The sequence below is a fragment of the Culex pipiens genome, chromosome 3, assembly GCF_016801865.2.
Source record: "Culex pipiens pallens isolate TS chromosome 3, TS_CPP_V2, whole genome shotgun sequence".
Taxonomy (NCBI): Eukaryota; Metazoa; Arthropoda; class Insecta; order Diptera; family Culicidae; genus Culex; species Culex pipiens.
This window is the reverse complement of record NC_068939.1, coordinates 165,675,459-165,963,816: the sequence shown is the minus strand read 5'-3', so window position 1 is coordinate 165,963,816 and position 288,358 is coordinate 165,675,459. Positions and strand designations below refer to the sequence as shown.

The 288,358-nt window shown below is 35.2% G+C and overlaps 11 protein-coding genes and 1 long non-coding RNA gene across 14 annotated transcripts; 6 read left to right on the top strand and 6 right to left on the bottom strand.

Annotated features, from left to right (window-relative positions):
* Nucleotides 1–78,465: 78,465 nt before the first annotated feature.
* LOC120419537 (disheveled-associated activator of morphogenesis 1) lies at nt 78,466–215,180 on the top strand. Of its 3 annotated transcripts, none has more exons than XM_039582257.2 (8): nt 78,466–78,593; nt 193,038–193,550; nt 203,252–205,315; nt 205,525–205,661; nt 205,733–205,894; nt 209,329–209,889; nt 209,950–210,121; nt 214,654–215,180. In XM_039582257.2, the coding sequence occupies exons 1-8, from the start codon at nt 78,546–78,548 to the stop codon at nt 215,041–215,043; spliced, it is 4,047 nt and encodes a 1,348-aa protein (XP_039438191.2). In that variant the 5' UTR covers nt 78,466–78,545; the 3' UTR covers nt 215,044–215,180. The 3 variants fall into 3 exon arrangements, with proteins under 3 accessions (XP_039438191.2, XP_039438184.2, XP_039438195.1); XM_039582250.2 differs by having other exon boundaries at nt 205,507–205,661; XM_039582261.2 differs by lacking the exons at nt 78,466–78,593; nt 193,038–193,550 and adding an exon at nt 203,118–203,179 and having other exon boundaries at nt 205,507–205,661.
* Nucleotides 169,509–171,383, top strand: LOC120419560 (tetraspanin-6-like). Its single transcript, XM_039582288.2, has one exon. The coding sequence runs from the start codon at nt 169,810–169,812 to the stop codon at nt 170,497–170,499; it is 690 nt and encodes a 229-aa protein (XP_039438222.1). The 5' UTR covers nt 169,509–169,809; the 3' UTR covers nt 170,500–171,383.
* On the bottom strand, nt 181,829–182,656 carry LOC120419556 (CD63 antigen-like). The gene has a single exon (XM_039582274.2). It carries the CDS (start codon nt 182,605–182,607, stop codon nt 181,861–181,863), a length of 747 nt encoding a protein of 248 aa, XP_039438208.1. The 5' UTR covers nt 182,608–182,656; the 3' UTR covers nt 181,829–181,860.
* A 9,314-nt stretch (nt 215,181–224,494) lies between the features above and the next one.
* On the bottom strand, nt 224,495–231,252 carry LOC120418597 (ESF1 homolog). Its single transcript, XM_039581043.2, has 2 exons — nt 230,429–231,252; nt 224,495–226,039 (listed from the first exon to the last, which is right to left on the bottom strand). Exons 1-2 carry the CDS (start codon nt 231,155–231,157, stop codon nt 224,540–224,542), a joined length of 2,229 nt encoding a protein of 742 aa, XP_039436977.1. The 5' UTR covers nt 231,158–231,252; the 3' UTR covers nt 224,495–224,539.
* A 1,348-nt stretch (nt 231,253–232,600) lies between these two features.
* LOC120418607 (poly(A) RNA polymerase, mitochondrial) lies at nt 232,601–234,735 on the top strand. The gene is made up of 2 exons (XM_039581053.2): nt 232,601–232,865; nt 232,922–234,735. Exons 1-2 carry the CDS (start codon nt 232,736–232,738, stop codon nt 234,661–234,663), a joined length of 1,872 nt encoding a protein of 623 aa, XP_039436987.1. The 5' UTR covers nt 232,601–232,735; the 3' UTR covers nt 234,664–234,735.
* LOC120418616 (uncharacterized) lies at nt 234,721–236,343 on the bottom strand. Its single transcript, XM_039581063.2, has 2 exons — nt 236,094–236,343; nt 234,721–236,039 (listed from the first exon to the last, which is right to left on the bottom strand). The coding sequence occupies exon 2, from the start codon at nt 236,033–236,035 to the stop codon at nt 234,755–234,757; it is 1,281 nt and encodes a 426-aa protein (XP_039436997.1). The 5' UTR covers nt 236,036–236,039; nt 236,094–236,343; the 3' UTR covers nt 234,721–234,754.
* An 8,344-nt stretch (nt 236,344–244,687) lies between these two features.
* Nucleotides 244,688–247,843, bottom strand: LOC120419046 (protein pygopus-like). The gene is made up of 2 exons (XM_039581615.2): nt 247,676–247,843; nt 244,688–247,612 (listed from the first exon to the last, which is right to left on the bottom strand). Exons 1-2 carry the CDS (start codon nt 247,701–247,703, stop codon nt 245,358–245,360), a joined length of 2,283 nt encoding a protein of 760 aa, XP_039437549.1. The 5' UTR covers nt 247,704–247,843; the 3' UTR covers nt 244,688–245,357.
* An 844-nt stretch (nt 247,844–248,687) lies between these two features.
* LOC120419072 (NADH dehydrogenase [ubiquinone] 1 beta subcomplex subunit 8, mitochondrial) lies at nt 248,688–252,821 on the bottom strand. The gene is made up of 3 exons (XM_039581660.2): nt 252,661–252,821; nt 252,258–252,481; nt 248,688–248,912 (listed from the first exon to the last, which is right to left on the bottom strand). Exons 1-3 carry the CDS (start codon nt 252,746–252,748, stop codon nt 248,700–248,702), a joined length of 525 nt encoding a protein of 174 aa, XP_039437594.1. The 5' UTR covers nt 252,749–252,821; the 3' UTR covers nt 248,688–248,699.
* A 5,259-nt stretch (nt 252,822–258,080) lies between these two features.
* Nucleotides 258,081–259,757, top strand: LOC128093557 (uncharacterized). Its single transcript, XR_008212585.1, has 2 exons — nt 258,081–258,429; nt 258,488–259,757. It is a non-coding gene; the product is annotated as an uncharacterized LOC128093557 (long non-coding RNA).
* A 988-nt stretch (nt 259,758–260,745) lies between these two features.
* LOC120419179 (1-acyl-sn-glycerol-3-phosphate acyltransferase alpha-like) lies at nt 260,746–272,198 on the top strand. Its single transcript, XM_039581844.2, has 3 exons — nt 260,746–261,310; nt 270,386–270,519; nt 270,582–272,198. The coding sequence occupies exons 1-3, from the start codon at nt 261,126–261,128 to the stop codon at nt 271,277–271,279; spliced, it is 1,017 nt and encodes a 338-aa protein (XP_039437778.1). The 5' UTR covers nt 260,746–261,125; the 3' UTR covers nt 271,280–272,198.
* Nucleotides 272,199–275,479: 3,281 nt separating this feature from the next.
* LOC120419098 (protein maelstrom homolog) lies at nt 275,480–278,420 on the bottom strand. The gene is made up of 4 exons (XM_039581692.2): nt 278,115–278,420; nt 277,840–278,041; nt 276,858–277,768; nt 275,480–276,794 (listed from the first exon to the last, which is right to left on the bottom strand). Exons 1-4 carry the CDS (start codon nt 278,262–278,264, stop codon nt 276,204–276,206), a joined length of 1,854 nt encoding a protein of 617 aa, XP_039437626.1. The 5' UTR covers nt 278,265–278,420; the 3' UTR covers nt 275,480–276,203.
* Nucleotides 278,421–284,471: 6,051 nt separating this feature from the next.
* On the top strand, nt 284,472–288,110 carry LOC120418699 (uncharacterized). Its single transcript, XM_039581169.2, has one exon. It carries the CDS (start codon nt 285,017–285,019, stop codon nt 285,449–285,451), a length of 435 nt encoding a protein of 144 aa, XP_039437103.1. The 5' UTR covers nt 284,472–285,016; the 3' UTR covers nt 285,452–288,110.
* Nucleotides 288,111–288,358: the final 248 nt, after the last annotated feature.

The window sequence follows — 288,358 nt, the reverse complement described above, 5'->3', positions numbered from 1 at the left end:
AAAGTCCAAGCAGAGTAACAGCGCGCGCTTGTAGGCAAACAGGCAGGCAGGCAGGCGAGCAAGCTCGTGTCGTGAGAGAGTTTGAACCTGAGAGAGAGCACGTGCGTGTACGAATTGGAATTAAACATCGTTGTTAGGTAGCCCCTTACAGCTAGCCGCGCAAAAATGGTCAGTTTTGGGCGCTAATAACTTTGTGGGAAAAAATCCTAAAAATATGGTGTCTTCGGGAAAGTTGTTCTAAATATAATGAAGGTTCTACATTTGAGAAATGGTAAGCATCGGATAACTATGGCGCCTTCCACAGGTAAAAAAGTAAAACAGTTGCTTTTCTCCATACATTTTGACGATTTTTCCCATACAAACTTCAAGCGATTGGAGGGAGGGGTTCCCGTGGTCAGAATGAGCTCACATTTGGAATTTAGCCTAGTGATGGGTTAATCTTTGATTTCAGAGGGTAGCCCCAAAAAAGTCCAGATTTGGACCACCCTAATGTATACCTATCGAGAACTGAACAAATGTGTGTGTGGGTGTGTGTATGTGTGTGCGTATTCCCCTTGGTGCTCCAAATTCTTGCCAAGTTTTCTTGGCACTGGCTGATGCGATTTGAGTCAAATAAGTTGCATTCGATCCTGTTTGGTGCCCCATACTGCACTATTGAATTGTTTGAAGATCCGATAAGTAGTTCAAAAGTTACGTATAAAAAAGTGTCAGAGTTGCGAATCGGATCTCACATAAATGCATGTAAACTATATCCAGACCCCTCACTCGACCCATCGTTGGTTAGGTTATCAAAAGACCTTTCCAACGAGTCCAAAACATTGAAGTTCTGGCAACCCTGTCTCAAGTTATGATCACTTAAGTGATATTTATGTACTTTTTTGGTGCCGGATCTCACTTAAATGCATGTAAACTATGTCCGGATCCATCATCCAACCCATCGTTGGATAGATAATCGAAAGACCTTTCCAATGAGTCCAAAACATTGGAGATCTGGAAACCCTGTCTCAAGTTATGACCACTTAAGTGATATTTATGTACTTTTTTGATGCCGGATCTCACTTAAATGCATGTAAACTATATCCGGATCCATCATCCAACCCATCGTTGGATATCACCAAATGTTGGTAAAAAGTGAGGAAGGCAACAACCACATAGGTGGATTAAGTTAGTTTTGTAGTTTGTCTTAAACATACTTCAATGGTTCGACAAATTAGCTTTGATTTCCGTTTTTGAATGACGGATCAAATTTAATTCTTGAAAATTACAACTTTTGATGCAAATAATATATTTTTGAGATTTCGTTGGAAACTACTTACTTTTTTCTGGCATTTTCAAATTACGAAACGGCTTACATTTTATCGCCAAAAAAAAACAGTTCTGAACGTTACTTTTCAGCATTTGTATTGAAAAATAGTACTTTTCGCAACTGTTTTTAAGACAAATCAACTTCAATCGGTGAAACAGCCGATGCACTGAAAAAATCCAATTCAATAGAGGTTTTCCGAAATTGCAAAGAACTGCATTTGACTCGTTGCAAAACATGTTTTTGTCTGCATCCAAAACTGGCCTCGAGTCGAGAGAATACACAGCAAAAAAAGTTGAATTTTGGAATGTTGAAAAAATTTGGTAGGTTGAGTATTATTTCTTTTTAGAGTAATATTACCTAAAAAAATGTGTAAAAATGCGAACCTGATGAATATTCACCAGAAACTGATGAAATTCATCATTTATTGATGTAATATTACACATATTTTTTGACACAAAATCTGTCACCATTTCCTGATGAATGTTACCATAATTTTTTTTCTGTGATAGTGTTATTATTCACGGACACAGATAACACAGCTCGAGATGAGTGAGAGAATTATTCCCTCGGGTTCATTTGCAAAAAAAAAGTTCATCAGTGAAAACAAAAAAAAAAAAACAAAAGTGTCGACTACGGGAATCGAACCGCTGACCTTTGACAGACTAACCCAACGACTTATCTGCCTCGGCCATCAAATCTTTCTGATCTCTTCGTAAAAAATATTTTGAAAATTTTAAAATCATTACTAATTTTTCAAAAGGGCTATTCATTCAATATTACGACCTTTTAAAGCGTTAGTCTTGATTTTAAAACCTCACGCAGAAAAATAAGGCGTATTTGAATCAACAAAACGTTTTGTTGATTTGAAAATGAAGACTTTTGTTGAATCAACGCTAAACGTCAAAGCAACTTTTTCAAAACAACAAAAGATTTTTGTGGAATTGAGAAAATCAAGGTTTGTTTCAACGCAAAATCGGCGTTGATTATATTCAACAAAATTTTTGTTGAATCAAACCTCGTACAGGCTAAACAAATTCTGTTCTTTTTGTTCACAATAAGGACGTGGCGTTACATCGTGCTGGCACCTGGTTTTTTTAAGTGCAAGAGTGGAAAAGTGCTGAGTCATCGTCTAAAAATAGACGGCGTCCTATCTCGCCCAGCAAAATGAAGTCGATAAAGTAGTCGGTTTCGATGAGAAAAAGTGGAAAACGTGGTCTAAAAATAGCGACGCCATCCCCCTATGCACAGTGGCCCAGATCGCAAAATTAAGTGGAAGATTGACTTTATGAAAAATTGTGAAGTTTTGGAGCTTTGGTGCTCTTCTGAAGAGTTGTAATATTCTAAATTTAACTTTTCAGGAATATTTTTGATATGACAATTTTACATAGAAACTTAAAATATGACCAAAATTCATATTATGACAATTTTGGACAATTCTGATGGCAGATTCGGATTCAGCGAGCAAAATAAGATTGGTTGGACAATTTTCTAATTTCGTTAGGGTGGTCCCATGCACTTTTCCCTTAAAAATTAGACATTTTCAAACGAAGATATCTCGAGTTTAAAAAAAATACCCCTGAGATTTTGACAGCGTTTGTAATGCTGTCGCTTAAAATTTGGTCTGCGCTTTTTCGAGATATTCAAGTTTTAAAATTGCATCTTTTTTACCTTCATATGGCTATAACTTAGTCCAAATAAACTTTTCAACAAATAAAAAAGGTTGTTTTTCAGAGCTCTAAAAGTGCTTTCATTTAAACTTTACTCTGGTACGTTCAAAAAACTGATTTTTGAAGGTTCGCTCTAGCGCATTCTCTAAATTTGGTCGTAGAAGGCATAGATTGCGAGATAAAATTTTGGTGTTTTCGACAAGGTTGCTTGGATTGGCAAGCCCAACAACTTTCTAGAAGACAAAAAAAATCCTTAAAATATTCCTGAAAAGTTAGATTTTGAAAATACCCTAATCGTGAACCGCCCTAACCAAAAGTTGCCTCTTTCCATTTTTAACAACTCTTATGACCACAGCAATGCTCCCAAACTTATCCATTTTTCAGAACATCAATTTTCAACTTAATTTTGCGATCTGTGCAATGTTTTTCAGACGATTTTTTATGAAATTTTCGAAAAATATTTTTTTGCAATTCTGTCGTGAAACTACTTACTTTTCCTGTCATTGAACGACGAAATAGCCTACTTTTCTGTACCAAAAATAACAGAATCGAATAGCAACACTTTTCAAAATAAATGCTGAAAAGATCTACTTTTCAGCACTGAAATGGGTGCTGAAAAGTTGAACTTTTTTGCACTTGTTTCGAAAAGTAACACTTTTCAACTTTTTCCTGATTTAAACGATTTATTGACATGAAAATTTGACTTAAAATTTCAATCAATGGGTGTTTTTCGGAATTGCAAAAAATGTTGTATGGAACTCGTTGCAAAACTCGTCGTATTTATCCAACTCGGTGAACCTCGTTGGATAATTGTACGACTCGTGCTGACAAAATCCTCTTTTTACAACTTGTTGCATAAATTACTATTTCGGAAATAGCCACTAAAAAAATATATATATTTCGAGTTAAAATCCAACATTAAGTGGTTTTATCTCGAAAGTAAAATTGCACGCTATATCAAACATTTTTACAGTACTTTTCGATTGTTATTTTGATTCTAATATTCAGAAAGATTAGAGTCATATTCAGGGACAATTGAATGACTATTATGTTAAATAAATAAATGAAAATGAAGATTAATAGAACTTGTACTTTAAGTGTTGACATTTTTCAAGTTTTTTTTTTATAAATTAAAAAAAATAGAATGGCACTGTTGCCAGTTCATGTTAGTAAACGCTTCTTCAACGATGAACAAAAACATGTCCAACAAAACTTGCAATATTAAACTTTGCCAAGTTTTTAAAAGTCCTCTTCAATTCTGGAGCAACATTTGAAAGGGGCGGTACGACTTCAAATGTTGCTCCAGAATTCCAGTATTGTAGGTCAGTGTTGCCAGATAGCTTGGAACACTTTTCAAGAACATGTCCAAAACTGTAAATAAATATGGTGAGTTTTCCGACGCTGTATCTCAACAGTGCGTGGCCGAATGGTTACGCTGTCCGCTTTGTAAGCGGATGATTCTGGGTTCGATTCCCATCTGCTGCAACCTTCCATCGGATGAGGAAGTAAAATGTCGGTCCCGGCCTTGGTTGTTAGGCCGTTAAGTCATTCCAGGTGTAGGAATTGTCTCCATGCCATAAGTACAAACAACACACCAAACCAAGCCTACTCCGGTGGAATCGCTGGCGGCGGTTGGACTCGCAATCCAAAGGTCGTCAGTTCAAACACTGGGGTGGAAGGTTGTTCCTTGGAGTAGAAAGAGGTTTGGGTGCTCTCCCCATTCAAGCCTTCGGACTCCTAGGTTCGAGCAGAAACTTGCAATAGAGACCACAAAAGACCCGGGGGTCGTTAATGTGGATGGTTTGATTTTTGATTTGATCTCAACAACAGCTTAAAGAAATCAACCTTAATTATTTTGCACTCCCCACTCAAAGCCACTAGCATTACATCGTGTTTAATTTGTTTCTCGTTCTATCTTTTCAGACGATCCCGACCAGTCACCAGAGAGTGTGGTGTGTGGACATCTCCGCACAAGTGCTGCTGTCCGTCAAAGCGTGTTTGATTTCCGAGAATCTCGCGATCGATTACCAGCCGAGCTGTCCCGGCGCAGCAGCAGCAGTATTAAACAAGATAAATTAATTAGTGTGATTCAAAGTGATATGTCCGGCGGATCATTCGACACAACTCCTCTCGTAAAAGCGTGTGTTCGCCGTAAAGTGTGCGTCTGAGTGTTTATGAAGTTGTTATCAATCTAGAGTGAGCGAACTATTCTTAGTGGGTGAGTTCTACGAAGTGAGAGTGTGAAGCTGCTGACCGGTACAGTAGCTACGCAGCATTTGTTACATCGCGGATTGTTTGCGGTTTGGAAATTCGAGACCTTGGCCGTTGGAATCTCGTGTTTTTGTGCAACGACACTGTGCACATCGGTGCCGACAGGTGTCAGCTTACCAACTATTAATTGTAGTGGATCTAGAGTGCTGTGCTTCCAGACGACTTCGGAACTAGGAGGACAAGGTACGTACGAAAATGTAAAGCGAAGCCGTGTCAGTGTTCATGTAATGTGACGGAATTTGATACATTTGAACGATTGTTCCCTGGTTTGTGGAGTGGTGAAATACTTGCAAATCTAAAATTAACGTTGAGTCACACTATCTCACACGTTAGGTCGTAAAAATCCTCGCAGAAGCTCCAAGTGTTATAGTTTTGTGGCACGCATTAAGCGTCCTCATAACAATCAATACTGCCAGTGTGATAAGATAAGCCAAAGCCCGTGTGGGGGGTCTCTTCCGACAGGGTGGAAGTGTTGGTTGGAAGTGGTCGTCAGCAGGAGCATCCAAGTGTAATTCGCTTATCCCACCCTTGTTCCGTACTGTTTGCAGAGGGGTTTCATTGGGGGGGATTGTTCAGGGATGACTTGTGTAACTCTTAAATGGGTTGGATTTATTATCAACTTTTAAAAATTAAATAAACGAAACAAAATGTTTGTTTTACAGACATTTAAAAATGCTGATAATATAATTTCAAGAATCTGTTAATTTAAACGTTTCTTCACCTTTTCATATTTTTTTATCTAGTTGAAATTATCTTTTTTGATGAATGTGAATTTGGCATTTTTAACCCGGGCATGGTCTTCGGGTCTATAGGACCCAGTAGCACTATAAAAGTAATTGTAACTTTTGACCAAAAACACCTAGAGATCTGAAATTTTGTGACTTTGTGTATCTTACTAAGACACACATTCTGGCCAAAAATGAACTTCCGGTGGCCACCGGAAGTGCCCACCAAAAAAAAACTGACACCAATGGTATTCCGGGTCTATAGGACCCAGAAATGTTTTCAGCTGCCAAAATTCGAGATTGTAACCGATTTTGGATGTCTTGACCGCAAATGAAAGGCTAGGATGTCTACTTTCTGAACCCAACCGGCAGAACCGGTTTTGGACACCGTGGCCACCGGGAACCTGCTACAACCGAAAAAAGTTCTTTTTGAGGCCCCTACTTTGAGGACCTGTATCTCCGAAACGATTGCACATAGCAGGTTGCTTCCGGTTGCATTCGACAGATAATAACCTGAATTTTAAGCCCCAGAAAAAATAATTGGTCCATAGTGGCCACCGGTTCCGGTAACCCGGAACTTCCGGAAAACTTGATTTTTGCAGTTTTTGACATAAAACCGTCACACAGACCAGTATTTTGAAACGGATTATTTTCCAAATCATTGCAGAAGGATACTACATACTACCCCTGACTGTTTGGTATCGGTTCTGGCCAACTCTGGCCAATCCGGAACCGGTTCCAGGGTACCACTAAAACGGTTCCAATAATTGTCACGCTAGAAACCCGTCATGTTGCATATAAAACTTCATGAAATTGCATGTTATGACCATCTGAGGTCATGCCGATGTCCTCTGACCCATCCTGGTCACTCCGGAACCGGTTACCGGTGGCCACTGGGGGACACTATCGGAATATGCAATGAACCCTATCATCCGACGTATCAAACTTCATGAAATTGAAAGTTATGACCATCTGAGGTCATGCCGATGTCCCCTGACCCAACCTGGTCACTCCGGAATCGGTTACCGGTGGCCACTGAGGGACACTATCGGAATATGCAATGAACCCTATCATCCGACGTATCAAATTTCCAGAAATTGAAAGTTATGACCATCTGAGGTCATGCCGATGTCCTCTGACTCATCCTGGTCAATTCGGAACCGGATACCGGTGGCCACTGGGGGACCATATCGGAATATGCATAAACCCTATCATCCGACGTATCAAACTTCATGAAATTGAAAGTTATGACCATCTGAGGTCATGCCGATGTCTTCTGACCCATCCTGGTCACTCCGGAACCGGATACCGGTGGCCACTGGGGGACACTATCGGAATATGCATAAACCCTATCATCCGACGTATCAAACGTCATGAAATTGAAAGTTATGACCATCTGAGGTCATGCCGATGTCTTATTACCTAACCTGATCACTCCGGAACCGGTCGCCGGTGGCCACTTGGGGGCACTATCGAAATATGCAATGAACCCTGTCATCCGACGTATCAAACTTCATGAAATTGAACATTCTTACCATCTGAGGTCATGCTAACGTCCTTTGAACTTATCTGGTCACTCCAGAATCGGTTACCGTTGGCCACTTGGTGACACTCTCTGAGTATGTAATAAACCCTATCATCCGACGTATCAAACTTCATGAAATTGAAAGTTATGACCATCTGAGGTCATGCTAACGTTCTTTGAACTTATCTGGTCACTTCGGAGTCGGTTTCCAATGGCCACTTGGGGAAACTTGTGGAATATGCTAGAAACCCTATCATCCGAAATATCAAACTTCATAGAATTGAAAAATAATTTCTATCCAAGGTTATGCCGACCTAAACTAACCTTACCTGATCAATCTGGAACCGGTTACCTATGGCCACTGAGGGCCACTCCGGGACCGGTTACCAGTGGCTTTTGGGGAACATTATCGTAATATGCAATGACGGCATATCGAACAACATGAAATTGAACAATATTATATCTAAGGTAATTACGCTAACATCCCCTAACTCTATCTGGCTTTTGGAATCGGTTACCGGTGGCAACTGGTGTACACTTGTGGAATATGCGGAATAGAAACCCTATCGTCCCACATATCAAACTTCATGAGGCCGTCTTTCTCTCAAACCGAGTGTTGCCGAGATTTGGGTGCAGAAACTCTTTCATCTAACCTTTGATTTTGATATTTTAGAAATTATAGACACGCAAAAATCGGTATTTTCTCGGATAGCTAAGCTGCACTATTGGCGTTAAAATCCTCTAAATGCGAATCCAAACATGTTTGGAACTTGCTACTCGGCATGTTGTTTTGGGTACCAGGATACTGCGGTATTGAAGGCATTGAAATGGCTGATGAACTTGCCAGACTAGGCCTATCAAACATATTCGTGGATCCCGAGCCGTTCCTTGGAATCTCAAAACGTGCCGTGAAGCAAGAAATTACTAATTCGTCGCTTGTGTGCTATCTATCTCCTATCTTTTTACAGCAGACGTGTTACAAGATAACACAAGTGACGAATTGAGGACAATCGCAGTGGCCATCGTAAACCGATTCCGAAGTGACCAGATAAGTTCAAAGGACGTTAGCATGACCTCAGATGGTAATAATGTTCAATCTCATGAAGTTTGATACGTCGGATGATAGGGTTTATTACATAATCAGAGAGTGTCACCAAGTGGCCACAGGTAACCGGTTCCGGAGTGATCAGGTTGGGTCAGAGGACATCGTCTTGATCCCAGATGATCATAACTTTCAATTTCATGAAGTTTGACACGTCGGATGATAGGGTTCATTGCATATTCCGATAGTGTCCCCAAGTGGCCATCGGTAACCAGTTCCATCGAAAACCGGTTCCGGGCCAGGTTAGGTCAGAAGACATCGGCAGGATCTCAGATGGTCATAACTTTCAATTTCATGAAGTTTGATACGTCGGATGATAGGGTTCATTGCATATTCCGATAGTGTCCCCCAGTGGCCACCGGTAACCGGTTCCGGAGTGACCAGGATGGGTCAGAGGACATCGGCATGACCTCAGATGGTCATAACTTTCAATTTCTGGAAATTTGATACGTCGGATGATAGGGTTCATTGGATATTCCGATAGTGTCCCCCAGTGGCCTCCGGTAACCGATTCCGGAGTGACCAGGTTGGGTCAGGGGACATCGGCATGACATCAGATGGTCATAACTTTCAATTTCATGAAGTTTGATACGTCGGATGATAGGGTTCATTGCATATTCCGATAGTGTCCCCCAGTGGCCACCGGTAACCGGTTCCGGAGTGACCAGGATGGGTCAGAGGACATCGGCATGGCCTCAAATGGTCATAACTTTCAATTTCATGAAGTTTGATACGTCGGATGATAGGGTTCATTGCATATTCCGATAGTGTCCCCCAGTGGCCACCGGTAACCGGTTCCGGAGTGACCAGGATGGGTCAGAGGACATCGGCATGACCTCAGATGGTCATAACATGCAATTTCATGAAGTTTTATATGCAACATGACGGGTTTCTAGCGTGACAGATGATCATAACTTTCAATTTCATGAAGTTTGACACGTCGGATGATAGGGTTCATTGCATATTCCGATAGTGTCCCCAAGTGGCCACCGGTAACCAGTTCCATCGAAAACCGGTTCCGGGCCAGGTTAGGTCAGAAGACATCGGCAGGATCTCAGATGGTCATAACTTTCAATTTCATGAAGTTTGATACGTCGGATGATAGGGTTCATTGCATATTCCGATAGTGTCCCCCAGTGGCCACCGGTAACCGGTTCCGGAGTGACCAGGATGGGTCAGAGGACATCGGCATGACCTCAGATGGTCATAACTTTCAATTTCTGGAAATTTGATACGTCGGATGATAGGGTTCATTGGATATTCCGATAGTGTCCCCCAGTGGCCTCCGGTAACCGATTCCGGAGTGACCAGGTTGGGTCAGGGGACATCGGCATGACATCAGATGGTCATAACTTTCAATTTCATGAAGTTTGATACGTCGGATGATAGGGTTCATTGCATATTCCGATAGTGTCCCCCAGTGGCCACCGGTAACCGGTTCCGGAGTGACCAGGATGGGTCAGAGGACATCGGCATGGCCTCAAATGGTCATAACTTTCAATTTCATGAAGTTTGATACGTCGGATGATAGGGTTCATTGCATATTCCGATAGTGTCCCCCAGTGGCCACCGGTAACCGGTTCCGGAGTGACCAGGATGGGTCAGAGGACATCGGCATGGCCTCAAATGGTCATAACTTTCAATTTCATGAAGTTTGATACGTCGGATGATAGGGTTCATTGCATATTCCGATAGTGTCCCCCAGTGGCCACCGGTAACCGGTTCCGGAGTGACCAGGATGGGTCAGAGGACATCGGCATGGCCTCAGATGGTCATAACTTTCAATTTCATGAAGTTTGATACGTCGGATCATAGGGTTCATTGCATATTCCGATAGTGTCCCCCAGTGGCCACCGGTAACCGGTTCCGGAGTGACCAGGATGGGTCAGAGGACATCGGCATGGCCTCAAATGGTCATAACTTTCAATTTCATGAAGTTTGATACGTCGGATGATAGGGTTCATTGCATATTCCGATAGTGTCCCCCAGTGGCCACCGGTAACCGGTTCCGGAGTGACCAGGATGGGTCAGAGGACATCGGCATGGCCTCAGATGGTCATAACTTTCAATTTCATGAAGTTTGATACGTCGGATGATAGGGTTCATTGCATATTCCGATAGTGTCCCCCAGTGGCCACCGGTAACCGGTTTCGGAGTGACCAGGATGGGTCAGAGGACATCGGCATGACCTCAGATGGTCATAACTTTCAATTTCTGGAAATTTGATACGTCGGATGATAGGGTTCATTGGATATTCCGATAGTGTCCCCCAGTGGCCTCCGGTAACCGATTCCGGAGTGACCAGGTTGGGTCAGGGGACATCGGCATGACATCAGATGGTCATAACTTTCAATTTCATGAAGTTTGATACGTCAGATGATAGGGTTCATTGCATATTCCGATAGTGTCCCCCAGTGGCCACCGGTAACCGGTTCCGGAGTGACCAGGATGGGTCAGAGGACATCGGCATGGCCTCAAATGGTCATAACTTTCAATTTCATGAAGTTTGATACGTCGGATGATAGGGTTCATTGCATATTCCGATAGTGTCCCCCAGTGGCCACCGGTAACCGGTTCCGGAGTGACCAGGATGGGTCAGAGGACATCGGCATGGCCTCAGATGGTCATAACTTTCAATTTCATGAAGTTTGATACGTCGGATGATAGGGTTCATTGCATATTCCGATAGTGTCCCCCAGTGGCCACCGGTAACCGGTTCCGGAGTGACCAGGATGGGTCAGAGGACATCGGCATGGCCTCAAATGGTCATAACTTTCAATTTCATGAAGTTTGATACGTCGGATGATAGGGTTCATTGCATATTCCGATAGTGTCCCCCAGTGGCCACCGGTAACCGGTTCCGGAGTGACCAGGATGGGTCAGAGGACATCGGCATGGCCTCAGATGGTCATAACTTTCAATTTCATGAAGTTTGATACGTCGGATGATAGGGTTCATTGCATATTCCGATAGTGTCCCCCAGTGGCCACCGGTAACCGGTTCCGGAGTGACCAGGATGGGTCAGAGGACATCGGCATGACCTCAGATGGTCATAACATGCAATTTCATGAAGTTTTATATGCAACATGACGGGTTTCTAGCGTGACAATTATTGGAACCGTTTTAGTGGTACCCTGGAACCGGTTCCGGATTGGCCAGAGTTGGCCAGAACCGATACCAAACAGTCAGGGGTAGTATGTAGTATCCTTCTGCAATGATTTGGAAAATAATCCGTTTCAAAATACTGGTCTGTGTGACGGTTTTATGTCAAAAACTGCAAAAATCAAGTTGTCCGGAAGTTCCGGGTTACCGGAACCGGTGGCCACTATGGACCAATTATTTTTTCTGGGGCTTAAAATTCAGGTTATTATCTGTCGAATGCAACCGGAAGCAACCTGCTATGTGCAATCGTTTCGGAGATACAGGTCCTCAAAGTAGGGGCCTCAAAAAGAACTTTTTTCGGTTGTAGCAGGTTCCCGGTGGCCACGGTGTCCAAAACCGGTTCTGCCGGTTGGGTTCAGAAAGTAGACATCCTAGCCTTTCATTTGCGGTCAAGACATCCAAAATCGGTTACAATCTCGAATTTTGGCAGCTGAAAACATTTCTGGGTCCAATAGACCCGGAATACCATTCGTGTATGTAGAAAACGAAGACCATGGCCAGGTTAACCCTTAACCGTAAATCTATGTCGAGAAAAAAAAAACAAAATAAATTAATTTATTTAGAAGCTGAAAAGTATCTTTATCTGCCTTAAAACAATGCAAATTTTATTCCAAGTTTTTGTCCCCCATTCATTTTTTTTTTTCAAAAAAAAAAGAAAAGAAAACGTGGGACAAATAAAAAATATTGTTCAAAATTTAGATTTACTGCTAAAATTGATTATTAATTATAACATATTTTTGCATTTTTAATCAATTAATCAGCATTTCTCACGATTAAATTATCGAGGCTCGATAACGGTATGATAGTTTTATCGTTATAGTTATTTGGATAATTCTATCGGCGATTATCTTGTCGTAAATAATGGACTATTTTTTTAAATCATTCTTAAATCGACTCAATAAACACTCAAAATTGTTCTCGAAGCTCCTATTTTTCGAATGTACTCTTATTTTCATAATTTGCAATATTTCAAACGAATAGAAATTCAGGAAGATGATTCACAACATTTGAGTTTTTTTTCGAATATACTAAAATTTTCACAAAATACCGTACTTTTTTGAAAGTACTCAGATTTTCATGATTTGCAATATGGGAATCAAAGGAAGCGGAATTTTGTATGCATTTGACCGATTCTTCGGCTCCTTTTCAAAAAAATTCCAGGTTTTTTCAGCGTTTTGGCTGTAGTGGCAAAATAAAAGAAGAAACCTCCCAATGTTATTACATATTTGGAAAGATAATTGATTTTCCTACAAAGAAATATCATGCAGAATGAACCATATAGTACCTGTGCTTCCCCTGAAATAAAAATGTAGCGTGACGGGACAACATCGTAAAACTGGACTTTTAAAAGGCACACTACAAAAATCGCTACAGTTTTGCCAGTTTGATTTTTAAAAACTTTTGCTCTTCTACACATTATCACAAATTGAAAAACGAATCTTTTGCTCCTTGAACTGAAAGAGTTGGATGAAATTTGAGTTTTTGCCAGCCATTTCTTTTCGTGACGGGACAACGAAAGGAGCAGATTTATAAAAAAACTCCTCTCCCGTACAATGGCTTGCAGACCACTTTTGGTCAATGTTCTTGGCTTTTAAGGTAAGAAAACGCATTTAAAGCACATTGCAATTATTGCATCATAATAAAAATGATTTTTTTTTCATATTAAAAATCATATTGAAAATTGAAAAATGTGGCATTTTGGTGTAGCTTCGCTAAGAATCGGTCATTTTCACTTTAACGAGGTTTTTTTTCGGAAAAATCAAAATTGTTCACAAAATACCATATCTTTTATGAAAATACTCAAATTTTCATAATTTGCAGTATGGGTCATGTTATACGTTTTCACATTATTAGACTTTTTCTAAAAAAAAACTCTATTTTTCACAAAGTACTATATTTTTTTCGAAAGTACTCAAATTTCCATAATTTGCAATATGGATATCGAAAGAAATGAACTAAACTCTAATGATTTAAAAAACGAATCGAAATTTGGAATGTATTTTCACAACATTTTTTTTTGTAAAACAGTAATATTTTCTAGAACATATTTTTTTTTAAACTTGAATTTCCATAATTTGCAATATGGGTATTAACCCTCTACAACCCAACCCTGCCTCTAGACGGGCTTCGATTTAAAAAATCGCCAAAAATCCATTTTTCAACCAATTTTGGATCTTCAAAAAAGTATTGGAAAGAAGAACTTTTTAAATTTTTAAAAATGTAATTTTTTTTAGGGTCAACTTTGGCTGTGTTTTTTACTAAAATGTCCTATATTTTAAGTAAAAAGAAGCATGCAGTAATTTTTCTAGTGCCCCAGACTATGCTTCTACGCATTTATTTACAATTTAAATGATAATGGTTCCATTTTATAGCCGAAAATGTGAAAAACATGCAAAAATTGAAAAAGTTACTGTAAAAACATGAAAAAATTAGATAGGCAAAATGTAATGATAGGAGGTGGTGGAGTAGGACAAATACTACCAAAAACAAACATAAACTAAACAAGATAAATGCAAATTAAAATACTAAAATGAAACAAGAAAAACATAAAACAAGAGAAGTAAAGTTTTTCGTAGAACAAAAGTTGCTCAAAATGACCTCCTGAACACGGGAAAAATAAAAAAATCGAAAAAAAATTGGGCAGTAGAGGGTTAAACGAAGCAACATTTTGTATAAAGCATAAGCAATTTGAATATCTGTATGAAGTATGTAAAATTTTGTTTCATTGGTTTTGAAAATTTGAGTATTTTCGAGAAATACGGTATTTTATGAAAATTGCAGTATTTTCCAAAAATAACTATAATAAAGTGAAAAAGCATACAAAATTTCGCTTCGTTTGATACTTGATGCTACAAATTTAAAACAATGAGTTTTTTTTAAAAAGGTTTTTTTTTAATTTTGTATTTAAAAAAATTCAAATAAAGTTAACAAGCATGTATGTAAATGTTTGAAAAAAAAACGGTAATTTGTGAAAATTGAGGTATTTTCCAAAAACAACTACAATAAAGTGACAATATTGCTAATTAAAAAATTTGAGTATTTTCGAAAAAAAACGGTATTTTGTGAAAATTGCTGTATTTTCAAAAAAAAACTCTGTTAAGGTAAAAGAGCGTACAAAATTTCGCTACGTTTGATACTCATATTGCAAATTTTAAAAATTTGAGTATTTTTGAAAAAAATACGGATTGTTCTGAAAATTTTTATACTTATAAAAACTCCAATAAAGTGAAATTATCGATTATCGAGCATTTTTCAGACTTCACCACTTAGAGTGATGGGAATGGGTATAATTCTCCTACTTTAAAATTAAATAGAATCGTATGATAAATTTTAAAATAAATTAAAATCAAGAAATAACGGCAAAACAGTTTTTTTTTAAATCATCGCAATAAAAATACGGACGTTTAGGAGTTCCCACTGGCCATGCGCTTGACCCTCGTAGAGCCGCGGCAGGTGGGCTGTGAACGACCGAGTCTCTCGAGGGATTTCCAAAGGCTGCAAGACATTGCAATATTTAGTTTGAGGGGGGAGAGCGAGAATCAGCAGCAGTTGCGTGCTGGGATTTCGGGCAAAATAATGCTAATTTATTTGGGGGGTTCAAACTGACAGGAGTATTATAATTAAGTCTGCATGATTCATGATTTTCTGGACATTAAAGTTCAGTGGGGAGATATTAAACGAAAATTTAGCTTTTTCGTGAAACCGACAATACCCGCACAAGTTGAATGCGCCCGACGGGTATGCAAAAGTTGTTGAACTTGTTCGCTTCCAACCGACGACGACGACGACGTATTCGTGCCATGCATTGAGCGTACAAACCGCGCGCAACGTTGTTCATTCATAAAACCACTCTTTTTCATCTACTCACATCTCTTCTCTTTCATTCGCTTCAAAGTGCTACTCATCTCACACCTTGCCTGAATGGCCTACAATAGGCACGAGCGGGGTTTTTTAAGGGTGAATGCACTCAACTGAAAATCCTTTCGTTTGTTTTGATAACAATTCTTGAAGAACCCAACTTTGCAGTGTTTGCTGTCAAGAAAACTTTTCCTGCTCCAAAAACAGGCTTCCTCAAACACACACGTGAAACTTTTTCTCTCGATTTCCTCCCCCTCTTAAATGCGAAAGTCACGCTAATTCTGAAAAACTAGCGCAAATAAAACAATTTGTTTACCTGTCAAACAATCCCGGCTTGCTCCTCGGGAGGTGTTTTTGCGGGGTTCGTCGGGAAGGTCATTGACTCGCCGGTTTTATCCCTTTCCGTTTGGGGTAAGGAGGGGTAAGGTAGCCGACCCTATTCGCTAAGAGCGGAGCGCACACGTGCGCAAACTTTGCTCGCAGACTGTGTGGTGAAAATTCTGACTAATTGGGATGATGATGATCAAGGGAAAAAGGTAGGCTAGAATTTACCATAGTGACGTAAATTTAAGTAAATCTATTCCGGAAGATTTTTTTCAAAATATTTTATCAGAACACAGTTAAAAAAATTAAAACCTCCTTTTCATACAAGATCCAAGTTCTGCAAACCATCATACCTACCAATTTGAGCACCTTGCCAAATGACAGCATCAGAAGGACTGGTCCCTTTTATCATCCGTTTTTCCTCTGTCACCTAATGACGCAAAAAAAAATCGTCACAAGGGATGGGCAGCTGCTTGTCTTCGTCGTCGCCAACCGACAAAGAGATGAAAGATATGAAGGAATTTGCTGTATGGAATGGTATCGCGTTGCGAAACAATTCCAGAATGGGTTATTTTTGGGTAAAAGGGATGAAATGTTTTCATTTTTGTTTTGATGTTTATGTTTCATTGCACTGGGATGAGTTTTGATGCTTTTGTTATTGTTAATGTCTGGGAGTGTGCTGGCTATCAAGATCAAATGTTGGAACACATTAAGATCATTGATGTCTGCTGAAATTTATTATACATTTTGAAGATGAGAACAAAAACGACAACAAACATTCAATTGTCTCTTGGTTTTGAGATTTGGTTATTCAATAATGTCACTTAAAACATTCAAGAGGCAAGTAATTAATGACTGATTTGATTATCCCAAGTTTCGATTATCCGAAGTTCGACTGTCCGAAGGTTTCAAGGTTGTAAATTGATAAAATTATCGTCGGTAATATTACCGTCGGACTCTAACGATAATAATTATCGTTATCGTCGTGACGAATTTCAGATGCTTTTTCAATTTATTAGAGTTTTTTTAAATACTAAAATATTCACAAATTTCCGTTTATTTTCGAAAATACTCAAATTTTCAAAACGTGTAATATGGGTACTAAACGAAGCAAAATTGTGTATGCTTTTTCACTTAATTCGAATTATTTTGTTGAAAACTAATTTTTTTCCCAAATACAGTATTAAAAAAATACTCCTATTTTCAGAATATGGGTATCAAACGAATTGAAATTTCGTATGCTTTTCAATTAATTAGTGTTTTTTTAAATACTCAAATTTCCATTCCAATACAAAAATTCTATCGGATCTATCGTCGGGACGATAACGATAATCTATCAAACGAAGCGAAATTTTGTATTTTTTTTTCACTTTAAGTATTTTTGTAAAAGACTTAAATTTCCACAATATACCTTATTTTTTCGAAAGCACTCAAATTTTGATAATTTGCAATATGGGTATCAAACCAATTGAAATGTTTCATGCTTTTTCAATTTTTTAGAGTTTTTTTTTTGTAAAACACTATAATTTTCCAAAATTACCGTATATTTTTGAAAATACTCAAATTTTAAAAATATTTTCACTTTATTATTTTTTTTAATATACCGTCAGTGGGAGTGACATCGAGTCTGGGGGTGAGATTTGGTCAAAGTGTTTTTTACGGATTTTAGCTTTCAGAAATTAAATACCGTTTTTTTTCGAAAATACTCAAATTTTTAAAATTTGTTATATTGGTATCAAACTTATGAAAATTTCAGATGCTTTTTTCAATTTATTGGAGTTTTTTTTAAATACTAAAATTTTCACAATTTACCGTTTAATTTCGAAAAAACCTCAGATTTTAAAAATATTTTCGGTTTATTAGATTTTTTTCTAAAAACTAAAATTTTCACAAAATATCATATTTTTTTCGAAAATACCCAAATTTTCAAAATATGCAATATGGGTATTAAGCGTATTGAAATTTTGTAAGCTTTTTCAATTAATTGAAGTTTTTTGTTGAAAACATGTCAATACGATTCCTTCGAGCAAGAAACGCTGTTGGATGACATGTTTTTACCATATCGTTGTATTTAAGCATCATTTTAGTTTCATTTGACCCAATGTCACCCCCTCTAATCTGAATTAAAATTAAATGTAAAAACAATCTGAATTTTAAGAGATTTTAGCATAAAAGTTTTATTAGTCCTAATATCCATTTATTGAATCGCCGAAAATTAAAAATAATTTGGCAAACTTAGTTTTTCCAAACTGCTCATAAATTTAATTTATTGACTTAATGATTCCCCTTGAGATGTTTTCAGTTTTTTTTTTCAAAAAAAAAAAACTCGTCGAAATTTTACAACCAGCATTTTAACCCATTTGCTGTTCAATGGATTAATTTTTAGTTAAAAAGAGCAGAGCAATAAATGAATAAATAAAATATCAATTATCTTCAAAGATAGAAGCCAAGATAATGTTACCTTCAGAAGCGTATAAATTTATATTTGTTAAAGTGTTTGTTTTTCAATGTAAATTATGGAGAATCACATTAAATGGTATTTATTTTTACATAAAGTTTAACACATTTCATAATAGCTGCTGATTTTTTTTGTGTCGAAAAAAACCTATTTTTTTACTTAAACTTTTTGGACTTAAAGTTGGGAGCGGTCCTGGTTGACTGGCTACGGTGTTCGCTTAATAAGCCAATGGTTCGGAGTTCAATTCCCATCTGCTCTCTACGAGAAAATTAAGAACACAGAAATTTGAATTGACGAATATGAACGAAACATCTTCGTTTTTTGGGTTTAAAAATGCTGCTTGTCTAAAATGTGAAATGAGTAAAATTATCTATTTTCAGACCAAACGTTTTTGAACCCGTTATCTTCAAATTGCCTTAGCGTATTCAATGTATACCAAATGACACCAAATTAAAAATTTTAGCATTCTAAAATGTATATTTAGCATTCTAAAATGTATTTTTTGCATTAGCTTTTCATAATTGAAAAAATATTCGAAAAACGAAATTTTAACCGTTTTATTTCTTGAAAAACCTTCAATGTTTTTCAAAATATCAAAATTAAGCATAAGATTTAAAAATTAAAAATAGGAATAGAAATAGGACCAAATTAAATAAAACTAGATAAAATTTAGTGCAGTTAATTTTTAACATTTGAAGTGGTTTAATCTTTTGTGTTTTCCTCTTTTTTTCTCTCTCCAGAAATAAATAATAAAATAGGATATATTGAACATATATTAACATCTCCTTATCTATATAAAATGCATTTTTCTTGTGATGACTCATTTATACATTTTTTTGCCGTTTCATTCCTATTAAACCCCTATCGAACCATACCGAAACTAAACACGCATGACCGACATGAGTTCTGACACCCGAAAATACTACTAATTTGTCATAAAAAGGAACTAACTTCCCTGTCATCCTACCTTCTCGCTGACAGGTAATCGGATATCTCCATCGTGCACACCGGGAGTAAATTAATTCCGTGTTGGCTCCTTCTCGTTCTCGCAAGCAATTAGCTCGATGTTTTGGTCCCTCGTTTTAGCCTTCCAAAAAAATATTATTAGGTATGAATTAACCAAAAAAGAGCCGAAACAGCTGCACCCGTGCTCGCAGTGGCACGCGACATCAGTTTTATTTTGGTTTCTTTCTTTTACAGTCTTTTCTGGTTTGTCTGCCAGACAAGGGTCAGAATGTCTAAAAATGTACGTGTAAATCATATTTAGCTGCGCGGTGGAGATGTTTTGGAGGGGGGAAAGTAAGCAGACACATTAAAGAATAAGACGCTAACGTATTTTGAGAGAATCAAAACACATGTTTTTGATTAAATTGAAGTTGGTTCTATTCACGATTATTTTTTTTTTAAATTTTTAGAACAAATTTTATATTAAATTTTTGGGTTGTTTCGCCCCTTCCAAATATTAGCCGTTAATTGATTTCTTCCTATTTGCCATACCCATTACAATTCCCAGAACGGGTGATTCATTCATTATTCATATAGAAAGGGCGTATACTCTCGTTTCGTGCCTCTGCATATCGATGCATCAGTAGTAAACAAAATGAGGGCTTATTTATAGCCAGAAAATTAGTGCACCTCATTGCTTTTTGCCAAAGTTTAGTTACACGTTACACTTTAGAAATATCAAATTTCTTGAATTTACAAACTTCAAGTTCATTTTAATTTTGTGGGAAAAATCACAAAATCTTTTGAACAGTGTAAATTGCAAAGTCATCTGCCGACATTGGCACTGAATTTTGCATAGAGCACAGCACGTCGTGACTTTTTTTACTTTTGTTCCGTTTTTTTGCGTTGAAGTTGTGGACATGAGTTTACACGTGACCCTTTAGGTCAAATGATCTATTCAATGATTTGCAAGTTTAATTTTTCTCTAAGAGTTTTGTTTGCATTAAATAAGTTTTGTCTATTTGTTCAAACAAAACTTAATTTTCATTTTTAGAAAAAAATCTCAACATAAAAAAGTAAATAAACCACAAAATATATTTCGTGACAACGACATCATCTCACGCGAGTAGCTTATGTCTGGCATGTTAAAAGGGGCTGGTTTCTGGAGGACGACAAGTTCCCTTGGACGAAGGCAACCCACGCCTGGCCCACCAAAAGACCCTTGCCCGCTGCCGGAGCTGAAATGGAGTGAAGAGGGCACACGCCACGATTCACCCGCGGGAACGGGATTCACAGACAAGTAGAATGAGTTTTTTTTTGTTATCAGCAGTGATGAATCTCCAAAAATAGTTTCACTGAGCACTAGGGTGGTCGAAATTCGGGTAAATCTTCCCTTTTTGTGTAAGTAATTCTACTTGTTTCTATATGTAAAAAAACACGTTTTATCTATTTTTAAAAAGTTTAACTAAGCAATTTAAAAAAAGAAATGCTTCTCGTTAGGACGACATCATCCTAATCTCATGCGAGTTTTGTGATCTTTGTACCATCTTAATTCTGAAAATTGCAACAAAAAAATCGAGTTCTCAATTCAGATAGCCGGAAAAGCATTCCTACAGCTAAATAACTGTGTTAGAATTTTTTCTAAATAATGAAAAAGTTACAAAAAAAAAAACTTGTTGCGTTACAAAACAACATACTTATAGTAAAACAAAATATTTTCTTAGTATTAAATAAAGTATTAACAAAACCAAGTTTCAAGTATACATTTTGCCGAAGAATTCGATAAAAATATTTTCCAACACATCATTTTATGTTTTCATACTACCTTTTCAAATATTAGGCTAGATTTCTGAAACTTCAAACTTTTTTTTCTCTAAAAGCCCAACTGATCATCTGTCGTATGCAAACTCGGAGCGATAACGACGCGAGTTATGATTTCCAAAATTTTCATTTTTCTAACCACCCTAATGGCAATACAAAAATAAATTAAGGGTTTTATTATACCGGCAAAGGGGACGAATTTAAAACACGATATAATATGATCACTTTTTCTGAACCGTGCTTTTTGTGGAAAATCGTTTTATTATCATAAAAAATCAGTATTTGCATAATTAATTTTTGAAACACAAAAGTAAGGAAGGCTACATAAGCTTTGACACATATTTTCCATGGCCTTAAATTATAACAAAAAATAATTTAATAACACAATGTGAGTATTAATAGATTGATAATTTTTTTCGTGTAACTGCGACCTTCGAAAATATTTTTCTACACATTTTTGCTTGAACATACACAGAATTTGCTATTATAAAAATACACAATTTTGTAAAATTTCGAAAAAGATGCGAAAATTTGAGAATCACGGAGGAATTTATTCATGAATATGGTGCATTTGCACTATAAACGTGAATATATTTCTTCGTGATTCTCAAATTCATGAATACAATTCACGATCTCGAGAACTTTTTCTGTCTAGTAATAGTTTGTGGAAGAGCATATTAAAAACCTCGAAAAATCTATCTATGTATGAAAAAGTCAGTGAAGTTTATTTCCAGAGTTTTTTTTAAAGGCCCTTTAAGCTATTGTCTTTCATATGTTTATAGGACCTTTTAAAAAAATGACGAGATTTTGAAATTTGAAACATTTTTAACAAAAAGATCACGGATTTTCAAACAGTTAAAAAACAATATTATGAAACAGTACTTGTTCGTCAACTGAGCGCTCGATAACCGGGCTGTAGCCCTGATAAAAAGCAGACAAACGTCAAAAAACAAAAACAATGAAAATTATCGAGGGGTCAGTCGATGCAAAAACATTTATTCACAAGTTTTTTTTAAGGGTTCATGGAATTTCATGTCATATTCAGAGGATATTTACAGGGTATGCTCTGGATATATTTTTTTGAGTAACTTTCATTTTATTTTTTCTTTAAGAAAATATAATGCATTGGCGTTTGGCGTCCTTGTCATTTTCGATCAGCCTACTTAGCGAGCAGCATTTGGTAACTGGGCTACGTTAGCGTCCAGTAGTCCAGTTAGCGAACAAGTACTGTATCATTCAATTATACGTTATCTTTAAACACATTATGTTAATTATATATAAAAAGATTCATGACTTCTAAATATAACTTTTGATTCTAAAAAAACGAACATACTTTTATAAAAATGGGTAGAAAGGATGCTGCTCTTTTCAATGAATATAAATTCGACTTTTTTTAGAATCAAGAAAAATCTTTTGAAAGGGGAAAAATACACCTATTTTAGACATTTTCAAGTGTTACGATCAATTTATAAATTTCAGAATTGTATACAAGAGAACAGAAAATTTAACTTTTTTTTAAATTGCAAATCAGAGAAAAAAATAATAAAGTTTCCGAGATATCGATATAAAGATCGGTTTATAAATTTCAGAATTGTGTGTCTACAAGAGAACAGAAAATTTAACTTAAAATAATGTAATTAATAAAGTTTTCGAGATATCGCGAATTTAAATATGAGATATCATTAGATGGCACTGAGAATAACAACTTTTAAACTCGGGAGCAACATTTGAAAAGGGCGCATAAGCATTTTGACAGCTAACACTATTTAGCAAATTCAGAGACAACAGGTAACTACACACAAAAAAATATTTCTGAATGTTACATCATTTATGATGTAACACTTTTGCACGTCATTAAACATTTAAATTTAAATGTAATTTGATGTAAATTTGCAACAATTTATATGTAAAAACATGATTTTACGTGTGATTCAACCGTTTACGTCGAATCTCAAGTTTACATCAACTGAATTTACATGTGATTTATTTTTTCCGTGTCGAGTAAATTCACATTATTTTTTCTGTGTATTTAACAAAACCTGGATTGTCAAAAGGAAGCTGGGAAGGCCAGGTATTGTTTTACATTTCGAGTTTGATGAAAAAGTTACAGGTTGTCTCGGAATTAGCAAAATAGTTACAGCTGTCAAAATGCTTATCCGCCCTTTTCTTATGTTGCTCTATATCTTTTAACACTCTAGCGCAAAAGATGTTTTTAGTTTATTAAAAAAACTTATTTGGAAGATTTTTTTCGTGCACCTAGTTTTTCTTACAAGCCCTTTTCATTACCTAAAACTTTGCCGAAGACACCAAATCGATCAGAAAAAAATACATGGCCATCCCTTAAAGTTGTATGGAGCCTTGCATGGAAAACTAATCATGAATGCAAAATTGCTTTCTTTTCAAAACTTTTTTTTCGTAAAATCGTGATAACTCGTGATGTTTATAAGCAAACCCCTTATGATTACATATCAATTTTTTTGTAATTGTCTGCTCTACAAATTTTTAGAACATTGTTACACTCTAAAAAATACCCCGCAAAGTCAGAAAAACACGATATTTTAAAATGACAAATTTTGTTGTTAATGAAAAAAATACCCTTCTGGGTCAATGTAGATTCGAAAAGTACGTTAAATTCCCCTTAAAATTACATGTTCCAATTTTTTTTATGGTCGGGTACCGGAAAATGGCAGAGTTTGAAAAAAATGTAGTGTTTTTTTCGATGAAAAATACGTTGTTCCGTAATTCTGAGTACGCCATCAAATCGGGCGTCTAATTTTACATAAAAGTCCCTTTGACATCAAATTTCTATCTCATCACCGTTTTAGGCTGCAAATTATTGAAAAAAACAAAGGGGTCGTACCGTCCCTACGTCACGAGATATCAAAAAACGGATTCGTGATCAGGGACAAAAGTTACCCCTTAGGACAAAGTTTCACGCAAATCGAAGAGAGGTCGGGGCAACTTTTCCCGATTTTGTGTGCGTTGGTAGAGAATCGCCCAAATTCATTTGCAAAATTTTTAATTTGATTAATATTTTATAGCAATACAAAAATATATAAAATTCAAATTTTTTACAAAAATTAAAAATACAGGGTTTGAAAATAACAACACGCAAATATTTGGCAAATCACAAGTGGTGAAATTGCAAATTCTCAAATAAATTAACCCAAATTAGGCATTCAGCTCATCCACTGTGCTGTGATTCCCGTGTCGACGACGACGCCGTCGTGTATGTTTTGCATTTTGGACCTTTCTCATAGTGCTTGTATCCGACGACGTTCTGGTTCTGGTTCTGCTGCTGCTCCAAAGTGTCTTCTCCTACTTGGTGGTGCGCCCTGCACAACACAGTGTTCAGCGATGTCGTCGCTCCGTGGTCGTAAAATAAGTGCTGGGGCGTGAGCTACATATATTCTCACTGGCTGGTCCAGATCTGAACCGAAACAGAAAAAAAGCAAGTAAACCGAAGAAGAACTTGCCGGCATATTTCGTCGAAGATGATTCAGTCTGGTGCCGGGTCTGGAAGTGATTGCGTCCGATTGGGTCGGGTCACGTGCGTGCGGTGTTTTTGGGAAGATTTCCGAAAAACTGCAACACATGTTGGAAAATTTCGCGTTTAGAACCGTTTCGAGGCTCGTTTCGGCCAAGTTCATTCAGCAAAAGTCGTGAAGCTGCTTGAAGAAGTCGTGAAGTAAAGTGCAACTGGGTGTGTGAATCCGAAAAAAAAAAATGCTAGACGAATAGTCGAAAGGAAAAAAGGGTTCTTCAAGCTGGCAGCAGCAGAATGCGCATGAGCCGAACCAAATCTGGAAATGTCAAATTCTTGTATTAATAGAAGGTATGGCGTGTGGTGCCTTGCTCATCATAGAACCGAACAATTTGCTTTACAACTCGCGGTCGCGGTAGCACTTTGTAGTGCCGTGTTTCATTTGGGAGAATTTAATAGTCGTGACGGACTATGCGACATGGTTTGCGAGTGAAGAATTGACGTTCTAAACTCGCTAGTAGTAGCAACGTCAGCGGCAGTGAGTAGAAACCGTATCGCAAAGTTGGTATTTGGAGGAGTAGTTCTGTACCCAAAATTGTGTAATTGAGTGGAACGAAATGGGAGGCATTTGAAGTTGTTTGTTTCCTGCGTTGAATGCGTAAACAGAATAAGTTTTAAACTGCTTTGTTAGAGTATCTTTTCCTGATTATACATTCAATGTAAATTCTGTGTAAACTGTTTGAAATTCTGAGTTACTATGATAATATAAACACCATATATTGCATCAATTTGAGATTACTCACATTTTACAGTTATTTTTTTTTTACTCTCCTGCTGTCGATCTTCTCGATATCAATAATGCTCCATGTACCGATGAATTCTTCAGTCCCTTCAAACTGCATACTTCGATTGTCTTTATTCCTCGATATTTACTCTTGCTTGAAGGATCTTTTCCTCGACGGTCCCTTGAATTCTATTAGCTTTAAATATCTATTCCGGTTGTCAATAATTTTACTTTCTCATGGCTTGCATAGACATTTTTCTTTGAGAAACGAAGCTTTGAAGGGTGTTTGACATTTATTTGTTTTTGTTTGCTGGACGTTGCCATGATATTTTCCTATAGCTGGCCAGCAAGAAAAAAACAAATTTCAATCGAGTCTTCATTTTGCATCGTTCTGTAAACTGATGCTTCTCTTCCTCGACGGTCCCTTGGATATTGACAACCAGAGAGTCGGCTGTAATACAAATACCTCTAATGCCCACATTTTTTTCGGAAATTTTTATTTTTTCCTTGTCAGGAGATTGTTTTCAGCAACTTTTTTTTCTACAAAAAACTTTACTTCTCTTGTTTTATATTTTTATTGTTTCATTTTTAATATTTTAATTTGCAATTAATTTGCCTGTGCAGGGGATGGTGTTGTTGCGGCGTAAAGGCGCTAAGAAGCACTTTACGTGGACGATGGACGGGCCGGACTCGTCGTACTCCTGCTTTGATTTGAGTGACTTTAGAATAATCTTGTTTATTTTATGTTTGTTTTTGGTAGTACTTGGCCCATTCTACCACCTCCTATCTTTACATTTTGCCTAGCTAACTTTTTCATGTTTCTACAGTCACTTTTTCAATGTTTTGCTTGTAAAATGGCTTTATTATCATTTAAGTTCACAGCTAAAAAAGTAGTAATCCAGCTGCGTGTAAAAGGCCTGGGTGTAAAATAAATATTGTATTATTTTATGAAATTCTGTGTAATATTACACCCTGAAATATGTAGCCCATCAGTATGGGAAACCTACTTGACCGAAATGTCAAGCTCATATATGCGTTTATCCTTACAGCTTTACATCGGTCTGATGGCCGAGTGGGCTAAGGCACCAGTCCTTACTGTTGGTGCTGGGTTTGAATCCCGTCGATTGCAACTTTTTTTTTGTGTTTGCAAAAATTGTACATGCAGTGTGTAATATTAAGTGTTTATTTTGACGAAGGTGATGTGCATGCTTTTGCATGCGATTTTACCATCGGATTTTTTGCTGTGTTGTAAAAATGCGTAGAAGCATAGTCTGGGACCCTAGACAAATTACTGCATACTTCTTTTTACTTAATAATATAAGAAATGTTAATAAAAACACAGCCAAAGTTGACCCCTAAAAATTACATTTTTTAAAAACATTGGCAAAGTTACCTAAGATAAGTAAAACTTCACAGCAAAAAACCGATGGTAAAATCGCATGCAAAAGCATGCACATCACCTTCGTCAAAATAAACACTTAATATTACACACTGCATGTACTTTTTCTGCAAACACAAAAAAAAAGTTGCAACCGACGGGATTCCAACCCAGCACCAACAGTAAGGACTGGCGCCTTAGCCCACTCGGTCATCAGACCGATGTAAAGCTGAAAGGTTAAACGAATATATGGGCTTGACATTTCGATCAAGTAGGTTTCCCATACTGATGGGCTACATATTTCAGGGTGTAAAATTACATAAAATTGCATAAAATAATGCAATATTTATTTTATACCTAGGCCTTTTACACGCAGCTGGATTACCACTTTTTTAGCTGTGTTCCAACCCATAATTCAATCAAAAAATGATTGAAAAATTGATTTTCGGCGATTTTTTTTTAAATCGAAGCCCGTCTAAAGGCGGGGTTAGGTTATAGTGGGTTAAGTTATATTCTACGAAGCAAAGTTATAGATAATGGTTAGGGCTGTTGAACAAATGGGTACACGGAAAAAAATCTTCTTTACTGTCACTAAAATGTGGATTTCCAAATAATGTATTTTTTACATGTTCAAGATGTTTTGGTAATTTTACGAGGACAATAGAAAGCCACGTTTGGCCAGAGTTTAGGATGGTTCAAAATTATGTACCGGAGCTATGAATGAATGAGTGAATAGTTTTTGGATCATACACAATTTTTAAATTTGAATTTAGATGCGAAATCAAATCAGACCGAATATTGATTTACACATTTTTTAATAAAGTGCACCGATTTTAAGTTAGTGACAAAAAAATCCCAATTTTTAAAACAATTTACTTAAAATAAATAATTTAAAAAAAACCATCTGCATTTTTTTTGCAGTTTAACAAATAAAATAATACAATTTTCTCTTTTAGACTTTGTTGATCAGAAAACTAACTGCTAAGACATAACCTCATAAAGTTTGAAAAGTTTGAAAAATAAGTTTTTCATAGTGTCTCCTAAGTAGATCCAATTTTTCAACTGATCATATTTAGACAACTGTTGGTTCTATTTTAGTTGTTGATATTTTTTATTAATTAAAACATTTCTATTAAATTTTCAATTTGTGTACGGAGGGGCAACCATGGGTGATCTCTCATGCTCATGCTCATGCTATTAAATTTTCAATTTGTGTGTGTGTTTTTTTTAGAATTTAACAGTTTTATGCAAGATATTACATTTTTTACTCAGAGTTTTGGAAAAAAAACAAAAAATTAAGTTCGTTTAAAAAGATTTGAAAAAAAAAAACGAAGCGCTCTTCAAAAATATATCAAAAAAATTTAAATAAAAAAATCTATGGCTGTTTTTGTTTTGATCAAATTAATCCGTAAAAATTTAGAGTTGAAAAATCAATAGAAATTAATAAATATTTTTCAATAGATTTACAAAGTTTTTATAGCAAAATTTTTGCTTAAATTTTTTGAACGCCAGTTTGCTGAAGAAAAATTTTTATTTTCAGCTTTTTTTACAATAAAAATGTATGTTTTTGGAAGGTGTTAAATTGAAAGGGTTAAAATTACCTCTCTTTTGATGTAATTTTATCTCAATTTAGACTGAAAAATTTACATTACACCAGAAAAGTTGTAAAATTACACATTTTCTGAGGTAAAATTACACATATTTTCTGACATTTCATTTCATTTCAGATGTAATATTACCATGATTTTTTTTACTGTGTGCCTTTTGCATTATTTAATGAAGTTTTTTTTTGTGATATTACACCCTGAAATATGTAGCCCATCCGTATGGGAAACCTAGCTCATATATGCGTTTATGGATTCCATTTTTCATTGGTCTGATAGCCGAACGGGCTAAGGCGCCAGTCCATACTGTTGGTGCTGGGTTTGAATCCTGTCGGTTGCGACTTTTTTTGTGTTTTTTTGTGTCTTTTTTTTGAAAAGGTGGTGTGCCGTCAAATTTTTGCTATTGCAATTATTTTCGAGGCTTTGTCAGTTTTCAAAATTTTCCTAAAAATTGTAGGATGATAATTGAAACTATAATTGAAATTTTCATTTAAAATCGACTGTAAACTCTTCAGAATACTTTGTATAATGCTTATTTATTATATTAACTTTTAGTAAGAAGTAGTAATTTCACAAATGAGTTTCAAATGAGCAGTTCTCTAGGATTTCGGTCATTCGATTTTTTTTTGTATTTTTTAATCCGACTGAAACTTTTTTGGTGCCTTCGGTATGCCCAAAGAAGCCATTTTGCTTTATTAGTTTGTCCATATAATTTTTCATACAAATTTCGCAGCTGTCCATATAAAAATGATGTATGAAAATTCAAAAATCTGTATCTTTTGAAGGAATTTTTTGATCGATTTGGTGTCTTCGGCAAAGTTGTAGGTATGGATACGGACTACACTGGAAAAAATGATACACGTTAAACAAAATTTGGTGATTTTTTTATTTAACTTTTTATCACTAAAACTTGATTTGCAAAAAAACACAATTTTTAATTTTTTTTTATATGTTTTAGAGGACATAAAATGCCAACTTTTCAGAAATTTTCACGTTGTGCAAAAAATCATTGACCGAGTTATGAATTTTTTAATCAATACTTATTTTTTCAAAAAACTTGTGCATTAAGTTAAAAAAATTAAAAACTGCGACTATTTTCAAAAAAGTCACCTAAATATGGATTTAACTTGAAAACGGTGCACTTTATCAAAATTTTACTAAAGTACTTTTTGATTGCAAATTTGATTTTACATCGAAATATGAAGTTGAAAAAATTTTGCGACCAATATTTCGATTTTTTTTAAAAATCAGTATTGAATAAAAAATTCATAACTCGGTCAATGATTTTTTGCACAACCTGGAAATTTCTGAAAAGTTGGCATTTTATGTCCTCTAAAACATATCAAAAAAAAGAAATAAAAATAGTGTTTTTTTGCAAATCAAATTTTAGTGATAAAAAGATAAATAAAAATACCACCAAATTTTTTTTACCGTGTATCATTTTTTTCCAGTGTAGTACGTATCCATACCTACAACTTTGCCCAAGACACCAAATCGATCAAAAAATTCCTTCAAAAGATACAGATTTTTGAATTTTCATACATCATTTTTGTATGGACAGCTGCGAAATTTGTATGGAAAATTATATGGACAAACTAATGATGCAAAATGGCTTGTTTGGGCATACCGAAGGCACCAAAAAAGTTTCAGTCGGATTAAAAAATACAAAAATTAAAATTGAAGAAAAAAGACCGATTTCGTAGAGAATTGCTCAAATATGAAATGTTAAAGCTTTTTGATAGCTTTATTATTAAAGTTTGAAAAAACATTCAGCGATTATTAAATTGTAAAACCATTAAGATTATAAACGAAAAAAAAAATCCTGAAATATTTGAAAAATTCAACTCCGTTCATAGCCGGAGGACTTTATATTAATTTGGTTAACGATCTTTTTTTGGAACAATTAAAAAAATTTGTCTGTTATAACAAAGAAGATTTCTTGTATGCTTTGCAGAATTCTAGTAAATTGATGCTTATCTGATATTTATCTGTCCATTCGATTGATCAAATTCCTCATCGATGAATCCTCCTATAAAATTAAATGAATCACCAACTTACCAAACCATTTCCGCATTTTCGCAACAATAAAAAAACAAATCCCAAATTTATAGTCCCATAAGCCGTTTAGTGCAAGTGACCACATTAAGATTGGACCTTCTTAGCAAATTCCCAACCCGTTCTTCGTTCCCGGCGTTCTCTCGAGCTCCAGCTCGATTTGTTTTAATTGAACACGCTGGAAATGAAAATAAATTTCAGGGGATTTGTTTACGCGGTACGCTTCTCCCATGCCGGAATACTGGATTCAACACCACCGATGTTTTCGTTTTTGCAACCGTTTATGGCCGGCGGACCTCTTTTGGCATTCTGAAACCGTATAGAACAACTTCGATCGTGTTGATTTGTGAACTCTTTGCGGTTTTGAGTTGTTATCTTTGGTATAGTTTGCCATTTGGTGTTTCCATAAGAAGTTGGGTTGTTTTGTTTTAAGAGTAATTTGTATGAAATGTGTGAGATTTTTTGAAAGTCACATTTGTAGACCACCCTTGAACAAATTCCCTTAATTGACTAGACTTGAACGAGAAACGCCATCTAAATTACACTTAAACTAGAGCATTCAATTTGAATAAATCATCATATCAACCTAAGTCAAACTAGTTCACAGTTTTGCAATTAATCTCTCTGAACCTCTGTGAGGGCCTGTTCATAAAATACTCAACAAATTACCCCTCAGAATCTCTCAAACAAATTGGTGACATGCACATTTAGTCATGAGAGTGACATCATCATCGTCGCAGCAGACGCCATCATCATCATCATCATCCATTCAGTTCAACCAGAGCGTGTTAAGAAGAGGCAAAACCCAGAAGTAATAACCAAGTCATCGTTAAGGTCTAACCCAGGCAGCAGCGCTTGCGTTTGGGTTACAAATTTGCATTTTTATTTCCATTTGTGTTTGAATAAGCATAAGTTTTATTGCAACCCCACCACAGTTCGGTGTGCAATAACGGTGGCGATGCACTTGGGTGGACTCTTTGATCTCCCTGCCTGAACTAGGCTTATGTTTTAGAGGCAGATTTCATGCTCATCAGTATGCAGCGCGGTGACATCTAGCGGACATTTCTTGATGGGGGTGACCCACAAACATGTCGAAAGATGCGTATTGTTTTTGCTTTTTTTGATTAATGCTGCAGGTTTATGTTGCGATTTGTGATTAAGATGATAGTATAAGATATGAGACATGACCGTAAAGTTAAAAAAGTACCCAAATTAGCCTTGCTTGAGAAATTTTAAGATAAAGTCTCTCCGTTACTAGGTAGGAATTGGATCCTGGTCACCAACGACGCCGTCCTGGTCACAATGTAGATCTCAGCAGTACAAAATACAAAAATACAAAAATACAAAAATACAAAAATACAAAAATACAAAAATACAAAAATACAAAAATACAAAAATACAAAAATACAAAAATACAAAAATACAAAAATACAAAAATACAAAAATACAAAAATACAAAAATACAAAAATACAAAAATACAAAAATACAAAAATACAAAAATACAAAAATACAAAAATACAAAAATACAAAAATACAAAAATACAAAAATACAAAAATACAAAAATACAAAAATACAAAAATACAAAAATACAAAAATACAAAAATACAAAAATACAAAAATACAAAAATACAAAAATACAAAAATACAAAAATACAAAAATACAAAAATACAAAAATACAAAAATACAAAAATACAAAAATACAAAAATACAAAAATACAAAAATACAAAAATACAAAAATACAAAAATACAAAAATACAAAAATACAAAAATACAAAAATACAAAAATACAAAAATACAAAAATACAAAAATACAAAAATACAAAAATACAAAAATACAAAAATACAAAAATACAAAAATACAAAAATACAAAAATACAAAAATACAAAAATACAAAAATACAAAAATACAAAAATACAAAAATACAAAAATACAAAAATACAAAAATACAAAAATACCAAAATACAAAAATACAAAAATACAAAAATACAAAAATACAAAAATACAAAAATACAAAAATACAAAAATACAAAAATACAAAAATACAAAAATACAAAAATACAAAAATACAAAAATACAAAAATACAAAAATACAAAAATACAAAAATACAAAAATACAAAAATACAAAAATACAAAAATACAAAAATACAAAAATACAAAAATACAAAAATACAAAAATACAAAAATACAAAAATACAAAAATACAAAAATACAAAAATACAAAAATACAAAAATACAAAAATACAAAAATACAAAAATACAAAAATACAAAAATACAAAAATACACAAATACAAAAATACAAAAATACAAAAATACAAAAATACAAAAATACAAAAATACAAAAATACAAAAATACAAAAATACAAAAATACAAAAATACAAAAATACACAAATACAAAAATACAAAAATACAAAAATACAAAAATACAAAAATACAAAAATACAAAAATACAAAAATACAGAAATACAAAAATACAAAAATACAAAAATACAAAAATACAAAAATATAAAAATACAAAAATACAAAAATACAAAAATACAAAAATACAAAAATACAAAAATACAAAAATACAAAAATACAAAAATACAAAAATACAAAAATACAAAAATACAAAAATACAAAAATACAAAAATACAAAAATACAAAAATACAAAAATACACAAATACAAAAATACAAAAATACAAAAATACAAAAATACAAAAATACAAAAATACAAAAATACAAAAATACAAAAATACAAAAATACAAAAATACAAAAATACAAAAATACAAAAATACAAAAATACAAAAATACAAAAATACACAAATACAAAAATACAAAAATACAAAAATACAAAAATACAAAAATACAAAAATACAAAAATACACAAATACAAAAATACAAAAATACAAAAATACAAAAATACAAAAATACAAAAATACAAAAATACAAAAATACAAAAATACAAAAATACACAAATACAAAAATACAAAAATACAAAAATACAAAAATACAAAAATACAAAAATACAAAAATACAAAAATACAAAAATACAAAAATACAAAAATACAAAAATACAAAAATACAAAAATACAAAAATACAAAAATACAAAAATACAAAAATACAAAAATACAAAAATACAAAAATACAAAAATACAAAAATACAAAAATACAAAAATACAAAAATACAAAAATACACAAATACAAAAATACAAAAATACAAAAATACAAAAATACAAAAATACAAAAATACAAAAATACAAAAATACAAAAATACAAAAATACAAAAATACACAAATACAAAAATACAAAAATACAAAAATACAAAAATACAAAAATACAAAAATACAAAAATACAAAAATACAAAATACAAAAATACAAAAATACAAAAATACAAAAATACAAAAATACAAAAATACAAAAATACAAAAATACAAAAATACAAAAATACAAAAATACAAAAATACAAAAATACAAAAATACAAAAATACACAAATACAAAAATACAAAAATACAAAAATACAAAAATACAAAAATACAAAAATACAAAAATACAAAAATACAAAAATACAAAAATACAAAAATACAAAAATACAAAAATACAAAAATACAAAAATACAAAAATACAAAAATACAAAAATACAAAAATACAAAAATACACAAATACAAAAATACAAAAATACAAAAATACAAAAATACAAAAATACAAAAATACAAAAATACAAAAATACAAAAATACAAAAATACAAAAATACAAAAATACACAAATACAAAAATACAAAAATACAAAAATACAAAAATACAAAAATACAAAAATACACAAATACAAAAATACAAAAATACAAAAATACAAAAATACAAAAATACAAAAATACAAAAATACAAAAATACAAAAATACAAAAATACAAAAATACAAAAATACAAAAATACAAAAATACAAAAATACAAAAATACACAAATACAAAAATACAAAAATACAAAAATACAAAAATACAAAAATACAAAAATACAAAAATACAAAAATACAAAAATACAAAAATACAAAAATACAAAAATACACAAATACAAAAATACAAAAATACAAAAATACAAAAATACAAAAATACAAAAATACAAAAATACAAAAATACAAAAATACAAAAATACAAAAATACAAAAATACAAAAATACAAAAATACAAAAATACAAAAATACAAAAATACAAAAATACAAAAATACAAAAATACAAAAATACAAAAATACAAAAATACAAAAATACACAAATACAAAAATACAAAAATACAAAAATACAAAAATACAAAAATACAAAAATACACAAATACAAAAATACAAAAATACAAAAATACAAAAATACAAAAATACAAAAATACAAAAATACAAAAATACAAAAATACAAAAATACACAAATACAAAAATACAAAAATACAAAAATACAAAAATACAAAAATACAAAAATACAAAAATACAAAAATACAAAAATACAAAAATACAAAAATACACAAATACAAAAATACAAAAATACAAAAATACAAAAATACAAAAATACAAAAATACAAAAATACAAAAATACAAAAATACAAAAATACAAAAATACAAAAATACAAAAATACAAAAATACAAAAATACAAAAATACAAAAATACAAAAATACAAAAATACAAAAATACAAAAATACAAAAATACAAAAATACAAAAATACACAAATACAAAAATACAAAAATACAAAAATACAAAAATACAAAAATACAAAAATACAAAAATACAAAAATACAAAAATACAAAAATACAAAAATACAAAAATACAAAAATACAAAAATACAAAAATACAAAAATACAAAAATACAAAAATACAAAAATACAAAAATACAAAAATACAAAAATACACAAATACAAAAATACAAAAATACAAAAATACAAAAATACAAAAATACAAAAATACAAAAATACAAAAATACAAAAATACAAAAATACAAAAATACAAAAATACACAAATACAAAAATACAAAAATACAAAAATACAAAAATACAAAAATACAAAAATACACAAATACAAAAATACAAAAATACAAAAATACAAAAATACAAAAATACAAAAATACACAAATACAAAAATACAAAAATACAAAAATACAAAAATACAAAAATACAAAAATACAAAAATACAAAAATACAAAAATACAAAAATACAAAAATACAAAAATACAAAAATACAAAATACAAAAATACAAAAATACAAAAATACAAAAATACAAAAATACAAAAATACAAAAATACAAAAATACAAAAATACAAAAATACAAAAATACAAAATACAAAAATACAAAAATACAAAAATACAAAAATACAAAAATACAAAAATACAAAAATACAAAAATACAAAAATACAAAAATACAAAAATACAAAAATACAAAAATACAAAAATACAAAAATACAAAAATACAAAAATACAAAAATACAAAAATACAAAAATACAAAAATACAAAAATACAAAAATACAAAAATACAAAAATACAAAAATACAAAAATACAAAAATACAAAAATACAAAAATACAAAAATACAAAAATACAAAAATACAAAAATACAAAAATACAAAAATACAAAAATACAAAAATACAAAAATACAAAAATACAAAAATACAAAAATACAAAAATACAAAAATACAAAAATACAAAAATACAAAAATACAAAAATACAAAAATACAAAAATACAAAAATACAAAAATACAAAAATACAAAAATACAAAAATACAAAAATACAAAAATACAAAAATACAAAAATACAAAAATACAAAATACAAAAATACAAAAATACAAAAATACAAAAATACAAAAATACAAAAATACAAAAATACAAAAATACAAAAATACAAAAATACAAAAATACAAAAATACAAAAATACAAAAATACAAAAATACACAAATACAAAAATACAAAAATACAAAAATACAAAAATACAAAAATACAAAAATACAAAAATACAAAAATACAAAAATACAAAAATACAAAAATACAAAAATACAAAAATACAAAAATACAAAAATACAAAAATACAAAAATACAAAAATACAAAAATACAAAAATACAAAAATACAAAAATACAAAAATACAAAAATACAAAAATACAAAAATACAAAAATACAAAAATACAAAAATACAAAAATACAAAAATACAAAAATACAAAAATACAAAAATACAAAAATACAAAAATACAAAAATACAAAAATACAAAAATACAAAAATACAAAAATACAAAAATACAAAAAATACAAAAATACAAAAATACAAAAATACAAAAATACAAAAATACAAAAATACAAAAATACAAAAATACAAAAATACAAAAATACAAAAATACAAAAATACAAAAATACAAAAATACAAAAATACAAAAATACAAAAATACAAAAATACAAAAATACAAAAATACAAAAATACAAAATACAAAAATACAAAAATACAAAAATACAAAAATACAAAAATACAAAAATACAAAAATACAAAAATACAAAAATACAAAAATACAAAAATACAAAAATACAAAAATACAAAAATACAAAAATACAAAAATACAAAAATACAAAAATACAAAAATACAAAAATACACAAATACAAAAATACAAAAATACAAAAATACACAAATACAAAAATACAAAAATACAAAAATACAAAAATACAAAAATACAAAAATACAAAAATACAAAAATACACAAATACAAAAATACAAAAATACAAAAATACAAAAATACAAAAATACAAAAATACAAAAATACAAAAATACAAAAATACAAAAATACAAAATACAAAAATACAAAAATACAAAAATACAAAAATACAAAAATACAAAAATACAAAAATACAAAAATACAAAAATACAAAAATACAAAAATACAAAAATACAAAAATACAAAAATACAAAAATACAAAAATACAAAAATACAAAAATACAAAAATACAAAAATACAAAAATACAAAAATACAAAAATACAAAAATACAAAAATACAAAAATACAAAAATACAAAAATACAAAAATACAAAAATACAAAAATACAAAAATACAAAAATACAAAAATACAAAAATACAAAAATACAAAAATACAAAAATACAAAAATACAAAAATACAAAAATACAAAAATACAAAAATACAAAAATACAAAAATACAAAAATACAAAAATACAAAATACAAAAATACAAAAATACAAAATACAAAAATACAAAAATACAAAAATACAAAAATACAAAAATACAAAAATACAAAAATACAAAAATACAAAAATACAAAAATACAAAATACAAAAATACAAAAATACAAAAATACAAAAATACAAAAATACAAAAATACAAAAATACAAAAATACAAAAATACAAAAATACAAAAATACAAAAATACAAAAATACAAAAATACAAAATACAAAAATACAAAAATACAAAAATACAAAAATACAAAAATACAAAAATACAAAAATACAAAAATACAAAAATACAAAAATACAAAAATACAAAAATACAAAAATACAAAAATACAAAAATACAAAAATACAAAAATACAAAAATACAAAAATACAAAAATACAAAAATACAAAAATACAAAAATACAAAAATACAAAAATACAAAAATACAAAAATACAAAATACAAAAATACAAAAATACAAAAATACAAAAATACAAAAATACAAAAATACAAAATACAAAATACAAAAATACAAAAATACAAAAATACAAAAATACAAAAATACAAAAATACAAAAATACAAAAATACAAAAATACAAAAATACAAAAATACAAAAATACAAAAATACAAAAATACAAAAATACAAAAATACAAAAATACAAAAATACAAAAATACAAAAATACAAAATACAAAAATACAAAAATACAAAAATACAAAAATACAAAATACAAAAATACAAAAATACAAAAATACAAAAATACAAAAATACAAAAATACAAAAATACAAAAATACAAAAATACAAAAATACAAAAATACAAAAATACAAAAATACAAAAATACAAAAATACAAAAATACAAAAATACAAAAATACAAAAATACAAAAATACAAAAATACAAAAATACAAAAATACAAAAATACAAAAATACAAAAATACAAAAATACAAAAATACAAAAATACAAAAATACAAAATACAAAATACAAAAATACAAAAATACAAAAATACAAAAATACAAAAATACAAAAATACAAAAATACAAAAATACAAAAATACAAAAATACAAAAATACAAAAATACAAAAATACAAAAATACAAAAATACAAAATACAAAAATACAAAAATACAAAAATACAAAAATACAAAAATACAAAAATACAAAAATACAAAAATACAAAAATACAAAAATACAAAAATACAAAAATACAAAAATACAAAAATACAAAAATACAAAAATACAAAAATACAAAAATACAAAAATACAAAAATACAAAAATACAAAAATACAAAAATACAAAAATACAAAAATACAAAAATACAAAAATACAAAAATACAAAAATACAAAAATACAAAAATACAAAAATACAAAAATACAAAAATACAAAAATACAAAAATACAAAATACAAAAATACAAAAATACAAAAATACAAAAATACAAAAATACAAAAATACAAAAATACAAAAATACAAAATACAAAAATACAAAAATACAAAAATACAAAAATACAAAAATACAAAAATACAAAAATACAAAAATACAAAAATACAAAAATACAAAAATACAAAAATACAAAAATACAAAAATACAAAAATACAAAAATACAAAAATACAAAAATACAAAAATACAAAAATACAAAAATACAAAAATACAAAAATACAAAAATACAAAAATACAAAAATACAAAAATACAAAATACAAAAATACAAAAATACAAAAATACAAAAATACAAAAATACAAAAATACAAAAATACAAAAATACAAAAATACAAAAATACAAAAATACAAAAATACAAAAATACAAAAATACAAAAATACAAAAATACAAAAATACAAAAATACAAAAATACAAAAATACAAAAATACAAAAATACAAAAATACAAAAATACAAAAATACAAAAATACAAAAATACAAAAATACAAAAATACAAAAATACAAAAATACAAAAATACAAAAATACAAAAATACAAAAATACAAAAATACAAAAATACAAAAATACAAAAATACAAAATACAAAAATACAAAAATACAAAAATACAAAAATACAAAAATACAAAAATACAAAAATACAAATATACAAAAATACAAAAATACAAAAATACAAAAATACAAAAATACAAAAATACAAAAATACAAAAATACAAAAATACAAAAATACAAAAATACAAAAATACAAAAATACAAAAATACAAAAATACAAAAATACAAAAATACAAAAATACAAAAATACAAAAATACAAAAATACAAAAATACAAAAATACAAAAATACAAAAATACAAAAATACAAAAATACAAAAATACAAAAATACAAAAATACAAAAATACAAAAATACAAAAATACAAAATACAAAAATACAAAAATACAAAAATACAAAAATACAAAAATACAAAAATACAAAAATACAAAAATACAAAAATACAAAAATACAAAAATACAAAAATACAAAAATACAAAAATACAAAATACAAAAATACAAAAATACAAAAATACAAAAATACAAAAATACAAAAATACAAAAATACAAAAATACAAAAATACAAAAATACAAAAATACAAAAATACAAAAATACAAAAATACAAAAATACAAAAATACAAAAATACAAAAATACAAAAATACAAAAATACAAAAATACAAAAATACAAAAATACAAAAATACAAAAATACAAAAATACAAAAATACAAAAATACAAAAATACAAAAATACAAAAATACAAAAATACAAAAATACAAAAATACAAAAATACAAAAATACAAAAATACAAAAATACAAAAATACAAAAATACAAAAATACAAAAATACAAAAATACAAAAATACAAAAATACAAAAATACAGAACCATAAAAAAGTGAAACTCATCATAATTTATTCATAATAGTTCTTCAAATTCCTCGCTCATCAATCTGATTAAGCTAATCCAAACAAACGAAAGTGACACCGAAGGTGCACCTCAACCCAACTAAATATCTATTTTAATTGCAACCGTGTGTCCCGAATACCAAATCAACTTTCTTCTATACTCCTAATCCAAACGCTACCATCTCCTTGAATGGCGAGCTTATTGACCGTTTGTTTATACCTGTAGACTAACGTACTCGTTGCCCCAGAACACCATTGTCCAAGGTTTGCCAAATTAGTATGACACTCACGGCTCGACCACACGGAATTAATCAAAGGCACATTCACTTCTCCGGATTTTGTTTTCGGTTCTCTCCACGCGAGCAGCTTTCTTCCGAGCCAGGTCTCGGGCGCATTCCGGATTGTATAAACGATTTTGGCACACGACGACTAATACCTCGACTGTCAAAAGGGTCAATTGGCAATATGAGTTATGGGAGGAGGGGTTCCATTGGAGAAGGAGAAAACTTAACAAACGAACAGAGAGAAAATTTCAATAAATCACTTGACCAATATTGAAAGTGATTTTGAAACCCCACTTCGTCACTGCAACAAGCGGTACGAGGTGCGAAACGATGATAAAGGAGTCGGGGGAGACAATTTGCTTATGCACTGCTAAGTGGAACAATTGTAGCAATCGGTTGATTTGTGGAGGGGTTTACACGAAGCTTAATGTAAGTTGTCGACACAATGTCTGCGGCTGTTTGCTTTTTTTTACTTAGATGGTTTGATTTTTAAAGCCTCTCGAAAAATATACATTTTATTAAGATCTCGCAGATCTATCTTTACGTATAATTATCGACTCAAAATTAAATTGGCTAAGAACTTCAAAATCATACTAAATAAGTATTAAAGCGAAGCAGAGAATTTCTAATGATGGTTTTGCGAGAAATTTAATTTACTCTCCAAAAAATTAAGGTAATCTTTTTATAGTGAACATTTACTGCAGATCTGGCAACCCTGTCAAAGGTTTCGAGCACTTAGGTACACACTGAATGATGGTAATATTGCATCTGGGAATGTTGACAGATTTTGTGTCAAAATAGTGTAATTTTACATCAGACAACCAACATCCTTTTTTTCTGATTACATTTTTCTTGGTTAACTATTTTGCAAAAAAAAACTTTGTTTTTAGACTCGTGACATCCCGTGTTTGGCAACAACACGAATTTTTCAAACATTTCTGCTTGCCAAAAACCTACGTCAATTTTTAAATTGTTCATTATTGTGTGAAGTTTTGAATTAGGTTTCGATCAACAATTTAGAAGAAAAATTAAATTAGTTTCACTCATCAGTCTTTTTTGACGAGAGGAAATGTATCGGGGTAATTCTCCGCCAACTCACACAGCAGTTGCCCGGACCCCTCTTCGATTTGCGTGAAACTTTGTCCTAAGGGGTAACTTTTGTCCCTGATCACGAATCCGAGGTCCGTTTTTTGATATCTCGTGACGGAGGGGCGGTACGACCCCTTCCATTTTTGAACATGCGAAAAAAGAGGTGTTTTTCAATAATTTGCAGCCGGTGAACGGTGATGAGATAGAAATTTTGTGTCAAAGGGACTTTTATGTAAAATTAGACGCCCAATTTGATGGCGTACTCAGAATTCCGAAAAAACGTATTTTTCATCGAAAAAAACACTAAAAAAGTTTTAAAAATTCTTCCATTTTCCGTTACTCGACTGTAAAATTTTTTGGAACATGTCATTTTATGGGAAATTTAATATACTTTTCGAATCTACATTGACCCAGAAGGGTTATTTTTTCATTTAGAACAAAAATTTTCATTTTAAAATTTCGTGTTTTTTCTAACTTTTCAGGGTTATTTTTTAGAGTGTAACAACTTTTTTTTCGTAAAATCGCGATAACTCGTGATGTTTATGAGCAAACTCCTTATATCTATAAATCAAAATTTTTGTAATTGTCTGCTCTACAACTTTGTAGAACATTGTTACACTCTAAAATATAACCCTGCAAAGTTAGAAAAAAACACGAAATTTTCAAAAGAAAAATTTTGTTCTAAATGAAAAAATGACCCTTCTGGGTCAATGTAGATCAGAAAAGTATATTAAATTTCCCATAAAATGACAAGCTCCAAAAAAATTTACAGTCGAGTAACGGAAAATGGGAGAATTTTGAAAACTTTTTTAGTGTTTTTTCGATGAAAAATACGTTTTTTCGGAATTATGAGTACGCTATCAAATTTGGCGTCTTATTTTACATAAAAGTCCCTTTGACACCAAATTTCTATCTCATCACCGTTTCAGGCTGCAAATTATTGAAAAACACCTCTATTTTCGCATGTTCAAAAATGGAAGGGGTCGTACCGCCCCTCCGTCACGAGATATCAAAAAACGGACCTCGGATTCGTGATCAGTGACAAAAGTTACCCCTTAGGACAAAGTTTCACGCAAATCGAAGAGGGGTCGGGGCAACTTTTCCCGATTTCGTGTGAGTTGGTAGAGAATTACCCATCGAAAAGTCGAATATTATTTTTAATTTGTTATGGCCACCTTTGTGCTATGGCGGTGTTGCCATTTTTTTTGAAAATAAAAAAAAAGTTTGTTGAAAAACTATTAGAACGATCGAAACAAGGATTCACAAAAATTGTGGTAATGTGCACCGTTTTTGAGGTTAATTTACATAAAGTTTGATTTTCTAATCTATCTAATCTAATCTAACCCTACACAGCAAAAAATCCGATGGTAAAATCGCATGCAAAAGCATGCACATCACCTTTGTGAGCAAAAGCATGTAATATTGTATGCGAAAACGTGTACACAAAAAGCATGTACAAAGGAAAAATAAATAAATTTTGCACATCCCAAAATAACATCAATCTGGTGAGAGTCATATCCAGATTACAAAGTCCGCGCCCCAACCGTCTCGGCTATCTCGCCGTCTTGTAAATGTTGTGTTCAACACCGATGTACCAGTAGGTTTCCCGTACGTCGTAAACTGAATTAACTGTATACGATGTATGGGGAACGTACAGCTAAATCGGTGTTGATCCAGCCAAATTCACAGCGGCGAGATAGCCGAGATGGTTGGGGCGCGGACTTGGTAATCTGGATATGACTCTCAACAGATTGATGTTATTTTTGGGGTGTGCAAAATTTATTTATTTTTCTTTTGTACATGCTTTTTGTGTACACGTTTTCGCATACAATATTACATGCTTTTTCTCACAAAGGTGATGTGCATGCTTTTGCATGCGATTTTACACAGATTTTTTTTACTGTGTAGCGCAGCCAGTCTTTCGAGGGCATCCTGGAAAATGCCTTAGGTTGATTAACGCCTAGCATCCTCTTGTCATTATTAACAATTGCAGTGCCCCAATGCAATAAATTGCTTTGAAACATCACAAACGTTAAAGCGGCCAGGCCAACTGCGTAAAGTTTACCGCAAAGATGATTCGTTGAATTGGATTGAGTTTGAGCACGAATGTTCAAACAACAACACATTTCTGAATCTACAGGGGAGGAAGAAACGTGGGGATCCCCCGCTCACGTTCCTGTTTGTTTAGGCAATTCGTTGGGAGCCACCATGCTAAGAAGTTTTGGTGCTCCGGGACCCTCTAGGGATGGGACACTGTATTTCCACAAATGCCCTGGACACTACTTGCCGTGGTTATAGCGCCACAACTCGCTTCCTGTGAATAGAAAAATATATGGGTAATTTAAATAAAATAAAAACATGAGTAATATTGGCAACCCCTTTAACCCCACTCTGAACTTTTATGTTCTCTGTTTTTTTTAATGAATGAAGTATATCTTAACTTACCTTTTGATGTAGTCGAACACCTGCAAAAGCAGGAACGGACTTACCTAGCACCACAAACCTTGTTTCACCAACACCGACTCACCAAAATCGGTCGACACTAGAGTACCGTTGAGACGTTGAGAGAGAAGCAAATACATGTAGATCTCGATGTAGATCCTCGTGAATGACTAAACGACCATCTTCCTGTCGTTGTATGCGTATGCGTGTGCTGCTATCAGTAGTGGCAACCAGCTATCGTTGAAGCACGCGGTAGCAGGATTACAGATGGAGTGATCTTCGCGATGATGGCAGCCGATTTTCCCAAAATTTTAACTCCGGAAATCATGCGCACGAAACCCGTTTATTTTCACCATTACTGATTTTTCCTTTTTACAAGCCAGAAAGATGGCTCAAACTGCACAAATACTGGCACAAATCTCATGCAACGCAGCCGCCACAAATCACAATCTCGTTTTTTCCTGGATTAATTTGCCTATCACGAAACCAGTTCCACTGGCAAACCTTGAGCAGAGCAAGTCGTGCACTCAATCTATTTTTCTTCAAAACTATGCCCCCATAAAACTCATTACTATTTAAATTTCGAACTGGTTAGATCTTCTTGTTTCACTATTTCCAATAACATCAACACTGTAAAATGATTTTAATCTTCATTTAAAATCCAATTAAACTGGTCACACTGCCAATCTGAGCGAGATGCTCGCGATTACTATCTCTCGCACAAAAGCTGACAAACACACCGCGCCTTCACTAGTCCGTCACGCTGCCGACCACTCAAAAACTGACAGCATATATTCCTTCCCTTTCTGTCCGCATTTTGGAGCGTAAGCTCACGCTCGCTCAAGTCACTCACACAAACACCCACGCACACGAGAAAAAGAGACATAAAGAGTACTCGCTCCCACCAACACCATGGAAAATTATGATGCTGTTTCTGTCATTGCTGTCTATTTCTCTTCCTTTCCGTAAAGAAACCATCTTTCAGCCTCAAAATCCAAACTTTTTTTGCGAGAAAAAGCCACTAATTTAACTCGGAAAGTCGAAAACTTCATCGTTTCAGCAATGAAGGCGATCTAAACCGTCAAAAAACACATTTTCCGCGTCGATACGATCAATATTCACTCAAATATTTCTATTTTAAATCACGAGCTATAAAACCGAACTGAACCGGGCAAGCAGTGCTGCCAATCGTAATTTACATAAAGTTTGATTTTTGCGTAAAAATCAAATTCAATTTTTTTTTCGTTTCTTCGGCTATTTTTATTAGTTTTTTATCTGGGTGCAGAATAGTGGTTCGCAAAGCGGCCTCAATTTAGAATTGTCAAAGCGGTACCGGAATTCTTACGTTTAGACCACTTTTCAAAAAAAAAAAAAAAAATAATTGTTTTAGTAAATGATTTTAGATTTTTTAAAGAGAGGCTTTTTGTTACATCTTAAGCTATTTCCTGAATATTTTTTTTTTAATAAATCGTGACATCACCTTTAAATTTAATTTTTTAACAAAAGAATGAAATTTCTCATAGAAGCAGCGTGTATTTTTCTTTCAGTGTATTTTTAACAGAAAGCCCGTCCAATTTCCTACAAGTTTGTCTTCGACCACTTTTGGATACGATACGAGATACAGCAGCATTTAAATTAGGAAATACAACAATATTTAAATAACTTACGCCCTTCTCAAATGTCATTATCGAGTGCAACTGGCTCAATAAACAAAAAAATGGCTTAAATAGACCTAGGATAACATGTCTAAAAAGTTTCATTAAAATCGGAAATAATTAAGTAGAATTTGTAAATGGATATTGTAAATTTGTATGAAAATTACTCGAATTTTTATTTTTGTGCATCAAATTCATGTGCAAAGTGATATTGTGATGAATCTGGCAACCCTGTTCTACGGCATTTCTTGAAAAAAAAATACCATTAAAAGGTGATGAAAGAGGAACAATCAGGGATGGAATAATCGCAAAAAAATCATTTTCTCTTGAGAACTGTCGGTCACCCGCGAAAGAGTGAGAAGACGATCCCATGCAAAAGAAAATCGCTCCCGAACTTCTCCACTAAAATCAATCAGTTGATTTTTGGTGGTTTTCCTTGTTAGAACCACTTAAAATTATTTATTGCGGTTTGATTACACACATTGCCCATCTACAAAACGTGAAAGATTTTTTTTCGACCTGTGACGTTACACGTGCAAGTGTAGTAGTGAAATAGATGATCAGTCGAAAAATCAAGATGATGATTTTTCGTGCGCGAGAGAGGAGAGCCAAGTTCTCTTTCGATTTTTTTTAGATGAGCGTCAAATGATTATCTTTTTATGATGATTCTTCCATCGCTGGGAACAACCAGCAATTGAATTAAGTAACTTTTAAACAGTCGATTCGAATGCTTATTCGATTCGATGTAGCTTATTTTCATGTAATCTAAACCTAGAATATCTGATCTTGTAGATAATACTGTGAATTGTTCTCTTGAGAATAATTTACGTTGAATTTTAATTTTAGGAAAATAAATTTTATCCATTGATCATTGAATGTTTAGTTCTTGTGTAATCCTCAACCATGTCACATTCCAACAAGTTCAGCATGAAAGTCTTGCTGTTAATTTGCATTTTCTTTTTGAAAAAATCATCGTCGAAAGAGGAAGAAATTTCAAACATAGTGCTTCACGAAACTTCTATTCTTAAACCTCGTCACATCTGCGTTGATTCCGGTTTTTACCACGACGAATCACTCGCTACAATATCAATAGCGTTAGATTCACTGGAACTGCCCCGGACTATCAGCACGTTTACAAATTTGGATGGCCTAGATGGAGTTGAGGGCAAATGTTCCCTGCTAGTTTTGGTATCTTCGGATTCTAATCGATTGAAAACGGCACTGGACAGTTTGTCCAAGACGTCGTATTGGGATAGTGCGGCTTGGTATTTGATTTTTGCCACTGAAAGCAATCAACTGGATTCGTTTGCAGACATCGTACTACGATTCGGTGTTGTCAATTCGGTACTTTTCTTGAAGTCAACCAATCGCACTAGGATGTTTAGTTTTAACTACTTTACCAAGACGGGAACTGAACTGCAAGGAGGTAACGAAGTACTGACATTCTTGGCTAGTGAAAAATTGCTCAATGTTCACCAGTATCCCGTGAAGGTTCACGTAACTCCCCATTTTACATACCTTCCGTACTCCTTCGAGGACGACATGGGCATTTTTGGAAAAGTGATTGAGATTATGTGTTTGCACCTTAACGCAAGTCCGGAATGGGTGTTTGAACTTGCGGAAAAAGATTTGTACTCCGCGTTGAACATCAACTCAATCAACCTGTATCCATTCAAAGTATTACAGCAAACAAACGAAGAATTCAGCTTTGTAGCACTGCCAACTCTTGATGGGCTTTGCTTTCTCATCACCGAAACTCCCATCGGATCCTACTTTCGTCATTTGGCAGTTCCGTTCAACGTTGAGGTGTGGATTGCAATACTTCTGATCATCGTCATAGTCCGGATTCTGAATCGCATCTTTAAACAGCAACTGCCACGAGATCTGCTATCGGGATACTTTTTCGGACTGAACGTCGCCGACTACGAGCTGGAAAAGTTGGAACGATTTGCGATGATCGCACTCACCTGGTTATTCTTTCTAGCTGGTGAGGCTTACCTTGCCAAAATGATCAGCTTCATGAACAACAACAAGGTGCAGCCGCACTACAAAACGATCGCGGATTTCGTGCAATCAGATCACTACTTATGCAAATCGCAGCACTCCATTTATGCAAAGCTAAACGACACCTACCCAGCGCTCTTGCAAATGATTGGTGACGATGGCGAAAATTGCATTTCCCTGCTGACATGTTCGGAAATTGCGTTGTTCACCAAATCATTCACTACCACTACCGATGTCACCATGTACACCTTGTCAGACCAACTCAACTGGTTTATTTTGGCAAACATATTTTCGTCCCGGCAACCGTTTGCACCGCGATTTGAGCATATCTTTAACCAAATCGTCGAGTCGGGAATTTGGAAGCTGTGGAACACGGACGATATCGAGGCTCGGGAGATAATTCATTTGGCCCAGCTTGAATTGCTTACCTTTCAGGATCTGATCTCGATGTGGTGGCTGCTGGTTTGTGGTTTCTCGGTTGCCGGAATTGCATTCATTTTGGAATTTTTTATCGATCGTGTGAAAATATTTAGGGAGAATCGTCGAGCTAGACGTGCTAAGCTAAGTAATTATGTTGAATGTTGTTTAAATATTCAAAATTTTGATGGTATCCTTTTATTTCAGTTCTCAATCTTTACCGACAGCATGGAAACAGCGTTTCGCGATTTGTTGTGGATTTTTTCGTATCGGATTGGGGCAAAACTGGTGCAAAATAAACAATTGTTGAAATGCAGCCATCACGATTAAGTTTAAATTCATCAGACTTGGTGATGCAATTTTCACTATGTATTACAGTCATCCCACATATTCGGAACGGTTTCCAGATCGGCCAATGTTCAAAAAATCATAGCAAATCGATAATTGAACTTAATGATTCGCTTTTACCTTCATTTGAAAGCTTTTCTTGCGATCTTTCGAATGCTGTATCGAACATTTGCAAATTTTAACTTTTATATGAAGTTTTTGAAGAATTACTTTGACCCTTGAAATCCACAAATTCGGAACACTTTTTTCTTACGAATGTAAACAAACTTTGGATCTCTCCAGGAGTACATAATTATTACCAAATAATGACTTCACACACTGAAACCAATGAAACTCAAGCTTAGTGATGTTTTATACATGGTTTGATAACTTTTTTTGTGAAAATATCAGTTAAATTCAGGTGTTCCACAATTGTGGGAGGCACAATAACATCCCACAATTATGAAACAGGCCATTTGGAGACAGTGTTTTGCTGCTGTGGACAAAATAGTCTTGGAATGAAGTTTTTTGTTCAAAAAGTACTACTTTTACTAGTGAAATAGTAAGATAATGTCCAAATGAAGGTTCTAAAAATAGTAAGGTCGACAGAAAAGCTACTTTTGGCAAGCTATTGACAAATTATCATAAAAGTGTTCCGAATTTGTGGGTGTTCCGAATATGTGGGATGACTGTACTAACTTCTGAGCAGTTCTCTACGAAACCGGTCTTTTTTCTTCAATTTTAATTTTTGTATTTTTTAATCTGGCAGAAACTTTAATAGGCCTTCGGTATGCCCAAAGAAGCCATTTTGCATCATTAGTTTATACATATTTCATTTTCATACATCATTTTTGTATGGACAGCCGCCAAATTTGTATGGACATTTACAAATTGGCAGCTGTCCATACAAAAATTTGAAAATTCTAAAATCTGTATCTTTTGAAGGAATTTTTTGATCTATTTGGTGTCTTGGGCAAAGTTGAAGGTTTGGATAAGGACTACACTAAAAAAATGAGATATGGTGTAAAAATTGTGATTTTTAATTTAACTTTTTGTCACTAAAACTTGATTTGCAAAAAAAAACACTATTTTTATTTTTTTTATTTATGGATATGAACATCAAATGCCAACTTTTCAGAAATTTTCAGGTTGTGCAAAAAATCTTTGACCGAGTTATAAATTTTTGAATCAATACAGATTTCTTCAAAAAATCGAAATATTGGTCGCAAAAAATTTTCAACTTCATTTTTTGATGTAAAATCAAATTTGCAATCAAAAAGCTCTTTGAAGACTGAGAAAGTTCTCTATATTTTGCTTTTTTGAACTTTGTTGATACGACCCTTAGTTGCTGAGATATTTCAAAAAAGTAACCTACATATGGGATATTTTAAAAAAGTTACCTAAAAATGACTATAACTTAAAAACGGTGCACTTCATCAAAAATTCACTACAGTACTTTTTGATTGCAAATTCGATTTTACATTGAAAACTGATGTTTAAAAATTTTTGTCACCAATATTTCGATTTTTTGAAAAAATCTGTATTGATTCAAAAAATCATCACTCGGTCAAAGTTTTTTTGCCCATTCTGGAAATTTCTGAAAATTTGGCATTTGATGTCCTCTAAAACATATCAAAAAATAAAAAAAAATAAAATAGTGTTTTTTTTTTTGCAAATCAAGTTTTAGTGACAAAAAGATTAATAAAAATCACCCATTTTTACCGTGTATAATTTTTTTTCAGTGTAGTCCATATCCATACCTTTAACTTTGCCGAAGACACCAAATCGATCAAAAAAATCCTCCAAAAAGTACATATTTTTGAATTTTTATACATCATTTTTGTATGGACAGCTGCAAAATTTGTATGGAGAATTATATGGACAAACTAATGATGCAAAATGGCTTCTTTGGGCATACTGAAGGCATCAAAAAAGTTTCAGCCGGAATAAAAAAATAATAAAAATATGATAATCCCAACACTAAAATACAGACTAATTTAGATCAAAAAATTAACCCTGGGAAACATTTGACCTAGATCATCTGTCGTTTATGTAGTCAAAATTTAGTTGCTCAGATCATGGTCAATCAGTTTGGTAAGTTCTTCACTAGGCTTAGTGATTTTTCACGCCCAAAAAATGCAAATTTCACGGGTACCTTAATTTCAAAACACCAAATTTCACGGAAATTTCGCGGAACGTAAAAAATATTAAAATGACTATGAAAATTCCATGTAAGACTTTCAGAAAGTTCTTTTTATGATTGATAACATATTATTTTTTAATAAACTAAAAAAATCTTAACTTAATTTCAACGTAACAAAAAAAAATGATGAATTAAAAAAAATCCACATGGTTTATAGATGGGATCTATTAATATTTTCAAAAAGTACTTATAACTTTTGATAGGATTGTCAGATCTTCAATCTTTTGAACGCGTTGGAAAGGTCTTTCAAATAACTTTCTTAAAAAAAAGTTGAACTTTTCAGCACTTGTTTCGAAAAGTAACACTTTTCAACATTTTTTGATTTAAACGATTTATTGACAAAATACATGCAAATTCGACTTTAAATTTCACTCAATGGGTGTTTTTCGGAATTGCAAAAAATGTTGTATGGAACTCGTTGCAAAACTTGATTTTTTCAGCACTCTTCGTATTTATCCAACTCGGTGAACCTCATTGGATAAATGTACGACTCGTGCTGAAAAAATCATCTTTTTGCAACTTGTTGCATAAACTACAATTTTAGCATAACTTTTGAAGTACTTTTCAAAACTTCATAATATAAACTGGGGTCTTGTGGGACCCCAAGACGGATCGAATGAGACCAAAACGGTCCAAATCGGTTCAGCCAGTCCGGAGATAATTGTGTGCATATTTTTCGGTGCACGGACTTACAGACATACACACACACAGACATTTGTTCAGAATTTGTTTCTGAGTCGATAGGTATACGTGAAGGTTGGTCTACGAGGTCGAATAAAGAAGTTCATTTTTCGATAGCCTTTCCTCATTGAGGTGAGGAAGGCAAAAAATTTATTGAGCTGCTTTTTTAATGTTTGACTAATATAGCTAAATAATTTTCGCTGATTTGCTACTAATTTAACATTTTAAATTTTATTGAATTTCAAATCATAGCCAAATTTAACAATACAACCTTACAATTAAAATAACTTTCATGCGACATTTTGCCCAGTAAAAATAGCTTTAAGGTTTTCATCTCACTTCTCAAAAACTAAATTAAAAATCAATAGCCAAAAATAATTTAATCTGTAACGAAATCGTCAAAATTTTATTCAAAATCAGATAAGGCCGATGCAAATATTTAAAAAAGTTTTTGTCCCTCGGCCCTGGCCGAGGTCAAGGGGGGGGGGGGGGGGGGGCAAAAATTTTCCTGTTTTTTAGCCTTTGCATAGCAATATCTCAGCAACTATGGGTCGCATCAACAAAGTTCAATAAAGCAAAATATAGAGAATTTTCTCAGCTTTTCAAAAATATTTTTTTCAAAGGTGGGCAAACATGGGCACTAATTATAAAAAATGAAAAACTGCGACAATTTTCAAAAAAGTTACCTAAAAATGGATTTAACTTGAAAACGGTGCACTTTATCAAAAAATCACTAAAGTACTTTTTGATTGCAAATTCGATTTTACATCGAAAAATGATGCTGAAAAATTTTTGCGACCGATATTTCGATTTTTTGAAAATATCAGTATTGATTCAAAAAATCATAACTTGGTCAAAGATTTTTTGCCCATTTTGGAAATTTCTGAAAAGTTGGCATTTGATGTCCTCTAAAACATACCAAAAAATAAAAATAGTGTTTTTTTGCAAATCAAGTTTTAGTGACAAAAAGTTAAATAAAAAATCACCAAATTTTTTTTTACCGTGTAGCATTTTTTTCAGTGTAGTCCATATCCATATCCACCTACAACTTTGCCGAAGACACCAACTCGATCAAAAAATTCCTTCAAAAGATACAGATTTTTGAATTTTCACATATCATTTTTGTATGAACAGCTGCCAAATTTGTATGGCAAATTATATGGACAAACTAATGATGCAAAATGGCTTCTTTGGGCATACCGAAGGCACCAAAAAAGTTTCAGCCGGATTATTGCGCAATTCTCACTAACTTGGACTTCGCACTAAATTATTGCTATCGATCGCACTATTGCGACTTGTCAAACTGGCTTGGGAAATTTTAATTTTCTCAAAAAATGATCAAAGCGAGCCGATGTTGCTCACCTGTCAATCGCAATTTTAAAGTGCGAATGTCCAGTTTGGTGGAAACTGCGACTGGAAATGTAAATAAACAACTGCTGGTTGCCAAGTTTTCAGAAATTTTATCGTCAAAAGTGCGAGAGAAAAGTGCGGGCCAGATCCAAGTTACAGTGCAAGGATCAATAAAAAATACAAAAATTAAAATTAAAGAAAAAAGACCGATTCCGTAGAGAACTGCTCACTAGTTCAGTTGTTTTGCAATCATTAGTTTTCAAAAAATCTAAGATCTTACAAAAACAAAAATTGTATCGAAAAAAAAGATTTTGCATCGAAAATTTTCAAAAAATCTTAAGATTTTTTAATAAACCCAAACATGCTAAAAATGATTTTAAACGCAGGAGAATGTATTTCAATTTGATTTCAGCTGTTTGCACTTGAATTTTCATTGAAATTTTGAAGTTTATTGTAAAAATATTTTGTTTGCCCCTTGATTTTTCGGGCCAATTTTGAAGGGGGGGGGGGGGGGGGGTGACAAAAACTTTTAAAAATATTTGTACCAGCCTAACAAAAAAATAACTTCCACGGAAACCATCCAACCAAATAATCAAGTATCGTGAAAATTAAACAGGCTCAGAAAAAATCTGAAATGTTTTTAAAATGTGATTTTGAAGATAAAAAAAACTATTTTTTTAATCTTGAATAAACCAAGCTTGAATCTTTCAACATCTATTAAAAATATATCTTTCAAAATTCAAATTAAATAATAGTTAAATTGTTATAATGCCGAATGAAAAAAGTTAAATTCAGTTAGTTTCCTAAGAAAAACTGATAAACTATTGTTTATAGTACAAAGAAATCTCTTTTTACGCGGTGGCGTTACGCTTTTTATTTCGTCGATTGCTCTAAAATATTACAATATTTTTGTAAGCTTCAAAAAGCGTTGATCCGAATAAAACCTACAAATTGCTTTCAAAAGATTGCAAAAATGTTTCGTCGTTCCAGATAAGTCGACAAATTAGAAAAACGTAACGCACCCCGTAAAAAGAGGTTTCACTTTTCAATTGAAATCTTATAAAATTTACTTTAAAGGTCTTTATGATTGAAATATTTATTATGTTGTTATTTTATTGAATTGATTCGAGAAAATTGATAAATTTCACGGGATTGCACGGAAATCTTCAAATTTCACGATTTTCACGCTGTTCGCGAAATCGTGAAAATTCACTAACCCTATTCTTCACCTACAAAGCAATCAATCCACTTTAATTTACACTGTTTATAAAACTCAAATTACATCCAAAAAGAAATTAATTACCCCCCAACTTTCACTAATGTCACCTTGCAATGTTTACATTGACGCACTAAATTGGGTCCCTTCCCGTTTAACGGCCATTTTTACGAGCAAATAACAGCCAAAAACATTGTACACACAAACACACGCATGCAGCCATTATGCTGAGTTACGATGTTTTTGTTTGGATCGTGTTGTTTTTTTTTTTCAGTCCCTTACGGTGCAAGATTCATTAACAACTATTCCTCCTGCTGGTGGTGACGTGCGAACACACGTGTTGTCGCGACGAAAGTTGATCGAGCCGGGAAGTGGCTATTTTTGGCGGGAACTCACGTTTTCGGCGCGTGTTCTAGAAAGGTTTTTTTTGGTTTGTAGGTTAAACAAGCAAATCCCTAAAGGGCTTATCGTTAAAACGCATTTTTACGGAAGGATGGGTTCAATTTCCTCCATTTCTGGCTTGAATCGTGACATTTCGTTTTCGTTTGCCCTTTCTGCAACAAGTGCACAAACCGTTAGTCGCTCCGTTGAACAGCTTTATATTGTAATGTCAAGTTTGTAGCCGTGGCTGGGAAATCTGGATCGATAAAGCAATTTATTATGCCCTTGAGGAGCATGATGGCGGCGATTGTGGAAAATGCATTTCCTGTCGTTTTGGTTCACCCTTCTTGAAGGAAAATGAACATCCTGATTTTTTCAACATTATGTCAGATTTTTATTTTTATTTGTTCATTCCACAAGCATTTTTCTGATTTTAACATCGGCAATATTCTTGGAATTATGAGAAATTTTATGCTTACAATTTCAAAAGAACACATAAGTTTTATTCTTTAAAATTGAAAATCGGACCAATAGTTTCCGAGATATTTCCGAGATATTTGATTGGAAGTTGTTGATCGAGTTGATAGGAAATTACAGGCTTATTATGTGACACCTAAAATAAATCATTTTTATCGATTCAAATTCTTTGTGAGGTTGTATCTCAGGAATGAATTGCCCAATTTTCTAATTTCCTGAAAGAAAATTGTTGAAAATTTTCTCAGCTTTGCAAAACTATTTTTTAGGGGTTCCTTTTTTCAAGCAGTATTTTTAAAATAAAAAAATATGAAAAGAAATCGAATATTTATACCTAAAAGTAAACTTGAAAACGGTACATTTTATCAAAAAAAACAATTGAAAAGTACTTTTTGATTGCAAATTCGATTTTGCTTAAAAATGTTTTTTTTTTTTAATTTATTGTCCATATTTCGATATTTTACAAAAAAACAGAATATCCCATTGTAGTCCCATTTAAAACTGGTACAAATTTTATATAAAGTTTTTGTCCCCCCTCTACCGCCCCCCCCCCCCCCCCTCCCTATTCAAAGATGGCCCGAAACATCAGGAGGCAATTTTTTTTTTCAAAAAACTTCAAAACTTCAATGGAAATTTAAGTACACTCTGCTAAAATTAGTTTAAAATGCGTCCCTGCGATTGAAATCACTATTAGCATGTGTGAGTTGATTTAAAAATCTCTTGAATTTTTGAAAATTTTCGATGTTTAAGTTTGTTTTTTTCTCTAAATTTTTTGTTTTTGTTAAATCTTCCTTTTTTTTTTGAAAATTAATGATTGCAAAACAACTGAAATAGTGTAAAATGCATTCTAAAACATTTTTTCCATGCAAATGATAAAACTTTGTCTTGTGAATTTAAAAAATGGATATATTTTCCGTGTAACTATTTTTTGTCCGAAAAGTCCTAATCATAACCTAAAACTTTGCCGAAAATACCAAATCGATCAGAAAATTACTTCTCAAGATATATTTCCGTAACCATTTTGTGAAATAATTAGGAAGATATCTTGCTCATTTTTTAACTGATATCTTATCTTCAGATCTACTCGGAATTTTGTTTTAGAATAATGGCATAGGGGAAGGTGGGGCAAGACGACCATATGGGGCAAGAGGAACAATCGCTCGAAAGGCCGTAATTTTTAAAATTTTGATTATTTCCAGTATGAGTAATTGTTGCTAGCAATGCAATTAACTGATTCTACTACCACATATCCGCCAAAACGACGTACACGCCACGGGGCGTAAGATTTAATTAAGGTTTTCTCTAAACCTTTGTTTTCTTATAATATTTGGAAAGTACAAAATAAGGCTTAGGGTTCGTTTTAAGGCTCATTTTATCAAAATACTATTTTTCCTAGATCAGTAGTGTCCTTACTAGAGCGTGCAATTTCCCGTCCCGGGAAAAAAAATTCCGGGAATTCCCGGGATTTCCCGAAAAATAATATTTCCCGTTTCCGGGAAATTTGTAAATTTCCCGGGAATTCCCGAAATTCAAGCGGAAGTATACATTTTCCTTACTTTGGTCCAATTTTTTTTGTAAAATTTATAAAAAAAAATAATGAGAGAACCTAACTTTATTTATTCATTTTAATCTACTGTGCATATTGAACTAATAAGAATAAATCAAATTCATTTCAGGTGTATTTCAGATAACATATATTGTAAAACGGGGTAACAATGATAGGATTTCATTCTGTTTATATAATTTTTTTCCAACTGGTAAGGTTTGTTTCAAGATATTATTTTGTAAAACATGTACTGGGGTAGGCCACAAAAGGTCCATGCACTATTGTTGGAAAAAAGGTTAAAAAATAGTATTTGAAAAATAGTGGCGTTGAAAATTGTATTTAGCATTTTGGGGTGACTTTGTACAAAGTATTTGTTGTTAAAATCAGATTGAAAGTGCTCAAATTTTACACAATCACTAAGGTTGCTGATAAGTTTTTAAGAAGAAAAAAAATCAATGTGTAAATTTAATTAACTTAGTTTATAAGCTTTTTAACAATATACATATAAATTATAGGTGAAATTGATAAAAAGTCAAAATTTTGCCTTAAAATCGTTAAAATGAGTTTTGTTGATAAAATTACGGTCTAAAACAAGTTATTTCTGCATGATTTATTTATTGTGTTGCTTTATTAGTCAACGTTATTCTTAAACATATTACCTTGAAATGGTAACAGAGACAAATTTAAAAGCATTGTTATGGTTGAGAAGCATGGATTTTACTCACTGATTCAAAATTTGATTAAAAAAATAATACTTCTCAACAAAAAAAAAAAAAACAATTGATTTTATTTTGATTTGGTAGGAGTTGAAAAACAGCATTTAAAATTAGAAAATTTCAATATTTTTACAAAGTTGTATGATTTTTAAAAGCAGTCAAGCCATTAATTGACCCCAACACTCATTTAGAACATTAAAGTTGTTGTTCCATACAATTTTGTTGCAAAACATCGATCAGAAGCAGGATAAGATCAATTTTCTATAAATTTAAAATTTCCCGGGAATTCCCGGGATTTCCCAGGAAATTTGTTAAAAGTTTCCCGTTTCCCGGGAATTTTGTAACCCCGGGAAATTGGACGCTCTAGTCCTTACCAATGACTTGCACCTTTTATAAAGTATGATTTAACTTTTAGTTATTTTTGTTGAGAGTTTAAAAAAAATCTTGTTCAGGTGGGGCAAGTGTACCATATGTATTTTTAGTATGGAAAAAATTACGAATTGCTGCAACAACATATTTTATTGGGAAAAAAATTCATAAAAATACTTAAAAACTGATTAACAATTGTTAAAAAAAAAATTGTCCATGCAAAATATAGTGATATTTTTAAAATTTCCTTTTTTTACATCTGAGAAATTTTTTTTTTCGTAAATACGATCAATTTTTTAGTAAAAGGAGCGGCCGTGGCTGACTGGTCACGGTGTTTGCTTTGTAAGCGAATGGTCCTGGGTTCGATTCCCATCTGCTCCCAACGAGAAAGTATAGGAAATATTAATCTTGAAACTCTGAACATGAACGAAAAATCAAAGTCGCTCGAGTCGGGGTTCGATCCCCCTCCTTTGGTCCAAACGTCCAGGGCGGGGCTTGTCGATAAAGCTGAAGTACCTCGCGCTCGGCTAGCCAGCGTAGAAATGGGTCACCGAAGCTCGACAGAGCTAACACCTTCCAAATGCCTATGCGAGTTATTTGCATGTATAGAATGTAGATCTAAAAATACATGGAAACAACTCAATTTGTAAGAAGCGACCGCGTGGTCCCGTTTGGTTGGTTGCACACACACACACACATACACACACACACACACACACACACACACACACAACGATCAATTTTTTAGTAAAATATTATTATTTAATCTAAAAATGAAAGAAAGACCTGGAATAAGATGATTATGAAACATCCGAAAGATTTTTTAACGTTTTTGATGGGTTATAACGAGCATTTCCTTAGCTTGTTACACTTGCCCCACTTTCCCCTATTCTACAGATTATTCAACTGCTGAATATTGGTGAACTGAAAACTATCGGCTTCGTTAAAATTTTACCCAAATTCGCTAAAGAGTTCCCTGATTGTTCATTTTGGCAGGTATTTTCTTGATCTAAAGATTTTACTCACAAATTCAACATGAAAATCTTTAAAACATTTATTTTGAAAACTTAATATTTTCAATTGTTGTATTTTTTATAAGACAAACATGTTTCGTTTGTAAAATGCTTAAATTTCGTGAGAATACCATTCTTTTAGAAATACATAATACATTTTTCGTTGTTCGCAAAATGTGTGATTTTTTTAGTACACAGTTAAAAATTGTGTAAATTTGGAAGGTGTAATTTTGGAAGGTTGAATATATTTTTTTATGATGTAATTTTACATTAATTTTACATTACTTTAGACTGAAAAAGTGACATTACAACAGAAAAGTGGTAATATTACACATTTTTTCTGACATGAAAGATGTACCCCTTTTCAGATGTAATATTACCATGATTTTTTTCTGTGTACACAGGTATATGGAAGGTTTTTTTAGTACACTAGTATTCTTAAAGTTTTACAGAATGCAAATTTTGAACATTTTTTTTTTGAAATGGTTTTTGAAATGGTTGATAAAAAATATTTTGCCATGTGATTATAGATCGACTTAAAAATATTGTGTTTTCTACAGTATGGCCCATAATAAAATGCGACATGTGCATTTTTCACAAAAAAGTTGTCGAAATCTAAAATGAATTTAACAAATCGATTTTCTTATGTATTATGGTGATAGTTTGGTATGTTTTGAAGATATTGTCTTGATAGTTTTTTGCAGTTCGTCAAAACTGTGTACAGACGGGCTACAATAATGGATGTATTTTTTGGAACAATATTTACCTTAATTAAATACCATCTATTTAAAAAAAAAACGATACAGTTTAAAATATACAACCCTGTGTCAAAAGCATCAATAGAAGTCCCTCTTAAATACGCCCAATCAATAATGATTTTAAATTTTTATAAAATTGTCAATTTGAGTGAAAAATCCCATTTTGATTATTATTTTGTGTGATTCTGTCAAAATAAATCTATTTCTTAAAACCTATGACGATGGCTATAAATAGTTAAAATTCACATCAGGGCATCTGTTAGTATCAATTTCAATCAGTAGCAGCCTTTGTGTTTTTTTTCCTTGAAACATTGCAGGCTCCAACAATGCCCAAAATTGATGCATTTTCAAAATTGGAATATTTTCGAAACGTTCACTATTTTAGTATAACCGGTTAATAGAATGCGTAAAATTCCGTGGAACTAAACAGTTAAATCCTAACAGGCTCTCCAGATCAACCAACATGAAAAAGTATGGCCTGGCCGAGGAGCAAATTGGAAAATTTCTAAATTTCAATGTGCTGAACCTTTGTTTATGCTAAGGAAATGGTGTTAAAGGCATTGATGGTTTGATTTGAACATATTTAACATGTACACATGCTACATGCTACATACATCATAAATAGTAAAAACAAGCCCGAATTTCACCTAATAACAATGTCGCATTGTTTTTATGGGCTATACTGTATTGTCAAATAATAAAAAAAATAACCTCAAATTTTTCAGAAAATAGATTTTTTTCTGGAAGCATTTTTTTTTAAATTAATATGTCTGTGAAAAAACATGAAATTTTGAATGAAAAACAATAAAAAAAATGATGACTTAAAATACCAAAATCTTCACCAAAATGAGACTGTATCATTTTTAAATTCTTTTTTCTTTTAGCGTGAAATTTTGAATGAGTTTTAATATTATAAGATTTATTAGTGTGAAAGACTGTTTTTTTTTCAAAAATACTGTGTCAGTTGTATTTTTTTAGAGAGCAGAGTTTTTCGGAAATACATTAATCATCAACAACAAAATCAACACACGTGAAATTGAAAATAAGACATTTTAATGCATTTCGCAACAACAGATTTTTCACAAAAAACTGTATTAGGGTAGAGTAGTCATCAATGAGACACGGGGAACAATGATAAAATGGCTCTCACAAGACGTAGTTTCAACCAATCTAGCTCATATTTGGGGGAAAAGCGTGTCTACTAGATACACGTCTGCCATAAAAGTGACTTTGGTTATGGACGCTCCTTTGCAAAGTTATTCATACATGTTTGATTCTGGGGTGTAAAAGTAAATTTTGATTAAAAATTACATTTTTGCTCATAGGCTACCATTAACTTAAAAACTAATATTTCTCGAAATTTTTTTTCGTCATTTTACAGGGCATGAGTTGGGCTACAATGTCCTTTTATTAGGTTTGACCAAAAATTAGAATATACTCAGAATCCAAGGCTGTCTCATTGTTCCCCACTCTTTTCGGCCCATGGGTAACAATGAGACACTTTAATTTTTCTTCAATAAACTTTTCAAAATCTATGGAAATCATTCAAAACATGAATTGGAAGTGATTTTTGGCATATTTATTGAGTTTGAACTTCATTTAACCAATAATATAAAGTTATTTCGTAAAATATATGGATTTTACAAAATTTAAATACTTTTTAGTATAACTTTTGTTAATTAAAGTTTCATGTTGACAAAATTGTTTGAAAATGTTCAAAGCAAGTCTCCTGCAATGGAACAATATAAAAACATGATGTTTTACTAAAAAAGTATTGATTTTTGAAGAGTGTCTCATTGTTCCCCAACTGTCTCATTGTTCCTGTCAAATGCGTCTACAATGAGACAGTTGAATAACTCTGGCTGTAGACGTCAGATCGATCTCATATTTTGGTCAATGTTAGAACACATTAAAAGAAAGAAAGTTCAACAACAAGCTCATTAAAACATGCTGATGAAAAAAATACAAAAATCGTTGAAAGTTGAAAACCAAAAGTGTCTCATTGATGACTACCCTACCCTATATCTAGAGTTTTTTTAATATAAAAGACAATAGCTTAAAATACCTGTTAAAAAAATTAAAGATTTGTTAATTTTTATGTTTCATATAATTTGCAATATATGCTAAACATAACAAGATGGTTAATAAATTTAAATAGTTAAAAATTTCAGAACAATCTTCTAATTTGAGTGCAGTGCACTCCACAAGATGCAACCTCTTTTCGGCTCAAACCATTCACCCTCTAGCGATGAGCTTTATTCGCGAACAAATAGGTGGAGACAATATGAAGAGGCACTCGGAAAATGTCATAACCTATATTTTCACCAGGTTGAACAGTGTGCTGACAATGCAGCCATCCGAGGCCTTTTTTGTGTGTCTTTGGTGCAAAAGAAGGGCATTGCTGCCACATCAGAACCGGTTCTTGGGACGGGGTGGGTGCATTATGATTATTTAGCATAAGTATAGGGCCATAGACAAGTGGATGTGTAAATTGCGAAAATGTTTAGAGCTTATTCTTCGACATTCCGATAACTTCTTTAAGATTGAAACAAATTTATTTCTTTTTTGACAGAAGCTGAATAGGCTAAGACAAAAAAAGATTCCCGGAAGGTTCATTTGCTAACAAGACAAATGTGCAAATCTTCCGGTGGGTCCGTTATCCAATCAAGGCTCCTCTATATCTTGTGATTAATATTCGTCCGCGTGTTCCACCTGACTGATTTCTGTATCTTTTTTCCCCCCTCACATTTCTTCCAGATCCCAGAAATTGCGCGACTGATCCGCACTCAGCTTCATGCTGAGATTCGTCTTGACTGACAGTTTGGGATTGCATCACCAACATCGCTGCTGAGCTGCTCATCATTTGCATCCCTTCGTGCTCTCGCGGTGTCATGTTTTATGGTTTTCCCTTTACACATGTTGATTGTTCTGTGTTGCGCAAGGTGAGGTGAAAAACGTCTGAAAAAGTGTGCGTGGTTCAGTGATTTCAAACAAGGCATCGTCCGAAGAATTGCCTTTCCGTGTTCTGATCATGTTCGAGATTCAACCTGCTGCTGTTGAATGCTCCGATGCATGGTTGATGGTGAAGATGATGCAAGATTGATTTGTTGTTTGGAAGAGGAAAAGGAAGCTGTACGTGGTTTCGGCAGGCAGGACCACGTTACGACCCGAAGACCAAACGGAGCACTGGACCGTTACGTTGAGTAAAGGTAGGTAGAGACCATTCAGCTTAGGATTAATGATCATCGGATCGGTATGCAAATTGATGGTGAGTGGGGCCAGCGTACGATTGAGACTAATTGCGATTGGGTTCTGAGCTGCCCACGATTGAATTGATTTTCTGTTTGATGAAATTGAGAAATATTCGTTGTTTTGCTATATCTCATTACATATTTTTATAGAGTTTAATGTTGAATTTTTTATCACAATTTTTCTTTTTTTTTACATTTCCACAAAAAATGCTACACAACAATGTTTTACGCAATCAGCTGCATTTTTTCGATCGAGAATATTTAAAAAAAAACTTTTTATCGACGTTTGAATTTTACAATTACGACTAGGTAACACGTGTGAAAAATTCAAAATGCAATAATTATTTACTTTTCCAAATTACAGGGAAATGACAACTGACACTCGAAAAAAATTCTGGGAACATTTTTTGAAAAAATCTGAAAAATGTAAAAGTATTTATTTGATGGCATTCAAAAAAACTTATAAAGTAGGGCTAAAACGTTGGTTCAAAACTAATTTTATTTCCTTGTTATCAAACTCAAAATTAAAATTGATTAAGGTTCACTACTTTTGAGAACGGAACTTCAAGAGATTTTAATTCGAAATAGGCTTCTAGTCAAAAAAGCTAAAATCAGATAAATGTCACAATAAATGTTTAATATCGGAAGATTAATTTTAAAAGTTGTTCAAAGTGAATTTTCTCTCTACAATCTCTACGATTTTTTTTGTTTCATTTTCATAATCAAAGTGAGATCCCTGAAAAATCTAAATAGTCAAAAACAGGGGTGCCCAAAGTTTTTTAATGGTGGGCCAAATTTGAAGCTCACATAAGTTTGCGGGCCAAATGTTAAAAATTGTTTATTTAAATGAAACTTAATAGCGATCTATAAATCTGAAAGATAAATTAATTACCTGTTTTTTTATTTCATGATTATTTTTTTTACATTTTTGGCCTTTATGTATTAGAGAACAACAAATTGCATTTTTTTCAACAGTTTTGTTTAGAAAATTTTCTTATCAATTAATTAAAGTTATGAATCAACAGAATCAAATAAAATCTGAATAACCATAAGCTTTTCATTGCCTCATCAAACAATAAAATCAGGTTAGGCCGCTGACAATATTTTTGAATGATGTCAAGGTCAAGTTGTGGAAAAAATGGATGTAAGGTGCTGAATTGAATGCTCTTATTTTTTCATTAAACTTTTAAGGCCCTTGAAAATATCTTTGAAGTTTATGTCCCTCAACTCTGGCCAATAATTCAAAAATATGTAAATTTAAATAACAGGCCATGATATTCAAATTTGAATGAAAAAATTAGTTTTAAAATGTATTTTACACCTGCCTAAATGTCGTGCAATAATTAGTTTTCAAAATATCAAAGTATTGACGAAATTTTTATTTTTAGCCGAACAAAATCTTTTTGTATTACTGTGGGATGAAATTTCACATGAAATCAAAATTTAAATTTGTTTTCGGTTGATAAGACTTCTATTTCCACTAAAATTTGGAAGTTTTTTTTTTTTGAAAAAATATGTGTTTGTTAAATTTTCGGACCGATGTAAAGGGGGGAGGGGACAAAAACTTTAAAAAATATGTGCAACGGCCTATTTAAATATTATTTATAAAAAAATGGGTGGGTCTCGTGGCGCAGGGGTAGCGGCTTCGGCTGCCGATCCCGATGATGCTATGAGACGCGGGTTCGATTCCCGCCTTATCCACTGAGCTTCTATCGGATGGTGAAGTAAAACGTCGGTCCCGGTTTCTCCTGTCTCGTCAGAGGCGCTGGAGTAGAAATCCCACGTTAGAGGAAGGCCATGCCCCGGGGTGCGTAGTGCCAATAGTTTCGTTTTTTTTTTTTTTATAAAAAAATAATCGTGTGACGCAAACTATAAAAACATGTATAATTTTATTTATAAACAAAGTGCAACTTTAATGATAAATCGTTGCCAAAGATTTTTCAACAATTAATCATCCAATTTTATAAAATTTTAATAAATTTTTGGTCTGATAGTTCATATTCCAAATGTCCAACTGAGTACGAATTCCGAGCTGAAAGGTTTCTAAGTGCAAAATAAGTGCTAGGGTCAGCACATAAGAAATTGGAGCGGTATTGCTTTTAAATTAGTATGAAATACCTTTTTTTCTAGCTATTTTATCAGTTTTCTTTTTTAGTCAAAATTAAACGTTTTATATTTCATTTCCAAAAATGTTTGATGAAAATTTTGAGGAATTTACAATTTTGAATCACATTTAAACTTTCAATAATAAAGATTTTTCATCAAAATATTTGTGCCGTATAGTCGGGATCAACGCATGAATAAACCATTACTTTTATATTAAAAGAAAATCAAAAAGCTTAAACCAAACTACCAAAACCAAAATAAATCACTTTACAGACGGGTCAAAGGGCCATGTTACATGGTCTTTCAAAATAAGTCCACGGGCCACAAAATATCACCTCGCGGGCCACGTTTGGCCCGCGGGCCATACTTTGGTCATCCCTGGTCAAAAAGGATTTTATTATAAGTTTTAGAGTATAAACTTTTTTCTGATCGTTATGATGAAAGCTACATCTTTGCTGATGACTCAACCTAGCTCAAGGTTGTTAGTCGATAAAAAACGATTTAGATTTATATTTACTACATTTCTATTACCTACAATGGCCCTCCAAATTTTTTGTAGACATGCAAAAGAAAGCCAATGATGCAAATTGGCTTATTTCAAATTGAAATGACATGAATGAAAAAAATTAAAACAAAAAAAATGTTAAATTTTCTTTGGAAAAAAAACCTACTCATATATTGATGTAATTTTCTTTCAATCTAACTGCCTTTTTAATGCTTTAATTTTACACTCTCCCTTTTTGCGTTTTTTTTTTGTGTCCCAAATTAAATTACTCAGTGAAGACGATCGATTACGATGTTTTTCCTTAAGATTTAAATTTCTTTAACTTTTATATCAACTTGGCATGGGATGCAAAATAATTCCTTTAAATTTGACATGAAATGGATGTAAAAAAAAAAACAAAAAAATATGTTTAATTTTTTTAAATTTTAACTGCTTTTTTTATGCCTGAATCAGATGGAGTACATACATTTTCGAGTAAAAAATGAAATAACTCAGTAAAATATATTAATTTGCTGAAAAGATCGACTTGATTTTTTTCATGATTCAGATTTTCGAAAATTTGATATCGGTCAAAGTTTTATAACAACCTAAAGTCCATCAAATTTGTATGTAGTAATGCAAAAGAGAAATGACTATACAAAATGGCTTTTTTAAATTGAACATGGAATAGATGTAGAGAAACTAAAACAATGATGTCTGATGTTCTATGGAAAAAGCCCATTTTAATATATTTTTTTATTCAAATTTTAAATGTCTTTTTATGCCTATTTTTCACACTCTTCCATTTGTTGTGTAGTTTTTGTTTATCTTTACTAAAAAAATACGTATTCATAATGAAATTATACAGTTAAAGATGTAAATTTGTTGGCGACAGTGAATCTATTAGAAAATATTTTCTAAAGATTCATATTTTCAAAAAAAAACATCAACTTTGTATTGTAAATTTGTATGGAGCCATGCAAAAGAGAACCAATGGTGACCAAATGGCTTCTTTTAACTTCCTTTTTCAATGAATGTGGTTTTGAATATACAAATTTCTAAAAAAATATTTTTCTTTTCAAAGTACATAGAAAAAAGCTGCATCACATGTAAACTCAGTTGTTGTTAACTTGAGATTTGATGTAAACGGATAAGTCACACGTAAAATCATGTTTTTGCGTATCATTTGTTGCAAATTACATAAAATTGTATTAAAATTTAAATGTTAAATGACGTGCAAAAGTGGTTACGTCATAAATGATGTAACATTCGGATATATTTTTTGTTTGGGTTTTTTTACTCGAAAATTATTTTTTTTACAGAATTTTCACCCATATTGTTTTGGTCATCGAGAAATGATGTTAATTCGCTTGAAAAGTAATAAAGTGAAATAATAAAAATAAATAAATAAAAAATCGTTTTTCTTATTATATTTGTGTCAGATTTCATATTGCTTTCCGATTAAAATTAATTAACAGTTTTGTTTATTTGCTTTCTGATTTTGAAAAATATTTCAAGAGGGTGGAGTTTAAAAAATCAAATAAAAATCGCATTGGACTATATGATATATCATAAAGCTGTGCTTATTTTAAATACGATTGGGGCAAACATTTAATAACAATAAAAATATTTTTAAGGTATTCAGTACTCAAAAAATCATTGAATTTAAATACTCCTAATTCAATTCAATTCAATTAATTTTATTAGTAGAAGCTACGTTACGTTTTGAAAGAACGCTACCAAAAAATATACTTTATTTACGGTTAAATTGTTTCTTTTTTTGCCCTTAATAGAGCACAGTGAAAAAAGGTGTTGCTTTGGAAGGATAAATTTTAAGGTGTAATATTACATCTTTTTCATGTAATTTTACAATGTAAAAAATGGTTTTTACAGGACAGAAAACCTATCCGCATTCTCCGATGGATGAATGAAACTTAAAGAAACACAGTCTAAAACTCTCACTCGAAATATCATTATCCAGATCTCCATATTTGGAGTATATTTCCTACCGAAGATGGCAAACATGTTTTCCATGACTTACTTTGGCATCGAAATTCGTCCAATAACACTTTCGATTGTTCCGATTGCCTTCCGGTAAACTTGAACTAAAAACATTGTTTGCCACAAAAAACTTACATACCAATCCGTCTCGCCGCCGGAATCTAGCCTCGAAGCTCCCTCGGGTGTAGAAACAGCCAAGTCAGGAAAAATCAGTGATCAGTGTGCCACCAAACTTGGAGTCGTCTTCAAGTGCAGCAAAAAAAAAACCTTAAGTTTCGCCCCTCTCAGAGGCTGAAAATAATTAGAGAAGATCACTTCGGGATGAGAGAGGGAAAAATGGGTTTCCAGAGCAAACGCTGTGGGCGATCGATTGTGCGGACCGTGGACAACAACCACCGGTGTCCACGGAGATGGCTTCGTGACCGGCGCGAAAGGTGGTTGCATGTGGCCAAAATTAAGGAACTGTTAGAAGGGGGAACTTTGCTATTTGAGGAAATCTGGAAAGTCCTGCGTACAAGTTTTCATAAGAATGTTGTAGTATACAAACTTGCACGCAAGTTTAAGCTTCAACACTGATCCAAATTCACTCCATCGAACGGTTACTTTTCCCCGCGCCAAACGCGTATCAATTGTTTCGCGTTTCGCGAGTGATAGCGTTCCGCCAAAGTGGGTTAAGCGTGGACGCAGAGTAATTACGTAACGCGATGATGAGCGGAATGTTCCGCGGACGCGCGCACACTTTGGCAACAGTGTGTCCGATGATCTGGAACAAAGGCACCCGGCCGGCCAATACATTTCTCTTATTGAAAGCTTGGCGATTCTTTTCAAAAAGAGTGCATTCAAAGGATATTAATCATTAAAAATAATCGTTTCCGCAGCGATCAAAAATACTTTTAAGGGGGGTTACTTTGGCGCTACTGGAATATCTGGAAGAAGGGGATTTCCATAAATTCCGTTGTTTGTTAAATTAAAACTAAAATTAGTATAACGTTGAAAGCCAATAAGTATTTATTAATTTTGGATGTTACGTCTTTTAAGACCGCTCCCTCCCTAAATGCAATTAAGCTGACGCACAATTATCAATAAAACAAATTCTGCGCACTCCCGATGGTTTCTTTTCCTCCTCGTCGGACACTTTTGAGTCGTAAATTCAGTTCTTTTTTGCTTGTATCCTTCACCACACAAACCCTTTTCTCCAGCGTCCATGTTTCGAATGTTTCGTAAGAGTCTCGAAAAATGCATTTTTATGTTTTCTGCCAAAAATAAAAGCAGCCGTTTTCTCCTTGCTCTTCTCGAATGTCTGGTTTACTAACTGTGCACTGTCATAAAATTGGCAAAAAAGTATGCAAAAATAAACATGACAAAAAAGACAGAAAATTACAAAAAAAAGACAAAAAAGACAAAAAAGACAAAAAAGACAAAAAAGACAAAAAAGACAAAAAAGACAAAAAAGACAAAAAAGACAAAAAAGACAAAAAAAAACAAAAAAGACAAAAAAGACAAAAAAGACAAAAAAGACAAAAAAGACAAAAAAGACAAAAAAGACAAAAAAGACAAAAAAGACAAAAAAGACAAAAAAGACAAAAAAGACAAAAAAGACAAAAAAGACAAAAAAGACAAAAAAGACAAAAAAGACAAAAAAGACAAAAAAGACAAAAAAGACAAAAAAGACAAAAAAGACAAAAAAGACAAAAAAGACAAAAAAGACAAAAAAGACAAAAAGGACAAAAAAGACAAAAAAGACAAAAAAGACAAAAAAGACAAAAAAGACAAAAAAGACAAAAAAGACAAAAAAGACAAAAAAGACAAAAAAGACAAAAAATACAAAAAATACAAAAAAGACAAAAAAGACAAAAAAGACAAAAAAGACAAAAAAGACAAAAAAGACAAAAAAGACAAAAAAGACAAAAAAGACAAAAAAGACAAAAAATACAAAAAAGACAAAAAAGACAAAAAAGACAAAAAAGACAAAAAAAGACAAAAATGTTTTTTAACAGTGCAACAAAACCTTCAAAAGAAATGATACGTTTCCTCCTTCTTTCATCTGCACTGGCTACCGGCGGTCCGCCTTTTTTTTGCTACTCCCGCTGGGGAGTTAAATTAAAATAATCATATTTAAACACAAGACGAACGTATATACAATATATTTCTGCATGCAGGTTCGTTTCGTCTTGTCGTCTTTCACTTGTGTCAAGCCTGACCTTAACGAGCAAAAAGTCCGTCCTTTCTGGTTGAGTAATTGAAGCCTTGGGCGTAAAGTGACACTATCAGTGAGGAGTATTTTTTTTAGTTGTAGCTATTTGGTTGAAAGTTACGTGAAAGTAATTTTGCTACGTTTTTAAAAGTAAACAATTCCTAAATGATTTGGTTCGGGGTCGACACCTTTGAAGTCTCAAACAAAAAGGGTAATGTAAATTTATTAAAAATAATTGCAAAACGATAACCTCGCCCGATAACATACTTTTGACGACTTTAATGTTCCCGCTAAAAACACACACGTCAAAATTTAACGACTCTCTGGTTATGTCGCACTAAAGGTAAACATGAGTTGCGAAAGCTTCAAAAAAAACTTTTTAATTTGCCAAACAAACATGATGCTCGCAAACTGTGCGGAGGGTCTCGTGCCAGGAAGATGTCATCACACTCTGTCGGCGTTGTGTATTGAGCAAATGCTTTCTTTATACGACTTTCGGGAGATGTTGGCCTCGGCGCAATCGCAATGGGAAAATCTTGTTTTTCGTTTTTTCGAGGTCCACTGGGAATGGAATTTCCTAATTGAAATGACAGCATGAGGTTTTCTGAGAAGTGTTGTGTAATACTTTTTGCAAACTTACTTGAACAAATAATCTGTAAATTAAGAAAACAAAACGATAACCAAATCAATTAAATTGTTACACGGTTTCGCAATCAAGATTTGCATGACTAATTGTAATTTCCATGAGCCCCGTTTTAAACACAGAAATCTCTCTTGCACACTGCTTCATTAGCCAATCCGTTATTGTTGTTGTTGTCCAAGAGCAATTCCAAAATTTACTGGACTACCTTTCCTCATGAACGCTGATGGTGGATGCTAAAAATAAGCCCCCAGGTGAGATTATTTTAAAGCTCAAAGATCACGAACCGCTTCGAACAAAACAAAACTGCAGGGCTTTACTACAGTGAATGCATTTTGACATGCAAAAAAACAGTCCTGGGAGACTGTTATCTAGAAAAGGTCGAATATTTAAAAAAGACAAACATTCAAAAAGGATTCACTCAAAATTTAAAAAAAAACAGAAATTGTCGTAAAAATGAAAAGAAAAATCAAATGTCAAATTCCAGATTTTCTCCGTATTTTTAAAAGTCTCAAATATTTAATTCATTTAACCACCATTCTTTGTTGAAAATTGTAAAATATGTAATTTTTTTAATTTTCAATACATATATTTTGAAATTTTTAAAACAGATAAAAACATTTTGAAAGAGCTTGATAACATATTCTTGACATTCTCGAATATGTGAGATTTTCGAAATTTTTGGAATTATTTTCAACAAATTTTCATACTTTTTTTTAAATGAGCTCTTTTTTTTATAAATTTTAAACATATTTTTTTCAAAAAACCCTGGGCTTTGTCATAATGAGTATCATAGGTTTGATGCTTGTTTGGCAAAGAGTATGATTTGATCCGATGTAGAATTAAAATCGAAGTTTTCAGTATATTGCTGAAGCTTCCATTTTTACACATGGACACCACTTCATGCTACGAGAACCCACTTTGACGCAGTCTGTCAAAATTTCCGTAGAGTCTCGATCAATCAATAGTGAAATGATATCGGACCAAATTCGTTGATCTGTTGAACTAACGGTTGTCGGATTATGATTGTATCGACCATTGTTGCGAATCGAGGATCTACTGGAATTCTGACGATCAAATGGTCGTCTCTTTTTCAATTCACGACTTGTAATATATGAACTGTTAATCTATTTTTTTGTTTTTGTTTTTTTTTAAAGAAGCCAGACAGGTGTTAAAAGAAACGTTCTAGATTTTTTGGCTATTAATTAAAATGTCGGGGATTTGAGATAAGAGTAGCTTTCGGATAGGTTAGTTTAAATCTTGTATTCAATTCAAGTTAGGTAGTTATCCGCAAATGAATATTTGGACGTATATGAATAATTGAACATTTTGGACTTATGAATAACACACAACTGTGCATTTATCCTAGAGTCAGATCCATACAGCGTCAGTGTTTATTTGGTCGAAGTGTACTAATTCATTGGCAGATCTGGTTCTAGTTGTAATGTACAACAAGACTACTGACGGACGTGACAGAACTAGGGCCCAGTTTAGAGGTTTCGACATCAACGATGAGCGGCTGGATCACCCTCCCAAAAAAAAAAAATTTAAACATATTTTTTTCAAAAAAGTAACCAGAAATTTTCTCTAAAATGAAAACGACAAAGCTTTAAATAAAAATTGTACCAGCCTCAAAAAGAGCTATAACTTGAAAGCGGTGCACTTTATCAAAATTGCACTAAACTACTATTTGATTTCAAACTTGATTTTACATCGAAAAATCAAGTTGAAAAATGTTTGCGATCAATATTTTGATTTTTTGAAAAAATCTGTATTGATTCAAAAAATTTTAATTCTGGCAAAGATTTTTTGCACAACCTGGAAATTTCTGAAAAGTTGGCATTTAATGTCTCCTAGAACATATCAAAAAATAAAAAAAAAATATGGTGTTTTTTTTGCAAATCCGTTTTAGTGACTAAAGTTAAATTAAAAATCATAATTTTTTTCACCGCGTATCATTTTTTTCAGTGAAGTCCTTATCCATACCTACAACTTTGCCGAAGACACCAAATCGATCAAAAAATTCCTTCAAAAGATACAGATTTTTGAATTTTCCTACATCATTTTTGTATGGACAACTGCCAAATTTGTATGGAAAATTATATGGACAAACTATTGATGCAAAATGACTTCTTTGGACATACCGAAAGCATCATAAAAGTTTCAGCCGGATTAAAAAATACAAAAAATAAAATTAAAAAAAAAAGATCGATTGCGAAGGGAACTGGTCAAAAGAGAATTTTGATGGCGAGGAAAAAGTTGACATTTTAAATTTTGCTGTTATTGAAAAAATGAATTTACTCATGAAAAATATTTGAAAACAAAAAGAATTAAAAATATTAATAAAAAACTCGCAGCGAATCGCATATTTATTGAAGTTACGACCTTTGTGAGAAAGTCAGTTAAAAATTTACAAATTATTACACTAAAAAAAATTATATTGCGATATTTTGAGTAAAATCTAAATAAGACTAAAAAATTTTTTTTAGAGAAATGAATTTATTCCATTATGAGGAATTCTCCACGAAATCGGTCTTTTTTTGGAATTTCAATTTTTGTATTTTTTAATCCGACTGAAACTTTTTTGGTGCCTTCGGTATGCCCAAAAAAGCAATTTTGCATCATTTGTTTCTCCATATAATTTTCCAAGCAAATTTGGCAGCTGTCCATGAAAAAAAAACGAAACTATTGGCACTACGCCCCCCGGGGCATGGCCTTCCTCTAACGTGGGATTTCTGCTCCAGCGCCTCTGACGAGACAGGAGAAACCGGGACCGACGTTTTACTTCACCATCCGATAGAAGCTCAGTGGATAAGGCGGGAATCGAACCCGCGTCTCATAGCATCATCGGGATCGGCAGCCGAAGCCGCTACCCCTGCGCCACGAGACCCAGCTGTCCATACAAAACTGATATATAAAAATTCAACTGTAACTGTATCTTTTGGATGAATTTTTTGATCGATTTGGTGTCTTCGGCAATGTTGTAGGTTTGGATATGGACTACATTGAAAAAAAATGATACGCGGTAAAAAAAATTTTGGTGATTTTTTATTTAACTTTTTGTCACTAAAACTTGATTTGCAAAAAAACACTATTTATGATTTTTTAATTTTTTTAATTGTTTTAGAGGAGATCAAACTTTTCAGAAATTTTAAATCGAGACTAACATTTTAAAAGAGCCAAAAATTCAATTTTGCGCTCTTTTGAAATGTTTGTCTTGGTTTAAAAAAATTTAAAATGTTTTTTTTAAGAGATCGGAAAATTTCACGAATGTTTCATATTTTAACATTGTAAATCGGACCATTAGTTGCTGAGATATCGACATTAGAAAATAGTGGGCTGTTAGGGTGATACTTAGAAAACATCAATTTTCCTGATTTTAAACACTTGCATGGCAATATCTCAGCAACTAAGGGTCGTATCAACAAAGTTCCAAAAAGCATATTATAGAAAATTTTCTCAGCTTTTCGAAAATATTTTTTTTTTTAAGTGGGCAAACATGTGCACTAATTTTAAAAAATGAAAAACTGCGACTATTTTCAAAAAAGTCACCTAAAATGGATTTAACTTGAAAACGGTGCAGTTTATCAAAATTTCACTAAAGAACATTTTGATTGCAAATTTGATTTTACATCGAAAAATGAAGTTGAAAAATTTTTACGAGCAATATTTCGATTTTTTGAAAAATTAGTATTGATTAAAAAAATCATAACTCGGTCAAAGATTTTTTGCACAACCTGGAAATTTCTGAAAAGTTGGCAATTGAAGTCCTCTAAAACATATCAAAAAATAAAAAAAATTAGAAATAGTGTTTTTTTGCAAATCAAGTTTTAGTGACCAAAAGTTAAATACAATGTTTAAATTTGCTTTATTTTTTATGTAATCTTAGGTTAACTAACAATTTTAGAGGTAGAAATTCTTATTTTCCTGAAACAATTTTAAAATTAATTTTTAAACGATTGGGAATCATTATTGTTCGGAATTTTTGATTTAGGACATTTATGCAACAGAATTGTCAATAAGTTAAACCATAAACCAAAAACTTCACAAAAATCACTGGAGTTTTTGCTCTTCAAAAACGTTACATAACCCTTTCAAGTAAAAGCTTCCCTTTCGCGAGGACTCAGTCCAACCAGAAAACAAAAAATAAAGTGTCATTTCACCAAAACGGATCCAATTTGCAAAAAGGTAACCCAACACACATCGGGAATCGCGTACGAATGCCGAACCAAATTATGATGAATGGGACATACGGTCAAGTCGACGGACCCCAGGGCGGTTGAGACCATGGTCGGAGTTCTGTGTCTGTCTGGATCAGCGCGGGGTGAACCCCCCGTTGAGCTCTTGGATCGTTGTTGTCATCGATCCTTTGAGGTGTGTTTAAATTTTTATGTAACTTGGGATTAAATTTCAAAATATTTTTTTAAGTTGGATTTGTTAAAATTTTGAAACAAATAGTCTTGAAAATTTCAGTTTAAAATAATATTTTTTCACGAGCCAACGTTTTGGAGGTCCGTCCTGCAGGGGTCCGCTCGTTAAGCAGGCCAGACCACGGGTCCCCCACAGACCGTTATTATAAATAAAAAATTTCCACCCAAACCAATGATTGGACATGGTTCCTGGGACCATTCTGCACCTCTGGGCTGAGTTTCAAAATATTTGCCGGCAGAAATTTCGAATACGGTCAGTTTTAGTGTTTCGAGTAGAAATTAAGGGGAAATCACATGTAAAATGCGTAGGAAAAGATCAAAGTTTCAATGTTTTATCTCCAAAACATTACTGGTCATGGTTTTAAATTGTATTAACATGTAGCAGAATGATATAAAAACGATTTACAGCACTGACTTAGCCGGATTAAGCCGAAGTTAAGTGACTTAAGTATATTATTTACAAGTTTATACCTTAATATTAAATAAAAACTCCTACATCAAGGAATTTAAAGTCAAGGAAAACTAGATAGCACAAAAATAAATTAAAATGGGGTGACTTTGAGCCAAGGGGTGACATTGTGCCAAATTTTACGATTTTATAATAGCCAGATATCTTAACACCAAGCTCGATAAGCTTGAATTGCAAAGTATAATCGTTGCAAATATTGTTCTTAGATTATGTCCTCTGCTATAAAAGTTCAATAAGTACGAAACACTAAAAAAATAGATAAAATAGATAAAGCTTTAGTTTCATAAGCCTTACCGTTTGACCCCGACAAGAGTTTTAGGACACAAGTCACATTGAAAACTTACATCGCCTGTACATACTTGACTATATCGGGTTCGGTGTTAGAGTGTTAAACGTGGTTGCCTCTCACCCCAGTTTGGTTAGTAATGTTGTAGAGCGAACAATTTGATTTGATTTGATATTTAACTGTACTATTTTCATGTTTTCATAAGATATGCCAACCTTGTTAAAAGATTGATTGTTTTTTCACATTGGGCAGAAGTAGGATTTGTTTTGATGAATACATTATTAGTGAACGTTCTTGATGATCAATAATATGTTTTATTGAATCCTAACTATGAGTGTATCAACATTATTTTATCCAATTATGAAAAGTTATTTTTTTTTTATTTTATGACGATAACTGCAATGTTGAAAAATAATTGGTTGGTTTGAAATATTAATCCTGTGGGAAGTTGTGCCATTCAACTTTTGCTAAGTATAATCATTACTCAGGACAACAAAAATATATGAGCTAAATGATAGCTGGAGTTGTCTCCGGATTACAATCGTAAGGTTGAAATTTGTAAACGATTTAAAACAAAAAAGAACAATTTTATTCTAATTGCTATGCCACAAACTTGCCACGTCACAAAATTTGTTTCCCTAATATTTTGATTGTTTTATTTGATTTCAGAAGGAATTGATTCAGAACTAAAAAATGTGAGCATCATTTTCAAATTTGGAGGATTCCAGGAGATTTTAAATTTATTTTAATTAACTAAATTTTAAATCAACAGGCTTTATTCAAACCGAATAAGCAGATTTGCGTAGCAATATCATCAACTTGCTTTGTGGGAACATAAATAGACCAAATTAATCCGTCTACAAATAAATAAATTAACATAAAATTCTAGCTTATCAAAGCCATCTTTATGCGTTTATTGGTACAATGTCACCCCTTGGCTCAAAGTCACCCCATTTTAATTTATTTTTGTGCTATCTAGTTTTCCTTGACTTTAAATTCCTTAATGTAAGAGTTTTTTTTTTAATATTAAGGTATAAACTTGTAAATAATATACTTAAGTCACTTAACTTCGGCTTAATCCGGCTAAGTCAGTGCTGTAAATCGTTTTTATATCATTCTGCTACATGTTAATACAATTTAAAACCATGACCAGTAATGTTTTGGAGATAAAACATTGAAACTTTGATCTTTTCCTACGCATTTTACATGTGATTTCCCCTTAATTTCTACTCGAAACACTAAAACTGACCGTATTCGAAATTTCTGCCGGCAAATATTTTGAAACTCGGCCCAGAGGTGCAGAATGGTCCCAGGAACCATGTCCAATCATTGGTTTGGGTGGAAATTTTTTATTTATAATAACGGTCTGTGGGGGACCCGTGCAGACCAGAGTAGAGAGGTTGGAGGTCCAACAGCGTTCGGACTCGTTGGCGTCCAAGAGCAGCAGGTACTTTCTCTCATTTGATAAGCGCGCGCGCGGGTTGGTTTCGGTGACGGTTTGCGAAAAAAACTGTTTCAGACAAGTAAAAAAGGAAGAAGAAAGGTTTCTGGTTGGTGTACCTGTTGTGGGTTAAAGTTACGTTACGTAAGATGCCAGTCCGATAACTGGTTTCAACCGGGGTGAGTCATTCTTTTGGGGAGAGTTGAGGAAGCTGGATGTTCCTCAAGCTTAAAACAACTAGTTGAAATTAATATCCAAAACGTCGAATGCCTTAATAGTCTTAAACTAGACGAGACTCATAAGATCACAACAAAACAGTGAGCTCTCATCTCACCAGCATTCACGTCTCACCCGCAGAAAAAAAATGCATAATTTGCCGGTTAGGAAATTCCACACCACTAGGATTCATCCGGGAGTAACTCGCTCTCCGACTCTCTCAAAGTTGTTCACTTTTGGTGAGAGAGTCACTCACACCAGCTTCTCAGTAGCACTCACCGAAAGTGAAAACAGCAAACTTGGCGTGGGAATGTGCGGTTAGTCCACGATGCTAACCAACCGTGACGTTCCTGGATTGTTTATGTTTATGCTGGGTTGAAATTTGACACTCCAACCAGAGGAGGATGCAAACGGACCGTGCGATACTTGACTGACAGGAAGCGCTTGTGGTTTGTTGACAGCGGATAGAAACGTCCCACAGGTCGTCGTTTGGACTCCTTGAGACGTTTCACTATCCGGTGGTTCAAACAGGAACCACCTTATTGACAGAGTTGACAGTGTTGACAGATTGACAGAACTAACTTTCGGTACTTACCGTCTTGCGACCACAGCATCAAAACAAACGCAGCCTACTGCGATTGACGGCAAATTCCACTAAACTGTTGAGCTGCTGCTGCAGCAGCAGCCGGATGTCAACAGAGAGCACTCACGCAAGTCGCTCACTCTCTGCGGCTGTTCATCCGAGTTCTCTCACCCTCTCTTTCTCTCTTCTTCGTTGAGTTGGTGGGGCCTCGCGGCCAAAACACCTGTACTCGTTGACTGTTTGACGATGCTCACCTCCGCGCTGCCGTCATTCGTCCGTGGTCCGCGGTAGAGTTACCATCGTTTTTTCGGAGCTTCGCCGTCTTTTTGCGTCGACTTTGTTTGTTTTTGGTCGAGTGTGTGAACTGTCGCGCGAGGGCAGGTTTGCTCCCAGATTTCGGGGGGTGGGCTATGGTATATTTTGACGGTGGTCGATCGCGATCGCGTGTTTTCCCTCCGTGCTTTGTGATAGGGTAAGCTGTGGTGGGTACCTTAAGTCTCTGTGTGTCCATGAATTCCACCGAGATCGAACGGCGCTTGCTTGTGAACCGAATGGAAAGTGCTTGATACACGTAATTGGATTACCGCAGCGAAGATACAGGAGAAGAAGACAACAGCGAAGAAATGCTGATTCGATATCGATAACACGATCGGCAAAAGTAAAAGTGATTAACCTCTCGATGTTTTAATCTTGTTGTGGTCTTGTGAGTGTTTGAGGAAAAAAAAGCAGAGTGTAAGGATGAGAGTGTGAACGAAATTTAAGAAATAGTTTTCAAATTAGTGAATCTTCCATATAATCAATTGTGAATTTCTGTAAATACTAGTTCTAATCAAGCGATCAACTGAACGTGACGAAAAGTTGGTGAAATTGCGCCAAAAAATCGCGAATAGTACTTCCACCCCAGTAGTAAACGGCTTCCTGGGTGTCGACACTGGTCGCGAAAAACGACTGGAGTTTGACTCGACTTTGAAAGTTTTCCCCTTGTCGGCTGACTTCAAACATAGACCGCAGTCACCATGTGCAGCAAAAACAACTTTGAGGTTTTGATGGAGAAAATCAATACGGTAAGGTTACGACAGTTGAGTCGAGGGGTTTGGTAATTAAAAGAATGAGTGAGCTCAAGTCGAGCACGATTTTTGCGTGATTCATGAGAAGATCGGTGGTTAGAACTCACTGGGAAGTTTGTGATGAGTTGGTGATAAATGTTTTACCACTAAGTATGAATTAGTTGACCACAAATTAATCATTGTTGCATTTGATCAGTGGTCCTTAAGCAAATCAAGTTTCGTACACGAAAAAAAAAACAATCACATTTCCTTCAAGCAATGTTGAAAAAATATTTATTTAGTCATACTGTATTCTTAGTTTCAATATACTTTGAAAATACTTTTAATTTTAAGTTTTAAAAATTTGTTCAAAATTGGGATTTTTTTTTTATTTTGAACAAATTTAGTTGCCACATCACTTTCATCATATTCAAAGCAATTTGTTTAGCAATTTTTATTTTAAAATATGTTGTTGATTCTATCAGGGGAACTCAGGGTTTTTGTGAGCTGAAACTTTTTTTTTTATATTCATAAGAACTTTTTTCATTGGATTCATTTTTGTATGTTTTTTGTTTTGTATTTTTATGTGGTTTGCTGTCTTTTACATGAAAATTAAAAATTATATCTTTTGATCACTTGCAATTCTTTTTATATCCATCAAAGATTACCTTGATGAAAATATAAAATGTGTTATTTATTTGAAAACTTTTTAAAAGAAATCAAGATTTAATATTTTTGTGAAATTTTAATTTTAATTTAAAAAAAAATGCAATATCGTGAATTTGTAAAAATATTATTTAAAAAATCCATGTGAGCGAGATTTTTTTGATTTTTTAAGTGCAATTCTTTATATTTTGTGTGACCTTGTTTAGTTCAACGATTAAATACATACAGTCTAGACTCGATTATCCAAAGTTTCGATAATCTAAAGTTCGATTATTCGAAAGTTTGTATGTTTTTTTTTCGTTTTTTTTTTTCATTTTCTTGTTTTTTTAACCAAGAATTCGAGTTCTACGACCCCGTCTTAGTCAAATTTGAGTTGTTGATTGCCCATTAACAAATAAAATGCATTTTTTTCAATATTGCATCACTGCCATTTTGGCCGCCATCTTGGATTTAAAAAATCTAAATCATAAAATCTAAATCATTTTAGCGTAGTCTAGAGGTCATACTTAAGGTCGACAATCAAAAATTGGACAACGAAAAAACGGTTATCCGTAGTTTCGATTATCTGAAGTAAATTTTTCACGAGTCCTTCGGATAATCGAGCCTGGACTGTATTTCCGAAAGAAATTAATTAAAATCTTAAATTTTAGCCACACTACTCAATTTTGTTAAAAAAGGTTAAGACTGATTCATTTGTTCTTCAAGAATAAGTTCGGACGAATATTTTTTACAAATAAAAATTAATTTCAATTTAATTTTAATTTGATTGGTTTTGAAAAATGTAAAAAAATTATAAAACTCACTTATTTTAGCGCATTGGGAATTTTTAACACTCTAAAGCTTGTAAATTTTTTTGCATCGGCCTAAACAAATAACACACGGGCTTCGATTAAAAAAAAATGCAAATTTTCAAATATAAAAATGCATTAGAAAGAAGAACTCTTAAGGGGTTACATACATGTAAAAAGTCACAAAATTTCAAAATTCGGAAAACTCACTAATTCACTAATAAGAGGATTTTCAATCACTCCCGATAGTTTCATGAAGATATTTCGTGACTGAACTGAGTAAGATACGATTCAAGTTCACATTTTTGTCATGCGCAAAGCGAACTGTCAAACGCGATATCTCGAGATGGGATGGATCAAATTGGCAGAAGTTTGGGGTGAAGACTCCCAAGACATGTCCCGTGTACATGACGAAGCCCGATTTTGAAATTTTGCTTAAAAAAAAAATACAAAAATCAAAAACTGACGACATTTTATATGAAAAACATTGAAAACCAGCCTTCGTCTTAATTGCACACAGGCCTGGTTTGATGAGTCTTCACCAAAATTTTTAGCAGATTTGAGTAAAGTAGTGTTGAAATATCGTGGCACCCGTTTTTTGAAACCGCCAACCTAAAATAGTTATATCTCGGCAATGGTACATCCAAATGTCTTCATACAGCAGTTCCATATGAAAGTTAAAGAAAAAAAATAAAAGTTCTCCGATCGGGCTCAAAATTTTTCTGGGGGTTCCTTGGCCAAAATAATTAGACCCGTATTTTTTTGTTTGGCCATTAGGGTGGCCTACGCCGTGTTAGGGTGGTCCGAAAAATGGCCATTTTCGTCGATTTTCACAAAAACCACTTTTTTCAAAAAATCATAACTTCGCTCCATTTCAACCGATTTTAGCTGTCTAGGGCGCAAATGAAAGATGATAAGTTGGACTTTCAAGAAAAAATAATGTGGAGTTTCAAAAATCTAGCCTAACATTTGAAAAAGTCTTATGAAAACATCAAATGCCGTTTTGACGGTGTCTGGACCAAAGAGCCTATATCTGAAAATATTTTTAACGGATTCCTCGAACAATTTTACATAATATATCAAAAATTGGGTGAGGTTCATTAACAGGATTCAGAGATATGATTTTTTGAAAATAAAATCCGGGTTTTTCGACGCGCCGCGCGCGAAAACGAGAAATTGACGAAATCGGCAAAAAATCAACTTTTTTCACTAAAACTGCGATAACTAGAAAATTTCAGCGATGACCTATAGATGTTAGGGTACCAAAATTTTCTTAATTGAAATACGCAACTTTTGGTACCCTAACAAATTTTCGAGTTATCGCAGTTTTAGTGAAAATAGTTGATTTTTTGCCGAAAAACCCGGATTTTATTTTCAAAAAATCATATCTCTGAATCCTGTTAATGAACCTCGCCCAATTTTTGATATGTTATGTAAAATTGTCCGAGGAATCCGTTAAAAATATTTTCAGATATAGGCTCTTTGGTCCAGACACCGTCAAAACGGCATTTGATGTTTTCATTAGACTTTTTCAAATGTTAGGCTAGATTTTTGAAACTCCACATTATTTTTTCTTGGAAGTCCAACTTATCATCTTTCATTTGCACCCTAGACAGCTAAAATCGGTTGGAATGGAGCGAAGTTAGGATTTTTTGAAAAAAGTGGTTTTTGTGAAAATCGACGAAAATGGCCATTTTTCGGACCACCCTAACACGACGTAGGCCACCCTAATGGCCAAACAAAAAAATACGGGTCTAATTATTTTGGCCAAGGAACCCCCAGAAAAATTTTGAGCCAAATCGAAGCACTTTTATTTTTTTTCTTTAACTTTCATATGGAACTGCTGCATATTTAATTTGTTAATAGATCAGAGTGTATATTTAAATGCCCAGTTTAAAAATAAAAAAAAAGTTTAAATGTGTACTCATACCAACTTCTGATATTTTTGGCGATTTACATGTATGTAACCCCTTAACTAAGCCAATACAAAAAAAAGTACAGAAAAAAAACTTTGGCCGTGTTTATACTCAATATGCCCTACTTTGTATGACAAAATAACCATGCAGTAATTTTGTTTGTCCTAGATTATGGTTTGACACATTTTTTTTTACTTAAGGGGTTACATACACGTAGAAAATCACAAAAAAATATATTACAGAATATTTGTTAAATCTACTCAAAAGATGATTATTAATCATTTCTGAAAGTTTCATGAAGATATTTCATGATTAAACAAAGTAAGAGACGATTTAAGCTAAAAAAAATTGCCATGCGCTAAGCGGGCTGTCAAACTTTGTTGGCGTTTTTCTCTAAACCCCGAGTTGATTTACGGGTGCCACGATATCTCGAGATGGGATGAACCAAATTGGCTGTAATTTGAGGTGATAACTCTCAAGATGTATCCCGTGTGCATGATGGAGCTCAATTTTTAATATTTGCTTTTTTAAAAAATACAAAAATCAAAAACTAACGATTTTTGTATTAGAAAAACACAAAAATATTTTTATCTTTTTTTTAAATAAACTTTTTGAAAATCGGGCTTCGTCTTGCACACGGAATCGGTTTATTGAGTTTTCACCAACATTTTGAGCAGATTTGGTCAAGACAGTGTTAAGTTATCGTGGCTCCCGTTTTTTGAAACTGCTAACTTGAAATTGCTATATCTCGGTAATGATGCAATCAAATATCTTCAAATTTGTTTTGTTAGTAGGTGAAAATGTGTATTTTAATGCCATGAAAAAAATAAAAAAAAGTTGAAGTGTGCGCTAACCTCTGACTTTTTTGCCGATATACAGGTATGTAACGCCTTAATAGCTAACAATTTGTAGGAAGTCCTTACACTAGAAATAGAAAAAAGGGCACTAAAAATCTAAATGCACCTACTAAAAGACTATGCAGAAAAATATAAAACCAAAAAAGTAATTGTTTGGTTAACCAAATGTGGATAAAACAAATATCCTTAACACAAAAAAAATATCCAATTAATGGGCATTCAAGTTTAAAGTTGTTTGTATACAAAATATTTAAGTTTTCGCAAAATGCTGCAAAAAAAACGGATTTTTCTTTTATATTTTTAAACGCACTGTTTTCCGATTTTTTAAATTATTTCCACCTAAATGGAGTTCCATTAAATTTAATAATATTTAATATTACATTTCAAGTTAAAACACTACACATAAAACATGTTTTATTTCTAAGATCATGCTATTCCTTTTTATAGTCCAGACTGGATCTTCCGAAGTCCTTGAAAAATTTCACTTTAGTAACCAAATCGTCGGACAATCGAATCACAAAAAAATTGTTGTCTAATTTTAAATCACTTATGAATCCAAAAATGCTTCAAATTAATATGAGAATGTGAAATCCAAGATGGCGCCTATAGAATATACGAAATTGATAGGATATAGCAAATTTTAAATCCAGTCAAATCAACTAATTTGTGGTTTCCGCGAATAACAAAAGAATTGTGAGTTTTTCATGATTTGATTGTCTAAAGCATTTTAGAAAAAAAAATCGAACTTCGGATAATCAGATATCTTGGGGTTAGGACATTTCTCGAAAAAAGTTTTATAAAATAATATTATCTCAAATATGACTTGAAAGTGCCTAAAAATGTATAGTGATTTTGTTTCTTTTCTGATTAAAAGATTTAATATAAAAAAAATCATAAAAAATCCTATCCTGATTGTGTTAAAAGCATTTTCACAACGGTTATGCATCCACATCGAACCGATTAGCGGTATCGTCGAGCCGAGGCCCGAGACACAGAATCTGCAAAACCATTGCGATGCTCATCGCATCGCATTCCTCTCTGAAGAAGCGCCGACGAGTCGTCTTCTTGAAATGCCAAACCGCGGCAGAATCGTGCCCAATATCTGTTATGCTGCTGCAGCCCAGGTTGTTGTTCTACCACCACATGGTGTGCGCGTCCTAGTTGGGTGTCTTAAGCTGCACAACAACAACGGTTTACAACTCTTTAGCGCCCAACCGGGTCTTGACATAACCCCAACCTGGGCAAGAAATTGTACAAACAGACCAACCAAAAAACCTGTTGCTTTCGCTCGGGCCCTGATCGCTGTAAGACGCCGGAGTTTGTTTTTCTAGGCATTTCTCTGACTCTGGCTGCTGCTGCTAAATTTTATTGCAAGCGATTAGGCAAGGATCGAAGCGCGATTAGTGGCAAGAGTCTGAAAGGTTTTACAACTGCTCTGGCCAAGTCTCACCCCGGCGTACTAAATAGTGCCGTTTGGCGAGCGGGGCGCGGGCGATTTCGATTACGATAAGACTCCCCTTAACATGCCCAAATGGATTGGGGTAACAGCGCCGAAAAACCTCAACCTACCTACCTACAAACATGTGAGTATTATACGAAAGTCAACGGTAATCAACGAAAGGCCTTTCTCCCTCATTCATTGCGAAGTTGGAGTTTCTTTTGCCTCGTAAACAAGCCTAGTGTGTAAGCTTAAGCTTTAAGGGTAAACCTGGCTGGATTAAGGGGCAGAGATTACCGTTTGCGGCCCCAGGGTTTGGCTTGGCGCTTACATGGCGAATTTTTGTGCTAATGTGATATAAATCTGCAGCGCGGCACATAATTGGTTAACATTTTTGATAGCGGCTCTGGGCAGGAATTGGAGCGAGGCGTTGTTTTCTAGTTTGAACCGGCATTCTTGGACGTTGCTCAATTGAATTTCAAGAAAAAGTACAAGTGGATAATGCTGCTGTCATTAATCACCACTATTGAAATACTGAAAAAAAATTATTTGAAATAACACAGCTTAATAAGACTACTTATTTGAGCTTGTTTATTAAAATTAATGGACAATATAACCATTTTAGCATAAATGTCCTATTTGTTTAATGGTAGATTATTCGTAAGCTTTTTTGAATTGGTTTTAGATATTCAAAACGCTTTGGCAAACAAACCATTTTTTAAAAGAAATTTTGAATGTGCTTTCAACTTATGTATTTTATGTCTAATCAACAATGCATTGAATGTTTTAACTATCTATTATATTTAACAGATTGTTTTACGAAAATTCAATGTTGTAAATTGAAAGTACAAATTTTTAAAGAGGATAAAACAAATGAAATTTATTAACTTTTTTTTAAAGAAATGCTTCAATATTTGCTTAAAATCTGTGTCTCGAGAATGGAATTTGTCTTCGGCAAAATTGAAGAATTTGATTAGGCCTTTTGAACAAAAAATGGTTGATGGAGAAAATCTTATCATCAGTGAAACTCGATTTTGACAAAAACAATAAAAATTGTGTAAATCTGGATTTTTTTTTTTTTTTTTTTTTGAAGAGGTCCAATAAACCAAATTGCCAGTTTTTGCTTTTTGGGTGTTTTGAAACCGCCTTGAGCCAGGGGTATTAAAAACACCCAAAATGCTAAAACTGAAAATTTTGATTATTGGTCCTTTTCAAAAAAACTCCAGAAATGTGGAATATTCCCTCTTTTATGATGTAATTTAATTCAGACTGTAAAAGTGACATTACACCAAAAAAGTAGTGAATTACACATTTTCAGATGTAAAATCACACATTTTTTCTGACATGAAAGATGTACAGCTTCCCAAATGTAATATTACAATGATTTTTTTACTGTGATCGTTAGCCCCTTAGATATATATTTTATTTTTTCATGTTTCAGTTCATCAAAAGTGCCTTCTTTAACATTCCAACGCCCAAGGCTCCAAAAAAGTTGGAACGGTAACTTCAACTCAATGGTTTTCGGGCATAACTCAACCAATCAAGATGATTTTTCTTTCCAGTGATTTGTTCGGATGTCTAGATGATTCTAGAACTTTGCAGAACTTAATTTGTTTAAATCTGTAATTTTTGTGATCAAAAACATCGTTCCAACTTTTTTTTTCGCGTGTAAAAAAAATTCGCCAATAATTCCGCGGAGGCATTTTTTTTTTGGAAAAGGTGGAAAGATGTTTTCGGCCGCAGAAAATACAGATTTGTTTTTTTTTCTTTTTTTAATATTTTTTAATTTTTTTTTATTTTTTTATTTTATTTTTTTTAATCAAGTTCTGTAAAATTTTAGGATCATCTACAGATTCTTACAAATCACTGGAAACAAGAATCGTTCCAATTGGTTGAGTAATGCCCGAGAACCAGCGAGTTGGGAGCCTTGGGCGTCCGTGTAAGTTGGACATACGTTGGGCGTTCATGTGTTAAGCAATAGTGGAAAACGGACGTATTTATTTCGACAAAGGCACGATTATTCTAAAAAACTAAATGAAAAATTCAAAAAACACTTGAGGAAAAAATGATTGTACAAATGATTGCTGCTGAATTTGCGAAAAGTACGTTATAACGCGTTAGTGGAATTTTGATAAAGAGCGAGTTATTAACATTGACAAGTTGTTTTTTTCGGAATAAAATTGAAATTATCTCATCTTTTTGAAATAAAATATTTTACGATTTGCTTTGTCACGACTAACATTTTAAAATCAAACGTTTAAGTCCTTTTTAAATGCTTTTTTTTCAAATTCAGAAAATAAACAATGATTACAAAAATGTTACCATACAAAACGATGAAAATTAGTTAAATTGTAAAATTGACTCAATTTCTCATTCCTTCTCATATATTTAATAGATGTGTGTGTGATTTTTGTAACAAAAAAATGCACCCGATTTTTCTTCATTGGCTAAATCAAATTTGGCCAAATTTGTGTCATTCGATCCGCTTAAGGAAACCATCTTTTATTACGAAAAGCAGTTGATTTAAAAAAATATAGAAATTTGTTTATGAGGAAAAGAGGAGGGGTAATAAGTTCAATTATTTGCGTTACGTAATCAAAGAACGTTCATTTAAAAATAAAATTTTGGCTCAAATCAGGTCGATTCTTAAAAGACTGTTATTTGGAAGCATCGTGTTAATTTTTTTTAAGGATTTGGCAATGCTATCAAGCTATTTTAAATCTGCCAACATTACATTGTTTGCTCATAACTGAAAACATATTATTTTTTCAGTGTAGTACTGTAACCTGGATAGTAAATTAGTTTATATCTGTAAGCCCTTAAATCCAATTGAAATGTGGATAAAGACAAACTTATGGGAAATTGGACGAGCTTTCCGGTAAAAATTTTTTCGAGACTGAAAACTCAAGTCTGTCATATAGAAATCGCCAAAAACTATCAAAAATCCTATTTTTTCAACATTTTTATTTTTAAAACCGCTGTAACTTCACAGAATTGGACTTAGGACAATGGTCAATATGGAGTCTTTTATGTAAAATTGTCTGGAGAATTGACTCTCGTGTTCGGTTTTTGAAAATTTTGATGTTTAGAGCACTTTTGAAAAATAAAACAGTTCAGTAAATGATTTTTGTATTTTTTTAGGTGAGTTGCTCCATCCTGTATTTTTCGTGAATCTTTTTGTAACATCTTAGGCTATTCTCAAAAAAAAATTTGAACGAAAAAAATCGTGGGCTCACCTTCAAATTTAACTTTTAAACTTAAAAATCGAAAAATCTCATAAAAGTGGATTGTTTTTTTCTTTCAGTGTATTTTTTTCGGAAACCCCGTCAAATTTCTTACAAGTTTATATTTGACCACTTTTTGATACGATGCAACGGCTTCGAGATACAGCAATATTTAAATTACGAAATACAAAAATATTGAAAACACTTACGCCCTTCACAAATTTTATTATCGAGTGTAACTGGCTCCATATACACAAAAAATGGCTTATATAAGCGTAGGATAACATGTCTACAAAGTTTCATTGAAATCGGAGAGGGTCGAGAATAAAGTACCTAAAAAATTCCTGTTTTGAGCTGGAATTGCTCAATGATTTTAAAAAGTTTCGGATTTTTCCTTATTTTTAAATTTCTAGACAACGCAAAAAAAAAAATAAATAAACCATTGTACGTCCCCCAAATCCAGCAATCAAAACATATATCAAACCCATTTCGTGGTCGAGTCGTTATCCAGGTAAAGCCTCCTCTCGAAAAGTAAACACAGAGGAAGGCCCCCAGCTGGACCACTTCCCCAACTGGCTCCCAAAAACAGCTAACACACAGAATTCACAATCGAACCAGACAATAACTCGCAAGAAAACAATGGCTTTTCGACAGCGGCCTCCTGCTAATTGTGGTCCGTTTAGAATGATGTTTGGCACAGTTAAAAAAATAGATGAATAAATTTAGTTTAAAAATGTATTTTAATCAAATAAAAAAAAATATATGTTTTAATAGAATGAGTTTCAACACTAAATTCACTTTTATAACTGTGCAAACCAAGGCCACACACGCAACAGTTGAGTGGCAAACCCCCAACGTGCCAAAATCAACTGGAAGGGGGGGGAACAATTAGAGACCTCTTTGATCGATTAGGAACACCGAAACGGTGTTTTATTCCGTTCCGATTGACTTTTGGGGTGGGCAAAAAATTAAAAGGAAAATTGGGAAGCTGAATAATGAGATCCACACGCGTGCGTTCGATTGTGTGTGCATTTTTTTGTAGTAAATTTGGGGGTTTGGCCAGTCAGACAGACAGATGGTGAGCCGATTTGAATAGCTCTAATTTGGAGTTGGGTTGTAAACAGGTCAACCTGGTATGGGAGCCGCTGCACTTTGGAGGGTTTTTTGTGGGTTTTCCTAGACAGCCTAATTAACCTATTTCGAGGTGGATTTGATTGAAATTAAGTGAGTTATTACGGGCCATTCAAACCGTTGCATAAATTCAAAGCGGGTTTACTTGGCTCGATTCTTTGCAAATCCGCAAAGCTTATCTCAGATCGCAACTCAAATTTTACAAGTTTTCCTACTTCAACTTCAACCTGCGCTGCAGATGGCGTGCGACATTTGCCCGACCCAATTTCGTGACCGAGTCTGACGAGACCTCGCCCACAAGAGCTCGCGAAGAACTGGGTCTGCAACTTGACAAGAGGAATCTACCACCCGTTGTAATTGCTCCTATGAACCTTTATCAGTTCAACGGGGTTGGCGCGCGAAACTTCTTTGCAATACCTCTCAACGGAGAGATGCCGCTCCCTTAACTTGAGCAAGTCAGCTTGCGGTAGCATGGCGAAAAGTGAAACATGAAAAATGTATATAAATAACAAACAGTTAGGCCACAGACAAATAGAGGTACAACTCAAAACCTAACATAAAAAGAACATCAACTTTTTGAACTCAAGTTCACTTGTCTGTGGAAAAAGGGTTCAAAAAAAATAGTCTGCAAGAATTTAGCAAGTCGACAATCAGGCGAGAAACGAACACCCCCCGTTTTGCGAAGGGGCCGTGCACGACAAGTGCATGTGAAAGAGTTGTAGGTTCACCAGCAACAAAAAAAGCTAGTGCACCTAGTGCACGCCTTAATTCGGCTAGGTTTACAGTCTGTTTGGAAATTGTTAACCTCATTAGAAGGTGAAATTTGTCCGCAAAGTGTTTTGCAAATATTTTCTTTAAGCTATTCTTGTCCATAATTTTGCTTTTTCGTAACTTAAAAAATATATATTCGACGTCGTCGTGCTATCTTGTCGCACCCGCCATTTTGACGTTCCGGGAAAAACGCGTTTTAATGTTTGACCTTGAATATTCAAAAACGAGAGCACGCAATGTAAACAATAACAAACACGTGTTGTTTGGCTCACCATTCTGTGCATTGCCCCAAAGTTTGGTTGAAGTTGGTTGCTGGAGTCCCGAGTTATAATTACAAATGTTTACGGTAGGCTAGCTTGTACGTGCGACAAACGCATCCTGACTTTCCTGGCCTGAAATCCCTTTGGCCTTTTGTCGCACTTACATCAATTTTCATGGAGTGACAAGATAGCCCGACAAGGTTGAAACTACATTCATATGTAAAGTGACAAAAATGTACGGAGTTTTTTCGGTTTTTGTTGAATATCTCAGGATTGAAATCGAATTTTGGGGATCTGTCAAGGTCAAATGGTGAGGCATTGTGAGCTGCACAAAATGGCGTTCTTAACTCAATTTGGCCCAAAATGCACGTACGACAAGTTAGCACGATGGCGACGTATTGCTGATGATTTTAACTTTTAAAGAAAATACTTCTATAATCAATTGTAAGTTATGTATTGCATAATAGTAGTTTATGCAACAAGTTGCAAAAAGAGGATTTTTTCAGCACGAGTCGTACATTTATCCAACGAGGTTCACCGAGTTGGATAAATACGAAGAGTGCTGAAAAAATCAAGTTTTGCAACGAGTTCCATACAACATTTTTTGCAATTCCAAAAAACACACACTGAGTGAAATTTTATGTAAAATTTTCATGTATTTTGTCAATAAATCTTTTAAATCAAAAAAATGTTGAAAAGTGTTAGTTTTCGAAACAAGTGCTGAAAAGTTCAACTTTTCAGCACCCATTTGAGTGCTGAAAAGTAGAACTTTTCAGCATTTATTTTGAAAAGTGTTGCTATTCGATTCTGTTATTTTTGGTACAGAAAAGTAGGCTATTTCGTCGTTCAAGAATTACAAGAAAAGTAAGTAGTTTCACGACGGAATTGCAAAAAGTATATTTTAGCTTTTTTACTTAAAATGGCATTTTAAAGCTATTTATTTTATTTATTAAGAAAATTATTGACAAACAAAAACTTTTTACAAAATCTATACTGACCTTATTCTTTTGAATATAAAATTACCTTTAAAACAAACTTTCTGAACAATTTACTTTTGTTAATTTTTGTTTCTATGAAATATTTGTAACATAATAAAAAAATAAATTAACGGTGCCGTAACTTTTTAATTGAACAGTATCGAAAAAAAAAATCGATGCAAAATCGGATTTGGAATCGGAAAGTACTCAACAGAAAATTTTATGATGTGTTTTATCAAAATAGAATAAAACTAAGCTTTTTGGTTATAGTTTGGTTAAAAATTAAACCTGCGAAAAAAACTTATTTTTTTTCAATGGCGTTGTGAAATATTTTACTTGTTTGGTATTCTCGAGTTCAGTCAATTACCGTTAGAATCATTATCTTCAAAACAATATTGAAAAGTAATACTTTTCAGTACAAGTGCCGAAAAGTTTTGGTTTTCAGAATCCATTTCAGTGCTGAAAAGTATAACTTTTCAGCCCCTGTATCGAAAAATAGTACTTTTCAATTCTGTTATTCTTGGTACAGAAAAGTAGGTCATTTCGTCAATCGAGATTGACAGTAAAAGTAAGTAGCTTCACGACGTAATAACAAAAACTTGCGCTTAAATACTGCTTTGATACTTGTTTTGACTGTAAAAAAAATAAATAAACAAACGCTTCACTAAAAATCCAATTCAATGGGCATTTCTTGGAATTAAAAACTAAATTGTATTCAACTTGTTTCACTACTATTATTGGCCTTATATGACAAAAAACGGGACAGAGAATTTGGCATCAATATGTTTATAGGACCTTTTTTTTTAAAAAAAAAAACTTCAGATATTTGTTCCAGCAGTTTAATATTTGAACTTAAAATAATTATTAATTTTTAATTGCAATTAAAGCTTTTTAATGCATGATAAAAAAATCCTTTTAAAAAATTATAATAAGATATAAAATGCAAATACATTGGAAAAAAAGTTTCCGAAATATCAGTAACATATTTTTAATGTAATTAGTTTTTAATTGACTAAAACACTACAAGTATTGTTTGTCAGATATGCTGTATATGATTAGTTTCCAAATTTTTGCATGTTCTGCAAGATTGCCACTAAAATTTTGGTCCACAAATGAAATTGATTTTGTTTTTTTTTTTTGTTTTTCGTTATTCAAAACAAAATATTTAAACCTTAAATTATATCAACAAACTTTCGGTCTCTTTATTTTGTATGACCAGCCCGCAAAATTCTATGAGATAACTCAACGATAGAAAATTGTTTCCATTGACTTAAATATTCAGCAGTTCCATATGTAAGTTAAAGAAAACAAATGGGTTTTTCGACGGGCCGCGCGGGAACGCGCGTAAACGGGAAAATGACGAAAACGGCAAAAAATCAACTTTTTTCACAAAAACTACGATAACTTTAAAATTTCAAACCAAAAAACCCAGATTTTATTTTCAAAAAAACATATCTCGGAATCCTGTTAATGAAGCTCGCCCATTTTTTATATGTTATGAAAAATTTTCCGATGAATCCGTTAAAAAAATGTCATACTTAGGCCCTTTTGATCCAAACACCGTCAACACGGCATTTGAAGTTTTCATATGACTTTTTCAAATGTTTAGCTGGATTTTTCGGTCCTCAACATATTTTTCCTTGAAAGCCAAACTTATCACCTTCAAGCCAAGCCAAAAGTGGCTTTTGTGAAAATCGACGAAATTGACAATTTTTCGGGCCACCCCAAACACGGTGTGGGTCGCCCCAATGGCCAAATAAAAAAATACGGGTCTAATTCTTTCGGCAAAAAGGACCCAAAATTCAAATTTTGAGCCAAATCAAAGCACATTTATATTTTTTTCTTTAACTTTCAAATGAAACTGCTGTATTAAAAGCCACACCCAACTGGCAGTCGCATGGTTGTGATGCATGGCGGCATGAAAGTATATCAGAATCTGCATGAAATCTGTCCTCATGCATTTTTTGCGATATAGGAGTATGACATTTTTGCCCGTTACCGACAATTATCGACATTATCGACGGCTTTTTGATTGTATTTCACAAAAAAAACACTTAGCAGAACGAGGATTGAACCACCAACTTCTTGGTTATTGATCCGACACGCTACCACCGCGCCATGGACGCTTGATGAAAAGTGAGTGAAAGAGCACCAACATATGCTTCTCTTTGGAGTGTTGCTCGGGGACGGGCCAGCATTATATGTGTTGGTGAGAACTGCAGATCGCTGAAATTTTTACAAGCGGGCAAAAATGATCTACGGGCTTGCTGCAAAAAATGTTATAAAATATGACATTATCTGCAGCAAATCCAATGTTGCAGATTTTGAGATATATTTTTCATTTGGGTGCATGTTTGATCCAAATGATACAAAATCATAGTTAGGAATTTATTCAAGTGCAATTTCCAAGCTGATTTAATTTCTGAAAAATGTTCTAAAATACTCGATCAAATTCCATCTGAACCCCGACTCTTTGCCCTACAAACACATCAAACACGCCGAAAGCCAGGAAGCGATCCGCATAAGTACATTTACGCATTCACAACTCTTCAAAGGTTCGAAATGTAAAGATCACTGCCAAGGCCCTTCCGAAACCGATGATGCACTTCCCTTCCGATCGATCTTTCGAGCAACGCAACGCAGGAAACCTCTCATCATCATCATCTTCCTCGCACACACACAATCAACAATCTTGCTGCTTTTCTGCTCTTGAGAGCAAAACGGAGGAAGGAGAATCTCAAAAATGAGCGCGTATGATCTTTTTCGATCAGTGATGGGAAATTTGAGGATTAGTTTTTTTTTTTCAAGATGATTGTTTAAAAATTCTTCAAATAATAATGCTGAGAGTTTTTTTAAAATGATTTTAAAAATTCAAAGAGTTTGCCATCTCTGCCAACAATTCGGCGTGCGCCACCATACACGCTGCGGCCTGACCTTAAGGGTTAACGTCTCGATAATTGACTTTTATTACGCTCCTCTCAATTACATCCGAAAACGATTTTTCGGCCCGATTCACACATTACTCGGGGGGTCGTGACTCCAACGAGACAGATTTGTGCCCAGAGAAAGGGAGATCCTTGACGGATCGATCTCAGCAGGAAAAAGGAACTCTCGTGGAAGATTTTCTCACGCGCTCGAGCCATTTCGAGAGGGGGGTTGCTGCTAAACGAGCATCTGGACCAGGGTGTGCAATTAACGGAAATGAGGGGGTCTTAATTGGGGCTCGTTGCCAGGGGGTCTTGAGCCCCCCAAAAGTGAATAAAACAGTGTGTGTGTGGTGTAAAAAATCTCCCTCACCTGGGTCTGCAGCCAGCGCGTTGATGGCGTAATTGGGCATTTGAAATTATATTTTAATTTCCTTTCTTGTACAATTTCAATTTTTTTTTCTGGTGGTGTTTTCTCCGCATTATGCTCTGCTCAAGGTTTTATCTCGAGCGGAAAGTGGTCGGTTCAACTGGTTGGAACATCCGGTTTGAGAGGTTCCTTGTTTCGGTAAGAATTTGGTCATCACTATAAAACATAAAAATCTTCAAATTTCAAAACAATATTATCGATTTTCCTCCCAAATTCACACTTCCTAGTTACATGTAATGCTTCCTGTTAATTTACCAAAACAGAACTAAAGATATTCACACAGCACGCTTAACAACTTCAAAACAATTTAATCTGTCACTGTGGGAAACTAGCCAAAAATGTGAGTGCTCCGACATGCGCCTCTCTTAATGGATTTGTTTATGTTTGTCGGATGTTTCAAGACTTCCCACTTCCTCGCCGTGTTTATGTTGACCGTTGGTGTGGAAACACAACAACAACAAAAAAAGACATTCGGAAGCTGAAAGCAAATGAAAATTAACTTCAACGACATACAATAACTCGGAGAGGTGTCGTGGGGTCGAAGGTTAGTCGCAAAAATAGTAGATTTAGTAATGCAAAATGTCCAAATGTTGAAACGAAACGACTTTTAAATGATAGATTTTAATGTTTAAAAAAGTTTTAACAAAGTATAAGGCCATTAATGTGCTTTTTCAAGGCTAACCATTTTCAATGAGCAGAAATATTAGTTTATCTTTGCAAACAAAGATGGCACGTGCCCTACGTTGTGATCGTCATCACCGTTTAAGATTTACTGAAAAGTCACGTTCAAGTTGATTCCTATGTGGTCTGATCTGTTTCTTTAGAATGTTGTCTCTTGGTTTTTGCTTGCATTATTTGATTGAGACAGATTGAGAGTAAAAGCAGGTGTTACTTATCATATTTTAGAAGGTTTTAAACTCAAGTCTTTACAAATATTATGAACAAATTTACAAATTCGAAAATGTTACGGTCGAAATATTGCAAACTTCTATAAACTCATGAAAAAAATATTTTTAAACTGTAAACTAAACAAAAATCTTCGCTAAGGCCTAATTTCCAAAAAACTTTCCACGTTGTGTATGGACTTTATTTATATTTGCGCTTTCTTATTGAAAGCTGAAAAGTTTTCGTTGATTTGCTTCTTTTTTATATTTTTACATTTTGTTGAATTTCATATGTCATCAACATTTAAGAATCTTGTTCATCCAAAATGATTAAAATACTTGTTTTCTGTGACATTTTGCCCAGCAAAAACATTTTTTAAGGTTTCAATCTCACTTTTCAAAACAAACTTTAAAATCAAAAGGCAAAAATAATGAAAGTTGTAAAGAATTCTAAATATTTTTTTTTTCACAATCAGAAAACAAAAAAAAAGTGGTATTTTTTAACTTCCACGGGAACCATCCACTCAAATTATCAAATATCGTTAAAATTAATCAGGACTCAGAAAATTTTGAAATGTACTTAAAATGTGATTTTAAAGATCAAAAATTCTATTTATTTATTACATTGAATAAATCAAGCTTGAATCTCTTTTTATATTACACCTTTCAAATAAAAAAGAAGTCAAATTGTTATTACAATTACAAAATATGTCTTAATTTAGCTAGTATCCTAACAAAAACTGAGACTTTTATTGATACTCTAAATAGCAATCTATTTTTAAATATTTTACTCAACTCTAATGGAATTCAATTTTTCATATATTGACTCAGGGAATAGACTGTTTCTACTTAATGTTACTTTCACATGAATGATTGCTTTTAATTGATTTCTAAAAATAAGTCAATTAAAGTGAGTAATAATCTGTGCAATCTTTCAATAACGTATCACAATAAACTTGTTCAGTCAATTTTGACATGTTTTGGTTGAAATAGCCAAAATTTGTTAAAATTAAAACTGCAATCAAATGAATGATATACCATCCTTGTGATAACTTGCGATTCCGAGAATATGTGTTTTTTTAGTTTATCTGATTTTTGTTAACATTATTTCTGTATTCGCAGCATTCACTTCTCAGAATATGTTGTAACATTTTTATGTTATTGTATGTTTTGCTATTAATTCTTCAAATGGTTCATCTTATGCTTTTAAATTGAAAACTATTTAAAAATACTTAAAAAGTTTTTATGGATCCATGAAAAAAAAGAGCTGGAATTGCTCGGATGAAATATTTTTAATTTTGTTCTTTATTCTTTAATTTGAGAAAATTGATAAATTTCAGGAATTTCACGCTGTCCGCGAGATCGTAAAAATTCACTAACCCTAATGGTGAACAAAAAAAAATATTTTGCTTTGACAGGAAAGGGTAATTTTTCCAAATGAAATAACACCAATTATTTTTAAAATGCTTATTTAAAAGGAAATAGTTTATTTTCACTAGGCAAGATCTATTTTCAGTTTTGAATGCTTCAGAAATTAATTTTATCAGAAATAAATATTGAAAAAAAAATTCTCACCATCTGATAAATTCAATATTAACAGTAAATTTAACAGCATAAAATTCTATTAAGTTCTATAATTTTTTCTGAGCACTTTCAAAAATAGGTTCCAAAAAATTAAATAAATGTTTGAATTTCGGGAATTCCCGTGAAATTTACAAATTTCCCGGGAAACGGGAAATATTTTTGACAGGAAATCCCGGGAGTTTTTTCTGGGATGGGAAGTTGAACGCTCTTATTCTTTCTAATTTATAATCGATTTACTTATAGTCTTTTCCCTTAACATTTCTATTTCAAACAATTTTTTCATGAATTTTTGAGAAAATTTGAAATTGTTAACTTATGAAATATTCTCATGATCAAACAAGCACAAAAAAAATATACTTATATAATATAAAAATATACTCGTTCGTCTGTTCCTGAAAATCTTTTTCCCATCAATCTGAACTTTTTTTTTTCCAAAATCAGAGCCTGAAATGTTTAAGGTCCATCAATAAACCATTTTTATTCGAAAAAAAAGGAATTTGTAAAGGATTTTAGGATATTTTTTGTTATAAAAAGGACAATTGAGCCATTTTTGTAAATTTTCGGAATGACATGTTTCCACCATTGTTCACATGTGATCTGTTTTGTAGGAAAAAGTGTCCATGTGTTTTATCCCTTATCTTATTTTATTAGTGTTAATGTTTTCGCTTTTTTTCTTTAAACTGTTTATATTATCTAAATTTTTGTTGATATTGAATACGGAAATCTTTTTATTCTAAAGTGCAATTATATTTTTATATTTTTGTTTTCTGGATGTGATAATTTTCTTCCACTTGTTTTTTAAGTTTTACGCATTAATTTACAAAATGGTTCTGCTTAAGTGTAACTGTTTACACCTGATGTGTTTGCCAAATTCAACAACCAACTTGAAATATTCAAGACTCCCTCCGCCGTCCCCAAGCTTTGGCCTTCACGGACCCATTACGATGCTGGCCCCACTTTTAAAGCTCTCAAGCGGTTCAGCTGGCTTTTGTTTTTCGATTCAATGCGCACCTTCCCAAAAAAATAAATAAAATCTCCACCACATTTTAGTGCTGCACTCCGGAAGGTACCGTTTGTTAAGTGGGGGGTGCCTAAACGGTTAATTTGGCTTTATTTTTTTCCTTCCGATATTTTTCTCTGTTTTACTCAATCATGCTAATTTGTGTTTTCTCTCTCTCTCTCTCTCTTTTTTCTTTGCAGGTAAATTACGCTGACCTTTTTCCGGAAAAACCACCTCGCCGTGAAAAGCCCTGAAATTCAATTAAAACAATTGAATTATCGCCTTAAGCCGTTGCAGGGAGAAGGGGGGGGGCCTTTTTGCGCGATTTACGACCACCCCGAAAGGTGCATCGAATCGCAGCACTTTCTCGCAACGCTGGCGGCAGGCAGGCTCTGTTCGTCACAATGGTGGTAGGATTTTGTTTCTTTTTCGAATGAAAAACAAGCATACACTTAATTATTAATTAATAACCCAAAGCCAGGTGTGAAGCCAAGAAGGGAAACCATCGAACGTCGTCAATTGTTTGCTTTTTTGAAAGCGAAAAAAAGCTCAATGTCGTTTGCCTTTGCTTAGAAGGCACTCTGGACAAACATTTGAAAAGGGCCGAATATATTTTTTTAATCTTATTTTTAAAAGAATAGAAAAAAATAAAACAACTAGATAATTAGACATCAAATAGAAAAAAAAATGAATTTTCAACGTTTCGACCGAATTTAAAAGACCTTCACAAGGGTCATATTGTGCTTTGTTTTCCGTCATTTCAAAATCTTTCCGAATTTTGAAAACGGAGGGGGTAATTAAACAATACACACGTGTGGCTGCAGTGCACACATCAGCCAACTTATTATTGAAATGACGCTTCAAAAAAAGAGTGCTGCTTGTGGTGGCCGGTTGTCGAACTAGGCAAATTAATTGGACTTGGAGTGCAGTGAGAAGACGAACCAACTACACAAGTCAGGCAGGCAGGCATGGGAAGAGGTGCGGTGCGTAGGATTTTAATTACGGCAAAACAAGTTTGGACAAGTGCATGGTCAATCCATCTAATTCCGGAGTTCGATTGTGGGGTAGGCTTTTAATTAACCTTGGTTGAACGTGAAGTTTGAGATGAACTTTGTAAGGAGATGCAAATATTTGCAATCTCTGGTTGAATCATATCATGAGATATTTCAAACACTTTTTTAGCGACTTTCTCAAATGACACGTTGACAAACAGCAAATCTAGATAAATTATACATACAGATTGGCCAATGTTTGACAGATCCAAACGCGCTGGACACCAACCGCCCTTTGCGCCCAGCAAAACTGGCAGTGTTGCAAGCACAAAACATACGTTGCCAGTGCCGATTTATTTTGCATCGACCAATCTGTTTACCTTGACAATCTGTAATTATACACAGCAAAAAATCCGATGGTAAAATCGCATGCAAAAGCATGCACATCACCTTCGTCAAAATAAACACTTAATATTACACACTGCATGTACAATTTTTGCAAACAAAAAAAAAGTTGCAACCGTCGGGATTCAAACCCAGCACCTAAGGACTGGCGCCTTAGCCCACTCGGCCATCAGACCGATGAAAAGCTGTAAGGATAAACGCATACTGGGCTACATATTTCAGGGTGTAAAATCACATAAAATTGCATAAAACAATGCAATATCTATTTACACCCAGGCCTTTTACACGCAGCTGGATTACTACTTTTTTAGCTGTTAAATTTTTTCAGCTATTTTTTTTATTTATTATTTTTAGAAAAGAACGTACTTTTGAAAAATTTCTCATACATTTTTTAAAGCTAATGTCATTTTTGCAATCGAATAATGCCTTATTTGTTTCTATAAATGCACTTTTTTCAAGATATAACCATTTGAGGGTTAATTTTAAAAATATAAGTATATTTAGATTTTTTATATTGAATAATTTCCATATATCAATGTCTCTGTGATCTCTTGTACTAAGCTTGCTGGTTTTCCTCAAGTTAGCATAAGAGCGCAGAGGCAACGATATGTCCATTTTAGATTTTTTTTTTTTTAAATAGCTGAGAAAATTTTCTACTGCAATTTTCTTTTGCACTGAATGAAGAAAGTTAAAATTTTCTATATGTTTTCCAACTAGCCTTAATTTTTTCAACTAACGATATCTCGGTATCTAGTGGTACGATTTGCAATGCTTAAAAAAAATTTTTTTTTTTGCAAAATTTTCAAATTTTTCGAATAGAATTTTTTTCTAAATCAATGCAAATAATTTGGCCCTTTTGAAATATAAGACTTAATTATGAAAATGTTTATATTCGTTAAAATAGCTAATTTAACATTGATTAAAATGTTAGCATACAAAATCGTACAACTAATTGTCTAGATATCGTCAGTTGAATAATAAGGGACATGGTTTTCAAACAAAAATTGGTTAAAATTTTCTCAGTAACTTGAATAAAATATTTTTAAAAGTGTACATACATGGAACCTCATATCATATCTAGATTACTTTTTCAAAATAACTAATGCGTCATGGGTTTCCTATGTACATAGGACCTTTTGAAAAAGTAAGCGAGATATATTTTACTTATTTTTAACCTAAATGTAACCATTAAATTTAGAAAACAAAGTACTTTTTGATTGCAAATTTAATTTTGTTTTCTGAACATGTCTTTTCATATTTTTTGTGCTGTTTCCATGTTTTTAGAAAACTTTTTTCTGTCGCATGTTTGTGAATTCTATTTTGTCTATACTTTCACGTTCACAAATAATCTTGAGATGCATTGCGCTCCGCCGATTCTCGGCAAAGTCCATAGAAATCGTGTGGGAAAATAGACTAGTTAAATCTATAACATAAAAAGTAATTTTGAAATTGTCAGTAAAACTTGATTTTTTTTAAGTTTTGTTGAAATCGATTTTTGAAAAATCAAAAACTAGTCGTGACGTAAGTCATGGCAAAACTGCAAAAGGGCACGCCCTTAAATGATGTCGGACATTATTTTGATTTCCGTAAAAATGTTAATGTTTTTTGAGACAAAACTTTCCATACTTCATGCTATTGTTAAGATTTTCAAAACTTGGAGTTGTCTTAAGAGCGAGTTTTTCACCGATGTGAAACAGGTCGTATCGAGGTTCTCCGATTTGGATGAAACTTTCAGCGTTTGTTTGTCTATGCATGAGATGAACTCATGCCAAATATGAGCCCTCTACGACAAAGGGAAGTGGGGTAAAACGGGCATTGAAGTTTGAGGTCCAAAACACATGAAAAATCTTAAAATTGCTCGCATTTACGTAAAACTTCATCAATTCCAACTCTCTTAAATGCATTCGAAAGGTCTTTTGAAGCCCTTCAAAATGTGCTATAGACATCCAGGATTGGTTTGACTTTTTCTCATAGCCTTTGCAAATTACTGTTAAAAATGGATTTTTTTAAAACCTTAATATCTTTTTGCAACAGCCTCCAACACCCATACTCCCATAGGTCAAAAGATAGGTAATTTCATGGACTATAAGCCTACGGTATTAACTTTTTGGCCAATCGCAGTTTTTCTCATAGTTTTTCGATTTTTCTAGAACAAACATTTTACAACGTTAGTTTTTGCTCTTTAGGCCTCCATAGTGGCACTTTTTGGTCTCAATTTTGACATATTCGGAATCCTCAGAAAATTTTACATTAGATTGAGGTGTTGGAATTTTGAATTTGATTGGAAAAAATGGTATTTAGAATTAATTAAAATATTATTTAGAATTTTGTTGGATTAGGGGTAAACAAGTTTTCGCCTACTTGATACAGCATTTGACGTATTGATCATAGGGTAAATAAGATCTATTTCTTTTTTCAAAAATGTTTTATTTAATTATTTTTAAATCAAAATTACAACTCCAATACTTCTAACTTACGTGAAATTGACCGAGGATTCCGAATATGATAAAATTGAGACCAAAAAGTGCCGTCTTCTTGGCCTACAGGGCAAAAACTAACGTTGTAAAATGTTTGTTATAGAAAAATCGTAAAACTATTAGAAAAACTGTGATTGGCCAAAAAGTTAATACCGTAGGCTTATAGTCCATGAAATTACCTATCTTTTTACCTATGGGAGTATGGGTGTTGGAGGCTGTTGCAAAAAGATATTAAGGTTTTAAAAAAATCCATTTTTAACAGTAATTAGCAAAAGCTATGAGAAAAAGTTAAACCAATCCTGGATGTCTATAGCACATTTTGAAGGGCTTCAAAAGACCTTTCGAATGCATTTAAGAGAGTTGGAATTGATGAAGTTTTACGGAAATGCGAGCAATTTTAAGATTTTTCATGTGTTTTGGACCTCAAACTTCATTGCCCGTTTTACCCCACTTCCCTTTGTCGTAGAGGGCTCATATTTGGCATTAGTTCATCTCATGCATAGACAAACAAACGCTGAAAGTTTCATCCAAATCGGAGCATCTCGATACGACCTCTAGAACAAACCGAGCAGAATGTACAAATACTGCCTCTTAATTCAATTCATGTAAATTTTCTTTAATGAAGAGGCATAAATTTATGAAATGCAACATTCTAGTTATTCAAACTTCAGCAATATGAAATGTTATTTCATATATCTGTGATTCTTTGAATGATTCCAACTTTCAACATATCTTCGTTTGATAATTTATATCAGTTAAAAACGCATATTACGAGTTATATTTAATCGCCAAAGTGTTGATAAAATTTATTTATAATTTGTATTTCTCCGTCTCCGTTCAACTAAACAGTTTTTGATTTATTAACAATCTTGAAGTGTCAATTGACCAGTTTCGCTCGCATAATCCACCTCCCCAAAGTCAGGCCAAACCCTCCCCTTTCGCCAAAGTATTACCACTTAAGTTGGCGTTAGTGTGCTCAGCCGACGACTCAGCAAACAAAAACAACTAAGCTAATATAAATAAGCAAGAGCGGTACGAAAAAAAACTGTTTGGTCGGCAAATGTAAAGCCACTCAGTCTGGGCGTCGATGGTCTTGGAATGTAGTTTTGCTGAGCCGAAAAGAAAAATATTTTGCATAAACTGAAACAAGTTAATGCAGGCACCTTTTTGGGGGGCAGGTTGTTGCCACCTGGGAAAGGTCTGCGACACCTTCCAGAGAGGGAGTTTTCAAGGGTACTTGAGTACGCAGCTTATGTAATTGTGGGGAGTTCATAAAAAAAGTTCTTAAGGTGGGACAACTTGTTTTGACAGCAAAGTATTTTTCCATGCCACACAATCCCCTCACCAATCGAGAACATTAATTTTAAGTCGAATTCGGAGAGATATAACAACCAACAAAAAAAAAATACATGAACCAATTCAGATCACCTGAGTAATTAATTCACCAGCGATCCGCGAAACCCAAAAGTGAACGTGCTCAAATTCCAGCTTAAAAGCTGCCAGTTTCGTCCACGACGACGTGGAAAGGTGATTCGGTGAAGGTTCGCACTCAAGTAGTTTGACTCTGCTCTCTGTTTTCCAGCTTAAGCTCCTTTTCTATTTTTTTCTTTTAATTCAATCGGACCTCATTGCCGAACCGCCAATTATCGGTCAATTAACCCCGCTGCCTCTAGGAGAGTCAAGCTCTGTGACTGTCACGGTTTGTTTTGCAGCACCCCGTGTATGGGCTTTTGGCGAAGGATATTTCACCAAATTTGGGGTGGAAATGTCGGAAGTTGAGATAAACTTTGGTTTGGTTGATTAGATGATGGGGATTGTCGAGGAGAGAGAGCAAAAAGGACACACTGACATAAAAATTGATAGCTGGTTGCGTCAAGCTGTTGTGAGAACTTCCGGCTTAAAATGATCCTCAATTCCTTTCGCAAAAAAACACAGCTTTACAAAGTAAAAAAAAATCACTTTGTTTGGACCATTCCAAAACTAAAGAAATATTATCTGATCTTTACAGAAAATTTCGCAAATTTTAATTTTTATGCATTGAATATCGGACCAAAAGTTTCCGAGAAATCGTCAGATGAAAATTACAGGCTAATTAGGTGACACTTAGAAAAAAATCATTATCTTCGATTCAAATTCTTTGTTCTTTTCGTTCAAGCAATATTTTTAAATGCAAAAAAAACGAAAATTTATAACGAAAAGTAGCTATAACTTGAAAACGTAACATTTTATTTTATTATAAATTTTATTTTTGATTGCAAATTCAATTTTTGTTTAAAAATGATTTCAAAAGTTTTTTGTCCAAGTTTTTCTATAAGTTCCAAAAAGCACTTTTTTCAAAAAATCATATCTTCTTAACAAGATTTTTTTTTGCCATATAGTGCAGGCTCAGAAGATGTTGTTTTTAGTCCCCTAAAACATATCAAAAATTTACCAAAAAAAATGCGTATTTTGGGAATTTTACTTATAGTAGTGAAAAGCGAATTAAAAATCGTGTGCCTATTTTTTTCCGAAAAGTCCTAATCATAACTCAATGACTTTACCGAAGACACCAAATCGATCAGAAATCCCTTCTCAAGATACAGATTTTCATACACTTACATACCCATTTTGTATGACCAGCCCCCAAAATTGTATGGACAGAGAGAATGCATGGACAAAGTTTCATCGAAATCAAAAAATGAAAATTTTAAAATCGCGAAAAAAAATTTAAATTGTAAAGAATTTCTCATCGGCTTTTATGGAACACAACAAAAAAGTAGTAATCCAGCTTCGTGTAAAAGGCCTGCGTGTAAAATCATTTTTGCATTATTTTATGAAATTCTATGTAATATTACACCCTGAAATATGTAGCCGGGCTACATCAGTATGGGAAGCCTACTTGACCGAAATGTCAAGCTCATATATGGGTCATTCCAGGTCAACTGAGTACACTTTTGGACTCGACCTTCACCGATTTGGACCAAACTTGGAGGGAACGTTCATCTATCGATAGTTAACAGAAATCCCAAGTTTGGTGCTGATTGGACCATCCCTCTATTTTTGGCACCGCCCTCTTTTTTGACGATTTTCTAAAAAACTTTTTTTTCTTTTAATCATAACTTTGCAACTATTTGAGCAAAAGACTTTCTACAGGTTGCATTTTATAGAAAATTGTCCAAGTAATTCGATAAAAATAAAATTTTAACCCTTAAATGCCCACTAGTATTATATTTTAACGTTTTAAGTTTTAAAATTCAGTTTTGACCAATTCCTTATATTTTTATTTGTTTTATTTTATCACCATCGTGTTCCCCGGACAATTTTACATAATAATCAATGTAGACCTCAAACTAAAATGAACTATTGGCGAGATACAGCGATTTTACTGAAAAAAGTTTGGTTTTGCGCAGCACTCGGAAGTACATGGTGTACTTTTCAACAAAAAGGGATGAATCTCGCATAGTTCGATTTTTATATGTGAGAAACTTATTTCGGATTTGAATTCATAGGACAGAGTGCAGCGCAAAATCAAACTTTTTTCAGTAAAATCGCTGTATCTCGCCAATAGTTCATTTTAGTTTGAGGTCTACATTGATTATAATGTAAAATTGTCCGGGGAACACGATGGTGATAAAATAAAACAAATAAAAATATAAGGAATTGGTCAAAACTGAATTTTAATACTTAAAACGTTAAAATATAATACTAGTGGGCATTTAAGGGTTAAAATTTTATTTTTATCGAATTCCTTGGACAATTTTCTATAAAATGCAACCTGTAGAAAGTCTTTTGCTCAAATAGTTGCAAAGTTATGATTAAAAGAAAAAAAAGTTTTTTAGAAAATCGTCAAAAAAGAGGGCGGTGCCAAAAATAGAGGGATGGTCCAATCAGCACCAAACTTGGGATTTCTGTTAACTATCGATAGATGAACGTTCCCTCCAAGTTTGGTCCAAATCGGTGAAGGTCGAGTCCAAAAGTGTACTCAGTTGACCTGGAATGACCCATATGTGTTTCTACTCCTTCATTCTTCATTGGGCTGATAGCCGAGCCGGCTAAGGCGCTAGTCCTTACTGTTGATGCTGGGTTTGAAACCCGTCGGTTGCCATTTTTTTTTGTGTTTGCAAAAATTGCACATGCAGTGTGTAAAATTCAGTGTTATTTTTCACAAAGGTGAGGTGCATGCTTTTGCATGCGATTTTACAGTCGGGTTTTTTTGCTGTTAAGATATTTATTTAAAAAACAGTTTTTGAGTTTTTTTAACAGAAAAATCAAAATCGTCAACAATCATTTGATAATTTGGAATCGGCGATCATATTTTTCTCGCAAGCCTTTTTCCGTGCTTGTCCGTGCATAGAAGAGCAATCAAGAGACTTATCTGGAGCACTGCTTGAAGTCAGCAACAAAAGCAACAACAAGTGTCGTTATGATTTAAACTCTGACGGCACAATTCCGGCGTGTGGGATGCCCTGGGCTTGTTGACGATAAACGTCTTTATTTATGACAGTCAGTCTCTCCAGCAGGAGGAAAAAAAAGGGGTGCAGTCAGTCAGTGTGAGACTTGATCGTGGGGTGTTGAGCTGTAAAACCATTTGTTGTAATAATCTACAAGCACAGGTCTATGCCGCAAATTTTCACAGGTGGGCGCGACGCGGAGTTTAAGCCTTTGCGTTGGCGAAAGAGGTTTACTGGGTACATCTCGTCAATTGATTGGGGCCTACGTTGGATTCCGCTTTTTTTTTTTTTTGCTGAACTGGTTTGTTGAAGGACATTCAAACAGGTTGTTGGTGTAGATTTTCTTTGAATTCAAGAATTCAGAATGATTAATTTTAAAGGAAAATAAGGATGTATTGAACCCTTACGCAACCAAGCTTAGCTTGCTGCCTTTCATTAAGTTTAGTCACACTCCACCCCTCTCAAGATTACCCGAACTGTCCCGCTAGCTATCAAAGCTCCTTTCACATCTCGCACGGTTCCGGATCGACCCGGGGAGGGAGGAGCACTTTCCAAAAGGTCGACTGCCTCGCAAACTCGCGTAAATCATGGCCGGCGTCATCCCAATCGGTCATAAAATGCGCTCCTAAAGCCTATCACTGGGGGGATTTAGCCACCACCTTCACTTTCAAGCGTTACGACTTCCCATACACAGTCGTGTGGACCTGTGCGTTAGACAATCTTGGGATCAGCCAGTGCTAACTGCCTGGCATCTCTAATTAAATTAACTTGGCGTCATGCGTGTGTTGCACTGTTGGGATAGTGGGTGTAGAATTGTCAAAATTTGGTCAAAATTATTTCTCAATTTTTTTAAGGTTACTTTTGTAAAATCAAGCAATCAATTATCGTAAAAAAAAATCAATTTATAAACTATCCCCCCAACTGTGAACTATTCCACGGTGATTCTCTCCTCAGCATCAAGTCACGTGTTAGCGCTTATGCTTGCACTATACAGAGCTACCAGAGTGCCTTAAGCTATGTTGCTATACCCTGCTGTCTGCTAGTTTGTTGGTCTCTGTTAAGCTTATTTTACACGCCAGATTACGCCAGTCGCCAATTTCTACGCTCCGATACAATGTTGTGGATCGGCATTGTTTTCGAGCTTGGATTGATTTACTATATGATCAGCTAAAAAAACAGTTTAAGGAATTAATTTGTGATAAAAGTGTGTTTGCTGGAAAATATAGCTATTTTTTAACAATATTCAAAAGATAAAACCAATCCCTTATGTTTTTTTAAGTAGCTATCTCAAAAACTGCTATGCTCAGACTTGAAAGATTAATAGAAAAAAATACTAGCACTATTTAGGAGCTGCATGGTCAAAACACAGAAAAACTCACAAAAATATGGAAAAAAATGAATTAAAAACCTCTAATCTAATCTAATCTAATCTAATCTAACACAAACGCAGCCAGTCCGATGAAAGCATGCTGGAAAGTCTTAAGTAGATTACGCCCCAAGCACTTTTCTTGTCATTATTAATAATTGCAGTACAACCGAGAACACCCGAAAATGTATTACAAAAATTAAAGCGGCCAGCCCTACTGCGTTGTGTTTACCGCAGAGAGGATTCTGAGAACGGATCACATTTCACAAAATCTACAGGGGAGGAAGGATGCGTGGACATACCGTACCAAACGCTCCGATTAAAAACGAAACTATTGGCACTACGCCCCCCGGGGCATGGCCTTCCTCTAACGTGGGATTTCTGCTCCAGCGCCTCTGACGAGACAGGAGAAACCGGGACCGACGTTTTACTTCACCATCCGATAGAAGCTCAGTGGATAAGGCGGGAATCGAACCCGCGTCTCATAGCATCATCGGGATCGGCAGCCGAAGCCGCTACCCCTGCGCCACGAGACCCATTCCATCCGATTAATAGTTTCAATTTGGAGTGGAGTGTGTATAGTGTATTGTGCAGTGTGTATGCTGAAAGGAAAATTGGTTAATAGATTGGAATATGGCATATAATGTTATCATATAAGTAATACAATAATAATGAAATATGGTTTAAAACAAAAGAATAATTGAAAATATGATTACTGAGCGTATTCGCTATCATAATCATCAAAACAGTGCTCGGAAAATTAAAAACAAAGGGGTTGAAATACAAACATCACTTCAAAAACTACAACTTTTCGAAATCGTTCGATTTAGCGAGCATTCGCATAAGCGAAATTCAAATTAGCGAATCCGCTCAGCGTTAATGAAATATAATCGTGAGAATAATTGTAATAAGGAAATAATTAAAAATGAAGACGTTTGGCCACACTGTGATGGCACTCATTGTTGAAGCACAGGCTACAGTAGAGGCCCGTGTGACAAGTAGCTCAGTTACTCAGTTCTCACACTCTGCTCTCTTGACGGCTCTCTCTTCAGTTCGGAACAAACTAACCGGGAGATGAAAAATACTGGTTCAACATTCTTAAACCGCGTCGCGTAGCCTTGTAGCTCCTGGCAAATATTGAACTTTTCAATAATTTGAACTTTCTCAGTTATTTGATAACACTTGTTTACACGTAATTCATAGCACAAAATGAAATGGAAACATCCAAACAAAACACTTTTTCTGTCATCTGCGTACCAAAGCAGGAACTAACACTGCTCTCCCGCTCTCTTTTTGCCGATATTCACCCGAAGTTTTTAGATCTCTTCATTGATTTTTCCTCGAAATTTTTGCTGCGCTCACTATTTTATGCTGCCGGCTGCCGGGACGGTCTCGTTGCTGAGACTCACTCAACATAGCTTCGCCTACTGGCTACCAAACACACAAAGAGAGAAACATTCTCTCATAGTAGGCCATGATCAAGCGGTCGCACTAACACTTCAGCAATGCAAGGAGGTATAGAGTTATCTAAGCCCGCTCTCACGCACACTAGCACGCCATTTGTTTTGCTGGACGGTACAAAATTTAACCTCACTTTTTTCGTGTACGTACACGCAATACATGCGCACGTATATAACTCTATGCTCACGAACAAGATACCCAGTACACACAAACACACACACACTGAGCTGTGCTGAACTCCTCTCTTTTGCTGTCGCTTCAAAATTCGGAAAAAAATGAATTAAAAACCTCACATAAAATATTTCAGATTTCAGTCAATTCCTCTGCTATTTATATTAAGAACTGCTAAAAAATAGATCTCTTGTTGATCTCTTGTCCATCTTAAACTATACGTCGATTTGTCATTTCTCGACCTTTTGTAATTTGGATTTTTCGACATGGGCCATCGATCACAAATCGCGATTTTTTTGAATGCTTTTTCCCAAATTTAACTATTTCTATAAATATTGCAGGAATCCAACTTTTATATCAATTTTATTTTCATAATATTTTTTACATAGTGCGTGTAAGTATTTAAATAAATACAAAAAAAATAATAAAAATAAATTAATAAGGTTGGTACCAAAAAATTTTAAGTTCTTAGCACCCTTGTTTGGCTCGTTTTTTTTATTTTTTACGTTTTTTTCCCGGCAAAAAATAAAATTAAATTTAAAAAAATAATGTATGTATGTATGTATGTATGATCCCCATACCCGCAGGCAACTTGGTCCCGAAACACATGTGAGCGCTAGGTGAACAATTCGATCATCTTTTACTCCGTAATCTGTACACCCACGTGCATAAGTTTTTTTGCACGAATTTTAGTGCTACAAATACCGGCGCAAAGAATAAAAAGAAACGCCTTTCCCCTCCCCAAGCACCGGAAATTTGTAGCGGGTGTAGGAACACTTTGCATAGACGCCCTTGCTCCCATCACGTCACTGAGGGTATGGAGCGACGAGAAATTAATAAGCATGCCCCCTCAGTCGAACCTTCATTAGAGAAGCAGGCAATCCACAACTCACAGCGAACGACTAAGGGAACACCCTACCACGTATATAATAAGGTTGACGTAGGTTGACTTTAGTGAAATGTGAGAATGTTAGAGTAGATGAAAGAATATGTTGTTATTCAAATAGGAAAGGTCTCACCAAATAAGAAATCCATGGTTTAGGAAATTTTGCGATCGTCTCAAACTTGATGGAACTTGCGATCAGGTAGCCGATGAAAAATGTTGAAGCAAATTCCCGTCCACATCCAGCTGTACTTGAATGGCGTTGGCTCAGTAAGGACATTTCTGGTTCACGGGGCTGGAACAACAGGAACGTTTCATCGATGGCCACTTCGTAATTGCCACAGCTCCCACAGTTGACACTTCGCCGAAAAGGACAGCAAAGTCTCCAAAATGATACAAATTTTACTCTTTTTAAATGAAATCCAGGAACCAAAAAATGACAGAGGAAAAAAACGCGTCTGATCGCACGCACAGTTTACTTCGATCTCAAATTAAATTAAAAAAAAAAAAAATTAAAAAAATAATCAGTGCAATTTCCAAAATATCCCCAAAAATCAAGTAAGTAAAAAAAATCAAGGGTAAACATTTATTATCGATAAAAAATCTAATTTTCGTTGAATAAACTTGTTTATCAATTATAAACTGGTTAGAATTTATTTTATAATGTTATGCATTTTTAATAAAATTAATAAGATTGAAAAAATAGACGTAAAACGTGAGGTTATTTTTACACAAATTCATTCGTTTTCTAATGCAAATTTCGTTAAAAAAAAAATATAAAAAAAAAAGTTGCGTTATGACATTCATGCAAAATTCGTCAAATATGCAGTTCTGCAAAATAGAAAAATTATAATATTAAAAAAAAATATTTATGTTGTTTTAGCAATTACCCGAGCAGACGGAAATAACTTGGGAAGGTCAGTTTTTGATATTGTGAGAAGATCGAAATATGTTATTGGGATGATCGGATTAGTTGTTAAAATAACAAAAATCAATAACAAAGATTTGTTCGAAGAATAACTTAAACTGTTATTATGTTGTTATTGCAATAACAAACCAATAACACAGAAGGAATCATGAAGGAATAACAAGATTTGTTATTTTGTGCGGAGAGGTGGAGCAGCATAATAACAAAAAATGTTATTGAACTGGTATGTCTCCATAACAAAAAAAAAGTTATTGTTTTGGTTTATTTGTAATTTGCAAATAAACCTGCAGTTGCCATAACTCCTCTCTACTAGTCAGGGCTGCAGAGTCGGGTACCTCCAAGCGACTTTGAATCCATTCTTTGAAGACAACTCCGACTCTGGATGCAGGATATAACGCCAACGACGACTTCAGCTCTCCAAAAATACCCGACATCACAGATTCCGACTCCAAGTAAAAGTTGCTGAAAATTTGCTGAATCCGATGCAGTCTCCGAGGTCTCACTTCAGCTCGAACTTTAACGTCAGCTCCGTCTTCCTGGCTCTATGAAAATAATAACAGTTTTTGTTATTCACACTTCAAAAATTCTCAATAAATAAATCAATTCCGTTAGGGAATGTAACAAAATTAAAAAAAATGAACTCTCAAAAGTTAATTTTATCGGATTAATTTAAGCTTGAAACTTCATTTCATGGTGAAATAAATGACCCCGATGAAATTGGTCAAAATTATTTCATAGTTCCAGCCAATTTTAGTAAAATACCTTAGGGGGTATATCAAATAATTAAAAAAATCAAGTTTCGAAATTTCAACTTTTTAGAATAATTTTAGCTTAAGGACCCCATTTCATGGCCAAAATAATGACCCCGACTAAATTGATCAATATTATTCCATAGTTCTAGCCAATTTTAGCAAAGTCCCTTAGGGGGTATATCAAATAATTAAAAAAAATTAACTTTCAAAATTTCAACTTTTTAGAATAATTTAAGGACCCCATTTAATGGCCAAAATAATGACCCTGACGAAATTGGTCAAAATTAACCCATAGTTCTAACCATTTTAAACAAAGTCCTTTAGGGGGTATATCAAATAATTAAAAAAAAATCAATTATCAAAATTTCAACTTTTTAGAATATTTTTAGCTTAAAAATCCGATTTCATGGCCAAAAAAAAGACCCTGACGAAATTGGTCAAAATTATCCGATAGTTCTAACCATTTTAAACAAAGTCCCTTAGGGGGTATATCAAATAATTAAAAAAATCAACTTTCAAAATTTCAACTTTTAACAATAATTTTAGCTTAAGGACCCCATTTCATGGCCAAAATAATGACCCCGACGAAATTGGTCAATATTATTCCATAGTTCTAGCCAATTTTAGCAAAATCCCTTAGGGGGTATATCAAATAATTAAAAAAATCAACTTTCAAAATTTCTACTTTTAACAATAATTTTAGCTTAAGGACCTCATTTCATGGCCAAAATAATGACCCCGACGAAATTGGTCAATATAATCCCATAGTTCTAGCCAATTTTAGCAAAGTCCCTTAGGGGGTATATCAAATAATTAAGAAAAATCAACTTTTAAAATTTCAACTTTTTAGAATAATTTTAGCTTAAGAACCCCATTTCATGGCCAAAATAATGACCTTGACGAAATTGGTCAAAATTATCCCATAGTTCTAACCATTTTAAACAAAGTCCTTTAGAGGGTATATCAAATAATTAAAAAAGTCAACTTTCAAAGTTTCAACTTTTCAGAATAAATTTAGTTTAAGGACCCAATTTCATGGCCAAAATAATGATCCCGACGAAATTGGTCAAAATTATCCCATAGTTCTAGCCAATTTTAGCAAAGTCCCTTAGGGGGTATATCAAATAATTAAAAAAAATCAACTTTCAAAATTTCAACTTTTTAGAATAATTTTAGCTTAAGGACCCCATTTCATGGCCAAAATAATGACCCTGACGAAATTGGTCAAAATTATCCTATAGTTCTAACCATTTTAAACAAAGTCCTTTAGGGGGTATATCAAATAATTTAAAAAATCAACTTTCAAAATTTCAACTTATAAAAAATAATTTTAGCTTAAGGACCCCATTTCATGGCCAAAATAATGACCCCAACGAAATTGGTCAATATTATCCCATAGTTCTAGCCAATTTTAGCAAAGTCCCTTAGGGGGTATATCAAATAATTAAAAAAATCAACTTCCAAAATTTCAACTTTTTAGAATAATTTTAGATTAAGGACCCCATTTCATGGCCAAAATAATGACCCCGACGAAATTAGACAAAATTATCTCAAAGATCTAAACATATTTAACAAAAGAAAAAATAGTAACAGATTGTGTTATGGACACTTAGAAACTTTTTCATTTGTGCGATTTATGGTAATTTTATTTCTAAGTCAGTATAGGGGAAAGTGGGGCAAGTGTAACAAGCTAAGGAAATCCTCGTTAAAACCCATTAAAACGTTAAAACATCTGTCGGATTTTTTCATAATCACCTTATTTCAGGTCTTGACTAAGACTTTGACAGAACAAATTTTGAAAAAATCCTGTTTTTCAATGTTAAAAATTGATTTTAAAATTTCTGATTTTCCGTACGTTCTACTCAACTAGTGGGGCAAGACGAACAACCCGTTGGGGCAAGAGGAACGATGCATGAAACAACATGTTAATTTGCTAACAAGTGAACTGCTATCACTTTGAAACATCAGATTAGAATGTATTTAAAACGTTTCTTTCACTTTTAGGTTTAATAATAATATTTTACTAAAAATTTGATCGTTTTTACGAAAACAAATTATTGCTTAGATGATAAATAGTAAATTTTCATAGTATCAACAATTAAACAATTGTTTATCAGTTTTTAAGAACTTTTTTGTATTTATTTCCCAATAAAATATGTTGTTGCAGAAATTCGTATTTTTTCCATACTAAAAATCCATATGGTACACTTGCCCCACCTGAACAAGATTTCTAAAAGCTCTCAACAAAAAAAAACCAAAAGTTAAATCATACTTTCTAATAGGTGCAAATCATTGGTTGGAACACTACTGATCTAGGAAAAATAGGATTTTGATAAAATGAGCCTTAAAACGAACCGTAAGCCTTATTTTGTACTTTCCAAATATTATAAGAAAACAAAGGTTTTTAAAAAACTTCATTAAATCTTATGCTCCGTGGCGTTTACGTCGTTTTGGCGGTTACGTGGTAGTAGAATTAGTTAATTGCACTGCTAGCAACAATTCCTCATACTGGAAATAATCAAAATTGTAAAAATTACGGCCGTACGAGCGATTGTTCCTCTTGCCCCATATGGTCGTCTTGCCCCACCTTCCCCTACCTAACGAATAACAAATTTAGTTACTAGGAGGGTTTTTGAAATGTATAACATTTCCTCTTATTAGCGTGTTATTGAACATTTTCAATATAATATCACTTCAATACCAAATTTTGTTATTTTATCAGAAACTGTTATTATTTTTTCTTCTTGAAGTTGAACTTCAGGATAAAATAATAACACTTATTGTTATTTTAACAGCATTTGTTATTGAAATATTATTAATTTTGTTATTACCGTCTGCCCGGGTAGGCCGATGCAAATATTTTTCAAAGCTTTTGTCCCTCGGCTCTGACCGGGGTCAAGGGAAGGGCGAAAAAATACAAAAATACAAAAGTTGAAATAACAATCACAACATTTATATGAAAAAAGTGTTTGAAAATGCATTTTACACTAGTTCATTTGTTTTGCAAACAAAAGTTTTCAGAAAATGTAAGTTTTGAGGAAAATACAATTTTGAACGAAAAAAAACTGTTTGCGGTACTGTTAAAAAAAATTAAGAAAAAATATTTTGGAAAATAAAAAAAAATCAAAGCATTTATGAATAAACCCAAACATGTTGAAAATTACTTTAAACGCAGGGGAATGCATTTTGAATTGATTTCGGCTGATTGCACTTAAATTTCAATTGAAATTGCTTCAATTATTTTTTTGAAATTTTTTTTTGGCCCCTTATTTTTCAGGCCGATTTGGAATGGGGGAACACAAACTTTCAAAAGTAATTGTACCAGCCGAAGTAAATTTAGTATTATTTGACAACTGTCGCAGAATTTACTTTGAGTAAGTAATTTACAATAAAATTTAGTGGGAAGAGCATTGTCAAAAAAAGTATTTTTTTAAATATGAATTTGAAAAAAGAAGATTTAAAGAAAAGAAGGAAACGGTAAAATGAAAGTTATCAAATTTGATTCAAACGTGATATGAATAAAATAAAAGACGAGTGTTACATATAATAAATTAAGGGTTTAATCGTTAAATCATAATTTTTGATCCTTGAAAGCTTGGATCAGAAATGTAAAAAAATAAAAATCTTTTCGAGGTGAATTTTTTATATTTAAAAAATATCAATTGTAACAAATGCACTACTTTTACTCAAAACCGGAGCTATTAACTCAACTTATTTTGAGGATTTTTTTTATGTTTTAACCCTTTCAATCCTGATTTTTGAAAAAAAAATTTTTTGAGTTTAAATTTTTTTTTGAAACTTTTCATTTTTGAGTCATATATGACCCATCAGGCCTGAAAGGGTTGATGTTGACTTTTTCTACTAAAACCATTGTAATTTTTTTTTGATTTTTTTATTTCTTTCAAGCAGATTACTATTTTTGAAAAAAAAATCAGATTATATTGAAGGCTCTGATCATAACAAAGTTACGTTGACCTGTAGAAAATCAGTTGTCTTTAGTTGATTTGATTCCACTTATTCTCCATTGAGTGCAAACACCTTAACAATTTCTAACATTTGTCAGGGAGTTACTCATTGATAAGCATGAAGCTTGGCCGAGCTTCCGTGGCCGTGAGGTTACGGGTTTCGGCTTGTAAGCGGAAGGTGATAGGTTCGATTCCCGTCTGGCTCGGCAAAGTCAGATCCCTTAAAAGAGTAAATATGCTCACTGGGAATACTGACCGGTAGGGGATGGGTTTCGACTAGCGCGACTAGCGGCGTGCTGGGTTTCCAATCCAGAGGTCGTGAGTTTGATTCTCGTACCGGGATGATGAAGTTAAAGCTTTATACTGTTAAGTGAATTGGATACAATTCAAGCGTGTCGCAGTTAAATATTGCAGAATGTTCTGTAAGAAATATTCAAATTAAAAATCCAAATTAATGTTTGTTGACTTGAAATTATCTAATTTGACTTCCAAATAAACAAAAACCAGTTTACTTTTTTGACAAAATTGCCTCCATTAAGCAAAATATCCCAAAACCCTCGAAGAGTTGCGTAACTCCCCCCAGCCTTACCGCTTGCTAGCTAACGAAAGTGAGAGTGATCTTTACTTTCTTTCCTTCTCATCTGAATCTCTCAGGCGGGCCGCCCTCTTCTTGTGCCAGCCCAAGTCCAAGTCATCGCGTCTTAGGGTCTTGAATCTTGGATTATTGCCCTCCCCGTTTGGATGAGAAGGGGGGAGGGGGAAGGGTTGGGGAACCCTTTCACTTTCGTCCGTGTGTGTGTGTGCGTGTGCGCGGATTATGGGATCTACGAGACCTGGGCCAAATCGGCCCCCCGAAAACAAAAAAAAAACGGGTTCCTCCTCTTTTGTGACCGTGGAGTCATTGGACATTATTAGCTTCCGATCGGCGATATGGGGTTGAGATTAGGATTGACTAAGGGTGGCACAGTTGAAAATTGTTATTTTTTGTTTTTTTAGCAGAAAAAAGAATTTATAAATAAAATAAGACGACTTTTCAAAGTTCAAAACATTAAAAAAAATATTCAAAAGATATTTGAAAAAAAAAACTTCAATTTTACTGTGTTAATGGTAAGGTCAAAGATCGAAAGGTGAGAGTAGGAAGTGAGTGTGACTTTGGAGAAAATAGGTGTTACCTGAAACCAAAAACAAAACTCACACACATCAAAACAAAGACGACAAAATGTCATCAGATGGAAAGCCATGTGTGGTATTTTGGTTGTCTGTTAAACTTGTTTCCAAAATTTTTAGCTTGATGAAACCCAATTTTATTTTTTGCCAAATATATGGTTCATGATCAATATAAATTAAAATGGGTTCTTGAAAAAGGTAAATTATGAAAAAATACAAAATAAAATCTAAGATCAACAAAAAAAATGTGTTGAAATATGAAAAAAAAATTTTAAATATTGTTTATTCTGTTTATCCTGTAATCCAGTTTTATTTGGAAACTTTCTTGAATTTTTTGAAATTAAATCAAATGCGAATTTCCTAATCCCAATAAAGGAAGTGAGCGTTTGGTACGGTATGTCCACGCATCTCTCCTCTCTAGTAGATTCTGTGAAATGTGACCCGTTCACTGAGTTCTCTCTGCAGTAAAAACAACGCAGTAGGGCTGGCTATCCATAAACCACTAAAATTATTAAGTTTTACATAAAAAGAATAAAGTTTGTTTGAATTATTGAATTAAACAACATTCGGCAAGTCTTATGATTTTTTGCCTTCCAAAATTACGTTACACAACCCATCAAAACCAGCGATCTGTACCGATCGCCGTCACCAGGCCATCACCCCCATTACCATTTTTCCCACGTGGTAATCAATCATAATCACGTCTCCTGACCACGGCGAGACAGCCAATCAGTGTGAAGTTTGTATAATTTGCGTATCCGCCAATTACGAGGGGGACCGTCCTTTCGCCGATTCATTCACAAAAAAACCCAGTGATCGTTCCTTTCAGCCGAGGGAAAGAAAAAGAGCGCCACCAAAACAACAATTTAATCAATCCAACACCCAATCACTGAACCGCCGACGAAGAAGAAGCGAGGAGGTCGACGTGAAAGTTCCGCGGGTGATAAACACAAAAGCTAATAAGGGTATTAAAACCGCGCAGGGCCCCGAGGGCTGGATCGAATCCCACAGGCCGGGGAGAAATATCATAAGTCAACAAGTCTGGCGGGATTATGACGGACCACGAAAACCACCCAGCAATCGGCAAGGGTTGTCTAACAGTTGGCGCGAGAAAGGTTGGCCTTGTCATGTCAGAAAAAAAATCAAGCGCATTTCTCTACAAAGGTCCGGTTGTCTGTGATGACGATCGAAAGTCGCAGGTTAACCCTCGGATGAATTCACCAAAAATTGATAGAATTCGATAAATTAGATAGAAAAACTCAAAAATCAATAGGTTTAACTCGAGACAAAAAAAAATGCGGTTCACTTAAAAATTTACAACTTTCCTAGTTTGAAAATCAGAAATCTCGTTATTTCCAGAAACTAAAGAAATCTCGTTATTTCCAGAAACTAAAGAGAAATTTCAATACAAATTTGTAAATACAAAACATTTTCTCATGAAAATCATGCAGTTGAGATTAACTCATCATAATTTTAACTGTTGATGATAGTTGCTTTTTTCCTAATAAGTGAATAAACTTACTACATAAGAAGTAAAATTTCATGACAGGGTTGCCATATTTTCAATTTTCTTTACTCATCAAAATCAAACTGGCAACCATGTTCAATGTTATAAATACTGAAATGATATCAACTTTGGACATGATATCTAATAATCATGATTAGGATTTTTACAGAAATCCGCCATATCTAGTATTCATAACTTTGGACATGGTTGCCAACTCTTCAATGTCCTGGATATAAAAAAATAAGTTTTAAATATATATTTTTTATTAAATATATATATTTCTTTTAAAAAACATCTATAGCATTTCTTAGTGTATCAAAAATAAAAAAATAATAAAAAGAAATAATGATGAATAAAAATTGGTTTGATGTTCACTTTTTCAAATTTAAGAAATCCAAATTATTTCATAGTTTTAGAATCTTTTATTTCAAAAATTGAGAAGGAAACAAAGCTAGCCTGGCCTTGAGGGTTATACGGTTATGCTTACACTCTTGCTCGCGGTGCTCTTTTGACCCCTGAGGGCTGAAACTCGTTAGCGTCCTCTACCTTTTTTCAAATCGGGGGTAATTTTTCAGAAAAGCTTTTAAGGATATTTGCAAGTAAATTACACAGAAAAAAATATGTGAATTTACTCGACACGGAAAAAATGAATCACATGTAAACTCAGTTGATGTAAACTTGAGATTCGACGTAAACGGTGGAATCACACGTAAAATCATGTATTTACAAATAATTTGTTGCAAATTTACATCGAATCGCATTTAAATTTAAATGTTCAATGACGTGCAAAAGTGTTACATCATAAATGATGCAACATTCGGAAATATTTTTTTGCGTGTACAGAAAAAAAATGAACTTCCTTATTCGACCTCGTAGACCTACCTTCACGTACACCTATCGACTCAGAATCAAATTCTGAACAAATGTCTGTGCGTGTGTCTGTCTGTAGGTCCGTGCACCGAAAAATATGCACACGATTATCTCCTGACTGGCTGAACCGATTTGGACCGTTTTGGTTTTGGTCATTCGATCCGTCTTGGGGTCCCACAATATTATGAAGTTTAGAAAAGTACTTCAAAAGTTATGCTTAAAAAACGATTTTATCTAAACTTCGAAAGCTTGTAAAAAGGGTGGTTTTTGTTAGAAAATGCTATACATTTTTAGAAAGGTATTAAAAAGACCATTCCAACGAGCCCATAACGTGGAAGATCTGATAACCCTATCAAAAGTTATAACCACTTAAGTGTTATTTAAACACTTTTTAGAGGCCGGATCTCAGATATTTTGATGAAAACGTTGTCCGGATCTACCATGCGACCTATCGTTGGATAGGTAATTAAAAGACCTTTCCAATGCGTCCAAAACATTGAAGATCTGACAACCGGATCGTTTGGATCGTTCTAATTTTTAAATTTCTCAATTCTATAAATTAAATTACCCTCACAAGATTTTTCCAAGTAAAATGATTCCTGTCCTAATACTGAATTTCAGAATGGGACCATCCATAAACCACGTGGACACTTTAGGGGGGGGGGGGGGGGGTATGGCGATTGTCCACGATCCATACAAATAAGTTTTTTTTTGTATGGACAATTGTCCACGAGGGGGGGGGGGGGGGGTAACAGATTCCCAAAAAAGTGTCCACGTGGTTTATGGATGGTCCCAATATGAAAATTTACAGATTTTTTTAATTATGATAAAACTGATGTGCTTTTCATGACCATAGAAAACATTTTGCATCATTAGTATTTGTCCAAACAATTTCCAGTAGTATTTGTCCAAACAATCTGAGCAAACCTTCAAAAATCAGTTTTTTGAACGTAGCAATTCAGGGTTAAGTTTTAGAGAAAAGTTTTGTTTTGAGTACTTTTAGAACTTTGAAAAACGAACATTTTTATTTTCTGACAAGTCAATTTGGACTTAAGGGTCAAAAGTTACAGCCATTATAAGGTAAAAATGATGCAAATTTAAAACTTTAATATCTCAAAAAGGCGCAGGCCAAATTTTAATCCTCAGGTTGCATTCGAAAGAGTAGATCTATAAACGCTGAAAAAATCCCAGGGGTATTTTTCTTTAAACTTGAGATATCTGCATTTGAAAATGTCTAACTTTCAAGGGAAAAGTGTATGGAACCACCCTAACGAAATTCGAAAATTGTCCAACTTTATGTTTTTCCATGTAATTTAGCCCGCTAAATCCGAATCTGCCCTCAGAATTGAGCCAAAGTGTCAAAAAATCGATTTTTGATCATATTTTGGGTTTTATGATAATTTTACGTAGAAACCCACAGAACAACACTTTTCTCTAAAACTTAACCCTGAATTGCCACGTTCAAAAAACTGATTTTTGAAGGTTTGCTCAGATGCATTATCTAAATTTGGTCGTAGAAGGCGTAGATTGCGAGATAAAATTTTGGTATCTTTGACAAAGTTGCTTGGATTGGCAAGCCCAACAACTTTTAAAAGACGAAAAAATTCCCAAAAATATCGCCCTAATCGTGAACCATCCTAATTTTAAACCAAACCAAAAGTTGCCCTTTTCCACTTCAACAACTATTCTTCTTCACCATTTTTCTGAAAATCAATTTCCACTTAATTTTGCGTTCTGGACCTCTGTGCAGTGTGACCAATTTTTCTAAAAAGAATATTAAATTATTTGACTTTATTATTAGAACACTGATTTTCAAATACTTTAAAGTTTTTTATTATAATTTTATTCTTTAGATCGAAAAGTTTAGTTTCCGATGCTTTGCTCTTCTTTCAGAGGTTCTATCTCAGCATCCGAGAAAAACGCGTTTTAATGTTTGACCTTGAATAAACAAAAACGAGAGCACGCAATGTAAACAAAAACAAACACGTTATGTTTGGTTGTCCATACTGTGCATTGCCCCGAAGTTTGGTTGAATTTGGTTGTTGGAGTCCTGAGTTATAATTAAACATGTTTACGGTAGACGGGCATGAACGTATGTCAAACGCGTTCCGACCTGAAATCCCTTTGGCCAATTGTCGCACTTACATGAATTTTCAGGGTGTGTCAAGATAGCACGACAAGATTGATTGAGATATGAAAAGTGACAAAAATGCACGGAGTTTTTTCGGTTTTTATTGAATATTTCAGGATTGAAATCGAATTTTGGAGACATGTAAAAGTCAAAAGGTGAGGGAGGCATTGTGAGCTGCACAAAATGGCGTTCTTAACTCAATTTGGCCCAAAATGCACGTACGACAAGTTAGCACGACGGCAACGAACAGGCCAAATCTTCAATGTTTTTGAAGCAAATTAATTGAAAATCTTTCAATCTCAAACAAATATTTTAGAGATTTTCATTAAAAAAATTCACGTATATTTGTTAAATCAGTTTTTAGTGGATATCGAAATTTGTGTAGAGTACTTGTCGATTGCAAATTTGAGCTTTTGAAAATTAAGATGCTCTCAAAAAAAAAAATTAACGGCTTTTGCTATATTTCAAAAGATGGAATTTTTCTGTTCAGAGTTTAAAAGAGAGATTTCCAAACTAAGAGCTACGGTTCGAATCCCGATTGGTGCAAAACGGTTTTTGAGTTTGTCGACATCAGATCTTCGACCAAAATTTCCAAAGGATTTTGCCGCACTAGCATTGTTGTACTTCCGAATCGTAGGAATGATTAAACTAGTTCAACAATACTGCACAATGTTTACGAAACCGGCATTTCACTGAAAGTGTGCACTTCCGACGATGTCTTCGACACCGCGTGTACGCTCTGTTCCGTTTCAATGAACCTCTTCCGATCGAACTCTTCCGATTAAAAGACAACACAGCACAAAATACACTGCACTTGATTTACTACGAAAAAGCAACAAAACAAAACCCCGCAGCCGATTGCACAATTCGGATGTCGGTATGCAAAATTGTAGCACACACACACAGCTACGCGAAACTGAACAATTGATGTACTTTTGCACAAGTGCGCTTTGCATTGTAGTTGAGGGTGGTGTCGTCTTTGTACTATTCAGGTTGCGTGTCTAGCCGACGACGACTCCGACCGGCAGCAATCTTGTTCGGTTGAATTGGCTCGTGTTTTCCCCCCTCAGTCGCGCGCACAAAGTGTGCTGACAGCAGAGGTGTTGCAAGTGCACACGAGAATCGCGTCTTCACACCCTTCTTGCACGTAATTCTGGCCGTTCAGCAGACCGAAACCTAATTGGTGGTCTGTGGTAACGTGGTGAAGCACCTTAATTTGTATGTAAATTACAGTCCTTTGAAGATTTCGAGGTGAATTCAATAAAACGGTTCAGCTTTGATTGCGCACATGGTGGTTAAATTCGCACACTTTCTTCGGGTGCAAGATTGATGATCTCTACGTGAGATTGCTATCGTTGGTATCATCACTTCACAAACACCTTGAACATCGCTCGTCAGCAGCATCATTATCTCACGCAGATGGACGAGCAGTCCGACGAGATGCTGTGGAATTGAGGGAGATTGTTATCTCAAAAAGGTGTGCACACACGCCAACCTAACGATATCGTCTGATGGAATCACATGAGTTTTGGCGCAGTTGCAAAGTGCCAACAGAGATAAGACTGTTTGAACGAGATATCTTGTTGAACTTGGCATTGCTGCTTTAAAAAAAACTTTTGTTTTTTTCTGTATTTTTCAAATTAATATATTACTCAGTCTTCTTCTACCATCTGACCTTGTTGCAAACAGCTCAAGCACCATTTTCCGGTCAACCCATTTATCCATCTTTACAGCCTATTTGAAGATTCGTGCCTCGATTTCCAAACAAGTGCCAATAACCACATCAATCATAATAATCATCACCCGCGCGCGTAAACAATGCCAATCGGCTTCGGTTTCGCTACTCCTCGGCGGAGTTGGTTGATCGAACTTCCCCGGGGCCACCAAGAGCTTCTTCGCAACATACTCTGCACTCCACCAGAAGTCTCCAATCAATCACCAATTCAAGTCGGTGGTTCCTTAGTCGGTCAATAGCATCGCTCGCTGTTACTAGACGTGTCGGCGGTGGTACTGACCGGCATCCAAATCAGCTTAGCTCGGGGAGGATCCTCCTCCGATATCTGGGTAATGTGGTGGCAGATTGGCGATTTACACGTCCGTCCCAAGTGGACAGGAAAAAGTTTCTATGCCGTACACCTGGGTGCGAATATTGATGAGCAACAATTTGAGACTTTGCTGCCTGTCAGGTGTAAGTCACGTTACTCTACTCAACGGTTAACTGACAAATGGCCACTTGACCCTGATGGGCGAACAGTATTGACCAGAAGAGGAAGAAGCATTTCGATGGGGGTCAAGCGGGAACAGTTGATTGACCTGGTAGCATTGCAATTTTAAACAATTTGTTTTAATTAGAAATTACAAAGTTGTCAAAAATGTTAATCTTGAAAGAACATCAATTGAACATTTCATAGTTAATGACGTCGAATGACGAAAAATTACAGAGGACTAGAAAATTATCTTTGTTTTTTTTCTATAAAAAAAATATTTTTCAGAATTTTTAGCATTTTGAATAAAAGTTCCATTGACACCTAACTTCAAATTCATCACCATTTTGGGGGGCAAATTTTCATTTAAAAAAAACACGTATTTTTTCGAATGTTCAAAAATAAAAGAGCTCGTACCGCCCCTCCGTCACGAGATGTCAAAAAATGAACTTATAATTCAAGATCAGAGACCAAAATTACCCTTAGGAATTAGCGTAGAATAACCCTTTTATAAAAACTTTTATTTAGGCCGATGCAAATATTTAACAAAGTTTTTGACCCTCGGCTCTGGCCGCGGTCGAGGGGGGGGGGGGTAACAAAATAAAAAATACAAAAATTTACATTACAAGCCTAGGTTTCAACATTTGGATGAAAAAAGTGTTTTTAAATGAATTTTACACGCGTCCAGTTGCTTTCCAATCATTAGTTTTCAAAACATCGATGTACTAAAGAATTTTTTTTTGGAAAAAAAACTATTTGTGGGACTGTACATTGCTTTTCCATGAAAATTTAAAATGTTTTCAAACGATTTCAAACATGCTAAATATGATTATAAATGCAGGAAAATGCATTTTAACTGGTTTCCAGTTGGTTAACTTTAAATTTTCATTCAAGTTTTGAAGATTTTCGAAAAAAAAATAATTTCTGCTCCCTGATTTTGTAGGCCGTCTTAGAAGGGTGGGGGGAGGGGGGGTGGGTGGAGACATAAACTTTGAAATATTTGCAACGTAATTTTAGAAAAATGTCTTAAAAAATTAAAAAAAATCTGTTAGACGTAGCCATTTATCACTTATTCAAAATATTTGATTTGAAATTATTTATATTAATCCATGCACTTCAAAACTGATATTTATCTGTTTCTTTATGGATACCATTGGTTATTTGTTTCTTTTGTTTCTTTGCAGGCTTCATAGAAATTTCGTGAGAATAGAATAAATTTCTTTTTTAAAAAAAGGCCGATAAATCTTTTTTTTTTTTGCATTATGGGTGTTTTCAAATTTTGAAATTAGAAGCGGATTGGTTGAGTTTTTGGAACCTTTTAAAAAAAACCCTGGTTTCTGAAATGATCAATCCATTAAATTATTGTAAAAATAATAAAAGAAATATTGTTTTTGCGTTTAAGAAAATATTCAGTAAAATGTGTGTACCATTTTTCTCCTGTTCCAAAATAAAGCTTTTATTTCCAAAATACATAACTCAGAGACAAATTTTAACAGTTTTTTTTAAGTAATAAAAAGGTTGATAGAATGTGACTTTTTCAATAATCTTGGAGATTTTATAATTGTAAACATTTTTTTTTAATTTCAACATTTTTGAGCTAATTCTATCACAAAATGCTTTGTTAATTATAACAGTTATGCTATTGTCACAAATTTGAATAATATCAATAAATTTATGAAAATATTGTTTTTACAAATATTTTGACCGATTGATGGCACAAATTTAAAAAAATAATATATTGGACCTCAGAGCAGGTCAGAACAGTTAATTTACTGCAAAATACAGCCTAGTTTACGCGGATAAAGTCTTTTTGTATTAAGCAGTTTTGTTCTTTGTAATCTGAGTGTTGTAATTTGTATTTACCGGGAAAGAAAGTGCGACAGGAGCAACAGACGTTCTTATGTGCGCAATCAGTTACTTTTCGATACTAGTGCTGAAAAGTTCAACTTTTCAATACCCGTTTCAGTGCTAAAAAGTGCTAGTACGTTTTTCAGTGTTTTTGTTAATTTTCTTAACCCATGGGATGCTTGAACACCAATTCCATTCAAAAAGCTTTTTTCGGAATTGCAAAAAATTGTAAGCAATTCGTTGGAAAACTTGATTTTTTCAACCCAAAAATCATTTTTTTGCAGCTTGTTGCATAAACTACTATAGGGGAAATATTAATTTTAATCACTCTAAGCCGTTCAACCAATTCTCATCATTTTTGCTGCTTTCCGCTATTAAATCAACATTTTCAGATGTATCAACAATGGAGAGTTGGTTGCTCACCTTTATTTGAGCTATTTATTACTTTGGAACAGTCAAAAACACTTTACGAAAGCTGTAATTCATGATCAAAGTGCTGATAGGCCGATAATAGAAAGAGGCTGAAAAAGGGTATGGTTCCCCTATTGCAATTTCGTCGTGAAACTGCTTACTTTTCCTGTAATTTTCGAGCGACGAAATGGCCTACTTTTCTCTACCGAAATTAATACTTTTCAATACTGAAATGGGTGCTGAAAAGCTAAAATTTTCATAACTTGTATCAAAAAGAAACTTTTTTCAATATTTTTTTGTTTTGAGCGGTGAATTGGATATTTGACAAAAATCTTAAGAATTTCAAAAATAGGTTGTTAGCAACTCGTTGCAAAACTTGATTTTTTCAGCACTTGTCATTTTTATTCAACTCGGTACATCTGCTTTTTGCATCTTGTTGCATAAACTACTATTTTGTGCAGAAGTATTTTTTTTTCAATGAAATTTGTTGCTTCATCATCACATTTTGTTAATAATTCACAAACCGCTCTTGGATCAGTTTCCACCATACCACAAAGAAGATTGCGTTGTTGCTTTCTTCGCTCTGGAAACATTGTAACCCATTCGATTTTTTGTGTTCAAAACACTTTGATTGATTTTCAAGCTCATCCACCCCGGTTGGCAGCCATTGCTCTTATTGTTCTACAAAATTAGCGCAATTATCGCCGACTTCACACCTCGAGATTCGATTCGAATTTCCTTATTTTCTATATCCACTCTACTCCGCACTTCCAGCCAGCGCCAGGAGGGCGAGTTCCTTGAACTTGTTACACATTTCTTCTTATTATCTAACCAGATGGTTAAGTAACTTGCCTCCACAACACCAGCACCATCAGAGAGCGAAAATTCCAATCAAATCCGGCAGTTTTCCACCTGTGTGCACTTCCCACATTGAAATGATACAATTTCGCTTTCAATGCGCTGCAAAACGCGCGTGAAAACCCGCCGACTTGCAGTTTTTCATACAAATTCCCTTTTTCCAACCTAGAGACAAGGAGAAATTATTTGCACAAACAATTTGCGCGCGCGCGGCCGTTTTATCGTGTCAAGCCCATTTACTTCTAATTTATGGTCCAAACTGCAGCGTTCCGCCCTCCTCCTCGTGGTTAATCGCACGGATGTCAGGTCGACATGCTCACGTTTTTACTTCAACTCCGGTCCGGCCTCCAGTCAGCAGCTGAACCTTGCCACGAGATGAGGAAATGCCGGCAACTTCGGTGGAAATCTGCTGCTGCTGATGTGAAGGTCAATAGCCGGCTGGCATACCACTGAAGACGAGGGGTGTTGAGATTGGGTAGATTCAACAGAATAAAAAAAACTTAAAATAGTGGACCAAAATGGTTTTGTTTTACAAACAATCACTTTGTTTAAACTTTTATCTGTATTCAAAACTGAGTTAATAAAAAAGGTTTTAGTTTTAGCCTTCTTGAAATGTTTGGATCGATTTTATATTTAAAAAAAGTGTTTTGCGATTATTTGTCCCATTTTCAACGTCTAAAAATGAAAATTGCAGAGCATTTACTCACCTACTGAAATATTTTTAAAAGTGAACATACTTGAAAATTAAAAAAAAATCTTTTTCACCTGAAATAAACCCTTAACGGTGCACATCAACCAAAACTTTTGCACCCAGATTTTTGTTACAGACATTTTAGTGTCTTCAAAACTACGGAAACTATCGATATATTTTTTATTCATCCCCTAAGTTACTATTTCCATAACGATATAATCTAATTATTTGAGGATTGGGTCCGTAAGTTCAACCATTTTAGAAAAATCTAAAATACTTTTCCCTTGGAATTTTGATCTAAAAAAATATTTTTTAAGTAAGATTTTCAATATTAAAAGTACTGAATTATAATAAAAATAGGTCAATGCTATTTTTTCCGTTTTTATCTCGACCCCCTTCTAAATTTCCCCAAAAAATTATGGCCTAAAATTCAATTTTAATAGCAACAAGTTCGAAAATCGATTGCAAACAATTTATATTTTTGTAAACTTTGCAATCTAAACATTTTTTTTAAAGGTTAACCGTTTTCAAGTTACAAACATTTAAACATGTTCGAAAAAATCAATTTAGGAATATTTTATAAACGAAAAGTAATCATCAATTTGTTTGTGGATTTGTAGATTTTTTTGTTTCTTCTTAAAGATACTTTATAAATTTTCAAATCAGGCTCAACATTTCAAAATGTCCCAAATAAGTCCTTTCAAAAATAAATGTCTATTCTATAATTTTGAAATTACCTTTAATGAAAAGAGCACAACATTTCATAAAATTTAATCATATTTTAACATATTATGTTGGCCATTAGATGACACAGAAAAACCTAATTTTTCACAAAATTTGAACTTTAATAGACTTAATTTCAGCAACCAGCAGTCCAAACAACAATGTCTAAAAATTTAAGGAAATTTTCTCAGCTTTTGAAAAGTATCATTTGCAGGGACACTTTTCCTTCATAAAGTATTTCAAATTAAAAAAAAAACACTTTGATAAATAATGTGCACTAAATATAAAAAATAGGTAATTTTTAATTAAAAATTTGATCTGAGTACTAGCCTTTCTTTTAAAATAAGAACAGCAGTTTTTGGGACTTTCATTTTATGTCTAATGTAATCTAGTTTCTGGAAATTTCACTTAATGTCAAAAAAAGTTTATAAAAAATGGATAAATTTATTTAAAACTTTAAATTTTTTTTCTGAATTGTCCTAATTACCAACTAAAACTTTGCTGAAAAAATCATATGAAACTTTGCTGAATATGCTTTAATCCTTTTTTTTATGTTAAAATACTTAAAATACTTAAAATACTTAAAATACTTAAAATACTTAAAATACTTAAAATACTTAAAATACTTAAAATACTTAAAATACTTAAAATACTTAAAATACTTAAAATACTTTAAATACTTTAAATACTTTAAATACTTTAAATACTTTAAATACTTTAAATACTTTAAATACTTTAAATACTTTAAATACTTTAAATACTTTAAATACTTTAAATACTTTAAATACTTTAAATACTTTAAATACTTTAAATACTTTAAATACTTTAAATACTTTAAATACTTTAAATACTTTCAAAATCAAATCAAATTATTCGCTCTACAGCATTGCCTTGGCGTTCTCGATTGCGAGATTCCTACTCGAAACTAGGTGTCCGAAGGCTTGATTGTTGAGGCAATTGCAAACCTCTTTTTACACCTAAGCTTCCATCCACCCCGGGATTCGAACTGACGACTTTTGGATTGTGAGTCCAACTGCCTACCAGCGACTCCACCGAGACAGGACCCAGGGAGACGATTCTTACACCTGGACTGAGCTATCGACCTAACCTCTAGGTTAGACCGGGGCCAACATTTACTTCCCTGTCCGACGGAAGGCGTGATCAGACAAATCTCGTCTCAAAATTTGCCACCGGGACCTTCTGGGATCAAACCCAGGCCGACTGGGTGAGAGGCAACCACGCTTACCCCTACACCACGGTCCCGGCACTTTAAATACTTTAAATACTTAAAATACTTAAAATACTTAAAATACTTAAAATACTTAAAATACTTAAAATACTTAAAATAATTAAAATAATTGAAATACTTAAAATACTTAAAATACTTAAAATACTTAAAATACTTAAAATACTTAAAATACTTAAAATACTTAAAATACTTAAAATACTTAAAATACTTAAAATACTTAAAATACTTAAAATACTTAATATACTTAAAATACTTAAAATACTTAAAATACTTAAAATACTAAAAATACTTAAAATACTTAAAATACTTCAAATACTTCAAATACTTAAAATACTTAAAATACTTAAAAAACTTAAAATACTTAAAATACTTAAAATACTTAAAATACTTAAAATACTTAAAATACTTAAAATACTTAAAATACTTAAAATACTTAAAATACTTAAAATACTTAAAATACTTAAAATACTTAAAATACTTTAAATACTTTAAATACTTAAAATACTTTAAATACTTTAAATACTTTAAATACTTTAAATACTTTAAATACTTTAAATACTTTAAATACTTTAAATACTTTAAATACTTTAAATACTTTAAATACTTTAAATACTTTAAATACTTTAAATACTTTAAATACTTTAAATACTTTAAATACTTTAAATACTTTAAATACTTTAAATACTTTCAAAATCAAATCAATTTATTCGCTCTACAGCATTGCCTTGGCGTTCTCGATTGCGAGATTCCTACTCGAAACTAGGTGTCCGAAGGCTTGATTGTTGAGGCAATTGCAAACCTCTTTTTACACCTAAGCTTCCATCCACCCCGGGATTCGAACTGACGACTTTTGGATTGTGAGTCCAACTGCCTACCAGCGACTCCACCGAGACAGGACCCAGGGAGACGATTCTTACACCTGGACTGAGCTATCGACCTAACCTCTAGGTTAGACCGGGGCCAACATTTACTTCCCTGTCCGACGGAAGGCGTGATCAGACAAATCTCGTCTCAAAATTTGCCACCGGGACCTTCTGGGATCAAACCCAGGCCGACTGGGTGAGAGGCAACCACGCTTACCCCTACACCACGGTCCCGGCACTTTAAATACTTTAAATACTTAAAATACTTAAAATACTTAAAATACTTAAAATACTTAAAATACTTAAAATACTTAAAATACTTAAAATAATTAAAATAATTGAAATACTTAAAATACTTAAAATACTTAAAATACTTAAATTACATAAAATACTTAAAATACTTAAAATACTTAAAATACTTAAAATACTTAAAATACTTAAAATACTTAAAATACTTAAAATACTTAAAATACTTAAAATACTTAAAATACTTAAAATACTTAAAATACTTAAAATACTAAAAATACTAAAAATACTAAAAATACTTAAAATACTTCAAATACTTCAAATACTTAAAATACTTAAAATACTTAAAAAACTTAAAATACTTAAAATACTTAAAATACTTAAAATACTTAAAATACTTAAAATACTTAAAATACTTAAAATACTTAAAATACTTAAAATACTTAAAATACTTAAAATACTTAAAATACTTAAAATACTTAAAATACTTAAAAAACTTAAAATACTTAAAATACTTAAGATACTTAACCCTCTACAACCCAACCCCGCCTTTAGACTGGTTCGATTTACAAAAAATCACCAAAAATCCATTTTTCAACAAATTTTTGATCTTTAAAAATCATTGGAAAGAAGAACCCTTAATTTTTAAGTAAATTTATGGGTTGAAAGTTTTACTTGTTTCATGTTACTTTGCCAATGTTTTTAAAAATGTTATTTTTTCATCGGTCAACTTTGGCTGTGTTTTTTACTAACATTTCCTATATTTTAAATAAAAAGAAGCATACAGTATTTTTTGTAGTGTCCCAGACTTTGCCTCTACGCATTTTTTTACAATTTAAATGATAATGGTGCCATTTTATAACAGAAAATATGAAAAACAAGCAAAAATTTTAAAATGTGGCTGTAAAATCATGGAAAAATTAGAAAAGCAAAATGAAATGATAGGAGGTGGTAGAATAGGCCAAATACTACCGAAGACAAACACAAACTAAACAAGATAAATGCATATTAAAATACTAAAAATGAAACAAGAAAAACATAAAACAAGAGAAGTAAAGTTTTTCGTAGAACAACAGTTGCTCAAAATGACCTCCTAAACACGGGAAAAATAAAAATTATCGAAAAGTAGAAGGGCAGTAGAAGGTTAAAATACTTAAAATACTCAAACTTGAAATACTTTAAATAAAATGAAATACTTTACTTTATCGAATTGTATGGTTTTTATTTTCAGTTAAATTTGCAGCTAAATTTGTGTCTCCCAAGTTTACAAAGTTTTTTATTGCACTATTACTTTAAAAATCAATTCTGATGATGATATTATACTCTGATTGGGAAATTTAGAAAAAAAAACCGTTTATTATTTTTTAAAGCTTATAAAAAATACAAAAATGTTATGTAATAATTGTATTTAGTTGATTCACTTAGGATTTTTTTTATAAATTTGTTTGCTGTCTTTTTGTTGCCTTTTTTAAGTTTTATAGAAAAATTTTCTAGAGCAGCATTAATCTATTGATTTTGTTTGGGAGAAAACAGAAGAAATACAGTGAGAAAAGGATAAAATATTTTCGAATGTAACTTATAAATCAATTTTTTTATATTGCCATTGTCGCACCCCTCGCTTTTCCAAATCAATTTTTATTGGCGCGCTCTTTTCAAACCAGAGTGCATTCATCTGCGCGCGCCATATTGTAAGAGCATCATCATCGCAAAGAAAAGCAAGTGGGGTAAAAAATGGAATTCAATCGCACTAACATACTTCGTCTTAATGGAATCCGGCACACAAATAGTGTCCGCCCCCCGTCCATGCACAAGTGGCAAATATCCCTTTCCTTGGTAATCACAGGTGGACTTGAAAATTTCGTCCGTACTTATTTCTTTCTAAAGTGCAACTTGCAGAAATATAAAAAAGCAAGCCTTGATTAAACTTCAACTTTGTCGTGTCGTGGTCGGTGAAAGAGATAATTTCCTGTGGTTACTTGGAGGAATGTCCAGCACTCTTTGATTGATGCTGATCACAACTTGTACTCAACCAGCAGCGCCTACTTTGTTGACCATAGAGGGAGTTGTCGTTAGTCAGAAAACGAAAACAATGCATTTCGGGTGAAGCCCTAAATTAGCCTACTGCGACCGCGAGGTATTATTGCTCAATTGCTCGCTGAAGTGCGCACTTTCTCTTTCCGTTGACAACCTGCTGAAAGTGATCCCGGGGTGCCCGGTTCCTTGGCGCCGCACCGCTTTAGTGCCCTTTGTGCTGTCAATCATTTGACGTTTCTCGTAACGACAAGCTCTGAACGCGCTGGGTTGTCAATAGTAAACTGTCAAAAAGCAGTGCGGGCAGCAGCGCTACGTAACTTGGCATTTCTCTTACAGTTTTCCTCAAATGTAACCCACTTCCTACAAAACAATTGGTATTCAACAAACATGTAAAACTTTTGCGCGTCCAACAATATGGGGAGGGGTGCCTTACGACGATCACTACCGCCAGCTGTCTGTTTCTGTCCGACGACGCCACGGTTGATGAGTTTCGATTTTGATTGACCATGAACCGGACACCCCCCCTTGCCAGACCAGACTGGTGGTGGCGCATCCATCGGAACAACGACGGCGAATTGCAAAACACCGCAACCACCGCCAAATTGGAAGCTCGTGCAAAAACTTAAACATGCGAAACCAATCTTGGCGGAAGCTTGTGCCAGGCTCATAGTGTTGCACTTGATCGGTGAATGACGCTACACGGGGGGCGCTAGGTAGATCATTGGGTTAGTTGGTCTAAATGGGGGAATTTAGCGGTTGGTTGGGGGTTTGGGAAGCGATTTATGCGTTGGTAACCCACTTTGAAGTTGTTGGTAGCCGATTAAGTTGTAGAAATATTATGTTTTATTATTTTTATAATTATGATACAAAATACAACACTAGAAGAAATTGGTAAAATTAAGCTACCAATCGAAAAAAAAATTGGTAACCATGATATGGTCACCCAAAAATTATTGGTAACAAGAGTCAATTTAATTTTTTGCATTTTTGAAAACGATCGTTCAATGATCACACCTAGTTTTCGACAATGCATTTTAATACTTTGGTAACTAACGTGTAGTTACCAAGTTAGTAAACATGTTATGAGATCCATAAATTTGTCAACCACATTACAAATAAAATATCGTGAAACTTATATGGAAAACCAACATAAAAATTTTAAGTAATGAGAAGTTATATGAGGCATTTTTTGGTAACCAATTTCCAAGGATTGGTAGCTGCTTTAATTTGAAACATATAATATGTAATAATTTGAACAATAATTATTTACAATAAAATACTAGAATATATAAACGCAATTAAGTTACCCATCTAAACATCTTTGGTAACCAAGAAGTGGTTACCCAAACATCATTGGTAACCAAGAAATGGTTCCCCAAAATCATTGTTAACTAGATTTCAATTATTTTTTTTGCACTTTTAGTAACGTAACTGTCGAAGTTTAACCAACTCGAAACTCTTGAGCGCGGAAAATGTTTGTGCAGCGATTTTTAATTATAATGCAAACAAATTTGTGCCCAAATAACACAGTTTACGAAACTAGGTTACCAATCATTTATTCTTTGGTAACCAATGATCAATTACCCAAAATTACTCAACTTAAACTTTGGTGAAAAACTATCCAGTCTCTTATGACAATTTTTAAACAATTAAAATTGCACATGATTCTAGGGACATTATAGTGCTACTTTGGCAGCCCACTTTGACGTGTTGGTAGCATGGTTAGTAGTTGTCATAATTTTAAAGTGTAGTGTATTGTAACTGAAGTAATCATAATTCACTACACTTTGTTATATTTTTATGGTTACCAATATTAGAATCTTTGGTAACCAATATATGGTTACCAAAAATGTGGTTTTAAAACATAAAGTAAATGTTCGTTCTGGTCAAGGATTGACATATTTTATGATAACTACAGATATCATTGTTCTTTTTCGAGGTCCAACCAAAATCTTCTTGGTAGCCATTTGGTTAACCTCGCCAAGGAAATGTGACAATCCCTTTTAACGTCTTAAAACAAACACAGCTCATCGCACAAAAATCCACATTCTCCAGCGCCCTTCTCCGCACAAGGCGCCAAAGCCATTTAGTACTCAATTTGTCCAAACGCCTCCCGGTTAAATCACTATCACCGTGCTCGTGTCGGCAGACTTAGGACTTAACTCAGCAATCGAGGGAGGCTCAACTAAAAAAACGTGACGATTGCATAAACTCATCTCAACCCATCTTCTCTCAGCGAGATATTCCACTTAAAAGTCTTACCACAGGGAAAGAGTCCATTTCTCCGCGCGCAATTGTATCACCATCCCCGGATTAGCTGAGAGAGCCCGCGGCACTCTAATCCACCCCTAATGCCTCGGCGATGGCGTCTTGTGTGACACAACCAAAACCATTCCAGCGGTAGTTTACGACCTGGTTTGGCTTAGTTTTTGCGATTCGGCGCTCAGGTCGTGATATGCAAATGGCCCGCGGGTCTCCAAATTCCAGCAAGCGGGAGTACGGGTGATCCTCACCAGGGGGAAAAAATGAGCTAAGAAGCGATCAATCCTGTGTTGTTTTTTGCATTAGTCACACTTGGGACTTGTTTTGGGGAAGCTTAAACGAAGGAGGATTATGTTTTGGTTAAAACCTGATAAATTAAGCGGTAGTTTGTGGTTTTGGATAGCGATCTCTAGGTTGGTAACCACTTCGAAGAGTTGGTAGCTATCAAACTTAAAAAAAATAAAGCATATTTAAGCATAATTGAAGTGATCGTGGATCAATCTGCAATTCTGAAAAGTCAATATGGTCAAAGTTAACCAGTCGAAGCTACGTTGGTAACCGAAATGTAATACTTCAGTACTTTGGTAACCGATATGATATTAACAGAGATTCTACAAACACACGTTGAGCAATGTTTTTGTTGGTTCTCGATTGATTTCTTAAAACTAAATTTCAAATATTTGTTAACTAAGATTGGTAACTAATTGGTAACCAAATCATTGAACTTGGTAACCAGAATACAGAAAACAAATAGTAAACAGTTTAAAATGAACCAACAAGACATTTTCAATACATATCGTGTGTTAGTAGTCCATAGTTTACCAATCGAAGATTTTTTGGTAACCATTTTTTTCACTTTCATTGGTAACCGGTATGTGATAAACAAAGTTTGTCAGAAACATGTTTAGGAATGTTTTTCTTGCTCCTTGCTTTGCTTTTTCTCGAATATTGGAAACCGAGTGGTAAACGAATCGGTGACCACAATGACCAGAACACATTAATAGTTAAAGGAACGTATCGTTAATAAAGGTTACCAATAATTTAAATCCGTCATTTTGGTAACTGCTTCATGATTTTATTTCAAGTAGATTAAATAGAGACAGAGAGAGAGAGAGTAAATAGATAAGAGAACTAAAATTAATCAACAAGAATTGATCGATACGTATCATGAGTTAGTAATGATAGTTTGAAAAGGGTTACCAATAATTGAAATCCGTCATTTTGGTAACTGCTTCACAATTGTATTTCGAGTAGATTAAATAGAGAGAGAGAGAGAGAGAGAGAGAGAGAGAGAGAGAGAGAGAGAGAAAGAGAGAGTAAATAGATAAGAGAACTAAAATTAATCAACAAAAATTGATCGATACGTATCATGAGTTAGTAATGATAGTTTTTAAATGGGTTCCCACTATTTGAAATCCGTCATTTTGGTAACTGCTTCACGATAGTAAATAGATACGAGAACTAAAATTAATCAACTAGAATTGATCGATACGTATCATGAGTTAGTAATGATAGTTTGATAAAGAGTTACCAATAATTGAAATCCGTCATTTTGGTAACTGCTTCACGATTGTATTTTGAGTGGATTAAAAAGAGAGAGAGAGTAAATATTTAAGAGAACAAAAATTAATCAACAAGAATTGTTCGATACCTATCGTGAGTTATTTATGATAATTTTAAAAAGGGTTACCAAAAATTGAAAAAAATACTTCATACCTTTTCTCCTGCAAGAAAGGTAAAAATCTAATAAAATATCAAACATTCCTTCAGCGTGATAAGCTCCCCAATCAAGTTTGCTCCAAAAATCCCCAAATCAAGACCAATTCTGATCCAACCTGAAGAACCACTTTTATCACCACACACACAGAACCAGTTCTGCGATAAAAACGGTCCGGTCAGGTAGACCTTGTCCGCTGCAAATTTTTCTAGTCTCGATTCGGCTTCTTCGTCTTCTGGGGTGGTTGCGTAGCCTTGATCTACTGTGAAACTGTGTGAATGTCACCACCAGGTTGAGGTCCATCCGGTGGGGAAGTGGACCGCCGGTTGAAGATCTCCAAGTCTATGATTCTTTTTCTTATTTTGAGCCGGTGGATTATCCGCGGACAATCATGATTTTCTGTGTTCCATCTATTGTTGTTGTTTTGTGAGAAGTTGTTATTAACCTTTTTTTTTGTTGTATTTTCTTCTCCATTTCCAGGTGAGTCGATGAACCGGGTGACCTTGTTCGAGTGGTGCAATTGTGAGTCGGTCTAACTGAAAGCTAAGCTTTTGCGAAGGAAATTTCCAATTTTTCGTAAGTTGTTATCAATCTCACTGAAGACTGTGCAAGTGGATGACTAAACAAGCGACGTCTCCCAAAAATTCTTGGGAATTCAATGTCATTCCTGTGAACTCCCAGAATACCTGATTGACTCATAAGCAGCTTGTTCGATGATCTCATGGCAATCGTGAATACTTCTGAAAGAATTTCCTTAACTTGAATAATAGGTAACTTCGAATATTAGTCCCCTTTTCAGAAATAAAACTGCAGGATACATGATTTTAAAGTTTAAATTTTCGAAGTCCTTCAGCCATCCAAATATCGAGGTGACCAACATCCAATTCCAAAAAAAAAACCAATACGCAAATGTCGACACAAACTCGCCAACACCTCTCTCAATCTCTCGGAGGGTAGCTTGCCAATCGATTGCTACCGAATCCAATCCGATTAGGCACATGCTCGGAGCCGCTTCTTCACAGCCCAATGTTTCGGGGTTGGGAAACCCGCCATCATCGATTTGCAAGCACCGGCATATTAAGGGTAACCTGTTTGATTTGATTGCTGCAGAAGAGAGCTGCGCGCGTTGGTGCAACAAAAGAAGGTTACCTCCATCGACGACGTTGCACATTGCTGCACCTTCTAACGGGAGATAATCTGGGCGCGCACAAAATGTCAACCGTGATCTATTGGGCGGCCCCCCGAGGGAACCAACCTGGTGCAAGGTTGCAGAGCAGGTGGATTTTGATGGGGGGAAGGGGATTCAGGAGTCGATCAGAGGGATGACATTTGTGCGCTTTTTAGACTGGAAAATCGGTTGAGAAATTTAGGTGGAATTGGAGTTACGTTGTTGACTGGTAACTTGGTGCAGAAAATTGATCTAATTTAATAAGCTCGAGTCGTGGTGAACGTAAAAAATCATGGTACAGAGAAACCTCTTTTTACGCGGTGGCATTACGCTTTTTATTTCGAAGATTTCTCTTAAACCATACAATATTTTTGCAAGCTTCAAAAGCGTTTTGTGGATCTGAACAAAACCTACAAATTGCTTTTAAAACATTGCAAAAATGTTGCGTCGTTCCAGAGAAATCGAAAATTAGAAAAACGTAACGCACCGCGTAAAAAGAGGTTTCACTGTAATATTACATATGGAAATGTGAAAAATATCAAAAATAAAAAAAAATTTAAGAAACTCAATAAATTTAAACAAATTTAATAGATTTGACAAAATTTCCAAAATACAAAAAATCTAGAAATTAAAAAAAAGATAGAAATTCCAGCAAATAATAACATTCAAGAAATTTAAGAAATTATAGAAATTTAGAAAAAAAAATCTGGGAATTCAAAAAGATCCAGCAAATCAAGAAATTCTAGAAACTCAAAAAAGGCCGTTGCAAATATTTTTCAATGTTTATGTCGCGAAGTTAAACTTAATCAAGAAATTTAAAATATTCACGAAATTAAAAAAAAAACAAGACATTAAAAAAATAAAAAAAAAACAATGAATATCATAAAACTAGAAAAAAATAAGAAATTTTATAAATTCAAAAAAAAATCAAAATACAAAAATTCTAGAAATTCAAAAAATAAAAAAATTCTAGAAATTCATAAAGTTTAAGAAATTTAAGAAATTCAAAAAACTTAAAAAAATGAACAAATTCAAAAAAATCAGGAAATTCGACAAATTCAAAAAAATCAAGAAATTCAAGAAATTTAAGAAATTTAAGAAGTACAAGAAATTTAAGAAATTCAAGAAATCAAAGAAATTTCAGAAATGCAGGAAATTCTAGAAATTCAAAAAATTCTAGAAATTTTAAAAATTTAAGAAATTCAAAAAATTTATGAAAATCAAGAAATCCAAGAAATTCCAGAAATTAAGCAAATTCAAGAAATTCATAAAAATTCAAGAAATTCAAGAAATTCAAAAAAAATAAGAAATTCAAGAAAACAAAAAAAAACAAAAATTTAAGAAATTAAAAAAGCAAGCAAATCAAGAAAATCTAGAAAATCAACAAAATCAACAAAATCAACCAAATAAATAAATTAACAAAATCAAGAAAATCAACAACATCAACAAAATCAACAAAATCAACAAAATCAACAAAATCAACAAAATCAACAAAATCAACAAAATCAACAAAATCAACAAAATCAACAAAATCAACAAAATCAACAAAATCAACAAAATCAACAAAATCAACAAAATCAACAAAATCAACAAAATCAACAAAATCAACAAAATCAACAAAATCAACAAAATCAACAAAATTAACAAAATCAACAAAATCAACAAAATCAACAAAATCAACAAAATCAACAAAATCAACAAAATCAACAAAATCAACAAAATCAACAAAATCAAGAAAATCGAGAAAATCAAGAAAATCGAGAAAATCAAGAAAATCAAGAAAATCAAGAAAATCAAGAAAATCAAGAAAATCAAGAAAATCAAGAAAATCAAGAAAATCAAGAAAATCAAGAAAATCAAGAAAATCAAGAAAATCAAGAAAATCAAGAAAATCAAGAAAATCAAGAAAATCAAAAAAATCAAGAAAATCAAAAAAATCAAGAAAATCAAGAAAATCAAGAAAATCAAGAAAATTAAGAAAATTAAGAAATTCAAGAAAATCAAGAAAATCAAGAAATTTATGTAATTCAAGCAATTCAAGAAATTCAAGAAATTCAAGAAATTCAAGAAATTCAAGAAATTCAAGAAATTCAAGAAATTCAAGAAATTCAAGAAATTCAAGAAATTCAAGAAATTCAAGAAATTCAAGAAATTCAAGAAATTCAAGAAATTCAAGAAATTCAAGAAATTCAAGAAATTCAAGAAATTCAAGAAATTCAAGAAATTCAAGAAATTCAAGAAATTCAAGAAATTCAAGAAATTCAAGAAATTCAAGAAATCCAAGAAATTTAAGAAACTCAAGAAATTCAAGAACTTCAAGAAACTCCAGAAATTCAAGAAATTCAAGAACTTCAAGAACTTCAAGCAATTCAAGAAATTTAAGAAATTTAAGAAATTTAAGAAATTCAAGAAATTCAAGAAATTCAAGAAATTCAAGAAATTCAAGAAGTTCAACAAATTCAACAAATTCAAGAAATTCAAGAAAATCAAGAATATTAAAAAAATCAAAAAATACAAGAAATTCAGGAGATTCAAGAAATTCAAGAAATTTAAGAAATTTAAGAAATTTAAGAATTTTAAGAAATTCAAGAAATTCCCGAACTTCAAGAAATTTTAAAAAATTAACAAAATCAACAAAATTTTAACAGCTTGAAAAATCAAGAAATTCGAGAAATTTATGAAATTCAACAAATCAATGAAAAAAGTCCGGTTAATCCTTAGGTTCAGCAAAATATTATTTACGAAATGAAGTTGTCATAATTAGAACAGAGTTCAATGAAATACCACCTAAAATCTAGTCCAACAAGTCAATTTATCTCCGCGCGATCGCCACAAATTGCTTCAAACATTTTCGACAGCCACCAGTCAGTCCACGCTAAGTAGCATCGATTGAAACTATTAGATAACACGCGACAAGCTGCGCCAGGGTCGCACAGATCATAAACACCTCCACAAAATTAGGCGCGGCCCCAATGCAGAGAGTGGCAAGTGCCGTAGATCCCTTCGCCAAATGCGACATCGACGGCGTGGGACGACCTCCTTAGGGTCTCCCTTCAACGACAATCCAACGACCTGTCATAACGATAAATAAACAAAAAATATTCGTCAGTTTTTGGCGGGACACCTCGATAGAAATCCCATAAAGGTCTCGAACGCTGATTTATGGACGTCCCTCGAGCAGGTGATAATGAGGTACCTTTGCGTTGTTTAACACGAGACAACAACAAAGGGGGGGTTTCATTATCGAACTTGTTGATTTAGTGCATTTTCGGGTGCAGTTTGCCGATGCTCGGAGACTTCCAAAATGTATGCTAATAGCTCGGGGACTGCTGCAGCTGCCGCAGTGGTGCCAAGGGCCCGCGGTCACCAAAATTAGGAGGTCGCGTCGACGTTAAAATTAGCATAATATTTTTATCGAGTCTTGGGGTACGACGACCCACCGAACGCTGGTGCATTGTGCAATGAAGGGCACGTGACGAACCCTTGACCTGGATGCGGTCCGGCTTGATTTGGATGCTGATTCAAAGTGGAACGATCTGATAGCGTGGTGGACCAGTTTTTTGTTGCTTCTAAATTGTCAAGAAGCTTGATGGACATAGCTGATTTGATTGAGAAGGGCATCCCGATTTAAACAAGGGCGTCTATGCGAAGTGTTCCTGTTTTAAATTTTTAAGGCAGTTTCGCAGTAAAAATTAAGAGATGATATATGTATTGAAATACATTTGAAAGCGTGTCTACAGGTTCCTCGGACCTCCTTCCCGATTTAAACAAGGGCGTCTATGCAAAGTGTCCTTGTTTTAAATTTTTAATGCAGTATAGCAGTTAAAATTAAATTAAGAAATTAAAACTAAAATCAATTTGAAGTCGTGTCTACGTTGACTTCATTGAAGTCACTAAAGGCGTCATCACCACGCGCGTTTCTCACGACCTGATCGGCAACCTCCAGTCGAGTGTAGAGCGTCACACATCGCAAACAAGCTCCTCAACCCAGAACAAAACAGCAAGAGAGCTTCAAACCTGGAACGCACCTCCCCTCCCTCCAAGGTCGACCACATTCACGCCGATATTCTATTCTAGATCAGGTTGCGCTTCACCTATCTTTCAGTAAGCTGTACTTGCTACTACTCAGCGCGAGCGACAGGTTAAACACGGAATAACTTAGAATTGCTGATTAAATCGCGGCGATCTTATTTTGACGCTTCCTCCATTCGCTTGTATACTCCCTTCTGGGAGGAGTTGATCACGTCTCCGACATAGAACGATTCTTCGTTCTAACCACGCTGTCAGGTATCGTCGACACATCTGGAGCGCGCTAAATGGAGTGCTAATTGGCAAAGTGCTTTTGCGGGTCTCCAAGTCGCGTTGCGTCGGCTTTCGGCAATCGAATTACAGACGATTTTTGGATCGAGGCCGTCGTCACAATTATTAATCTCGTCCCAAAGTGCCGCTCGCAAGGCTACCAGAGGTGGATTGCCTGTGATAGAGTCGTGGACAGCAAACGGTACTTGCGGGGTGACCAATCACAGAGATGCATATCACGGTTGTTCAGCACGCTGAAGGCCGGAAGTTGCGGCGGCTTGAAGAATTGTCTAATTTGTCCAAAATTATCTGGGCCGCGCGCGAACTCTGCGGTGAACTTGCAGAATCGCGGTCCATTAGCTGTGCGCGCGTTCGTGATTGATGCGAGCTCTCAGCATGAGTGGCGTGAAAACTCCACAGGGGGGTTACCTCAGCGTCTGATGAATTTAGGTAGACGTCACGACACAGTTCTCTGCGTCAAACTTATTACAGATGCGGTAGGGTGATCCTGCAGTCCGTACAACTCTCAGTAGCTGTTTTCCTTAGCAACGTGATTGAAACAAGGGCGTCTATATGAAGTGTCCCTCCCTATCCACAGAGGGGTTGCCTAAATGTCTGACGAATTTTGGTAGAAGTCACGACACAGTTCACTGCGTCAAACTTATTACAGATGCGGTAGGGTGTTCATACAGTCCCTACAACTCACAGTAGCAGCTTCCCTTACAACGCGATTGAAACAAGGGCGTCTATATGAAGTGTCCCTCCCTATCCCTGGAGTGTTCAAAAACATGGAGATTACAGTTGCGGTAGGGTGATCCTGCAGTCCGTACAACTCTCAGTAGCTTTTTTTCCTTACAGCGTGATTGAAACAAGGGCGTCTATATGAAGTGTCCCTCCCTATCCCTGAAGTGTTCAAAACATGGAGATTGTAATACATTGCGTAACATCCAACAACTTAAACCGGTCTCCACCGTTCCACCACCTTGGGTGGGCAAAATGTCAACTCTTGTCAATGCCAAACCCCACAACAACAAACATGGCAACATGTTGCATTTCTCCAATTACCCATCAATCAGGCACCAATTAGCACTCTGCGCACACTTGCAAACATCCTCATTCCAGCGTGCTTTTTTTGCTGCGAAGAAGTTGTCCAATCTTGGCGACCTCGTCGTCGTAACCAGTTCTGCCGCCGGGGGGACATCAATGCCGGCGCTGAAGAGAGATGTATTGCACATTGCTCAAATCGCTCTGTTTTATTAGGCTTGATTTTTTTCCCCTACTTCTTCTTCGTCTTCTTCTACTATGATACCGGTTTGTTTGTCATTTTTCATTTCGGCCTGTCACCTTAATGTGATCTTTATGTTGTTGCCCAATGTTTTGACTATAAATCGTCGGAGCTATTGCCGATCGGGGCATGAAGAATCGAGCGCCATTGTTTGGGCAAGTTTCGTAGATCAATGCAATCCGAACTGGTTATGGGATCTTGGACTTGCTCGGGCCGTCATTTCAAAACTTCTACTGTACACAAAGATGTAGCAATGTTCGTTAGCGGGATTCGAAATGGAGTCAACGCTGTTGAAACTGTGACTTTGCCTTTTGAGTCATGGTCGTATGAAAATGGCAAAAGTTGTTGTTTTTTTTTAACATCAACAACAATTTCATTTAGAAATACTACCAAAAAGAAGTTAAATTATCCCATTCTCAACAATCTGATAAAATTTGATGTGGGGAACAACTTTGTAGAACATCGCGAAGCGCTACGAGCCGTTCCTGTAAAGTTATAGGTTTATTTTTGAAGTAGATTCAAGATCATGGTTAAGGTGAAAGGGAACACTTAGCAATTTTCAAATCGGAAACAATTCGACTTTTCTATTACAGTTTTCTATTGCATTAATAAGCATAATACAACTAAAAAATTTGAAAAAAAAACTTTAAACATATTTTTTTTTTGTCGATTTCTTGATTACGGGGATTGCAAAGTGTCCCAATTCCCCTTAATTTGGTTCCAACTAAACATACTCCACGAAATGTCATGCACCTTTACGCGGTTAATTTGTATAGCTTCAGGATGTTTTACAAAATTGTTCTCCTGAACGAGAATTGCACATTTTTTGGAAAAAGGAACCCTTCCTGATTTAAACAAGGGCGTCTATACGAAGTGTTCCAGCACCTCTTTCAAATTGTTAAGGCAGTATTGCAGCTAAAATTTAAAAATAGCCTTGAATGGTAATGTAGTTTGTTTTGTAGCATAAAAATCAATATGAAAGCGTGTTAAAACTAAAACAAATCCTTAAAACGAAGTGGAAGATTTCCCGATACAATTTCGTCAAAGTCCTACAAAAACATCCGAACCAAATCAACTCACATTTTCAGCCGAGCTCATGCAAAAAATCTTTTGAAAGGATCTTAATTACACCGAAAACAAGCCAAATCACCCCGATTTTATGCACTTCTCCGCAGCCCACTATATTTAAAGTCAGATGCACATATCTCAAACGCGTACTGACATAATCCGACCAGAAACCGGCCAGCCACCTTACGACTTTCACTTCCAGAGTCACCAGCTGGAGATCTTTGCGCGCGTTGGCGGATTCCGAACGACCTGGACGCGTAATTTCACAGACAAATGGATGTGATTTTTTTCAGCTTGATTTTTAATTTTGGAAATCTGTCAAAATCTGTGAAATTAAGAAATTTGAAACTTGATAAAAAAGCACCTTAAGTTACTGTCAAATCTTCTGACCTATGCTTCAATATCAACAAGGTGGCTAAAATTATTAATGCATAAAAAATATAAACTCACTTGTCTGTAGGTAACACCAGCTTCACCCATGTTTGCCGGCTAATTGCGTTAACATTCTTTGACGCGGAAATATTTGTGCACACACACTCTTACAAGTATCGGTGGAGTTTGTAAGGAAAGAAAAAGTATTGCTCCCAGCCGCATTGAACAGCAACAAGTGGCGCGATTATAAATCAGTCGATTACATTGGTGGTCTGCTCTGGTGGTTTTGGTCCCCAAGGGAGCACAGTCACCTGTCGTGAAATATGGCTCGAACTCGTTGGGTTTTACCTGCTGGAGAGATTTGGTGGTGGTGTTTTGATTAATGGGAAGCGTTTTGGAACATTTGTAAAAGTTGCACTTTGGAGGTGTATTCAGATGATTTTACTCAGATCATAATCGATTTCAACGAATCGAATCGGGCATCAGAGCAGTTATTCTTAAAATTTTAATTTTTGTATTTTTTAAACTGGCTGAACTTGTTTGGATGCCTTTTGTTGACACAAAGAAGCCATTTCGCATCATCAGTTCGTGCACATCTTTTCCCATACAAACTTGGCAGCTGCCCATACAAAAATGACATGTGAAAAAAACAAAAATCAGTTTCTTTAAAAAAAATTGTTTGTATCGATGTGGTATCATCGGCAAAAATGTAATTATGGATGGTACCACAAAAAAGAAACACGGAAAATTATTTGTTTGTCACTAAAATTGATTTTCAAACATGTTTTTGACGACATAATTTGCAATCTTTTTAGAAAATTCCAGAAGGAGCAAAACATTTTCGACTATGTAATGATTTTTTTTAAATAGCGATAAAATAAAAAAAATGCTAGAAAATGGTCAAGCAAACATTTTTACATATTTTTTATGTAAAATCAAATTTGCAACCAAACAATACTTTAGTGAAATTTTGATTTAATGCATCATTTTCAATTTATAGCATTTTTAGGTATTTTTTTTTAAGTCGAAGTCCAATTTTTAAAAATTGTGTCCCTTTAACAAAACAATATTTATGAAAAGCTAAAAAAAATGGCTTTGTCAAAAAGGGAAAATGAGATTTTCTAAGTTTTATCCAATTAGCCCTAATTTTTTGATCGATATCTCGGGAACTCATAGTACGATTTTAAATTTAACAAAATAAAATTTTTGTATTTTTTTTTCAAAATTCCAAATTATTTCGAAGAATCAAAAGCAAGAATAGCTTTTTCATAGGGCTAAAAACAATAACCTTTATATTTTCAATACTGGGCTGGTTTTAAAAAAAATCAAGATAATTTTTATTGAAGTAAGCAGAAAAAATCATATAATGTTAATTTCTTTAATTTAAAATCACATTATTATCTCTCGAGATATCGGTGATAAAAAAGGGACTTATTGGGCAATACTTAGTTAATCTCATTATTTAAGTTAAAAAAAGAAAAAAATGTTGGGATTTTTTAAAGCTCTTCTACAAGATTTTTTTCAAAAATAGGCGAACATGGGCACTATTGTTAATAATAAAAAAATTGCGACTTTTTCAAAAAGTTACCTAAAACTATTATATCTTGAAAGCACTTACTCAAAATTTGACTAAAATACTTTTTGATTGTAATTTTTTTTTTTTTTTTAATTATTAAGAAATAATCACTTTTTAAAATCATTGAAGATTTTTTCCCTTTCTGAAACTTTCTGAAGAGATACAAAAATATTATATGGTTTTTTGGAATTCAATTTTGACAAAAAAGTTTTTCCGTGTATCATTTTTTGGTTTTCGATGTAGTCCTTATCCATACCTACTAGACAATTTGCCGAAGACACTAAATCAATCAAAAAATTCCCGCAAAATACACAAACTTTTGAATCTTCACATACCATTTGTGTATAAACAGCTCAGTCCTTCTCTACGATTTCGCAATTTTTAAATTTTCATTTTTTGATTCGGATGAAACTTTGTCCAAGCATTTCCTATTCTCCTACTAAAATTATTACTTTCTAAAAAATCTTAAAAAGGTCAAAAATTCAAAAATCAAATTTGCAAACAAAAAAGTATTTTAGTAAAATTTTGATAATGTTTTTTATAAGTAGCTTTTTTGAAAAAAAATGTGGTATCTTTTAACCTAGAATTTTTTTATGAAATAGTGCCCATGTTTAACCATTTACAAAAAAAAATATTTTTGAAAGGGTTTAGCCTTACAACAAGGCTTAGACTCACAACATTTTCAAATGTTGAGCAAGATTATAAAATTTAAAAATCATTTTTATTGAAATGATAAAAAAAAAACAAAATTTGCATTTTTTTAGGTTTAGTTTAGTACTTCTAGAGATATCGATTATCAAAAAACGAGGGCTAATTAGGTAACACTATGAAAATCTCATTAATAAAGGCCGTATTTATAAAGTTTAAAAAGATAAATGTATGGAATTTTCTCAGCTTTTCAAAAAATATTCTTTTTTTAAAAATTACCAATGGACACTATTTTGAAATAAAAAATGCAATTCTTTCATAAAAGTTACCTAAAAAGGTTATAAGTTAAAAACTTACTCAAAATTTTACCAAAAAAAATCTCCTTTTTTCCAGGCCTGAGCCGAGGGACAAAAACTTTGAAAAATATTTGCATCGGCCAAATCGATCAAAAATCCTGCAAAAATACAGATTTTTGAATTTTTCGCACACCATTTAGTATGGGAAGCAAAAAGTTTTTTTTTTTTCATTTTTTTTCCATTCTCCACTCTGACAGGAACTGGTTATACAAAATGTACATTTATGAAATTCTGTATCTTTAGATGAGATTTTCTGATCGATTTTAGGTCTTCGGCAAAGTTGTATGTTATGATTACGACTATTCATAAAAAAAGGTGCACGGAAAAAATCCCTGTTTTATTAAACTTTTTATGTCTAAAAGTTGAGTTCCCAAAATTCATATTTTTTTATTTTATTTTTTTATATGTTTTAGGGTAGGGGAGCTGGGGGTAAGACGGCCAGGCGGGGTAAGACGGCCACCCCACTGTTTTAATAAGTATACTAATGAATATTACTAAAATGTTTAGCAATACTGTTCCTCATGCTAAATAATGCATATGGAGTCACCTTTGCCAGAAATATTGTTTTAAATAGTATAAAAATAGCTCTAAATAAACAAATAATTTTTGAACTTGAAACTGGATGTAATTTTCATGAATTACAACTTAGGCATTTTTGTTAAATAACAATATGTTTTCCTGTCTTCAAATATTTTTTCATGTTAAATTGAAGTTTTCCCTAGATTATGTCCCTCGAAAAAGTTCAAAAAATGCGATGAACTGTTTACAAATTTTTTTTAAAAAAATAATGTATTTGGGGGCAAGACGGCCACCTCCTCCGGGGGTAAGACGGCCACCCGTAATTTGTAGATTTTATTTGATATAGGTTATATTTTTGACGGTTTTTGACTATTAAGACATATTTGTAGATAAAGGAAAAGCATTTTCAATAAAACTATCCATTTTTAATCAAAATGCTGTTAACTACCGTTTCGACAACATTCTTTACTGTGATATAGTAAAACTCATTGAATAGTATGAAATCCTATCAAACTTTTCATAAAAATCGCTAATTTAATATTGTTTACATAATTTTGATTTACTTTTTCTAATCGAAATACACAAACTATTTTTTTTGTATAAAATTGTGTTTGTTTAGTAGTAAAAATTCATAGTTTTTCATAAAATGTGGTCGCAATAATATGAAATTCACTGAGCAAAAATATGACATTTTTTAAACAGCATTTTTCTTCACATTTGAAACCTGATTTTTTTCAACCAAAATAGTTATGATGTTCAGAGAAGTCTGTTGAACCAACCATGTAGGTGTTTGGGTGGATTTAGCAAAGTTATTAAGTTAATTTATAGCACTGGCCGTCTTACCCCACATGGGTGGCCGTCTTACCCCACGTATTTCATATATAAACGATTTCAATTATTTTTTTAAAATTGCTGAAAAGTATTGAAAATTGGTTTTTAGACCAACTAATTTCTGTCATTTCTATAATCGACTAGTAGTAGAACAATATGTACGTAATTTGAGATCAAAATAATCTGTTGTGTAAATTTTATTAGACTTCTCCCTTAGGGTGGCCGTCTTACCCCCATCTCCCCTAGGTACTAAAAAAATAATATTTCGAGCCTTAGTGCGTGATGGTGTAAAATCTTGTTTCGGCAATATATTTTTTGGAATAAAAATGTATTTTTTTGAAAATATGGAAAATTTTAACAAAAAAAAATTAAAAAATCATTTTTTTAAGCAAAATCGAATTTGTAATCGAAAAGAACATATCTTTATTTTTTTATTTTGATTGATAAAATGTATGTTTTCAAGTTATAGCTACTTTTAGGTATACATTTTAGATTTTTTTAAAAGTTGTTTGAGCTTAAAAAATAATCGTTGAAAGAAAAGCACCTCAGAAAAAACATTTTCATGTTGAGAAAATTTCCTATAATTTTCTCTCTGGAACTTTGAAAATCGGGTAATTAGTTTTTCAGATACAGCCTTACAAATAATTCGAATCCATGAAAATACATTTATCTAAGTTTCACCTAATTAGTCTGTAATTTTTAACTGAAGATATCTCGGAAACTATTGGTGCAATTTAAAATGTTTAAAATTGAAACTTTTGCATAAATTAAAAAATAGTTTCAGAATTTTAAAAACAAACTTAACATTTAAAAATTTATTTTCCCTAATTCATATTTTAGACCAAATTATAAAATTAAAGATTTTTTAAATATGCTAACAAAGAAAAAGAGGGTTAACATAAACATAATTTCGCTGCCGGCTGGGTATTTGATTGAAAACACACAAACAACCTTATCGAATGACATATTTTACAGCAACATCATACGTTTCCCATTTGATCTCTGTGACCTCTTTTTCGGTCTTCAAATCAAGTGATCACTTTGACAGAGACCACTTACCCCACCAGCCAAGTCATTCCAAGTCCTTGCAACATTGTCCATCACTCCACGCGGACCACAAACTCAACTTTCCACGCTCAAATCGACCGGCTAAATCGATGTTTCCGCAACTCCAACGCGTGACGACGCCTTGCGTTTAGGGTCGGGTTGCAAATATACGCAACCCCCCCAGCCCAGCTGCTCTAGATATCTCAGTTCGACCGACCCTCAAAGGGGTAATTGTGTGCCCGTTGGGGACTTTCGCCGACGCCAACGAGGTGTCCGCGTCGTCGTAGTCTTGGAGAAAGAGAATCGATTTTCCATGCCAGATTATCTAACATCTGGCAACGCAATCAACGGCGCGTTGAGATCGAAATCTGACCGATCTGCGTCTCGCGTTGGGTCTTTTTGGATATTTTAGGTTAGGGTTTGCGAAAAAAGACCGGTGGCCGGTGAAGAACGTGATGGGATCGTTTACCCAGATGATGACTGACGGCCACAAAATTGAGCCTCCAAACAAGTAAGCGATGTCATCAATCGACGGGGCCACCCCAAGATGAGCCCAATCTTTGTCGTCAACCACCGCTACTGATGCTGTTGATGGAGATTGAGTTATTTCATTTATTGCTTGTTATGGTGTTGTGGTCTCCGCCGGATTGGTCAGGGAGTATTGTTTCGTATTTTTTTTCGGATTTTTTCCCTCCTCGTCAAAAACCCATTTGTTGCCTTTTTTCCAAAAGGATTGCGTGTCTTGTGGGACCCAAGCTTGTAGGTTTTCAGCACCGACTCCAACCAGAGACATGCGATTGTGTAATGGCATAATTTTCCAGATCAGAGGAAGTCATTAGGGGTGGTGGTGGCACCACTTGGACTGCTGGTTAATTGATTGTAATGCATTTTTATGGAGATGAAATCGAGCCTGACCGTGCGGTTTTGTACGTAGTCGTCGTCGTCGCCGGCCGGCAAACCACCACCAGACGGAAAATGGATCGTATCGCATCGTCAAAGTTACACAAGATTTCTGCGGCTGCTGTGCGCGCACATTACAACGACATTTTGATGATGGATTCCGAGTGGTTTTGGAGTGCCAATTTGGCAAAGGGATCGTCGGGAGCTTTTGGCATGATCTCTAAATGGTAATTAGTTCAGAGATGTTCCGGATATATAGGGCAAATGATCCTATGTTTGTCCTGGTACTAATTTCTGACCCAAGTCGCAAAATAATGAAGCATATTCAGAGAGCCCGAATCTATCATACCTTGCCAAAGTTAAATCGTTCACTTACATCAACTTCAAAAATATCGAGTTGTGATATTTATTTTAATTTGTGCGTCCATCCTGAGAATTACCGGGACAAAATTTCCGGGATTTTTTCCAAAACCGGGAACTCCTGAATCCCGGAAATTTTTAAATTTTATCCCAGGCATTCCCGAAATTGAAAAAAAAAATCAAATTTTGGTCTGGAAATTCAGATTTGGTTATGGAAAATGCTGAACAGTTGAATACTTAGTAATTGATAATAATGTTAAAGCATTAAAATTTGTATTCGGCATTTATCACCATTAACTTGGCTTATTAGGCCGATGCAAATATTTTCCAAAGTTTTTGTCAACAGACCGTGGTCGAGAAGGTGGCAAAAAAATAAAAATAAAAATTTAAATAGCAAGCCATAGTCTTAACATCTGAATGAAAAATATATTCCCAAAAACAAAAAAGTTGGCGAAAAAAAAACTTTTTACGGTACTGCACATCGAATAGTTTCAAAACATCAAAAGATTTTTGTGACAAAAACTTTTAAAAATATTTCTACCAGGCAAAATTGTAAAAAGGCAAAATGCCTGAAGCTTTAAGTATTTTTTAATTTGATATTATATTTTTTAATGGACTGGGTATATATTTACTTTTATTTATGATGTTAAAATTGGAAAAATTTCATAAATTATATGTTTTATCAAACATCGGCATCTTGGGCAAATCAGTACAAATGTAACGAATTAAGATAGTTGTTCAAGCCAATTTTTACATAATGTTTTGATTGATTTCGGTTAAAACTGGAACAGAACAAAAAAAAATAGTACTTCGATTTTCAAATTTATTGCTCTAAAATCTCCTTTACCTATTCAGACTGTATCTGTTTGTAAAATATGTTTTACACAAAACATGAATTAATAATATACATGACGTATAAAATATAAATAAAGGAATAATTATAAAAATAATAAACATATTAATGTTTAATAACATTGTATTAAATATTGTGGTTCAATAAAAATCCAAGCCACTCCAAAGAACAAAACAAACCATTTTAAATTTCTTTTAAGCTATCTAACAAATGCTCTCCTTGTTTCGATTGAAGTGTAGATTAGCACCAATTAATGGTATTGAGTAATTCTAATTTTAAGCTTGAAAGAGATAACAAATATAATAGAAAACATAGATTTTATGACTAATTCAAAAAATCCCAGTTGAAAAATCCCGTTTCCCGGGAAATTCAAAACTAGTATCTATTGGAAACTATTCAGAACACAATGTATAACGAACGTTTTTACAATTATAATTAAATGGGGCACTTTGAGGCTTTTTGTTAATTTTCATTTTTGAGACCAAAGTTCGCAAAAGGCTTGCAACTTTAGGAAAAAAAAATATTCATGAACAGAATGATTTTTTTTTTGTCAACCAGGACCGACGTATAAAAAATGTAAATAATATTTGGACGTGCCTAATTACTTCTGCATATGATTTAATGAAATGAATACAAGATTGAAAATTCCACTCCATTTTTTATTTTTTGTAGGTATAATTTTGAATATCTATTTTCATCTAATGAAATACTATGATTTTTATAAAGTTATTTTTACATTATAATCAGATATATTCAATAAAAGTTTATTAGGTCATTGCAAATTTGAAATTTGCCATTTTGCTTAGAAACTAGAAGTGCAGTTCACCGATTTTTTAAAGATATTTTTTTTTAATTGTTTATCATTAATATTTTTGTATTTTTGATCCCATTTAAATTTTAATGAAATTCTATTGTCTAAAGTGCCGAAGACAATTTTCATCGAATGAAATGACATTACATTACTTTTATATCTTATTTTTACCCTTGGCTTAGAATTTAAGCTTTTTATGTCAGATTGTCACTCATATTTACTAAAGTTGGTAAAGTTGGTAAAGTGTTTCTAATCAGAAAAAAAATAAAACAAAGTGTTGGGAGAGCTATTTTATTTACAATTTACCAAACAATTATAAAACTAATGATGAATTTGTTCAAGGATAATTTTGCCGAAATCAGTCAGAAAATATAAAAACATACGGACATCAAATAAATGTCTACAATTTTTATATCTTTTTAACGTCCACATGGACATGGAGAGTTCCCAAAATCGTGAACAAGCGTTCATGAAAATGGGAACCTCGAACAAAGTGTTCAAATCCCATGGTATGATTTTGAAAAACGTACCATGAAATTTGAACACTTTGTTCGTGGTTCCCATTTTCATGAACGCTTGTTCACGATTTTGGGAACTCTTTTTTCTCCGTGTGGAAGTTAATTTAAACTGTGATTTACTAAAAACTTAAGTCAAACTACATAACCTCAAAACTTCTCCAACCGGATCAAATCCCATTAGAGTGACCCATTTTTTATTGTAAAGGAAACCCCTCCCATCCTCGTTGACCCTTCCCCCCAGCACTTAAAGTTCAATTAACCCTTGGTCCAACAGCAACCATCTCTTCTGCTGGCGCTCGGCGGTCTTAATAGAGTCATCAACAGTTGTCATTATCACGCCCCGGTTGTCGGAATAGCTGTAAGACGGAGTTGGCAGCAGTCGGAAGTACTCAAAGCATAACTCATTCCTTTGCGTTTGAGTTAGAGTTGAGCGCGTGGTTCGTCAGAGTAAATCAACACTTGAGTGTCCGCGCGGATTGGGAATAGAGGTCAGTTTGAGACGAACTTTTTGTTTGGGCATATCACGTATTTATTAACAATCCTTTTTTTGTGAACATATTAATAAAATTAATAAAAAAAAACGAGACAATTGTAAGGAGCCTTTGTAAGTGTTTGTTACTTACGCCATTACAAAAAAGTCCACTCGCTTTTATATTTTAGCAACTTTGTCCACCCAAGTGCTCACACCATCGCCATTCTCCGGAAATTATGCGTCCAAGCGCCGCCGTCACCCCGTCCGACATAAGCCAAGTACCGTAATCGATTTTTAATTAATCACCATTTTGCTCACCTGGTCTCCGTGGAGATTGCGCCAAGTCATGGCCCTCTTGGATGCGGAACACCACGACTGAGCCGGCTGGCGCGAGATTGATATCAAAACATCTCGATACAATATCTGCGGTACCGTTTCAGGCCGTACCGCAACTTAAGGTGAGGTGGATTATTTATTCAATAATTTGCTTTCAGTGTGCGGGTGACGTGAGCCGTTTCGTTGGGTTGTCCGCGTTTTAGAAGGAAATAAATAGCGTGTGCGAAACTCAATGGGTGACCCTCCCCCGTCTCTCTGAGGATCGCAATACTTTGTGGATTAGGAGGCCAATGAACGCTGATGGTGGCTGGACTAGACACTGCGCGGGGTTGATTTAGCTTCAGGGGGTGCGAGTTGAGCAGTAGTCGTTTGTTTTAATAAATTTGTCGGTAGCGAAGGAATTTATCATTCATTAAGTATATGGTGTGGCGCAGGGAGGGAGTTTGAGGTAATGGTCTTGTAATACCTAAGGTTGATATTGAAATAATGATTTATCGATTATTATTTTTGCTTATTGATTTTAAACATCCTGAATTTCTTATCTGACAATTTCAAAAATTGTATAATGCACATTCCTTAACAAATTTGGAGCATACTAGAGCTCGAGTTAGAAATGAGATATTTGTATATAAGAAAAAGAGATATTAGATTTAGAACATTTCAGTTTGCCTGTTTCTTTTATCCACTGTCTCTCAGTAACCAGAGGCAAGGTTGCCAGTTCATAATTTAAAAATCTGGCTATGAACCGATAAAAAATCTAGTAAGAAAAAAAAGACAGTAGAGATCGATGAAAAGCGTTTATTTTGTTAATCCATTTCAATGCATGATTTGCGCTTTAAGATATGTAAACTTTAAAAAATCATATTTGTAATTAAGAAATATTGTGAGTGGCACATTTATTTTGTAAAAAAAAAATAAAATTTTCTAAAGCTTTGAAATCTGACAAATTCTGGAGTATAACATGGTTTATCCGTCGGATTATCATTATTCTGTCGGGCATTTGAAAAATCTGGCATTCCAGACTTATCTGACAACCTGGCATCCCTGTCAAGAGGTCCCATCTTCAATGTTTCTTAGACAAATGTATAAGAAATTTTCTGAACTTTTTGTGTATATTTTTTTTATCTTAAATAGACACTTATAGACACTTTTTTTTAATTGGAAAATGTTACATATTTTCAATCTTTAAGTGGCTATTTTATTTTATTTTTTTGCTAGGTACCTTTCTGAACTGATACCGAAAGTTTGAGGATTTTCTTCAAAAAGTAAATCATAACGGGGCGGCAATTTGTTTTCTCCGTTCTTCTTTATTGCTAAAAAATTGGGTTTGGCCCCTTAGACCGCTGCAAATATTTTTTGAAGTTTATGTCCCTGACCAAACTCGTGGGTGCTAAAAAATATATACAAAATAGAAAAATTGAAATAACAAGCCGTGGTTTCAGCAATTGGATGAAAAAAATGTTTTAAAAATGCATTTGACATCACTCCAGTTGTTTTTAAGAAAATTCTATGTGTTGAAATACTGTACATCGAAATTTTCCAACAAAAAAAAAAACAATATTTTTAAACGTGTCAAAAAAATGCGGGCAAATGCACTTCTTATTGGGTCATTTTCCGCCAACTCGACCCCTCTTCGATTTGCGTGAAACTTTGTCCTAAGGGGTATCTTTTGTCCCTGATTACGAATCCGAGCTCCATTTTTCGATATCTCGTGACGGAGGGGCGGTACGACCCCTTGCATTTTTGAACATGCATAAAAAGATGTGTTTTTCAATAATTTGCAGCCTGAAACGGTGATGAGATGGAAATTTGGTGTCAAAGGGACTTTTATGTAAAATTAGACGCCTGATTTGATGGCATACTCGTATTTTTCATCGAAAAAAATACTTAGTAAAAAAGTTTTAAAAAATTCTACAATTTCCCGTTACTCAACTCACCAGATTATTTTATGGGAAATCTGTATTTTCTTAAAAATTAATCTGTATTTTATCTGTATCATGTCAAAATCGAAGCCATAGAAGAAATTTAAAAAAATTTAACAGCAGATTTAAGCTTTATTATATTAAAACATAATTTAATTACTGAATTGTTGAAAATTTTATATATAATAATTTTTCAAAAATCTGTATATACAGATTTTTGGGATCGAAAAATCTGTCAAATACAGATTTATCTGTATGAGTCTCAACTATAATTTTTTTTTTGGCACATTTCATTTTAAGGGAAATTCATTGTACTTTTCGAATCTTCAATAACCCATTTAAAACAAAAAAAAATCATTTTAAAACTTCGTGTTTTTCTAACTTTGCAGGGTTATTTTTTAAAGTGTAACAATACTCTACAAAGTTGTAGAGCGGACAATTTCATCTTTTCCCGATTGAACTGCCCTATTGTTTTCAGTTGGTTAAACTTTTGTTTCCATAAACATTTTGAAGTTTTTTGAAACAATATTTTTTGTCCCCATATTTTTCGGACCAATTATGAAGGGAGGGCGACATAAACTTTAAAATATTTGCAACGGCCTTAAAACATTAAAAAAATACGTATTTTTAGTTATAGACATTTGTGACAAATGTTAATTTCAAAATCGGAAATATATTTTTTCCGATACTTGCAACTTTGTCGTAGAAAGTTACAAATTTTTTAATACTTTCGTAACATTGCCAAAGTTGTTTGGAGCGAACCGATTTTTGGAGAGAATTGCTCAACTTCCTTATACCATGTTATGGACAAAAACGCTTGATATCCGAGGATTACAAAACTTCTGAAATATTGAATTTTTAAAGCATCGAATATCTCACCAGGTTTTTATTTTAGCAAAATTGTCTCTAGTTTTAAGTTACTTGCCTTCCCGGGCAGACGGTAATAACATAATTCATGCCATTTCAATATCAAATATTGTTAAAATAACAGAAAGTGTTATGGAATCTTCTTGAAAAATCCATTTTTGCATAAGGGTTTAATAACAGTTTATGTTATCATAACAAAATTTGTTATTGGTCTGATATTGGTTGAAAGCCAAAACAACTTTGGAATAACATTTTTTGTTATGGAAGAATATCTCCAACCGTTATTGGGATGATCGGATTAGTTGTTAAAATAACAAAAAATAATAACAAAGATTTGTTCGAAGAATAACTAAAAATGTTATTAGTCTGTTATTACAATAACAATCCAATAACAAAAAATTCATAACGACGAATAACAAATCTTGTTATAAATAACATAAAATGTTATTGGCCTAGTATTTTCAAATATCAAAAAATGTTATTCCCAAGTTATTTCCGTCTGCTCGGGTTAATAGAACTTCTGTTTGGGAGCATCCATGAACCACATGGACTTTCGTTGTAAATTAAAAAAAAATTGCTACCCTCAGCGACAAAAACTCTGAAAATTATTTGCAACGGCCTTACTAAAAGATAACAACATAAAATTATGTTCGAAACAATCTTATCAGGATCAGATATTTTTAGCAAATTTCTTTTTTGAAGTAAGATAAAGTTGTTGCTGTGTAGTTAAAATTGCACTCCTTTTATTCCAATAACAACAAGTACATTCCAACCATCGAATCGATTGATTTCCTATACAAAAAAACGACACCAAAGTCTAATTAGTGCAACATGTTTTCCCGTGAAGTGACGGGGTATAAATTACAGTTCAACCTGCAAGCGAGTGTCGACTGCACTGGGTGGTCACTTCTTCTGGCTGCTACAAACTAAACAATTTAAACAAACAAACTCCAAAAGGGGGCGCAGCAAAGAGACCTCTCTCACCGGCAAAGATTTCACGCGAAATCAATTGCCCCGCGGGTCGTGACGATGGGGTTGCTGACACCACCGTGGACTAGGAATTTCTGGCGAATGGATTGCATCCAATTTGCTTGGTTGGGATTTATGAGAAATTTAGAATTGATTGTTGCGCTAGATTGGTTGCGTCTAGTTTGGTATAAATTAGATTGGCTTTTGTGGCAAATTCGAGCTTGATTAAGAATGGTGGGAACTAGATATTGATCTAGATCAAATTGGTCAGAAAAGGAATTTGGGAGACGGAAAGTGTTTATTTTTTAAGGGGATAGGGGAAATTCTCCACACAATCCAAATAAGTTTTGCTTGGAGTTCCTTCGCTTAGTAGTCGATCAAAATCAATTTAATAATGCAGAATATATGTATTAATATTTCAATAATCAAATCTCGTTTGAAACATAACATTGCAATTTCGTTTCCATATATTAGTCCGTAATATTCCACATTCCTCCACCGATTACCTAACCCCGTATCATTTCACTTTCTTCTTTCTCCCTCAGGTGAGCATCGTCGTTAATCGAATGTGATGAAACCCAACCGCACCGGTGACATCAAAATTCGCAAAAACCAGCATAAATCTCTGTCCCGAACGCAACAAATTAATGGTAAACCTCTGGCGCACGACCGGCCACAGATTTGGCACGGTGGAGGAGGAGCCGCAGCAGCCAGGACCAGTTCCGGGTCACATAATATCATTTTAATGTCCACACACACACCCCGGTCGCCGCGGCCATCAATTCACTGCCACACGACTGGGGACCCGGCCCGCAGACCGGTCGACCTGGGCGAATTTATTCGCCTATGAGATCAGAGACTTGGACGACTTGGCGACGAACCCTCCTCTTTCCGGAGGAGCATAATTTCACTTTCAACGCCAGAGCGCGCGCGTCATCTTCGGATGTGGTGGCCTCCGAACCTGATTTGGGTGGAGGTTGGTTTTTTTAAGGGGCACTTTGGCCTCGGAATTGGGCGAGTTGTCGTGGTTTTATTTATTTTTGCCACGACGACGACGTGTGGGGAAGTGACACATTGTTTGCATAATGTTGTAATCGATGGGTCGAACAATATTTATGTAAATAATGATTTTAGATTTGAGGAAACGGAAAATTTAATTCGTTTTCTTAATTTCATTTTTACTAATGCTGATCTTTGCATCTTGTGATTTGCTTTAAATTTACAAAACAACAATTTTCATTTAGAAAAAAATTAATGTTACATCTGGGAATATTGACAGATATGAGAACTTAAGCTAAAAAAAAACAATGTGTATTTCATTTACATATATACGAAAAACCAGATGTGACAGTCATGCTTTTTTGGGCAAGCCGGCCCAAAAGAAAATTTTATCAATTCTGGAGTTTTTTTAAAGGTCCAATAAAACAAATTTTTAGTTTTTGCTTATTGGGTGTTTTTTAATACCCCTGACTTAAGGCGGTTTTGAACAACACCCAAAAAGCAAAAACAGGAAATTTGGTTCATTGGACATTTAAAAAAACTCCTGCATCTATCTTTATAGATTATAACTCATAACTTGTGCTAGGTAATAAATTAAATAACTGAATAAAACATCAGGGAAACATTTGCATCAAAATGTACATCATTGGACCTGGTAATGTTCTATGAATTCCAAATAAATTGCGATGTATATCTCGAAAGTGTTTATGAATTAAAATTATTGCACCTTGCAAAAAAAAAATATTTTTATATAAGTGTAATTTAAAATATTTTAAGAAATTGCTGCCAGAACAAAACTTTTTGATTCTTTAAAATCCTTTGTAACGATGTAAATCAAGGTTGTTCCTTGAAAACATCTTAAAATTACCCTCACGTACACCCAACTTGTGACAGTGTTGCCAGGTCGCTCCTATTTTGATCTGTTGGGTAAGATGATTCCATAGAATGTATACCCGAAATTTATGATTTTATTTATTGACAGGAAATTCACTAAACTTCAATTCTGCCGATTGGAGCGTGTTCAGCAAGCCCAAATCTATCATGCCTTCAACTTTTAAAATGTCGAGTTTTGTATTTAAGTTATCGTAAAAGTTTTTAATCACCCCCAACGAAATTCATAAAGGTTGTGTCGGAAGCTATTTTCAACCAAATTTACATCGTCTTGGAAAGTTTTATGAATTTTGTAAAGGTGATCATAACTTTCTTGTTCAGCTTGTTCAATTGTTAAAAAATGGACGCAGGACAGCTAAAAAAGTTATTTGGTTTTCAACGAAGAAAAAATATGTATTATTCCATCTTAAAATATGTAAAATTACATCTTTTATTATTTTCCTCATAAATTGAAGTAAAATCACATTGAAAAAGAGGTAATATTCACATTTTGCTGTGTACATAAATCAAAGTAATACGCTTAAAAAAGAAGAATGATATAACTTTATTTTGATGCAATTCTAAACCAAATGTTGCAAATTTATGTGGAATAAGTAAAATTACACAATAAAAGATGTAAATTGACACATTTTTTTTGTCTTATAAAATAAAAATAGTTTCTTAAATGCAAGTTTAAAGTGTAACTGAAACATATTTTTTATAAATATCTTCAAATTGGACATTTTTGGTAGAAACCTAATAAATGCTAAAAAATTTATTCAGGCATTAAAACTGGGTTTGGTTTCTGTGAAAAAAAATATATTTTTATTTTTTTTAATATATTTATTTTTTATGAATTTTCATCCAAGCTGTGTTTTTTGTCAATTAAGTAAGTTAAACTATCACTCAGTTGTATTTTTTGAGTTAAACATTAAAAGCAACTTACACAGTTTAAAAAAATCATGGTACCAAGAAAAAAAATCATGGTGTAATTTTACCTCTGGAAATGTGTAATTTCACCCTTTTCTGGTGTAATGCCACTTTTTCAGTCTAAATTGAGGTTAAATTACATCATAAAAGAGATAATATTCAACCTTCCAAAATTACAGCTTCCAAATTTACATTATTTTTTACTGTGTAGCATTCATCGAGGAAAATATATAAAAGTATGATATTACCTATGAAAATGTGTAAATTATCATCTTTTAATGAATACCGTAAACCGTAGGATTATTTCAAAACTCTCAAAGTGTCATGTTTTATTCTTTAAAAAAATATCTGGAACCAAAAAAACGGACTGCATTGTAACATTGCACTGGTTTTGTTGGCAACATAAAATTATATTTTAATGAAAAATTAATTTCAAATAAATGTTGATCCAACTTGCAACTTTTATTTGCTTGATCTTAAATTAAGATAAATTTTATTAAAAGTTGATTTACTTAGTAAAACACATTTTTTAAAATGTAATTACTCTTGGCATTAATAAAACTGTAATTACAAAAACCGAATCGGCCGTAACCAGGTCCCTGTACCGAATAACTTCTAATAAAAATAGTTTTATGAAAAAAATACGTATCTAATCAATTTATTTGCAGACTTTTAAACTGAAACAAAGAAGCTATAAAAAACATCCAGTAAAAAAAAACATTTTTTATGAAACTATTTTAACTAAAAAATTGAATTTGTTCGATTTTTTTTTCAATGGTCATGAAATTTTGTTTTTTAAGCAAAAGAGCCAGACATTTAATATCACGTCCTTTTCAAATGTAAGTCTTGAAATTTTAAAAGTAGTTAATTTGTATATTCTCCCAAAAAAATCAAAAAAATTAACAAATGTTTCATATTTTAACATTGAATTCGCAAAACTGCAAACTTTAAGTTTAAATCAAATTAAAAGTGGTCATACCTCGAGAAAAAAATCCGCATTTCGATTGCAAATTCTATTTTACATACACAGTAAAACAAAATCATGGTAATATTACATAAGGGAAGGGGTACATTTTTTATGTCAGAAAGAAATGTGTAATTTTACCTCCGGAAATGTGTGATGTTACCTTTGTTTTTTAGTAAAAAAAATACTATTTTGAAAATCGGCATTTTTTTCCATAAACCTATTTTTTCTGAAAAGTCCGTATCCCTACAATTTTGCCGAAGACACCAAATCTATCAGAAAATTCCTTCAAAAGATAAATATAATTTTTATTTACGTACGATTTTGTGTGAACAGCTGCCAAAATTGAGACTACTTGTATCAAAAAATACAAATTTAATCACTTTCCGAAATTTGGGGAGAATAACAATTGCTCAATTAAAATAAAAAAATGCCGAGGATTGCTCTAAAACGAAAATTCCGTGTTAAAAACATGTACAAATTCAGAAATCAAAAATTGAAAGAATATCTTCAAGCAAATTGCGTCCTTCGGCAGTTCCCCTCATTACAGTTCCAAAACAAAATAATTAGTGTGTAAACAAATCGTTAAATATGTTATTAAACACTAAACAAACGTGACTCCGACTCATCTCCGGTATCGTCCTCGTTCCCCTCAAAAACGAGCACATAACAAGATGATTCTCAGCACTTTTGCCACGGCTAATGAACCTGCAAAACACGCTCACTTTATTAGCCACTTACTTCTGCAAGAACCACAACTTAAGCCAAAGCCGACGCAATTATTTCCCATAAATCTTCCTCTTTAGCACCCCCCTGCCTGACGCATGTGCGTAGTTTGACACTTTTTTACACTTGTTTACCGGTTTGCCATAAAAAATAGAGACGAATTTCGCGAGCAGCGACCGACGGGGGCGCTAATTGGCGATCGTTAAATTTTGAATATCTTTCCTCTTTCTACTCGCTGCGTCGGAAGCTGTCCATCATAGTTGATAAACAAAAATAAAGAAGCGAAAAATTCATATGGTAATGAACTTGACATTTAACTGGCATCACTGTGTCAGCTCACGTAACGCAGGAAGCGCGTTCGCAGCACGCAGCCATTATGGCGCGTTTGACAGCTACAGAGCGATTATAGCATCCCGTCGCCATAATGGCGCGGCGGCTTATCGGTGCGCGAGTTCATGGCCTGCTCGGATCACCGAACGTGACCTGTCAATCGTCACACGCTCTCTGCTATTATTATAGCGTTTCGGCTCATAAAGCTCAGCGTTTCCTGTTGCGCAGCGGTTCACTTACCGCGCGCGCGCTTCCTGTGGGGTCCACCAAGTGAAAGGATTATAAAACACTACTGACTCAGCAGAATGACAGTGTAAACACAACAGACGCTTGCAAAAAAAGTTAAAATGTTTCAATTTGCTCGCACTTTCTTATCTCGAAAGCCCCCTTGACAGCTGTTCAAGCTGAGAAGAAAGAGAGCTGTCAAATTTGTCACGTTACATCAGCGATTGCTGCGCTGCGCTCGCTGTCAAGTGGGTTTGTTTGTAAACAAAGTAGTCCGCGCTGTTTGTTTACAAATTTATGCTGCAGCTTCGCTGCGTTGAGAGGGGGAAAAACTTGTGAAATTATGGTTTGTTTGCCCGAGCTCTCTCCTCTAGCCGCGGACAGAGGACATCTCGAGTGTACTTGTCACCCGCGAGACGTCGTGTCATCTGTCAAACCATGTGTGGTAACGCTAACCTCTTCATAGGTGGTGCGCGCGATTGAAAGCTTGTGCTGAGATCAACGTGGCCTACTAAGTCGATAATGACCGGTCGTCGTGCGGCTTTGGCGGGAATTTTTATTGAATTTAGTTGCAAAAAAAAACAATACATTACGGCGGCAAGTACGCGTAGTTGCACCTTAATTCGTACACGAGTGGTTCGCAGTAGGCTATGCAAGACTAATTAATTGGTCTTTCGTAAGCTCTGCAATTAGGCCTCGCTAGAAATGATTCTTGTGGTTCATCGAGCTTGCTGAAAATAAGTAAGGTTACGATAATGGGAAATTTTTGAGATGCCTTGGGCCCTTAATTCAGGTTGCGTCACTCCGAGTGGCTGCGTTCTTTGGTAAAACATAACCTCAAACACATTGTTTTGGACATAAAACATCACTCATTGATTGCACAAAAGCCGGCGAATTACAGAACTTTCACTCTCAGTATTGGCCAATTTTGCGTTGTTTCGTTTGTTATTTCTTGTATCAAAACGGCCATTTCACTTCGGCACGTGCCAAGCATGGAAAATTTTGATTTCACCTGTGCCGGCGTTGCGTACCAAAGTCATCGATGATGTTCCGCTATTCAGGGCACGTCTTCAAGCCGAACCCAACCGGATACTCCCAATGGGAGTTTAAGTGACGAATAGTAGAAATTCAACACTTGAGGATGAATAATTTCCAAATTTCGCAAAATAAAAACGCTTTGCCAATCGACTTAAGACACTTCTGCCATTTCTCATAACCTCTAACTTTAGATCAATCGACTCGCGCGCCTGCGCCAACCGCTTGCTCTTGGGTTCAATTCCCAGCCAAACAACCTCTCTTAAGTGAACCATTTCTCAGCCCCCAATTCTGCACATCCAATTAGTCTCGATCCATCGCACTTCCCACACTGTGCGCCCCGGCGTACAAAACAAATCGCATTAATTCGACATGGCTTTGACACGCTAACCGTTGCACATCTTCTCTTCATCATGTCGGCGTGCCACCAAACGAAAACTCTTCCATTAACGTTAATTAACCAGCGACGGAGACACCCCCGCCGCTCCACAAACTGAGCGAAAAAAAAATCGGCTCTTAAGTGCACTCTAAAGTCTCAATCAAAGAATGGCAAAGAAGAAAAAAGAAACGCGCGAAACATAACCTAGCAAATTCGCCGCAAATCTTCGCCATTTTCTGAGGAGGGTGCCTAAAAGACATATAAAACTTCAACTTGTTACGCGAAATCGAGTCGCTTGAGAGAGAGAGAAAAAAAAAACTAAGTCAAGTCGCGCGCTCGATGACAGGTCATAAATTGAGTACCTTTTTTTGCATAACCTCTGGCACACTTGACATGCGTGCGCGCGCCAATTTGTAGGCGCCCGCCTTAGGGGGCGCGCATTCCACATGGTTTTCGGCTTGAGAAATGGAGAAGCGATTAGCCTCGATTTTTTTGGGGGGTGACAGCTTAGTAGTGCCCTAATGGCAGAGGGCGCGCTGGTAGAAATGTAGTAACAATTTTGTTATTTATAAATAGCCCCTCTGAGTTGAAATAGTGCAAGATTTAATTGTGTACAGTAAAAAGTGATATAAAAATATTACCTTAAAAAAATGAAAATTAAAACAATTTAGTTCTTTGTCTTGAATATTATTCTATGAAGCACACTGATGATTAGGCTTAGTGATTTTTCACTCTCAAAAATAGAAAATTTCACGGGGACCTCAATTTCTAAACACCAAATTTCACGCAAATTTCGCGGAACGTGAAAAATATTAAAATAACTCTGAAAATCTTATGTTTAATTCACAGAAACTAGGTACTTTTTATGCTTCATTAAATATTATTCTTCAATAAACTAAAAAATGCTCACTAAATTTAAACTTGACACAAAAAATCTCCTTATTTTCAAGAAAGTTTCCATCTGGTTAATGGATGGGTCTATTTATATTTTGAAACAAAATGTTAGCATACCTATTATCATTTATTGAACTGCTTTTTTCAAATATTAGAATTATAAAGCAAAAAAGTTTTCTCTGATTTGCTTCTGTTTTATCAGTTTACATTTCATTGAATTTCATATCAAAGCAAGATTCAACAATCTTATCCAGCCAAAATGAGTAAAATAGTTTTGACCTTTCAAATAAAAGAGTATTAATTCTTTGACAACAGCGAATAAAAATATTAACAAATTAAGTTAGTTTCTAAAATACTGAAAAATCTGGACAGTTCTTCAATATATTATTATTATTCATATTAATTTTTTCAATACAAAACTAATAAAATTTACTTATAAAGTCTTTATTGTTGAAATATTTATTATGATGCTATTTGAAAAATAGATTTGAGAAAATTGATAAATTTAAAGAATTTTATATCGTCCGCGAAATAGTCAAAATTAAGTAACCCTATATTTGTAATTGAACAAGGTTATTCACTCGCATAATACTACAGTAGTTCTTAAGATTATATTTATTCCTATTTGAGTTTGATGCAATATTTTGAGAAAAATCGTTTCAGTTTCACACAAACATAATATTTCACGGGATTTCGCAAAAAAAGCCAAATTTCACGGATTTCACGCTGTCCGTGAAATCGTGAAATTTCACTAACCCTACTGATGATGAAGTAACCGATTCGAGTGGTAGTTTTACAGTTTGCTTTATAAGAAATACTTTGTACACAATTGCGTCTTTTTCTCCATTAAAATAAAAGTATAATTAAGTCCTAAAATTAAGCTTAAATTTGTAACATTATTCAAAAATCAACTTCGCGGCCCATCTTGACAGAAAAGGTTCTACTTGACAAATTACTTTTCACTATATGAGAAATTAGTTGTTAGGCACACCGATTATATTAGGGAGGGCTTTAGAACCCTATTTTGAATATTGAACGAAATTATATACAAAAATAAAGCCTATTTGCAAAAAACTTCTGCAGGTCTTTACTCTCGTTCTACGACGTTCAGTCAGCAGTGTCGCGTTTAAAACGCGACAATTTTCAACAGCTTCTTCAAATTCAATTGATATAAGATTTGAACTGTGTACAATAAAGTTTGTTTTACGATTATTGTCTTTGAAAAATCCAAGAATAAAAAATACAGTGTATTGTCTTGAATGTTATTCAATGAAGCACACTGGACATTGGAATTAAAAATGTCATTTTAGAAAATGGAATGAAATTACACAGGAAACTAATTATAATTAATGTGAAAAACAGAAAAAAAAACTTATACAGACCTTTACTACCGTTCTACGGTCTGGCTGGCCAGGGTTGCCAGGTCAAAATTAAAAAAAATCTGGCCAAGCTCAGAAAAAAATCTGGCCAAATCTGGCAGAAGAAAATCATTCAATTTTCAGTAGGGAGGATATGAATTTATTGAAAAAAAAAAAGTTAGCAGCATTCAGATGGTTAACGATTTTTTGGCTTTTTGGGTTGAATTTACATTTTCAATAAAATAAATATTTACTAAATTTTGCGATTTTTGATCAAAATAGTTCATTTTAATCAAAAAGCGCTGTTCGAAATAGGCAGAAAATTAAAAATCTGGCAAAATTTGTCAATAGAGGATAACCATTCTCGAGATATTAAATTTCCCGGGAATCGAGAGTTGAATTTAGCAAATTCCCGGGAATTCCTGGGTCTCGGGAGTTTTTTTTTTCTACAGAATCAATGATTCGTTGACATAAATTTAAAAAAATTATAACAAATTTGTAACATTTGAATAAATTTAATATCATCAAGTCATAGTTATTCAACACAATTTGTTGAAACAGCTTCTTAAACAATTAGCCCTTAGCCACAGTGATTCAAAACTGTTCTGAATTAGTATTTTTTGATTCTTAACTCACACTAAATGATTTTTCCTGAGTTTAATGAATTTGTCTATGCCGTAGTCGGTGGTGGTAGACATCAATTTGTTATGCGATTTTATTTTATTAAAAGTTAACATCAATTTACAAGGATTTTTGCTATAAGACAATAAGAATGCTTAGTAACACTTGAAAGTTGTTTTTTTTTTTTTTTTTTTTGTTCTCAACAGTCTTAATTAGCAGTAAAGGAATATTTACAGTTACTGTAAAATTGAATTCAACATGAACAGAAGTAGGAAATTATAAAAAAAAAATGCCAGAGTTTTAAGTGTCTTTTATTCCCGGGAGTCTCGACCAAATTTCCCGGGAATCGAGAGGCTCAAAAATTGCCGATTTCCCGGGAATTTCCGCTCGTCACCCTCTATCTGGCACAGATCATGATTAATCTTTATTCTGGCTGACACTTGAAAATCTGGCATTCCCAGGTTTATCTGACAACCTGGCAACCTTGGTGCTGGCAGCACTGCCGTTAATAATCAAGTTTATTTTGCAAAAACTGCTTCTTGTAGTGGAATTGGTGTTTGATTTGAAATGTTTGCGATAAAAAGTTTATTGAAAATATTGTCTTAAGAAAATCCTACATTTTTAAAATATTGTACGTTGTCTTCAATATTATTCTATGAAGCACACTGGCATTTGAAATAACTCTGGAGCAACACGAGAAATGGACCAATAAGCATATTGACAGCTCCCATACAAACTGAGCGTACCCTTTTTTGTGGGCCCAGTGGGCCTACGATATCATCTAGCCAAACATTTGAAAATGGCGAATTGTTTAAATTAATATAGTTTTTGCCTTGTTTCGGTTTAAAACGACAAAATAAGCATTCTGGAATCATTTTCTTGAAAAACTTGTTTAAATATACGCCACGTTAAAATATTAGTCTCGAACAGTTGGAGGAAGCGTACCGCGAAAGCCGTCCCGAAAAAAAAGTTTCCCATGCAAATTTTTAGTTGCGTTTTTATTGGACGGACTACGACGAGGCCCATTTGCCATCTGTCGGTGGATACGCGCAACTCACGAAAACTGTCATGTTAGGGGACGGTTGTCAATAAGCATTTTGAGGGTTTGAACTATTTTGCCTTATTTTCAAGCTTTTTGTAACTTTTTCAGGAAATTCCGCCTCTCTAAAAGTTGGAAAAAAATTGTCTAGGAATTTGCAAAATAGTTGCAGCTGTTAAAATGCATCTGCGCCCTTTTGCATCTGCAGATCCATGCAAACGTAATATTTGTTTGTTGGACCTTTTCATGTATTATGGCTGATTTTTAAATTTGGAAAAAAAATTAGCTCCGAATAACAAAAAAATACTAATATTTCATTTTTGGATATTGAAAATTGGTCTAATTCTAGAGTTTTATTTTAAAGGTCCTTTATACAAAGAATACTACAAGACACTCTATCCTTTTCAAAAAAGGCTCTATCATTTATGCTGATATATTGTTACTTGAATGTTGAACTCTAATCTGTTGATACACAGAATACATATTTTTTCCTGCTTGTTCTTTTTTTTCGAACCTGTCTCTCGGCAACCGTTAGGCCAATATTAAATGTTTTTAAATAAATTTATTTGAAATTTTTAAGTATTTTCGACAATCAATTTTTTTTTTCAACTCTAAGATGGTCGTGTAAATTGTGTAAATTTGGAAGGTTTAAATTACCTTTTTTATGATGTAAAACAAAAAAAAATAGTAAACAAATTTAAACGACATATTCTAGGATTAAAAATAGAACAAAATGTTTAAATTTTGTTGAAAATAAAATTAAAAAAAACGGAGTGACTTTGATTGCTACTGTGTTTCTCGGTCTTTGTAAGGTTATTTTTCTTGTTTCGTTTGCAGAAAAATACAGATACAATCAAATGTTTGTTTAATTATGTTTAAGAACTTTGAATTAAATGTTTATAAATTTGACACTAAAAAAAAAGAAAAGTTTTAAGTTTGTTAAAAAATAATAAGATATTGTTTTTTCCATCAAAATAAAAAAATGATGCCACCAATCTCAATATTATAATAAGATTTATAAATTTTCCAAGTTTACTAAAAAATTAAAAGTGTATCTAAATGTAAAGAAATTTTCGTGTTTTTTTTAAATAACACCTAAAACTTGTAATTAAAAAACTTATTTTAACTGTTCTTAATGCAAAATGGTTCACAGAACCCGATAATGTTTTTTTTTTCGTTTTTCGATTTGATTGAGAAAGACATGACAAGTTGACAGTATTTAAATAATCTTATTTATCAATATATATTTTTTTTAATTACAGTTAACTTACTTTAGAAACTTTTCAAAACTTTTTGAAAACTACTTCTTTATCAAGTTCAGTAAATTTACTTGTGTTAAATAAATGTTTTTCATCATTTTTTATTGCAAAATTCAATCTGCAATCAAAAAGTACAGGACAGAGTTTTTGATGAAGTGAACCGTTTTCAAGATATAATCACATAATGTTTAATTTTAAATTAAAAATTGAAAAATAAGTTTTTGAGTTTATATTATTTTTTTCTTAAAAGTCCTCATCAATACCTACAATTTAACCGAAGACACCAAATCAACCAGAAAATTCTTTCACATGTTGATAAAAACAAAATTTCACATAGGACAACTATGCTCTTAACGACCGTAAACCCATAATTTGTCCGAAGCAAACGTCTCGGCATGGTCATTCTAATGCGGGGAATATCGCAATGACGCTCCTTGTCCAATTAATCGCGTTTAACCACGTTTCGCCCGTGAACCACTAATTTATGGTGTTTTTTTCGCACTCCAGATATCAGCAGATGTGACCAAAGAGATGTTGCGAAAAATTTAGACAGGTTAACCCAGAAACCATGTTTCGAACTGTGACCCACTGGATGGTTATCGCGGCGCTAGATTTGTTTTCAGCTAATTAATCTTTGCCCCGTTTTTTTTTCTTTTTTCGGATTTCTCATTCAAAATTTAACCTTAAAGTGGCAGCAGTAGCCAGCTTAATTGAGACATTTATTGGGCTCATAAAATGTTGTTGCTGCTGCGCTTTTTGGACCACGATTTGGACATCCAAGCTGTGTGTTGCTTTTTCGACTGATTTAGATCGATAGAAGTTGTGTGGCGTCAGTTTGAGGTTTAGATCTAGTTTTCTCACGTTTGGAAACTTTTTGGCATTATGGAATGTCAAAATGCTCAAAGTTGCATCAATCTGAGTAGGCCTATCTTTCTTTTAGAGTTTTTTGGAAACTCAAAATTTCAAAATGCACTTGTCCATTATCCGGTCCCTGTTGATAACATCCAGCGTGATTTGCTTCTCCTTCGGGCTCCTGTTGATATCCGCTGGGGCCGTCATGTTCCAGAACTCGCTTACCGCCCGGAATCTCCCTACGGACTGGAACCAAATCTTGGCGACGGAAGCCCTGCTGGCCATCAAGCTGGGCTCGATCTGTCTGCTGGTGGTGACCTTCGGGTTCTACGGAACGGTCAAGCGCTCGCTCCAGATGATCTTCACCTATCGGCTGCTGCTGGCGTTGCTGATTGTGATTCAGATCGTGGTGACCTGCTTGCTGCTCGTTGGAACCAGGTCGGACTTTCGGTTTCAGGCGCTGGAGCGGCTTTGGGAATCTTTTGAACGGAGTATGGACCGAAGCAGGGCGTTTGGAGTGGTTGACCAGAGAATCGAGCGGCTTCAGCGAAGCTACGGATGCTGCGGGATTGATTCGTACCGGGATTGGGGACTTGTGCTTCCGGAATCGTGTTATGAAGAGGGATCGCGGAATATTGTAGTTACTGGGTGCTTGCAAGTACTGGAAAGATATCTCAGAGGGTCCGGCAAGGCTCTGGGTTGGCTCCTGATGAGTTTGACCGTTTTTGAATTCTTCACGCTGCTATTTGCTAAATGTTACTCCAACGGAATACAGAATCAGTTGATGACGTTTGTGAGGTCTTGAAACCGATAATAAATCACTTTATGAAGAATACAAAGTCGTCTAACCTCGCCCAGAAGTTGTTGACTTTGGAAACATCTGTACCTCTTCTCAACTGAGAAACAAACAGTAGATCGCTTCCTCAATCCTTCTCGCCAGCGATACAATCTACAAGGTAGCTCAGCTACCAGACTACCTTCAGAGCCCACCATACTGGACATCTATCTCGGGAGTCGCCACACCTCGATGGCTTATTGAATCATTCACTCGATAATTCCAACAATTTATGCCGTGTGCCGGACAACACCGCAGGATTAATTATAATAATTCCTCACAGTCCGGCGAATGAGTACAGTGGAACTCCGGTAGAGCGACTAAACTTGTTTTTAAAAGTGACCACAATGACAGCTGTCAACCCACCAAGGTTCAACCGTACCAAGTACTCCAAGATGCAGCTCTCTGGTCGCAGTAGGCTATGTGGGAAAGCCACCACATGTCTCGACCAACTACACAAAAAAACCGGTTGATGTGTTTTCATGACCATTCTCGGGTCGGGGGTCCAAGTTGGCGTCGGCCAGGAGGTGCTACTGAAATGGAAATTGCATGCAAGTGCGAAAAACAACACAACACACCGCACACACAAAGTGCGAAAGTAAAAGTGCACTTCGGCCTCTTTTGTCTGGCGGATCATGGCGGAGAAGCGCGCAAGAGAGTGGTAGCAGGGGGGAAAATGGGTTAAAATTACCCCAATTTTCGCCATTAGATTCTCGCGCCTACTTCGATTCCATTAATACGCTGGTGGGTATATTTTTTCGGCGAGTCTGGCCACCTGACGCCAAAAGTGCCCACCAGCTGTGGTGGCACCTCCAGTAATTGGGGTTGTTCTCCGCGCGGGATTGAAAGTGAGCCCACGGGGCACAGACTAGTCGACATCTCACTTTTTTCAAGCAAATAAAATTCTAAATGCAGGTTTTTTAATATTAAAAAAAATACAAAATTACTAAAATAGAAAAATATTAAAATACTAAAATACTAAAATACTAAAATACTAAAATACTAAAATACTAAAATACTAAAATACTAAAATACTAAAATACTAAAATACTAAAATACTAAAATACTAAAATACTAAAATACTAAAATACTAAAATACTAACATACTAACATACTAAAATACTAAAATACTAAAATACTTAAATACTAAAATACTAAAATACTAAAATATTAAAATACTAAAATACTAAAATACTAAAATACTAAAATATTAAAATACTAAAATACTAAAATACTAAAATACTAAAATACTAAAATACTAAAATACTAAAATACTAAAATACTAAAATACTAAAATACTAAAATACTAAAATACTAAAATACTAAAATACTAAAATACTAAAATACTGAATTACTAAAATACTAAAATACTAAAATACTAAAATACTAAAATACTAAAATACTAAAATACTAAAATACTAAAATACTAAAATACTAAAATACTAAAATACTAAAATACTAAAATACTAAAATACTAAATTACTAAAATACTAAAATACTAAAATACTAAAATACTAAAATACTAAATTACTAAAATACTAAAATGCTAAACTTATTTTAAACAAAGCTTTTTTATCGGTTTCTCATTTGCACGTCCTTGAAAAGCTCGTTTAAATTTAAAAAATAATTTAAAAATATCAAAAAAAAATTTCAAAGGTTTAAAAATTCACAAAAATGGTAAAAAATCTAAAATTTAAACACATCTTTAAAAAATTAAAAGCGAAAATTCGATAAAAAAAAATTAACAAAATTCAAAACATAGAAATTTTAAGATTTTGAAACTGGGAAAATACGAAAACTCGAACGATTCAAAATCTACAATTTTATAAAATCAATAATAAAAAAACACAAATTTTCTAAAATTTTAACATTTAAACATTCTAAAATTTCAAAATTCTGAAATTGAAAAATTAAAAATTATTAAATTGAAAAATTATAAAATTTTAAAATTATAAAATTATATGATTTCAAAATTATAAAGTTTTAAAATTATAAAATTTCAAAATTATGAAATTTCTAAATTAAAATATTTTAAAATTATAAAATTTCAATTTTTTTATAAAATTCAAAGGATTAAAAATTCAAAAAACTGGTAAAAAAATCTGAAATTTAAATACATCTTTAAAAATTAAAAAAAAAACGAAAATTCGATAACAATAATCAAAAATTTCAATTTTTTGAAAAGTTTTTAAAACTAGAAAAATACGAAAACTCAAACGATTAAGAATCTAGAATTTTATAAAATAAAAATTAAAAAATACAAATTTTCTTAAATTTTAACATTCGAACATTCTAAAATTGAAAAATTATAAATTAAAAAAATTAAAAATTATAAAATTTTCAAATTATTCTATTTCAAAATTATAAAATTTTTAAATTATAAAATTTCAAAATTATAAAAAAATAAAAATTTTAAAATTACAAAATTTTTAAAATTACAAAATTTTAAAATTATAAAATTTCAAAATTATAAAATTTTAAATTATAAAATTTCAATTTTTTTTAAATAACCAAATTTTAAAATTTTATAATCAGAAAATTAAAATTAAAATAATCAAATTTTTAAATTATAAAATTTCAGATTTATTAAATTTAAAAATTATAAAATAAAAAAAAATAAAAATTATTCAATTCAGGTTTTATTAGTGAATAATTAAAATACAATTAATTCATAAAATTTTAAAATTATTCAATTTCAGAGTTAGAAAATTTAAAAATTATTAAATTTCAAAATTATAAAATTTCAAAATTATTAAATTTCAAAATTATTTAATTTCAAAATTATAAAATTTCAAAATTATAAAATTTCAAAATTATAAAATTTCAAAATTATAAAATTTCAAAATTATAAAATTTCAAAATTATAAAATTTCAAAATTATGAAATTTCAAAATTATCAATTTTTTAAATTTTAGAATTAGAAAATTTCAAAATTATAAAATTACAATATTTTAAAATTATAATTTTTCAAATTTATTAAATTTCAAAATTATAAAATTTTAAAATGATAAAATTATAAAATGTCAAAATTATAATTTTTTTTTAATGTTCTGAAATATTAAAATTGAAATATTTGTTTTAATTTTATTTTGGGATTTTTTTTGAATTTAATGTTTTCATGTCTGCTAGCCTGTGATCAACAGATTATTAGGCGAGTTGCTAGCTAGGTTCGGTGAACGTAAGACTGCGAAGCAGAAAAAAATGAGAACGAAATAGAGAGTGAACTTAAATTCACAAAAAAAAACAAGTAATTTCACGAATATTACATGTAAATACCACTTACTAGAGTGACCCCTTGATTATTTTTTTTTCATTTTTTTATATAATTCTTATTGTTATGTATTAAGACAGTTTTCATTCTACGTCAAAATGTTTGAAAGCAATCAAGACAAATCTCGCCTTTAATTTTGATCGATCGCAGCCGAAAAACGACCTTGACGGCTATTGTTCACGATCTGCTCGAGTTATTCCAAATGGTAGACCCATTCGAAACATTCCAAATTTAAAACACTTTTCTTCTTTTCCATCTTCTGTTTTCGCTTCGCGTTCTCTCTTTTTGTCGCTGGAATGTCTTCCGCGTGTTTTTCTTTCATTATTAGAAAATTGCCATTTCGGAATTGAACCGTGTTGTTTTGTTTGTTTGTGCTTTTTTTTTTTTTTTTTTTTTTGAATTAAATATACTTTATTGAATCTTTCTTATAATAATTACATTTGGTTTACATAATAAGTGGTCAGCTGTGGCTCTTCAGCTTTAGTTTGCTTTTCGTGATTTAAACACTGTTCATTTTTATAACTTTAAAAGTATATGATTTATCATTTTTGTAACACTAGGTACATTGAGGAAAAAAAAAATGTTAAGAAAACATAACCTAACCTAAAACTAACTTAAACATACCATAAACTAAACCAATCCTTGAATCAAGGGGTATTCAGAAATAGCACACTTTTCCCTGAATTTCAAACATTTTTCTTGAATCTTCTGATCCAACATTTTTACTTCTACTAATTCATGAACCTCACTTGATCTTGTCCAGCCAGGAACATTCAAAACCATTTTGAGTACCTTGTTTTGGACACGCTGGAGCTTCAATTTATGAGTTCTAGCGCAACACTCCCAAACAGGTACTGCATACTCAATAACGGGGTAAATTATTTGTTTGTAAACTGCTAGCTTATTTTTCAAAGAAAGCTTTGATTTTCTGTTAATTAAAGGGTACAAGCACCTGATGAGAATGCTGCACTTATTCAATATTTTGTCTACATGCTGCCGAAACAATAGTTTCGAGTCAAGTATGAGACCTAAGTAGACAACTTCCTTTGACCAGGGTATTGAAACATCATTCATTTTAATCAAAACATCATCCTTTGGGACAAATCGGGCCGATTTGGAAAGTGGAAAAATGATGGTTTGAGTTTTGGCTGCATTTATGCGAATTTTCCAGTCGCCAAAGTATTCGGAAAGAACGTCAAGACCCTTCTGAAGACGGCCAACTAAATATCTGGTTATTTTACCCTTATAAATAACGGCAGTGTCATCAGCAAAAAGTGACAACACACCATTACCAGGAAGAGTAGGCAAATCAGATGTAAAAATATTGTACAGAAGTGGGCCAAGAATACTTCCTTGGGGAACCCCAGCATCAATGTTGAATAATCCAGAAGCAATCCCATTCAGAAAAACCCTGAACGATCTCTCCGAAAGATAGTGCTGGATAATTTTGATAAGATACATTGGAAAACCGTACAAATACAGTTTATGTATCAAACCATCATGCCAAACATTGTCAAACGCCTTCTCAACATCCAACAAAGCCATAGCAGTTGATTTAGACTCAAGCTTGTTCTGCTTGATGATTTTAGTTACTCTCGTAAGCTGATGAGCAGTATTATGTCCCTTTCGGAAGCCAAACTGCTCGTTCAAAATTATATTATTATCGTTGGTAAAATCCAAAAGCCTTGAATAGATGACCTTCTCAAAGAGTTTGGACAGACTACTCAAAAGACTAATGGGACGATAACTTGTTGGCGATGTTGGATCTTTTTGAGGCTTCAAAATTGGTATGACTTTGCCCAGTTTCCAATTGGTGGGGAAGTAACCAAGTTGCAAACATTTATTGAAAATATTGGCTAGATGTTGAAAGAACTGATCACTCTGTTTTTTCAACACTAGATTAAAAATGTTATCAAAGCCAGGAGCTTTCATATTTTTCATTTGTTTTACTGCAACTTTGACTTCCTCACCAGAAACATGGGAATCTGCAGGAAATTCAAAGGTAGAGTTATTGATTGTTGAAATACTATTGGCAACTGATGTTTCTTTACGACTGGTCATGGAAGCGCCAAGATTATGAGAACTAACAAAATGAAGCCCAAGTGCATTTGCCTTTTCCTCGGATGTAATCAAAGGAGAATCCTCAACAATAAGAGGAGGAATAGGTTTTGGTTTGTTTTTAAGAACTTTAGAAAGTCTCCAAAATGGTTTTGAATAATTCCCAAGCTGGCTTACATGTTTTGAAAATTCTTGATTTCTGATATTGTCAAGTCGGTCTTGTATGATTTTGTTCAAATTGTTTACTGAAATCTTTTTGTCATAGTCCCCAGTTCGTTGATATTGTCTCCTATAAACATTCCTAAGTCTTATCAAGTGTTTAGTATCTACGTCAATATCAGTTACCTTAAAATTAACAGGAACCTCCCGAACGTTGGCAGCCTCTGCTTGGTTGATAGCCTGCTGGATCACCTCCAGCGAACGATCAATATCAGCAGAAGTTTCAGGGTGTTGATCATAGTCGATGTTGCTGTCCACCACTTGCTGAAACTGCTGCCAGTCAACGTTGTGGTAATCTTTCCGGGTTGGTTGCCGCTGCGGAGTAACGGAAGCTCCAACCTCCACAACCACCGGATAGTGATCAGAACTCAACTCTTCAAACACCTCAGGATGAGCCACGTTCTCAGCCATATTGGTAATGAAGAAGTCGATGATTGAGTGATTCCCAGACCGAGCCACCCTCGTTGGACGATCCGGACTCACAACGTTGTAGTATCCGTTTTGCAGATCGTTGTGCAGAATCACTCCGTTCCGATTCCTCCTGCTGTTGCCCCAAACTTCATGCTTCGCGTTGAGGTCACCAGCGATGATGTACTTTGCACTCCGCCGTGTCAGCTTCTGTATATCGCTCTTCAGTTTTGCTGCTGAACCATCTCTGGCATTCACCTGACGTGGGCAGTATGCAGCAATGAAGAGTACTGGGCCAACCGATGTGGGAATTTCCACCCCAACGGCCTCGATGATGTCCAGCTTGAAGTGTGGCAGCCGGCGTGGCTTGAGATCACGATGAACAGCGACAAGCACACCTCCTCCTCCAGAAGTGGTCCTGTCAAGCTGCGTCGCGATCTTGTAGTTTTGCAGATAAACTTTTTCACCGGGCTTCAGATGAGTTTCCGTGATGGCAGCTACGTCGATCTCCTTCTCGCGAAGAAAATCCACCAGCTCTAAGTTCTTCCTCCTAATGGAGCAAGCGTTCCAATTCAGCAGCTTGAGGGACCTACGATCCATACTGGATGACGAACGAGGTCAGCACTTCAATCTGCTGGGTCTTGGTTTTGCATCCACGCAGTGCAGCGGACATCTGTTTGAAAATATTGAGGAGTTCGGTTGAGGTGTAAAGATCGTTACCATTTTCCTCAACTACTGGTTCTTGGGTTGGTCTTGGCTCCTGGCTGAAGCCCGGTGGTGACGGTCTCGGCTCCTGGCTGAAACCCGGTCGCGGTTGATTCATCTCAGCTCTCTTCCTGGGATCCAACGGCAACGGTGCCAAGTTCGGGACCTGGCGTCGCGGTTGAAGAGGTGGAAAGTTTTGCTCCACCAGGGCTGGAGGAGTTCTACGACGCTGAGGCTGATTCTTCGTCGATGCTTGCTGCCGAATTTTCACGAACTCAGCTCTCTTGGGGCACTTTCGGTCGGTTGACGAGTGCTCACCGTTGCAGTTGAGGCACTTCACCAGCGAATCTTGGATGCACTGGGATGTGATGTGCGCATCGGTACCACATTTGGCGCAACGACGCTTTAGGTGGCAGTTCTTACCTCCGTGCCCGAAACCCAGGCAGTTGAAGCATTGTGTGACGTCACGGTGCACTGGTCGGTATCGCTCCCACGACACGATAATGTTGAAAACCGCTCGGATTGCCTTCAGCTCAGGAAGCGTCGTCGATCCCTTAGCCAAATGCAGCAGGTAGAGCTGGTCACGGTACTTGATGTCTTTGTTGCGTCGGCTCATTTTGTGCACGGCCAACACATCCAGTTTCAAAACTTTTAGCTCGGCAGCTAATTCCTCCACTGCACAGTGGTCCAGATCGCAAAATTAAGTGGAAAATGGATTTTCCGAAAAATGGTTAAGTTTTGGAGCTTTGGTGTCTTCAGAAGAGTTGTTGCATATGGAAAGGCGCAACTTTTGGTTTGGTTGAAAATTAGGGTGGTTCACGATTAGGGTGATTTTGGAAATCTAACTTTACAGAAATATTTTTGGGAATTTTTTCGTCTTCTAGAAAGTTGACGGGCTTGCCAATCCAAGCAACTTTGTCGAAGACACCAAAATTTTATCTCGTAATCTACGCCTTCTACGACCAAATTTATGGAAAGCATCTGAGCAAACCTTCAAAAATCAGTTTTTTTAACGTGGCAATTCAGGGTTAAGTTTTAGAGAAAAGTGGTATTCGGGGCACTTTTAGAGCTTTAAAAAACAAACATTTTTATTATCTAACAAGTCAATTTGGACTTAAGGGTCAAAAGTTACAGCGATTTTAAGGTAAAAAAGATGCAAATTTAAAACTTAAATATCTCGAAATGGCGCAAGCCAAATTTTAAGCACTAGGTTGCATTTGAAAGAGGAGATCCAGCACTACAAACGCTGAAAAAATCTCAGGGGTGTTTTTCTTTAAACTCGAAATATCTTCATTTGAAAAAGTCTAATATTCAAGGGTAAACCTTATGGGACCACCCTAACGAATTTCGAAAATTGTCAAAATATATGTTTTTCCATGTAATTTTGCCCGCTGAATCTGAATCTGCCCTCAGAATTGACCCAAAATGTCGAAAAATCGATTTTTGGTCATATTTTGGGTTTCCATGTAAAATTATCATTTAAACCCAAAATATGACCAAAAATCGATTTTTCGACACTTTGGGTCAATTCTGAGGGCAGATTCAGATTCAGCGGGCAAAATTACATGGAAAAACATATATTTTGACAATTTTCGAAATTCGTTAGGGTGGTCCCATAAGGTTTACCCTTGAAAATTAGACTTTTTCAACTGAAGATATCTCGAGTTTAAAGAAAAACACCCCTGAGATTTTTTCAGCGTTTGTAGTGCTGGATCTCCTCTTTCAAATGCAACCTAGTGCTTAAAATTTGGCTTGCGCCATTTCGAGATATTTAAGTTTTAAATTTGCATCTTTTTTACCTTAAAATCGCTGTAACTTTTGACCCTTAAGTCCAAATTGACTTGTTAGATAATAAAAATGTTTGTTTTTTAGAGCTCTAAAAGTGCCCCGAATACCACTTTTCTCTAAAACTTAACCCTGAATTGCCACGTTAAAAAAACTGATTTTTGAAGGTTTGCTCAGATGCTTTCTATAAATTTGGTCGTAGAAGGCGTAGATTACGAGATAAAATTTTGGTGTCTTCGACAAAGTTGCTTGGATTGGCAAGCCCGTCAACTTTCTAGAAGACGAAAAAATTCCCAAAAATATTTCTGTAAAGTTAGATTTCCAAAATCACCCTAATCGTGAACCACCCTAATTTTCAACCAAACCAAAAGTTGCGCCTTTCCATATGCAACAACTCTTCTGAAGACACCAAAGCTCCAAAACTTAACCATTTTTCGGAAAATCCATTTTCCACTTAATTTTGCGATCTGGACCACTGTGCACTGGCATGTCGTACAGACCTCTGACGACGATTTTGTACGGCTTATCCATGGCGACATCATGGGTAAAGTACTCCGCCTCGTTTTCGGTCAAGTAATCCTTGACCAGTTGATAGTGCTGCCTGGATTGCACCAGCACCTTAAATCCGTCCTGACACAGACGAATGTTGCCTTGGACTTTCCCAGACTTGATGAGTTCAACCAGCCCCGCTCGAAAGTCGATCGTTGCTGCTGATTGCCGTACATAAAAAGGAGGCAGTTTCTCCTTTCGCTGTTTCACTTCATTCTCCTTTGCTTCCGCTACCTGGTCCTCGTCAGGCAGTCCAGCGAACTTGTTGTTCTTCAAAAGCTGCTCCTCGTGCGACGAAGAGTTCTCCTCCTCCTCGTCCATCGGTACAGTACCGTCGCTCTTTTTCGTCTTTTTGCTGTTCGATGTCACTTCCAAAAGCACCTTCCTCTTGGAAATCCCCGGTTTTTGGCCATCAGTTGAGGCCTCAACTTTCCTTTTGGAAATTCCCACTTTTTTGCCTGCTTGAGCCGCAGGTAGGGCGATATTGCCGGCGTTTTGCGCCGGGACGCGACGAGTCATGTTGAATCAGACAACCTTCTCCAACGAATGCTCGATGAACAATGTTTGTTTGTGCTTTTTTTTTGCAACCCACCACACCATCATCATCTGCGAAAACATGTGCTTTTTTCCATGTTTGTCGCTGTTCTCGCCATAAAAGTGAGGGCACAAAACGTAAAAACTCCATTAGCGAGGGTGTCGATTGTGAAACAACAAAACATTTGCAAACATCGATACGAGGCCACCTGGAAAGGATGCTGCTGCTCCCAATTAACATTCCGCCGCCATCTTGGATCGCTACCGCGCGCGTTGCAAAGTGCATCGTGTTTGACACATGCGGCCATTAGGGCGCATTAATCATCATTACACACTGTAAAGAAGGCGAGAATCGATTGCATTTGGCGACGACGCTGAGGAGGTCATCTGCTGAACGAACAGTGAGTGAGTGCATAATTGACTCGCCAGAAACGATGCGAGATGCAACACGGCTCATTAACAAATTCCACACTTGCAGCAAGTGGAGCAAACCCCCACGAGGCAAGCACGAGGAGTTCCAGTTGTGTCTACTGCGCTGTCAATACTAGGTCAAGTAGGCTAAGCAGGCTGTTAAAAAGTGGCCCGAAGGGGTGGCAGCAGTGCTGCCGGTGATAATTATTGAGGGTTGGGATCAGCTGTCAGATTGGAAGACCCTTTCGAAAAGAAGATCTGGAAAATGTAATGCCACTTTCCTTTGAATTTAAAGAAAAGCGAACACAAGAAATATTCGCACGATCTGGCAATACTGCAGCTGTCAAACAATCATGTTCAGATTAAAAACAGTCAAATTGCCGAGGTCAAACCGTTTCAAACTCGCAAGAAAACGACAAATTTCTCCTAAACAATTGCGACTGCACCTGCACCCGACCATCTGCATATCAAACGGCGCGGTGGAAAGTTTGAAAGTCAACGCCACAATGTTTGTTTACCTTTTCCCCGCGTGCAGCGCCTGCTCATTATGGAGACCACGAGCCGGCACCTGTCATTATCATTTACCACACTACCATTTGCGCGGTCCATCGCAGTAGCCCTGCGCCGTTCAACACGCCTCTCTGGGTCACTTTTCCTCCTTTGAGGAATTTGCAACGCCTACCTCGTCCCAATGACCGATTTTTGGTCAAATTTCACGCGCGGGTCATAGACAATCAATCGGTCAATTGCATCACTCTCGGAGCGAGAAAGTGACGCAAGAGTGATGTCGATCTAACGCTTGATAACGCACTGCTGGCTGCTGCCACGCCCGCCTGCGAACAATGAACTCTTCGTCGTGGAGATGGGCAAGAAGGGGTCTCCCAGGAGGTCACCGGCATCTTCGATCGGGCGTCGTAATCTTCATTGTTGTAAACTTTGCATGTGGTACGGTGAAAACCTGCTAGGTTGACACCTTTTGAAGCAGACTTCTTGAGTGTTGTCAGCTTGTCAAATGATCGAAGTTGTACTGTACCAGCCAAGAGGGTGAGCGAAGCCCACCAAGAAGTCTTTTCACCTAATGAACTCCGACAAAGACCTCCTCTGTCTGCTTTTGGGCCGAACTCGCCGTTGAGGGCGCTCGGGACTTGCCAAAAATGGATTACATCATGCGCGATCACCCCCAAAACATTTCGGCACGAATATGGGACCGGTTTGCAATTTCACCGCACATTATCAGCAGGGGTTTTGAGTCATCGGGAAGGAATTTCGCACATTTTTTCGGCTTTCTTGGGGGACGTGACGGACCAAAAGGGGCTACTTCGATTTTGGAACATCGTGACAATGTTTTGAAACACAAGATTCACTTAAAAAGGATTTATTGACCAAATTATCTAAGGATTGACGCGACCCGCTGGAACCCGCTGAAACTGAACCCGCTTTCGAGCCGCCTCCTCATCCCGGAGGCCGTTCGCCAGCCAACAACCCGAAAGGGCGGCCACAAACTCGATCACCGTGAAGCAGATCAACAGCCAGCCGAAGGTCCGCGCCGACCGGACAAAGTAATCCTCCAGCTGCTCCACGCAACCCGTTTCGTACGGCTTACAACCGGCGGTGATCCCCCCTCTACAGCACGACTCCGGCAGCCAGCGGCCCCACTCCTTGTACGAGTGCTTCCCGCAGCACTGGAAGAGCCGCTGGACGCGCGCGATTGCGGGATTACTGCGCAGATCGGCACCACCCGCCGACCGGAAGATCCGGTCAAAGTTGGCCTCGACACGGCCCAAAAAGTACACCCGAGCCTCCTCGTACTGTAGGAACGACCCGGCGGCGAACCCAATCTGGATGACCATCAGCACCAGCAGCAGGAACGCGTACGTGGAGATCATGCAGGCGGAGTTCCGGGCCGCACCGAAGAATCCAAAGAAGGAAATGACGAACGCGATCATGCCAAGGGTTACGGCCAGCAGCGCTTCGTACGCCAGCAGGGAGTTCTGCTCCGCGTACAGCCCGTTGATGGAGGAGTACCGGACGTGCATCACGGTTCCGACGATGGCCAGCGAGACGCCGCACAGCAGCGTAAACAGGTTGGTCACCAGCAGCAGGAACTTGACCGTCGTCAGGGTGCAACCGAGGGCCATGATTTGGAGCGCAATTTGATGGATTTGACAGTTGGGGGGCAAGGCTCACTTGATCGACATTTTTATTTTCGCTTTTTTTTAAGAACCTCGCTACTTTGACAGTGTCATTTTGACAGCTTTTTCGCACAACAATTCAAAACTGTCAAACCAGCACGGTTCTACTGTACTGTTTACAAACTTCTACGAACAAATTACATGCTCGCGTACACCAACAAGTCAATAAACTAGTTTCGGGAAACTTGCTCTCTATAATTCAATTACGAATGCGCCATACCTTTCCTTGCACGGGCTGCTCAGTGGTCACACCTTAAATCGGCGGCGCAAAGGAAACCCGCGCGGCGGTGACGACAGTATCGCCCCATTATCGTGATTATCCGAGTTTAGCGTGGTGTCACGTAAATAGAGACCTGACTTAGGGGAACAGCATCTAATTCCAGCGTGCCTCTAATGTTGGCAGGTCAGAACTTTGACATTCAATTAAAGCTAATTAAGAGCGTTTTCAACTGAAATCGAGATATAAATAGCTCAATAAGAAGTGAGCAAGTAAGTTTCTATCAAAAGTTTGCAAAATTAGTTGTTTGAATAGTGAAAATCAGCAAATTGGGTGGAGTTAGGAGCGAGTGCTTAACCTGCCAAACATACGAGAATTTCCCCTAGTTGCGGCTAAACCCACTCACGTGCACAGACACAACAACAAGTGCTCTTGTTTTGATTGCATTTGCGGGTTGCGCGTTTCGTCACTCGTGGACGCTTCCTTGCGCGGAACAATTTGTGACAGGGAGCTAATTTCGCTCGGAACGGTCCTTAATTGGAAGTGCAAATGGTTCGAGACTGTTTTATTCGAGAACATTCAGCGATACCGTTACGTGGGATTGAGTCATTTATGGGTTGTTTACAAATTTGCATACGCACGCTGTCATTAGGGTCCGTGCATGTATTCCATGCATGCTTTTTGTTCAGTGTAGCAGTTGCTTGCGTTTGACATTTTTTAGTGTGTAACCCGTTTGTTTGTCAAAGTTGAACTAAAAAGTGACGAACTGTCACTTTTACACAAGATGTTAATTTTTAGTTCAATTATATTATTTATTAACCAATCAAGATTAGCCGTGCATTTTTATTTATAAATTAACTAATTATTGCTTAACCTACATATCACACCCTGATAACGCTATTTGTTGTTGTTATCTTTGGATGCGATAATACCTAATTTAAAATCGCTTCCAACAGTTCGACTTGTCCACAACCAACTGTAAAAGTCATCCTAGACCCCAACTGTCACATAACAAAGCACAACTTGTCAAAGTGTTACGCTCGCGCTGCGCGCCGAACTGTGCTGCCAGTCAGGCAGAAAATTGGAATTACTTAGCAAATATTAACTTTAAATTTAGCGTTTGTGTTGCGTTTTCTTTTTTCGGAACAGATGCGTTACGTTCCACAAATCGGACCAAACAAAGCGAAACAAAAGACCATTGAAGATATTTACCGTTTACACGTTTATCAAAACTTATGCAAATAAACCACAAAAACAACCGGGTGGTCAAGTCGCTTTAAAAAATGAACACAAGTGCCCTTATTTGCTCTTCACCCCCTTTCGCAACGCGTAATGAACACATCAACAGAGCAGAGCTGCAACAAATTCGGTGAAATTTCCAATGAGTTTGAATTTGGTGGGGCCGTAAAATTGGACACAGCCTTAACTGCAGGGGGGTGTAATTGTAGGGCCGCGACGGCTCAGCCACGGACAGCCGGCATAAAATGGGATCAATGAAATGGGTACTTGGAGGTGGAAATAGAAATCAAATATTTTATTGATCCAATTTTAGGGTCTGACACGCTGGCGGTGTCAGCTGTTGGAATGTAAACAGTTTGGGAAGTAAACGACTGTTTGTTGAAAGTATCACCATAACTTTAAATTTCGCAGTAATTTGCAAAAAGGGCGTAATTGTCTGTTTTTGCCTAAAGTTCCGCCCTATTGTAAGATTATTTCTAGGGTTAGTGAATTTTCTATATTTCGCGGACAGCGTGAACTTCGTGAAATTTTGAGATTTCCGTGAAATCCCGTGAAATTTATCATTTTTTTCAAATCAAATTATTAAAATAACAACATAATAAATATTTCATTGAGCAGTTCTCTAGGATTTCGGTCATTCGATTTTTTTGTATTTTTTAATCCGACTGAAACTTTGTTGGTGCCTTCGGTATGCCCAAAGAAGCCATTTTGCATCATTAGTTTGTCCATAAAATTTTCCATACAAATTTGGCAGCTGTCCATACAAAAATGATGTATGAAAATTCAAAAATCTGTATCTTTTGAAGGATTTTTTTGATCGATTTAGTGTCTAAGGCAAAGTTGTAGGTATGGATACAGACTACACTGAAAAAAATGATACACTGTAAAAAAAATTTGGTTATTTTTTTATTTAACTTTTTATCACTAAAACTTGATTTGCAAAAAAACACTATTTTTAATTTTTTTTATTTTTTGATATGTTTTAGAGGACATAAAATGCCAACTTTTCAGAAATTTCCAGGTTGTGCAAAAAATCTTTGACCGAGTTATGAATTTTTTAATCAATACTGATTTTTTCAAAAAATCGAAATATTGGTCGCAAAAATTTTTCAACTTCATTTTTCGATGTAAAATCAAATTTGCAATCAAAAAGTACTTTAGTGAAATTTTGATAAAGTGCACCGTTTTCAAGTTAAATCCATATTTAGGTGACTTTTTTGAAAATAGTCGCAATTTTTATTTTTTTAAAATTAGTGCACATGTTTGCCCACTTTTGGAAAAAATATTTTTGAAGAGCTGAGAAAATTCTCTATATTTTGCTTCTTGGGACTTTGTTAATACGACCTTTAGTTGCTGAGATATTGCAATGCAAAGGTTTAAAAACAGGAAAATTGATGTTTTCTAAGTCTCACCCAAACAACCCACCATTTTTCAATGTCGATATCTCAGCAACTAATGGTCCGATTTTCAATGTTGAAATATGAAACATTTGTGAAATTTTCCGATCTTTTCGAAAACAATATTTTCAAAATTTTCAAATCAAGACTAACATTTTAAAAGGGCGTAATATTGAATTTTTGGCCCTTTTGAAATGTTAGTCTTGATTTGAAAATTTTGAAAATATTGTTTTCGAAAAGATCGGAAAATTTCACAAATGTTTCATATTTCAACATTGAAAATCGGACCATTAGTTGCTGAGATATCGACATTGAAAAATGGTGGGTTGTTTGGGTGAGACTTAGAAAACATCAATTTTCCTGTTTTTAAACCTTTGCATTGCAATATCTCAGCAACTAAAGGTCGTATTAACAAAGTCCCAAGAAGCAAGATATAGAGAATTTTCTCAGCTCTTGAAAAATATTTTTTCCAAAAGTGGGCAAACATGTGCACTACTTTAAAAAAAATAAAAATTGCGACTATTTTCAAAAAAGTCACCTAAATATGGATTTAACTTGAAAACGGTGCACTTTATCAAAATTTCACTAAAGTACTTTTTGATTGCAAATTTGATTTTACATCGAAAAATGAAGTTGAAAAATTTTTGCGACCAATATTTCGATTTTTTGAAAAAATCAGTATTGATTAAAAAATTCATAACTCGGTCAAAGATTTTTTGCACAACCTGGAAATTTCTGAAAAGTTGGCATTTTATGTCCTCTAAAACATATCAAAAAATAAAAAAAATTAAAAATAGTGTTTTTTTGCAAATCAAGTTTTAGTGATAAAAAGTTAAATGAAAAAATCACCAAATTTTTTTTTACAGTGTATCATTTTTTTCAGTGTAGTCTGTATCCATACCTACATATTTGCCGAAGACACCAAATCGATCAAAAAATTCCTTCAAAAGATACAGATTTTTGAATTTTCATACATCATTTTTGTATGGACAGCTGCCAAATTTGTATGGAAAATTATATGGACAAACTAATGATGCAAAATGGCTTCTTTGGGCATACCGAAGGCACCAAAAAAGTTTCAGTCGGATTAAAAAATACAAAAATTAAAATTGAAGAAAAAAGACCGATTTCGTAGAGAATTGCTCCATTCATAAAGACTTTTTAAGTGAATTTCACTAGTTTTCAATTGAAAAGCGTATGAACCATTCTTCAAATGTTAGCAAAACATACATTAACATGAAATTCATACAACATTTACTGAGAAGTGAATGCTGCGAATACTTAAATGATGTTAATAAAAATCAGTCAAGAAGAAAAAATATTCTCGGAATTTATTTTTTATAAATTGTGTCTCATTCATCCAAAAATTGTTAAAACTGACTAAACAAGTATTTGTTTTTTTAATTGCACAGATTTTTTTTAAATTGTATTGATTTATTTTTAGACATAAATAAAATGCAAACATTCATGTAAAAGTAACATTCGATAAAGATGACTACCTTTTCCTCTGGTCAATGATATAAATGGAGGAGCAAAACAAAATAGATTGAAAAATGTAATTCCATCAGAGAAGAGTAAGAAAAATATTGAGAAAATAGATTGCTATTTTCTTAATACTATAAATAAATTTTTCTTAGGAACTAACTGAATTTAGCATGTTTTTATTCGCCTTTCCCCTCTGCATGTTTGTTATACCAATTTAACTATTATTTGATTTGAAATTTGAAAGATATAATTTTAAAAGAAATTAAAAAATTCAAGCTTGGTTTATTCCAGATAAAATAAACAGTTTTTTTTTTTTTTTTTAAAGATACCTTTTAAGAACATTTTAAGGTTTTTTCTGAGTCCTGTTCAATTTTTACGATATTTCATTATTTTTGTGGATGGTTTCCGTGGAAGTTAAAAAACTTTTTTTTTTGTTTTCTGATTTTAAATAAAATTTTTAAGATTTCGTTACAGATCAAATTATTTTTGCCTATTGATTTTTAATTTAGTTTTTGAAAAGTGAGATGAAAACCTTAAAACTATTTTTAGTGGGCAAAATGTCGCAAAAAAGTTATTTTAATTGTTAAATTGTTTTGTTAAATTTGGCTTTGATATGAAATTCAATAAAATGTACAATGATAAACTAGTATCAAATCAGCGAAAACTGTTTAGCTATATTAGTCGAACATTAAAAAAGCAGCTCAATAAATAACAAAACGCATGCCCTACATTTTGATTTTAATATATATATAGAGCCCATCCATAAACCAAGCGGATTTTTTAAAAAAATAATCAAAGTTTTTTTGTGTCACGTTCAAATTAAGTTAAGATTTTATTAGTTTATTGAACAATATTATGTAATAAGCATGAAAAGTAGTTTCGGTAAGTCTAACATAAGATTTTCAAAGTTTTTTTAAAATATTTTTCACGTTCCGCGAAATTTCCGTGAAATTAGGTGTTTTGAAATTAAGGTCCCCGTGAAGTTTGCAATTTTTAAGCGTGAAAAATCACTAAGCCTAATTACTTAATTAAATGATGATAGAACTTTCTATAAACAATGTTTGTTTTTTATACTTTGCAGCAAGCTATGCAGTCTCTCAGAATCGCATACTTCGATCCATCGTTACCTTAATATATTCTCTTGCTCAATACCTCTTTACCTCGATGGTCACCTGGATTTAAAAAAAAACTCTCTTTCTGTCATTCTTTTTACAGCAAACATGTCACAAGATATCACATAACCGACAATTTCTCTGTGAAATTATTCATTGCGAACATCGTGGTGGCTCCACCCAGTTTGACCTTTTGTTATCTCAACTTTATCAAAACAAACAAAAAGGTCTCTTTATCTCACCTTCACCAAACAAAGCTGCACTTATTAGTTTCTCAAAAAAAAAAAAAACAGAGAAAACATATTGCACCACCACAATGGCAATCCAAAAGCCGATGAGGCGCGACAAAATGTCGGTGGTAAAATTTATTGGATTTAATTATAGAGACCATAGGTATATTAGGGTGGCTGTAAAAACAAAGTGGATCCGCAAAGATTTTCGTTTGGTCTCTCTTTCGAAACATTGTGATGGCGGATAGAAGTAGCCAGATCGTAGGTCTATAAATTTGATTAAGGTGTAAAAGGTGACGTTGGGCTTTTGTGGACTTATGGATTATGTTATCTCATCGCAATTTTGTGGACTTTTGGTTATGCTTTGAAAAAATGAGGGAGAGGGAGAGGTTTGTGAGACTACTGTGGTTACGTTTTAAATGGGTTATAGACGGGATTACGAGACAATTTTTGTTTTATTGATTCTTTTTAGTATTATCGTTACATCAAGTTAAAATACAACTCCAAACGCGTGCAGATTGGTGATTTGCTAAAATTCTGACCCTAGAATTTATTTATCTTTTTTTTTTGTTTAATTGTTCTGTAAAAAAAAAAGTAGTTTATTATGGTGTTGATATTAAGATATACTTAATACATTACTTTTTAATGATGCAATTCTTTTAACCAAACGCTTCCGTTGATTTTTATGACAATTCCACTCAAGTGAAAACACACAAATCGCACCGAAAAAGCCACTTACAAGAAGCCACCAGAGTGAAATTAAATCCTCGAGCTTTCGCATCGTATTCCAGCCACATTTTCCAAATTCCGGGCTCGATAATTCGCGTAAAAGTTTGCTGAAAGCTCTCGGCAAACGGATGCTTCGAAGAAAATATGTTCACCGACATCCACCAGCTGATTTGCTGCGGCATCATGTACGAGTAAAGCTCAGAATCATTTCTGGTCGTCTTAAGCCATAATGCAGTTTCTTCACAGGATATAATATGGACGCAGTCTGTGTCGTCTCTCTTGACTTTTTCCAGCAGCGTTGGGTAGACATCATTCAATTCTTCAGCTTCCTGTCGATAAAGGTCACAAATGCGATGATTTGAGCGTCCAAATTCTTCGATTGTTCGCAACTGTGGCTCAAATTTGTTATTGTTCATGAAGCTGATCAATTTGGCTAGGTAAGCTTCACCGACTAGAAAAAACAACCAAGTTAATACGATTAGAATGATACGTTCAAACTTTCTCAATTGGTAGCTGTGGACCGTTAGTCCGAAGAAATACGCCGCCAATATATCACGTGGGAAATGCTGTTTAAGGACTCGATTTACTGATGTTATTACAAAAATTAAGAGTAATATTCCTGTCCAACAGCCGCTTTTCAAAGGTATCGTAAGGTAGGGAAAGAAAGATCCAATCGACGTTTCCTTGATGTGCAAGCACATGCCACCAAACGAGGGAATAGCAACAAGGTCAAGTCCCTTGTAAAATTTGGTCACCCTATATAAGGGGAACATATTCAACACCTTATTTCTAAACATTGTGACGAGATCCGTTTCCGGGTAGTTAGAAACCCAGACGGCACTGGCGTTAATGTTTCGCGCGTAGACTTCGATCAGTTTGCCAAAAATTCCCAAGTCTCCAGTCAAATAGTAGGGTAAATACACAAAATTAAGAGTCATTCCAACCTTAAATGGATATCCCTGAACGTCGCGGAGTTTATCGCTGGCCAGGAACTTCAATGCACTTTCATCGTCCAAATACTGAATGCTCGTTTTTGTAAAGTAATCGAAACTAAACATCTCCGTGCGATCTTCCAACTCAAGCAAAAACACTGAATTCAAAATTCCAAATCGAGTCACAATTTCACCAAAAGATTCCAGCAGCACTTCCCCGTCAGAAACGACCACAAACCAAGCGGTTCGATTCCACTGGGGTCCTTCAGCTAAACTATCCAACAGCAACTCAAGAGTATCCCGTTTGGACACAATCGCCACCACCAGGGAACACTTCACCCCAACGGCATTAAAAGTTTCAAATTTACCAGACGAGACGATGGTTCGAGGATTGTGACTTTGCTTCAAAATTTGTCCAAATGAGTTAAATGTTTCGCGCAGGCTGTCGTCCGCGTAAAGGCAAATGTGGGGAAAAATTTGCTCAAATTTATCAGAGAGAATCGTGTCTAGAAAACTGGAATTTTCTAAAGATTTAGTTTGGTCCAACAGGACCACAACAAGTACTGCAAGTGTTGCCTTCATGACTGCTGAAAAAGTACTGTAACTTTTGTTGAACACATTTTTCGAAAAACAACTCAATTAGGTCTAGGTTATCGTCCTGTAAATCTTGATTCAAATACAATGTTGTTCAGCGTTTATTCTTGCAGCTTAAGATTTTCTCACGATTGTTTTGTATTTGAAAATGATACATAATAGCTGAAAATTATCATTATCAGTTGGTATATCAAGGAAAAAAGGAACCTAAAACTTAAAAATTGGCTTTTCTCTTTACCAAATTTCTATGTTTTGTTTAAATCAATTTGATTTTTGAATTATTTTTATTCTTTTTTGTTTTTGTTTTAAAATTGGAAACGGATTTTGAATCAAGACTAACATTATAAAAGGGCCAAACATGCAATTTTACGCCCTTTTGAAATGTTAGTCATGATTAAAAAAATTAAAATATTGTTATGGAAAAGATCGGAAAGTTTCACGAATGTCTCATGCTTTAACATTGAAAATCGGACCAATGGTTGCTGCGATATCGACATTAGATAATGGAGGGTTGTTTGGGTGAGACTTAGAAAACATCAATTTTCCTGTTTCTTTTTCTTTAAGCCGCTGTATCTCAGCAACCAGAGGTCCAATCTTCAATTTCTCTTAGACAATTTTATAGCAAATTTTCTGAACTTTAATATAAAAATATTTTGAGAAATGGTCACCCATGGTCCCCATTTTTTAAAATCGAAAAACTTCGAATATTTCGCTAAAATCAAACCTTTGGTGGCTATATCTTGAAAACGAAGCCCTTTATCAAAACATCTGTAAAATACCTTTCGATTGCAAATTCAATTTTACACAATAAAAATTGGTAAAATTATTTTTTGTGTAAAATTTCGATTTTTTTTCCTAAAATCACTGTTTTTTTTCAATAATTTATAACGCGGCGGAAGATTTTTTGACCTTACTTCTCTATGGCTCAAAAGTTGCGGGTTTTGGTCTTCTAAAAGATATCGAAAAAATATCGAAACCCAAAAAAAATACGTATTTTGAGAAATTGAGATTTTGTGAAAAAATTCACTCAAATGTTTCAAATATTTGTATATTTAGGAACCATTTTTGTATGGACAGCTGCCAAAATTGTCCACGAGGGAGGGGGGTGTGGTGAGATCTTCAATAAATATCCACGTGGTTTATGGATGGTCCCTTACCTGCTATAAACCTACATTCACGTACGCATATCGACTCAGAATCAAATGTCTGTGTGTAAGTATGAACGTAAAAACAAAAAAATGTCACTCAAATATCTCGGAACTGGCTCAATGTATTTATGCTAGATTAGTTCCATTTAACAGTCTGGACCCGAAGCCTGATTTTTCTGTTACATTCTTATTGGAATTCCATAACAAACTGTAACGGGAACTGCAGGCACCGGGTCCAGACAGTTAATCCGGTTTTGTGTCTCAGAAGTCCACATTAAAAATTATTAAGTTTGACAGAGTACTTTGAAAATTAAACACAACAAAAGATATAAAATCTAAATCAAAATCAAATAAGATCAAAAGATATAAGTAGATGTAAAAAAAATCTGATTTGCACATCCGACTCGGATGTTCAAATCAAATCATGACAAAGCATGCATTAAATTGGAAAAAAAACTGGAAAATCAGTTTAAAAAACACACACAAAAAGCCGATGGATAATAATCAAAGGTTTATGGAAAAACATAAAACGCCATTCAAAAATAACGCAAAACCCCCAAAGAAAAAAAGGTGAAATTTAACCGGAAACGGTCAAATTTTCACTGTTCTAAAAAACTTGTTGCTCAAACGCCCTGCCTGAAAATATAAAAGCAATTATGTAGAACCACAAAAGTGGCTTGAATCGAAGAATTTCTCTTGTCCTCTTAAAAAAGTGAAGCATCATCACTTCCCATCTTCCTAATCAATGATCAATGATGATTGTCTTTTAATGTGCGAAAAAAAACTAATTTTAGATAAAAAATGTATTCCTTTTAAGGTAACTTAACAATATGACGTTTCAAACAAGGCTACGTCCTTTTGAAAAATTACATCAGAATAGAAAAACAGAATTACTGAAAATCAAATACAGCCTTGTGGATTTTTTTTATCAAATGTTTTTTTTTCAAAATTGTTTTTAATGTAATGATAATATTTGTAAATGACCCAAGTATACTTTTCTGAAAACATCAAGCGATAAGGAAATCGGTTCGCCAGGTGCAATTAAAAAAAATGTCTTTCATTTTTATGTGAATAACTGTATGGCGAATGTTATTGCAAAACTTATATTTTAATGAAATAATATTTTCTTAGGATAATTTTTTGTGCTTGATTCGATTATCCGAAGGTTTGTATGGGACTTCGGATAAGCGAAATTTTGGAGAATCGAGGCTAGACTGTACTTTTTTGAGCGATTTATAATCCTTAATTGAATTATCTATAACTAATAGTATTCTTTCGCCTTCTCTTTTCCAGGGTATCCCAACGTGCCCGATCAGTCTCACAACCCTGCGCACGCGGTTGCCAGACGTTGGCAACTGGAGTTTGCCCCACATATGCAAGGAAGCTGTCACAAACCAAAACAACAACCAATACACCACCAATAACAACACTGGCCCGGACGGAACGCCCCTCGGCAACGGACTCGGGATCGCGGCCATTTCCAGCGGCAACTACAGCACAAACCTCGCGACGGCTGCGGCGGACGCGTTCTACCAGCCCCAATCGCTGGGGGCCCTGTCCACCGTGACCACGGCCACGACCGTCACCAGCTGTGGTGGTGGTGGGGGTAGTGGCGGCGGCGGGTCAACACCGGCGACAACCCAGCAGCCACTGCCGCAGCAGCACTACCTCCAGGCGGCATTCCAGCAGCACGCGCAGTTCCAGCACCAGCAGCAGAACCACCAGACCAGCCTGCACAAGTTCTACAAGCAGCACAAAAAGATGCCGGCCTTCCGGGGCAGACGCGGCTGGTGCGGGTGTTTACAGGTTGGTGGACACTTTTTTGTTATAAAACTGTTATAACTGGCAGCACTTATCATGACAGAGCTACGTTTGACAGATGCTTACCTCTTTAACATGACTTACCTTGATTCTGGTCAACGCATCATTGTAAACAAGTTGAAGGTAAGCATCTGTCAAACGCGTGGCTAAAGTTGAAGTTATTTTTAATTTATGTTTGGGAAACAAAAGATTGAGTGACCATGACATTCGAGCGCGTGACAACGATCTGCAGTCCTTCCCAGAAGTATTCTGATTTCTTCATAAATTCACCTCAAAACAGGCTGATGAATGTGACTCTTCTCGGCTTAATCAGTTCCTACCGCGAATAATAAACCGAACCCGAATATGGTAATTTCATGGCCTACTGTTGTTGTGACCCGACAACCCGACACCCCGTGGTCTCCGCCAAGTTCAAGTCTGGTCATCGTTGCGAGAAGACCTCCGACAGATAACCTCCTCCTCTTTTGCAATCCTCAATACAGCCAATAAAGAACCCTATGCAGCAGGCAAGCACTTAACACCCCTGTAAGTGCACTCTGAGATCACCGCCAACTTCTGTTGCGTACATGCATCGCTAACGCGACATCGGCCAGCCTTCTGCGATCGCATGCATAATTTAATGCGCAAATTTATGCCTCGTGACATAATCAATCGCAAATCAGCGTAAATTACGCGTCCCGCAGCATCGGCAGCGGGGTGTGAAGTTGTCGTAAGAAAATTGCAAAAATGTCAGTTTAGTAATAAAATTAAATTTCTAGAAAAAAGTACTTTAATTTTAAGAAATTATAGAATATTTCAAACATAAGACATTTATACCTTTATCGGTGCTGTCGCTGTGAAACAAATCGGCCGTGACAAAAGTCATAAATAAGACATATTTCCCTTAAGATGCAGCACTCTTTACAGAGTGACGGCGGAGAAGAAGAAGGTGCCGGCACAGCAATGAGCGTTAATTTGCATCGATTTGCGTACAACGCGTTTTCATCATAATTTGCATACATTAAACTGGTTAGCGGGAGACCTTCTTGGCTTTTTCATTGATGCTTTTTATGAAATAAACAAATAATATTCTTACAATTTTGGCAGTTGCCGATACAAAAATCCTATTAAAATTTAAAAAAAGTAATTAGTGGACCAATTTTCGTAAGATTTGTTGTCCTCAGAAAATATCTTGGAACCTCACTTTAAACTAATTTAGGTGATTTACGATTAAAAAAATGCAATCAAATAGTTCAACCAACTTTCAAATTTGGAACATTCCTGTTAGGGTATTTTGTTGAAATCAATTAGGCCATTGCTTGTAACAGTTTAGTAAGGTTGTGTTCAGTTACAGTTCAGTTAAATGAGGATAGAAAGTATTGGCAATTTTCGAAAATAAATCGATTTTTAGGCAATTATTGTAACACCCGAAAATCCTCAATATCATAAAATATTAAAAATCTGTATCTTGAGAACGAATTATCTTTTCGACATACGTATTGCTAGTACTTCTCAGACAAAAACAAGTTACTTTCTATCATAAATTTATCCATTATTTTAATTCTAACTTTCAGTTTTACACAAAAAGTAAGATTGGGCAAAATGACCATACATTGGAAATGTTTTAGACAACAGAAATATCCATCTTTTGAGCTATAGCACAAGTTGTTCAAAATTCATTTGGCAGTGTTGCCCATTTTTCGATATAAATCACGATTTTTGGAAAACGTGGAAAAAATCAAATTTGTAATTGAAAAGTAGGCTTTCTAAAAAAGTGTCCACGTGGTTTATGGATGGTCCCTGTGAAAAAAATTACAATTAAAGATTATTTAAATAATCCTTTTAAGTAAACTTTATTCTGTTTTAGTTTTTAAACATTTTAGGTACGATACTTAAAAAAGTTTTCAAAATGATCAAACTTTCATCACAAAAAAAACAGTGCGATTAAATAAATTATAGCACGCATTTGGCAGAAAAATAGTTTTTTTCTTTTGTGATAAAAAAAATGGGTAAGTTTGCTTAATAGAGTCCTAAAACCCTATGTATATTTCTGATCACTTTTTTCATTTAATTCAAAAAAACATTGACAAGACAACATTTTACGATGGATCAACTATGGTTCCCTTAGAACAAGCTGTCAAGTAGGTTGCTTTATATCAAAAGGGCCTCGAAATTATTTTTAAAAATTTGAATTGAAAATATATTTTTAATCCTTTGTGGTCGTACAAAGGGTCATTGTACTCAGGAAAATAAGCTTCATCGTTGTGTGCAAAAAAATTTCATACATTTCGGAAGTAATATTTTTTTAATATTGAAAATTTTCATAAAACTACGTATTTTCGAAAAATTACTCAAATAACAATATAGGTCTCAAATTATCGGGATTTTTTCATACATTTCGAAAATAATAACACAGTTTTTTTTAATACTCAAAAAAACGAAGTTGACTTTATAGCTGTCGGCCACCATTACTAGTACCAACCACTAATGTCTTCCTTTTTATCTACAAGGACTTCGCCGCCCTGGGCTCCTAAGTGTATGAAAGTATGGCACGGAGCGACGGCGCCGAATACCCATATTTACACACAGAATTTTAGAGCGCCCGCCGCGGGATTCGAACCGTCGACCTCTGGATTGTGAGTCCAGTGCGCGGTCCGATTGATCCACACGGGAGGGACAAATACTACTCAACATTTTCATAAAACTACGTATTTTCGAAAAAAAATTCAATGTTTCAGTATTTTACAATACGGTTATCAAACAATCGGGATTTTTTCATGCATTCCCAAAGAAATAACACATTTTTTTTAATATTTTTTTTTCAAAAACTACGTATATTTGAAAAAAAAAATCTCAAAGTTTCAGTCAGTTCAGTTCAAAACTTAAATTTTGAGTATTTTTTGAAAAATTTGAGTATTTTCATAAATTTGTTTTACCACTTTCGAAATATACGAAATAATCCCGATCATTTGACAACCATATTGTAAAAAAAACTGATATTTTAGTATTTTTTTTCGAAAATAAGTATTTTTAAGATTTTTTTTATTATTTTCAAAAATCTGTTTCAATGTTTTTAAATGTAAGGAAATCCTGATCATTTGATACCCGTATTGTTAATACTGAAATTTCGAGTATTTTTTTTTTTTTTTGAAAATACATAGTTTTGTATATTTTGTACAGACAGCTCACACACTTAATGGATTTCAGTCAAAAAAAAAAATCGAACGCTAAAAAACTGCTCAGACATCAAGAAGTTACAAATCGACTAAAAGTCTTGTGTTCATCTTGACCTTACTGACCTACCCTTGTCTGAATTACACGCCATTGGATTCAATATCAAGGGGCGACACAGCATGCCGTCTCTGCCATGTATGGAATTTCATTAATTTTAATTTTTTAATTTTAATCTTTGAGAGAGGACGAATACCTTTTTATTTCGATATGTCACGGAGGCTACGAACATGCATGCTTGCGGAAGAAATACAAACTTAAGGTCAATGTTGAAAAAGTTGACAGGAGTACGTGAATTTTTGGTTATTTTTTTGCAAATTCATCAAAAAATCAAAAACTTTTTTTAATCAATCCAAATCTTCTTCCAAACTCGTCTGGCAATAAAAAAAATCCAAACCTTTGTCCAGACTCCATTAATCCATTCACAACACGGAAGACACGTCGATCGTCAGTTCGCACCGGTGCCATAAAATGAACTACATTCCCGGGAACACCCAAAGAGACCTAAACAACTCACGATTTTTTATGATCAACAAGCGGGCTCGTCTGGACCGACCAGAGTAATCTGCACAACTCCAGATCCATAAATTAGCCTGCTAAACATGTGTGTGCCACTGCTAAACATCGTGCGCCGACAAGCCATCACAGATCCAAGCAAGCCGACTGGGCCACTGCGAGCTTTTAATAAATCATTCAATCGATCGGGTTGGATAAGCTGTCAAAAGTATACTCTGGACACCTTGAAAAAAATACTTCAATTATTTATTTTTTTTGCGTTTTAAAAATAAATAAATTTTATTTAATTATTATTTAAAAAAAATACAATTTTTAAAGTAGTTCACGATTTGCTGCAAGGATGTTACACAACGCAGTGGTGTTTTTCGATTTGCATATTGGGCGCGATATTCTGCGATCTTGTTAAAAGAAGTAGGCAGTGTAAAAACAGATGCTAAACCAGATTAAACCGATCGATCCTCGTGTGTTTATCGCGCCTACTCTGATCAGATGGCGTTCATTAGGCAAATGTATCGATTTGATTACCCTGAGTTTTTCTACCTGCAACCAAACACATGCAGGTCGTTTTGAGACGGAAACAGTTTTAAGCCTACTTTGTGACTGATCGATGAGTACTTCAGCAAGTTTTCATGTGTAATTTTTGCAAAAGAAAATCGCTTCAAATTTCAAATGAAAATCACTTTCCCAGATCGCAACCTTCCTATACTTTTCATATCTACCATTTTTGTGTCCAAGACGGGAAATTTATGAGATCGATCCAAGAGTCCTCTACCCACCAGTCATCAGTAGCTCATATGGGTAGAGTGTACTCTTATGTTTAGTAAAGTGAGTGTGTGTCTATATTATTGATTTTCATACATTTGCCATTAATCTTGTGCTGCTGCAATAAAACTCGCACGGCACAGCAAACGCCTAATAATACGGTCGGTTCCGATCGCTTGGTATATACAGCAAGAAGGGTAAATTTATGAACATTTGCACGGCGATTTCCGTCATACCCGTGTCGTGCTCGGTGTTTTGTGCAATGCACGTGGTGGCAGTGTTATAATTCTGTTTGCTGAGATTTGCTTCGCCAAGTTAACACTTGGATTATGAAGTTATTAGCGACCGGATGTTTACGCTGGAAAGAAACGGTTTTGAAGATCTCAGTTTGCCATATCGAGGTTGGATATAGTCTTTTTCAATCAAAACATTTCAAAATATACCAATTAATATCTTTTGCTTTAAAATTAAACTGTAATGATGAAAATATAAAAAAAATAATAAAAATGAATTTTCAAAATATGCATGCCGATACTTTAGAAATTATTTATGGTTTGTTTTTCATATGGACTCAACCCAACGAACATTGACATAAAATTCCAGATTTTCAATGCTCGCAAAGTTTAAGATTCTACATGATTTATTTGCATGACACCTGAATTCTACAAATTATACAAAATTAGTGTTTCTTCTTAATGTTATAAATTGAAGCTTTCGTGAAATTTCTTTTATTCGTAACAGCAGTTTCTAAAATATCGTCGATTGAAAATGAGTGCTAAATGCATACTAAATTGGTAACACCAAGGTAACACTGTGAATAACTCATACTCTCATCATTTTAATTTTTGCTCATCCTTTGATGACCAACTTTTTAAACTTTTCGAATAAAATATTTCTAATTATTTTCATGGATAATTTTTTTAAGAAAAATACAATTTTTAAAATGTTTAACAAAATTTCGAGTTTATTGTCTATACTTTCCAAAGGAACATTTTTTATTAAAAGCGTTCATTATACATTACAAACTATTTTTCTCAAATTGACTTATCAAAATTTCAAAAAACGGTTTAAGCATGCGACCATTTTCTCAACATACAAATATTTGCATTTATTTTTCATGTCACTTTTGTATGGACAGCACCAAATTTATATCAAGACTTTCTTTTTTTTTTGCGAAAAGCTAACGAACTACATTGCAAAATTTAAATAGATTTATGTTGAAAGGCAAACTAATTTTTAGTTAGTCCCGTTCTTTTTTAATAAACACCTAGTTCAGTTTTAGAGCAGACCATTACAAAACATTTTATGTATAAACACTAGAAGTTTGCTTGTAACCAGCACGAGTTAACTCGTGATGATTACAAGCAAATCCCTTACGTTTACACATTTTTCTGTAATTGTCTGCTCTACAACTTTGTAAAACATTGTTACACTCTAAAAAATAACCATGCAAAATTACAAGAACACGAAATTTTAAAATGAAAAACTTTGTTCTAAATGAAAAAAATGACCCTGCTAGGTTATTGCAGATTCCAAAAGTACATTAAATTTTCCATAAAATGACGTGTCCCAAACAGTCGAGTAACAAAAAATGGTTGAATTTTTGAAACCGTTTTTGTCATGTTTTTGTATTCCTTTTCGATGAAATTTTTTTTTTTCGGAGTTCTGAGTGAACCGTCAAATCGGGTCAATTTCACATAACCTTGACATCAAATTTCCAAACCATCACCATTTCATACAGCAAATTATTGAAAAACACGTCCTTTTTTGAATGTTCAAAAATTAAGCTTGGTTTCGTATTCAGCGACAAAAGTCACCTCTTAGGACAAAGTTTCACGCAAATCGGGGACAACTTTTCCGATTTCGTGTGAATGAATATGAATTTTTGAAAAAAAAATGTTTGGTAAAAAATTAAAACCTGGACCAAAAAAAAACATTTTTTAACCCTCTACAACCTAACCCCGCCTTTAGACGGGCTTCGATCTAAAAAATCGCCAAAAATCAATTTTCCAACCGATTTTTGATCTTTCAAAAGCATTGGAAAGAAGAACTCTTAAAATTTTACAAAATTTCAGGGTTGCAAGTATAACTTGTTTTATGTGACTTTGCCAATGTTTTAAAAAATGTCATTTTTTTAGGGGTCAACTTTGGCCGTGTTTTTTACTAACATTTCCTATATTTTCAGTAAAAAGAAGTACATATGCAGTAATTTTTGTAGTGTCCCAGACTATGCCTCTACGCATTTTTTTACAATTTAAATAATGATGGTGCAATTCTATAGCAGAAAATGTGAAAAACATGCAAAAAATTGAAAAAGTGACTATAAAAACGTGAAAAAATTAGATAGGCGAAATGTAATTATATTAGGTGGTAGAGTAGGCCAAATACTACCAAAAACAAACATAAACTTAACTGCCCATGTGCGCATAAATGTCCCATATGCAAAAACAGCAAGCTGAGAAAAACGCATTTGAAGTTTGTCCCATACATAAGGCTACGTGTTAAGTTTTCGCGAAAAAACTGGATTTCCTCCTGATTTCTAGAATAAAGTACTGGATGTTATAGGCTTTTCAGAAAGAGCACACGATTTTGATTCAAACTGCATCATTAACTCAAAAGTGATCAAAATGCATATGGGACATTTATGCAACCAGGGGCAGTTAACAAGATAAATGCAAATTAAAATACTAAAAATTAACAAAAACAACAAAAGTTGCTCAAAATGACCTCCTGAACACGGGAAAAATAAAAATTTTCAAAAAACAAATTTGGGCGGTAGAGGGTTAACCCTCTACTGCCCAAATTTTTTTTCGAAAATATTTATTTTTCCCGTGTTCAGGAGGTCATTTTGAGCAACTTTTGTTCTACGAAAAACTTTACTTCTCTTGTTTTATTTTTTTCTTGTTTAATTTTTTTATATTTTAATTTGCATTAATCTTGTTTAGTTTATGTTTGTTTTTGGTAGTATTCGGCCTATTCTACCACCTCGGATCGTTACCTTTTGCCTTGTGTTTTCATGTTTTTACAGTCACTTTTTCATTTTTTCGCTTGTTTTTTTTTATACATTTTCTACATTAGAGCGATACTATTATCATTTAAAATGTAAACAAAAATGCTTAAAAGCATAGTCTGGTACACTACAAAAATTACTGCATACATAATTTCACAGAATAACGAGGAATTGTTAGTGAGAAACACAGCCAAAGTTGACCCCTAAAAAAATGACATTTTTTAAAACATTGGCAAAGTCACATGAAACAAATCTAACTTCCAAACAGTAAATTTTCTTAAAATTTAAGAGTTCTTCTTTCCAATGCTTTTTAAGCATCAAAAATTGGTTCAAAAATAGATGTTTGGCAAATTTTTAGATCGAAACCCGTCTAAAGGCGGGGTTGGGTTGTATAGAGGATTAAGCAAAGTTGAATTTTCAAGCGAAAAGTAGAAAAGTAGTTTACCATTTTCTTGACAGAATGTGTCGTTTAGGTATACATTTGTGAATTCTTTCTAAAAATAATTTCAAAATTTTAAAATCAAGTTTTAGTTTTGGAAAGATTTAAAAATGGATAATTTTCCATATTACATAATTGAGACCACATCATAAAATGTTTTAAATAGGGGAAGGTGGGGAAAGACGACCATATGGGGCAAGAGGAACAATCGCTCGTACGGCCGTAATTTTTACAATTTTGATTATTTCCAGTATGAGGAATTGTTGCTAGTAATGCAATTAGCTGATTCTACTACCACATAACCGCCAAAATGACGTAAACGCCACGGAGCATAAGATTGAATGAAGTTTTTTTCAAAACCTTTGTTTCCTAATAATATTTGGAAAGTACAAAATAAGGCTTAGGGTTCGTTTTAAGGCTCATTTTATCAAAATGCTAATTTTTACTATATCAGTAGTGTCCTTACCAATGACTTGGACCTATTATAAAGTATGATTTAACTTTTGGTTATTTTTTGTTGAGAGCTTTTGAAAAACTTTGTTCAGGTGGGGCAAGTGTACCATAAGGATTTTCAGTATGGAAAAAATTACGAATTGCTGCAAAAACATATTCTATTCTATAAAAACTGATAAAAAATTGTTAAAAAAAATTGTCGAGACAAAATATAGTGATATTATGAAAATTTACTATTTATCATCTAAGTAATATTTTTTTCGTAAAAACGATCAAATTTTTAGTAAAATATTATTATTTAGTCTAAAAATGAAAGAAACGTTTCAAATACATTCTAACCTGATGTATCTAAGTGATAACAGTTCAATTGTTAGCAAATGCATTGTTCCTCTTGCCCCAACAAGTTGTTCGTCTTGCCCCACTAGGTGACTAGAACGTACGAAAAATCCAAATTTTTAAAATCATTTTTTTATATTAAAAAACAGGATTTTTAAAAAACTTGTTCTATCAAAGTCTTAGTCAAGACCTGGAATAAGATTATTATAAAAAAATCCTACAGATTTTTAACGTTTTTGATGGGTTATAGCGAGCATTTCCTTAGCTTGTTTCACTTGCCCCACTTTCCCCTATTTTTATTCGAAAGATCAGAAAATTTCGCCAAAGTTTTTTTTTTAACATTGAAAATGAGACCAAGAGTTTCCGAGATATCGTCAGTTGAAAATGACCTAATTAGTTAGGTGATAATGAAAAAAAGAATTCATCGATTCTTATTGAAAAAAAAACATATTAAAAAAAATCGAAAATAAAAAAATACTTATTTTGGAAATTTAACTTTTAGTGATAAAGTTAAAAATTAAATTCTTGTTAAGCTTTTCAATATGTACCTACTTCATTGCAGTTCCACAAACTGTGTTCGAACGCTAAGTGTTGATGAGTCAACAAAAGGAAATGTATGCTTTTCTCCTATTTTCAACAAAATCATGAACATAATTGCAAAAAAAAAAAATAATTGGATGCCAATAATTGGAAAACATTTAAAACAATATAATCGCAGTAACCATAAATAAATAACTTTCAACACTAATAAATACAAAAATACTTAAATTAAAATGATGAATTTCTAAATTTTAAGTGTCACAAAAATCGAATTATTAAAAAAACATTTTTTATGTTTTCCAAATGATAAGTGTCCTGGCCAGTTACCTCCGAGACCTGTTATACACAGTTAATCACTCAACAAAATAACCCAAAAAGATCAAACTAACGACCCAACTCTCTCTCCCCTCCTCTTCCCAGGATGACGAACCGCCCGAAATCTGCGTCGTCGAGGGCGTCTTTTCGCTGCAAACGCTCACCCCCACCCAACCGATGCCGGCCATCGACGAGCTGGACAGCAAGTTTGCCGAGCTGGTGGAGGAGCTGGATCTGACCGCACCGAACAAGGCGGCCATGCTGGGTTTACCGCCGCAGAAAAAGTGGCAAATCTACTGCTCGCGGAAGAGCCCACTGGAGGGCGTTACGGGACCTAATGGGGCACCCCTTCCGGGAGCGACGCTGCCGCCGACTCCCGAGCATTACATCGAGCGGTTGAAGGACATGGCGGTGCAGTTGAAGGCTTCCGCGCCGGATGATTCTCCGTCGCACGAGTATGGTCCCAAGATTGAGTCGCACACGGCGCTGTTTGACGCGCTGAAGACGGCGTTGCGGACGTCGGCGCACAGTTTTGTGATTCGGTTTATCGAGTTGCAGGGACTGCCGGCGTTGTTGGAGTTGTTGCAGGCGTTGGATATCCGGGTGGCGAATAGTCCGCTGCACACTAGTTTGATTGGGTGTATTAAGGCGTTGATGAACAACTCGACTGGGCGGTCTCATGTGCTGGCGCATCCTACTGGGATTGATACCATTGCGAGGTCTTTGGCCGCAGATAATATTAAGACTAAGATTGCAGCGCTGGAGATTTTGGGGGCGGTGTGTTTGGTGCCGGGTGGTCACAAGAAGGTGTTGACGGCGATGCTGAATTATCAGGAGTACGCGGCGGAGAGGGCGCGGTTCCAGGGCATTGTGAATGATCTGGACAAGTCGACGGGGGCGTATCGGGACGATGTGAATCTCAAGACGGCGATTATGTCGTTTATCAACGCCGTGCTGAATTATGGTCCGGGGCAGGAGAATCTTGAGTTCCGGTTACATTTGCGGTACGAGTTTTTGATGCTTGGCATTCAGCCGGTCATTGATAAGCTGCGCAAGCACGAAAACGAAACCCTGAATCGGCATTTGGACTTTTTCGAGATGGTGAGGAACGAGGATGAGAAGGAACTGGCCCGGAAATTCAACCATGAACATGTTGATACCAAGAGTGCGACGGCCATGTTCGACCTGCTGAGGCGGAAGCTTAGTCACTCCGGAGCGTACCCGCACTTGTTGAGTCTGCTTCAGCACCTGCTTCTGCTGCCCCACGGCGGACCAAACGCACAACACTGGCTCATGTTTGACCGCGTCGTCCAGCAGATCGTACTCCAGCAGGAGGAACGACCCACGAGCGAAATCATCGACCCGGACGCGCAGGACAAAACCTCTGAAACGTCCTCCCTCAAACTGCAAGACCCGGACGCGGCCCCGCTCCAAATCGACGTCCGGAAGATCGTCAAACTGCTCGTCAAAGAGGAGGAACTGGTCGCGGCCCGAACCCGCGCCGAAGATCTCGAAAAGGAAAACAGCGACATCAACGCCAAACTCGCCAAAAAAGAGCAGGAACTCGACCTGCGAACGCAGGAAAAGGAAGATCTGGAAACGTCGCTGGCGCGAATGCGCGAACGTCTCGAAAAGGAAAGCGCCAACCACTCGCAGGCGGTCCAACGGGCCATGAACGCCGAGATGCGCGCCGAAGATCTCCAGCATCGGTTCGTGAGCGAACAGCAGGAACGCGTCCGCCTCGAGCGTCTAGTCACCGAGGGAAGCATCCCGGACGATCAGAAGGTCGCCGGGCTGCAGGGAGGCTGTGGTGCCAACGGTGCCGTGTCCCCTCCTCCACCCCCTCCCCCGTGCAAACTTCCTCCCCCACCGCCGCCAATGATGGCCGCCCCACCGCCACCACCCGCCCCCGGCGGTCTGCCAAAGATGAACGCCATGCTGCCGAACCAGATGGCCGCCAACCATCCGGCACCGCCCAAGATGGAAGCGCCCAAGAAGAACGTCCCCCAGCCGGCCAACCCGCTCAAGAGCTTCAACTGGTCCAAGCTGCCGGACAGCAAACTCCAGGGCACCGTTTGGAGCGAACTCGACGACACCAGGTGGTACAACAGCATCGAGCTCGAGTCGATCGACAAGCTCTTCTCCGCCTATCAGAAGAACGGCGTGGCGGTATGTTGCATTTTGTCCTTTTTGAAAATCCACTGTAGAATTTTAGTTCATTGCTTTTGTAAATATTGTTTCCATCCCCTTTTCTTTAAGTTCTCATCATTTTCTACCCATTTTATCTATTTTTCGTTTTCCTTTATGTAAAAACCCACCCCTTCTTCCTGCTGATTGTGTACGACCGCCACCACCACTAGTACACTTTCCCGTTCCAGAACGACGGTTCGATCGAGGACCTGCGGCTGATTGGCAAGGCCAAGACGAAGATTCTGTCGGTGATTGATGGGCGGCGCGCCCAGAACTGCACCATCCTGCTGAGCAAGCTCAAGATGAGCGACGAGGAGATCTCCAAGTATTATCACAATTTTTTTTCTTCCAAAATAAGATCATTTTCTAAAATTCTTCTCTTTTTTCTCAACCTAGGGCCATTCTGTCGATGGACTCGAACGAGCAACTGCCGATCGATATGGTGGAACAGCTGCTCAAGTTTACGCCGTCGGCGGAGGAGCGCGCCCTGCTGGACGAGCACTCGGAGGATATTGACTCGCTGGCGCGGGCCGACCGGTTCCTGTACGAGATCTCGAAGTGAGTGATTGAAATCTTGAATGTTTTTCATTTTGAAACTTTCGATCGTTTCTACAAATTTCTCTAATTCCTTAGTAAATGATAGACTAACATTTCAAAAGGACGTAATATTGAATGTTTCGCCCTTTTGAAATGTTAGTCTTGATTAAAAAAACATTAAATATTGTTTTTGTAAAGATCGGGAAATTTCACGAATGTTTCATATTTTAACATTGAAAATCGGACCATTAGTTGCTGAGATATCGACATTAGAAAATTGTAAAATATTTTTTACAAAAGTGGGCAAGCATAAGCTAAGTATGCAGATCGGAAGGAACGCGGTCAAGAAATGTTGCGTGTTCTTTTCTTAATTTTTTATTCTAGATTTTCAAATTTTGGATAAAATAGAGTTTATGAATGTTTTAATTTCGAGGTTTTCGTAAATTTGTATTTACGAATTTTTTTATTTCCAATTTTTTAACTTTTGGAATTTCGACTCGTTTTGAATTTTAAAATTTTTGAGCTATTGAATTTATAAAAACTTTAATATTAAAATTATTATTCAATTCTGCATATTTTTTAATTTCCAAATTTCAGATTATTGTTTATTTTTCCTTTATTATTTAAAAAAAAAAGTTTTTTGAAATTTCTGAAATGTACCTATGTTTTTTCATATTTTTAATTTGTTGTTTTGTTGGGTTATAAAATTTCAGATTATTATTAAATTTTTAGTAAAAACATAGATATTTGTATGATTATTTCACTCTGATTTACTTCATTTTGGTCCCGCCAGTGTGGATCAATCGGACAGCGCAGGGGACTCATAATCCAGAGGTAGCTGGTTGGTAGCTTGGTTGGTCTGCATACCAGCCTATAGGCACTAGTTTTAAAAGTACTTTTTTAATGCAAATTCGATTGTACATCAAAAATTGATATTTAATTTTTTTTGCGACCGATTTTCCGATTTTTTGAAGAAAAAAAATCAGTATTGATTATACAAATTTATTACTCGTTCAAAGATGTATTGCCCGTTCTTGAAATTTCTGAAAATTTGGCATTTGATGCCCCCTAAAACATATCAGAATATGAAAAATAGTGTTTTTTGCAAATCATGTTTTAGCGACAAAAAGTGAAATTGAAAATCACCAAAAAAAATTTACCGTGTATAATTAATTTTCATACATCATTTTTGTATGGACAGCTACCAAATTTGTATGAGAAATTATATTTACAAAGGGACAAACTAATGATGCAAAATGGCTTCTTTGGGCAAACCGAAGGCACCAAAAAAGACCGATTTCGTAGAGAATTGCTCTAAAGTGATTTGTGAATTTTAAAATCCAAATTGGCGGCCATAATGGCGGTGATGAAACATTGAAAATATGCATTTTTTCAGTTAAATAGGCAATCAAACATCGAATTTTATGTTAAAAACAAGATGGTCGTGATTTGATAATCCGAAGTCCCATACAAATCTTCGGATAATCGAAACTTCGGATAATCGAGTCTGGACTGTATTGAAATTTGGACTGTTTGATTTTTTGTTAAATGCTAAATTCAGAAGAAATTTAATTTTCATTTTGTACAAATTTTAATTTCAAGGTGTCAATATTTTCAAATTTTTTGGTATTTTCAGTTTTGTTTTTTTTTTTCAATTTAGAGTTTGAACTTTAAAATTAAACAACTGTGTAGTTTGGACTTGGAATAAATTGTGAATACAAATTAGTTATAGAACTTATGAAAATATTAGTTTTGAATCCCATTTTTTGTTCATGTTTAATTTTTGAGTTTTCGCATTCCTAAAGATTTTTTAAATTTCTTATTTTTTAGAATTCTACAGTTCAGACTCTATTATCCGAATCCCTTGGCAAAATATCACTTCGGATAATCGAATGACCAAAAAAAAGTTTCTCGTTGTCTTATTTTTGATTGTCGAGCTGACTACTGATTGACCCCTTAACTACTCTAAAGTGATTTAGAATTTTTAAATCCAAGATGGCGGCCAAAATAGCGGTGATGAAATATTGCAAAAATGCATTTATTTATTTAATTGGCATCAATTATTCAAATTTGACTAAAATGGGGTCGCAGAAACCGAATTTGATGTTAAAAACAAGAAAACAAAAAAAAAACTATTTGGTCGTGATTTGATTATCCAAATACCCTCACAAATCTTTGGACAATCGAAACTTTGGATAATCGAGTCTGGACTGCATTGAAATTTCAGAATTTTTATGATTTAATTTTTTATTTAATTTTTTATACCAGAATTGATTTGAAACTATTTTTTGAAATATTTTTTAAATATAATAATTTATTTTGGAGCTCTTAAGAGTGTGATTTTTTTTAAAGTTAAATTCAGAAGAAATTCAATTTTCATTTTGTTTAAATTTTAATTTCAAGATGTCAATATTTTCAGAATTTTGGTGTTTTCAGTTTTGTTTTTTTCAATTTTGTTTTTTTTTTCAATTTAGATTGTGAACTTTTTTTTGAGTTTTCGCATTTCTAATGATTTTTGAAATTTCTCATTTTTTAGAATTCTACAGTTCAGACTTGTTTCAGACTCTATTATCACTCTATTACCCTTGGCAAAATTTCACTTCGGATAATCGAATGACAAAAAATAAAGTTTCTCGTTGTCTTATCTATATATATAAAAAATTTCGACGGTTTTGTTCGAACGCGAATCAATTCAACACGGAACGTCGGTTCGAGGTGCTCTTTGTTGCGTTGGGTTCGTGTAAGCCCAAGGAGGGTTTATACGCTTACTAATTGACACTTTGGCCACTCTGGAACCGATTCCGGAGCATCGGCAAATTGTATGGAGAAAGTTACGTAAAATCAAATTTTGATCACAGGAGGCTGAATAAGCAAAAAAGCAAAAAACGTCAACAAACGAAAAAAAAAGGCAGAACGAAGTTTGTCGGGTACGGCTTGTTTTCGATATATTTTTGATTATCGAGCTTGACCCCTAAACAACACAAAAGTGAATTTTCAAATCCATGATGGCGGCCAAAATAGCGGTGATGAAATATTAAAAAATGCATTTATGTATTCAATTGGCAATCAATTATTTAAATTTGATTTAAATGAGGTCGCAGAAATCGAATTTGATGTAAAAAATAATAAAAAAGAAAACTACGAAAAAAAAATGTTTTGTTCGTGAATAGATTATCCGAACTCCCATACAAACCTTCGGATAATAGAACTTCAGATAATCGAGGCTTCGGATAATCGAGTCTGGACTGTACCTGTTTTTTTCTGAAAAGTCCTTATCCTTACCTTTTTTGTATGACCAGCCCCCAAAATTGTATGGAAAAACTAATGATTCAAAATTACTTCTTTTGACATAAGGAATGCATTGACAAAGTTTCATCTAAATAAAAAAAAAGTCAATTTTCGAAATCGTACAGAACCACTCAGCTAAAATGAACCTGTTTCTCCCTCCATTCCAGAATCCCCCACTACGAGCAGCGACTGCGCAGCCTGCACTACAAGAAGCGCTTCCAGGTGACGGTGAACGATCTGGTTCCGCGGATCTCCAGCGTGATGGAAGCGTCCCGCGAAGTTGCCCGTTCGCGGCGCCTTCGCAAGCTGCTCGAGCTGGTGCTTGCGCTGGGAAACTACATGAACCGTGGCGCCCGTGGAAATGCGTCCGGCTTCCGGCTGGCCTCGCTGAACCGACTGGCGGACACCAAGAGCAGTGCCGCGAAGGGAACCACGCTGCTGCACTATCTGGTGCAGATTATCGAGCGGAAGTTCAAGGACATTTTGCTGCTGGAGGAGGATCTGCCGCACGTGAAGGAAGCATCGAAGGTTTCGCTCGGCGAGATGGACAAGGACATTTCGATGTTGAGGGCCGGGTTGGCCGAGGTGAATCGGGAGATTGAGTTCCACAGGAGTAGTGGCGTGCCGCAGCCCGGGGATCGGTTCCTGCCGGTGATGCGGGAGTTCCACGCGCAAGCGTCGGTGCGGTTCGCTGAGCTGGAGGATCAGTTCCAGGATATGAAGACGAGGTGAGGTTTAGAGTTGTTGGCTTTTCTTGAACAGAGTTTATATTTTGTGTGTGTTTCTAGATTCGACCGAGCGGTGCGACTGTTTGGTGAGGATGGAGCCGTGGTGCAACCGGACGAGTTTTTTGGAATCTTTGACGGTTTCTTGACGGCTCTGATGGAGGCCAAGCAAGACAACGAGAACTTCCGGCGGCGTGCGGAAGAGGAAGAGAAGCGCGCCAAACAGGAGGCGGAGGTGAGTTTAACGGATAATTATCCGTTATTATAATTATTATTATAATGGTGGTGGAGACTAATGATTGTTTCAAAAATTGATGGCAAAATGTCGATTGTTGATCATACATTTTACGCGGAATTGGAAATATTGCGGAATTGAATATTGTTTTTCAAAATTTACTTAGAGTTATGAAAAAATTTGCTCTTGAGCAAATTATACGAAAAATTTTTAATCGTATTTTTGAACAAGCTGCACGCAACCTCCGGTGGTTGGTCACTTTTTTAGTTTTTACCCCGCTGGTTAATTAAAAAAAAGTGACGAACTGTCACTTTTTACACGGTGCTCACGCACACTATCAAAACAAACATTTAATAGTGTGTGTGAACTCCTTGTAAAAGGGGTGTCAAACTAAAAACTGACCCCGTTCGTTTGACAACAGTTGGTGTAAAATCATCAGGTTTTGAGTGTACTTAATTTGACAGAATTTAAAAAAAAAATCTTAAATAATTTCAATGACTGAAAAAAACTGTGATAGCATTGTTTTTGCAAGCTGTAACATAACCAAACTTTTTGGCAACCTCAGCAAACGTCAAATCGGTACAAATTTTTGCTTCTCTTCCAAAAAGATCCGGCAACAATTTTGTATGGTTTGACGTTTGCGGGGAGAGTCGAAAAAATTAAAACGAATCTTTCGTACATTATCCAATAATCCAAGCCTGATAACTGCCGGCCATCGGGCATCGGGTATTGGATTGGACCACCCGAGCAGACGGAAATAACTTTGGAATAACATTTTTTGATATTTGAAAATACTATGAATTTCTTGTTATTGTAATAACAGATTAATCACATTTTTAGTTATTCTTCGAACAAATCTTTGTAATTTTTTTTTGTTATTTTAACAACTAATCCGATCATCCCAATAACAGTTGGAGGTATTCTTCCATAACAATTTTTTTTTATTTCATAGTTGTTTTGGCTTTCAACCAACCTCAAACCAATAACAAATTTTGTTATGATAACATAAACTGTTATTAAACCCTTATGCAAAAATGGATTTTTCAATAAGATTCCATAACACTTCCATAACACACTAACATAACATAACACCATAACTTATTTTAACAGTATTTGTTATTGAAATGGCATGAATTTTGTTATTACCGTCTGCCCGGGCACACACCCACACTTAAACAGGTTCCACAAATCGTAACCTATCACAGATTTTTTTTCAACGATGTTTTCTGATTAATTTTACGAATTACGAATTACGAATGTTTTCTGACTAATTTTGTCTTGGACAAATTTGTAGCTATTGCTCAGAATTTTTCTAAAAATTTTACGCTCTAAAAAGAATTTACTTTTTTTAATCAGACTTTTACTCAAAAAATAATATGGTTAATTTTTTTTAAATCTCATTTTTGGATGGATGACAAAAAATTCCATGTATTGAGCTAAAAAATGTTAGATCTAAAAGAATTTCTTCTAAATTTCGATATTATGAACGTTTTTCAAGTTATAGCCTCTGAAAATATTTTCTCGAAATATCAGAAAATTTACTATAAACTTGCTAAGAAAATGGAAGACTGGACCAATGCTCAGTGAGATTCAGCCACTGAAACAAAAGTAAACAGGAAAAAATGAGGGTTTCTCTCACCAGAATAGCGTCAATTTTGAAAAGACTTATTATTGTGAAATTTGTCCACTCTTTTAAATATAAATATATTTATTATTTTCGAATCAACCCTAAAATTTTATGTGGTCGATAATAAGTGTTATTGAGCCTTCAAAATTATTGATCTAGTAATTTTAGAGCGACTTATATTATATCTCATGATTAAACCTTTTTATATGAGGAGGGTTCTCTCATATGTTTTTTTTTTAATTTTGGTGAGAACTTGAGTGCTCCCGAGCAGACGGAAATCACTTGGGAATAACATTTTTTGATATTTGAAAATACTAGGCCAATAACATTTTATGTTATTTATAACAAGATATGTTATTCGTCGTTATGATTTTTTGTTATTGTATTGTTATTGTAATAACAGACTAATAACATTTTTAGTTGTTTTCGAACAAATCTTCGTTATTATTTTTTGTTATTTTAACAACTAATCCGATCATCCCAATAACAGTTGGAGGTATTCTTCCATAACAAAAAATGTTATTTCAAAGTTGTTTTGGCTTTCAACCAATATCAGACCAATAACAAATTTTGTTATGATAACATAAACTGTTATTAAACCCTTATGCAAAAATGGATTTTTCAAGAAGAATCCATAACATTTTTTGTTATTTTAATGGCATTGTTATTACCGTCTGCCTGGGCTGACTGAAATAAATAAATATAAAATTTGCAGTTAATCAAGAGTGCAATTTATAAACAAAAATTCCTGTCCTGTTTTTTTTTTAACATAAACTACAATCAATAAAATGAGAAATAAGATCCCGTCAACATTTTTTTGAAAATAATCCTTTCCTACACAGAAAAAAATATGTAAATTTACACAGCACGTAATTACTGTTTCTTATGTAAACTCACTCAATGTAATGTTGAAATGTGATGTAAAGAGTAAAAAGTCATGGAAATTACTTCAATGTAAATCTAAATCTAATGTAAATCATGAATCTAATGGAAACGTTGAGCATGGAAACTCATATCTGATGAATTTCTACCCGTGTTCGGCTTCCTGTAAATTCCTATTTAATGTAAATCATATATCCAATGTATTTCTGCCAAATGTTGACTTCAAAATTACCCGAACTAAAAATAGTTATATTTGGTTCTCTTTCTATCGCTCTCATATTTCGCTGGCCCACTGCCTGAGCCTCGACCTGAGCAAGTTGATGCTTTAGCCGCTCGTTCATAAAATGCGAAGATGGCTCAGTCGGCAGCGGGTAGCAGCAGTAACACCGAACAGCCTACCCGTCGTCCGTTCGATTCCAGTCCAGCGTTATTCCACTTGGCCGTCGACGAGAAAGCGTCCTCTACCTGTGAAGCAACTTTTTAAAATCAAATTTTCCTTTTGCTGCCCGCTTCAATCATTTTAAAATAGAACATAGGCCACACCCTTTTCCTACTGCAATCCAAGTCGAGCTTCTCATTCCCATTGGCCAATCAGTATTAGTTGATTTGAAATAATGTAAATTCCAAAAGTAATGTAAATATCAAAACTAATGTAAATTTTCAAAACTAATGTAAATTTCCAATGAATCTAATGCAAATTTCCAATGAACCTAATGTAAATATACATCATTTATCATGATACCTTTTGGTACATGATAAATAATGTAAATTTACAGGAATATTTTTTTCTGTGTAGGGCGGTTCGTCGCTATTGCATACAATCCAAAAATTGCACGCAATATGTGGGAGTAGCGAACAGCACTCATTCTCCATACAAATTTTGAAGAAAAACCATTCGGCCCTGTCTAAATTTTTTTGAAAAAATCAAAGTGTATGTACTTCATGCTTCCCCTCGAGTTGAGCCTGCACAGAAATTTTGTTGGTCGGTGTTATTAATAAAAATAATAATCTTTCAATTTCAAAATACCTTTTTGTACATTATTTAGCAGAAAGTTATACAATAATGTATTTTCAAATTGTATGCCATCAAAAAAAAGATTGTGTGTGTAAAACTGCTCTTTTAATTAGTTTTTTAGCATAATTTATGAAGTTCTCGTTCAAATTTTACTAGCCCGTTACAAATATTTTTCTGAGTTTATTCCCTTAGACCAATTTCCTTACCAAAGACGAGAAAAAAAAAGCTTTTCGGTGCTGTACAATGGAATTTCAAAAAAAAAAATCAAAATAATTATAAACAGGCCAAACATGCTAGAAATGATTATCAAATTTAATAAAATGAATTTCAGATTGTTTTCAGTTGATTAGACTTCTATTTTCATTGAAATTTTCAAGTTTAAAAAAACTTGCCCCCCTATTTTTCGGACCAATTTTGAGGGGGAGGCGACATAAACTTTAAAACAATTTGCAACGGCCTTGAAATATTACAAAAAAAATATAAAAAATTAAACTTATGTTATCAAATTCTCAGTGCAAACTTCAACGGCTACCCCTTACTTTTTTTTCTAAGCTAACAAAAAATTGCGTGTGCGTCCCCGAAATTTGAAAGTGCTAGTCAGTCTGCTTTCATCATCGACGATCGCATGCTGTGAATGCTAACATAGCGCGCCATGTAAGGCGCCATGTCATGACCGTCGCTTTTTTTCCTCTCTTTCTTGCTTGTGCAGTGCTGCGTGGTGACAGCAATCATTTGAATGCAGTCACGGGGAAGTTGGTCGGAATTTCGGTAGAATGACTGAGTGTGAGTGACTTTACGTTGTGCTCATTCGTTCGTGTGTGAACTAAAGGAAGCAGAATGCCAAAACCACTTTTTATTGAATCGAAAATAATTCAGTTTTTTTTAAGATTTTCGATTTTTTTGTAAAGTTTCCTGAAATGTGGAAATTTGCGGCGTCTTAAAAAATAGTTTTAAAGATGTCTTCAAGATTCAGATTCAAGATTAACAACTCTCCCCATCTCTTTCCAGCTCAAGAAGCGCACCATCGAGCGCAAATCCAAGGAGGGTCTGCTGAGTTCGGTGGCGAAAAATCTCGGCCTCAAGTCCAAATCTCCGAGCGGCGGCCCGGGCTCGCCCGGAAACGGCCACAACGGCACCGACGCCACCGGCAACAAGGCGGGCGAATTTGACGACCTCATTTCGGCCCTCCGCACCGGGGACGTGTTTGGCGAGGACATGGCCAAGTTCAAGCGATCGCGCAAGACGCGCACGACTGTGGTGGTGCCTGCCGGTGCCAACGGCAATGGGACGGCCGGAAGCAACGGGAGCAACACGTCGCCACCGCGCAGCCGGAACAGCATCGGACGGGAGGACAGCCGCGAGCGGACCGTCGTCGTGGTGAACCAGAGGAGACAGTAGGGAGGTGATGTTTATTTTTTTATTATTTTTTGTTTTGTTTCTTCGGAAGAGGAAATTTAATTGTATGTTTATTATTTGTTTTGTGTAAAAGAGAAAGAGACCAAAAATTGTGTATGCCAGCAGCAGCAGCAGCCGAAGCAGCTCAAAAAAGATAGAAAATCGTACTAATAAAACGGTAGATAAACGAAAACAAAAGAAACTTTGCTGGTTATATTCCAACTAGAGACTGTTTTAACCACTCGAAATATTTAAGAAAAAAAAAATTACGAAATATGCGTAACAAACGAAAGGTTTAAAAATTTAATAAACAATTTTTGAGAATGTTTTACAACTTGTTTCGCGAGAAGAAGAAAAACTAAACTTCAAACAAGTAACTAAAATATACAAATCACACACAACTTACACAAGTTAGAGTAAAACAATCCATCATCAACGTAGAAACAGTAGATAACAATCCGCAACGCACCGCCAATTTGTAGCCTCCACCTATGCAATCACGTTTAAGTTACCATTTTATCGATTGAACGCCTTATTTTCTTTACTGAGCCAAGATCTTTACGGTTTTCGCAAATTGGTTTTTAATTGCAGTTTTTTCAATTGGGAGAAACTTTTTCCACCCTTTACTTATGTCCAAAGAAGGCATTTTGCATGATTGGTACATCAATACAAGTCTCTATAAAAAAAAATGCAATACAACTCAAAGCAATCGAAAATTTATCAAAAATCATTTAATAATCAAAATAATGAATCTGGAAATTTTACAATTTTGAAATGTAATTTTTTTAAATTTCCAAGTAAGTGATCATTCAAATCCTTTTTTTTATTTTAGAATTCTTGGTTTTAAATAATTTTAGATTTTAATTTTTTTTGAGTTTGAAATTTAATAGTTTTAACAATTTGAAAGTGAAATTTGAAAATCCTCATAATTAGAATTCATAGAATTTCGGAATTTTAGTTTTTTTTATGTTTGGATTTTTTTTAAATTTATAATGTTTTGAAACTATTGGATAATTTTGTAACTTAAAAAACAATTTTTTTAGCTCTAATTTTTTTATTTATGCATTTTTTTCACCTTTAAAATTTTTGTTTTATATTTTAATATTGCTTAAATTTTAATTTTTTTTTTATTTAGAGATTTTTTTAATTTTATGAAAATTTTTGAAATTTTTTGAATTCTTGGAAATTTTTGGAATCTTTAGAATTTTTTGAATTTTTGGATTTTTAGGATCTTTTGTAAATTTTAGAATCTTTGGGAGTTTTGGATTTTTTAGAATTATTGGAGTCATTGGAATTATTTGAATTATTTGAATCATTGGAATTATTGGAATTATTGGAATTATTGGAATTATTGGAATTATTGGAATTATTGGAATTATTGGAATCATTGGAATTATTGGAATTATTGGAATTATTGGAATTATTGGAATTATTGGAATTATTGGAATTATTGGAATTATTGGAATTATTGGAATAATTGGAATAATTGGAATAATTGGAATAATTGGAATTATTGGAATTATTGGAATTACTGGAATCATTGGAATTATTGGAATTATTGAAATTATTGGAATTATTGGAATTATTGGAATCATTGGAATTATTGGAATTATTGGATTTTTTGAAATTTTTGAAATTTTTGGAATTTTTGTAATTTCTGAATTTTTTAATTTTTTTGTTATTTAAAAAAATGAATTTTTAGCATTATTTAATTTTTTTTTTTTTTGAATTTTGGATTTTTTAAATTAAATTATTAGCATTTTTTAGAATATTTTAATCTTTTTCAAATTTTTGAAATTTTTAGAATTATCAGAATTTTTAGAGTTTTAGGAATTTTTAGGATTTTTAAAACTTTTGGAATTTTTGGAATTTGAATTTTTTTTGAATTTTTAAAATTTTATTGGATTTTTTTGAAGTTTTTGGAATGTTCGACAATTCTTAAATTTTGAAACTTTTAGAATTGTTGTTGTTTTTATTTGTGAAATTTTTAGATATTTTTTTTTAAATTTTAGATTTTTTTTTACTTTTGAAATTTTTACAAAAATAATTGTTTGAAATTTTCAAGTATTTTTTCATTATTTTTTTTTAATTTTTGGAATTTTTGTTTAACTATTGGAATTTTCAGAAAGGAAGAAGATTTATTCTCTTTTTTTCGGAAAGAATGGTAAATCCCTTTTCTTAGTATTTATTTTTAAATTAAAACGCTATTTTTAACCGACATTCCCCAAATTTGTGCGAAGGCTTGTATGGAGGAACTAATGATTAATGATCCAAATGGCATCTCTAAACACAAGAACTTGATGGACTAAGTTTCTTTCAAATAAAAAAAAATCAGCTAACTTTTTTTGCGAAAAGCTAGAGAACTGCTCAAACTGCTTCCAAACAAAGTTAAGGCAAAGCAACAAAAGTTATTAGCAACAAACCCCACTTGTAAAAAGCGATTTAAACAAAAAAAAACTCTGTATTTAGACAAGGGGTTGGAAACTCTTAGATCTATAATTATTTTGTTAACCAGTATATCAAAATATATGTTAGTATACTTATTATTTCCTTCCAATCGCCAGTATACTTACCAATATACTGAGAGTATCTTAATATACTAACAGTTTATTGCTGTTCAGTAAGTATACTAACAAGTATACTGGAATATCGTTAGTATACTCAGTATTCTTAAGTAATATTAGAGTTTCCAGCCCCTTGTATTTAGACATCTGTATTTTAACTGCTCGCGAGCGACTATTTATTTTAAAAAGAAACGCGCTGCTATTTCTTCCCTCCTTTGCAAACTTGCGTTCATATCTTAGGTTTTAAGACTTTTTTTCTAGTGACTCTAGTACGCGCGCATATTCTTCCCTTTCTATCATCTTCCAACGTGATCCCTGCAATTTTTCGGAAAGCAGCATTAGTTTGTTTACTTTCTTGCAAGCTTGGGGATCACCACCTTTGTACATAAACTCGCCGTGACGCTCTACACGCAATCTAGAAATTGGTAATCGATACTCGATAAAAAAAAATCACACACACACACAAACTATTCGTAACACACTTCACGAAACATCTCAGCTCACACGCACTCATTGCATTTGCAAACTCTAGAAAAGTAAAGAAACACATGTTTTCACTGTTTTAATTGTTTTATTTGCAAACGAAGACAGTTGAATGAAGAAAAAAAAAGAACGTAGCTTAGCAAAAAGAAACACACAATAAAATATACGTTATAGAATCATAGTGAAAAGCAAACAATCGTGCACTTTTTTCCTTCCCAGAAACCCCACAAAATCGCTTTGATCGGAGTGTCAAATCGTCGTATAAACCATCATCATATTGCTGTTTTAGAGAAGAAAAAAGTCTTCACAATAATCTAGCCGTTGAAATATGCGCTCTCCCCATCAACTAAATATAAATGTAGAGTCGTTGCTTACATACCGATACAAAAAGAAATGAAGAATTTACAAACTACAGCTTTTACAACATTTAAAAAAAACACTTTTAAACAAAACCAGATCCCACATAAATGGCACCTTTGGAATCGATAAACACAAAACACCCACACAAACGAAATTGCGCACGATAGCAAGCCGGATTAGGGAGAAAAAAAGAGAAATGCCAACCATCGATTATAATCTTCTTATTATAAAATATAACGGATGGAAATAAAATTGATAATATATTATACATATGAGGCGAGAATGTCAAATAAAAATTTGTCGAAAAATCTAGCTCACTTGTTGTCTTACTTAGCTCTCTTGAAGAAATCCTTTGTCACCTGTGGATCATTCTCCGTCTACTCACTCAGCAGTTGCCTCGACCTCTATTCAACACTTTTTTTTTTGTACCCCTTATGTTTATGCATCAAAAATTTTGTAATTGTATGCTCTAGAACTTTGTAGAACATTGTTACACTGAAAAAATAACCCTGTAAAGTTAGAAAAACACGAAATTTTAAAATGATTACGCTTCTGGGTTATTGCAGATTCGATAAGTACATAAAATTTCCCACATGTGACAAAAATTTTAACAGTTGAGTAATAAAAATGCCAGAGTTTTTTAAACTACCTTTGTATTTTTTTTTTCGATGAAAATAACGCTTTTTCGGAATTCATCATTGACGTCTAATCTACATCTATATATAGGGGTAGGGGGGCAGAATGGCCCGCCTAAGTAAAATGCGCCAAAAACCATGGAAAAACATGAAAACTTATGAATTCAGTGTAGTAGGCTTATACTTTGGGATGTTCCCTTCAATGTTGTATACTTGGTTGATGAAATTTTTTAGCTTAAAACTATTTTTGAGCCACGTTAAAAAAAAAAAGTTTTTTCGACTACTTTTCTAGGGTGCGGGGCAGAATGGGCCACCCTGCGGGGCAGAATGGGCCACATTAGAAAACAAGCTATTTCGTCTAATACAACGTTGAAGGGAGATAAGAAATGACTTAAGGTACCTTTCTAACATAGTTAGACACTAAACAAAACAAACATTTTTGAAAATAGTGTTAATATGTTGAAAAAGGACTCTATTTTTACAAATAATCATCAAAACAACTAGCAAATCAACTAATGTTGCATTAAACTTTATTTGTCAAGCTACCAGGAGTGAAATAATCCATTTAATACAAATTTCTTAACTTTTGATTGTTTTTATAAGGCAGGATAAGGGTGGTCCATTCTGCCCCCAAGTGGATTTTATTTTAACACTTTCACCACCAAGCCTCTAAATGATTTTAAGGTTCCGTTGTTGATTGTATACCTTGGTAGTAACATCTAGTATCGTTATAAGCATTGAGCAAACTTTTTCAAACAATCCAACTTTTTAGAAAGCTTATTTAAAAACCTCGAAATAAACAACATTTGCGTGGTTTTTCTAATAAATTTACATTTTTGCACATGATTCGAAAAATACAATGAATTCAAACGTCGTTTTCGGTATGGTGAAGTTATTTGACGTCCTTTATAAGACCCTTGCCTTACAATTAGTCTAAATCCATTCTAAAGCCCAAAACCAAGGGTGGCCCATTCTGCCCCCCTGGTCCATTCTGCCCCCCTTGCCCCTATCTATATATAAAAAAATTTCGACGGTTTTGTTCGAACGCGAATCAGTTCAATACGGAGCGTCGGATCGAGGTGCTTTTTGTTGCGTTGAGTTCGTATAAGCCCAAGGAAGGTTCTTAGGCCAAAAAGTGACAACTTTGGCCACTCTGGAACCGATTCCGGAAAATCTGCAGATTGTATGTAAAAAGTTGCGTAAAATCAAATTTTGATCATAGGAGGCTGAACAAGGAAAAAGCTAAAAACGTCAACAAACGAAAAAAGGAAAAGACGAAGTTTTTCGGGTAAGGCTTGTTTTACATAAAAGTCCCATTGAAACCAAATTTCCAAAACATCACCATTCCAGGCTGCAAATTATTTAAAAAAAAAACACGTCTCTTTTGATAGAGTTGTCAGATCTCAATCTTTTGGACGCGTTAGAAAGGTCTTTTCAATACCTTTCTAAAAATGTATAGCATGACAAAAATAAATTGGGTCCTAAAATGAAGCATAGATTGCTGATATTATTGTTTACAGCGATAAAGCTTATTTTTCTGAGTACAATGACCCTTTGTACGACCACAAAGAGATTAAAATGGATTTTTAAATCAATTTTGAAAAATTAACCTCACGGTCCTTCTTGACAGAAAAGGTCCTACTTGACAGCTCGTTCCAAGGGGCCCATAGTTGATCCATCGAAAAAATGTTGTCTTGTCAAATTTTTTTATTGCGTTAAAATGAAAAAAAAAAGTGATCAGAAATGGTTTTTAATCGTGTTTTTTAACGTTGTACATAAAAATTGACATAGGGCTTTAGAACCCAATTTTTTAGCATAACTTTTGAATTATTTTACTAAACTTCATAATTTTCAATAGGGACTTTTGGGACCCCAAGACGAATCGAATGAGGTCAGAACGGCCCAAATCGGTAAATTGCATTTTTATTATAAATTCATACGACCATTTCAAAAAGTGCTCATGAATTTGCGACATCAGCTGGCTTTGTTTACGTAAGAAACCTCGTAGCGCGATGATTTTGACACAAGCGATCTCGCTTGCGCAGGTTTGCGTTAAGAAGAAGTAAAAGAAAACCGGCTTCACTTTTTGAAACTTCTGGTACGTTCGTTTGAAGAGCCGGTGCGGCACTGAGTGCCGCACTCGTCGGTGCCAGTTTAGGTTCAATCGAACGTCATTTGTCAGTGTGCGTGGAACTCGCATGAAACTGAAAAAATATCGAGTGCGGCACTAGAGTTTCAGTTCCAAGATGGCGGTGAAACTCGTGCGGAACTAGCGTGAGTTTCTTCAAAGAAACACTTTGACAGCTCTGAGTGCGGCACTCAGTGTGGAACTAGCCATCAAACGAACGTACCATTCGTGTCATGTCCGTTCGTCCGTGATGTGGCCTCGCAAGCTAATGTGAGCATCAAATTTGGCCGCAGCGACCATCTGAAAATTTTATCGTTTAACATACCTACTCCGAAAACTTACGACCTACTTACGAAAAACTAATATCAAAAATGCTCGAGATTGTTCATCTACACGTCCTTCAAGTGCCCCAAACTTAAAATAAATGAAATTTTATTTCATTTTCGAGAAAAACAAGAAATAGTGTCAGAGGTCACGATGGCTCCTACGGCTTTTTGAAAACTCACCCGAGATAAATACTAGTTTTTTGAAGAAAACTTGAAAAGCTTGAAATTCACAAAAATAATAAAATCAGAGATCATTTTTTGTGGAATTATCAGGTAAATTCCGTAAATTCAGGTGTTTCACAATCCTGGGAGGAACAATAACATCATACCATTATGTAGCATGCAATTAGGAGGTAGCTCTCGATAAATTGATCTTGAAAAGTATTTTGTAAATAAAGAATAAAGATAAGTTTTCCGAAATTACAGAATTACAGAAAGAACAGTTTTTACTTATCAAATAGCAAAAAACACGGGTCCCCCACAGACCGTTATTATGAAAAAAAAAATTCCACCCAAACCAATGATTGGACATGGTTCCTGGGACCATTCTGCACCTCTGGGCCGAGTTTCAAAATATTTGCCGGCAGAAATTTAAAATACGGTCAGTTTTAGTGTTTTGAGTAGAAATTAAGGAGAAATCACATGTGAAATGCGTAGGAAATGATCAAAATTTCAATGTTTTAACTCCAAAACATAACTGGTCATGGTTTTAAATTGTATTAACATGTAGCAGAATGATATAAAAACGATTTACAGCTCTGACTTAGCCGGATTAAGCCTAAGTGAAGTGACTTAAGTATATTATTTACAAGTTTATACCTTAATATTAAAAAAACACTCCTACATCAAAGAATTTTAAGTCAAGGAAAACTAGATTGCACAAAAATAACTTAAAATGGGGTGACTTTGAGCCAAGGGGTGACATTGTACCAATAAACGCATAAAGATTGCTTTGATAAGCTTGAATTTTATGTTAATTTATTTATTTGTAGACGGATTAATTTGGTTTATTTATGTTCCCCCAAAGCAATTTCATGATATTGCTACGCAAATCTGCTTATTCTGTTTGAATAAAGCGTGTAGATTTAAAATTAAATTAATTAAAATAAATTTAAAATCTCCTAGAATCCTCCAAATTTGAAAATTATGCTCACATTTTTCAGTTCTGAATCAATTCCTACTGAAATCAAATACAACAATCAAAATATTAGAGAAACAAATTTTGTGACTTGGCAAGTTTGTGACATTCACAGCAAAAAATCCGATGGTAAAATCGCATGCAAAAGCATGCACATCACCTTCGTCAAAATAAACATTTAATATTACACACTGCATGTACAATTTTTGCAAACACAAAAAAAAGTTGCAACCGACGGGATTCAAACCCAGCACCAACAGTAAGGGCTGGCGCCTTAGCCCACTCGGCCATCAGACCGATGTAAAGCTGAAAGGATAAACGCATATATGAGCTTGACATTTCGGTCAAGCAGATTTCCCATACTGATGGGCTACATATTTCAGGGTGTAAAATCACATAAAATTGCATAAAATAATGCATTTTTTTTTTACACCCAGGCCTTTTACACGCAGCTGGATTACTACTTTTTTAGCTGCAATTGCAATTAGAATAAAATTGATCTTTTTTGTTTTAAATCGCTTACAAATTCCAACCTTACGAATGAAATCCGGAGAGTACTCCAGCTATCATTTAGCTCATATATTTGTATTGTCCTGTTTAATGTTCAATGACACTACTTCCCACAGGATTAATATTTCAAACAAATCAATTATTTTCCAATATTGCAGTTATCATCATAAAATAACATTTTATTATTGATTAAATTAATGTTGAAACACTCATAGTTAGAATTCAATAGAACATATTGTTGATCATCAAGACCGTTCACTAATAATGTATTCAACAAAACACCTACTTCTGCCCAATGTGAAAACACAATCAATCTTTTAACAAGCTTGGCATATCTTATGAAAACATGAAAATTGTACAGTTAAATATCAAACCAAATCAAATTGTTCGCTCTACAACATTACCAGCCTAACTGGGGTGAGAGGCAACCACGTTTAACACTCTACCACCGAACCCGGTATAGTCAAGTATGTGAAGGCGATGTAAGTTTTCAATGTGACTTGTGTCCTAAAACTCTTGTCGGGATCAAACGGTAAGGCTTATGAAACTAAAGCTTTATCTATTTTTTTTTAGTGTTGCGTACTTATTGAACTTTTTATGGCAGAGGACAACATAATCTAAGGACAATATTTGCAACGATTATACTTTGCAATTCAAGCTTATCGAGCTTGTTGTTAAGCTATCTGGCTATTATAAAATCGTAAAATTTGGTACAATGTCACCCCTTGGCTCAAAGTCACCCCATTTTAAGTTATTTTTGTGCAATCTAGTTTTCCTTGACTTAAAATTCTTTGATGTAGGAGTGTTTTTTTAATATTAAGGTATAAACTTGTAAATAATATACTTAAGTCACTTCACTTAGGCTTAATCCGGCTAAGTCAGAGCTGTAAATCGTTTTTATATCATTCTGCTACATGTTAATACAATTTAAAACCATGACCAGTTATGTTTTGGAGTTAAAACATTGAAATTTTGATCATTTCCTACGCATTTCACATGTGATTTCTCCTTAATTTCTACTCAAAACACTAAAACTGACCGTATTTTAAATTTCTGCCGGCAAATATTTTGAAACTCGGCCCAGAGGTGCAGAATGGTCCCAGGAACCATGTCCAATCATTGGTTTGGGTGGAAATTTTTTTTTCATAATAACGGTCTGTGGGGGACCCGTGAAAAACCCTTAAACAAAGTCCTAAAAAAGCAGGGTTGAAAAAAAAATGCATTTCGCAACCCTTTGACAAAATGACACAAAATTGTTTGAAGTTATTAGAAATTAATATGATTTCTCAAATAGAAAAAAAAAATACAAATTTATTGATTTAACTTTTATTCAACGAACACCTTTTCCTCCCACATCACTTCCCAATCTTCCTCTTTATACTCTTCACCAACAGCGTGGTACTAACATCCTTTTTCACCTTCTTCGGCTCCACCGGAACATCCCCCTCATTAAGCGGCCTCTTCTTCAACTTCTCCTCAATCAACCGCTCCATGCCCTTGGTCTTCTTAAAGGACGGATTCGTCGGATCGATGCTGTACTCGGGCCGCTCGTAAACCGCCCGGAACCGGTCATCGCCCAAATCGATATCGAAATCGTCCCCGGCGGCCGCTGCAAGCGCCTCATTCCGCACGCGTTGCTCCTCAATTTGCTTGCGCGTCTTTTTGATGATGCGCTTTCGCTTCGATTTGGACACGCTCTTTAGATCGATTTCCGTTTCCTGGATGCTTTTCAGGTTGAAGTGGCTACGGTCGTCTTCGCCGTCGTCCAGGATGAGTTCGAGTTCGGCCCGTTTGCGGGCAGCTTCCTCTTCGTCTTGCTCATCTTCGGGGTTTTTCTTCTTTTTCTTGTCCTTTTTGGATGGTTTGCTCAGGTCAAACTCCTTCTCGTCGAAGGCACTCGCGAAAAAGGGGTCGTTCAGGTCCACGCCGTACGGCAGATCGTCGTCGGAACTTTCGTCCTGCGCTTCTCCGTCGCTGTTCAGCTCGCCGCGCTTCTTTTTCTTCTTCAACTCCTTGCGACGCTTCTTCTTTTCCTTTGCCTTTTCGAGGATTTTCTCGAACGGATTCACATCGTCACGCCGCTTCTTCTCGCGATCCGAACCTTCGTCGGAATCTTGCTTTTCCTCGTCTTCCCCGTTCACCTTCCAGGTGAACTCCATCTCAACCTTGTCCTCCTTTTCCTTCTCTTCCTGCTCTTTGAGCTCTCCCAGCAAGGCTTTGTACTGCGCGATTCGGTCCTGCTTGCTCAACTTGCCGCTTTTCGGTTCCTCGTCGGAATCTTCCTGCGAGTCGGAACCGTCTCCCTCCTCCTCATCTTCCTCGTCCTCGCTGCTGCTGCACTTGATGTACCGCTTCAGGTCGGTGTCCGTCAGATCGGTGAGCTTGCCGGCACGGATCTTCTCGTTGAACTCCTTCCGCTCGACGTCGTTTTCGTCCCACGTCAGCTCCACCTTGGCCTGGTTGAGGGCACTGGTGGTGAAGACCCGAGGTTCGTACCGACCGGCTTCCGGGAGTTCCGTGCAGCGTTCCTTGACCTCCGCTTCGTCAAACTCCATGTCGTCCGGGATGAACCGCAGGTCGATCTTGTTGGCCGTGCTCTCGTACTCGACGCCGTCGCATTCTTTGTACAGCTTGTCCGCCGTGGCCACCGTGTCGCACTCGACTACGGCGTAGTAATACTTGAGCCGGTTCAGTTGGTATTCGCGCAGGCGTTCGATTTGCTTTTCCTTTTTCGCTTCCTCGTCGTCGTCGTCTTCGTCCGAGGAGTCGGCGCCCGAGTTGGCACCGGTCAGCTCCTGCGGACCACGCGCCTCTTCCTCGGCCATACGTTCCTTGCCGAATTCCGACGGGTAGATCTGGAATTAATTGAAGAGTTAAGTGTGCGACCTTAAAGAAATAAATCAGGGTTGTTACGGAGAAGTCGAAAAAAAATCCGCGCCGTCCCAAAACCCAATCTGCGCGAAATCCGCGCCATATTAAGAAAATTTATTTCGTGACAAACATACAAGACAGTTTCATAATCATTTATTTTTTTAAATGAAAAAAAAACAAGTATTTGAGAACAAAAATTAAACTCATTTTATGGTTTAGGGCTCCGTCGGCAGGAACGCAAATAATTTTAGCAAAAAAATAAATCAAAAAATAGAAATAGATAAAATTCAAATTCCAAAATTAAAAAAAAATTCCAAAAATCATAACTTTTAAAAAAATTATAGAATTAGAGATTTGAAAATTCTAATACAGTTCGTACTCAATGATCCTCGCTTAATACAAACAATTTGTATTATTTTCTTCTCAAAATCTAATCTAACTAATCTAACCTAAAATGTGTCCAAAAATGTTATCAGATTTTCTGTCAAAAATGATAGCATTCAAAAATTTTAGAAATCGACCGTTTTTAATTTTTCAAGATGAAGCATTTAAGAATGTAGGATTTTGTAAATAAAAAAAGATGATTTAATAATTTCAGAATTCTTATTTATTAATTTACGAATTTTAGAATTTTAGAAATTTAGAATTTAAGATTAAAAGAATTTTAGAATTTACAAATTTAAGAGTTTAAGCATTTTTGAATTTATGAATTGTAGAATTTGAGAGTTTTAGAATTTTAGATTTTAGAATCTTCAAAACTTTTTTTAATTTTCTAAATTTTTAAAATTTTCAGAATTTTTTGAATTTGCAGAATTTTTTGAATTTTTAAAATTTTCAGAATATTCAATTTTTTTAAATTTTCAAAATTTTCAGCATTTTTAGAATTTTCAGCATTTCAGCATTTTCGGCATTTTCAGCATTTTCAGCATTTTCAACATTTTTAGCATTTTCAGAATTTTCAGAATTTTCAGAATTTACAGCATTTCAGCATTTTCGGCATTTTCAGCATTTTCAACATTTTCAACACATTCAGCATTTTCAGCATTTTCAGCATTTTCAGCATTTTCAGCATTTTCAGCATTTTCAGAATTTTCAGAATTTTCAGAATTTTAAGAATTTTCAGCATTTTCAGCATTTTCAGAATTTTCTGAATTTTTAGCATTTTTAGCATTTTTAGCATTTTCAGCATTTCAGCATTTTCGGCATTTTCAGCATTTTTAGCATTTTCATCATTTTCAGAATTTTAAGAATTTTCAGAATTTTCAAAATTTTTAGAATTTTTAGCATTTTTAGCATTTTTAGCATTTCAGCATTTTCGACATTTTCAGCATTTTCAACATTTTCAGAATTTGCAGAATTTTCAAAATTTTCAGTATTTTCAGAATTTTTAAATTTTTCAAATTTTTCAGATTTTTAAAATTTTTTAGAATTTTCTGAATTTTCCGAAATTTCTGAATTTTTAGAATTTTCAGCATTTTCAACATTTTCAGCATTTTCAGCATTTTCAGCATTTTCAGAATTTTCTGAATTTTCAAAATTTTCAGCATTTTCGGCATTTTCAGCATTTCTTGACTTTTTTTTGATAAGGTCCTATAAACAAATGTAAACATTGAGTGTATCCCGCTTACTCCGATGAACTTTGACATAAGGTATGAAAGGGATACACTCAATGTTTACATTTGTTTATAGGACCTTATCAAAAAAAAGTCAAGATTTTCAACATTTTCAGCATTTTCAGCATTTTCAGCATTTACAGAATTTTCAGAATTTTCAGAATTTTCAGGATTTTCAGCATTTCAGCATTTTCGGCATTTTCAGCATTTTCAGCATTTTCAAAATTTTCAGCATTTTCAGCATTTTCAGCATTTTCAGCATTTTCAGAATTTTCAGAATTTTCAGAATTTTCAGAATTTTCAGAATTTTCAGAATTTTCAGAATTTTTCAAATTTTTAGAATTTTCAGAATTTTAGATTTTAGTATCTCAGGAATTTAGGAATTTCAGAATTAATGATTTCAAGATTTAAAGAATTTAATATTTTAGGAATATAGGAATATTGAAATTTTGGAATTTAAGATATTAAGATTTTAAGCATTTGAGAAACATAATTTTTGTTCTCTTGGTTGTTTTGTCTTCCTCACCTCACCGATTAAATTTTCAATTAATTGAATTTTTAAATTTTGACTTTAAAAATTTGTTCTTGTAGTTTTGAATTTCAGTTCTCTTGAATCTTCTTCTATATATATAAAAAATTTCGACGGTTTTGTTCGAACGCGAATCAGTTCAATACGGAGCGTCGGATCGAGGTGCTCTTTGTTGCGTTGTGTTCGTATAAGTCCAAGGAAGGTTTATACGCTAACTAATTGACACTTTGACCACTCTGGAACCGAATCCGGAGCATCGGCAAATTGTATGGGAAAAGCTGCGTAAAATCAAATGTTGATCACAGGAGGCTGAATTAGAAAACAAGCCAGAAACGTCAGGAAACTAAAAAAGGGCAAGACGAAGTTTGCCGGGAAGAGCTTGTTTTAAATTAAAAAATTTGAACATGAATCATTTAAAAATTTGATGTATCCATCCAGCATAAAATAACCAATAATAAAGGTTTTAAAAACATCACTCAAAACTTTAAAAAACAGATCCGCTTAACAGATGCTTAAGAGCGAGTCCACGAGCAAAGCATACCCATCTCGCATCGACCTCACCAATCTGCCTGAAATTTTCAGGGGTTATTTGTACATATAAAACTAGCATCTGGCCAAAATATGAGCACTTTTGGTCAACGGGAAGTGGGGCAAATCGGGACACAAAGTTTAAAGGTTCAAAAACGTCAAAAATCTTAAAAAGGCTATAACATTAGCAAAATTCAATTAAATTTCGAAATTCAAAAAGCATCTGAAAGGGCTCAAAAAATGCAACAAAATGCAGGGTAGAGCATCCCGATTGGTTCAATCTAAAGGGAGTTATTGGCATTTTAGTGAAAAAATAGCATAATTTTCAAAATCAAATAAAAAAGTGTTCCATCCAGATATCAACTCGGTTCGACCTGCAGCTTGTAGGGGACATCTGGAACTACCATCTGAGATTGAGAACGCTTTGGGTAAGGCAGTTAAACATATTAAATAGACACTTTTACTTTTAGTGATAGTTTTGGTTGTAAATTTTTGCTCGGGAGACCCCTTAGATCCAATTTTCTGGTGATAATTTTATCATATTCGTGTTCCTGAGACAATTTCACAATAGAAACATGCATAAAAATGTTTATTTTGATCCATTTTAACCCTTTAAAAAAAAAAGTTAAAAAAAATCTTCGATTCACATTTATTGAAAATCAAGCTCGTTTCCAAGGATACTAGATGACACCAGAAAAAAAGCAGCTTCATATTTTTTTTTAGCTTTCATTTTTTAAAGGGTTAAAATGGATCAAAATAAACATTTTTATGCATGTTTCCATTGTGAAATTGTCTCAGGAACACGAATATGATAAAATTATCACCAGAAAATGGGATCTAAGGGGTCCCACGAGCAAAAATTTACAACCAAAAACTTCACTAAAAGTAAAAGTGTCTATTTAATATGCTAAACTGCCTTACCCAAAGCATTCTTAGTCTCAGATGGTAGTCCCAGATGTCCCCTACAAGCTGCAGGTCGAACCGAGTTGATATCTGGATGGAACACTTTTTTATTTGAGTTTGAAAATTAAGCTATTTTTTCACTAAAATGCCAATAACTCCCTTTAGATTTAACCAATCGGGATGCTCTACCCTGCATTTTGTTGCATTTTTTGAGCCCTTTCAGATGCATTTTGAATTTCGAAATTTAATTGAATTTTGCCAAAGTTATAGCCTTTTTAAGATTTTTGACGTTTTTGAACCTTCAAACTTTGTGTCCCGATTTGCCCCACTTCCTGTTGACCTAGAGTGCTCATATTTTGGCCAGATGCTAGTTTTATATGTACAAACAACCCCTGAAAATTTCAGGCAGATTGGTGAGGTCCAAACGACATCCCATACAAAGGGGTATGCCCTGTTCGTGGACTCGCTCTTAAAATTGAGTTGATTGTAGTAATAAATTTAAATCCTCATCAATACATTAAAAAATAACCTCTTTTTGAAGATTATTTCGACGTATCTTATTAACATTTTCGGAAGAAATTTAAATTTTGTTTCAGTAACAATTTCTAAGAATTCGAAGTTTTTGCACTCAACGAAAAAAAACAAAAATCATAATTCCAGATAACATTTTTCTTTTGAACTTGAAAGTAATTTTATCTCACTAAATAATTTTATTCATCAAAATTGCGCCTGAGCAAAATTATCCAGCAAATCCGCACCAAATCCGCCAAGTCCGTAACAACCCTGTAAATCTATCTTACCGTTATGCTCATGATGGTCGATCCTCGTGGGAGAAACGAGTTCAGCATGACCATAATGTCCACCGCCCGCACACGATCCCAATCAATGTTGCACAGCGCCAACCTCTTGGTAGATTCTTCCGTGTGCTCCGCTTCCGCGTCCAGCTCACCCCAAACGTGCTCGATAAACACCTCATCCTCATCCTCCCCCGCCTCCTCATCATCATCGTCTGAAGAACTATCCGAAGCAATGGCACCCTCCCCCCGGGCGTAATCCACCTCCAGATCCTCCAACCTTCCCTTCACCTTATCCGACACGGTCATCGCCTTCTCCTCCTCGTTCAACTCCAGCGAGTCCACCTCACTTCCACTACCTTCAGCATCACTCCCCTCGGCCTTCTCACCACCATCCTCCTCTTCCTCCCCCTCGGAACCCGACCCCAGCTCGTAATACTTCCGCAGCTCCTCGCTCTCCGACTTTTGCTGCACCTTCCGGCCGTACTTGTCCACGACGTGCTTCACGTTGAACCGCCCATCGCTGAACATCGACTGAAACCGCTTGTCGATCTTGACCTTCTTCTCGGCGCGCGGGATGCCCTTGAAGCGCGGATCGTTGACCAGGTGGGCGAACCGCTGGTCGGTCCAGATCTGCGACGGAGCGCCACCGCCGTCGCTTCCGTTCTTAGCCACGGCTTTGGGCGTACCGCTTTTGGTGGACGACTGCGGCTTGTCCTTTTTCGGTTTCGCCATCGTGGGATGCGTTGGGAAAGAGGCGGTTTTAAAAGTGCACAAGAATCCGGAATCCAACCTGCATGGAACCACAACAACAAAACAGCATGCTTTTTTGAAACGAGAGAAACGTCACTCTCGTTTGCTGTTGTTGTTACGGGGGGTCGGGCGATTGTGGGATTACCGAGGAATGACAAAAAATGTGTGCACGCCTATTTGGAATTAATTATTTTTAAATTGAAATTTTGATAAACGAGATCAAAAAACATAGCCAGAGTTTTTTTTGATTAGGTCCTATAAACATATGAAAGACAATAGTTTATTGGTCCTTTTCAAAAAAAACTCTGGATAGAAAATAAATTTAAAACATTAAAAAATTTGAAAAATTAAAAAAAAGTTTACAAAATTTTCAAAAAAAATTAAAGATATATTAAGAAATTAAACAAAATGGATGAGTGCCGCACTCATCGGTGCCAGTTTTGGTTCAATCGAACGTCATTTGTTAGTGTGCGGGGAACTTTCATGAAACTGAAAAAATATCGAGTGTGTGTGGCACTAGAGTTTCAGTTCCAAGATGGCGGCAAAACTCGTGCGGAACTAGCGCGAGTTTCTAATCTAATCTAATCCAACCCTAGCGCAGCCAGTCTTTCGAGGGCATCCTGGAAAATGCCTTAGGTTGATTAACGCCTAGCATCCTCTTGTCATTATTAACAATTGCAGTGCCCCAATGCAATAAATTGCTTTGAAACGTAACAAAAGTTAAAGCGGCCAGGCCAACTGCTTAAAGTTAACCGCAAAGATGATTTGTTGAATTGGATTGAGTTTGAGCACGAATGTTCCAACAACAACACATTTCTAAATCTACAGGGGAGGAAGAAACGTGGAGATCCCCCGATCACGTTCCTGTTTGTTTAGGCAATTTATCGTTGGGAGCAACCATGCTAAGAAGTTTTGGTGCTCCGGGACCCTCGGGGATGGGACATTGTATTTCCACAAATGCCCTGAACACTATTTGCCGTGGTTATAGCGCCACAACTCGCTCAGTGGAACTAGCGCGAGTTTCTCCAAAAAAAAACACTTTGACAGCTCTGAGTGCGAAACTAGCCCCCATTCGAACACGCAGAAAAATAAGGCATATTTGAATCAACAAAACGGTTTTTTTTTATTTGAAAATCATGATTTTTGTTGAATCAACGCTAAACTTCAAAGCAGCTTTTTCAAAACAAAAAAAGAATTTTGTGAAATTAAGAAAAGCATGGTTTATTTCACAGCATTTTTTTTTTTTGTTGATTATATTCAACAAAAATTTTGTTGATTCAAACCTCGTACAGGCTGATTCTACAAAACATTTTTCATTCTTTTTAACAACCCTGGCATTACCAGTCAACTTTTCTTCTTCGAGAATCGTGGCACCCCTCGTCAACAATAAAATCAAACCAAAAACACGCATGTTTTGACAGTTCTGTCGCGAGTCTTCTTCGTCCGCAAACAGAACAGAAACTCATGTAACCTTCGCACGCAATCAACACTCCTGCTGGGCCTGCAGGAGCGGATTTTCGGTTTTGATAGCCACACAGGAACCGTTGCCAAATTGTTGCCATGTACCGCGTGTGTCGATCCGGATGGCCGTGCTCGCAAAATTCCAGTTTCAAGCTGCTGCACGATTTGGTCCGACGAACAACACTACCAACAGCAGTGAAATGCGTTCCGATGGTTCGGAGGTTCAGCGGTAAGAGTTGCGATTTTTTTGGTTTCAAGATTTTTAAAATGGGATTCTCGTTGCAGACAACGCGCACACGTTCGAGTCGATGCTGGCGGGGCGACGAGCGGAGGCGCGGCGCAGCATTCTGGTGCAGGTCAGCTCGGAACGGTCCTACCCGGAGCTGGCGACCTACTGTGGCCAGTTTGGTACGATAGCGAGCGCGCACCACTACTGCGTCGGGGGGAGCCAGCAGGGTGACGAGGACTGCCACTACATCGTGGTGGAGTTTGATGAGCCAGGGGCGGCGGACGCAGCGATCGGGTCGGCGGTTTTCAACGAGGAAAAGCCGGGCGTGAGGGCGCGGTCGATATTTCTGTGGTTCCGGGCGGGGCCGAAGGCGAAGCTGGCGGAGAAGCAGCCCAAGTTGGGCGCGGTGGAAGGTTCGAGGGGGGTGGACAGTGGCGAGTTGAGGGAGCTGTTGCTTTCGGCGGAGGGCGTTGAGGATCAGCTGAAGGTTTTACACAGGACGACCTGCTTGAACGATGTGGGGAAGCGGTTGCGGTTTTTGGCGGTTCGTCAGGTTGAGAGTTCGCTGCAGGGGATGTTCCCGCAGGCTGTGGCGTTTCCGTTTGGGTCGTCGGTCAACGGATTTGGGAAGATGGGCTGTGATTTGGATATCATTTTGGATTTGGACTCGGAAGCGAACTTGAAGCAGAGTAAAAGTTCGCGGTTGGTGTTCCACACTAAGGCGGCGAACTCGAATGAACGGACGCAGGTTCAGCGTCAGTTGGAGTCTATTGGGGATGTGTTGCAGTTGTTCCTGCCTGGGGTCAACAGCGTTCGACGAATTTTGAAGGCGCGAGTTCCCATCATCAAGTACCACCACGAGCATCTGGATCTGGAAATTGATCTTACGATGAACAACATGACCGGAGTTCACATGTCGGAGCTGCTCTACCTGTTTGGCCAAATCGACCAACGTGTTCAACCGTTGACCTGCTGCGTGCGGCGATGGGCCCAAGCCGTCGGGTTGACCAACCACGCGCCAGGTTACTGGATCACCAACTTCTCCCTCACGATGCTCGTGATGTACTTCCTGCAGCAACTCCCCGAACCGATTCTTCCCCCGGTCAACCGACTCTTCGCCAACGCCACCCGATCAGACCTCCGAATATCGGAAGACCAAATCAGCTGCTCCTTCCTGCGTGACCTGTCCAAACTAGACTTCAAAAGCACCAACGCGACCCCACTCGACGACCTGCTCCTGCAATTCTTCGAATTTTACTCCCACTTTGACTTCAACCAGCGCGCCATCAGCCTCAACATCGGCGCATCCATCCTAAAGCCCGACCACAGCCCACTCTACATCGTGAACCCGCTCGAGACCGTGCTCAACGTGGCCAAAAACGTCAACCTCGAAGAAACGGAACTGTTCCGCATCCAGGTGCGGAACGCCCTCTGGCTGCTCGACACACACGACCGCGCCACCACGGCCGCCGGTGACGAGTGGGGCCTCGTAAGCCTGCTCTGGAACAAATCCACCGTAAAAGAGCGCATCACGCCGCAAATGTTCTTCACGAAGCGACTGCTCAACGTGCGCGACATCTTCGACGAGACGGACGCGAAGGCAACCGCGACGACGGCACCACCAGCGACCACGGAGTACAAAAACCGAACCGTGCAGAACCAGGTGGTGGGAATTCAGCGGGCGACCCGCGAGCAGATTGGCAAAATGGCCAAGCACACGCTAAGTGGAGGGGAGAGCGGGACGACGACGACGAACGGCGGTGGGGTAAAGCTGAAGAGGAATGCCAAGCGGAGGTGATAGTGTGTGCTAGTCGGTGTCCAAATTGTTGGCCTGTGTAGAATAATACAATATAAAGAAGTTGAACGAGAATTGTAATTTATTTCACTGATTATTCAGATTCACCGTAGGACTCTTCCTTGACCTCAATCAAGTCGTTAAACAGCAGCGGGTCAGGATTAACCCAATCCTTGTCATTTCCCTCACCATCACTATCATCTAGTTCTTCCTCGTTGACCAGCGGTTCATCGTCAAAGCCCGCATTATCCTCTTCCTCCTCCTCGTCTTCTTCCTCCTCGGAATCACTGTCCTTAACCTTCGCCACCTCTACCTCCTCCTTACGGGCCTTCTTCTCTGGCGGTGGTGCTGGCACCGCCTGTCCACCTTGCACCTTCTGCTTGAATCCGTGACACTTTTGCTCCAGCAGCCCAACCCGATGATCCAGCATCTCAACCAAGTCCCGGATCTGCGTTACGGTCTGTCGCAAAATCCTTACCTCATCCTCGAACCCGAACCCATCGCTCGTGTGCTCCCGCCCTGCCGGACCGGAAATCAATCTGCGCGCCCGCTTTGAACGTTCCGGCGTTTTCTCCCGCCCATTCGCCTGCTCAACGATAACAAAGTTCTTCATCAATTCCCCCGGTGGCATGCTCAACGACAAATTCGAGTGGTGCTTCACTGGTGCCTTGATAATCCATTTGGCCCACTGCTCGAACGCGTCCTCACCCTTCGGAATCAGCTTGTCCTTGTGCACCCTCATCAAGCGCTTAACCATCGTATCGAGCTTCAACTCCTCCCCAACCAGCGCCGGAATCCGCGGCACCGCCCCCGGCCTAATCACCCTATCCACGGCCAGCTCCCAAGCGGCCCTCGAATGAATCGCAGAACCGTGCAAATAAACAATCAACATCAGATTACTCTGCACCGTCCACTTCCGCCACCGCAAGTCCCCAATCTGATCCAACTTCATGTTTCTCTTGCTGCTGTTGTCCCGAATCATCACATAGCTCGACAAATCCATCCGGTCGGGAACCTCCTTCTCGGACCAGCACGGCTCGTTCTGGGCGGGAAAGTCGATGGCCCGCCGCACGTACGGCTGCGTCAACTGCCACAGATTCTCCAGGAGCTCGGTCCGTGTGTTGGCCCGAACCTGCCACGTGTGGTTCGCCTTGGCAATGCGTTGGCCCTGGAACTGAAGCTTCACAACGCGGAAGCGCACCCGAAACAGCCCGTCGTCCGGGCCGATTTCGTGGTCTTGCAGCGGCGCTCCAAAGTTGTCGATGAAGGTCACCACTTCTTCGGGTTTGGGTGCGGGCACCACCAGCGGGTCCGGATTGCGATCCGCTTTGGGTGGGTCGTCGTTAAGAGGACTGTTTGTTTCGAGCTCGCTCATTTTGCTGCAAGTTAAAAATATTTAAAATTGATCCTAAATAAAACATCTATCGAAATACCTTGTCTTGTTGTCTGTGGCGACCTTATTGCAAATTTTTGCTCCAATTTCCAAACGTTTTTTGCTATCAACACCTTCGTCTTTTCACATTTTCATTTTTTGAATCATTTCGGGCTAATCACTAGTTTCTATTTTCCATTTCTGTTTAAGATAAAACCTAGATTTTTGGGTAGTTTTTCAGTGAAAGTTTTGCTCCAGAAAATTTACTGTTGTTGACTTCGTTTTGTTTGGACGATTTGGACAGATTCGCACTTTCATCATCAGATTTAAAAAAATAGGTTGATCGAGGGGTGTGCCGATTGACGTCAACCGTATTGTAATCGTTCCATTTCAAGTACGGTATGCAGATCGGAAGGAACGCGGTCAAGAAAAGTTGCGCATTCTTTTCGTCAGAAATGCTCAAGCAAAATAAAACTAAAGTTGAATTTAAAAATCAAATATTTTTAGACTCAATATTTGAATGCAAAAATTGTTTTAAAATGCATTTTACATTAGTTCAGTTGTTTTGTAAACATTAGTTTAAAAAAAATACTTTTTGAGATACTAAACATCGAAAATTTTCAAAAATTCAAATGATTTTTAAATCAACCCAAACATGCTTAAAATGATTCTAAACCAAGTTCTAAACGCAGGGGAAAGCAATTTAAATTAATTTCAGCTAATTCGCAATAAGGCTTTCTAGGCCCAGTGAAAAAAATATAATTTTACTCAAAAATAACGAACTCCTCGTCACAGTGTCCTGATGCAAACAATGATCGAGCTGTAGCTGTCACAGCCCTGCGAAGTATGTTGGCTGACATATCGGGCGATCAGTCAAAAAAAACCAGCTAGAAGTCGCCTGACAAAAAACTTTTGCTAGAAAGAGATAGGAAACCTGATGCAAACAAACGTCCAGCTGTCATGTAAAAATACTTTGAATGTGTTAGTAAATTTCTGACTAGAAAGCCTTATAAGGCTTTCTAGGCCCAGTGAAAAAAATATGATTTAACCCAAAAATGATGAACTCCTCATCACAGTGTCCTGATGCAAACAATGATCGAGCTCGAGCTGTCACAGCCCTGTGAAGTATGTTGGCTGACATATCGGGCGGTCAGTCAAAAAAAAAACAGCTAGAAGTCGCCTGACAAAAAACTTTTGCTAGAAAGAGATAGGAAACCTGATGCAAACAAACGTCCAGCTGTAATGTAAACATACTTTGAATGTATTGGTAAATTTCTGACTAGAAAGCTTTATTCGCAATTTTCAGTGTAAGAACGGGCCTTGACCGATCTTATGCACCAGGTTCCCGACGAACACGCACTGCCCTTACACCTACATCTCACTTTTGCTCTGAGTCAGTACGAGCAACACGCTAGAACACGCTTTGAGTGTTCGTGCCAGGCATGCACACCTTCTTTTCCGGTTACGCATTTTAACTCGGCCGGGGGTGGTACATTACGTAGGGTTTGATGTAAGTATAAGCGCCTAACCATTTATAGTGTGCCTATCAACTTTCATTAAAGCAAAAACTGTTATATTTTTAGTTTGAATTCAAAAACTAGTTGTTATTTTACTGTGTATTGTTTTCTCCTGAAATCTTCCCTATTGTTGAGTCGTGTTTATCTGTTGCTATTTCTTTTGTCGCGGTGTTTTGTTACAATATTTTGGTCCTAAGCATTTTAGAAAAGTTTTTCAAAAGTACAATAGTAATACTTGTGTTAATGCTTTAATCATTCCATAAATTGAGTAAAGGCTCGAACCTCACTTGCTTAAGAAAAATGGTGAAGTTTCAAAACAATGGACAGTGAAGGAAATATACTATGTAAAGAATCAATAGTAAAAGGAAGATAGTAATTTATGAAGTAGATATAGAAATTAACAATAGTTAATAAAAAGAGGTAACAAACAAGCTTAGATTGTATTGAGGGCAATTTACAGGGAAGATGAGAAATTATTCAAATATGTAGATAAATAAAGAAAAGGCGTATGATGAACAAAATTGACATCGCTGCCAAATTAAGGGAAAGCAGACAGTTTTTTACAGCAGCATCAATTGGTAAAATAGAGTGGAAAAGCGTTGAGAAATAAGAGAATCACATAAGTAAAATCGAAATCAAATGGAGGATAGTAAACAGAAGCCGTTTTAGAAAATCAGTGAAACAAAATAAACAGAAGATAGCTGTTAGCTGAAATGGAAAGAGGAGAAACCCCGTTCTGCGATGCTCAGGTACATCCACAGCAGTTGACTCAACATACTGCGAATCAAAACAATACCGTCTACAATCACAAATTACTTCCCTTTCCCACATTGACGCGCCCCTTTCTTCTAGCCGTCTCTACTCTGACCCTCGCTGGTCAAAGGTTTACGAGTCGTTTCCACAGGCCACCAGCTAGGTTACACCTTGTCATCATGATGACTAAACCAAGCCAACGTGGAGGTAAGAAAATAGGACACTTGCAAGGAACCAGAGCCATGCTGTTTTGTCCAAACAGCACTACGGATGTAGTTGGGCTCCTTCCGGGATGTTCCTCGCCTAGGTGTGTCAACCGACGAGTATCATCAGTATCATGCACCCTTGGCCTGCCTTAATTTCAGCTAATTGCACCTAAATTTTTATTGAAATATTGAAGTATATTGAAAAAAAAAATATTTTGCTCCCTGATTTTTCTGACCAAATTTGAAGGTTTGTCGACAAAAACTTTAAATAAAATTTCTGGAGTTTTTTTTTAAAAAAAAAAGGTCCAATAAACCAAATTTACAGTTTTTGCTTTTTGGGTGTTTTTGAAACCGCCTTGAGTCAGGGGTATTAAAAACACCCAAAAAGCAAAAACTGAAAATTTGGTCTATTGGACCTTTTCAAAAAAAAACTCCAGATTTGTACCAGCCTTATTAAAAAATGTTAAAAAAAACTAAAACTTGAAAAACTAATTTTCTGAATTTTCAATATTATTATATCGAATACAAGATTATTGATACGTTTGTAATTTTCAGTCGCATTCAAATAAGCAAATTTAAAATATTTGATTTTTTCATCAAAACATTGCAAACAAGCACCGCGCGAAGAAATGTCAAACGCCACTTTTCGTTCCGTTTCTTTTCAGCTCGCCTGTGCGAATGGGGTATAAAGAAAGGGGGAAAAACAGCTTTACGAACAGCAGACAAACAGGAAACAGCAGAAAATCTCGATCTTAGGAGCTCGAAGGCTTAAATGGGGGAGAGCACCCAAACCTCTTTTTGTTCCAAGGCACCTTCCACATCAGGATTCGAACTGACGACCTTCGGATTGCGGGTCTTACCAGCAGGCTTAATTTGGTGTGTTGTTTGTACATAGTAGGATGTAATAAAAAATACTTTTTTTGCGTGCATCCAGGGGCTTGTTCCGGTGGGCGTACTGGGACTAATTCCAAAAAATGAGCTTGTTAAAAAAATCCTTGAGCTTTGAATTTTTAATTTTAGAATATTTAACATTTTTACTTCATTGTTATTTTTTAATTTGAAATTCTTACCTCTCAATTGTAGCATTATTAAATATTTTAATGTTTGATGTTCTAAACTTGACAAATTTTAAATGTTCGATTTTGAACGAGATTTTGAATTTCTGATTTTTTAAACTTTAAAATTTTAAAAAAAATTCCGATTTTTTTTAATTTAGAATAATTTTTTTTAACTTTGGATTTTTAAATGCTGGTTTCTTTGAATTTTTTAATTTCTGATTGTTTTAATTTTCTAAGTATTTTTTTTATTTTTTAAATATTTTTTATTTATGCACCTAGTTTTGTTTGTATTTTCAAATTTATAAATTTCTGGTTTATTTTTTATTTTTAAATTGAAATTGAAAAATGTCCAAATTTCTGTTTCTAAATATAAAAGTTTATATTTAATTTTTTGCAAGACACATTAATGAGGGTAGGCGTGGCTGAATGGTTACGCTGTTCGCTTTGTTAGCGGAAGGTTCTGGGTTCGATTCCCATCTGCTCCTATCGAGAAATTATGGAAAGAAGGAATTCTGAACACTTGAATATGAACGAAAAATTCATTAGCTCGCGGCGGGGTTCGATCCCCCGTCCTTTGGGTCAGCAGACAAAAATGCTAACCACCAGACCATCGAGGCTTAGTTGTCTAGAAGGAGATTAAGAATGCTATAAGAATCCAAGAAACTTTATTGGAATCTATGTGAACCTAAGAAGAGGAAAATGCAATATTGAATGCAAGTTGAATTCAAGGACATTGGTTGCATAATTGTTAGGCGAATATTGAACTTTCAACACGACCAGAATTCACCACAAAAAGCTTGGTGAACCGAATTGGAAAGCTTCCAAAAATGAATCCAAGAACATACGAAGAATTAAGGACTATAAATAGATTTGACTGGCCGCATCACTTACCACGGTGAATCCTGGCTTCACACCCATCTTACTAACACCCTCAAACCTCACGTGATACTTTGTCGAAGACGCAGCTGATTTAGCGGTCTTCATCACTCAAGTATCGGACTAAAATTCCTATCCACTTCCCCCGTGTCTTACCACTGGTCGTGGCCGGCGCTGTGATTGGCTAGCATGATAGGGACATTTGAAAGTTGCGAAGTGGTGATGATTGGTTCCTACTCTTCATCTGTGGTCCACGGAGCAATTCTTGGAGGTCCTGGTCAATAACAGAATAGCAACTACGGGTAGACACCAATGCTATGCTATGCTATGCTAATTTTTTTTGAAACACATTAATGATAAGTTTTGGGGAATTCTCTCTGCCTCTGGTTTACTTCCTTTCGAGTAATAAACAAATTCCGTCCTTTTAATACTAAGATTCTGCGTTTTGAGATTCAAAATTATAAGAAATTTATAAGAAACCTTTAAAAAAAAACTCCTGAAATTTGTTGGTTTATTGGATACGACAACTTGTTAGTTTACACTATTAATCAGGTCAAGGAAGACACTTTAGAAAATTTGGAAAAGTTACAAAGGATCCAAAATGCTGAGGATCTTGATATGCCTTTGAAAATTTTAAAAAGAGTAAAAGCCTGGGTACTGAAAGGACAGAATGTGTAACGTGATTTTCGAATGTTCTCCACTGCTCCAGCTGCAGAACAGCTGTAAACATAAACAAAGTAGAAGGCTATGTTCAAGCTCAAACGTGACATTCTTTTTGCTGCTGAAGTGATTTAGGTTGAAAATGGTTGTGTATGTTGAAGTTAATCGTTTTTTTTTAAATCAAAAAAGCAACTTAATAGAACTTTCCAGATGACAGGGGGTCTATGATTTTTTATCATACGACTAAAACGACTACAAAAACAATTTCCATTCAAAATTATCGATAATGGAGCACCCGCAGTCGAGCAGTTTTTGACAGTTCGCTCCATAAGAAATACATTGTAGAAAAAAGCAAAAACTGCTCGAATGGAAGTGCTCCATTATGCCAATCTCGAAACCACTTTTTAACATTTGTTGACTTCTAATTTCTCAAAAGCCCGACGCTGCTGACTTTTTTAATCTTGACAAAAAAAATATGATGAATTACAATACTTGCTGCTTCTTGCTAGCTTTTTGCGGACAGTAAATTGGATCCACTTTGACACTTCAACGCCAACATTTCAAAAAGCATCATGTACAAACCATGCGTTTTGAGAAAAACGCATTTGAATGTTGAGCATCCATTTTCAAATCCCATTTTAATATAAAAGCAAAATAAGATGTTCTAATGATAACAAACGATGAAAAACGTTGCTTTTATTGATACTTGATCATCCAAATTCAATAAAACATTATTTCCGTCGTTTTATTTAAGAAAAACAAACATAACTTCTTTTGAAATCACCAACGTCTATATCACCCTGCTGTCATTGAAGGGGACGCTTTGTTATGATTCGTTTTTCTTCGCCGAATGTACATGGTGCTTTGTTCATGATGCTTTTTTTTCGTCACGAGGTTTATGTAGTCTTTTGTTTGACAGGTTGACAGGGCTATATAAACAGGGACTGCTGATGGCAGAGATTTTGTTTATGTTACTTTATTTAAAATCATGATTAAACAGACTTTACTGAAGTAACTTTTGCTCATTTTTGGTGGAGAGGTAGCTTATTAGGAGTACTTTTAGAATATGCAATAACCCAGAAAGTGTCAAAATGTATATGATGCCTTTTGAAATGTTACCGTCGATTTCCGTAATTTTATTTGAGAAAAACAAACATGATCACTTCGCGCTGCAGACAGTCTAAGCCTGTGCGGTTTTTGCAAGATTTTTTTTTTTTTTTTTTTTTTTTTTTTTGGGATGCTCGAAAATGGCAAAACTCAGAAAGGTTCTATGAATGGAGCATTTCCATTCGAGCAGTTTTTGCTTTTTTCTACAATGTATTTCTTATGGGAGAACTGTCATTTCTACCACTCGAATCGGGTGCTCCATTCATTTTGTCTTGTTTGCGAGTTTGGCAAACTGACTAACACGAAAAAGTGCTAGTTTGTTTGATCAAACAAACTAGCACCACGGGTCCCCCACAGACCGTTATTATGAATAAAAAATTTCCACCCAAACCAATGATTGGACATGGTTTCTGGGACCATTCTGCACCTCTGGGCCGAGTTTCAAAATATTTGCCGGCAGAAATTTCGAATACGGTCAGTTTTAGTATTTTGAGTAGAAATTAAGGAGAAATCACATGTAAAATGCATAGGAAAAGATCAAAGTTTCAATGTTTTAACTCTAAAACGTTACTGGTCATGGTTTTAAATTGTACTAACATGTAGCAGAATGATATAAAAACGATTTACGGCACTGACTTAGTCGGATTAAGCCTAAGTCGAGTGACTAAATTACATTATTTACAAGTTTATACCTTAATATTGAAAAAACTCCTATTTCAGGAAATTTTATGTCAAGGAAAACTAGACTGCACAAAAATAACTTAAAATGGGGTGACTTTGAGCCAAAGGGGTGACATTGTATCAACAAACGAATAAAGATTGCTTTGATAAGCTTGAGTTTTACGTTTATTTATTTATTTGTAGACGGATTAATTTGGTCTATTTATTTTCCTACAAAACAATTTCATGATATTGCTACGCAAATCTGCTTAATCTGTTTGAATAAAGCCTGTTGATTAAACATTAAATTAACTAAAATTAATTTCAAATCTCCTGGAAGTGACAAATTTGAAAATGATGCGCATATTTTTCAGTTCTGAATCAATTCCTACTGAAATCAAATAAAACAATCAAAATATTAGGGCAACAAATTCGGTGACTTGCCAAGTTTGTGACATTGTAATTAGAATAAAAATGTGCCATGCCAAGCTTGTTGAAGGATTGATTGTGTTTTCACATTGGGCAGAAGTAGGTTTTGTTTTGATGAATACATTATTAGTGAACGTTCTTGATGATCAATAATATGTTTTATTGAATTCTAACTATGAGTGTATCAACATTACTTTAATCAATTATAAAATATAATATTTCATGACGATAACTACAATATTAAAAATAATTGGTTGGTTTGAAATGTTAATCCTGTGGGAATTTGTGTCATTAAACTTTTGTTAATTATAATCATTACACTGGACAACAAAAATATATGAGCTAAATGATAGCTGAAGTACTCTCTGGATTTCATTCGTATGGTTGGAATTTGTAAACGGTTTGAAAAAAGCACAATTTTATTCTAATTGCAATGTCACAAACTTGCCAAGTCACAAAATTTGTTGCCCTAATATTTTGATTGTTTTATTTGATTTCAGTAGGAATTGATTCAGAACTGAAAAATATGCGCATCATTTTCAAATTTGTCACTTCCAGGAGATTTGAAATTAATTTTAGTTATTTTAATGTTTAATCAACAGGCTTCAAACAGAATAAGCAGATTTGCGTAGCAATATCATGAAATTGTTTTGTAGGCAATAAATAGACCAAATTAATCCGTCTACAAATAAATAAATAAACGTAAATCTCAAGCTTATCAAAGCAATCTTTATTCGTTTGTTGGTACAATGTCACCCCTTTGGCTCAAAGTCACCCCATTTTAAGTTATTTTTGTGCAGTCTAGTTTTCCTTGACATAAAATTTCCTGAAATAGGAGTTTTTTCAATATTAAGGTATAAACTTGTAAATAATGTACTTAAGTCACTCGACTTAGGCTTAATCCGACTAAGTCAGTGCCGTAAATCGTTTTTATATCATTCTGCTACTTGTTAGTACAATTTAAAACCATGACCAGTAACGTTTTGGAGTTAAAACATTGAAACTTTGATCTTTTCCTATGCATTTTACATGTGATTTCTCCTTAATTTCTACTCAAAATACTAAAACTGACCGTATTCGAAATTTCTGCCGGCAAATATTTTGAAACTCGGCCCAGAGGTGCAGAATGGTCCCAGAAACCATGTCCAATCATTGGTTTGGGTGGAAATTTTTTTTTCATAATAACGGTCTGTGGGGGACCCGTGTTTGAGGTAGTGTAAATGTAATAGCTCCTTGAGACCCATCGGCCAGGCCTACTACGTAAAAGTGACCGCAGAGACGATTCGTTGCAATGGATTGAGTTTGAGCACGAGTATTCGAATAGCACCAAGTTTCTGAATCTGACACTGTGATACCCACAACCGGCAAAAGCACACACACACTGAAAACTAAAATTATTACACTTTTTATTCAACTGTTAATCGTTACCGTTTTTACTGTTTTTCTTGTGTGTTAGTCTTATTACATATAATCGAAAAAACGCTGCACTTGGGGGGAAAAAGGTATGGACAAGAACAAACCGAGAAAAAAAACTGCACAAATGAAACGAGTTTGGAGTTTGAAAAAAAAGGAGAACAAAGCCGTTTAGATACATATTCGATTGTTATTGTGTTTTTTTTTTTCCTTTTTCGACTTTAGGGGGTTTTGATCAAAGAAAGCTTATTTCTCACGGTTTTTTGAAATGCTCAAGGAAAAAAGAAGGTTATACGTTTCAAACAAAATGTTCATGTAAGCTTACACATACACAATTGCTCTCTCTCAACATTTTGCTTGTTTTGTGTTTGATTTTACCTAACCACATTGTCACTTAACTATTTATAGATTTTTTTGTTTGCTTCATTTATTTAACTGTTTTTTTTTCTTCTCTCCGCTGCACGCGAATCCATTCGCGTTTGTTCTATTACTTTTCAATTTCGTCGTACCGGTTTTACTTTTTTTTAACTTTTCTCTTTTTTGTTTACGTGTGTGTGTGTCTGTTTGTATGTGTGTGTGTTGTCATAAGGCAGATTTGAAAATGATGCTTCCATTTTACCGCGACTTGACTTACCTTCCCCCGCGCTTAAGTGTTGGCCATCGACGTCTGGGGCGTGAGCGGTCCTCCCTGGGGCGTAAGCGGCGTCAACGGTCCCTGCTGGCTGCCCGGTCCGCCCTGCTGCTGCTGCTGCTGCTGTTGGTGGTGCTCGGGCGATACGGACTGTTCCTTGGGTTTGGTGCCGTTCGGGTTGGGCGTCCCGTTGCTGCCGGGGCCGTTCGATCCGGGGGTGCCAGGTTGTTGGAGTTGCTGCTGCTGGGGTGGACCGGCGTTTGGAAGCATCATTCCGCCGGATTTGAGCGGATCGTCGGGGTCGACGAGGGGGGAGTGCGGGTGGGGAATGCCGCCGCCCTGTTGGTCGGGCATTTTGGGCATCATGTTTCCGGGGCCCATTCGCTGCTGCATGCCGGGGTTGAACATGCCCGGGCCGTGGTTGCCCATGTTGTTGTAGCCACCTCCCATGTCGTTCATGGGTGGGAAGATCGGGTCGTGGTCGGGTTTGTACATGCGATTCATGGGGCCGCCCATTGGGCCCATCGGGCCACCTCCGCCGGGGCCACCCATGTACATGCCGGGGTTCATCATGCCTTGGCCGCCGCCTCCGGGTTTGTTGTATTGCATTGGCGGAATCTGTTCGTTGATCATACCGGGGCCGGGCCCGCCGTCCGGCATCATTGGTCCGTTGGCACCGAGTGGGGTGTTCATGAAGGCCGGATTGAGCGGTCGATTGGGCGGTCCGCCAAAGTCTGGGCCGGGCATTCCGCCTCGGAACTGCGGCCGCATGCCCATCCCGTGCGGGTCCATCATGCGCTGCTCGGGGAAGAACATTTTCTGCATCTGCCGGATGGTGGCCAGCTGCTGTTCGCGGTGCTGCCGCTGTTGGGGCGTCAGATTTTCGTCCGGCACCTTGACGCCCTGGAGTGAGGGTTGCGGGTGGGCTCGGGATTGCGACAGCACGTTGCCGCCCTTCATGAGCGGGAGAGACGCCACCAGTGAGTTCATCTGGTCGATAATGGTTGAGCTGGAGTGACCACCGCCGCCGCCGCCACCACCACCACCGTTCCCGGGACCTGGGCCAGGACCTCCTGGGGAAGGATTTTCCATTTTGATCGGCGGATGAATTCCACCGGGATGCTCTCCCGAGTCGGGGCCACCTCCTGGGCCAGGGCCTCCGTCCATGCAGGAGTTGGGCGTGTGGTGTATCGTCGATGGTTTGGACATGCCGTCCGGAGGTCCGCCAGGGCCACCCATTCGCATGTGCGGATGTGGCGGCGGATGGCCTCCATCGTTTGGATACATTGGCAGCGATCCGTCCTGGTCCATGCACGGGTTCGGCGTGTGGTGAATCGTAGCTGGTTTCTTGCCCATTGGTCCACCTCCGTCCGGGCCCATTCCGCGCATTCCGTGATGATCATTCCCGAACATTGGCACAGAGTTGTCGTTCTCCAGACACGGATTGGGCGTGTGATGGATGGTGGCGGACTTTTTCACCCCGTCAACGGGTGGTCCTCCACCCCCCGGTCCCATTCGCATGTGGTGCGGATCCGGCGAACCGTGACCGTGTGGTTCCATCCACGCTGGCATCGGTCCACCACCGCCGCCACCTCCTCCTCCTACTCCACCATCGTCCATCGGCCCACAACCCAGCCGGCTCTGCTTCTGCATGTGCGCGCAGTGATATGCGATGATGGACGCGTACCGGCCACTCATGACCGCTTCCGCACCCTGATTGGCCAGTGCCGTGCTGAACACAAAAATCTGACTCTGCTGCTGCGTGTACTCCAGCTTGTTCGACGGTTTACTCGACATCATCCCCGGCAGACCCTGGCCCATCTTGACACCACCACCTCCCATGTCTCCCGGATGTCCATCGGGCATTCCTCCCTTCGACATCGTATCGATCCCTGGTCCACTGATCGGAACGTTGCTGTTCATACTGCAAGCGTCCTGTTCGTGCTTTATCCCGGGTCCATTTCCCGGCGGACCTCCACCCTTCATCAGCGGCGAACCATCCTCCTTGAGGCCAAAACTACTCATCAAATCGGCATCCCCGCCGGGACCCATTCCCTGCTGCTGTTGTTGTTGTTGCTGCTGCAGCTTATTCATCTTCTTGCTACGCGGGCCACTTATCTCCCCTGGTTCCGACTTTTTCGGCATTCCTCCTCCGCCTCCGCCCGGATGCAACTGGGGCTGCTGGTGCTGATTCTGCTGGTGGTGGTGGTGGTGCTGCTGCTGCTGATACGGAGGTAAAAAGTCGCAATGCATTCCACTCAGGGAGTCATCTAAAAAGACAAATCCATCATCAAAGACCTTCTTCAAACCTCACAACCCACACCGACACTCACCGTACCGTCCGCCGATGCAACTGGTCATTCAAAACAGCGGAACCCCAGCGCCGGGACACAAGAATCCGGCGGCCACCAAAACAACACAATCCTCCTCCGCCAAAACAGTCCCGCCGCAAAATGCGCCTCAGATAATTGCGCTTTTCCGGCCCAAATCGCCACCTCGCTCGCGCCTTCCACTTCCCACCGCCGGGGGATGCTCGACGATCGTCACCGGAACGTGGACCTGCCGGATTTGCGGGGTAATTTTGGGCCAAAAACGGACGCGCACAGTGACAGTTCGAACGGGAAGCAGATCGGAATTCTTTTGCCCTTCCTCTTCTTCGTCGTCGTCGTCGTTGGCTTTGCTTTTGATTGATTGTTTCTCGCGGTGTTCCCCCTGCGCGTGACAGTCGCACTTTCCGCGGTGTTCCCTGCGTGTACTAAACGGTGTGAACTGAACTGAATGTGGGGGGTGCGTTTGGTGGTACGGGATAAACAACATTCAAATAGGGTGATTTCAAATGATTTTCAGCTTTCTAGAACAGTTCTTGACTTTTTTTTTATAAGGTCCAATAAACAAATGTAAACATTGAGTGTATCCCGCTTACTCCGATGGACTTTGACATAAGGTGTGAAAGGGATACACTCAATGTTTACATTTGTTTATAGGACCTTATCAAAAAAAAGTCAAGAGTTCTACTCTTAACTTAAATCTGGAGTTTTATTTTTTAAAGGTCCAATAAACCAAATTTTCAGTTTTTGCTTTTTGGGTGTTTAATAATACTCCTGACTCAAGGCGGTTTCAAAAACACCCAAAAAGCAAAAACTGGAAATTTGGTTTATTGGACCTTTTCCAAAAAAAAACTCCAGAAATTTCCTTTTTTAGATTGTGATATAGTTATTAACAACTCCCTTTTTACTATTTTCCACCAATTTATTTACACAATTCATCACTGCGAATCGGTTACCGGTGTGTGATAACGTGGGAAACAATTTTACCGAACCATATTTACCAAATTTTGAGTTTTTCGCTTCTTTCGATTTACTTCGAGTCAAAGGTGTAGTGCTTGCCGTCGCGGGCGTACTGCTTAGCGAGCACCGGCCGGAACATCTTGTAGTCCTCGAGCCAGTAGTACAGCCCCAGGCAGCCGGCCATCACGCCGAGGAAGGCCAGCCAGTACGTTCGCATGGGGTAGCGCGTCCGCTCGGCCGAACCGTACATGTTCTCGCCCCACAGGTCGCTCTCGGCGTGCAGCTGGAAGTGAAAAAAGAAAAGAAAATTAGGCTATTTCTAGACTTTTTTTTGTTAGGTCCACAATAGTTTATTGGACCTTTAAAAAAAATCTAGATTTGAACAAGGAGGGTATGGGACCATCCATAAACCACGTGGAAACTTTTTTGAAATCTCAGACCCCCCCACCCCCTACGTGGACAATTTCCATACAAAACAAATCTGTTTATACGGGGCGCGGACATTGTAAATCGTTGTAAATCCAAGATGTCAGCCAAAATGAGGGTGATGAAATATTAAAAAAATGCATTTTATTGTTTGGAAGACAATCAACTATTAAAACTTGACTCGAATTTGATGTTTAAAACAAGAAAAAAAAAACGAAAATCCGAAAATCGATTATTCGAAGTCCCATGTAAACCTTCGGATTATCGAACTTGGACTGTACATTTTTCACTTCAGATTTGATCCAAAACAATTTAACACAGATCTATTTTTGCTCCGGATCGAATTTTAACCGCCCTTTTTACAATCTTCCGGACTTTAGCAAAAGTCGTATTTTGGTATATCTTTTGAAGTAATTATCTACGGGTCTAATGAGACCAAGGTTCCAAGGTTCAGCCAGTCCTGAGAAAGTATTATTTTTCGGTGCACAGGCTCACATTCAGACACACACACACGATATGTATACGTGAAGATGGGTCTAGGGAGTCAAATTAAAAAGTTCATTTTTCGAGTGATTTCATAGCCTTTTTTATTGAGGAGAGGAGTTTGATCTAAACGAAAAGGTCTATTTTTTAAAACGCAACGGCACATTGAACGACCTAAAACATTTTTAATGGATTTTTAACCATTTTTGAAAATAAGCAAAAAAAACATTTTCTGACAGAATGTCTCTTTCTTAATAGCTCGTTTCAATGAAATCATAGTAGATCCATTGTAAATGTCGTCTTGTCAATTTAAATTTTTGCCATTTAAATCTAAAGACTGTTGGTTTTAGGCAAGTCTTCATTCATAAAAATAGGGTTTTAAATCAATTTTGATAAAAAAACACGATTGAAAAACATTTTGATCTCTTTTTTTCAGTTTAAAGCAAAATAATATAATAACAAGACAACATTTAAAGGCTGTTACGGAGCTCGGAAATAACGCAAAACTCCATATAAATAAACGCCCAAGATTCGCCCAATGAAAGATTTTCGAATGGTCCCACTTTGTTTACATCTACAAAGTAGGAAGCTGCTCAAGCACAAGCATGACTTTTTTTCTTACTGGTAATTGAGCTGTTTTATAATCCGTAGTATGTGTTTTATTTTGTCTAGTTTTTGATATTTTTTTGCTGGAAAATTGCCGCTTTTCGATCTGTTAGAAGAGATTTTTCTTAAAAATTAAATTCCCTGTCTGATTTTGGAATCCAACAAACTGAAAGGTTTTCACTAAACCAGGGTTTCAAAACGAAATCAAACAATAAAGACAGCTTCTGGATGGTAACAATCGCATCGACGCCACAAACAACTTCCATTAATAATTATAAAAATTACGATCTCGTCTTCAACATTCTTAAAACTTCTTGACTTCAACTCCAGGTCCTTAAAATCCACACATTTTTCATTCTTTAAAAAATAAAAAGAAATTGTTGTGATCGATAACAATACTTTCTAGGGGAAATATACACTTTCCAATCAAACACCTATCTTCGTCATATGTCATTTTCTCTATAAATGCTACTTTTCGTGAGTGTTCGCTTAAAACTTCATCACAATTGGCAGCACTAAGCAGACCCAAAAGAGCGCTGGAAGAAAAAAAAGAACTAAGCTGAAAATAGGAAAATGGGCGTGGCCCAATGCACTCAACTGATTAGAATGCATTTGGGAAATATTTTTATTTAAATGGTTGTAAAATGAATAGCATAACTTTTAATAAAAGTGAAAATAAACAGAAATGTTCACACAAAGTTGCTCTACTCGTTGGTGTACTGAATTGGTTGGTGTTAGTGAATTTCAAAGAACACTCCAGATTATCCAGCATCATTCAAACACGACCGCTTATTATGCTTAAAATGGGTATATTTCCCCTCCTTCTTGTGGACAGTAAATTGGTTCCACTTAGACAGTACAAAATTGAGGCCGTTTTGCGAACCACTATTCAGCACCCATGTGTAAACCATCAATTATCATTAAATTGTCTTGAAAAAAAAATGAAAAATTCAAAAACTTTAAAAGTAAATTTAGAAGTTCAGATACTTAGACATTTTTCAAATATCTTAGAAGATTCAAAAAAATTAGAATTTAAATATTCAAAGAATACAAAATTTAAAAATCCAAAGATTCTTAAATTCAAAAACTGAAAAAAAAATATTGTTTATGCAATTTTTTTAGAAATGCAGGAAATCAGAAATTTAATAATTCTAAGACTCAAAAATTTTCATTCAAACTAAATTCTAAAATTCAGAAATAAAAAAAACAATTATTCTAAATTTGGAAAGTCAAGAACATGAAATATTTAAATAATTAGTAATGCTACTATTATTTTTTCAAAGAAATTAAGTATTATTTTTGTGTTTAAATTTAAAAAAAATATTTTTTTTTTTATCTTTGAAAAAACATTTAAGAATTCAAGGAATTGAAAATTTTGAAATTTACTTCCAGAATTTTAGTATCCAAGAGTTTTGATTTTTCAAAATATAATAATTTTTGTTTATCGTTTTTTTTTAATTCTAAAATGTGTAGTAAAAGTAAGTAAATCTTTCCTTGTTCCTGAGGGAAACACCCGTGAAGAGAATCGGGGCAGGCATTTACAAAGCGGATTCAGTGACAGTTTATCAATCAACTTAATGTTAACATGTTGGTTAATGTTAACAATCCATAGGTTGTCTTCCTAAGGTGTCTTGATAAGGTCCAGTTCGAATCCAGAAGGGAAAAAAATGAGCTACTTTTCTTGACCGCGTTTCTTCCGATCTCCGCACCGTACTTTACGATGGGTAGAGTATATGGTCCCCTTGGAAAGAACTGTCAAGTAAGACCGCGAAGTCGTACAAAGGGTCATTGTCTTGGTTATTGTACTCAGAAAATTAAGCTTAATAAGCTTAAATTTGAAATTTCAGGACTCAATTATCATAGGGCATTCAGACCCTAAAGATAAATTTAAAAAAGTAAATTTTGTTCTTTTAGCGAAAGCAAGCCAGAGAGGATAAAGAAAAGCCCCTAGAAATGGTTCCCTCTCCTTTTTTTTTGTGCTGATCGTATAGTATTTATGTATCGTACCTATATATAATTTCTTAACCCCTTTCTTGGGAGGTGCGCATCGGCCCTTAAAATTTTGTTGGTTTTCACGATAAAACACCCACATCACTCCCCCCAAATCACTCACCGGTTCGTGCAGGTTCCGCTTCAGCTCGGGAAAGTCGTACGGATAGTAGGGATCGCGTGCCTCGACCGGCGTATCGGCCAGCTTCGGATAGTCACCGTAGCCGAGGCCATCGTTCGGATAGGGCTGGTACTCGGCCGGATGCAGACCATACTTGCGGGCAGCCGCCTCACGCTCCTTGTCCGTCTCGGGGAACTTGGCAGGCTTAAAGTCTTTGTTCCATCCGTCTGCAAAAAGGGGAAGAGATTTGTGACGAGTGTCTTCGGGACCAGATGTAAACACAACTCCGTGCTCTGACGACGGGTGATGTTACGTAAAAACCAAAGACAAGCAATATTAAACCAATTCCAGGCGGGTGAAGGGTGCTTCGTCTGGGTCTACCCGACCGGTTGGAGCAGGTACTTACGGGCGTTGCGTACGGCCAGCGCGAACAGGGCCGGGTTTTTGCTCTGAATTTGGGAGGCAAGTTTCAATCCCTTGATGAGTGCTGCCATTTTCGCTGGACCACTTTTCGCAGGATCTTTTGAACAAAACGTCAAATTATGACAACAGCAGGGGGAGCAGAGAGACACAAGTTTAGAACAGTCATGTTTTCAGTTTCAGCGCGTTCCGTTCAGGTCGATGTGCATTTGTTTTTGTACTAATATTCGATGGCTCAGCACACGGAAAAACAGGTACTGATTTCCAGAGTTTTTTTTTTTTCTTTAAAGGAGCAATAAACTATTGTCTTTCATATGTATATATGTAGGACCTAATCTAATCTAATCTAATCTAATCAGACCCTAGCGCAGCCAATCTTTCGAAGGGATCCTGGAGAGTGCCTTAGGTTAGATGACGCCTAGCACTCTTCTTGTCATTTATTAACATTTGTAGTGCGCCATTGCATCGAAATGCATTGAAACATCACAAGCGTTAAAGCGGCCAGGCCTACTGCGTAAAGCCGTATCGCAGAGATGACTCGTAATTGGGTTGAGTTTGAGCACTGAGTGTTCGAACAACAACACAATTCTGAATCGACAGGGGAGGAAGAAGCGTGGGGACACACCACCATACGCTCCGAGATTTGGTTGTATTCGTTGGGAGCACCATGCTAAGAAGGTTTGGTACTCCGGGACCCTCTGGGATGGGACATTGTATTTCCACGAATGCCCTGGACACTATTTGCCGTGGTTATAGCGCCACAACTCGCTCTCTGTAACAGTAGTCCTAATTCCAGTCCACGCTCACCAAGTCGTCATGGCCTACCGGTTAGCATTTTTGCTTACCAATACAAAGGACGGAGGATCGAACCCCGCCTCGAGCGACTTTGATTTTTCGTTCATATTCATCATTTCTAATTTATGTGTTCTTAACTTTCTCGTTGGGAGCAGATGGGAATCGAACCCAGAACCATTCGCTTACAAAGCGAACACCGTAACCAGTCAGCCACGGCCGCTCCCTATATGTATATATGTAGGACCTAATAAAAAAAACTCTAGATTTGGTCAAAATTGGATTTCTCGTTGTGAAAATTATAATACACTCAACCCCCGGTGGTAGGTCACTTTTTCGTTTGACACTTTTCTAGTTTGTACCCCGTTGGTTGGTCAAAGTCAAACTGAAAAGTGACGAACAGTCATTTTTTACACGGCGCTCACGCACACTATCAAAACAAACGTTTGGTAGTATGTGTGAAGTCCGTGTAAAAGGGGTGTCAAACTAAAAAGTTCGTTTGACAACAATTGGTGTCTAAGGGCATCTCCACCGCAGAGATCTAATTGCGTGGAAAACCTATCGGTTGGATCCCCAGTTTTAGCTTTGCTCCGTAGCTAATACACGTTTTCGCACCGCTGGGAGCTAATTTGGCTACCGAATCAAGCCCACCGCGGGGATCTAATTTATTCATTTTCAAATTCTAGCCGTTTTGTTGATCGAAATCAATAAAACTACATTTTACCATGATAGAACATGCTTCCAATTGCATAATATGTCCAAATTGTTTGCTTACATCAATAAAATATCATTTTCAAAATTTTAAAAGAGTTCATCCGATTTGCTCCCGACATGTTTGCACCCCAACTTTCGCACCGCGGGTAGCAAAGCTAAAGCTAAATTAGCCTTCGAGTTCATTCAGCGAAGAAAAAGTTCATCGGGGATCCGTCGAGTAGCCAAGATAGGTGCTCGAGAAGTCCCCGAGCTGCCGGTGGCTAATTTTTTCAGCGATTTTTTGAATTATTTGTATTTGTTTTGGTTGAAGATGCATTTATTTTGAATATCAAATTTGAATGAATATTAAAGAAATCAGTAATTTAGTTCAAAACGATTTTATTAAATTGAAAAGTTGTGGAATTTATATATTTTTTTGTATTTTTTTTAAATAAAAATAATCAACCACATTTATTAATATAAGTAAATCATCACCGAAAATTTAAACATGAATGTCCAAAACTTAAAAATAACTAAACTAATTTGAACATTTTTAAATTATGTATAAAATTCAAATATATATCAAGCGAAACAATGTAATTGGTCCAATGTGAGTTTGTTAACAAAGGGTGTATCTTGCTCACGTCAGTGAGGAGTAAGAAAAAATTACGAATACCGTAAAGGCTGATACGCAGATCCGAAGGAACGCAAAACTCCATATAAAAAACGCCCAAGAAACGGTCAGGGAAAGGGTCACGAAAAGGTTTTTCTTAAGCGGTACGCAGCATAAACGAAAAGTGGCGTTTGACGTTTCTTCGCGCGGTGCTTGTTTGCAATATGTTCTGATGAAAAAATTGAAGAATTGCAATTTTCCTTTTCAATAATCTTGTATTCGATATAATAATATTTAAAATCCCCGCCGAATCTCAAAATGCAGAATTTTGAAATTAAAAGGACAGATATAGTTTTTTGGTCGAAATGGAGTAAAAAAAGAAGTTGTCTTTATAGCTGTCGGCCACTATTGCTAGTACCAATCAGCAACCTCTGGATTGTGAGTCCAGTGCGCTGTCCAATTGATCCACACGGACGGGATCGAAATTAAGTAAAATTTACAAATTTACGAAAAACCCGAAATTCTAACATTCAAAAACACAATTTTTATCAAAAATAAAAATAAAATGAATTCAAAATCAGGAATTTGAAAATTTAAAAATTTTGGGAATTAAAGAATTGAGGAATTCAAGAATTTAAGAATTTAAGAATTTAAGAATTTAAGAATTCAAGAATTTAAGAATTTAAGAATTTAAGAATTTAAGAATTTAAGAATTTAAGAATTTAAGAATTTAAGAATTTAAGAATTTAAGAATTTAAGAATTTAAGAATTTAAGAATTTAAGAATTTAAGAATTTAAGAATTTAAGAATTTAAGAATTTAAGAATTTAAGAATTTAAGAATTTAAGAATTTAAGAATTTAAGAATTTAAGAATTTAAGAATTAAAGAATTTAAGAATTTAAGAATTTAAGAATTTAAGAATTTAAGAATTTAAGAATTTAAGAATTTAAGAATTTAAGAATTTAAGAATTTAAGAATTTAAGAATTTAAGAATTTAAGAATTTAAGAATTTAAGAATTTAAAAATTTAAGAATTTAAGAATTTAAGAATTTAAGAATTTAAGAATTTCAGAATTTCAGAATTTCAGAATTTCAGAATTTAAGAATTTAAGAATTTAAGAATTTAAGAATTTAAGAATTTAAGAATTTAAGAATTTAAGAATTTAAGAATTTAAGAATTTAAGAATTTAAGAATTTAAGAATTTAAGAATTTAAGAATTTAAGAATTTAAGAATTTAAGAATTTAAGAATTTAAGAATTTAAGAATTTAAGAATTTAAGAATTTAAGAATTTAAGAATTTAAGAATTTAAGAATTTAAGAATTTAAGAATTTAAGAATTTAAGAATTTAAGAATTTAAGAATTTAAGAATTTAAGAATTTAAGAATTTAAGAATTTAAGAATTTAAGAATTTAAGAATTTAAGAATTTAAGAATTTAAGAATTTAAGAATTTAAGAATTTAAGAATTTAAGAATTTAAGAATTTAAGAATTTAAGAATTTAAGAATTTAAGAATTTAAGAATTTAAGAATTTAAGAATTTAAGAATTTAAGAATTTAAGAATTTAAGAATTTAAGAATTTAAGAATTTAAGAATTTAAGAATTTAAGAATTTAAGAATTTAAGAATTTAAGAATTTAAGAATTTAAGAATTTAAGAATTTAAGAATTTAAGAATTTAAGAATTTAAGAATTTAAGAATTTAAGAATTTAAGAATTTAAGAATTTAGGAATTTAAGAATTTAAGAATTTAAGAATTTAAGAATTTAAGAATTTAAGAATTTAAGAATTTAAGAATTTAAGAATTTAAGAATTTAAGAATTTAAGAATTTAAGAATGTAAATTTTTATGTACAACAGTTAAAAACACGATTAAAAACCATTTCTGATCACTGTTTTTCATTTTAATTTTTTTTTTTTTTTTGGCAAGACAACACTTTTTTGATGGATCAATTATGGTCCCCTTGGAACGAGCTGTCAAGTAGGAGCTTTTCTGTCAAGAAGGACCGCGAAGTTAATTTTTCAAAATTGATTTAAAAATCCATTTTAAATTCTTTGTGGTCGTACTCAGAAAAATAAGCTTTATCGCTGTAATCAATAATATCAGCAATCTAAGCTTCATTTTAGGACCCAACTGCTCGGATTGCTTGTTTTCAAATCCGTATTGGCTTATTTAAAATGTTTTGCTTGAATTTTGCTTTTTACTCAATACAAATGACTTGTCTCTTGCATGTCTGGCAGTAGATCGACAATGCGTTGTCCAAAATTAATCAAACACAACCCCAATCTAACCTAAAAAACAAAACTGCATCACCCCAGATTACCAAAAGTCATTTTTCATGCGTGAACTTGCAGCACGGGAGGGAAAATATCTCCAAACTCCAAGAATTGAAATCGAAAAATCAATCATCACTCCTAATGTAAACATTTACTGACGTGAGCAGGATAAACTCTTTGTTTACAAACTCAAATTGACCCAATTACATTGTTTTGCTTGAAAAAACCATCCGTCAGACGATTTGCTCCCGGTAGATCCCGGAGCTAACCTGAGTTTTGTTTAGATTCGGATGAACACGGATGAACTCGAACCTAAATTAGCTCTCGCACAAGTACCGCGGTGGGCTTGACGCGGGTGCCAAATTAGCTTTGCAACGCAATTAGGTCCCTGCGGTGGAGATGCCCTAACCAACGGGGTTTGAGTGTAGTCAATTTTTATGTACAACGGTAAAAAAACACGTTTACAAACCATTTCTGATCATTTTTTTTTTTCATTTTAATGCAAAAATGAATAAATTGACAAGAAAACATTTTTTCGAAGAAGGACCGCGAGGTTAATTTTTTAAAATTGATTTCAAAATCCAACAATAATATCAACAATCTAAACTTAATTTTAGGACCAATTGGGTCCTAAAATTATGCTTAAATTTGTGATATTATTGTTCACAAAGACAAAGCTTGTTTTTTCTGAGTACAATGACCCTTTGGACGACCGCAATGGATTTGAAATTGATTTTTAATTTAATTTTGAAAAATTAGCTTCACGGCCCTTCTTGACAGAAAAGGTCCTACTTGACAGCTCGTTCCAAGGGGACCATAGTTGATCCTTCGATAAAATTTTGTCTTGTCAATAATTTTTTTGCATTAAAATGAAAAAAAAAAAGTGATCAGAAATGGTTTTTAATCGTGTTTTTTTATCGTTACACACAAAAAAAATATTACGGTAATGACAAAAGTACCTTACTTTAGAATTAAAAAGTGGTTAAAATTTGCTACATTAAAAGTTTTTTTCTTGATTTGAAAATGAAAACTTTTACTGCTACAGTTTTTGAAAATCTCATTGTTCACTGATTTAAAAGTTTTCACTTTTAATTCGACTGTAAAATTTCTTTCATTTTGTCGTTCTCGTGTAACCGTGTTCGCCTAAGTCCAAAATGTAAACAAACGTTTTGGTGATTCCGGTGAGTGGAGGTCCACAACGACTATCAAAACCGAACGCGGCCGCTGCCAGGACTTGGACGCGGAAACCTTCGAAAGAGGATGGTGCGGGCTCGGGTGCGGGTGCGGAACAAGGTTGGGAGAATAGGGGAAAGTTGGTTTTCAAAAGGATAAGGCCATGGCTGCAGCTTCCTGCAGGACCTGCAGCTGTTTCACGACCGAAATGGGTATGAATGAAGCTTGGGTGTTTGGTGGCGTTTGAGATTATTTTGTTTGTTTTTTTAGGACGCCGTTTATGTGGTTGCCGAAGATCGGAGGTCGGGATGTGGATTTGCAACGGTTGTATTCGGTGGTGGTGGCCCGGGGTGGGTAGACGAGATTGACGTTGAAGCAGATTTACATCCGCTTTTTGAACAAGTACGAAAAAGTTAATTTTCACGGTGAGGAGAAGGATCCGACGGAAGAGGGAAACGACGAGTAGCGGCATAATCGGAGGTGGTCAGCGCGGATGTTGCTCTCGGTGCCGGCGGTTTACGACCATCAGCAGCATTATGTGCCAGAAGTGATGACGAGACAGTGTGGGATGTCCCGAGGGTCCGCAGTCCATTTCTCGTTGCGGGACGAGTATTACCTAAACATCCGGAAGAACAGTTTGCACCAGTTCTGGAAGGACCGTCTGTACGAAAGCCGCAGGTCCTGGAGCTGTCGTACTCAGATTACTTCCAGAGGTTGGAGCGAGATCCAACGAATCGATCAAAAACATCTACCTGGAATACCGAAGAAGTTACAGGTGAGTATTGAGAATGTGTTCAGTGTCTAGCCAATTTCATTTACTTTAAAACTCTTTCAGCAACTCCCGCCCGCAAACGCTCATCTCGCAACGGCGCAGCTTCGGCTGGATGAACTTTAACGAGTTGGCAATATCTGTATCATTCTCGAAGGAGGACGAAGTGATCGTGAACTATCCGTTCATGCGCTTCACTTCCTAGCCGGAAAACGTCGACTTCCCTTCCCGAATCAACAACCAATGGCCAACTCCTCCAAGCCTGTCCTGATGATGGCCGGCAACGAGACCACCCTGTTCTCTACATCGCTGTCGCGCTCAAAAATAAAGAACGCGATGTTGCTCCCCAACGAAACATCCATCCGTAACCTGCTCAGCCTGGGGCCTTCGAACGTGACCGGTGGCGTACCGTAAGAATCGGTACAGCTTGGACGCGGAAGTTGGCCAGCCATAAGCAGATCCGTTAAATACAAAAAAAAAACGAAAACATACTGTTTTAATATTAAAATATTGAAATAAAATCCATCACATGTTTCGAAAATCATCACTGTAATGTTAAATGTTATTTATTCTTGCCATAAAAAGTTTTTTCTTATATTAAAAGTAAAAAACTTTTACCTATACAACGATTTTGTTCCAGAAATGCATGGTAGTATCAACAACTTTTTAACTTTTAAATTAAAAAGTTTGAACTTTCTACGAATATTCACCAACGCGAACTTTTAATCCAACGAACGATCTTTTTAAATTTAGAGTATTTTTTCTTTGTGTGTAGGGCTTTTGTACCCAATTATGGAGTTTTTTTTTTAATGGTCCAATAAACCATATTTTCAGTTTTTCCTTTTTGGTTGTTTTTTAATACCCCTGACTCAAGGTGGTTTCAAAAACACCCAAAAAGCAAAAACTGGAAATTTTGTTTATTGGACCATTAAAAAAAACTCCAGAATTGAAATAATAAAAATAAATAATTGAAACAATAAAAATAAATAATAATTGATAATTATCATTCGATATGAGAAATTCTCATATACCGCTGACGTTTCTGAAAACAAATGCAGGCTAACAAACAAGTCAAACTGCCAAACTATCAAAAAGTTTGTTAAGGAGTTATTAGACTACGACAAACAAACAAACAAACTCGCTAATTGTTTGTTTGTTTGTCGTAGTCTAATAACTCCTTAATAAACTCATAATAGAATTTCAAGTCCCTTTCGCAAAATTAAATTAACAGAAACTACGTTATTCGACGTCACAGATTTTTACATTTTTGTACACCCTTACCAAAAATCATGATTTTTTGAGTTCCAAATCCCACTTTCCATACGAATTTTTCAGTTCAACCCATATAACCATTTTTATGGTTGTAGTACCTGAACTCAAAAAATCGTATGAAAAGTGGGATTTGGAACTCAAAAAATCATGATTTTTGGTAAGGGAGTATAACGTCTGGGTATAACAGTATTGGTAGATGTGTTTGCTGTAAAATAAATAATAACAGAGAAAGAGAGAGTGAGAGTAACTGTTAGTCTAATCAAGGTACAACTTTTTCATGACTCATTTATTAAAAAGTGCACTTTTAACTATTTTGATTTCGTATTAAACCAAATCAGTATCGAAGAATTTTTTTATCACAACTTGTAAAAAAAATTAATCAGAAAATAATCAAATTCCAAACATTTTTCAAGCATCAAGGAAGAGAGTGAGAGCGAGAGCCAAACAACCCCAAAAGGACAACAGTGCGCGTTGGTATTGGTGCCGCCCGGGTCGTCTGTCGGTAGCAGCAGCAGCAGCAGGCGAGCGTTTATGTGCGTGCGTGGGAGGAGTAACCAAAGAGGAGAGCATAAATAAATTCATTCTACCGCAGTCGGTTGTGAGAATCGATGCTAGCAGGAGCATCGCGACGCCTACCTCGTCGCCGTGTGCAGAACAGGGAATTTAAAGTGCTACCGCCGCTGGTAGACAAAGTGTTTGGAATAGTCTTGTAAAATCAGCCTGCTGTGCTCGGGAGATTGTGCTTTAAAAGTTTAAAACAGATGAATATCCGTTAGAAGGGGTAGTTGGTTACAGTGTAAAGTGCACCTAATTGGATAAGCAGGCAGTGTTTTTTTGCGTCGCGACGGTTCGATTTCCCAGGTCAATATGATTGCCAGCTGGTACGAGATCCTGCTCATTTGTGGCATCATCCTGCTGCCCATTTGCTATGAAACGAGCCACAAATTTCGATACAACTTCAAGTTTTTCGTGTACTACTTTGCGGTCATGATAAACTCGTTGATATTGATACCAGCGATGCTTTTCCGGGCCAAGGATGTACGAAATCTGGTGTAAGTAGTCATAAAACATTTATGTAATTTATACATTTCCAACTGCCCATCATTGTGAGGCTAAATTTAAGTTTTTCCTTTCACTCGCGAGGAAAATTCCGAAAATCGATATTATTGACCTAAGAAAAGGCTGACTCCGCGAGGAAGCAGACGTGAAGAAACGGACACGACAAAATAATAAACAACGGTTTTCATTCACACCCGTATCATATCATCGTCGCCTTGTTTTCACCCGATGGAGCGCGTTTCTTCGCCGCGGAAAAGCACTTACTAATTCATTCACTTTGATTTAGAACGCTCAATCAAGTTAGCAGTGCTCATGGCGGCGGCGACGAAGCCTACTCAGAGTAGTAGGTAGTTGGTGGTGTTTATATGAATGAGAGTGAAAACGATAATTTGCAGTGGGTTGCTGCGACAGACGTGGATGATTATGATGATGGTGCATCGTCTGGCGAATATAGTGCTTGCTTGGATCTAGATGAGCATAACTCGCTAAATTGAGTCCGTCATAATTAGAACAAAATGTTACAAAGAACAATTTTAACGCTTAAAAAATATCACTGAACAACCAGATTGATATCAAAAACTCGAAACACACACGTATCGATTGGCAGATTTCGATAGACCATTATCGCGCTGTTTTGTACGCTTTTATTGGCCAAAATAACAAATTCCCACATCGTTTTTCGATTACTCCTATCAAGGCTGTGTTTACATCTGAAAAGGAGTACGTAGCCTTAGAGCACATTCTAATATTTATTAGATGTTTATGCTTGGTGTGCGCAAAAATAGATCACTGTTTGGATTTAAACGCAAGCCAATTCGTAATGTTAGCACAGATTGGAGGTGTTGCTCGAATTGGTGTGATAAGCAAATATCGCTTATCATTACAGCTTCTAAACTACCTTCCACCCAATACACATTAGGTTGGTCCAACGTTCACCTTTTTTCAATTTAATCAAAACTAACGAATTTTGGACCCAATTAGGACACATAAAAGACCCTTTAACAAATTGGTACAGAATAAAGTTACTCAATTTTTGGCTTTTACCCAACATGTGTCCAAATTTCTATTCATTTCACTCAACTACTTTTTTATATTTTTTATTTAACTGCTAAAATTTTTAGATTGGTTTGTCAGATTTTCAAACTATTTGGCTAATCGGTTAAGTCTCACTTCGGATAATCGAATGACGATTTTTTTTTCTTTGTACAGTCCAGACTCGAATATCCGAAGCCTCGATTATCCGATGTTTCGATTATTCGAAGTTCGATTATCCGATGGTTTGTATGAGACTTCGAATAATCGAACAACGAACAAAAATGTTTTTAGTAAAATTTGAATGGTTGATTGCCTTTAAAGTTTCTAAATGCATTTTTCAATATTTAATGACCGCCATTTTGGTCGCATTGGATTTAAAAATTCGTTTAATTTAAATTTATTCGTTTATTCGTAAAATTCGGTCATACATATGCTCAAAGAAGCCATTTTGCATCATTAGTTTGTCCATATAATTTTCCATACAAAATTGGCAGCTGTCCACACAGAAAAAAATATTCCTGTAAATTTACATTATTTATCATGTACCAAAAGGTATCATGATAAATGATGTATATTTACATTAGGTTCATTGGTAATTTACATTAGATTCATTGGAAATTTACATTAGTTTTGAAAATATACATTAGTTATGGAATTTACATTACTTTTGGAATTTTCATTAGTTCAAATCAACTAATTCTGATAGGCCAATGGGAATATTCCCATTCATATGAAAAGCTCTACTTGGATTGCAGTAGGAAAAGAGTGTGGCCTATGTTCTATTTTAAAATGATTGAAGCGGGCAGCAAAAGGAAATTCGGATTTTAAAAAGTTGTTTCACAAGTAGGGGACGCTTTCTGGTCGACGGCCAAGTGGAATAACGCTGGACTGGAATCGAAGGGACGACGGGTAGGATGTTCGGTGTTACTGCTGCCACCCGCTGCCGACTGAGCCATCTTCGCATTTTATAAACGAGCGGCTAAAGCATCAACTTGTTCAGGTCGAGGCTCAGGCAGTGGGCCAGTGAAGTATGAGAGCGATAGAAAGAGAACCAAATATAACTATTTTTAGTTAGGGTAGTTTTGAAGTCAACGTTTGGCAGAAATACATTGGATATATGATTTACATTAAATAGGAATTTACAGGAAGCTGAACACGGGTAAAAATTCATCAGATTTGAGTTTCCATGCTCAACGTTTCCATTAGATTCATGATTTACATTAGATTTAGATTTACATTTTAGTAATTTCCATGACTTTTTACTCTTTACATCATATTTCAACATTACATTCACAGCAAAAAATCCGATGGTAAAATCGCATGCAAAAGCATGCACATCACCTTCGTCAAAAAAGACACTTAATATTACACACTGCATGTACAATTTTTGTAAACACAAAAAAAAGTTGCAACCGACGGGATTCAAACCCAGCACCAACAGTAAGGACTGGCGCCTTAGCCCGCTCGGCCATCAGACCGATGAAAAATGGAAAGGATAAACGCATATATGAGCTTGACATTTCGGTCAAGTAGGTTTCCCATACTGATGGGCTACATATTGCACGGTGTAATATTACATAGAATTTCATAAAATAATGCAAATATTTTTTTACACCCAGGCCTTTTACACGCAGCTCGATTACTACTTTCTTTGCTGTGTTGAGTGAGTTTACATAAGTAACAGTAATTACGTGCTGCGTTAAGTTACATATTTTTTCTGTGCATACACCACACTATTTTATTTATTTTTTCTAATATGTTTAGGGGACATCAAAATGCGATCGTTCAGAAATTTCCAGGTTGTGCAAAAAATCTTTGACCGAGTTATGATTTTCTGAATCAATACTGTTTTTTTTTTAAATCGAAATATTGGTCGCAAACAATGTTCAACTTCATTTTTCGATGTAAAATTCAATTTGAAATCAAAAAGTACTTTAGTGAAATTTTGATAAAGTGCATCGTTTTCAAGTTATAGCCATTTTTAGGTAACTTTTTTGAAAATAGACGCAGCTATTCATTTTTTTTTAAAATAGTGCCCATGTTTGCCCACTGTAATTTTTTTTTCAAAGCTGAGAAAATTCTCTATATTTTGCTTTTTTGAACTTTGTTCATATTGCGCGTATTCCCGAAAAAGACACGCGGCATACCAGCCTCGCAACGATGCGCCGCACTTTCGACAAATGCGCGCTGTCAAATCCCATACTTTGTGTTTTGTTTTTGTTGATCTTCTTCTTCGAATTGCTTGGCATTGTTGCCGGGTATGTTTTTTATTGCTCCAAAAGTGCAGAAAATCGCTGGCAACAGTGTCTGCGGCACATTCGGAAAGGCCGCGTGGCGTGTACCTTCGAGAGAAACGGACAATAGAGATCTCCACGGTTTCTCTCCCGCACACCACGATTCTGTGTTAGTATTTGTATTTAAAGTATTGTTTTGGTTTTGAACGATTGTGATTGGCTGAATTCCAAGCAGCTGATTTTGTTTACACTTTTTTTACGCAGACATAGGCAAATCGAGTAGATCAATCGTCTGTAAAAACCAGCTGTTTACCACGTGCTCGTGGTATAACAAAGAACACAGCTGATTTTGACAGACGAATCATTCTACTCGATTTGCCTATGTCTGCGTGTAAATTTGTTACAAACTAACACACTCTCGCGCGTGGATATCTCTATACGACCCTTAGTTGCTGCGATATTGCCATGCAATGGTTTGAAAACAGGAAAATTTATGTTTTTCAGTCTCACCCAAACAGCCCACCATTATCGAATGTCAATATCTCATTTCTAATCCCATTTTCTAATGTCAACATATCAGAAAGTGAAAAAAAATAAATAGTGTTTTTTTTTGCAAATCAAGTTTTGGTGACAAAAAGTGAAATTAAAAATCACCAAATTTTTTGACCGTGTATAATTTTTTTCAGTGTAGTCCTTATCCATACCAAGACATCAAATCGATCAAAAAATTTCTTCAAAAGATACAGATTTTTTGAATTTTCATAAATTATTTTTGTATGGACAGCTGCCAAATTTGTATGGAAAATTATATGGACAAACTAATGATGCAAAATGGCCTTTTTTGGGCATACCGAAAGCACCAAAAAAGTTTCAGCCGGATTAAAAAATACAAAAATTAAAATTAAAAAATTATTTGTAGAGAACTGCTCATTGATAGTACAATACTAAAGGTTCTGTGTAAATCTAAATCCGTCGAAATATCAACTTTAAATTTTTTTTATCAGTAGTGAAAACCATGACTTTCGATTTGCCAAAATATGCAAAGTTCCGTAAATCATCAGCTCTAAAATTTTGGGAGATTGAATTTAATTGTGCATATCAAGCCACCCTAAAACACACGTGCACCTGCTTAGGGTCGATAACAATTGCGCTGTATAGTAACTGGCGCTACTACCAGAAGGTGGCTTTTCCCCTAATCTACGCACATTCTCAATGGCCAATAGATAACACGAGCGATTTTTTGTGAGGACAGATACGATTATATGAGAAATAACCATTATTAATTGCAATTTCCAATAGATTTTAGAAAATGATCAATTTTGTAGTTATTTCTTAGAAAGATACATCAAGAAGTTAAATTTAGCAACAAATTAGTATTAATTCTTGAACAAGTCGTTCAAACTTTCCAGATCCCCGCAGCAAATAAAATAAATAATCAACTAGGTTAAGGATCCAAACATGCTGTTCACCTGGCGCTAATTTCACTGGGTCAGGCGAAAAGTAAAAACATCGTCACCGGTAGACCTCTGCTGTCCGGCTGAATAAGTAAAATGTGTGCACAAACTTGTTCGCAAACGACCCGGCAGACACTTTGGCGTTTGGGTCATGATACAAAGATACATACCTAAATTGATACTTCCACCTCACTGGAGCGGCTCGACTTGGTGCACTCAATTTATCTGTCTCCTTAACGAGGTTGATATAACTGCCTGGACGTACACTACTCAGTCTGTGGACACTCGTGACGACGACGGCGACGCTGGCAGAATCCAGAATTAGCTTAAATGTGTTCCAAGTCCTAACTTGGTGAACATGTAGCTTAATCGTTTTTTACTCCAAAGAGGTACCTCCTCGTGAGCATTGACCTTAATGGTAGTTATTTATTGTAACTTGTCACAAAGTGACGGCGATCGCCAAAAAATATCACTTTCATTACAAATCAAAGAGTTGCAAAATAATTCATGCCCTTACGAACACCGATTTGCGCGCAAACTTGCCATCATTACCTGATGCCGGCGTTTGGGGAGGTTCATTGCCACGTGGTGCGCTTGGACGTAGCTCTAAACCTGTTGTGCGGTAGACGGTAATGACCTACAGGGGGTGCCATGCAACCGGCTCGGTGAACTGAATCTCCTGTAAGGTTGATAAGTGACTTTCATTGAAGTACTCAACTCTAGGAGTCTTTAAATGGTAAAATAGTAGAAAAATCAAAGTAGGCAAATAGGTTCTAGCCTCTCAAATACCTTACGCGGCTAGTGCAAACATACTTGGTTGCTTGGATTGCCTTTAATGCTGCCTGAAATCCCCAGAACCAGATTTTGTCACCCGGGTGGGCGATTAGATAAGAGGCGCGCCGCCATATTATCGGTTATTTCGGGTTTCAAAGGCCACCGATAAGTGACGCAAAATTTGATAAATTTGAATGCAACTGCATTAGGACGCTGCAGCTGTAAACAATAATAATTTCGTTGCTAGCTCCCCGTTTAAGCAACAATGGAATTAATTGATTTAAGCTAGATTAGGGGAGAGTGGAGAGACTTGAGTCGCTTTTTTTATGTCGCGCATAGTTATCACTAATTATTATCTTAATATATCACTATGAACATTTGTAGGAATCAAAAAAATTAACCTTGAACTATTGTTGTAATGATTGTAACCTGATCCACCTACAAAATGTTGAAGACATCTTAAGAGACATGTTTCTTATTGATCCGAATTATTGATTTTATGTTAGTTACAGCAATTTCACTTAAAACCTGTACGGTTTTGTTGAAAATATGACAAAAAAAAATATAAACATGAAAAATATTATACACCTATTTAGACGAAAATTGAGGATGTTTACAAAAATTGATAATGTTTGTTTACAAAACATTTGAAAAATGGTTGAATGTGCATTACCTACGTCATCTTCAATTACGCTAATTAAATCTATGTACGAAAAACTAAACCAATCGACACCCTAGTTAGTTTGCAAAACGTCTTATAACAGCCATCACGACCTCCGACACTTATTTGATTTTTTTTCTCTAAAACAAGGCAAATTTCATAGTTTTTTAATGGACGGACGTTTATGTCAAAATAACACCAGAAAGTCAGGAGGCGAAAACATTTTTTTTTCTAAACTTCAAAAGAAGAAACTTTATTAACTGAAAGCTATTTTTAATGCATTTTCTTCACTTTTTTTTTACTTTTAACTTTATGATTTTTTGTGAAGTCTGGTCCAAAATTCATAAAACAAAAATGTATTTTTTCGCTATTTTTTTCTTTGTTGCTTAGATATTTATTTTGAAAACTGACGATTGCAAAACAACTGTACTGAATCAAGGTTGTCAGTCGATAGAATTATCGTCGATAATAATATCGTCTAACGATAACGATACAATGGTTATCGTTATCTTCGGGACGATAACGATAATCTATCGTTATCGTTTATTCCGATAATTATTCTATCGGCGATAATCTTATCGCTGATAACGGACGATAACTCATTTTTAAAATCTTTCATAAATAAATCAATATCATATTAAATTTTCATTGCAGTTGCTTAGAATATGTTTTTTGATAATGTAGTAAGTTTCAAAGCATAAATGCAAAAAAAAATCACAGCATATCGTATTTTTTGAAAGTACTAAAGTTTTCATAATTTGAAATATGGGTATCAAACGAAGCGAAATTTTACCTGCATTTTCACTGTTTTAGATTTTTTGAATAAAATACTAATATTTTCACAAAATACCGTATTTTCTCGAAAATACTCAAATTTTCATTATTCGCAATATGGGTATCAAACGATTCAAAATTTTGCATGCATCTTCACTGTTTTAGAGATTTTTAAATAAAATACTGAAATTTTCACAAAATACCGTATTTTCTCGAAAATACTTTAATTTCATTATTCGCAATATGGGTATCAAACGATTCGAAATTTTGCATGCATTTTTACTGTTTTAGAGATTTTTAAATAAAATACTAAAATTTTCAAAAAATACCGTATTTTCTCGAAAATACTCAAATTTTTACAATTCGCAATATGGGTATCAAACGATTCGAAATTGTGCTTGCATTTTCACTGTTTTAGAGTTTTGTGAATAAAAAACTAAACTGTTCACAAAAAACGGTTTTTTTTTTGAAAATACTCAAATTTCTATAATTCGCAATATGGTCATCAAACGATTCGAAATTTTGCATGCATTATTATTGTTTTAGAGTTTTTAGAATGAAATACTCAAATTTTCATATAATTATAAAAAAATAGTATTTTCGAGAAAATACGGTATTTTGTGAACAGTTTAATACCGTCAGTGGGGGTGACATTCGGTCAAAAATCGAAACACCTCTCGTAATTTCTTAATAACAAAACCAATTTAAATAACATCGAAAATCTTTCAACGTAGATTTGTTCTTAGATAGTTAACTAACATTTTTCCAAAATATGGTGGATTTTAATTACCACTACCTTAAATGCCAATAGTTTTAAAATTGACCCAATCTCCCCTTAGAAGGGGTGACATTGGGTCAAATGAAACTAAAATGATGCTCAAATACAACGATATGGTAAAAACAAGTCATCCAACAGTGTTTCTTGTTCGAGGGAATCGTATTGACATGCTACAATGTTTGAAGAGGAGATTTTCAAACATTTTGGTAGTTTTCGAGCAATTCCAAAAAAAATATTAGAAAAAATAATTTTTCGAGAAGTAGTTTTTGGCCAAAAACGTACCACAACTTCAGACAGCTGTCAAAATAACAGGATGTGTTCTAGCAACGAGATTTTTTCAGCGAAGTCATCTTAAGATGTCCCCTACACAACCCTTTTAACAGAATCCAGTTTCATTGAGAAGAACCTGAGAAATGGTAAAAAATCACTTTGACCCAATCTCACCCCCCAGACCCAATGTCACCCCCACTGACGGTACCCATATTGCGGATTGTGAAAATTTGAGTACTTTCCAAAAGATAATACGGTATTTTGTGCAAATTTTAGTATTTCATTAAAAAACTCTAAACAACTCCCCCCCCCATCGTGGACAATTTCCATACAAATAAAATACTTTTTGTATGGAGCGTGGAATTGGGTCTAGGGTGTGACATTGGGTCATACAAAAATGCTGAAATTTGTGTGACCATACACAGAAAAAAAAAGTTGAATTTTGGAATGTTGAAAATTTGGTGGGTTGAATATTACCTCTTTATTTGTGTAATATTACATAAAAAATGTGTAAAAATGTGAACCTGATGAATATTAATCAAAAACTGATGAAAATTCATCATTTTCTGGGGTAAAATTTATCATTTATTTTGCCACAAAATCTGTCACCATTTCCTGATGAATATTACCATCATTTTTTTTTTCTGTGTACCCCCAGACCAAATATCACCCCGAATCAATATTTTGACCTATTTGTAGGATGCACTGTAATTTTCTATCAGAAGTTTTGCAAAATAAACGGGAAACAGAAAACCGACCTCAACACGAGTTTTTTTAAGGCTGTGTCTACCTCTACACTGTAACTGAAAATCGCAGTTTGCTGAGTTCGTTTTCGCACTTTTTCATACGATTTTTTCAGTTCAACTACGATTACACTTTTTTGTGTTATCGCAGTCGAACTAAAAAAATCGTATGAAAAAGTGCGAAAACGAACTCAGCAAAGTGCGATTTTCAGTTACAGTGTATGTAAAGGCGGGGCCAGACAATGTCCAACGACCTTGGAATTGGCCGTCAGTTGCACTGCCATTCGAAATTGGTTGAAATAAAACTTTAGCATTATTTTATAAATTTCTCATATCTCTTTCCAGGTGGGCAGGAGCATTTTGTCGCCACATCTCGACGGTTCTCGGCCTGCGCTGGGAGCTTCGGGGAGCGGAAATTTTGTCCCGTGACGAGGCCTACGTCATCGTCTCCAACCACCAGAGTTCGCTGGACATTTTGGGTAGGATGAAAGTTTGAATTTTATTAAATAACTTTTTTCTAAAATTGTATCTCTCTTTTTAGGAATGTTTGACTTTTGGCACGTGATGCAAAAGTGCACCGTGATAGCGAAGAAGGAGCTTCTGTACACTGGACCGTTCGGAGTGGCCGCCTGGCTTGCGGGACTGATTTACATCGACCGGAAGAACCCGGCCAAAGCGCACAGCGTCATGAACGACTGCACCGACATGCTGAAGGAAAAGCGCATCAAGCTGTGGGTGTTCCCGGAGGGTACCCGGCGGAACACGAACGAAATTCACGCGTTCAAAAAGGGCGCCTTCCACGTGGCCGTCAGCTCCCAGTTGCCAATCATGCCGGTGGTGTACAGCTCGTACAGCACCTTCCTCGACGACAAGGCCAAAATCCTCAACAACGGGCACGTGATCGTGACCACGCTGGAACCGATCGAGACGAAGGGCCTCACGACCGAGGACATTCCGGCGCTGATGGAGCGCGTGCGGAACGTGATGATCGAAACGTTCAAGGCCACCTCGAAGGAGATCGAAGTCAAGTACGGCGTGAATGGGAACGGGCTCGCGACCACCCTCAACAGTGGCGGAAAGGGACGGTTCCGGTATCTGGATGAGTTGATCAAGCCGAAGCTTGGAGGTGGAGGCGTAGCAGGAGGGGATGCCGGGTCGCCTCTGGTCAGCAATGGGTCGTCGGTAAAGCAGATGGTGCCACCATTGGTACCGGACGGCGTTCACCGGCGTAAGGATTAAGGATCTTGTGCTGCCACATTCTGGGTTCTCTCTGCGAGTGGAACCACGCAGCTGGCATAATCGACGGCAAACCCACACTAGTGAGAACATGAAACCATGTTTTTCTAACTTTTTTGTATTTATTAGTAGTCGTTTGTTTTTTTTTGAGCTAAAGACGCTTATATCCAATGTATTATTCTAGTATTTTTTTAACTTTAGGTTTTTGGTTTTGTTTAACAATAAAAACAAAGAGTCATTTATCAGAAGGCAATCATCAATGCAACCGAAAAAGCACTTAATGACGACAACCAACACATGTTTGACTAAACCTCGAAAGTAAATATTACCACTGGAAGCTGTAATTAAGCAAGTCATTAGACGTAATCAGGTGCAAACATAAGCAGGTCCTGCTCGAAACAGATGAATGATACTTCTTTGTTGAGAAACATAGCGTCTCGTAGCTGAGTGCAGTGCAATCCGAAATCACTGCGGTTTCTTTACATTCACAGCAGAATTAACTAAATTAGTAATGTTTATTTATGTGTTTTGTTGTGTACATAAGTATAAATTCGTGTGAATTATTTTATACTGAAGAACAAATCTTATGATAACCAAATTAAAGCAAGGAGGCATTTTAACAGAATTTTCAGACAACTAGTTCATAGGAAGCAAACACATCCACACACATAAATCGACAGACTTATGAACCTTCAACGAAAGTATAGGGACAAAATTAATACGAGTCCGTATTGCGTCGCCATTATAGTTTCGAAATGTGATCACAGTGCAGTATGGAGTCTAATTTTGCCTGATAAAATATCTTCACTGTTCTGTCATAGATACAATGTATAAATATAGGGAAGTGCGTCGTGGAATGCGTACCCCCGCAAAAGTGTTAGTTTTCAAAGTTCAATCAACAATAAAGTAAAATCTAAAATTCCTTTGTTAATACGACAAGTTGGTATCATGAATATCACAGCCGAAAAACTGCCCATTAGAGTTGGGTGGGTTATTTTGCGATTGTCCACGCTCCATAAAAAAAGTTTTTTTTTTGTATGGACAATTTACCACATGGATTATGGATGAAACTTAGTGAGCCATAGCGTGTGTTGGTTCTAAATCTGGTTTGGAAGATATGATTTTTTTTAAATCGTGTTTTCTGAGGAAAGGCTATAAAATCACTCGAAAAATAAACTTCTTAATACGAGCTCCTAGAGACCCACCACAAATATTTTTTTATAAATTCGGAAAAATTCATACAATTTTGTCTCTTGCACTATTAAAATCGATGAAAATTAATTTCTCTACATGTCACCTAATTAGGCTTAAAATTTTCAACTGATAATATCTCGGTAAATTGCAGAAATTATAGGAAATTTCCTCAGTTTTTCAAAGATAATTTTTGGAGGTGCTTTTCTGTTAAGTATTTTTTACATCTGGAGTAACATTTGAAAAGAGCGCATAAGCATTTTGACAGCTCAGCAATTCTCTACGAAATCGATATTTTTTTAATTTTATTTTTTGTATTTTTTAATCCGGCTGAAACTTTTTTGGTGCCTTCGGTATGCCCAAAGAAGCCATGTTACATCATTAATTTGTCCATATAATTTTCCATATAAATTTGGCAGCTGTCCATACAAAAATGATATATGAAAATTCAAAAATCTGTATTTTTTGAAGGAATTTTTTGATCGATTTGGTGTCTTGGGCAAAGTTGTAGGTATGGATAAGGACTACACTGAGAAAAAATGATATGTACTCGGTATTTTTTTTTTGGTTATTTTTAATTTCACTTTTTGTTACTATAACTTGATTTGCACTATTTTTATTAATTTTACATTTTCTGATGTTTTAGGGCAAATTTCCAGAGCGTGCCAAAACATTTTTGATCGAGTTATGAATTTTTGAATCAATACTGATTTTTTAAAAAAATCGAAATATTGCTCGCAAAATTTTTTCTAGCTTCATTTTTCAATGTAAAATCGAATTCGCGATCAAAAAGTACTTAAGTGGAATTTTGATAAAGTTTTCAAGTTAAAGCTATTTTAGGTAACTTTAAAAAAATAAATAGTCGCAGTTATTCTTTAAATCGCATTAAATCTAGCGCTCATGTTTGCCCACTAGGGTGCCCAGAATTTTTTTCAAAACCTCGCTCCACAACCTGATTATTGTTCCTTGAGCTATTTTAGGACTCTGGGCCAAATATGAGCAAAATCGGTCAATATTTACCCATTGATACTCGAGGGTGAAGTTTGTATGGGAAAAATTGGAAAAATGTATGAAAAACCCAATTTTCTTACGGCTTTTTTTTGCAGGGCACGCTATTTTCATCCAAATATTCTCAAAAGTGAGATTCTTATTGCAAATTTAATGTTCTACTACTTTGTAGAAAATGCCAAAGCTGTAAAACTCGATCCTGAAAAGTTATTAGCGATTTAAAAATGTTATTTTTGTATGAAAAACATTTTTTCACTCGAGTTCTCGAGGCTCGAGTATCAATCAGTTAATCTTAACCAATTTCGCTCAAAATTTACACAGATGCTTAAAATAACCCAAAAAACCGTTTTCCGCTTGTGGAGCAGGGGGTCATTTTTTCTGGGCACCCTATTGCCCACCCTTGAAAAAAAAATTGAGAAAATTCTCCTTTTTTGCTTTTTTAAACTTTGTTGATACGACGACCCTTAGTTGCTGAGTGATTGCCATGCAATGATTTAAAAACAGAAAAATTGATATCTTCTAAGTCAAGACTAACATTCCAAAAAGACGCCCTTTTGAAATGTTAGTCTCGATTTAAAAAAATGAAAATATTGTTTTCGAAAAGATCGCAAAATTTCACTTTAGATTTTTCAAAAAGACGATTTAAAAAAATCATATCTCCTAGTCCAGATTTTTCAACATGTAAATAACTTCCTAAAAGTTCTAATTCTAGAGTTTTCTAAAGGTCCTGTAAAAAAATTGTAAGATGAGTTGTTTTTGTTTTTGTTATATATTGTTAGTTGTTTAACGATCCTCGGTCCTAACCTGGTCACAGCACCTAAAAGGACCTAATAAAAATAAGTTAAGACAAAAAACATATATTAGACAATAGCTTATAGGACCTTTAAAAAACTCTAGAATTATTACCTACAACTTTGCCGAAAATACCAAATCGATCAGCAAATTCCTTCTCAAGATATAGAATTTCATACATTTAAGTACATACCCATTTTGTATGATCAACTCCCAACATTGTATGGAAAAACTTATGATCGAAAATGCCTCCTTTGGAATTGGAAATGCATGGACAAACTTTCATCCCAATCAAAAAAATAAAATTTAAAAATCTTAAAAAAGGCGAAATCTTTTTTCAAAATGTTGTTTGTATTTTTCGACCTGTAAAGTATGAAGAATGGTTAAAAAAAGGTCCAAATGCATATGTTTTTGTAAATTTAATTTGAAAATCTATTTTAAAGTTTACTATAAAATCAACAACATAAACTCAATTCTAGGACTCTATTTGAATTGGGTGTGAATCTGATGCGCAAATAAATTTGAAAAGTGCAATTTTGATTTTTTTTCTTTAAATATAAAAAAATATGTCAAATTTTTTTAATTATAAATTGCAAAAAAAGTTGTTAAATGAATTCATTATTTAAGGCAGCTTGAAATTAAAAAAAAACAATCAGTGAAACAAAGTTAATTTGTGAGGTTTTTTGCTTTAGCGTGCATGATTTTTGTCTCTGTCAAAAATGAGGCGACGTTGTCAATTTTACGAGGTTCGTGTCCAAGCTGCAAGAAAGCTCGCGAGCTCAAACTCAATCAACTGTGGTACCAAACGATTGACAGGTGCTCGTTTGCCTACCGTCAGGCGTTTTAACCAAACTAGATTTTTAAATATAATTATTGATGCTTCGAAAGACGTGCAAGGACATTGAACTTTTTATAAGATTTTCAAGAATTTAATATAGCAAAACCGTAGAAATATGTACCCTCCCTGCAAAGGCTTATGAATTGATCTCAGTTGAAAGGTTCTCCAAATCTCTGAAGTTCAAATGTAACATCCTGGAACAAAACTGCTAATTTCTAATAAAAATACAAATTGAATTGAATATAGCAGAACAAAATTGTGATATTATCAGATAACAAAAACGAGTACTTACCCATAAAGATTCCTCCCATTTTGTTTGATAAATAAAACATTGGATTTCGGACGAAACGCAAAACAAAAAAACAACATTCAAATTGGATTTACTTTCCTTTATTCATCATATCGTGAAACGCAGTCGCCGTTTGTAGTGTAACACATTTACGGATAGCTTTTTAGACACTGGTCTCTAGCTGGGGTGTGGTGGACCTAAAAACCACGCCCATGATTCTTTCAACTTCGTTCAATTTGCACGCGTTCGCGTTGAGGTGCGGTTCTTTTCGGTTCATTCTACTTTTTGTTGTTACATAGTTTGATCTCTATTATTGTTTGATTCATCATTTTTATTTTTAAAGATTTTTGAATGCGTGTATTTTTTTGAGTGGCCACTTTAGTGATTTTATCTTTCAAATTGTAGTTTATTTCTTACCAGTAAGAATACATTCTATTGATTAAGGAGAGAAACTTTTCCTGGCTCAATGTATTTTGCCTTTTCTTAATTACTAAAGTTGTAGATACATTAATTCTTATAATATATTGTACCGTTAGGACATTTTAGACGTAATTTTAGCAAAATTGACAAACATGAGTAAAAAAAAACATTTGGTTCTTCAAAATCTGGTTGCCTTGGCTTTTCTTGGCTCTTAATATTTGATGTTGTTAATAGGTGACAAAACAGAAGAAAAGCGAAATGGAAAGTGTGTTAAAATGAGAAAATGAAGAAATAAAAACTTTCAAAAAACTAATATACAATTAGAACAAACATGCGGTAGATCGAAATGTGTCAACTTTTCTCAAAATTTCCCTGCCTCGCCCCTGCGCTTACTTGCTAAGTTGGCCCCGGCCCGCGCTCCGGACGGCGCCCAGCTCGGGAAAGTCTTTCGACGAAAAGGCGTCGCTGCCGGGCGGCGAACGCGGCGGTTCCGGCGGTGCCACGAGCGAACCCCTGCCGTAGCCTCCGGAGGGACGCGCCGACGACGTCGACGGCCGATCGGACGAGTCGGGCGAACGGCGCTCCTGCTTGATACGGCCGCCGCCGCGCGTGTAGTCTGGCGAGGCGCGACCTCCGCGGGTGTAATCCGGCGAGCCGCGACCTCCGCGGGCGTAGTCGGGTGATTCGTCGCGGCCACGGTAGCGGTCGCGTTCGCGCCGGCTGCTGGAGCTGCGCTCGTCCCGTCGGCGGTCCGGCGAGTCACGCCGGTACCGGTCGTAATCGCGGTCCCGTCTGTCGCGCGAGCTGCGGGACGACGGCGAGTAGTCGCGACGATCGCGCGTGCTTCGGGATGACGGAGAGGGATCGCGGCGGTAGGAGGAGGAGGAAGAGGAGGTAGCTCCCCACGGGGTTCGCGAGTCGCGGGCTCGGCTGCTGCTGCTGGCCATGCTGTCGTTGAGCGCGGGGTATTCGTCCTTGACCTGTTGGGGGGAGGGAGTGGTGTTTAGTGATGTTGGAATTGTGGGTTGGGCGCGTGAACTCACCTTGACACGTTCGCTGTAGCTGGAACTGGCCGCCGAGGATGAGGGACGACTGGACAAGTAGCGGTCCTTCATGCGATCGTCGTCGTACTTTTCGTAGTGACTCTTGGGCAACTTGGACAGCTTCGGGTTGGTGAGGTGGGTGACCTCCGATGAGGACACAAACGAGCAGTTATCGAACTGGGTGCTGATGTACGAGCTGGTGTCCCCGATTGCGGTCGTGTTGCACAGGTCCGTGTCTGCGTTCAACGGCAGATGGCGGCCCGGTTTCATCTCGATGCTCAGATCGAGACAGCAGCTGTCCGAGATGATGAACGCCCAGCGGACGCACTTGGACAGCGGGCAGTACTTGCCGTTGCCCTTTTCCTCGTGGAAGTCACACGAAATGTCCTTGGTGTACTCGTACACATCCTTCTGGATGATGGCCTGGGCGATGTGGACCGACGGGAACGTCTTGATGTCCATTCCGAAGCTCTCGGTGGCGCGCTTCAGCTGGTAAAACAACTCCGACAGCGGACAAACCAGCAGCGTGTTTTCATCCATGTTGGCCTGGGTCAAAATGCCCTTCAGGATGTTCTCCACCATCTTGATCTCCGTTGTCTCCGTAAACAGCGGCGGCATCTTCTCGCCCTGGGACAAAAAGTTGAACAGCCGCAGCACGATCTCGTCGTTGTCCTTTTCGCCCATCGCGTCCGGCGGAATCGGCAACCCGTGGTCCGACTCGCTGTGGACCTTGGCATCGTACGAAAAGCCCAGCGGCAACTTGCCCGGATCGATGAACATGTGCAGCCGGTCCTTGACGCCGTCCCGCAGGCTGTACCGCACCAGGCCCATCTCGGCCGGAATGTAGGTGCCGTTCGAGGTCACGCAAAAGTACGCGAACGAGATGAAGAAGAACTCCACCTTTTCAAGCTCTGTGGAAAACACCACGTTTTAATCATAAATCGAAATTTGGCTTAATTTCACCGAAATCCGCAATCCTTACCATTGCTGGCCACTCCGGCGTCCAGCATGCCGGCGATGGTATTCTTAATGGTGTCCGCCTTTTGCTCTTTGGCCTTCTGTTCCGCCTCGACCACGGACAGCGGAACTCCCTGCGACGTGTACCGCTCCCCGTTCTCCCGCAAGAACTCACGGTGCTGCTGGGCCATCTTCTGGTACGGTTCGCGCTCTTCATTGGACATTCTCTGCAAGCAAAAAAAAAAACCCAAACTTTAATGGAACCTTCTAGAAGGTGGCCTCAAACAAGGACGCGCTTACATTCCAGTGCGGGGACGCCTTGGACTGCAGCTCGAAGGCACCGCCCCGGAACGTGTAACCCTCGGCTTCCTTCTTCTTTTTGTACTCCATCATGAAGAAGTAGTACGGGCCCTTGGGCTGCCGGTTCTTGTTGTGTCTTCGCGGGGCCATCCCGAAACCGGATCCGCAAGGAAAACGTGTCCGCTAGAAAATCAAGCTTTCTCGCTCCCAAACCACACAAATTTAATCACAAAACACGAGCAGTCTTTTCAACACGACAAACAGCACTTTAAACACAATAATTACACAACTTTTAGCACGATTAACACGGAAAATTTGACGATTTGCGTCGCTCTCGATAGCAAGAACACGAAGAGATTGCGGAAAGATGGCTGCCCAAAGATGCACCGCAAGAAAGAAAACATTCGTGACCAGACGAAAAAACGCGCGGATGAACTCCTGCGCGGGGTGAATTTTCGAACATTGAAGTTTGACAGATCTACTTTATCAATTTGCAAAGTTGCCAGTTTTTGGGGAAAACCCGGTTGTTTTTTGTGAAATTACACGTTGAATCGTGACAGCTCATATTTAAACAACCAGACATAAGATTGACAAACCCTTTTTTCATGTTTACCCGTCGTAACCTTTTCGAAAGGGTCTCCCCGACAGAACCCTTTTTGAGGGGTACTTCTGATTTTTAGTGTTACATGCTTGCTTTTTTTTTTTGTTGCAAGAGCATTTATTAAGTTTTACACCGTGACGTCATTTGACAGCTCGTGTGCACTGTTAACATGGTCTTCGTCGATTGTCGACGAATTTCCCCGAACAAAATCGACGACCGCATCGAGCTGTGCTAAGTCCATGTAAAAAGTGCACTCCTTTCTAACCTCCAAATCCAGTCGGCGTAAAACCTAATTTATTTACACTTTACCCTCGTTGGTTGGTTCCTTTTTTTGACAAATTTTTCAATTTGTACCCCGATGGTTTGACAAAGTCAAACTAAAAAGTGAAGAACTGTCACTTTTTACATGGGACTCACACTTATACACTCAAAAAAATCCACACGTTGATGCTACGCAGTGTTGCGTTCCTCACGCGCTCACGCGCTCGTGAGCGCTCACTTTTCGCTCATTGTGAGGAGGAGCGCTGCGCGAGCTAGCTCACGTTTGCCCGCGATCACGTTTGCTCCGATTTTTTTCAGCTCGCGTTTGCCCCACGCTTGCGCTCGCACTCATTTTTCGCTCACGGAGCGCTCACTTTGAAAGTATCGCGAATCGTTTAACTTTTTGAGACAGTTTTTTTGTTTTTCAATCCTAGTTAGATTTTATACTTAAGGCGCAGCATGTCAGTGGAAACAAGGGAAGGGGGAAGCGCGTGAACAAAAAGGACTGTAAACCTTAGAGAAACTTACAAAACAATGAAATAATTCAAGAAGATTTATGCTGGGGTAAGTTCGATTCAATGTTATATGCTTGGTTGATTAAAATATAAAATTAAACTGTTTTATGTACCTAAACAGTTTGTTGGCTACCATTCCAGCGTGCGGATCAGAATGAGCAACCATTAAACAAAAGTCATTCCATTTAATAAATCGTTCAGTGCTTGGAAACGGCTGATCATTTTTATAAAGTTAATCTTTCTCTTTCTCATTCTAGAAAATAGGGTAAAATTGTTGAAACAGTTCTCTTTTTACAAAAAAAGCCTCCAAATTGCTAGTGTTTGAAATAACTCATTCGAATGAAATAATATAAATTGTCATTGTTATGTTTTAGCACATAAAGGGTGGCTCCTCTTCCGTCAAGTAAATTATATCTAAAACTTCCGCTACCAAGCCTCTGAAAATATTCAATTACAGATTCAATAAATGATTTTTTGAATATGGACATTTTCTAAAATGTTCCGAATATGAGGGATGATTATAACTTTTATAAAGCTTACTGCTGTTTTTTTTTTAAATGTCCAATAAAACAATTTTTTTTTGGTGTTTTTAAAACCGCCTTGAGTCAAAACTCCGGATTCTAAAAACTTAAAATAAAGATTTGTCAATGTTTTGTACATATTAGTGCATCTCTTCACGTCAATGATTTTTTACATTAAGAATGAGTTATCTCTCTGAGCTGAACCAGCCTCCGGCTGTTAGCTCATTAATAAAGATAAATAATAATAATGAGTTATCTCTTAGTTAGCACACTCAAGAGTGTATCATTCTGCCCCTTGGCTAATTCTGAATTTAAATAGAACGTATATTTCGGTTCGCCGACTAAATCCATTTTATTACTTACTGTTGTTTGTTTGACCACTTTCTTGTTTGTTTTTGCTGCCTGTGCTGAGATAGTTCTAGAAACTTCGTTTCAAACAGGCAGATGCTTCAACAGGGAAAAACAACTACCTTTTATGGCTCACCAGCTCACGTGAGCGCAAAACGCTCCGGTGAGCGTGAGCGAGCACGAGCTACCTGATAAAAACTCACGCTCCAGCTGGAGCGAGCACGCATTCCGTGAGCGCTCGCTCATTCGCAACCCTGATGCTACGTGAAAAATCACGTAACCCAGATTTTCCCCTCGATAGGCCCGTTTTACGTGACACACGTAAAAATAATGTGAAAGTGTTCTGGCAAAAAAATGTTTTCACCACAGACAAACAGACGTGAATCTTAGTTGATTTTTTCAAAAAATCCATCGTCCCTACAAGAAAATTCAAAATTGGGCAGCACACACTAGCGCGATCTGCAGTCCTGTCGCGAAAACCCATAAAAATGGTAATTTCAAGCTTTTTTTTATCAAAATCACGCGTCATCACCCTTCTCAAAAACCCGACATAAAAAATGCCGGTTGTCGTTCGAGTTGCCAGTGTCGCACGGATCGTTTGGTCGGAAACTCGACAATCGGCCGATATGCACGGCAACAAATCGATTCACATTTCTGTCGATGCAATCAGTTTGACAGTTGTCAAATCAGAGAACTGTAAACCGAATCGACCCAGTTGTCGTTGCTGTTCAGAAATGGTTTTTAAGCATTGTATATAAAAATTAACATAATGGCGTCCAATTTTCCGGGATTTTGTGAAATTGATTTTTTTGTTGTTCTGAGTTGAGCTTTGGATTTTAAATAAACCACAATTTTTAATGTAATGTGATTCGAATTGAAAATATATATTTTTTTACTTATTTTTTCATATGACATGACTAGAAAAGCTTGAAAAATTTATTTTAAAATGTTAAAAATGAAGTGACAACAGATAAAATGATACCAGTCAATGTAAATTTTTTGATAGGTTTTAAATTTCAAGTTTTATATAAAGTATAATTTATTTTTAAGTAAATGCCGCCAACTGTTGAAAATCAGCACAGCAGTGTGAATAGGCACAGGAAATTTTAGAGCAAAAAATTTGGAAATCGGAGTACTAATTGTTTTTTTTTCTGTTCCTGTTTTAACCTAAGTCTATCAAAACATTATGCAAAAAAATAGCATCAATAGCTGACTTCATTCGTTACATTTGTCCTGATTTGCCCCAAATTTCTGTAATTGATGAAAAATAATTTAATATGTTTGTTTTCAAATTTAAAATCATGTATATATATACGCAAATATAATACCCATTCTTATGAAAATATATTTATATAACTAAATAGACCCGTGGTGCAGGGGTAAGCGTGGATGCCTCTCACCCAGTCGGCTTGAGTTCGATCCCAGAAGGTCCCGGTGGCATTTTTCGAGTCAAGACGGGGAAGTAAATGTTGGCCCCGGTCAGGTTAGGTCGATAGCTCAGTCCAGGTGTAGTCCTCCTTTCCTGTTTCGGTGTAGTCGCGGGTAGGCAGTTGGACTAACAATCCAAAGGTCGTCAGTTTGAATCCCAGGGTGGATGGAAGCTAAGGTTTGCAATTGCCTCAACAATCAAGCCTTCGAACACATAGTTTCGAGTAGGAATCTCGCTATCGAGAACGCCAAGGCAAAGCTGTAGAGCGAATAATTTGATTTGATTTTTATTTGAGAAAATATTTAGAGTGCTAGACATTTTGCGGATCTGTAAATTAAAATTTTAACATATTTTCTCAATACGCCAAATTAATGCTGGTAAACGCCGAGTACAAATGTTAATACTTTAAATTTTTTTATGGATTATTAAGTATAAAACTGTTCATGCAGTGTCGTGTGAGCAGCAGCGCCGAGAAGATGGATTTTTGTGGCGTTCTTTTTGTGCTGTATTCGTGATCGTGTTCATATCATGCATGCGGTGAGGGGGGTCATTGTGCTAATGAATATTATTGCGCGTCAGTGTCGTGTGAGCAGCAGCGCCGAGAAGATGGATTTTTGGGGCGTTCTTTTTGTGCTGTATTCGTGATCGTGTTCATATCATGCATGCGGTGAGGGGGGTCATTGTGCTAATGAATATTATTGCGCGTCAGTGTCGTGTGAGCAGCAGCGCCGAGAAGATGGATTTTTGGGGCGTTCTTTTTGTGCTGTATTCGTGATCGTGTTCATATCATGCATGCGGTGAGGGGGGTCATTGTGCTAATGAATATTATTGCGCGTCAGTGTCGTGTGAGCAGCAGCGCCGGAAAGATGGATTTTTGTGGCGTTCTTTTTGTGCTGTATTCGTGATCGTGTTCATGTCGAATTATGTGGAAGGTGCGAAGCCGCGTTTTAGGATTCTTGTGTCTTTGTTGTTTTATTTGTGTTTCCATCTGGAGTATTAGTTTTAAAATTATTTTCATTTTTTACAGCTTCCTGGAATTATTTTAAATCAAATGTTTACATGTAAATTTGTCTACTCACTATATGATTTATTTAAATGTTCATATTATTCCTTATCCTATTCCTTTCCTGTAATATACCATCTCCTCATACCATATATGATCAAATTGCTTAAATTAACGAAACTTTCTAAAACAGCATGGGAACCATCTGGAGTATTTATATTTTAAATTACTGTTTTTTTTACAGCTTCCTGGAATCATCTTGATTGTATTCATTTTATTTATTATATTTCTTTTATTTACTATATTTATTATATTTATTATTTATCATTATTACAAAACTATATGCTTATTAGATAATACACTACAGACTCACATTTACACTTACAAACATTCAAATCATTAAATACATTACGCACTCAACCATTTTCATCGGCCCGATGAAATTCCCCTAACCCCCATTCCAAACCTCCCAAAAATATTCCGTTCACTTTTAAAAGTCGCATGGGTTCCCTGCACTTTTGCCACTAGTGAACAACAAAAACATCCCCTCTCAAATCCCCACGGGACTGTATGGGCGTAGCCTTGGAGCACAGTGTGGAAATTTACGTTCTTAGATATTCTTGGTTGTACCGGGCAGCAATCAAATTGTCTAAGAATATTGAATTGACCATTGTGGCACCCCCTACAGCGTGGTGCAGACCCGTTATGCTATGCTATGCTATGCTATGCTATTATTAAGTATAAAACTGTTCATATTTTTCCACAAACAAATCTGAATATCCAGACCAAAATTTGTTTTCTTTTAATTACGGGAATTCCCGGGATGGACGCACTAATTACCATACACTTTGCAAAACTCATACAGCGCATCGAAGTGTTTCATACATGACCTGGTCCTGATGTACAGATCACTCGAATATCAATCGCAGAACAGTTGAATTTTTGGTGATTGGCGATAAATTAAATTTAAAAGCCAAACACTAGAACATCAAATGTTGTTGAAAAATAATAGTACGGCCAAGTGAGATACAAATTCTACCACTGTGCTAGCCGACCCGCTGAAAACGGGAGTTTTTGTACTACTGGTTCTAGCCTTCGATAAAAGTCGTTTGTCGTTTACATGGATTAGTCTGCCCCTGAACGGTATGGTTAAACAAAAACTCAATTTCATGTTAATACCTATGTTTAATGAAGATTGCCATCGAAAATGCCTTCTCCTCTTTTTCTGATTAAGTGCACATAGAAGTGCACTGATTTCAAGTCAGGTTTACAATTTTAAATCCAGTTTTTTATGCGCGTTTACTTTGACCACTATTTACATTGTCATCGAACAGATTGTTCGCAAACCAAAATAGAGTAGATCTCTAAACTTAGGCACCGATCTGAATGGCACACAAGCTTTTAAAAACTTAAAGGGCAGATAAACAGAACCCAAGAATAAAGTGCATTCGCTTTTGCCTTCAAAAATTATGCCGGGAAAACAACAACAACCGCCGGCAAACGGTCATCTGTTGAGCCTCACGCCGGCGGCAACGGCGACGTGACGTCACAGAAATTCCACCCCATTCGTCGCGAACAGCAGTATGGCGGGCACACAAACACCAGCACACCGCGAGCCGAGACCGGCCTCCCAAAGTAAGACGACATAATGAACCCCGATATAGTCGGCTGTCGGTCTCGTGGTTCACTCATTCTGTGCCGAGACATCGCCGAGAGCGGATCGCGAACCCAAAGCAAAAACACAAGCAAATCCAAGCAAACAGTGAAAAACGAGTAGGAAGAAGACGAAGAAGTACTTTCACTGTAATCACACAGTCGTTTGCTAAGCAACGCGAAATTATTTTTTTTCGTGAATAGTTTTTCGCGATTCGGCGGTGACCAACCGGAACGAGATACGGGCCTAATTCACGTGCAACGTTGAAAAGTAAACATTTTTTGGAGAGTTTTTCTTCGACCGGAAATCGTGCAGGTTTTTGCGCTGTGAAGAAAAATTGCCGACGACGGAAAATTGTGCACAAACATACACACGCACGGGCTAAAAGCGTGAGAAAATCGTGAGGTTGCATTGACACACAAACTGACAGCAGCGTGGAGTATTGATTTTTTGGTGTTTTTTTTTTGGAGTGAATACGTGACGTCGTACACACGAGCCTCGGATTAGTGTACAACGGATTACAATTATTGATTCCGGCAGCACCAAACCCCGGTGTAAACACAACGAAAGATGGCTTTCATGATGCCAGTGATGAAGAACGAGTTCGACATTTACAAGGGACGCCAGCGGCGTGTGTCCGAGTGTTCGAACCAGAGCAACTGCCGGAGCCGGAAGGTTTCGGAGAGTTCACGCTCGGACTGTCCCAGTTTGTCAACATCACCTGGGAATGAGTTTATGGCGGCCGGTTCGCCGGCTCGGCACCGTAGCCATCCGATGTACATGTCTCATCTGGCATCGCGGCCCCAGTTTTCCCGGAGCGCTTCGCGGAACTCGCAGAGTTCGCTGGTGACGAGTCCGACGAAGGCAGCCAGCGCCAGCAGTAGCAGTCCACCGAAGCCGGCCACCGGTAGCCAGAGCAGCCTGAGCAGTTTCCACACCCGGCTGGTCGACAAGCTGCGAAAGTCGTTACGGAAGAGCAAGTCTTCCGATGGCGGCCGTTCATGAGCAGGCGCAACGATACCTAGTACTGAACCTCCGGACGCCGATACGGATCAGCAGCAGGATGACGGGGACGGCGGGGCCGACGACGACGAGGCGGAGCTGGTTCTATCGGACAGTGTGCTTCACGTGACGTCTAAACCGCCACTTCCCCACCGCTCCAGTACGACACCGTTCCGGACCAACAGCAGCAACGGCAGTGGACGGCACCGATCCAGGCGAGGCACGCTCAGTGCTCCGAGGTAATTTCTGGCCGATGACGCAAAACCGGCCACAGAGAAGAAGGGGTTAGATCTTATCTTTGTATTGTTAACTCGGAACAAGCTATTAATACGACCAGAACCAACATCGAGTGGAGAGAAACGGGTGCCATTGGAGTACGTTGAATATCATTTCCGTTCGGTTTCTGTAAACGTGACCTGACTCGCTGAACTATAGCCGAATGTGAAAGCACAACATAATTTCAAAATTATTGAAAATTTGAGTGTTGGTTTTTGACAGTAGTCTACATTGATTACGGTAGGGATCAGCAGCAGCTTTAAATAAACTTATTTAGACTTGTAAAACGACACATCATCGTCCTCATTTAATTTTCATGTTTAGCAAAATTCAAAGCAAAACGTTACTCTGCAGTAATCTCACATTTCTGAATCGCTTCGCTGCTCAACGAAAAAAAAAAAACAACTAATGCGCTTGAACTGCGTGTTTTGCATTTGGCTTAAAATTGACAGAGCATTATGCAAAAAACAAAGCTTAAAAAATGTTATACAGACCGGTATCTTACGTAACCCAATAACACAAACACACATCAGTCCCCCGCCTGATATATACACATCTACCAAAAACATATTGAACTATACTCCTGTATCTGCTAGTGTATATGTGTGTACTAATAATCGAATATTCTAAACCGGCAATGGAATAAGCAAAAACGAATCACAAAAATAAACGCAAACACGGGATATATTGATTAAATCTAATCCAAATCTGTGATATGTGCTGAATATACATAGATTTAAATTAGATAAAAAAAAGCAAAACAAAAAAAAAACTAAACAACACAACTTTACACAATGTTTTAACTCATGTAACCTGATTTTCGGGCGCGGAATAAAACGATATTATCGGTTATAAAAATTGCAAAAATCGCACGCTAAATTAAAACGAGCCCGATTATTGCATCATGTCATCGCAAAATTTACGGTCTTTTTTTTCGCTACTGCAAGCAATCGTGTACGCAAGTAACCTGACCTCTGTGTTTGTGTGCGTGGTTCACGCTTGTTTAACGACAAGTGGGGCTGCCGAAACGGGCTTGACATTAAAGTTTTTTTTAATCCCAACCGCAATACAAGCCTGATGAAAGTTTGAAGGATTGAGCTGTGATTCAAAGGGAGGGGAAAGCGCCGAACGTCATGTGAGAGCTTGTACATTTTTATTTATACTACACGAGGGGGAAAGAACAGTCGAGAAAAAAAAGCAGAACGTGCAGAGAAACCTTTTCCTTTTTTTTTGGCAGTTCTCATAGACAAGTGGAAGGTTTACACGTCCATTTGTCGGTGAGAGATGGTCATAAAGTTCGCGCTTGATGCATATATTTACAAAAACTAATGGAAATATCACTGTTGTTCGTATGTATACCCACTAATCTCTACACCTTTACTGTACTATACATGTAGCGAGACAGGGGGAAACTAAAACCGGTTACCCGTTTTCATCGTCTTGGAGAAAGCACCTTCTTTACAACTTTGGTGAACTAACCTACTTAGATGGAACTCGTCTTTTCTTTGCCACATCAATTTCGCACATTTCCTATACTAAGAAATATTTATATAGTATTCAAAGTCAAATATGAACAAAAGTTGAGAATCAAAAGATCTAGCAAAATTTATCACTCTCATTAACACATCTTAAACCTACACACACACACCTGTAAAACGGAGCTTTATTTTAATTTAAAGACTGCTGCTTAGAGTTAATCAAGGATATAAGTTATCGCGTGGAAGGAGAACCCCCAAGTTACTACATTTAATTTGTACTTATAAGTTTAAGAATCGGTATCATAGAGCCCAAGTGCATGTGACATTTAGCGTGATTTTCATTTGATAAGCTGTCAAGTGAGTACTAAAATTCTAGCTGTAATGCTTTTCTGTAGCTGAAAATTTGTGTATAATTGGTTCCAACCACTCACACTTTTATCGTGTGCCAGGAGGTATGACAAACAGTGGAGAAGTAAGGATTCGTCTGCTCGTTTCCGGAGATTCACACTTACACCCACTTTTAATTCGAGAGTGAACAGAGAAACATAGCAAAACATTCCATTTTGCCAAACAAAATCAACCAAATCTCAGAAGGAAGTTGGTTCGAGGAACGAATTTTAGTTTCAGTGTAATATTTTTCACGTTGGTACTGAAATTCGTGCTTCGGATCACAAGCAGAACTAATTTCGTTTCTATCCTGGCTTATGTTTTCTTTCTTTAGTCGAAAGGTTAATTTATTTCTTTTGTATAAACGTTTGAAGTTTGTAATAGTATTAAGGCAGAACATTATATCTATACATATATTTTGTATCAATATACGACATAATGGACCTACAAAACTATGTGAAAAATAATAAAACCACAAATAAAGGATCAACTTAAATAAAAACAAGTTTTAAAAACTAAAACCCCCGCTTTGCGTTGTTTGTTGACTGTTCCGAAAGTTCACCGATCCTGAAAGTGGCTATTTGTGGGACAGTGTGTCTCAATGTCGTCAATCGGCACAATTCCGAGACAACTGGTCAGTTGGACAGCGCCCATCCATCACCGTGAAGAAAAAGCAGTGCAAAATCTTTATTTTTTCGCGCAAATTCCTTAACTCGTGCGTCAATTGAAGCCAAGACCCCACACCTCCCTTCCCCTTTTGTTTTGCTCT

Bases quoted from the DNA above. Each gene is read 5' to 3' on its own strand.
- LOC120419537 (XM_039582250.2), top strand. From the start codon at position 78,546: ATGTGCAGCAAAAACAACTTTGAGGTTTTGATGGAGAAAATCAATACG. The intron at 78,594-193,037 runs GTAAGGTTACGA...TCTCTTTTCCAG, and splicing joins TGATGGAGAAAATCAATACG to GGTATCCCAACGTGCCCGAT. The intron at 205,895-209,328 runs GTGAGTGATTGA...CCTCCATTCCAG, and splicing joins TTCCTGTACGAGATCTCGAA to AATCCCCCACTACGAGCAGC.
- LOC120419560 (XM_039582288.2), top strand. From the start codon at position 169,810: ATGCACTTGTCCATTATCCGGTCCCTGTTGATAACATCCAGCGTGATT.
- LOC120419556 (XM_039582274.2), bottom strand. From the start codon at position 182,607: ATGGCCCTCGGTTGCACCCTGACGACGGTCAAGTTCCTGCTGCTGGTG.
- LOC120418597 (XM_039581043.2), bottom strand. From the start codon at position 231,157: ATGGCGAAACCGAAAAAGGACAAGCCGCAGTCGTCCACCAAAAGCGGT. The intron at 226,040-230,428 runs GTAAGATAGATT...AATTAATTCCAG, and splicing joins CGACCATCATGAGCATAACG to ATCTACCCGTCGGAATTCGG.
- LOC120418607 (XM_039581053.2), top strand. From the start codon at position 232,736: ATGTACCGCGTGTGTCGATCCGGATGGCCGTGCTCGCAAAATTCCAGT. The intron at 232,866-232,921 runs GTAAGAGTTGCG...TTCTCGTTGCAG, and splicing joins GATGGTTCGGAGGTTCAGCG to ACAACGCGCACACGTTCGAG.
- LOC120418616 (XM_039581063.2), bottom strand. From the start codon at position 236,035: ATGAGCGAGCTCGAAACAAACAGTCCTCTTAACGACGACCCACCCAAA.
- LOC120419046 (XM_039581615.2), bottom strand. From the start codon at position 247,703: ATGACCAGTTGCATCGGCGGACGGTACG. The intron at 247,613-247,675 runs GTGAGTGTCGGT...TTGTCTTTTTAG, and splicing joins TTGCATCGGCGGACGGTACG to ATGACTCCCTGAGTGGAATG.
- LOC120419072 (XM_039581660.2), bottom strand. From the start codon at position 252,748: ATGGCAGCACTCATCAAGGGATTGAAACTTGCCTCCCAAATTCAGAGC. The intron at 252,482-252,660 runs GTAAGTACCTGC...CCCTTTTTGCAG, and splicing joins GCTGGCCGTACGCAACGCCC to ACGGATGGAACAAAGACTTT. The intron at 248,913-252,257 runs GTGAGTGATTTG...TTTCACTTCCAG, and splicing joins AGCGGAACCTGCACGAACCG to CTGCACGCCGAGAGCGACCT.
- LOC120419179 (XM_039581844.2), top strand. From the start codon at position 261,126: ATGATTGCCAGCTGGTACGAGATCCTGCTCATTTGTGGCATCATCCTG. The intron at 261,311-270,385 runs GTAAGTAGTCAT...ATCTCTTTCCAG, and splicing joins AAGGATGTACGAAATCTGGT to GTGGGCAGGAGCATTTTGTC. The intron at 270,520-270,581 runs GTAGGATGAAAG...CTCTCTTTTTAG, and splicing joins GAGTTCGCTGGACATTTTGG to GAATGTTTGACTTTTGGCAC.
- LOC120419098 (XM_039581692.2), bottom strand. From the start codon at position 278,264: ATGGCCCCGCGAAGACACAACAAGAACCGGCAGCCCAAGGGCCCGTAC. The intron at 278,042-278,114 runs GTAAGCGCGTCC...TTTTGCTTGCAG, and splicing joins AGGCGTCCCCGCACTGGAAT to AGAATGTCCAATGAAGAGCG. The intron at 276,795-276,857 runs GTGAGTTCACGC...TCCCCCCAACAG, and splicing joins GCTACAGCGAACGTGTCAAG to GTCAAGGACGAATACCCCGC.
- LOC120418699 (XM_039581169.2), top strand. From the start codon at position 285,017: ATGGCTTTCATGATGCCAGTGATGAAGAACGAGTTCGACATTTACAAG.